This window comes from Lampetra fluviatilis, chromosome 1 (genome assembly GCF_964198595.1).
Source record: "Lampetra fluviatilis chromosome 1, kcLamFluv1.1, whole genome shotgun sequence".
In the NCBI taxonomy this organism is placed as follows: Eukaryota; Metazoa; Chordata; class Hyperoartia; order Petromyzontiformes; family Petromyzontidae; genus Lampetra; species Lampetra fluviatilis.
The window spans coordinates 11,253,379-11,541,736 of NC_136275.1; the positions used below are offsets into that span (position 1 = coordinate 11,253,379).

General features: G+C 46.0%; 1 protein-coding gene, 1 long non-coding RNA gene and 1 pseudogene across 4 annotated transcripts in view; 2 read left to right on the forward strand and 1 right to left on the reverse strand.

The window, feature by feature from the left end:
• The window catches only part of LOC144932287 (ubiquitin-conjugating enzyme E2 E3-like), an 18,848-nt gene extending 11,300 nt beyond the window's left edge, over positions 1–7,548 (reverse strand). Inside the window, exons 1-2 of one of the 2 annotated variants that reach the window (XM_078856233.1) lie at positions 7,313–7,548; positions 3,667–3,840 (exon numbers count right to left, since the gene is read on the reverse strand). In XM_078856233.1, the coding sequence (XP_078712359.1) occupies positions 3,667–3,836 (170 nt within the window). In that variant the 5' untranslated portion in view covers positions 3,837–3,840; positions 7,313–7,548. Of the gene's footprint in view, positions 1–3,666; positions 3,841–7,183; positions 7,264–7,312 lie in introns of those variants that run through there. The other variant, XM_078856241.1, reaches the window with a different exon arrangement.
• Positions 7,549–74,665: 67,117 nt separating this feature from the next.
• Positions 74,666–202,552, forward strand: LOC144932304 (zinc finger protein 385D-like; annotated as a pseudogene). The gene is made up of 10 exons (XR_013636897.1): positions 74,666–74,967; positions 112,641–112,955; positions 142,350–142,519; positions 155,241–155,351; positions 185,259–185,448; positions 186,747–187,016; positions 195,688–195,869; positions 197,095–197,202; positions 200,372–200,482; positions 202,285–202,552. The product of XR_013636897.1 is annotated as a zinc finger protein 385D-like (transcript).
• A 73,942-nt stretch (positions 202,553–276,494) lies between these two features.
• Positions 276,495–277,404, forward strand: LOC144934531 (uncharacterized). The gene is made up of 3 exons (XR_013637175.1): positions 276,495–276,563; positions 276,663–276,765; positions 277,274–277,404. It is a non-coding gene; the product is annotated as an uncharacterized LOC144934531 (long non-coding RNA).
• Positions 277,405–288,358: the final 10,954 nt, after the last annotated feature.

Genomic DNA, 288,358 nt, shown 5'->3' on the forward strand with positions numbered 1-288,358 from the left:
ACTGATCATTCTGGAAGGATGAGGGGGCAGCAGTTAGGCATCCAGCGATTATTTGTATTGATAGGGGAGGCGTGGGTGGCAAGTGCGCAGGGTCGCTGTATCCATGAGATGACAGTTATCTAAGCTTAATTTAAAAGTGAGATAAAGAAATTCCAACAACTTCAATTGCTACAAACTATTTTTATTTTACCAGGTAAGGCCCACTGATACAGTTATTTTTCAAAAGCGACTTGGCCAAAAATGATAGCTAAATGAAGTCACTTATGTTGAAATGTATTGCAGCCAAATACTTTAAAATGCATGTTTTTATATATGTGGAGGGGGAAATGGTAGGACCCGAAAAAAATCCTGTTCCTATTGAAGTTCGTATTGAGTGAGACAGAAACCAGCATTTATGTTGAAATGTATAGCAGCCAAATTGTCTAAATTGCATGTTTTTATATGTGGAGGGAATAACCGGAGGAATTGGAGAAAAATCCTGTACCTATGGAAGTTCTACATGAGTGAGACAGAAATCAGCATTATCTATGTATGTTAGAACTTCTTTTGCACTTTACTTAGCCAACTGTGCTAATCGGAGATGCAGGGGAGGGGACAACAGGATACACAAAAAAGCAGTCCTAAATAAAAAGTTTTCAATTAATAATAAAGAAATAATTTCCATACATTAACAAATGCAGTGCTGTATTCTCTTGTAAATACAGACTTTCGTACGGCCAAATATTTCCCTAAACATCTACCCCACCACGTGCTAGGCTAAAAACAATCCCACCCAATAACCCAAGGTCACTCAATAGGAAAGTGTTTAGGAAGAGTGTGCAATCAAAGATTTTAAAAATATTCAACCGTGATAATCGAAAGTGCAGGATTTAAGAAATATATTTTGTCGTGTATACATGCTGTGTGTGGGTTAAATGCATATCTATTATCATTTACATTCTTTAGATTAACAATTTTACTACTACATAACAAAGTTTAATATATTTTGGGACATCATTACAGTATGTTTAATACTTTTTAGAAAATAAACTGATGACAAGAATTTGGATACGTCAAATATTAATATTGCTGTGTTGCCAGTTTTTAGTTTAATGGCACATTGATAGCTGCTGCTGTCTTTTATAATTAATCAGTGCTAATTATATAACACAATAACACGTCTCTACTATCACATATAGCCATAATACATTTGTGACGTTATTGTAGTGTTTCAGACATATCCAAGCAGCTAATTACGTTCTTTATGCATCTGAGCTGTTTAAATAGGTTATTATGTCAGCTTTTGTTGGTATTTTATTTAATTCATGTTCATCAGAAAGCACATTTCATATTAATGTGTGTAAAATAATAATGTAAAGTGTTCCACAAGAATGTATATTTTGGTGTCCGTGTTTCCAATACAACTTGATATTCATTCACAACCTTAAATAATAAACTTCCAAATTTGCATGAGCACATATGAAGTACATTTAATTTTTTTAACCAGGTGAGAACATGGGTCTCATTTGCAAGAGTGCCCTGGGACACACTCATACTCTGAGACGAAACAAAGATTCCCCTTACAGACTTAACAGACTTTTAGAGATATAGAGAGCACCTATGAAGACTGGCAAGAAACATGCAGGGGGTGCATGGCCAACACCACGCTTACCACCTTTGTCTCCCTAGTGGCGATGTTTACACACCACACCAGGTACTCATTTGAGGCTGAGTCGACCTGGTTCAGATAATAGTCACTGGTGTTGGCTGTGAACAGGCATGGAACTCGGGTTGCTGGATTTGTAGCACACTGAGCTAACTACTGCACTACTCTGAGACAAAGACAAATACTGTTAGGGCAAGTACTGTTAGCAACCACCGATGACGGCAGGCATGATACACGAGGGGGTGGGTGGCCAGCACCATGCCCAACTGCCTTTGTCTCCCCAGTGGCGATGTTTTGCACATCGCACTCGGTACTTATTTGAGGTTGAGTCGACCTAATGGAGGCCCAAGACCAGTTCAGATAATCATTACTGGTGTTGGCCATGAGCGGAAATCGAACTCGAGCCAACGGGTTCGTAGCGCAATGCGCTAACCACTGTAATACACATACTCACATATATTATATGTAGAAATGGATATATATATACTTATTAATGCACAATGTATCCCTGCACTACATGTATAAAATACTCACATAATACATATTGTACATGTGTTTATACAAATACATATGCCAGAATGCAAACAAAGATAACACACAAAACCATCTTTGAAAGGGATTTTAAGCCACTTGTCTCATCTACACGTGAATGTTAAATATGCTCTTAATCTACAATTATTCTTCACCACTGAAGAAATATACAGTACTCTGGAACCCCTTCACGACTTCTCCTCCAGTGGGCATTGATTCTTAACAGCATTCATTAGGGCATTTAGGCACTCCCCCCATCCACTTTTTTTCTTCTTCTCTTACAGGGGTATCAGAGTTTAGGAAGACTCCAGGGGTGTAGAGTTTATTGAAACAGTTAATTGAAACATGCGGTTTAGACAGGTTTCCATTACACTGTAATCTGTAATGTGTTTGTGCTGGTGTCAACCCCATTTCATATCCTGTGTACCTTAATTGTTTTGTTAATATTCTGAAACCAAGTTCTCTATTCTTCATATGGTGCTAATGGGCACTACTGTGCCAACACAAACATTAACAAAAGGATACTTACAAGTGAAGGAACAAACTCTGAGTCCATGTGCCAATTTCACACATGCTAGCATATTTCATCAGGATTTCAGGAATTTAAGTTATTAAGGTATTGGCAGATATACAGAACTTGAGTTCATGCAATCCATCTACTAAAACCTTCATTATTTGCACTGTTATGTTTAAAAATATGATGCCGACTCTATACCCATATATTGCTTTGTTCATCCATGTGTATAACCTTATTCAATAGTCATATGTTTTATTTTTCCAAGTCTATCAGGGTGCAGATTTGGGTCATTCAAACTAGTGCCATCATCCACACACTGTGCTAAATTCAACCAAGTGTATTTTGCAAATGTGAAAAATGTTAATGGAAAATGTTTATTCAATTATTTCAGCTATTTACAAATTTCATAGTGAGTGTATTACAAACGGTGTGATATATATGAAGAATTTTACATTATGCAATCTTATGAGCCAGTGCCAAAAAACTGCAATCATTTAATTCAAAATAAACAGCATTCAGTGAAATTATAAGTCGATGTGAGCAAGGGATGTCATGAGACAGCTCGTGCTTCCATGTTTAGTGGTTGTGTGCTGATCACCCAAGGTTGCTGGTTGAGGTTTACAATAGGCAATCGGGAGGCCGAAAAGAGCTCTCAAATTCCACGGGTGTCCACAGGTATGGCTTAACACAAGGGAATCCATTTAGTCACATATGACCAGTTACGCAGCATTACATTAAATTCTGCAGTGCAAATGAACTGAAGGACACTCGATAAGGCACATATTTTTGGAGAATCAGCACACTGACTTTTCACATAGAAAGGGAAAATGTTATCCCTGAATATGGTGCATGACACGCACATGTGACTCCAACACACTGTTATTAGTAATAACCTTGCAGATAGTTTATGGCCAATGGAATCGTATATGTACAAGATGTCAAGGACGAAACGGCTGTTTTGGGTTAAGCTCACCTTTTAGCACTGGTGGAAAGCTTGGCGGCCGTCTTTGCAGAAGTTTTAGCTTCTTTCTTCTTACCAGATTCCTGCTGCTGTTGCTGCTGTTGTGGCTGATGTCCTGAGAGCCTTGCATCACCACTACTGCCCTGAGGGCTTTGGGTAGGGAGAGTACCTTCACTTGCCATTCTCCTGGAACACAAGAATAAAAAGGTGAGGTGAATGCATTTAATGTAACATCACACCTCTAAGCGGCACACCAAATGCAATAAGCTGCGTCATTTATGCTTTATGTGAGTCAGTGGTGTTATAAAGGATATGCACTTAACATTTAAGGTGTAAGAAAAGGAACATTGCAGTTGTTCATTTGGCTGGAATCCCAGAATACTACAACCATTAAATATCAGTCAGAAGCACCATTGCTACCACCACCAACATTTTTTTAAACATGAGATGTCCTTCCAGGCGTATTCTCTCCTTTGGCTGCCACTTACTGTGTTATTAGTCTTGACAACTGGTCATGATCCCCTTTTAACAATGTGTCTGGCCCAAGCCCTTACTTTTATTCACCGTAAAAATGATGTCTCTAACTTGCATGTCCTCTCATCCATGTGTTCCTATTTTTCTCTCAGTATAATTCCAAACATGCACCTCCCCATGTTACTTTGCACACTTCAGATGTTTTATTTTTATTTTCGATGTCAATGTTAATATTTCTAAGCCAATTTAAAAAAAGTTAATATACATTTGTGAAGTATTATTCTTTTACAAGAGTGCTTTGTTGTTTTTCAATAAGCGCAGCTATCCAGAAGCACTCCAACCTGATCTTCTACATGGATTTTGTTTCATCATTTTGCCTTTTGTTGTGCTCATTTATCTAGTCCAACCGCTTTTAAGTGATAATTATAATATAAAATGATAAATAAAATCTCCATTTATGTTTATGCTTTTCGTACTCTGGTGTAATTTTTGGAAAACATCCTGTAATGTCACCGTGAATAACTTTGGCAAAGCATGTATACTTGCCCTGACTCCCCTACTAATATGTATGTTGTCACCTTTGTCATTCTTGTAAATTATTAGTATTATCTCTTTTGCTTATTTATTTAGATCTCCATTTGGCAGAGCTTGGATGAATGCATTAATTTCCAGAGTCAAATGCCTATCAAAGTCTACAAAGGCTAGGCATAGTGTAGTGTTTGGTATTCATTAGTCTGTTCCAAAATCTGACAGTATGCAGTGGATGGTAGAGAAGCCTTTTCTATTACAGCATTTTGTTCTGACTGATCTTCGTGAACAAGTAATGCACATGCGAAAATGAGTGAATGGATCATCAATTAAAGTAAATGTGTTCACCCTATCTTGAATAGGATTGAAGCATCACTCAGATTGTGGTATTTACATTTTGTGTAAATGGATTGACAGTAAAAAATGGCCAGTTATTAAACCAAAAATCACTAGACCTTTTCACAAAATAACCAGGCTCAATTAGGAACTGTAAGGACCAGCATCACCACTACCACCTTCACAAGTCCTACCTTCATTTTCACTGCTGCCATCCACTACCATAAATACCTCCTTTCATATCTCCGCCACCACCACCTCCTTCACCTTAACTTCCAGTGGCACCTTCATCACTGTTAGCCAGGCAGTGGTGGTCCATTCTTGTAATACAACACTTTGGAGGTGAGGGTTGATGGATCACACAAATGTTGTGAGACTCCCTTCCCGTCAGGGTCGGGGTGCTATACCCTGGGTCGCCAGAAGGAAGTACAGCAAGTGGACGAATTGTCATCTGTTTCCATCTGTATGGGAACAATGTTGCTCCCTCATAAGTACATTTATCAACAGTTTTTTTAGGATGCGTTGGTTTCATTCCATGTTGATATACACTCATGAATTGGCTAACATCTTAAAATAAAAATATGCAGGAATGTCCTGCGTAAATGTAGTTTTCCTGGATAAATAAGTTAAATAAGTATATTTATGAAGAGCAGTTCGACCCCCTCTACATAAACGCCTTCCAGCAGCATCACCACCACGAGCATTAGCACCATGAGTTGCTCCGTCTTCACTACCAACATAATTATCACCCTGCCTTCACCAATAACAGCACCAACATCACCTCCTCTACATTAACGACCAGCATCACCACCACCACATCCTGGAAACCATCATCTCCATCGACCACGTTCACCCCAACAACTATTTAAACAACGAAACAAAACTATTTCTTATTTATTTTACCGGGTAAGGCCCACCGAGCTATATAGCTCATTTTCAGAAGCTCAACGAAGTGGCTTATCACGTGGACATGTATATCAGCAAAATTCTTTAAACGTATGTTTCTAAATGTGAAGGGAAACCCCAGAGGAAAATCCATGCGACCACGGGGAAAACATGCAAACTCCAAATATACAGACGTCAGGGTCAAGATCGAACCCTGAATACCAGGCAAGGTAGTTAACAAATCGCCACCATAACCCAACCCTACCTCTTTCACCACCTCTACCCAAACTCTAAAAACCTCTTCCACCCTCCTCTTTCACCAACTCGTCCATCTTCAGCCTTACCACCACCACTTTCACCGGAACCACTATCTTCCTCCACCTTAAGACCTCTTTAAACTCGCTACACCTTCCCACTCACCCTTCCTCTTCCACCACCCTTGCTGCCTCCTTTACCACCTGCTCCCAACCTCCACCATAACCATCACCTCCTCAACCACCATAACATAATCGTCGTTCGCCACGCCGCTTGTGTCATGCTCGGTGCACCGAGGCCACGTGAAGTGTCAAAGGCCCGCTGGAAGGTCACGAGAGAGACCCAGGTCACAAGCTTCCATGGGTTCACTGACTGAGATGACCGGCAGATGCACGAATTGTGCTCCCCTCTCAGCCAACTCTCTTCGCTTTATCCGCCCGACGCTCTGCTCGTTGTTGTGAGCGTTGCTCATCTTCCCTCCGTTGTTGTTGGAGGGCGACTGCCTCCAACTCCCCCGCAGTATCCATCACGAAGCTTCTAAACAGGAAGAGGTTCTCAACAACAACAATTCACATTCTCCTTCGACCTCCACCGCGCTCACCACCACCACCTCTACTCCACCTTCACCATCTCCCCCCCACCCACGACCACCTTCCACCATCCTGGACCCTTGCGGGATCGCGGCCACGAAAGTCGGTCGGTCGCTCGCAACTTGTTGCCCTTCTCCCTCTCCCCCCACCACCTCCACCACCACCACCAACCACGCCACCCACGTCCAACCCCGGGCCCTTTACTCCTCCACACTCGCGACTGGCAACGACGACGCATGTCGCACACCGCGCGAAAGCGAGAAGAGACAAACACAGTGACCACCGGGGGGGGTTGGGTTTGGGTGTCGGGGACACACAGCACACACACACGACGGGGGGGGGGTCCATCACAGAACCACCGCCGCCGTCGCCTTCCTCGTCGGCCGGCCAAGGCCCCGCACACCTCCCCCCCCCCACGTCTCTCACTCAACACAAAACAGCAGCAAACAACGGCCCCAAACCTCCACGACGGGGAGGAGGGAGCGCGAGCAGGCGAGGAGATTGAAGGATGATGGTGAGAAAGAGGAGGGAGAGATGATAAGCAGCAGGAGGAGGAGTAGTAGGAGGGGGGTGGGGTGAGATGGACCGACCCGCCTGCCCGGCCGCCGTGCGCCTCCTGCCGTCGCCCCGGTCGTGGTGGCCTCGGGGGGTGGGGGGGGGTCTCTGCTCGGCCCGGGAGGGAGACGCTGAATGCGGGGCGCTGGGGGCAGTCGGGAGGGGTGGGGGCAGTGAGTGGGGGTGTCGCTGTAATGAACCGAGGACCCCGTCCGTGCAGTGGCCTCCCCCCGTCCCCGAGCCGCACCCTCCTCCTCCTGCTGCTGCTGCTCCTCCCCCTACCACGGTCACTCCTCCCCCCTCATTGTCCTCTTCATCTTCCTCATCACTGACGCTTTGCCCCCGCCCCCCCCTCCTCGTTGGTGACGCTTCGATCAGCGTGGTCACCACCCGAAGCTGGCCAACTCCCCAACTAGAATGATCACTTTCATTCACCTTATTGGTAAAGTGCCTGCCCAGCGCTCCCCCAAAGCCATGCCCCGTCTCGTCTCGGCTGGAACTCGTGGCGGTGAAAGGTCAAGATGGACATCGCATGGACAGACAGCACGTTCAGATAACGTCTCCCCTGCCGAAAAGCCCGTGGATTGTCGCCGTCGTTAGCGGTGCTGAGACACTGCGGGAAATTACTCATTCCCATGGCGGGCTCAGTCTCTTCATTTGACATAGGGCAATTCATGACTCATGTTAACTTTGCACGGTGTAATGGCGAGTCGACCAACCAAACGGGTTTGCACTCAATATATTCAGTTTGAGACAAGTGTGCTCAATATAAACAACAGCGCCAAGGGGGACATGTCGAGTTTAATAGTGGGCAGAGCCCGTGTATGAAATGGGGAATGACGAAAACACTGCAGGGAGGGACGTGTTCACCTATTAGACGGTGTTTTTTTGTCCTGAAGGAAGGCGGCTGACCTTGCTAGGCCCCCTATTAATTAGACATACAACTGCTGTGTCAGCCAATCCGCGAGATGTGAGCATGTGCTAGGGTGAGTAGATCTGGCCACAAGTTACACGCCATAGTGGTGGTGCGGTGTGGTAATTTCGGCCTGATTTACACACTTCCTCCATGTGGCGGGGAGTTGATCAGCAACGTTTATATGTCAATGTAGAGAGAGAGGTTGGTGAGCCAGGAGACGGCTTCAGGAGTAACCCAATGAACATCTGAAATAGTTGAGACACAAGGTAGCTGCAACACGAGCAGGCCTGGTTAGAGGGAGGATGAAGATGGATGGCATTGGGGCAGTTTAAAATGTACACCACTACTCAACTCAAGCTGGTGTGGGTTGAGATAGCATTGTGTGCGTAGAGTGTAAAGCACCGTGCTAATGGGGCAGGCATGTTTTTTCACTGCCTAAATGGTTTCATCATAAACCATATTTGATCTACTGCTGGATGAAGCTGATTTCATGACTCCGCCTCCCAGGTACACGTACTCCCAGACGCGATGGAGTAAGACTACCAAAATGAGAACGATATTTCCAGATGACACTTGTAATGCTATGCATACTTCATTACCCAACACACTTCGGTCTTTAATAACACCCTTATAACTCCCCGGAGGAAGTATATTTGCACATTGGCTTTGCAATTCCACGTTACGTTCCAGTATTACCTGCTAAGCACACGAGAAAAACAATGTAATCAAACACTGCGATGTCCTGGAGCGTGTTATGATGGCACTCGCATGCATGAGGAATGCTCTAGCAACACTGTTGTTCATGGAATAAACTCGTGAATTTGAATTCCTCATAATGGATTTTGATTGTATTTGATTTGTTTAATACACAGTTCCATGCATAACGATTGGTAATGTAGAATTACCATACTGTACTTTGGTGTCAGCCGTTAAAGAAAACTTATTTTTGGTACATGCACTGACAGTGATTGTTCACTCCAATGATAACTCTATTATACTCGTAAGATATTTAAAATACATATTTGTTTTCTCCTGCAGTACAACATAATTACAAATGATGACATAACATGGCAATGTGCAGTACAGTACTGTACTTCAAACATGATAATGTAATTGATTGCATTTGGCAAACTTAATGTGGGAAAACATCTTCACTTAATTCTGCAAACAAATCATTGAGCTAATGACTTACTCACTCGAGTATACAAAAACTCAACGTGAAAATGCTCTGCAGCAAATACTGTAATGTATCTTTACGGATCATTAATATCCGAAACAGAACTGTAATTTTTTATCTTTCAGAAATAATATTTTTGACCACTAGATGACGCTCCGACATAGCCTAATCACCAGCAAGTCCTCAGAATTGTGCAATCTTCCATCCTCTGAGTGACTGGAATCAACAATCAGTGTATGGTGGGGTCTGTAGGACACAATGCAAGTTAAGTCAGGCTAAGCAACAACAACACAAATCGGGCTTTCAGACCCCTCCCAACTAAAACCGTGCTTTGTTAAGTTCAGTGTTGTGTTAAAATTGCAATAAAAGATCAGCACAATCGTCAATATTGTCTTTAAAGGAGCAATATATAAAAGGGTGACGCTTCTTCATAGCACATACATGTGAATTTATGTGAAAAGCCATGTGAAGTCAAAAAATGTGTGATACAGGTATCCCTCGATTTATGAAAGGGATACATTCTTTACAAAAACACGAGTAAAACGAAATCTCGTAAATTGGAATGGTCTTTCCCATTCATTTAATCCTAAAAAATTGGGATCTGTTTTCTGACAGACATTCTAACTCTACTCCTAACTTAAAAATATGCATCTTAATCACTTCTCATAGCACAACATACTAATAAAGACCATGAATATTAAAGCAATTGAATAATAATTTATTTTAAACAAAAATAATTAACTTTTTCAGGGAACTCACCAAAAGATCTGCATGTTGGAATAACTGGAAAGGTGATGTGGAGGCGTTATTGTTGCACTGGAGGGATACCGTGATGGTGTCGCGGATGCATGACCCAGCCTCCTCGGTGATTTTTGCTTGATTTCAAGGTACATACCACGTGGAATTTTGTTCATATGGAAATTCGATTTCGTTAATCGAAAAGTGTCAAAAATGTGTCAATTGCATTAACGTCAAATTTCGTAAACCGAATGTTCAGAAATCGAGGGATACCTTTCCTGTTCTTTTATCTGCATGGTTATACACCTGGTTCATGAAAATCCTTACAAGTGTTAAGTAGTTGTTGCTGTTGTAGACGGAGGTACTCGGAGACGGAGGTGAGTTAGGGGCTTCCGCCAGGGTTTATTAACAGGTATCACTATAAGGGTTCCCTCTTCACCCCTTCCACTATCCCCGTTCCTCCAGTGACCCCGCTTACGTCACGGGGTCTCCCTTAAATACCCTCTGAGGCGAGACGTCACGTGCACTGCCCGGCGCGTGCGACCCCACGTCCCGTGATGTCACAGCACCGGACAGCGCACGCGACGCCACCACTCTCCTCTACTCCTCTACATCACCCCCCCCCGTGAAAAAAAAACAGCCGACCCGGCTGCAAGCACCCCGCAAGCGGGGCCCCACACCGGACCGAAGACCGAATATTCACGAGTTCCTGAAGGTATAACCGGCCCTCCAGTGACCCCGCTTACGTCACGGGGTCTCCCTTAAATACCCTCTGAGGCGAGACGTCACGTGCACTGCCCGGCGCGTGCGACCCCACGTCCCGTGATGTCACAGCACCGGACAGCGCACGCGACGCCACCACTCTCCTCTACTCCTCTACACAAGTGTAGTGAGTCCCTCAGAGACAATAATAGTAGGAGGCACATTATAGCCTTCACAGGTACAGGGAGTAACTACACTATGGTCAGGACAGCTAACAGGATGCCTGACTACAACACCGAGAAGGTGAAGATGGTGTCGAAGACTCCAGAAGCACGATGGGTTCCACTCCAACAATAGCCCCGAACCTTGCTCGGGGTCCGCCTTTGATCCACCCAGCGTGGCTTCGCTCTGCCTTCGGCCACGCCCACCTTCTAGAACCTACTAGAACAGGGGTCGGGAACCTTTTTGACTGGGAGAGCCATTAAAGCCAAATATTTCTCAATATATTTCATTGAGAGCCATATAGTATTTTTAACGTATAATAAATTAAATATGTCTTACTTTTAATGCGACTTCTGGTGCTGCATGGTTTTGCTGATGGCCTTGTAGTCTGGTTCATACGTCGTGAGGTTGAGCTTCATGCAGGCGTTGAGGCTTCCATCAGTTAAACGTGAGCGTAGGTTGGTCTTAATGTTCCTCATATGCGAGAATGACTGCTCACATGCATATGTAGAGCCAAACATGGTCAATACGGCAATACTCACACGCTGCATTGTGTGGTATGTCACAGGAAGCTCGTTCCAAGCTTTAAGAATCAGCTGGTCTTCAGGTTGAAGATTTTTCATTTCTGTCCACTTGTGTTCCCTCGCCAGCTCTGCTCGCTGTCGCGCAAGACTTTCCAACTCTCGATTAAGTGACTTGAACTTACTCATCCACATGTCTGATGCCTTCAGGTCAGCACCTTCCAGCTCAAAGTCTCCGATAGAGATCCCGGGGATGCATGTCAGGTCGACTTTGTCCACTGCACACTCATGTGGATGAGTGATGAACTTGAAAAGACCAGTGCGCGCACGAAATTCTCCAAAACGTGCTTTGAATGACTGCAGGAGATTGGACGTAAAGCCAGCTAGCTGCTGGAGATCCAGATGTTGAGTGGAGTCATTTGCTAAGCATGCATCTCTAAATTGTCGCAGTCTTTCAAAGTGCAGAAGACGACCTGTTTCAATGTCCCTGAGAAAGACTTCCAGCTTGCTTTCAAATGCAAACACTGCTTGTTGAAGGGATGAGATTGTATTTCCAATACCTTGCATTTTCACATTGAGCTGGTTCAGATGGCCAGTTATGTCCACGAGATAGTGAAACTGCAGGAGCCAGTCAGCGTTGTCTAGTTCAGGATGCTTGACGCCTTTCATTTCAAGATAAGTCCGGATTTCACTCAGGAAAGCTGCAAAACGGCTGAGCACCTTCCCCCTTGACAACCAACGCACGTTGCTGTGTAAAAGCAGACCGGGATAATGATTCCCAACTTCTTCTAACAGAGCTTTAAACTGGCGATCATTTAAAGCTCGGGCAACAATAAAGTTGACCACTCGAATGACCAGCGACATCACCTCAGTAAGCTCCTGGCCACACGTCTGAGCGCAAAGCGCCTCCTGGTGCAGGATGCAATGAAAACTTAGGATGGCTCTCTTTTCATGTTCACGGAGAAGCGCTACAAATCCTTTGTTCTTCCCCAACATACAGGGTGCACCATCAGTACAGACAGAAATAAGTTTATCCATCGGTAGTTTAGCAAACTCCATGAAATACGTGAATAGATCCACTCCTCTTGTTGTCCCTTTCATTGGCAAAACAGCCAAGCTTTCCTCACGCAGTGTGTCACCTGCAGCATACCTGGCATTTATACTGAACTGAGATAGATGGCTAACGTCTGTTGACTCATCTAACGCGAGAGAAAAGTATGTCCCGGCGTTTATGTCCTTAATTTGTGTTTCCTCGACTTGATTTGCCATCATGATGCTACGATCGTGAACAGTTCTTGCTGACAGAGGCATGTCTTTTATTCGTTTGATTATCTTGTCTTTATTTGGGAAGTCATCAAACAGTTCATAGGCCACATCAAGCATGAATGTTTTGGCATACTCGCCATCTATGAATGGCTTTCCATTCCTTACTATTGCCAAAGCACCCGCAAAGCTAGCGGAATTCCCGTCACCTTGCTTGGTCCACACACGTAGTTGCTGCTGACTCGTCTGCACTCTCCACTGTAGCTCTTCGCATGCCTTTTTCCTGCTGTCGCCCGCTGTCTTCAACAAGCATTCTACGTGACTTTACCGAAAGAACCAAGAATATGAATCCCTGCAGTCACGAAAGCTTTAAATCGAAATCTTGACCATTTTTTTAAATAAACATCCTTTGCTGGTAGGAAAATTTTAACTATGCCAGTTATAGTTCCGCCTGGTAATAAATGCTGCATAGATTAGGACCATGTTTAATTTCTTCAGTGCTTTGTACACGAGTACAAAGCTCGTATCAGTCATGTTTAAAAGGCAAATGTTTATCAGGGGTTTTAGTAGTGAAGCATAGCATGTTAAGAATTTTTTTTTTGCCAGAGCCAAAGTTTCTACCTGCTGCTAATTTAAATTGCTGCCATGTGGTTGATATTTCCGTGGTGTATGGCTAACATACTGGACTTGCAATACATATAGAGGTTGTCGGTTAGTATTTATGTATGTTGAATTTCCTTCACACAGTACGTAGCCAACCGTGCTAATTGGAGGTGCAGGTTGATCCCCAAATGCGGCAGTTGAAACAGTGGGCAATATTTGTACATCCCCCGCCTCTGTTCAGCCAGAAGTACAATTGGGCACACTCCACAGTTGATCGACAGGTTGCATTTGCAGGGTTAAATTGTCTTCCATGCAGTAAAATAGAAAACAGAGGATGGCAACCAAAACAGCATGTGAGGGAAATATGTAGAAAAAGGTTATTTTTTACATTTCAATCAATTCGTTTAAGCTCACTTGAATGGGTACAGCAAAACTGGTTCCTTTTTCAACGGTTTTATTTAACTTGAAAGCTGTGTCGTGGTCAAATCTTGTAATGTACATTTCGTCAACTTCCCGTTGTCCAATCAATCCCTAATTTTGCACACGTACTCAGTTCCGGTGACAATGCATGCCTGTATCAAAATCGCTGTCAATTAATCAATTAATTGGCTCCTTTTTAACATTTTGTATGGAAGCCTTATTATTTATATATATATTTGTGTAGGTCAAAAACGCTGCGGTCCCTACACTCTCGAATCGTCTCGCCCAAGAAGCAGGCGCCACGTGTCTCAGGCAGATTTATTTATAAAATAATCAATTAAATCAGGCAAGAGTTGATGTGGCAGCAGGCGCCGCATCATTGACGTACTTCTCGATGGTGAGTTAAACGAAATTGTGAAAAACAATTATTAAACTTCATTCCTCTGTTTGTATGTCGTCGTTAAATTATGTAATAAAAATATCGTCCTGTTCCCCGTGTGAAATCTAGTTATTAAACTTAATTCCTCTGTATGCCGTGATCTAATCTTGTAATCCAAATGTCGTCCAGTTCCCGTTGTCCAATCGATCCCAACTTTAGCACACATACTCAGATCCAGACACAATGCATGCCTGAATCAAAATCGGCATCAATGAATCAATTACTTGCCTTGTTTAAAGCAATTGATATTTTATTGGACGAGTGCTTTGCGAACAGGTTTTGTGAAAACAATATATTAATACCAACGTAGGAGTCGAGAGTTCGAAACTGGCCTGGAACATATTTTTTTGGTACAATTTCTTGTATTTTTCCTTACTTAAGGTCAACAGTCACATTCAATGCTTTGGTGTCTTTACAGAAGTTTATTATGATGTAGTGCATCTAAGGGGCCGTCCATAAATGACGTCACGCAATTTTGGACGATTTTTGACCCCCCCCCCCCTCGTCACACGGCGTCAAAAAAAGTCAGACCCCCCCTCAAATATGACGTCACAAAGCTCTGCCCCCCCCCCCTCCAAACCATATTTCCATTTTGAAAATAAAACATGCTTCAAATCGCTTTAAACTAGTGTCATTGTAGTACGTATTTAATGTGGCGCTGCACTCTGATGTTGTAGGAGAAAACACGTATTAAAAAGTTCAAAATGTATGCTTCTCCATTCTCCCACGGAGAAGCAAAATGCTCCTTCATGGAATAAATAAAAGGTGACCTTGGTAAATTTAAATAATCAAATAGTTAATAATGAAAATTAATCAAAATTAGTGTTGTTATAGCAATTCTATATTTATTTAAAATTGCGCATTTTGATGTGACGTCACATTTCTCAACCCCCCCCCCCCCCCCCCCAACATTTATGGACGGCCCCTAATGGGACAATGCATGGAAAGGGTCCGTGACGTCATTTTTGCACTAACCCCATTTAAAGCGAACTTTTAACATTAATATTGATGTTTTTTACATTTCCATTTTAAAATTAAGCTGGTTGTGATGGACAAATCGGTTGAGTGTTGCCCTTTTCAATACATTCTGCAATCAAATCTGTGAAGTCTGCACCAAACGCTGCTATCCAAATTTATATTTATAGAGTACGAGGTAATGAAAATGCATTGCACTATCTACCAACCGAATAGTCATCAAAGCAAACATTGCAAATGTGTTCACGTTGCAAGCCACACATCAGCAGTAACAATAGAGCTGCACCGCCAAAAGCTCACTGGAATATTTTGGATCCTGGTGGAATTTCAGATGTGATTCGAGTCTTACCACAGCCAGAACAACGCTATTATCAAGATTGATACCTTTTGTGAACATCATCAAATTCACTGGAGTATTCGGTCAATATGGACATCTTTGAAGTTAGTGACACACTTCCATGAGCAATGGCTAATACTGGAATGGTTGTCATCACAGAACATCTTGAAAATCTCAACATCACACGTACTCAACTGGCTAATTCGAAACAATCCACTTTATCGGGATGTAACAATCAATAAAGAAGCAAAAATCGCTGATGTACATTCATTTGCCATTCCTGCGCACCAACCAGTGGGGCAAAATCAGCCGCAAGAACCTGCAAATGCTTACATGCTAATCAATGAAAGATCTAGATTTGTTGTCGCTGCATGGCATAAAGCAAATGAAGATGTGTTAACATGGGCCAATGCAGGTGTTCAATGTTGTGCAATGGTGTTGGCAAATATTGTAAGAGCTGCTATACTGCCACCAAGCATATGGACCACAAACACATTGAACGTGGACTTGATTGCGGGTAATGAAATTTATGAAACCATTCGATTGGTCACACTTGCGAATTTAGGATATCCAATGACAGCTAACGGATATCTGGAAGTCAAACATTTCGATGCCATAAGTAACGACTTCATTATGTTCAAAAACTCATTCTCAATAGCCTATGATGAGGAAACACTACTCGTTGGAAGTCTACACGACTCAGACAATGAAGGCGATTCACAAGGAATCACTTTGGGCGATGCATTTAATGATTTGTTCATAAATCATCAGGCTGGCGTACTAATAACAGGATCGAAATCACTAGGATGGATGCATTACGATGACAAATACTACTTCACTTATTCACATTCATTTGGTCAGAAAGGTGCAATGGCAGGCAATGGCAGAGCATGCATAATTGAGTGCGACACAATTGAAGAACTTGAACGAATCTGCAGACAATCAACAGGATCAAGCATTGTTCAATTAACCATCAACTTCATAGATGTTCATCTGAAAAATGACATTGTCAATCCAGGAATGCTAGAACAAGAAGATTCATCACCACATCTGCGAGAGGCAATGCAAGAAACTATGGCAGCACAAGTGGAATCGATGCCTGTACAAACATCAGTCATGGCTTCCATAGATTGTGATCAGCCAAATGTGGAGGACGAATACGAAGTCTGTGATAATACTCACGAAATAAGGCCTAAAACAACCAACAACATTGCCAACAAAGCACATGATTTGAAAGTTGAAGAGTTTGCATGCTTCTACAATGGACTCAAAGACGTAAGACCTGTCAGAATCACTCCATTGGACTACTTTCAATTCAGAATTGTGGGTAGTGATACACCATTTCAACGAAACTACTACCTCTTCTACGCAATATCAATGTTCGAGTATTATCACATCCAATCTAACATCTCAGCTTGTGAAAAGAAGGTTCAAGGACAACATGGAAAAGTAGAAAATCGTCACCTCTACCTTAAGAACCTTCGAGGATCAGCTGCATATTGGCAAACAGTGCTGAATGAATTGATCGGACAAATATGATCAATAGGACCACCAACATACTTCGGGACATCTATTGCAATTATTTGAATTGGCTTGATATGCACAAGGCACTCTTAATAGCTGATGAAATGAACTCAACATATATGCCACGTAACGATTGATCGAACAGTATCCTGTCATAGTCACTCGACACTTCATGATTCGATTTAACGCACTTATGAAATTCTTGACAAATACTCATGAAGTGTTTGGTGGTCGATTGAAGGATTACTGGTGGTGAATCGAGTTCCAAAACCGTGGAAGGCCACATCTACACATGCTCGTGTGGATAGAAGATCATCCCTCATTCAATACACCTGAGGGAATCAACAAAATTGTTTAAGTGTGCACAGCAAAAAAGCCGGACGAAACTTCTGAGCTATATGAGCTTGTGAAAAAGTGTCAAGTTCACCATCATACAAACACATGCATGAAGAATGATGACTACTCATCAATAGCGTGCTGCTTCAAATTTCCACGACAAGTTTGTGCTGAAACCCGCATCGTCTCTTAAAACATCTGATGACTTAATTATCAATGGTGGTCGAATATGCTTGCTGAAACGAAGATACGAAGACTGATGGATTAACAATTACAATCCTACACTACTCAACCTCTGCAAAGGAATTATGGGCATCCAGCCATGCGGATCAAATGAGTCAATCGTGTACTACATTGCAATGTACATTGCAAAATCTGAACCTACAGAGCTTTCCCCAGGAATCAGACAAGCAATACAGAAAATTCGACTTGAAGAAAATTATGGGTCGTCCAAACTGTTCAAGATCTGCATGAGAATAATGAAGGAGCGACAGGTTTGAGCTAGTGAATGTGTATTCCGATTATGTCATCTCAAACTTCGAGCGAGTTCAAGAAAATGTGTCTTCCTCAATACTCGAAAACGCCAGCAGCCATGCAGAGTGCTGAGATTCAATGAACAAGGTCAAGCATCTGGACATTATGTAAACGCACAAGACGATATTCAATTGAATATCGATTAAGATGCACGTGAAGAGGTAGAAAACTCTGCAAGAAGAAGAAAGATCATCACGCTCACTGATAGAACACAAATACTGAAAATAACTGTTCCAGCAGTTGCTAGAGTGCCATAACTTGGGGTTGCAACAGATCATGATAACTACTATTCTAGCCTTCTGGTTCAATACAAACTACACGAAGTTAACAAGAGATATTTCAAGGATTTGATACTGCAAAGGAAGCATTTCTGGCAAATGAACAACAACTCAAACAGATGAGTGACCATATGCAAGTGCATTGTGAACGCGACGGACAACTTGAGAACGCATTAAATAAAGTTCATGCACTCAACAATCCAGAATAAGCTGTATCAGTTCAAATGGAAGATGAAGAAGAAGAGGTGGCAGATGTGCCAATGGATGAAAAAAAATTCCAATCGGCACGTACAGCAATGAATGTAGGACTACAGGAAATGTTTCGAATGGTCGCAAAAGGCGTTAACATACATTTGCATGAAGACCCTGAGAGTGACGACTCTCGTGAACACTTAAGAGTCTTCACCACTGGTCGAGCTGGAGTGGCCAAAACATTCCTACTGAAATTGTTGAAATATCAAATCAATCGTTGCTTTGCAAAGAAAGCTGTCATAGTCTGTGCGTTAACTGAAGTCGCTGCGCGCCTTATCGGTGGATCAACTATTCATTCCACAGTCAAATTGCCTGTTCAAAGATATGGTTGAAGCGCTACCATGTCACCATTAACCCAACATTACTTAAGAACCACGCGACTACAATGGAAGGACATTGAATGCATTATAATCGATGACATAACACATTCCTGCAGAGGGAGCTGGTAGGAACGTTGGGTTGCTCGGTCAATGGCCAGGGTCAACGGCGGCATGGTGTATTCCGCAAATATGCCCGACTGTGAGGGCGGGCACAAGCCGGCGTGACTAGGTTAAACGTTGAGTTTTATAAGGGCACCACAGGGTGACCAGCCCCTCCCCACCCAGCCTCACCCCTCCCACCCCCCACCCAGCCCCACCCTCCCCACCCAGCCCTTCCCCACCCTCCCCACCCAGCCCCTCCCCACCCTCCCCTCCCCACCCAGCCCCACCCTCCCCACCCACCCCCTCCCCACCCTCCCCTCCCCACCCAGCCCCTCCCTCCCCACCCAGCCCCTCCCTGCTCGACGGACGGACACAATAATCCCCTGTGGGCTGGTGTAACCAGGAGGTTCCTACCAGTATTAATGGTCTCATATCAGATGCTATGCATGATTGATATGCATCTTTGACAGCTGAAGAATATTTATGATCAATTTTTCGGTGGTATCAATGTCCTGTTCTTTGGCGATTTGATGCAGCTTCCTCTAGTTAGACAACAAAACACAACTGTTATTCCTATATATGGCCAGCCAGAACATCTACAACCAGCCACTCATCGATGTAGATTATTCACACTGAGTGAGCTTAAAGCAAATATGAGACAGCAAGGTGATAATACGTTCATCACTGTATTGAATGCACTGCGAGTTGGAGAAATGAGACCTGAGCATTTTGCAGTATTGGAAAGCAGACGTCTTCAACAACCAATTGGAGAGTTTGCCATAGATAGAGCTCTGCAAATCTATGCAACGAAGAATCTAGTTTATGCTCATAATGAAGCAATGCTTCAATACTTCAGAGCTCTTAAGACCCCTATGTACACAGCAACAGCAGAAGAAAAATTAGTGGATGCCGCAAGAAATGTTGAAAATATCAAAATAAACACAATCATTCCAAAGGACATCAATAAGACTGGAGGCTTGCCACGTGAATTGCTAATATTTATAGGAGCCAAAGTCATGTTAAGATCCAATATTGATGTCTCGAAAGGACTTGTAAATGGTGCTGTTGGATATATCATAAAAATCACTTGCCCTATTCCTAGTCGTGCACAATTGCACGAAAGACAAACACCTGAAATAGTTGCAGTAGACTTTGGAAAGAACGACACACCAAATTAAGCCGAAATAAGTTCAGTTCCTGCTACTCGTGGCTATAGTACAGCTGAACGAAGAATGCTGCTACTAATTCTATCATGGCCATCGACACTGCACAAAATGCAAGGATGTCCAGTGGATCATGCAGTCGTGTACTTGGGATCAAAGCTCTTCGAAGCAGGTCATGCATATGTTGCCTTAAGTTGTGTTCGCTTGCTGGATGGACTTCCAATTGAAGATTTGGACAACCTAGAACTAACCAGAAAGACACCATGCTATAATGAAGCGTTACCAAAAATTGATAACATTAAAAATCATCAACTAAGTTTAAAAAAATCGATTGTGTCTCAACATCTTATACACACAAATAGGGTTAAGTACATTGCAAACAACATCAAGGCAATGTATCCAGTTAAGAAGTGCTCTCGGATCGCACTATAAAAGGTAAGGTCCACAAAAGAAGTAAACGTAGTCTTAGACTGAGTATTTTTTGCAAGTATTTCTAAAAAGTATCAAACAATATTCCATGTGAAAAAATCATTGTTAAAATTAAGACTAAAATTTTAAAAATAAACTCCATAAAAAACATTTTAAAAAAATAACGGTTTTATTTTAAAGTGCACTCAATAGTTAAAAATAACTTTTTTTCAGCCATCATCAGCTGACCAGAATATTTTTTTACATTTGTAACTAAAAAATAAAACCGTGGGGCGCTCCTTTAATATCACTATTATCCTAATCGATGACCAAGAATGGCACCTGTGGCGTCCCCTCACAACCATTTATGGCCTTCGGCCAGAAAAGTCACAAAAAAAAATTCACACGAACGACGCATTCACGCAAGCACCCGATGCTCCGTTTTGAAGTTTTTAAATGAAACATCTTTCAATTGTTTTATGTTTGAATTGATAATTGTATTTCTTCATTAAAAGCTTATATCATTTTACATCTAGAAGACTTCATTGAAACGACATTTCGTGTGAATTTTCTCTCGTTGTTAAGTAGATAACCTTGCTGGGGGTTCGGTTCGATGCGGACTTTGACCTGTTTGGGATTGCGGGATCAAGATACAGTGAGGGAAAAAAGTATCTGATCCCCTGCTGATTTTGTACGTTTGCCCAGTGACAAATAAATGATCGGTCTATAATTTTAATGGTAGGTTTATTTGAACAGTGAGAGACAGAATAACAACAACAAAATCCAGAAAAACGCATGTCAAAAATGTTAAAAATTGATTTGCATTTTAATGAGGGAAATAAGTATTTGACCCCCTCTCAATCAGAAAGATTTCTGGCTCGCAGGTGTCTTTTATACAGGTAATGAGCTGAAATTAGGAACAGACTCTTAAAGGGAGTGCTCCTAATATCAGCTTGTTACCTGTATAAAAGACACCTGTTCACAGAAGAAATACATCAATCAGATTCCAAACTCTCCACCATGGCCAAGACCAAAGAGCTCTCCAAGTATGTCAGGGACAAGATTGTAGACCTATACAAGACTGGAATGGGCTACAAGACCATCGCCAAGCAGCTTGGTGAGAAGGTGACAACAGTTGGTGCGATTATTCGCAAATGGAAGAAACACAAAATACTGTCAATCTCCCTCGGCCTGGGGCTCCATGCAAGATCTCACCTCGTGGAGTTGCAATGATCATGAAAACGGTGAGGAATCAGCCCAGAACTACACGTGAGGATCTTGTCAATGATCTCAAGGCAGCTGGGACCATAGTCACCAAGAAAACAGTTGGTAACACACTACGCCATGAAGGACTGAAATCCTGCAGCGCCCGCAAGGCCCCCCTGCTCAAGAAAGCACATATACATGCCCGTCTGAAGTTTGCCAATGAACATCTGAATGATTCAGAGGACAACTGGGTGAAAGTGTTGTGGTCAGATGAGACCAAAATGGAGCTCTTTGGCATCAACTCAACTCGCCGTGTTTGGAGGAGGAGGAATGTTGCCTATGACCCCAAGAACACCATCCCCACCGTCAAACATGGAGGTGGATACATTATGCTTTGGGGGTGTTTTTCTGCTAAGGGGACAGGACAACTTCACCGCATCAAAGGGACGATGGACGGGGCCATGTACCGTCAAATCTTGGGTGAAAACCTCCTTCCCTCAACCAGGGCATTGAAAATGGGTCGTGGATAGGTATTCCAGCATGACAATGCCCCAAAACACACGGCCAAGGCAACAAAGGAGCGGCTCAAGAAGAAGCACATTAAGGTCCTGGAGTGGCCTAGCCAGTCTCCAGACCTTAATCCCATAGACAATCTGTGGAGGGAGCTGAAGGTTCGAGTTGCCAAACGTCAGCCTCGAAAAATTAATGACTTGGAGAAGATCTGCAAAGAGGAGTGGGACAAAATCCCTCCTGCGATGTGTGCAAACCTGGTGGCCAACTACAAGAAACGTCAGACCTCTGTAATTTCCAACAAGGGTTTTGCCACCAAGTACTAAGTCGTGTTTTGCAGAGGGGTCAAATACTTATTTCCCTCATTAAAATGCCAATCGAGTCATAAAAATTTTTGACATGCGTTTTTCTGGATTTTGTTGTTATTCTGTATCTCACTGTTCAAATAAACCTACCATTAAAATTATAGACTGATCATTTCTTTGTCAGTGTGCAAACGTACAAAATCAGCAGTGGATCAAATACTTTTTTCCCTCACTGTAAGGCGACATAGAGCTGGCCGTGCGAGAAGACCGCCATCTGCAGATCGATTCCAACGTAATCGAACATCTGTCCATGCGCCTCCATCGTTCATGCATGAAAACCCCTGCATGAAAACGACTGAAAGTGCAACGTTCATCACAGATAGATAAAGTTGTGCGCTTACATAAGAGTTTTAATCCCGTAATACATGGCATTATGAGAAATATGTTTTTGTGTATAGTTTTATTTACATGTTTTTCTCAGTAAAGTACACCAATGGCTATGTGGCATTTCAAAGTTTATGCAATAATATATACAACATCTGTAAATGCAAAAGCTTTTATTAATTCAGTTCTACATCAGGAAGATGTTCTGCGTGATGCATTGCTCCGTGGAAGTAAGTAGCACTTCCTTATATTAAAAGCACCCTATGGTCTAAAGCTTAACGATTTACTGTATACCAAGGAAAGTTGTAAGAGCTATTGATTTCTGAAGCCAATGTACACATTACCATAATTATTTAATGACCTCAGATTTTATTTTTTAAACATTCCAGAGCTAAAATGAAAAGAAGGGATCTTGATGTTTGGTCTGAACATTCAGTCATCCAAGTTATTACAAATCAAAGCATAGATACAGTAGAATATATGGAGATAATTTCTTTATAACATTTGAAAGCTATATTCTTTGGGTATTTCGATAAAGTCACGTAGATATAAAAAGGAATAATAATATAATGTTGCGATCGCAACGCAAGCAATCGACATCAGGTGAAAAAATAGCGAGAAAGCTGCTAAGGCAGGATGTTATAAAGGTTTGAGATGGGTATAGCCCAAGGGTCATAAGCGAAGTGGGCGGAGCTAGTGAAGAAATTTGCATGTAAATGTAAGATAGGAGAGAGCTGGGCAACCTCCACAACGACGATGCTGCAGGGGTGGCCATTGTATTGTGTATAAGCGAAGTGGGCGGAGCTAGTGATCAAATCTGCATGTAAATGTAAGATCAGAGAGAGCTGGGCAACCTTCACGACGATGAAGCTGTAGGGATGGCCATTGTATTATGTATAAGCGAAGTGGGCCCGGCCAGTGATGAATTTTGCATGTAAATGTAAAATCGGAGAGAGCTGGGCAACCTCCACGACGACGAAGCTGCGGAGGTGGCCCTTGTATTGTGAGAGATAGCATGTCAATATAAGATTGTAGAGCCACCGCCACATCAATGTAAACGAGCAGCGGTGGCTGTGTTAGTGAGACATTTAACTTGTTAATGTAAAGGCATTTAACCTGTTAATGTCACACCAGAGAGTCGAAAATAACTACTAAACATCACAGCCAGTTATGACTTAACCTGGTTAATAACGTCCTTCCAATGATCGCTGAGTTTGTACCCATCTTCTCGATTCAAATTGTGTCTGTGTTTATATATCTGGATGGCTTCATGAACGAATCTTTGCTGATAGCCAGTGGGTTTGCAGAGTACCTTCGTCTTGGAAAAATAAATTTCGTGTGTGCCTACAGCATTAAAACAATGATCAGCCACGGCTGAGGTATTGGTCCTACCATGTTTCAGATCTACCTTATGCTCACGAACACGGTCCGAGACATGTCGCTTAGTTTCCCCAATGTAACCACTGCCACAGACACAGCTTAGTTTGTGGACGCTGGGGTATGGCATGTCAGGGATCACATCCTTCACAGATGGGATCAGATCACAAATTGAATGTACTGTGTTGAATCGAACCTGGATCTTGTGTTTGCTCATGATCTCCTAAATATTTTCGGTGACCCCTGCTATGCATGGCAAGGTGATGGTTTTAATTGGTTCCTCAAATGGTTCTTTCCAAATGGTTGGGGTGATAGCTTTACGGATTGTGTAGTCTGAATATCCATTCATCTTGAGGGCTTGGTGTACGTGTTCTAGTTCACTGGCTAGGTGGTGATGGTCAGAAATACATCGAGCTCTATGGTGTAGAGTTTTGATGAGGGAATTCTTCTGGGATGGATGGTGGTGGGAGTCAGGTTTTAGGTAAGCATCCAAATGGGTGGCTTTCCTCTAGAGAGAGTGTCCCATTGAGCCATCTGGTCTCTTTTCGATTAAAACATCCAAGAATGGTAACTTGCCATCCTTTTCCACCTCCATGGTAAATTTGATGGCTGGGTGTATGGAATTGATGTGGTTGAAGAATTGGTCCAGAGCTGGTAGGCCATGTGGCCAGATGACGAACGTGTCATCTACGTGCCTCTTCCAAAATGAAGGATGTAGGGTGGATGCCTGGATGGCATATGTCTCAATTTTTTCCATGAAAATATTGTCTACAACTCGAGATAAGGGAGAACCCATTGGGGTACCTTCAACTTGTTTGTAGAATGTTCCATTCCAGGTGAAGTAAGTGTTGGTGAGCCAGTGAGTGGTCGAGAGTCATGACAAAGTGGCATGAAGGCATCAACCACGGAAATGGAGTGACGAAATCTGCTCATGTGCAGGAGCTGGATGGATTGTGACCATGAGGGATGGCGATGACTCTGGGAGACCTTCACACAGCAGCGCATAGATCATGGATGATGATGGCAACTACAGTGAGGGAAAAAAGTATTTGATCCCCTGCTGATGTTTATCGTTTGCCCACTGACAAAGAAATGATCAGTCTATAATTTTAATGTTAGGTTTATTTGAACAGTGAGAGACAGAATAACAACAAACAAATCCAGAAAAACGCATGTCAAAATTGTTATAAATTGATTTGCATTTTAATGAGGTGTAGTGGTGATACGCGCTGGGTGTGTACGTCATGTGCCAGCGCGTATGTACGTGTGTGTGTGGTGACGCGCGCTGACGGGGAGGAGCAGGCGTCAGTGCGCGGGTGGGGGAAGTGCTGCTGATTGGCTGTGTGCCGGTGACGCGCTGAGAGGGAGTGATCGGGTGGCAGCGCGGTGTGATTGGTCGGGGAGTGGAAACACGCGCTGAGCGGAACCGGATCGTAGAGATAGCGCGTGGGGATTGGGTAACTGAGGAGCGGTGCCGACGTTGAGGTCCGCATCCGCTCCGTCTCCCGGGAAGAAGAGGTATATAAGGTGATGCACAGAGGAGCAGGGGGCAGAAGTGGGACCATCTAAGAATGAAGACGAAGGTGCAGAGATAGAGCCCGGAGAGGAGAGAAATGGAGAGTAGAGGAGAGTAAGGTATAAGTGTGTAGCCAGAGAGAGAGAACGGTCTACACGAGCTGAGTAATGTATAGTGTGTAGCCAGAGAGAGAGAACGGTCTACACGAGCTGAGTAATGTATAGTGTGTAGCCAGAGAGAGAGAACGGTCTACACGAGCTGAGTGATGTATAGTGTGTAGCCAGAGAGAGAGAAAGGTCTACACGAGCCGAGTATGCATACGGTGTAGCCAGAGAGAGAGAAAGGTCTACACGAGCCGAGTATGCATACGGTGTAGCCAGAGAGAGAGATGCAAAGTCTACACGAGGCGAGTGGAGAGTGTAGCAGAGGCGCAGAGTCTACACGAGACGAGAGAAGAGTGTAGCCGAGGCGCGGAGTCTACACGAGGCACAGAGAGCCAGCAGCACAGAATCTAAGAGAGTCAAGAGAAGCGTAGGGTGGAGAGAAGAGGTCACGAGTTGTACCGTTGTATGGTGACCGCATTGTGAAGAAGAGAGGCCACGCGTTGTATCATTACAAGTCAAGATTTAATAAAAGAAGTGTGTTCCCGTCAAGGAGTTTCCTGCCGTCATTTTCCAATACTTCATCTGGCGTCAGAAGTGAAACGGGCTTCCAAGCATGGAGACAAGGAAGACCCGTAGGACCCACGGGATTGACCGCGAGGAAAACCTGGACGACTCGGGGCCGCTGGTGGCGGGGGGTGAGGAGGAGGACTTGCCCACGCTACAGGATCCGTCGACGGCGCCGGCCGAGCGACCGGGGACCGACGCCGGGCTTCGTGAGGCGCACTCCCGACTGGCGGAGCTGCTGCTCGCCGCCGCGTCCATCTTGGCGGAGATCAGCTCGTCGGGAGGAGCGGGGACGGTGGGGGACATTTTACAAGGTCGCCCCGCAGATTCCCGCCAAAACGAATGGGGGATTCCCGCCATTGCGCCTGGGCCTACTTTTGGCGGGAACGGCGAGCGCCACGTGGTGGTGGGTTCCCAAGCGCGCGCATCGACGTCATCAGCGCGCGAGGGGGTCCGCCATTTTACGTCTGCCGCTGGAGCCGCCATCTTACACACCGACGGAGAGGCGGAGAGGAACCACGAGGCGGATGACTTCATTTTTCAGCAGCGTCTGCCCACGTTGTCAGCCTTCAAGGCGGAAGGCGGAGACTGGGGCAAATTTCAGCGAAGGTTTTTGGCGCATCAAGAGATGTCAGCGTGGTCCGATGCTACGGCGCTGCGGGCGTTGCCTGCCCTGCTGGACGACGACGCGCTCGCGGCCTTCAGGTCTGCACGGAAGTCGGACCGCTCCACGCTGAAGGATGCGCTGGGTTTGTTGGCCAGGGTCTACGGACCTCCCTCGGCGTGCCGCCATCATTTCTACGCAAGACGGAAAGCGGCCACGGAGACCGCGCTGGCCTATCACACGGCGTTGCTGGCTCTTGCTGATGCTGCGTTCCCTCGGATGGACGAGGAGGGCCAAGACGCGATGGTTTTGGAGCAGCTGCTTAAGTTGGCGCAGGACCTGGGGGTCCCTATCAACACAGCTGACGAGATTGATATTTCTTCTTTGAGAGTCGCCACGAGTATTCAAGCGCACGAGGCCCTACAACGGAAACAAGGAGTTGGTTGCAACGCTGCTGTCGTCGCAGCTCCGGGTTCGGTGGTCACCGAACCCCAAGTCGTCAGCCCACGAGAGGAGGCGTTCGCCACGGGACGACCAGGGGACTGGAGGCCGGGGGCTCGGTCGCCTCTGCGATCGGGCCGAAAGTCGGAGCAACCAAGATCTACTCCGACCCTCGTCACGTGCTATAACTGCGGCCTCCGGGGCCACGTGGCGTCCGGGTGCCGCGCTCCGCGTCAGCGCGCCATGGGTGCTCGGCTGGACGACGACCGAGATCCCAAGTCATCTCTACAATCCCCGGCAAGTCGCGGCACCTCACACGCTCGGCCTGTTTATTCGGCACACATGGGACGCCGCGTTGCGGCGGAGGAGGGCCGGTTAAGGTTCGGGGATTCGGTTCGGCGAGGGGGGTTCGGCCGGGACCAGGGAGACATTGAATGGGCGGAATTGGGGCATAGAATTGTGGCTGCTTCGGCGGGTTCGTCCGTTGTTACGGGATCTATTGATGGGGTCGAGATTAGGGTGTTAGTGGACACGGGGGCATCGGCAACTATTATATCGGACCTCATTTATGATATTCTCCCAGTCCAATGTCGTCCGCTGCTTCCAGTGGATGTGCCATTTTACGCCGCTAATGGGGGATCGTTGGGCATTATCGGTCAGATTAGGGCGTCCATTTGCATTGGAAATATCAAATTGTCGGGACCCGTTTTCGTTTCGTCTTCTTTGGCGGTTCCGTGTCTTTTGGGCACTGATTTTTTGGCTAAAATGCCCATTAAAATTCTTATCGATCAACGATGCATTGAACTGCCATCGGGTCGCCGGATTGCATTTTTGACGAGCCCTACTGACATTCGGACGGCGTGCGCTACGATACAAGCGGTGGCGACACAGACCGTGCATGTGCCCCCGGGTTCACAGATGTTGATTCCCCTCCGGTTGCGGAAACCATGGGTGAGGGAGGCTTCGGAACAAAGTATGCTTTTGGGTCCTTCTAACAAGGCTGTCGGGGGTCTTGATTTATCGGTGGCTCACACTTTGGTGCGGGCTGACAGGGATCCGTTTGTGATGGTTTTGAACGCGGGGTCGCGGCCAGCTGTCATTCCACAGGGCACCGTGCTGGCTCACGCGGCGCGGGTCCCTGTGGATGATGGGTTGGTTGCGCAGGTGGGCTCGAGCCCCGCGCGGAACGTTGAGCCAAGGGAAGACCTTGAGTGGGTCCATTCGCTATGCGCCGCCTCGGACGATTTGTCGGCGGCGCAGTTGGGTGCGCTGCGCGAGTTGCTCATAGAATTCTCTGATGTGTTCAGTAAACATGAGTATGACATTGGGTGCACGGATTTGTTGCACCACCACATTGAAACGGGCGATGCGGCGCCGGTCAAGCTAAATCCCTTCCGACTGAGTCCCGTGGAGAAGGAACATGTTCAGTCGGCTGTTAACGAAATGCTAGAAGCCGATATTATTTCGCCCTCCTCTAGCCCGTGGGGAGCGCCTATTGTGCTGGTTAAGAAGCAGGACGGGTCCCTGCGATTCTGCGTTGATTTCCGTCGCCTGAATAAGATCTCTGTGGCTGACGCGTATCCGCTCCCCAGGATGGATGAGTCCCTCGATGCATTGTCTGGTGCGCGATATTTTTCGACTCTTGATTTGTTATCGGGGTTTTGGCAGTTGCCGCTCGACGAAGAGTCGAAACCTAAGACAGCATTTCGGACTCTAGGGGGGCTGTTCCAGTTTAACCGGTTACCCATGGGACTTCACTCCTCTCCAGCGACGTTTCAGCGACTTATGGAGTTGGTCTTGTCGGGCTTGCAGTGGGATACATGCTTGATTTATATGGACGATGTCATTGTTTTCAGTAAAACGTTTGAAGAACACCTCCATCGATTGAGAGGGGTGTTCTTGCGAATGCGATCGGCTAAGCTGAAATTTAAACCGGCCAAATGTCACCTCCTTCGGAAGTCGGTTAGATACTTGGGTCACATTGTCGATTCTTCGGGGATCTCCACCGATCCCGCGAAGACGGATTGTGTCGGTTCGTGGCCGACACCTACGTCCGTTTCCGACGTGCGTAGTTTCATCAGGTTTGCTTCTTATTATCGGTGGTTCGTTGCGCACTTCGCCACTATTGCAAAACCCTTGCACGCTCTAACGGCGAAGGGAGTGAAGTTCAAATGGGGACCGGAGGAGGAGGCCGCGTTTCGCTCCCTCCGGGACGCCTTGGTGGGTGCCCCACCCTTGTGTTATCCCGATTTTGCGAGTCCCTTTTTGCTGGACACGGATGCTAGCAACACGGGCATTGGGGGGGTGCTATCCCAAGTCGTTGGGGGTGTCGAAAGAGTTGTCGCCTACGGTAGTAGGGTGTTGTCTCCGGCGGAGCAGCGCTACTGCGTCACCCGTCGCGAGCTGCTTGCCATTGTCTTTTTTGTGCAGCAGTTTAGGCCATATCTCTATGGTCGTCACTTTACGGTCCGAACGGACCACGCGGCGCTACAGTATTCATTGAGGGTCGCCCAACCCTCGGGCCAGTTGTCACGTTGGTTGGAAGTCCTCCAGGACTATCAGTTTACGACTACGTACCGTAAGGGGTTGCGACACACAAATGCCGATTGCTTGTCGCGGTTGTTGCCTTGTGATGAATGCGCGTGTTTGTCGGGATCGGCGCGCTGTAAACCGACGCTTGCGGGGGAGATGGGGGCACTGGCTGCGACAGCGGGCGCACCGATCGTGGATGATTCCACTGCCTCTCAGGGTCGGGACTCGCTGCTCTCGTTGTCGCTCAGCGAATGGGGCCGTCTCCAGATGGCGGACAGCTCGCTGCTAGCATTGCGCCGCAAGGTTGGGGGTCCCGAGGGGGACCAGGAGCGTACCGGCTCCTATGTACTTGAGCAGGGCATGTTATTGAGATGGGACAGTTTGTCCCGGCGGAACGCACTCGTGGTGCCTTCCGCTGTAAGGGGGAGGGTTGTCTTGGCGGCACACGAACGCCTCTTGCACTTGGGAGTTAACAAGACGCTTGCCCTGCTTCAGCGTGACTATTACTGGCCGGGAATGGGAAGTGATGTGGTAAATATTCTGAAGGGGTGCGTTGAGTGCGCCAGGCGTAAACCACCGCCCGTGGCAGCTAATCCACCGCTGCAATCTATTCAGGTCTCGCGTACTAACGAGCTCGTTGCACTCGATATTTTGGGGCCCTTCCCAGTCACGCCGAGAGGGAATAAATATTTGTTAGTGGGGGTCGAATACTTTACCCGATGGCCTATGGCGTGGCCTCTCGCTAACCAGTCGGCAGCGGCTGTGACGGACGCCTTCGTCCAGGGCTATGTCCTGGACAAGGGGGCTCCCGAACGCCTGCTGACCGACCAAGGTAAAAAATTTTCGAGTAAATTGTTGCAAGAGGTGTGCGATCTGTTGGGTACCAAGAAGGTGCGTACCTCCCCGTACCACCCGCAGACAGACGGGATGGTGGAGAGACTCCACAAAACTTTGACTTCCATGCTGTGCCAGCAGGTGTGCGAGGCACATGTAGATTGGGACCTGCAGGTCCCGGGAGTCCTTGCCGCGTATAGAATGGCCCCCCATGCAGCTACGGGGTTTTCCCCATTCTATTTGATGTACGGTCGGGAAGCTGACCCGCCAATGGAAACGCAACTTGGCCTGTCCGCTCCACGAACTAATTCTAAATTGGCAGAACATATTAAGTTTAATATTCACAAGCTGACAGAGGCGAGGGAGGCCGCACGGCTTAATTCGCGGGCTCGCCAAATTGCAAATGAACGGTTGCGGGCACGGAAGGTGTCCGGGCACGATTGGAAACCAGGTGACAGGGCCTGGCTGCATTGCCCTCAGGCACCCTTGGCTACGTCGCCTAAATTGTTGAGACCGTGGAGGGGACCCATGGAGGTCGTGCGCGTTGCACGACCCCAGTGCGTTCAGATAAAGTGGGGAAAGCGCCGTTGGTACGTTCACCCTTCCCGACTGAAACCGTTCTCGCCTCCATATGGCCTCCCCTTGTGTCGTCATGGCCGAGCGTGTGACGTGACCGGCGACCCACAGGGGGAAATGTCTCTGCCTGATCCACGCGTATTTTCGCCTGATCTGCTCCCAGGTGTCTCGGATCTGACAGCTGCCGACCACCGGCGACCGGATCTCCGCGGCGGGGCCGGCCCTTTCAGGCCCGTTCCGCGCCGTCTGGAGCAGCCGGAACCGTCGGACGGTCGTCAGTGTCCCGCCCCATACGACGGACCAGCCAGACGGACTCGCGCCAAGTCGTGCTACTTTGCGCGACCCGCCTCGTGAGGAGTCGGGGCTGTTGGTGCGCCTCGTCACTGCGTGTAGTCGCAGGGGCGCGGGGCGCGTTCGTTTTCTGGAATTTGCTTGTATTGTGTTGTTGTTGACTTTTCGTGTTCCTTGTCAATTTGTACATAGTTGTTCTTGTTGTTGTTGTTCTTGTTGTTATGTTACGGGGCACACTGGGGGGTTACGGGGTTTTTTTTGGTTGGTTGTCATCTTATCGTAGCGGTTGGTTGTTGTTAGCAGCCGGGCCGGCTGCGAGCTATGTGGGAGGGGGTGATGTAGTGGTGATACGCGCTGGGTGTGTACGTCATGTGCCAGCGCGTATGTACGTGTGTGTGTGGTGACGCGCGCTGACGGGGAGGAGCAGGCGTCAGTGCGCGGGTGGGGGTAGTGCTGCTGATTGGCTGTGTGCCGGTGACGCGCTGAGAGGGAGTGATCGGGTGGCAGCGCGGTGTGATTGGTCGGGGAGTGGAAACACGCGCTGAGCGGAACCGGATCGTAGAGATAGCGCGTGGGGATTGGGTAACTGAGGAGCGGTGCCGACGTTGAGGTCCGCATCCGCTCCGTCTCCCGGGAAGAAGAGGTATATAAGGTGATGCACAGAGGAGCAGGGGGCAGAAGTGGAACCATCTAAGAATGAAGACGAAGGTGCAGAGATAGAGCCCGGAGAGGAGAGAAATGGAGAGTAGAGGAGAGTAAGGTATAAGTGTGTAGCCAGAGAGAGAGAACGGTCTACACGAGCTGAGTAATGTATAGTGTGTAGCCAGAGAGAGAGAACGGTCTACACGAGCTGAGTAATGTATAGTGTGTAGCCAGAGAGAGAGAACGGTCTACACGAGCTGAGTGATGTATAGTGTGTAGCCAGAGAGAGAGAAAGGTCTACACGAGCCGAGTATGCATACGGTGTAGCCAGAGAGAGAGAAAGGTCTACACGAGCCGAGTATGCATACGGTGTAGCCAGAGAGAGAGATGCAAAGTCTACACGAGGCGAGTGGAGAGTGTAGCAGAGGCGCAGAGTCTACACGAGACGAGAGAAGAGTGTAGCCGAGGCGCGGAGTCTACACGAGGCACAGAGAGCCAGCAGCACAGAATCTAAGAGAGTCAAGAGAAGCGTAGGGTGGAGAGAAGAGGTCACGAGTTGTACCGTTGTATGGTGACCGCATTGTGAAGAAGAGAGGCCACGCGTTGTATCGTTACAAGTCAAGATTTAATAAAAGAAGTGTGTTCCCGTCAAGGAGTTTCCTGCCGTCATTTTCCAATACTTCAGAGGGAAATAAGTATTTGACCCCCTCTCAATCAGAAAGATTTCTGGCTCCCAGGTGTCTTTTATACAGGTAACGAGCTGAGATTAGGAGCACACTCTTAAAGGGAGTGCTCCTAATCTCAGCTTGTTACCTGTGTAATAAAGGACTCGATCCTGGGTCTGTCTCCGTTGTCCTTTATTCGGGTTCTTACACTTTTCCCACACGGCCCTCGCTCAGAGCTCTCCCCTTGGCAGCTCCATAGCTGCTCTCGCTCCCGTAGCCTCCACACCTCTGCAGCTCCGCTGCAGATCCCCTGTGCAGTCCTCCGGCTGCCCTCACCGCTGGCCGACGGTGCCAAGTCTTACTCCCCCGTGTGTGTGGCGATCTCGCCACTCCACGACTTCCGCCCTGCGTGGCCTCACTCTAACTCTGTCTCCCACACTCTCTCGTCTCTTCCGGTATCTCTCCCTTAAGACCTCACCCCTCTCTCACACGTCACCTAACTCCTCCCCCCCATGACGTCATATCCGCGAAGCCGATTATGCTCGCATTACACCTGTATAAAAGACACCTGCTCACAGAAGAAATCAATCATTCATATTCCAAACTCTCCACCTTGGCCAAGACCAAAGAGATCTCCAAGGATGTCAGGGACAAGATTTTAGACCTACACAAGGCTGGAATGGGCTACAAGACCATCGCCAAGCAGCTTGATGAGAAGGTGACAATAGTTGGTGTGATTATTCGCAAATGGAAGACACACAAAATAACTGTCAATCTCCCTCAGCCTGGGGCTCCATGCAATATCTCACCTCGTGGAGTTGCAATGATCATGAAAACGGTGAGGAATCAGCCCAGAACTACACGGGAGGATCTTGTCAATGATCTCAAGGCAGCTGGGACCATAGTCACCAAGAAAACAGTTGGTAACACACTACGCCGTGAAGGACTGAAATCCTGCAGCGCCCGCAAGGTCCCCCTGCTCAAGAAAGCACATATACATGCCCGTCTGAAGTTTGCCAATGAACATCTGAATGATTCATAGGACAACTGGGTGAAAGTGTTGTGGTCAGATGAGACCAAAATGGAGCTCTTTGGCATCAACTCAACTCGCGGTGTTTGGAGGAGGAGGAACGCTGCCTATGACCCCAAGAACACCATCCCCACCGTCAAACATGGAGGTGGAAACATGCTTTGGGGGTGTTTTTCTGCTAAGGGGACTGGACAACTTCACCGCATCAAAGGAACGATGGACGGGGCCATGTACCGTCAAATCTTGGGTGAAAACCTCCTTCTCTCAGCCAGGGCATTGAAAATGGATCATGGATGGGTATTCCAGCATGACAATGCCCCAAAACACACGGGCAAGGCAACAAAGGAGTGGCTCAAGAAGAAGCACATTAAGGTCCTGGAGTAGCCTAGCCAGTCTCCAGACCTTAATCCCATAGAAAATCTGTGGAGGGAGCTGAATGTTCGAGTTGCCAAACGTCAGCCTCGAAACCTTAATGACTTGGAGAAAATCTGCAAAGAGGAGTGGGACAAAATCCCTCCTGAGATGTGTGCAAACCTGGTGGCCAACTACAAGAAACGTCTGACCTCTGTGATTGCCAACAAGGGTTTTGCCACCGAGTACTAAGTCATGTTTTGCAGAGGGGTCAAATACTTATTTCCCTCATTAAAATGCAAATCAATTTATAACATTTTTGACATGCGTTTTTCTGGATTTTATTGTTGTTATTCTGTCTCTCACTGTTCAAATAAACCTACCATTAAAATTATAGACTGATCATTTCTTTGTCAGTGGGCAAATGTACAAAATCAGCAGGGAATCAAATACTTTTTCCCCTCACTGTATCTAGTCCAGTTGTAGTATATGCATCAGACCATTACTAAATACAAAGTAGATTACAATAACTCCTGCATACACCAAAATGCCACTTAACATGTACATTTCTTGCAGTTGGCTGAACAACACCATTCCTTTAATAAGTTTTGAAAATGTTATGATTGGAAAGTGTGTCCTTTGTGTGGACGTGATTAGGAAAACTGGCAGTAATGCTGCTTGAAAGATGAGGCATGCATGAAAACGAATGCACGTTTAAAACTCAAACATTCAACATTTAACTTGAGTTGAACCAAATGCCAGACGCAAGATGGGACAATGCTGGTTACTTATTGACAATTATCCATCATAGAGGGTTTTTGTGTTAGATTATTACGGTTAATATTGGTCTCAAAAGCCTACGTGTTAAACGTATTTACAATTGCTTAAAATATGTGCGTTTAAGAACATCCTAATGTTTTTCATGGGTTTTTCCAAGGAGGAAATGCATGCACTCTTCAATACATTACAGTAATACAATATACGCTATTGTTCATACATGAGTACACTGTGTTTTCAACAATTATTTATTTAAATGTATCTATACATGTGTCCCTCGCATTGTAAACGTGTTCTATTCTCCGGTAATGATGGACTTTGGAAAAATCATAAGGTAGGCAAACATAATGACAATAGCCACCTTAATATCATAATGTGCTTTTTAAAGTTTCAGACCACTGTATGTGATCGATAATGCTTACATTTATCTGCTACGTCAACCGCTCATGAAGAAATAACAAAAAAAACCTCAACACATTCATCAGTATGTCTGCTCTAAAATTAAACATATATGAGGGGTGACGTTTTGGGCAATGGCCCTTCCTCACAGCAGATCATTGTGTTTGGCCAGTTGCTTGTAATGGCACATTTATGTCATATAATTAACCAACCTATGTAACAGATGTTACAAATATTACCATTTTATGTTTTCAAAGTAGACGTTCAATTGCGTGAAAATATAACATTCAACAAAGCACAATCGTGTGTGATGTGCTCACAAACAGCCATTCACACTATTTGTTTTGCTTTGATTTAGCTTGGACCATTTAATGACCCATGGGGTTTTACGTGGAACTTTACATTCAAGGCATACATCGTATGTTTTCATTAATGAGGATAATATTTTCCCAAAAAATCTGAAATGTAGTTCAGGTGACATGCTGCACAAGAGCTCACTATGACTTACAAAGTGTTCCGTTGAGGTGCAGGCCAAGCTCAGATGTCGTGGCAAAAGCCACGAGCGACCAATCGACCGCACCTACGTCAACAACTCTTGCCCCAGAAGCGAGCCTCCAGTCTTTACTATAAACACTATATATTAATATAAACACTAAACTGTGCCATGGAGGCAAAATATTCACGCATACATTTATAAACACCCAATTCTATAAATTCATAGTAATCTCGCTTTTATATTTAAGGAGAATAATTCACTTATGAAACATAATGATTGTATGTGTAAATGTTGCTTTGGTAAAATTCATAACTGTCCACGATTATGTAAAAAAGACACGTAAAACGTAAATGTGTTTAAAGTCAGCATATTGGAGAGGAATAATTTCGGATGTCATTTTTTTATGTAGCTTACCAAAATTTAAAATACAGTACCAATGAAAACTATTAAAAAAATATTATGGTCATAACATTCTAACAGTTTTCAAATATAATATTTTATGATAATTTAATACAAAAATTTTTCCATTCGGAAGCTTATTTACTCGTTAACATGTATGTTTTATTAGTTTGTTTGGAGACCATATGAGGCAATTTTCCAGAATTACTGGGGAGGGCCCAGCATTGTGCAGCACTAGTTTTCAATACATATATTATGTTGTGCTGCAAAAGACAAGCTGGTTAAAAAATACAAATCTGTTCAGCAAGTTAAATTAGCACCTTATTTATTTAGGAATTATAACAACAAACATGACCAACAGCTACGCCCAGTTTTTCCTATGTTTTCATCCCGTGATGGTAATATATGTTAACAACAAGGATATCAGAACATCTTTGTAAAAAGCATCACGCAAAAGCTCAGGAGGGCAGTCTCTGCTGCGTGCTTTTCTTTGGAACCGTTGCAATGACACTTCCAATGCACCCATAAATGAACCTTATCTATAGCTTGCTCTATATACAGATCGATGAGCATACAAAATATATGCATTTTATATTGTGGTGTTGTAAAAATGCACTGTACATTACCATATCAAAATACCTTAATAGTAAAAAAGAGATAAGGGTGCAGTCCTGCAATTGCCTCCTTACGCTGCTGTTTGGAAGAAGGGCCTCCACTAGAGGGAACTCTCGAGTCTCGCGAAAGGGTATTTTGCCCTAATTTATGCTGGCAAGATGTATTTTAAAAGGTGAGAGTACCCACACTTCTTTACCTGCCAATGGACTGTGGTATAGTGGTATACTCATAATGTGCACTGTTTGGTAGACAGGAGCGGAGGGATTTTAGAAACTTCTCCCATTAGTTCAACTGCCCCGAAGGGAGATCGAACTGGCCATTTTTTATTGTGAGTCCAGTGTACTAACCATCCCTTAATACTGTTCGTGTTGTAAACATGCTGTATACTGTAAATAACAACACTGATACATTAACACATTCCTGCGGAGGGAGCTGGTAGGAACGTTGGGTTGCTTGGTCAATGGCCATGGTCAACGGCGGCGTGGTGTATTCCGCAAATATGCCCGACTGTGAGGGCGGGCACAAGCCGGCGTGAGTAGGTTAAACGTTGAGTTTTATAAGGGCACCACGTGGTGACCAGCCCCTCCCCACCCAGCCCCACCCCTCCCACCCCCCACCCAGCCCCACCTTCCCCACTCAGCCCCTCCCCACCCTCCCCTCCCCACCCAGCCCCTCTCCACCCTCCCCACCCAGACCCTCTCCATCCAGCCCCACCCCTCCCATTTTTGGATCCACGACGGGCGGACAGACACAATAATCCCCTGTGGGCTGGTGTAACCAGGAGGTTCCTACCAGTATTAGTAATTTAATTAATGTTTCAGCATTATTGGATAGTACTGTAATGTCAAAGATATGTCTGTAGAGTTAATGCTATGAACAGTAATTATAGTTACTCGTGAAGATCTGAAATGCTTCGTAATTCATCAGTAACATTTATCTTGGCTCGAGTGATATTTCCCCTGCGACTGCTAGAGTGTGTCTCTATTGAATGTGGGCCAATATCATGACTGGGACCACACTATGCACATAGCATCATCCAACCAACCTGTTAAAATATTTTTGATAAACAAATATTTATTACAAAAAAATGTAGCATTAAAATTGATCACATGTCATATACAGTACATATAGTTAGATATCCGCATTTGCATAAAATTAAGATTGTTTTAACGTAATTTGAATGTGCACATGTATGTATGTTTAACTTCTTTTGCATCGTATGTGGCCAATCGTGCTAATCGGAGGTGTTGGGGAAGGAAAACAAACTATTGTACACATAAGAAAGCAGTTCTAAAGAAATGCTTTTCATATAGGTTTAAAAGTGCAAAGCACTAGTTGCTCCAGTTGTATGATCTACTGTTGTGGGGTAGGTGGGGGCAGTAGGGCAGTGGATATCACATGGCACTGTGAATGGATATCACATTGGATATCACACCGCACTATGAATAGATATGACTATGCATATCACACCGCACTATGAATGGATATCACAATGGATATCACACTGCACTGTGAATGGATATCACAATTTATATAACACCGTACTATGAATGGATATCACAATGGATATCTCACGGCACTATGAATTTGGTGGCATAACTTCGTTTTCTAAGTTAGTTTTCTGGCCATGGTGAGTAACATCAGATCCAGACTTGTGCCCCACTTTAATTAACCCGCTGGCTATCTTTATCCATAATTTGATATAATACTTTATTGTGAATACATGTGCTCAAGTAACCCACCATATAAGGATGTTTAAATGTTTGTTTTTATTTAATACCAATGAAAGGTACTTCATACTGTCTGGTATTGAATCCGAATCTTTATTCAGAATCTTTATTTATCCTGGAGAAATCCTATGAGATATGAAGCTCTTTTTCACAGATGTCCAGTTAAGGGTGGGTCAAAAGTTATTACAACAAACAATACAAAACGATTGGAGCGCAAAGTATAGGAAAGGCAATCAAATCACTAAACTAAATACTAAAATAGATACGAATATAAATGCAAATGGACTACTCTTTTCACACTTGGAGAGATGTACTATGTATAGTTAAACCCACATTAAGAAAATTATCAGACTGTCATTGTCAGGGTTTCAACCTGTGATAATATTGGTGCACCATCAACAGTATATTATCCAATGAAAATAACGAACATGCTGTCTCGTAAATATACTCTTATATAAGCGCGCAACTTTATTTATCTGTGATGAATGCTCTGCAGCAACTGCCCGATGACGGATGGCGGTTGGTGGCGGTGCAGCTCGAGCTCCTGCGGGTGGTGGTCACGCAACTAATTACGCTTATGAACGTGACTACAGCGACGGGTCCAGTCGCATGGACCTCGCCGGAGAGAGCAGAAAGAGCGCTGGCAACCAACATTCCCGCAAATATGTGTGGCGATCGCCATTATGCGCAGCGTCGAGGACATGTGGCTGGTGGCTGCCATTACACGCAGCGTGGGAGAAACGAGGCTGGGGGCCGCCATTTTACGACTCGAGCGGAAATCAGCAGATGTGACGTCAGCTCCAGCAACACGTGGGAAAGGGGCCGACCGGCCCCAGCTGTCTGGCACTTCGAAGCGGCTTTTCGGTCGGTGGACTGGACCGAGGAGGAGACCTTGGGAGCCCTGCCGACGGCACTAGACAACGACGCCCTTATGGTATTCCCTCGATGAAAGCTCCAACGTCCTCCACTCTGGCGATGGCCGCATCCCAGCCCCAACAGGCGAGTTGCGACATACCAGACACCCGGCCCATATCACCATCTCAGACATCTGGGTTTCCTTGGGTCATTTCCATTCCGCATCTCGCCGATAGTGCTGCCAGATGGCAAGGCCTAGTCTAAAAGGGGTGGCCTAGCTCAGGCACACAGTGGAAGAAGTTGGCACGCTGGGCAATCACGGCCACAGCAGGTTCCTTGGCGGTGGCGGGTTGCATCCATGGTATTGAAGTACGTGTCCTATTGGGCACAGATGCTTCCGCAACCATTATCTCGGATGTGATTTGTAATTGTTGCCGTTGAGGGACCAGTGTGTTAAGCCGGTGGTGAATGCGTGCGTCATGGCGAACGGTGGGAGCATTGGTGTTGTAGGTCAGATAGAGGCCCGCGTCGAGATTGGCAAGATCGAAGTGGCTGGCCCTATTTTGATCTCGAGGACACTGGCGGTACCCTGCCTCTTAGGCATGGATTTTTTTTAGTAGGATGCCCTTAAAGATCTTGATTGATCAGGACTGCGTGGAGATGCCGTCGGGCCGTTGACTGTTTTTTTTGCAGTCTCCACACAAACGTACGATAGAGAGTGTCATGGTCCCAGCCCTGGCAAGGGATTCCGTGGAAATCCCGCTGGGCTCGCAAATGTTGGTGCCATTACGCTATCGCAAACAATTGCAAATTGCGGACCTGGAGGCAAATGTCATCTTGACTCTGTCTGGCCTGGCGCTGGTCAGCACGCAAACAGTCCTTCGCCTGAACCAAGAGACATTTTTTGCAAGCGCTTAATGCGGCACCGGGAACAGCTGTGGTTCAAGCGGGTACAGTGCTGGCTCACGCGACGGCTGCGTGTTGCGAGGGTATTGGGATTGCGCCCGCCGAGATTGAGGGTGTGGTGGATCAAGGTGTTGAATCGAACGGGACGTGGGCAGAGTCGTTGTGTCAGGAAAACCCACTGTTGTCGCCAGTGCAGTAGAGAGAGTTACGGTCACTGCTGCTGGAGTTTTCAGATGTGTTCAGCAAGAGCAAGTTTGAAATCGGCTTAACTTCCCTGTTACAACACCACATTGATACGGGTGGGGCTGCCCCGATTTGTCAAATCTCGTATCGTTTGAGCCCACGGGATAACGAGCATGTGCAGCAGGCGGTGGAGGAAATGTCCGCCGATATCATTCTCCTTCTACCAGCCCGTGGGGAGCACCTGTGGTGCTGGTTAATAAGCGTGATGGCAGTTTGAGGTTCTCTGTGGATTTTCGCAATTTGAATAAAGTCTTGGTAGCCGATGCGTATCCACTCCTGTGAATGGATGACTCCCTGGATGCGTTGTCCAGTGTGCATTTTTTTCCAACCCTGGACTTGTTGTCGGGGTTTTGGCAACTCCCCCTCGAGGAGTCGTCTAAACCTAAAACGGCATTCCGTATGCCCCAGGGGCTGTTCCAGTTTAATTGCCTCCCAATGGGTTTGCACTCGGTACTGGCCACTTTCTAACAGCTCATGGAATTAGTCCTAGCTGGCCTGCAGTGGGACTCCTGCCTCATCTATTTAGATGATATTATTGGGTTCAGTCGCACCTTCGAAGAGCATGTCCAGCGATTGTGATCCGTGTTCTCCAGGATGCGCTCAGCAAATCTTAAGCTGAAGCCCGCTAAATGTAATTTTCTGCAAACCTCTGTGTTACTTGGGTCACATCATTAGTTCAAACGGAATAGCCATGGACCCCGACAAAGTGGCGTGCGTGCGAGAGTGGCCGACCCCGAAGACTATGGGTGAGGTGCGCAGTTTTGTTGGGTTTGCGTCGTATTTCCGACGATTTGTGCCAAAGTTCGCCATGGTGGCTAAGCCTCTCCACGCCCTGACTGCCAAGAACCAGAAATTCAAGTGGGGGGTAGAGGAGGCTGCATTCATAGCCCTTCGTGATCGCCTTCCCAACGCGCCTCCCCTTGACTATCCGAATTTCTCCCTGCCGTTTATTCTGGACACAGACGCTAGCGACACAGGCATAGGAGCTGTCCTATCCCAGGTTAAAAACGGAGTTGAGAGGGTAGTTGCATATGGCAACCGTGTCCTGTCTACTGCGGAACAGCGGTATACTGTCACCCACAGGGACTCTTGGCCATGGTGTACGTTGTACAATACTACAGGCCTTATCTCTACAGCAGGGATTTTATTGTTCGCACAAATCACGCAGTCCATCAGTACTCCTTGCAAGTTGACCAACCTTCTGGCCAGCTTCCACGCTGCCTGTAAATACTTTAGGAGTACTTGTTCTGAGTGGTATACCAAATAGGGGTGTGACATTGCAATGCGGATGCGTTGTCCTCTCTGTCCCCGGTGGAGCATTGTGCGTCTTTGTTGGACGTGGGCCGCTGTAAACCACCGGTGATGGGGTCACCGAACGTCATAGCGGTGCTCGATAAGGGGGAGCCCACCAAGGCAGTGGCATGGGAAGACAGCACTTTGAATCTCAGTGTCCCGGATTAACGAGTTGGTCGCGCTCGACATTCTGGGATCCTTCCCGGCCATGCAAACACTGGCAGAGCCAGTGGGGGGGTGGCACGTGATTTAGTAATAAATCGGCATTTTGTGACCCCCACTGCCACTGTGTAGCATATTATTACGTGCCAGGGACTCTATGAGATGATAGGACAATCGTCTGAGTCCATAATTGGCATAAAGTAACGGCAAAGCAGTTATAAGTGACTCACAAAATTGTGCGCTGTTGCGTATACAGTACACGACTTCCCTGAAGGCATACCTTCAGCGAGCCGCGATGCCGATCACACATGGTTCGAATTCTATCCTCGATCGATGGCTGCGCCATCGCCGCACATGTGTCGAATAAAAAGCAAGGGACAAGTCCTTACTTACTAACAACTATAATTTTTCATTGCTGGAGGGGTTGCCCCCCCTACCAGAAAACCTGGCTCCACCATTGCATGCAGAGAAGGAATATATTTTTCCTGGTAGGGGTGGAATATTTCTCTCGGTGGCTGATGGCCTTGCCATTGCCGATGCGTTTTTGCATGGCTACGTAATGGAAAAGGGGGCCTCCGAGCAGCTTCTCATGGATAAGGGCCGGAATTTCTCATCATAGCTGCTCCGCAAAGTGTGCAACGTGCTGGGCACTAAGAAAATTAGAACGTCACTATACCATCCCCAAACGGACGGTATGGTGGAACGCATACACAGAACCCTAACATCTATGCTCTGTCAGAAGGTTAGTCCTGGTCAAATCGATTGGGATTTGCATGTTCCAGGGATCTTGGCAGTGTACTGGATGGCCCCCCACGCTTCCACAGGATTTTCCTCATTTTTCCTCATGTACGGGAGGGAGAATGAACCCCCCTATGGAGGTTCAATTGGACATGTCGGGGGGTAGGGGAAAAATGACCTTACCCACGTCCCTGCAAGTTACGCTAAATCGCATGTTGGCAGCATGCGACGTGATCAAAGTAATTACCGCCAGAGCACAGGCAGCTAATGAAAAGAACGTGGGGCAGCATGACCACGTGCTTCCATGGGTTATAGGGAACCAGGCATGGTTGCACTGCCTGCAGGTACCGCTGGGAACCTCCCCTAAATTGCATCGGCCATTGCATGGTCCCGTGGAGGTAGTGGAGGTCAAACGGCCACAGTGCGTGCGTATACAGGTGGGCCGTCGCCGTTGGTTTGTCCATCCATCACGGTTGAAACCATACATTCCTCCCCGAACTGACAACTCATCTCCAAGCACTGTATGGCCGATGTCTGATGTGTCCAACGAGCCGGGGGATTTGGCCATGGAGAGTGTGCGTCAGAAGGATTGTGTTGTGCCACCCACAGTTCCCAAGCCCCTGAATGCCGGGGAGTCACGAGATCCCGCCGCATGCGAGGGACCGCCGGCTACAACCTGGCCCACGTCATCTAAGGAGTCAGGGGAGGAGCTGACCTCTTTTGGGCTTTTATGCAAGTCCACATCGCCCGGAAAGAAGATTAAGTTCGCCCCCAAGGATGGACCGGCGTCAAGACCCAGTCGAAATGTGCTATATTCTGCTAATAGGAATCTCCCTGTATGTGTGTGAGGGGTGTGTTGGGATTAGGTTGCGCGTGGCACGCGTTGGAGAAATTGTTTTTCTCTCCCTATCTCTCCCTCTACCTTACCGGTTTGTGAATGTTGGGATTCATAAAAAAAAAAACTTTGGCTGCCTTTTTCAATTGCAGAATTGTTCCACCCTAAAAGAGTGTTATTATCATTAAGGATTTTATAGTGTTCTCGGTTGTGGAATTATTGTGCCTGAATTGTATACATTTCGTTGGTATTAGCCGGGACGGCTATCTTTTAAACATGGGGGGGGGGGGGGGGGGTGATGTAGTGACAGGGTGCCATCTGTTGACCATGGAGGCTAACTACGGGTAGGGGTGCGCTATACAACGGCCAACCATAAGGGGGGGAGGGGGGCTTAACTGGGCCAAGGGTCAAGGCGGGGATCAATCCGAAAGCTACTAGAACCAGCAGGAGAGTTCCAGAAGTGGGGCGTGGCCAGAGACGGGGCTTGGTCATGCTGGGGGATATATAAGGGAGAGGCAACTGGGGATTCGGGGCTGTCGTGGGGGTTTGGGTCCTGGCTGCCGTCGCTGTCTTTGCTGCCATCTCTTCATCATCGTCGCCGCTGCATAGCCGATCTACTGTATTAGTTCTCATCATTGTCATCGCTATATAGTCAGACAGCTATATAGTTGTACGTCGCCGATGTGGCTGTATGGGTGGCGCAGCTATACGTAGCCCAGTGTGTATGTTACTCAGTGACCCTGTCCATAAAATGTCGAGAAATAAACAAGGAACCCTCTACAAGTATTGCCTATACATAACCATTACAAATCATTTAACACAGTGTAACTTTTGTGTCAACATAATTCCAAATAGGTTTATGTGATGCACACATAGTACTAGATTAAAGGTCCAAAATATAATTTCTTAATCACTCATTCCCGGAATTTACTTGGGAGAGAGGCCAAGGGAGCAAGATTCCTTTTTATACATGCCCCTATGTCATCGTTTGCTTAAGCCTAAACTAGCTGGGTTTTATTTGCTCGATATAGTCCTGCGAATCATACGGCATACACTTAAACTCTCTATTGATATAAGCTCCTGTAAGAAATGATGGGCTATGCAAATAATTGTTTTGTGTTGATTACAAAATGAGCATGCTTTGAAATGTATTCAGTGCATACTTAAATGGAAATAGTAATTTATTATGGTAGTTACCGCTCTCACAATGTGATGCCAAGTCAATCATTAAGTTTTGCCCGCTGCTTTGGTTGTTTTTTTTCTCCAATGTCTGATGCACTCAAGCATAGGGGCTTAGTTTCCATCACGGCAAATTTAAGAGATAAGATGTGACGTTGCAGCTGCTTTCAAGCTATGCTTCTGAGGGGTTAAGAAAAGCTCTCAGAAAAATTGGATTCCAAATAAAGAAGCAGCACAGCCCGCATCGGCGAATAAGTGGCCCCACTGTGTGCGACTGGAAAGCAAGCCATGTTCCTGTCACGGATCACGCGGTGTGCGTCTAATACATGGCTGTTTGGAAATGTCAGCATAGAAACCGAGGTGTGCTGTTAAGCGATGCCTTTCTTTAAATATTTTAACACACATAGCACTCGGTAGCATCATCCTGATGAATGCACGTGTATTTAAACAGTGTAAAATAGTTTGGGTGAGTAAAGTAGAGCCAGATTATCATGCTGTTGTCACTGCAAAGCACAGAAAGTGAGACCGCATTTGCTTAAGTTAAAATACATGCATGGGTATAGATGTGTGTCTATAGGTGTATGTATGTGCTCACTAAAAGCACTTGCCCCAACAGTCTTTTAAAGGCTTTACGGGGAATTTTTGTCTTTGCGTGTATATATGTCCGCATGTATGTATCTGGGGGCGGTAGTGCAGTGGTTAGTTCGCTGCTAACCCGATTACCCGAGTTCGATTCCCGCTCATGGCCACCACCAGAGATGATCATCTTAATGGAGCAATGAGATCAGCTTATGCGCAATAGTTAGATGGATTGTTGCATCCAAACACCATTGATGGTGATAACGTGGAGAGGCATTCATCCAGCAGGGAAATGATCAAGACTGTTGGTGATGAAGTTCATGATGTATGTTTCAATCAACACAAATATTTGTAAAACCACACAATACATATATTTAAAAAAACACAAGTGTATTAATCTATTTAATAACACATTTTTCCATCCATGTCATAAAACGTATTTTTTTACCACGTACATCTAATATAAGAATACATTTACAAATAAACTGGTTATTATCAATGCACAAAGTAAGCACACAATCCCAAGTAAGCCAGGGCAGTGGCTGCATATCTGTTTGTGCGTGGTTACGTGGATGGCTGACGTGTGGTTGCAATTTTTCCGATACCGGAGCCTCTGTTCCCCCGCTGGCTATCGGGTAGGATGACACGCGGCAGACTATTAATACGCTTGCATTTGTTGATCCCTAATGCTGCAAATTTGGCAAAACATATCAGCCCGATAAACACACTCAAAAATCGTAAGCAGAAAGCAAACGTAACATTTTTTTATTCCATGAAAGAAATCAGTAATCGAGTTTTTTTAGTAGTTTTATAACCAGATAAGACAAAGCAGCAGTGTAGTTTAATAACACCAGACATCAATCACTATCTTTCAGTTGTTTGTGGCAAGGTTTCACACACTATAAAATATGCCACGGACAAAACTGCGCTCTAAAAAGCAAATCTTTGGATCAACAATTTGTGTTTAGTTGTGACTGCATAACTAAATATGACCAATAATGTAGCTGTATATATACAATATATTTATTAAGTTATTTTACTAGCATTTTATTGTTCAAAACCTGTTACATTTATTATATGGATAGAATTAATTACTTCGTCGAGTTTTATGTTGTTATACAAATTCAAACGCTGCACTGTGCTCATTGATGTCTTTATCTTTAGTGTTAAAATTCATAAGGCCTGCACCATTTACAAAGTATGTCGCTGTAAATATGAGATGGGGCTTATATTAAACAAATATATCCGCTGCCACCTCTCAGTATGTTGCAGTCTGTGCACATTTCTTCTCTATAATTTCAGGTTCACAAGCATGCCAGCCCATGATATTGGCCCACGATCATAAAAGCACTGAGGTAAAGCTGGGGAGATAGTCTATTACCCCCATTACTTTTACTGCAATTCCCAGCAGAGTGGAAAGAAATTATGCACGTGACAGAGTTACAGGAAAACAAATGTCCACTGGCGTTCCACCCCACACATGAAAGGCAGCATCTTACTCTCTTGAGGTGTATTACCTTCACTGGTCCATTTCCTCAGCTCTTGAGGTGACTTTTGTGAGTAAGAAGATCAATACTGGCAGACATCATGGCCCTATTAGAGACTATAAATAATCCACTTTTGCCACGAGGGGCCAGTGTGCTGTCTGCATTGAATAATAATGATAACAAACAACAAAACGTTTAAGTTAGCATTTCGTATGTGGTGCTGATGGAACTTTACCCACAATTTTTTTTACCAACGGTTGATCAAGCAGTGTGTGTGTGTGTGTATATGTGCGCACCAGTTCAAATATGTGTGTTCTGAGGTGCTGACCTGTTGACCTGGCCATGTGTAAGCACTCTCACTACTACAAACAATGTTATAGATTTGTATTCAGCAGTCGATAATTTATTCATTTATTGTAAAAAAGGTACTCGAAGCTTAATTGTAAACAAGCATTATCTCATGCACCATTAACAGAATTCAGTGAATGTCAGCAATCTTGAAATCTACCAATTACAGAACATGTTTAAATTCGTTCATAAGTGAATATGATTTGCAACTGGGCATAACGCCTTGACAATTTTCTAAACGTTTCCTGTAAATCTTAGATGGTGATTTTTTTTCCAGCATTAACACGTGTAATCACCTCTCCAGTTGAAGTGTTTATGTACTATGTGCAGTGCAGTGTTATTTGATGACCCTGAGCCAGTCGTGGAAAGTAGTGTACCCTATTAGAATATTAGATACTATATCATTATCATCATGAACAGCAACAGTTCTGATCAATGCATTGCTGGATGAAGTTTTCCCTAAGTCGTGGCTATTTCCAGCAATCCCGCAATGTAACAATCCACCAACACCTTTACACGAGCTAATTTCATCCCTCCATCTCCATGGCAGACATCAACCCGGACAGATTCTAATCTTTTTATTTCACTTTGTGACTATTCTTGACCATCAGCCATCCTCCCTTTTAGCGAACTGTCCTGCCCAATTCCACTTTCTGTAACAGTTTGAATTATATCTTGAATCTGCATATGTTATTTTTACATACTGTTTATACAGCAATGCTTTCCCAATGTAAGATATATGTTGGGCAGTGTGGTAGGAGGCAGTTCAAGTAGGTTATTGATATATCTGCAGAGTTTCAGTGTAAATGTGGTGTTGTTATTTTCCATCGCCTTTGGCTTCTGTCCCACACCCATTTTTATGAATAGGTTCTTCAAAGATCCCAAGCTAAATTCTGATTGACATTCTTGAGAACCTTTGAGCCTTTCTTTGGTAAACAAATTATTATTATTATTATATGATGTTTATTTCAGTCTGTTGAAAGACATGATGATAAAATGCCATAGTTATTTTTAATCCCTATTTGAACATGTAACGAATGTGTGTAACATAAGAGTGGCTGTTGCTCAGTGCATTCACCATAACTCGAGTCCTTGTGGAATTTTAACAGTATGTTTCAACTTGAGCTGTTGGATATACATTGATGTTAACACTATTGCTTCATATTAACACTTAAAAAGCTTAGGCATACATGTTGGATGCTTGGTTACAATGTGATGTGAAGAAAATGATGTGATAATATGTTTTGTTCTTCTTTGTAATGCTATGCCTCCATTGCTATGTTATTACATATGATTTGTATATGCCATATAAAAAGTACATCGAGGGCCAACTATCCACGTAAACTTTATTTTGTGTGATCATTCCAAACCCGTGAAAGTGACAGTCAATCCTGTACACTTCTGATGATGAGATGTCATGAAAACGCCTCTGTTTCATTTCATGTTGTTTCTTCATATGGACCAACATATCCTCATTCGCTGTATAAACCCAAATTAGATCATTGTGGCCAAAATGTGCTGAACTTTGATATCATTGAAGGCGAGCTAACAATAGAAAACAAAAGGTATTTGGAAGGCACTGCTAGCAGGTGTTCTTGCAGTCTCGTAAGAAACTCATGGAATAGTATTACACTTGAGACATTCACAATAAATGATAATGCATTGCATTCGCTTTTGATTGATATAACAATGTACAGATGATCTATTTGTGAATCATTCCATGACTTAAATAAAAATTCACAAAGAGCAATGTTCTGCATTCAGTGAACATTAAAAAGCAACTGTTTGGTTGTCAGCAGTCCTTCCCTGTGTGACAGCTAAAATAATTGTAAGGGAAAACACTCAACGTGCGCTACTGCCCACTGTGGCCTCGTGAATCAGTATGACTTTCATTTGCCCTACCTCACAAGAACACAGTGCTGAGTTTACAGTGGCTGTTGGATATTTAGTGATTTGTATTGTACACAGAGCTATCTGATGGTCTGAACACTTGCTGCGCTATGAAAAATACATTTTGACGAAATCAGTTGTTTTGGTTCTGTTACTAACAAAAAATCTAATTGGTTGAAATAAATCTGTTTCCGATTAATTGGATTCTGTTCGCATTATTTCGTTCTTCATGAGATGTTTCATTATGTCCTAGAACATAAAAAGACATCCTCATCTTTTTCATCCCTCCTCATGTCGTCAAACCACATTGTATGTATGTTGAACTTTTCGCGCCGTATGTAGCTAACCGTGCTAATCGGAGGTGCATCAGAGCAGGATGGAGGGCCTTTTGAAACTGACATTGATAATGAAAAGCAATAGCATTGGGCCGAAAGTGCATATTATGGATTATAAATATGGACAGTGACAACAAATTGGAACAAAAGCTGAAAAGTGCACAAACAAGCACACGGAGATCTATATTTGTAATTACACTGAAAAAATAACACATGGATCAGATAATACAAATTAGAGACATCATATTGCTCGTGCAGAATGAAAAATAAGTGGGCTAGGGCAGAACCCATCGCTGGGATGATAGTTGGACAAGAAATGCCAGCCAAAGGAGTGAACATACCCAAAAAGGTAACCAGTTCTGAGATGAGCTCATGTGCAGGAGCAAAATGGAAGGTGGCATGACATAGCCGTGAGGGATTACGGTGACATTGGGAGGCCTTCATCCAGCAGTGGATAGACCAATGCCGATGGTGATCTGTTATAGCTGAGAATTGTATTAACATCAGCATTTTTAACTGATCCATGAAACCACCGATAAATATAACATTTTTAAACGTATTTTATTACAAACAGGAAATTTTACACCGAAAATGTTAACAATGATTTTAATACCATTTGACGTTACATTTGAAACAAAGCTCAAATCTAAACTTAGTCTGAGGTAACATACAGCATAGGCAGAGGTTTAGTTGAGAGGACAAAACATCAATATATATGTAATAGCAAAACATAATAATGACTTGGGTTGTCCTGTTTTTTTCAAGAAATTCTACAGGGTGCTGCTCGGTTAATGGAGTGCATTTGTTGTATTCACCACGTTTTGTGGGCATAAGCATGAAACAGAGTAACACGTGTAGTGACACAGCGCCAACTGCTGTACAGCAGCAGCAACTGCAGGTGGACACTTAGCACACACGCCATTGAGCATATACAAGGGTGTGCTGGCAGGGCGGAGGAACTGGGGCAAGGGTGATGGTAGACCTCATAGGGAGGCCCCTGGAACCCTCTGGTGGGTTCGAAAAGGGAGGCGCGGCTAGGGCGGAGCCAAGCTGCGCTAAGCAGCGGAGAGCTCCGGGCTGCCGGTTCTGGGAGTGGACTCGTTTCGTCGTCGCTGTCGTCATCGCCGCCTTTGTCGCTGCCGCTGTCGCCTGATCATTGCGCGGCCGAACAGTAGTTGGCTGTCTCGGTCGATGCCGTCGGTGCAACCCGGACATGGTCGTGTCTGGGCTAGGTCATACGGCAGTGTGGTCGTGAGAGAGGAGGCCGGAGTTGGTGGCATGAAATTAATAAAAGAGAGACAGTGTCTTCTGCGACTACCTCTTCTCGAACTGAGTGTGTGCGCCGCATGCCACACACACACATACGCCTCGAGGGAGAAGAAGAGAGCTACTACACTACACATATTAGGGATTCTTCCTGTACCAAGAGATCAGTTGCACTAAATCTGTAAAATTAAAACTAAACAATGCAACGAAACTATTTAAATTTTACCAGGTTATGCCCACTGATTAGCACGGTTGGCTATGTATGGTGCGAAAGTAGTTCAACATGCAGATGTTGTGACATTGGGGATGTCACTGTATAGTGCCGGCCCTAGAGGGCCATGGCGTGCGATGTACTTACATCCTGGACGGCTTCGTGTGTGTTGCAGAGTGATGCCGGCTCTAGCAGAGCACGGCGTGCGATGCACTGTCATCGCGTACACCCCATTGGTGGGTATAGTACCAGCCCTAGCAGGGGCTTGGTGAGCATAGTGTGCAGTACGGGCTCCCACTAGGTGACTAGAGGGAGCGGGAGAGTGTCAGCCCAGGGACAGGGTTGCCCCGGGCCATGGCACTCTGGTTGACCCCGTAGGCACGTGATCCGGAGTGTCCATTGGGAGGCCCCCAGGTGGGGGGGCTAAGGTGTGATCATGTGTCCGGGGGAGCTCTCGAGAGGGATCGAGAGAGAGCTGGAAAGCTCTCGAAGGTGGGCGGGGCCAAGGGCGGAGCCAGCCCGGCCCATCTTCGAGAATATAAGGTGGATCCCTGGGAGGGATCGGGGTTGCTACGTTCTGTAAGTTGGAAGATCCACGTTCTACATCTGAAGAGGCACCAACACGTGGACCGGACCAAAGTTCGGGTCCGGACCCGAGTTCGGGTCCGGTCCATCGTAGCCTAACTCCTGTATGGTAGTGTAGTTAGCTGGGTGGTCACCACCCTAGGCTGTATCTAGTAAAGGGGCAGCTACCCCTTTTGTATATACGTGTAGTGGGTTCAAGGAGAGTGGAGATGGCTTGTCGAGGCAACACGTTTATTTACGATAACGGTAACAGCAATAGTAACGGTCCCTAACACAAATGGGTAACGGCTCCTTTACCTGCTTCCTGGGGAGGTACGCCCTCCGGACGAGCGTGCCCTATCACTGGGACCACGGGCTCTCTCTCCTCCGGTTAAGGGTGACCTAGGCGAGGCTACACTGACCCGACCCAGCCAAGGCACAGGTCTCGACCACTGGCCCTCTCGGTCCCGGCCCTTACAATGACGTTGGGCCCCGGGGGTTCCCAGGTTCTCACCACTGGCCCACTCAGTCCCGGCCCTTAGAAGGGCAGCGGGTCTGGGGGTTCCCAGGGTCCTTGGCTAGCTGGTCTTCAGGCTTCGGTCTTTGGACTGGCCCCGGACTCGTCCAGAGGTCCGGCTTTTATACACCTCCCCAGGGGGCTACGCCTCCCTTCCAGAAAGTTCCGGGGGGGGGGGGGGGGGTCTCGGAGGGTGTGTGTTATAGGGTGTGTGCGCTGCATGGTGTGTTCTAGAGAGTGTGTGCACTACAGGGTGTGTGCTAAAGGGTGTGCGTATTAGAGAGTGTATACGATGCAGGGTGTGTGCACTGCAGAGTGTGTGTGCTGGAAGGTGTGTGCACTGCAGGGTTTGTGCATTGTAGGGTGTGTGCGCTGCAGGGTGTGTGTGCTGCTGGATGTGTCCGCTGGAGGGTGTGAGCTACATGGTGTGTGTCCTGCACGGTGTGTTTCTGGACCATTATCTCTTTTGCTGCAGCTTTTTTGGGGGTAATACAGACATCATATAAAATAGTGGTAAGTCTGCCAGTATTCTCGTCAATTGTCCATTAATCAATTATCAAAGCAGAAATATCATTGCATGATTTAATTAACCGATAAATTAATGCAAAAGTACTGTAAAATATATTCAAATTTGAATGCAGATTTATTTAACAAAGCATATATCCTATCATAATACTGTGTAAAATAATGATTGATGTGGAATAGTTTCTGCAATATGTGATATTTTGAATATTTACGATGAAAACCCATATTTAATTAAATTCATAATTTTGTCATTTAAAAAATCCCCCAAGGGAGCTCTCTGATGTGTTTATGGGTTGTACCACGTGTTGTTTGGCGTGATGTCCAACGTTTTGCTTCATGTCCTGGGAGCTGCTTCAGGAAATACATTTATCAGGGATAGTTTCCTGCAATGATCCTTCACCAAAAATATGTATCTTCGCTCGCCCCAGCGAGATATGTGGTCATCCGTGTAATTTTATATTGTTAAACCTCATTTCTATTTTCTCGAGACCCCATTTTTTTGACAATACTTATCTCATTATATCTTCCATATAGATGTTAAACCATACTTTTTATGCCAAAGAATGTGATTGTGTGGAATACTAGAATTAATGGTAGGTAAACCATGAAAAAAAATGGGTTCTCTGATCGAGCAGGCTAGGTAGGTAAGTCGGCTCGCTAGCTCCCTTCAATAAAGGAGCCACACCCTTTCACCTGGGCCAATCTCAAAACCAACTGTGATGACAGGGGTCATCGCAAAAAAAATATTAAACTATCCCTGGCATTGATCAACTTCAGAGTCATGTGTTTCTTTTATTGAAAAAAAAAATCACAGAGGAAAATTACAAAAATATGAGATTCGTACACTGAAATAACTAACCTACTCCATGCCTGCATATATTTTTGTTTATTTCTTTTTCAAGATCACTTCCCTTCAGCTAGAGATGCAGAGGGGACCGGGGAAAGGAGCGGTATAGCCTGAGCCCACCGACGCCTCGTGGCTTATCAAGTGTGGGGACACTGATTGACGTTTTGCTGTAGATCCCAAAACACTAAATGAGCCGTTGCTGTACCATCACGCCTGCATGCGAATAGCCTTGGAAAGGTAACATCGGTGTCAAGTCCGCCCCATAGGTTTGCCCTGGGAAGCCAGTCCGAGCCTGCGAACCCGATTCATGAAGCAAACTGCCTCTCTACTCAGTGGTAATGGGAACGCGACATGGCCTGCAGATGGTGTCTCATGAATTTCAGTCAGCGTTATAAGTGTCCACATTTGTTCGGATGCCTCCAGTACTCGGGCCTTGAAATAAAGTTCTGAAGTGATTGAATTCAGTTTATTGGGAAATGTATAGACATGAAGACAGATAAAGACAGGTGTATTCGCAGATATACGAGCATACAGTCATATATACAAATATATAGACATACTGGAATGTATGTAGGTACAGTCATATGTACTGGATTGCAGCTCCGATTAGCACGGTTGGCTACGTACAGTACGAAATAAGTTCAACATATTTACATACATTGCAGCTATTTCGTCTTAGAAGTGGATAACAAAACGGTTTACGTAACATAAATCTGGTCAAGGAGCTCATTTGTATCTTAATTAAATTGGCTGTAGCTAAACGCATATGTACAACACAGCGTAACACTCCTGCAATTACTCATTAATTAGTAGTCTTAAAAATCCAGTGACATTCTGCAGGTGGTGTGAGAAGTAGTATTGTCCTGCCTTATCAAAAGTCGGGTTTAAAATATTATAAACTAGCCTTTTGCCCGTCCAAGAACGGGTGTATTGCAGTACATCTAAAACTTGCAAGCGAAAAGCAGACCACGACGTGATATTCATTGCATTAATGCGTGTGCAATTTGTAACAACAACCGCCATTCGCGACTAAGTGGTGTTGACGTCACCACGACGCTTCTGCCAGGCTTTGTGCACCTTGAGGCCACGTGAAGTGTCGAACGCTCGCTGGCAGGAGGTCACGGGGCAGACCCAGATGCCACAGGTTGACTGAGACGACTGGCTGATGCACCACCTGTGCCCCCTATTGTGCCAACTTGCTGTGCTTTAGCCACCCGGCGCTCCGCTCGTTGTTGTGAGCGTCGCTCCTCCGCCCTCTGTTGATGTTGGAGGGCGACTGCCTCCAACTGCCCAGTAGCGTCCTTCACGAGCCTCCTCCACAGAGGCTGATCTTGACACCGCTGGTACCAGTTATCGGCAAGTCCACTCAGCTCTACATCCTCCTGTACCACATCACTCCATCTCTTCTCTAGTCCGTGTTGCGCCAATTTAGCCCCTTTGATCCGGCCGAACAAAAGCTGTTTATGCATGTGGTGGCTGGGCATGCGGGCTACAGGGGCCAGCCAACGCAGCCTTGCCTGCCATAAGAGCTCACCGATGGGACTTTGTCCAGATCTTTCAAGGATTTGTGAGCTCCTCACACAATCCAGCCTGGTTACACACAGGATGGATCATAGGCAGGCCAGCCTAATGTTTATAACCGGCGAAGATGTTCTATTAGGGGGCTCCACGTTTCGCAAGTGTTGCACACTCGAAATGAAGGACGTGGGCAGATGCTCCAAATCGAGGGCAAGCACATTTATATATTGTAGTTTATATTAATCTTGTGAAGAACCGCACCGTCACTCTGTAAAATGCAACAGCGCGAGTTACACGCAGCACTTCTTCCGAGACGCCATTAACCATGTGGCTGGTTTACACGTGCGGTTATTCATTAACCCTGCCAGCCACCTACAGGCCCGACTCAGTCATCACATGCTGCTGTACACATATGCATTGATGCACTGCACAGCACATCAGGACCTTCACAGAGCCACACTTTACTCCCTTGCTGCACAAGGACATACTTAAAAGAGTGATCCATTCCTAATGTGCCACACAAGCATAGAGAAGGGAGGGAATCACTGTGGCCGAGAAGACCTGAAGCTTCGTGCGGAGCGAGAGACCAGGTAGCTTCCACACAGCGTTACGCAACCGATGAAAAGATAATGCCGCTCGACTGATTCGGAGTGAGACCTCTGCTGTTAAACCGGAGCCGGTCATGAGCACACTGCCCAGGTATGGGAAACTCTTCACTCTCTCTACAACTGCCCCATCACCAATTGGGAGTTGTGGGGGTGGAGTGTCCGATAGTACAAAATACCCAGGCAGGTGCTCAGTTTTGGTGGGGCTGATGGTAAGGCCCCACCTCTTAGTGCAAGCTCCAGGTTCAGCAGCAGCGCATCCAGCTCCTCCTCTGAGTGAGTAGCAATAACCAGATCATCGGCATACATCACATGGTTGAGCAATAGGGTGCCATCTCTTGACCGCACGCGGGCATCGATCAGCCTTCCATTGTATCTGTACCAGATGGAAATTCCTCCGGTACAGCATTTGAAGGCTTCATGAACTACATGGTCAAAATAGATGTTAAATAATATGGGAGCAAGAGGACATCGCTGTCGCAACCGAAAGCACAAAGAACAACCCAGAGCCCACTCCTACTGATGGTATCATAGGCTTTGACTAGGTCAATAAAGCAGAGATGTAGGTCTTGTTGGAATTCCCTACACCTCTGCTGTAGCAGACGGACAGAAAATATGGCATCTGTGCAGGACTGCCCTTTCCTAAAACCGCATTGGGGCTCCGCAAGCCTCTCCTCAGCGTACTCTTTGGTTCTTTCGGTAAAATCACGTAGGTATAAAATAAAACAAAATAAATAAAATCACGACGTTTCGGGCGCAACACAAGCGTCCGTCATCAGGTGGGACAACCACAGCAAGAAACAATTGCTGAAGTGGGCAAAAGGGCTGCTGTAACAAGAGGCTATATAGGTGTAAAGGGGAGCCGACACGAGATTGCAGGGGTCTCGTCCTTTATTCCTTTTCTTCCATTCACACCTGTCCCCAGCCGTCCCAATCTCGTTCCCGCCAAAGGCCCCTTCTTCCCGTCCATTCTCTCCTTATATCTCCTCGATCACCCCTCCCACTAACCCATCTATTGGTGGGAATCCTTCCCCTGACACCCCTACATCACCCCCCCCCCCCCCCCCACTGGAGAAAAAATAACCGTCCTCGGTTCTGCCTCCCCCATGGACCATTTAAGTCTCCCCATGCCTCCCACCACTGACAGTGACGACAGCCCTTACCCCCCCCCCCCCCCCCCCCAACCATACAATGCAATATAACACAACGAAATCAATTGCGCGGCCTGCCCAGGTCTCCAGCCAGCATACCGTAACAGCCCGGACATCTACAGGCAGCAGATGACCGTGGCGGCCCCCTCCTTCGAAGGCCCTCTCGTCGCTGTCCCTGGTTCGGTGGTGCTGGTGTCGCCTTGCCTGGCGCCGCTGTCTCTCCGGCCCCCGCTCGTGCCGCCGCTCCGTCAGGACTCACATGGGGTGCTGTAGGTGACAAGGGAACACAGGGCACCGAACCCCCTGCCGTCGGCGCGTGGTGGTCGGCGACCTTGGCCTGGGTAGGGATGATGATGATGTTGGCAGTGATGTTGGTGGTGATGTTGGTGAAGATGACGGTGGAGAGATGTATGGCTTAAGACGGGTGGGGTGTACAAACCATCGTCGCTTACCCAGTTGGACCTGGACGCACTGCGGTCGGAGTGCTTTAATGACCTCGACCGGCCCTTTCCAGGGTCGGTGCAGCTTTGGTGAGAGGCCAACCGGCACCTGAGGACAGTGTAGCCATGCCTGGTCCCCGACTTTAAAGGGCTTGGCTGTCACTGTCCTCTCCCGTATCCGTACATTACTCTCTTGGCTCGTGGCCGATGCGGCCTCGGCTGCTTGGCGGGCCTCTCTCAAATAAATGAGGGAGGTCTTTAGTGCCTTTGGCCATGCGTCGGCTCTTGCAGGAATGTCCGTCAGCTGCACCTCAATAGGCGGAACGGGATCCCGTCCGTACATCAGGAAAAACGGCGAGAACCCCGTCGCCACGTGTGGGGCCACCCTGTACGCCGCTAAGACCGATGGAATGTGGAGGTCCCAGTCGGAATGGTTTTCGTCCACCACTTGGGACAGCATGGCCGCTATGGTGCGGTTAAGCCGCTCTACCATCCCATCGGTCTGGGGATGATATGGAGATGTTCGGACCTTTTTAGTGCCCAGGATAGAGCAGACGTCCTTCAATAGCTGTGAGGAGAAATTCCTGCCCTGATCCGTGAGCAACCGCTCCGGTGCCCCCTTATCAAGGACATAGCCTCCCACGAAGGCATCGGCGATGGTCTGTGCCATTTGATCCGGGAGGGTCCACGCCATCGGCCACCTCGTGCAGTACTCGACTCCGACCAACAGGTATTTATTTCCCTGTGGCATGACCGGCAGCGGTCCCAGGATGTCCAACGCAACCAATTCGTTGACCCTGGTCACCGTGATGGGCTGTAGGGGCGCCCGGCTTACCCGGGGTAGCGGCTTTCGCCGCGCACATTCGACGCAGTTAGCGACCCATCGATGCACGTCAGCGGTCATACCTGGCCAAAAGTACCGACCCTGTAATGTGTACAGTGTCTTCCGCCCCGCCAGGTGCAGCAGCTGGCGGCCGTGTACGTCCATAACCAATTGTTGACGCAGCGACTCCGGAACTACCAGGCATCACCGGCGCCCTGTCAGGTCCCATCACATGAGGAGATCCTCCCATACGATGTACTCCTCCCCCCCTGCCTCTGCTGAGGCGCGTAGTGTTCGCAGTGGGGCTTCCTCCAGCTGTAGCCGACTCCAATCGTCCAAGGTCAGCCCCAGGTCGTGGTCGGTCAGCTGGACCTCACCCTGTGCGCCCTCCGCCGTGCGTACGGGAGCGACGACCGTCCCCTCCGGCCTCGCCTCCTTGCAGCGTGCCCCGCCTGTGGTGCATGCACAAGGGCCCTGGGGCGCCAGTCGGGACAATGCGTCTGCGTTGGCATGTCTGGTCCCTTTGCGATGCACTACTTGGTACCTGTACTCCTGCAGGAGCTCTATCCATCTGGCCAGCTGGCCCGAAGGCTGGTCGATGCGGAGCGAATACTGCAAGGCCGCGTGGTCAGTGCGGACCTTAAATTTGCGACCATACAGGTAGGGTCGGAATTGCTGCACAAAGTGAACGACTGCCAGGAGTTCCCTACGTGTGACGCAGTAGCGCTGCTCCGCTGATGAAAGCACGCGACTACCATAGGCGATAACCACCTCCCGACCCTGCTGGACTTGCGACAAAACACTGCCGATGCCCACATCGCTGGCGTCCGTGTCCAGGATAAAGGGGAGGCCAAAATCCGGAAAGGCCAATGGTGGTGCATCTGTCAGACGTGAGCGCAGCTGCTGGAATGCCTCTTCCTCCAGAGGGCCCCGATAAAACCTCTGGTTCTTCGCCGTCAACACGTGCAAGGGCTTGGCAATGGTTGCGAAGTTGGGCACAAACCGGCGGTAGTAAGAAACGAAACCCACAAACCGGCGTACCTCCGGAACCGTTGTGGGAACAGCCCAGGCCCTCACGCAGGCCGTCTTTTCCGGGTCTGTAGCCACTCCAGACTCACTGACGACGTGGCCCAAGTAGCGTACCGACGACTGCATAAGGTGGCACTTCGACGGCTTGAGCTTCAAGTTCGCGTTCCGGAACCGCAGGAACACCTGACGTAATCGGTCAATGTGTTCCTCGAATGATCGGCTGAAAACAATGACGTCATCCAGGTAGATGAGGCACGTTTCCCATTGGAGGCTTGCTAAGGCCAACTTCATTATGCGTTGGAACGTTGCCGGCGCAGTCTGGAGGCCCATAGGCAGACAGTTGAACTCGAACAGGCCCTGTGGTGTCCGGAACGCTGTTTTAGGCCGGGAGTCCGCGTCTAGTGGGACCTGCCAGAACCTGGACAATAAATCCAGCGTACTGAAAAATTTTGCTCCCGCCAGTGCATCCAATGAGTCGTCGATACGTGGTAGGGGATATGCGTCGGCCAGCGTGACGGCATTGAGGCGTCGGAAGTCCACACAGAATCTCAGTGACCCATCTGACTTCTTGACTAGGACCACCGGTGCCCCCCAGGGACTCGAGGATGGAGAAATTATGTCGGCCCGCAGCATCTCCTGCACCGCTTGTTGAATGTGCCCTTTTTCCATTGGGCTCATTCTATATGTGTTTTGGCGCAGGGGTGCGGCATCTCCCGTGTTGATGTGGTGCTGTGACAGATTTGTGCGCCCTAGGTCAAATGGTCCCCGGCTGAACACGTCCGAGAACTCCTGCAATAACGAGTGCAGCTGCTGTTTCTGGTTGGGCGGCAATCCCGGCTCAGGCCCGCCAGCTGGTCCATCCACGATTCGGCCCCTCTGTCCTCGGACTGGCTGATGCTGCCTACAAGCTTGGGCTCTGTCCCTGGGGCTCCTAGTGACAAGGGACTAACGTGGGCCAGAACTGTTCCCTCCTGCACCGTCGCTGTTCTATCGGAGGTGTTCAGCACCTGAATGAACAGATGCTGGTTCATCTGTACAATAGTTTCGGCTCCCACCAGCACATGGCGATCCATGGCAGCTGACGCCGGAGACACCAGGATGGGTGAGTCTGGTCGGGCTGTCACGAGGGGGGACCGATATTGCAGCGGAACCAGCAGCTGGGCTGCCGGGGGAATGGAGACAGACTTACTGACCAGAGCCTGCACGTAGGGTACACCCCAGCTGGCCCGCTCCGCCTTTAGGAAATGGAGATGCGTTCCCTGGATTTCCACCCGCCCATTGGCCAGATCGATTTTCATTGGCATCCGCCTCAGAAAGTCCGTCCCCAACAGGCAGGGTACGGGCAACGTTGCGGAGACAAGGATGGGTCCTGCTACCGAAAGCTGCCCAATCTGTATCAGGGCTTCAACCTGGCCCAGGAAGCCCATGCTGCCTCCATTTGCTGCAATGAACGTTGTCTTGACGGGGACTAAAGGTCGGATTTTATCCGGCAGCATCTCGTGCATGGTGCTCGAGATGATCGTGGCTGATGCCCCCGTATCCACCAAGATACGTGCCGACACTCCCGCGATTTCACCGACCAGGACCGAGGTTCCTGACGTGGCCGCTACCACCCGCCTTGCCAGCTTCCTCCATTGTGTGGCTGAGTCCGGCCACTGACCAGGCGGCGTCTCGTTATCCTGTGGTGCATGGTGAAATGATGGGGGATGGATGTGAATGGACTGAAGATGGGGTTCCTCCCTTTGGAGTGCGTCGCAGCAGGGTGAACGCGCCCTTGTTACATAGTGTAGGCTTACCCCTGGGTTGCGGGCTGGGCTCTCTATGTGGTGCAAATTGCCCCCCCTTGGTGACGTAGGATGGGCCCCCCTTGTGGTGTGGGGGGGCCCCCCCGGGGGTGGGCCTTCCCGTGAGCCCCTCCCTTCTCCCCTCCCTTTCCTTTGTCACGGGGGCGTGGTCCCCCTGGTTCCGTCTCGCTCTGCCGCAAAGCGGTGGCGAGGCGGGCCGTGGAACTGCTCCAGGGCGCAATGTCAATCGTGTGGGCTGCCTCCGCCCCCGGGCCGTTGCCCCTGGCAACTCGCCGGCGTCGCAGGTAACTGGTGACGTCACGCCCGCCGGCGACGTCACGCCCGCCGGCGACGTCACGCCCGCCCGCGAAACCACGCCCGCCCGCGACGTCACGCCCGCTCGCGAAACCCCGCCCGCCCGCGATGTCACGCCCGCCCGCGAAACCCCGCCCGCCCGCGACGTCACGCCCGCCCGCGACGCCACGCCCGGCATCGACGTCACTGCCGGCCGCGACGTCACTTCCGCCCGCGACGTCACCTCCGCCCGCGACGTCACGTCCGCCCGCGACGTCACCTCCGCCCGCGACGTCACCTCCGCCCGCGACGTCCCTCCCGGCCTCGGCGCGACTCCCGGCGCGGTCCCCGGCCTCGGCGCGATCCCCGACGCGGTCCCCGGCCCCGGCGCGATTCCCGGCGTGGTCTACGGCCCCGGCGCAATTCCCGGCGCGATCCGTGACACCACTTTCGGCCGCGACGTCACTTCCGGATACAACATCACGTCCGTTCACGACGCCACTCCGGGTCGCGACGCCACTTCTGGTCGCGACGCAATCACAGACCCCGGCGCTATCCCCTTCCCCCGACCAGGACAGTGGGGACCGGGAAACGACACCACCGGCGCCCACCCTGAGGAGACTCCAGGTGAGTTCGCGGCGTCGGAATTGTAATTGCTCGGCCCGACCGAGAGGCCGGGTGGGACGGCATCACTCGCCTGGATCCTGTCGGCGTTCGGCCCCGGCGGGTTCCAGGTGACGTTGGCGGCCTCCGGCTCCGTGCGGCACCCCCTCGCCACATGCCCCTCTGGACCACAACGGTGGCAGACCCACGGGGCGTTCCGTCGGGGGGGCTCGGCCCGATGTTGTAGAGGCGGCTGCCAACGACGCGGCGGCTGGTCGCGCCCCTGGTCCCTCTGCTCCGCCAGTCCCCGGAACGCCGCGTACACCTCCCGCAGCGATGGCTCCATCTCAGACGTCGGCGGTCCGTTCCCAGCTGCCCCACAGGCAGCCTGTGGCGACGGTGCAGGTTCGGCGGTTGGTGTCGCTGGACCCAGTAGCGCCGCGGCAACGGCTCGGCTGTTCCCCCCCGCCGCGCCAGCCACCGGGCCCACGGGTGGCGCCCGGCCCATGACCTGCTCGTGGGCTTGGATGGTCCGGGCAGCCCACAGCGAGGTGCGTTCCTCCGGCGTCACCACGGCATTACAACGCCAGCGCGGCAAGCGTAGGCGATGAGGTGCTCGACCACGAGGTCCTCGAGCGCTTCTTCAGCCAGGCGAGGGAAAGCTCTCCTCGCCAACACGAGCAGCGCACCCCTGTAGGCTAAAGGGGATTCTTTAGCCCCTCGCTGGCGATCCTGGAACCGTTTAAAGGCTCCTTCCACCGGGCAATAGATCTCCCCCAAAGCCTCGTAGGCCGCCTGTAGCGTGGACTTGCTGTGCGAGGGAAGGGAGGTGTAAGAGGAAAGTGCTTCTTTGCCCAGAACGGATGGCAGCGCTCGTAGTGCCTCTTCGTCTGTCCACTCGAGAGCGTGGAAGGCAGCCTCGAATCGGCAGACAAACCCCTCCCAATCTTCTTCCTCAGCCACGAACTTGTCGACGGGCCCCAGCCGACGCGGCCGTCTGGCCACCTGCTCTCCGTGTTGGGTGTTTAGCCCTGGGGGTTTTGGCGGGAGCGGCGGTGGCTGGCGTGATGAGGTTGGTTGCGGCTCCTGCCCGGCCGGCTGGTCGGCCTCCGGGTCCCGTGGCCTCTCCTCCCGTAGTACGCGTGGGGGTGGGGGTCCCGGTGCCGGCGGGCCCCCCATAGGGAGCCTCTGCAATAGCTCCTGGAGTGCCCTCTCCACGCGGGCCATGCGGTCCTCCATGGGGTCCTCCACGCGATCCGGGCCCCCTTCTGCTGCTTCTGATAGCAGACCCCCTTGTTGCCCGGGATGGGAAGGATCCCCGGCCCCTTCTTCCTCTTCCCTCGGCTCTTTCCCGCGGGGATTCTTCTTTGTAGCCATTAATATCCCACCGCTGCCACCAAATGTAAAGGGGAGCCGACACGAGATTGCAGGGGTCTCGTCCTTTATTCCTTTTCTTCCATTCACACCTGTCCCCAGCCGTCCCAATCTCGTTCCCGCCAAAGGCCCCTTCTTCCCGCCCGTTCTCTCCTTATATCTCCTCGATCACCCCTCCCACTAACCCATCTACTGGTGGGAATCCTTCCCCTGACACCCCTACATAGGTAAGAGAGGGAGGGGAGGAGCCAGGGAGGAGAGACAGAGAGGGGGGGTGTGGGGTAGGGGGAGTGGAGCGCTGCCGAGTGAAGAGCAGCAAGAAGGGATTAAAGGGCGAGCAACGACAAAATGTCGGGGGGGGGGGGGGGAAGTGGGTGGGGCTGGGAGTGGGAGGTTGAAGAGAAACTGGAGATGCAGATATGAAGGCAACACCATAAAGCATTTAAGGTTTTACCTGGTTAATAACATCCTTCCAATGATTGCTCAATTTGTATCCATCTTCTCGGTTGAAGTTATGTCTATGTTTATATATCTGGATGGCTTCATGAACAAACCTTTGCTGTGGTTGTCCCACCTGATGACGGACGCTTGTGTTGCGCCCGAAACGTCGTGATTTTTTTTTAATATCTACGTGACTTTACCGAAAGAACCAAAGAGTATGGATCCCTGCAGTCACGAAAACTTCAAATCTAGATCTCCTCAGCATGCCCAACAAGGCGATGTTGAATAATCCTTGCCAGGACCTTTCCCCCGCAATTTTTAAGGGTGCGGTGACACAGTCCTATTTAATTTTAAGGTTATAATCCCTTGTTCATCATGACGTTCTTTTTACTTTGATGTCTCAACAGCGTTATGGAGATCGTGTGACGTGAGGGTTCTGCCTTTGTAGTGAGGGTTGTAAGTTGACGCCGAGGAGCGGGGAGGAGGCACTTCGGAGTGACGTCAGCTGTTAATTATTATGAATGGGGGGGGGGGGGTGTCCATTTGGAGGACGTCACCTTATAATGCGTATTAATGAGGGGTGCTGTTCGATGTGGAGTGACGTCACCCGCTCATGATTATTAATAAAGGGGGGAGGGGTCCATGTGGAAGACATCACCTGCTCATGATTATTAATGAGGAGGGCTGGTCGATGTGGAGTGACGTCACGAGCGTTAGGGACAGATTATAGGAGGTATGAGAGAATAATTGCTTTTTTTGTACACCAGAAAGGTGAGGCCATGGAACAATACATCACTGTTTTTGACAGTTTATTATAGTACTATTTCTCGTGTGCACAGATTCCAGTTATTACGCAAGGGAGCGTATTTGATGGATTGTACCGCCATGGTTGTTGCAGAATAAACACACACACCAATCAATCTCTCGAGTGTGGGTGGGCCGTCTTTGAACGTGTATCGTAGTCCCATCGTGTACTGTTGCACACGTTTTCAGTGAAGTAAATTAAGGTGGAGCGACTAATAAAATAAACAGCTGGCTGCATTCTAACAAACACGTCCCCCACAGAATGCAAAACCAAAACAAGAGAGGAACAGCAGCGGGTGGTTCAAATGAAACTTAAGAGAACGCATAGGCAGTGGTGTTCGGGACACAGACTCAAAATACTTAATCATCGTTGTCAATAAACACTACACTTATAAGGGGGGGGGGGAAATAATCCCTTTTTTGCGACGCGTCCTGCCCAAGCCCACTTTACTTTTCTTCAGCAGGCAATACCACCAGGGCTTTCATTTCTCACGAAACATTTCCCATGTCGCTGGTAGACTGGAGTAGGTGACGCGTGACTAGCAGACACAGCCACGGCGAGGGATACAGACTTGTGGTGGACCGGCGACGGGAACATGTTTGGTGACCCGGACAAACGGAGCTGACATTAAGCCCCTTCTTAATATAATGCCTTCAACTTAATGTGTATGCTCTCCGATCCATGGGATGAATGCTGGTGCTCAACACGTATTCATGGACGTGGTGGCCAAGGGAGGGAACGTGTCTGAGAGTTATGTCCACCCATGGGGATAAAGCAATGAAATCAGCTCGTGTGCAGGCAGGGGACTTGACGTATCAATTTTTGCATTGCGAAACCATGAGAGATAGCTCGGGGAGGTCTTTATCCAGAAGCGGATTGAGCACGGCTGATATTGATTGCCCAACATGTGCATCGTACTAAAAAAATATAAATGTATATACTTCTGTTACAAGGCGGCATCACTGCGAACAGTGATGAGGTTTGGTCGGGTTGACACTGGCTGGCGTTGGGTGAGTTGCCAGCTGTCTTCCCGGTCAGCGGTTCCTTTTCGGCCACGGGTGGCTGGCACATAAAGCAGCGCTCCACATGCCGGGTTAAAACGCCATTTAATCCGCACCTGCTTTAATCCAGGAGAGAGGGCTTTGCGACTCCTGCTGTAACACATAAATTTCGAACTCAAAATAGTTTATAGCGAGGACACTTCATCTAGGCATCGTGTGCAGAAACTATTAAAATCAGAATTAATTCTGCTTTACAGTATCTGTAAATCGGCCACTGGTGCAGTGCGGTGATTCTAGTGTACGAAGAGCAGGTCTGAGTTCAATTAATGTCGTTGCAGTTGATTCCTGGTGCCAGGACCAGCAAAAACCCCGATATCAGTGGTGTATTACAAACATTCTCACTAAGGAGTTTGTTACATAGCTAGCATATGCGACTGTCATCTCAATCGAATTGAGCAAATACGGTCGTTGTTAAATCCCTTTGGTAACTATAACCCATTTAAAGAGTGTACAGTATGCAAAAAGTAGTTGCGTGTTGAGAAAAATACAAAATAGTGCGAAATATATCTCAATGTTATCAACAAATCTAATGATCCAGTGGTGAAGTATGGTCAAATATCCCTCACGGCCCGCAAAGGAGGCTCTCATCCAGCAGTAGATTGACAAAATAGACTGTACATGAAGATGCACAAGTATTTGCAACGAATCAACACACAAGCGTCATTGTTTACTTGTTAAGATACATTACCATGAATTAATACTCCAAAGGTCTTACAGAATAATCGTGTAGATGCTATTACAGTGATTGTTTTCTTTACTTGCTGGTATTTTAATTACCATAAATGTTTCCTCTTTGCCTGTATACAGTACACTCATGATTGAGATCTGTACGTGCACGAATGCTAAACATACGGGGTTTTACAAGCATCATTCTCTCATCTTCTCTCAATAGCTTAAGGATGACCAAAATACGACGTATATATTATACATGCTTTTTGCATTACTATGAACATTGCAAAACACGGAAAGAAAGCCCTACAGGAAGCGTATTATTATGTGCGGTAAAGGCTTTAATATTATCATAACTTAGGTGAACTGCAGTCTCGACAGCATTAAGAAACGCCTGCCTACCCTAGCAGAGCTAAAAATCGTTACCCATTAGTGGGGGGGGGGGGGGGGAGAAGCAAACGCATACCCGCAAAGAGAGTGGGTAAGTCACGCGTGCCTTTATTTTTGAGTGCACACGTTTATATAAGCCGCTTTAATATTAAAACATGAAAATGAGCAATACAAAGCAAACGGAGAGTGATTGATTGCTTGGTTTTTTTATCTCTAGGTCGATCTACTACCGGTAATAAAAGGATATAAATGTGCAGACTTGTACTTGAGGGTGGTGGGAAGGTTTGAAAGGATTTGACTCTGGATGGGAAGAGCAGCTACCGTTAATTTGCACATCGTGTTTGACGTGAACATGTGAAGAGCACTAATGGGCTTCATTACGATGGGCTTGTCAAGGCACTGCAGTATTTTGAGATCATATTGCATCGTGGCTGGACCAATTTGCTCCTTTCTCTCAAAATCCAGTAATTTGTATTTCAGGTGGCCCCCAAATGCCAAATTCCCCCCATTATGAGCGCGGGTCATTTTGTCATATCTTTGATACAGCTGTAATAACCGTAATTTACGAGGCACTCACCCTAAGTCAGTGTGCAACCCAAGGGCGTAATTATAATATATATTGTGGGGGACACATCCCGCCCAATATTCAAATATTCTTATAATTTCCCCCCTTAATATATTGCTATATATAAAAAAGTAATAATAATTGCTATGCTATGTAAATAAAAAGAACAATTTGCTAAACCTTGGCCACAATATCTGGACTTGTCTTCATATAAATCAATGCATAGATTGCTGTTTATATGATTGTGGTTATGGTTGTACTTTATTAATCCCTAATCTCAAACATTACATACAATGAAATAAAAAATGGTAAAAAAATAAAAACAGAGCAATGTAATACAATACACTATTAGACATTATTGTAAAAAATAAATAAAAAGTCCATCCCATTTGTTAGTAAAAACATTTATATTTTAGGCAGGAAATTAGTTTTCAAATTTAGATATTTTTCTGGGTATGGACCCCCAGACCCCCTGAAAGATTTGGTCCCCCCCAATGTTGACTCCATGGCTACGGCCTTGGTGCAACCAAACTGTAATAAAAAAAAATGAAGCCAAGGCCTACTATTGGCAGAAAGAAGCATCCACGATGATTGATCGGGGAGGCATGCGTTGAAGAGATTGGAGGATAAAGGTTTAAACGGGGAAAAAGGCGAAAACAGAAGTGGAACCCGGAGGCGACATTTTAGAACCGTTGGAGAAGGACAGAGATTGGCTGTGGTATAAACAGTGAGGGAATGTTCGAGAAAGGGAGCTCGAGAAGGATAAAAGGGGAGAGGACAAGGAGAGGGGACGTTCGAAGGAAGGGACGAGCTTCAAGAAGAAGAACAAAGCCCGGGCCTAGTGTCAAAATAAAGAGGCTCCTAGTACATAGTCGTCAAGTCATTTCACAGGGATACAGTCATATTGACACGCTAAACTAAATAAGCAAGTTGACAATACAGAGGAACGCATATCTACAGTAAGTGTATTGTATCCTCATTAATTGTGTTAATTGTATTTTCCACAATACAATATAAACAGCCTGCCTCAACAGATTTCCCCCTCTTTTTCACCTGAAAACAATTGCTTGTGTGGCGATCAAAACGTCGTGATTTTTCATTTTTTATCATTTTTCTATTTAATTGACTTCACCAAAAGACCCATAGAGTATGCAAGTGACCAGTTTGTGTTGTGTATTATAGAGTTTTGCATCGAACTAGGACCAATGAGCACCTGACATATTCTTTGGGTCTTTCGGTAAAGTCACGTAGATAGGTAAAAAGAAAATAACAAAAAACTACGATGTTTCGATCACAACACAAGCGATCGTCATCCTATCTATATGACTTTACCGAAAGACCCAAAGAATATTCATTACTGCAGTCACGAAAGATTTAAGTCAAGATTTAAGCACCTGACAGTTCAACTAGCATGGGTTCAAGCAAGCGTGACTGCTGATGTGACATTGAATGTCGAAACCGGTCCAGAGTTGCTTGAATTTAACCAATGTTGCTGAATTGATCACGCAGGTGGGCTACTCTCATGATCTATTTGCACCCACATATACGTGTAACATGTACATCCATAATAATATAGGTTTTTTTTGGGTACGATTGTGTAAATATATAAATGTGTTGTTAAACCCGGCACCACCGGACACAGCCAATTAGTAAGGTTTGTCACGTAAACAGAACATTCCAATTCGTTACTAGTACAGCACAACGGTGTGTTGGAGAGCAAAGCCACAACATTTACAATCTTAGTACGCCGTTTTGCCAATAATTACAACTCACTTCATCAGGCGACAGCCAGATTTGTGGAGAAATCCTGCTTCATTTCTTAAATACAGGGGTAAATGTGGTGACCATACTTGTGTGCTCTTCTTGCTCGAAGTGGGGGGTAGAGTTTAATGAATGCATATAAATTACTATGGGTATCCATTATCGTACATTTTGCATGTAAATTATGCAAGCCCATTGTTCTCGTACTTTCTGTCGATTGTGTATACTAAAATAGCCATTCCAATGGTAATCCATATTGAAGTATGGTGTCCTATATAGGCATGCATTTAAACAATGTATTATTTGATGATTCGCTTCCATGCACCACTAAGTCTGTAGCTATCTGAATGGTTAAAATACATGTTATTTATCTCCATTTAGATATATTATAATCGAATTAGTCTTGGCCAGTAGTAACTTGTTTTGCACAGAACTTCAACATTATCAAAATCAATTGAGTGTCCTTATTGGCATGCGTGTTCTACCACTGCTGACAGATGTATTTCAGAGTATTTAATATTTATTTGGTGTTCTTTTAGTCTCGTGCTGATCATTCGTCCTGTTTGCCCAACATAGCATTTGCCACAACTGCAATTAATCCGGTAAACACCTTCTGGTGATAGCTTCGGTGATACATCTTTGTTCCAGATATTACTTTCTGTATTTTATGTACCGTGCCAATGTGACTCGATGTTTTGTTTTTCCCAACATCTGGCTAGTTCATCAGTTACTCTCGCAATGTACGGTATTTTAATAGTTGTAATTACTTGGTCAGTTTCAATGCTCGTGTTATTTTATTTGGTTTTGGCATGCAATGCCCTGTTGATTTGTGCATCATTGTAACCGTTCAATTGCAGCACTTCTTTAACATGTTTAATGTCACTTCTCAGACTATCACCATCTGACATTTTCTTATCCCAATGTATGAGCGTCTTCATGAGAGCGGATTTGTGTGCGGGGTGATGGTGTGACTCTGCATTCAGATAGGCGACAGTGTCCGTTTTATTTTGGTAAACGCTATGTGTTATTTTACCATTTCGACCGCGTCCAAGCAGAATACCCAGAAATGGTAGAGTTCTATCAGCTTCCACTTCCATGATTAACTGGATGGATGGGTTTTGCGAGTTGAGATTATTTAGAAATTCGTTAAGCGTATCTTTGCCATGTGGCCAGACCACCAATGTGTCATCCACATATCTAAACCAAGCAAAGGGTTTTAGTATGCTTGAAGCTATTGCTTTTGTTTCAAAATCTTCCATGCATATCTAAACCAAGCAGAAGGTTTTAGTGTGCTTAAAGCTATTGCTTTGGTTTAAAAATCTTCCATGAACAAATTCGCTATCACAGCAGAAAAAGGAGAGCCCATTACTGCTCCTTCCTTTTATTTATAGAAGTCATCTTTCCACAAGAAATAGGTGTTCTTTAGACAGTGTTCAGCTAGTCGTGGGATATCTTTGGCTAAACCTGTGTCCGTTACCAGAGTGTCGAGTAATTTATTTGACTCGTTGACAAGAAACCTTGGGAATAGAGAAGTCACACCAAAACTGACGAAAATATTATTAGGGTCAAGCTTAATATCTTTATATACTGTATATACGGGATGTTCAGAGTTTTTAATGAACGAAGAGGTCCTACCGATATAGGGTTGTGTTTATTTTGTTACGTATTGTGCTCATTTGTATGTGGCAGAGCCATAATTCATAAAGCTGGTCAGTTCGGGTTTCGGAATTCAGAGAGCAAAGACAAAGGGTGATTTAAAGCTGGTTGTGTGTACAGGTGTATGGGTTTGCATGTGTATGTACACCTACATCGTTTTCTCGCTGTCCAGTATGCCATTACAGATTCAATGATCTCTCCCAACCCTGGGAGACCAGGGCCCACCCAATGACGTGCGACTACTTTCTACTACACATCATTATGAATGTAACTATTTAAACAAATATGTTCAGCCCACTTCTGGATGAACATCTCTCCACACCATGTCAGCTGATGTGGTTGTTTGACCATTCTTCACCACGCTGGTGAATGCTGGTTGGTGAAGGGTGGGGTAAGACCGGTTCACATTTTACTCGGCCACTGATGTGAGCCGTGGCTGGAAATGGAACTCAAGTAGCCAACTTTATAGGGAAGTGTATGCGAACCACTGTGCCACTGATCCCGTGATGTAACATTTACTTTAAAGAGAAAAGCATGCAATACACACCTGTATAAACCTATCTTATACAAGCATATATATATTGTGTAGGCATTTTACAATTGTATGCACATCGGTATATGTATTCCATTGTAAACTATTTTTTGGAAAATGTGGCATAGTTTTACAGCATTTGGTAGACGAATAACGTCATCACCACAGCCCACATGCTGGTCTGTTAAATAAGATCTCCTTGTGCTTTTGCAGTGAAATTAATTTTCTCGATGTGATTGAGAGGCTCAGGTGCAGGGTAAGACCAATTGAATTTGAGATTGCCAAGTGTCTGAGATCATTGGTTCAAGTCCCATTGAAGTCGAGCCAAAATAATGTTGGCTCCCAGAGGCCGAAAAGACTTTCAGGCTCAGCAGTGTATTAGATTGTCTTAGCTGTAGCCACAGAAAACATAGCCATTTTGAAATGTATTCCTCTATTTATCCCTCTATTTAAGGAATGAAACAGGAAGATTTCTCCACAAATTTGGCTGTCCGTCTGATGATGCTAGTTATAATTACTGACGAAACTTCGTACTCAGATTGTAAATCTTGTGGATTTGCTCGCCAGCACATCGGTGTGCTGTACTCGTAACGAATTAGCATGTTCATTTTAAGTGACAAACCTTACTAATTGGCGGTGTCGAGTGGTGGCGGGTTTAACGACACATTTATATTTACGCGATCTAACCCAAAAAACACTCTATATTTTTAAAAAATATGTTGGAAACAATTGGAGAGGCCTCCATTCAACAGTGGATTGACCTTGGCTAATGGGCATGAATCCTGGTGAGATGAAATTAGATGCTGAATAAGGAAACACAACTGTAGAGGTGATGGCAGCAGTGAAAGCCCTTCGGAGTAAAAAAAAAGCACCAGCATATCAAAAAATTACTACACAGGGAGGAAATTGTTGAAATTAGGAAAATATCATATCACAGTTATGTGACTTGATTTGGGCACAAGGGAAAGTTCCAAACAAAGAGATGTCTTTTGTTAGACTCGCAAAAACTGAAGATCTCACCGAACGTTTCAACTGGACAGGTATTACTTTGCTATCTGTACCAGGAAAAGGGCTGTTAATACTTTTAATTAAGTGGTTTCAAAGTTTTGTAAACAGCTGTCATGGAATAGAACACTCAATAGAAACTGCCAAGACACTTGCTTGGCAGTTTCCATTGCTTACTTCTTCTTACATTTAGAATAGGCCTTTGACAATGTTCACACATAATCATTGAGGTAAATCCTCAATGTATATGGCATAACAGTAAATGCGAGCAACATGACAAAGAGTTACTGTCGTGGATCGAAATATTCTGTGACAACTGAGGAAGGATTTAGTGATTCATTCTGCACCGTAATGAGATTATGTCAGGGGTGTATCCTACTGTTCGCTATTGTAATAGACTACATCGTGAAACTGGCAACATCTTTATCGATTATGTAAAGTATTGAATGGCTCAGACGAGACGTTAGTTATACTTTGATGATTACATAGCTGTGTTAGACAACACCTGAAATGGAGTGAGCAATTTCACTGAGTGTTGGAACAGAGACGAGTAAGATAAGGTTGATGATGAATGTGGATCAAACTAATGTTATGCAAGTCAGTCCACATTAGGCACAGCCTAAACATGGGTGCAAAGAAAACATTGAAATAGAAGAGTTCTGATATTTGATTATGATTTATTCTGGGAATAAAAATCGTAAACAACAGTCACTGGTCAAGACAAATGTGCCAGGATGGGGTATAGGGAAAGACGATCTTTGAGAAATTGTCCAGTTTGGAAATACTTTGCTTTTCTATTACAGTAAATATGCCAATTGTCTTTTTTAACACTTTGGTACTATACGGATTAGAAATCTACAGTACAAAAGTCAGTAACCAGGGTAGCCTGGAAACAGAACACCACAGCAGGCAGAGAAGAATACTTAGAATTACATGGAGGGATAAAGTAACACATGGAAATGTGACGATGACCAGAATAGTAACAGCAGAAGACATTATTATAATTAGACATCTGAAGTTGGACAAGATCTATTAAGCAACATGATGGAATTGAGACATTGGGTGTGTGAAGGGTTTGGAACTAGGAAATCCTGGCTGTGAAAACACAAGCTCTGTAGATACTTGTTTATGTAACCACACGGAGCTCAAATTCTGTTGTGTATGTATCAGGGTTACCAGGAGGGACTCTTGTCATATAAATAGGGTATTGTTCATTGGAAGTGTTCTCTGTTTGGGGTTGCATTTAATTGTGCCGTGAATAGGGGTCCCAATGGGACATGGTGTGTTAGCTGAGGGGTGTATTCACATTATTGGAAATTATATATTTAAAAAAACAATTAAAGACATTCCTCGTTGTAATGTACTGTGTTATTCAATGAGTCTTGATTCACCATATACATTTTTTATAGGTTCTACCCTTTCTGGCAATAAAACAGGTGTTAAGATGTTCAAAAACCAAATAGAAACCTTTTGCAAGAAATCAAGTGTGCATTAACCACACGTGGTGAACATGCAGGAAAACATCCTCCGATAATTATATATGCATTGTCTTTGAAACTGATTGTCCTACACCAGAGACAGCCTTCTTTAGGGCCTAGTCTCACCAGTGTCAGACCAGAGAACGCCAAAAGGCGAACAGTACAAAGACAATGTACTATCAGAGTATTTATAACTCGGGGTGAGTAGCTACAAAATGGGACCTTTTTGCCAGTATCAAAGTGTGAAAAAATAAGAATAGATTGTACCCTTTCTGGCAATAAAACAGGTGCTAAGATGTTCAAACACCAAATAGAAACTATCTTTGCCAGGAAGAGTGCTGTTAATACTTTTACTGAAGTGGTTTAAAAGTTCTGTAGGCAGCTGTCATGGAGTAGAACACGGTGCGTTCGACAGATCGCTGCCTTGCTGTGGCAAAGAGGCCTCGGTGCCTTTAACTGGATAGGGCAGGGTTTCCCAAATACAGCCCACTCGACCCACACTTACGCTCCGTCTTCACCGCGTTTGCCAATTTACTCCTCCCGTTCGAATACAAATTAACTCGTTCCACGCTGCACTCGCATTCGCCCGAGTGCAGCGTGGGACGAGTTGAATATCTTAACACCTATTTTATTTCCAGAAAGGGTAAAACCTATTATTTTTTCATACTTTGATACTGGCAAAAGTGTCCCGTTTTGCAATGGCCGAAATGATGTAGGTTACATTACAGCATGGAATATAGTTCATATTAAAGTCTCACATGAATATGTTGCCAAAAAATATTGAGCCAATACGATGGCAAATTATCGAATGCAATTAGGATTATACGTGAGATACTTTCGTAAAAAAAACAGAAGAGCACAACTGCGAGAAACCTTGCATACTCCCTGCGCGCCGGCTGCTCGGGTATCATGTGCAAAGGCATCCCGGTGCTAATGGAACGGTGGCTGAAGGCCGTCTCTGCAGAGGGCAGGGGGCAATAGCGGCGGGGAGGGTCTTGTGTGTGACTGACACCCGAGTCGCGCCGTGTGCTCGCCGGGCGTGCTATATGTATGGCACCATCAAAAATCGTATGCGTTCAACCCTGCCGCTGTCGCTGCCACCCCGTGCTTTAATAAGGTGTGGTTGCTTTGGGGCGACACGGGAGAGAGACGGTTCTGTCAGCCTGCTCTCCACCCATCTCCGGCGTGAGAAGAGAGACAGCAGCAGCAGTAGAAGGAGGAGGAAGAGGAGAAAGAAGGAGGAGCAGGAGGGGGAGACGTGCACGAGAAGAGGCAAGTTTGACACCGGGGTGTGCAAGCACGCGTGACTTGATGGAGAGCTGCAGCGAAGCGGAACGGCTCCTTGAAGGTAACGGCGGCAGAGCCGCTCACTTTCCTGGGTTACCCGCACGCACAAACACGCACACACACGCCCGCACTCACAATTGTGCGCGCCCGTGTGCGCGTGCGTACATCGGCAGACACGGTTTGGATGTCTGCTCACACACTCAAGGTGTGATAGATGAGCAATTAACAACACCGCTCTAATTAACGCGAGGCTGAAAGGCACAATTGTCTGTTCACGCATTTTTGCATTTTAACATCACCGACAGATTTTATTTTAACAGGTTAGGGTCCGTTGGGATCAATTCACTTTTTCACGAGGGAAATCTGAGAGAGTGGTTGAAAATTTATATTTCATGTAAATGTTCATGCACTTGAGTGCTTTTCACATTTGGAATGTGGCTATGATACTGATACATATATTCCAACAATCCTTAAGAATGCACACATTAGTTAAACTTTTTAATAATGCATTTGGATATTCGTGAATTATATTGAACTTGGCCCAACAGACTATGCTATTGCCTAGCCTTTTACGGATTCACTAAAGTAATGCAACAGTTCTGTATTCTCTATGAAAACAAACAAATTACATCCTCCTAAAGGAAACATTTGTTGCGAGTTGGTACGTGGTAGCTTGCATTTCGATAATAGGCAAGTGTGTTTTTTAGGGCTTCAAAGCAGTGAAGCCTGATACTGGGTGGGGAAATGAGAGGTGATGAAAGTTTGTGACTCGTGCAATGGATATTCCATTAATCGTGTTTAGTGATGTGCGGGTGTGCATACACATATATTCACTAACAAACTTTAAAACGTGTTCAATGCTTCAAAGCACACTATCAAATGAGCAGCAATCCAGTGTTAATGCCACCATGTACGTAGGATATTCCTTATATTACAAAATACACCATACACTTCCAAGTTGCATAAGCCTTTGCCAGAAAACTAAGCTTGTTTCTGTACATATTTTTGATAAGGCAGCGGCGATAAATGATGGCATTGGGAAAGCGTTTTCACTACACTCCATACCATGCACGTGTTTATATGAAAGTTGCGTCATTCAATTCAAGTGAAGTGCAACTCTTGCCAAAGTTGGTAAGTGCCCGTTTTAAATTAAGTTAATGGCTTTAGCATAGCTCGTGGGAGTAAAAATAATTCTCTCGAACACAACGTGAATGGGGAGCGCGTTTCATACCCCGAAGGCGTGTAGCACGCATGAAGGCAGTACTTGGCAACGGGATGATAATTGAGCGCAGGAATGTTTTGTCGAGAATGAGCACTCAGTATCGATGTGTTAAAATGCAGCAGCACTTTCCCTCTGACATCCCTGATGCGTTTTGTGTATCCGAACATATGTCGGCCACGAAGTTTGATATGAAGAGAGTGAGACAATAGAGTAACTGTTCTCTCTATCGAATACGTGGTGCAGTATTTAACTTAACGATCCGGGATCTGTGGCAGGGCGATGCATCACAACCAAAAAGCTGTAAATTCAAATCTTCGTCGTGGTTTAACTCGCCTCATAATCATCACTCCAGAATATATAAAATAAGTATAATTCTGTGCATGATGCCAATAGTGCTTGTCATATGGGGAGACTGGCCTCCATGATAATGTGGAATTGTCTAATGCTGGCTCTGGGCTAGGAGTGGAAATAAGCATTACCCCAACACTTGCTTGAGCAGAAGATTCTCGGAAGGCTTTTTGGCTATAAACCAATGGTGATAATGAGTTCTTATTCTAGAATTTGAACTTATCAACTCAAAATAATGAGATGTGTTTTGTTTGACCTTCGTGCACATTTAATACAAATAATAGCGTTACCATAGGTTGCGCTAGTTTAGACTCGAATGAGTTTAAACATTAAAAACTAGCCTTTTGCCTGTCCTAGGACGGAAACTGTAATATTTACGAAAGAATTGAGCAGAGTATAACTGTATCTTTGCTCAATTATGTTTATTTACATGTAGTGTAAATAAACATAATTTCTGTTACACAATTTTAGGATTAAAATGAAAATTGATCACCCATTATTCTAATATTAGGAATGAAGCTTATGCAGTACCTACATACAGTTAGACTTTCTTTTTAATTACCACGTATATTTTATGCATTGGTTTACATGTGAAGTTGCATGAATAATCATGATAAACAGGATAGGATGAAATTCATAACTATAAAACTAAACTACATGGTTTGCCAACATTTTTGCTTGCAGGTCCTTATTTGTAACTCCTATAGCATCCTATTGTACTTTAATTTTCGCCAAGGGAATACACGAATATTAATTGGACAGCTCATATATTGTCCCACTGAGCTATATAATCGCTCTTTTCAGAAGTGACCTGGCTACAAATGATAGCTCAACGAAGTGGCTCATCGTGTGGAAATTTATAGCAGCCAAATACTCTAAACGCATGTTGTTGGTTCTAAATGTGGAGGGAAAAACCAGATAGACCCGGAGAAAAATCCATGTTACCAAGGGGAGAACATGCAAACTCTAAACATACAGGCATCAGGGTCGGGGTCGAACTCACGACCTCCTGCATACCAGGCGAGGTAGTTAACATCTCACCACCGTGGCACCCACATATATATTTTGTATATATATTAATCTTCTAAGTGCAGATGAATCCCCCAGGTCAATTTTACAAATTAGTATATCCTGGTCTCTTGAATTCCCACGTGATGAAGCAAAATAAACTTAAATTTTGATGAACAACACGAGCATTTTGGTTGGTGGCATAGTGAAAAATGAACTCATTGTGAGTCACAAACGTGACCCGATACTGAGCGTCCTGGGACCAGGATTCAAGCCCATGGTCTTGTTTTCCTAGGCTCTGTACATGATTGATGATTGTGGTTGAGTGTTTTGCACAAGCAGCTATGCCAAGAAGGCGTGTTTATTATTTGTAACTGTTTTACAAGTCGAAGCTTCTGAGCCACGCTGATGCTCATTTTTAAACTCTAATATTGTATCTCTAAACATATATTTTTTATATTTACACACGTTTCTCGAAACATGGAATGGGTTGGGTGTGTTTGGTTGTACTGTATTATAAACGGGATATGTAAAATGTGCTTTTGTAGGAAGTTTACATGCCTTTAGATAGTGCTTTATTTACATGAGCTAGAAAAAAATACAATGGAAACATGACCTGTCACCCTGCTAAGCAGAAACAGCAATAACGTTTAATAATGGCTGGGTCTCTACATGTAAACAAATGGCTGTGTGTGTTCACACCTCCAATGAACTGTATGAAAGCAGTCATTTCATGTTCTTGATAAAACTGGTACTAAATGCAGTCTTATGCAGTTGCTGGTATTGAGAGAAACTGAAGACGCTTACTTACTTCAAGCACAGTTACTTTAATGAGTTGGGTGAGACTTAAGTTACCCTTTCCATTGGCAAGGATTCACTGGGAGCCACTCCACAGGCCTGTTATTATACACACATGTCATGTGAAAGCTCCTTTGTAACTGTTAACATATGTGCATTGTGCATCGACGCTCTTAAGAAAGGTTTTACCAAACATTACGTGTTACAGTGTAGATACGAGGGCATAATTTCTCACTGAATCATTTCTGGATTACTGATAGACTGGAGTAGGAAAGTGAATAGTAGTCAGAACCACAGCGAGATATATACTTGATGTGGTTTGACAGGCATTTTAATTTTTTGTGGTTCACCGACCCAGACACACCCTGCTGAAATAAAGCCCTCGATGTACTCCTCTAATTCCCATTGGAGATCACAAATTCAACAATTGCGTTACGCCCACTGAAACTAAATTCCATTCATGGGTGACGACATTTTCTCATTAATTTCTGCACCTGCCTTTAATATATACAATACAAACACAAATTAGAGGCATCGTATTTATTGTTAGAGAACATTACAAAATAGACAAGCAGACAATGCCTGATGCGTCTGTCACTCCACAGGAGCCTCTCTTTAAGATATGGGTCCTATTTCGATGAAAAATGTATATAATACACAACACAAAATAATAATTGTGTTGTTGTGGAGAGTATATAAAAACAAAATGGCTAAGCAGACAATCTGTCCTTCAATGTCTGTTATTTATATTCTGCATTAAAATCGGAGACAATGTCCCCTAATTATGTTCTCCAAAATTATGCAAATTAGTTTGTAAGTAGGCCTATGCAAGATGCATCTCTTGTAGACGGGACCCAGAATCATAATCAGAATATTGATTTACACCGGAGAAATCCAGTAAGGGCAGGTCAGAACGTTACAACAACGAAGAATACAAAAACTCGATAGGATGCAACAATACAATCCACTCATTACGGAATGCCAGCCAATTGCGAAAATATTCTTATAAAATATTATTTTATTTTACTTTCATTAATTTTAATGTTTTACCCACGTGACTTTACCGAAAAAACATAAGAATATGAATCCTTGCAGTCACGAAAGCTTCAAATCTAGAATTAATTGCGAAAATGCATTCGAGTAGATGGCCACCTTGAAGATGGAACCATGAGATCAGCTGACGTGCAGGAGCGAGGTGGGTTGTGGCATCGATGGACCGTGAGGGATGGCGACGGTGTGAGGGGCCTTCATTCAGCAGGGGATAGATCATGGCTGATGGTGATATTAATGTTTTCCGTTGTGTGTATTCTTATTCTGACATGTGTTAAATATGAACACATGATTAAATTGAAAAGCTACATTTTTTCCGATTTGTCCTCGATGTGAACATGCCAAAATCCCACCTAAATATTCCAATTATTTCAGGATAAATGGGCAAAAATGTACCTCATTATTAACATTACAATTTAATTTTAGTATTTAAAAAAAATGGATCAAGTGCAAATACAAACATTATTGAAACATTTTAAATACTTGCTTTTAAGCTTTTGTGACTGCAGGAATCCATAGACTTTGGTTCTTTCGGTGAAGCCACGTAGGTAGAAAAAATAATAGATCACGACGCTTCGATCGCAACACAAGCAACCGTCATCAGGTGTGAAGCAAACACGTCAGCAGTCCTCCTGATGACAGTTGCTTGTGTTGCGATCGAAATGTCGTGATCTATTATTTTTTCTACCTACGTGACTTTACCGAAATAACCGAAGAGTATTTTAAATACTACATATGTCAAACGAACATTTATGTGGAAAATAATATAATAATAGCACGCTGATATGGCTAACAAAATAAAATTACTTCTTCTCTGTGATTTTTATCAGGTCATTAATTGTAATCTTTGTAGATTTTTTTTAAATATACAAACAGTAGTTTCAGACACAGCCACGCTCCACTGCTTTTCCATTTCATGGCCATTATTCAGACCACCACCATCACCACCATCAAGATGCATTTGGAGGAGTGGACTAATGAAAGCAGGATGATGTGCAAACAAGGCAGCCCTTTTTCAACAGAATATACAAACTGTGAACGCAGTCTTCTAATTCTGAAAACTTGAATGCGCATCAAAGAAAAAATGTGCAAAGTCGTACATTTTCCGGTACAGAAGCACATGTGTGTGAGTTGACAGACGCAGCTCTGTGCTTGTAGACAGTGTTGTAGTGGCAGGGCTGAGGGGCAGACAACATCCATGGAACTGCAGGCGTGGCGGATGAGAGATTTGGGAAGGGCTTTTCGCCCATGAGCCAAAGGGGATTGGGTTGGTACCCTCTGGGGTGGAAAATGCTACTCGTATGCACCATTTGCAGAAATATTAGCAACTATATATTATCGTGTTATATATACACACACAGACATACAATGGATGTTTGAGTATATACTGTGGTACATACTATATCACCATTATTTAATTTTAAAAAAATCATCAAAAACTACCCTCGTGGCCTTGCTGTCATACATCTTTGTGATTTAGAAGAAAACAATAATTTATGAGCATACCACCGTTTATGGTACCAATAAGACATTGTTTGGCCAAGGAATACTTGGAAATGCCTTTGTTTGCTGCTACATGTGTGTGCTTTGGCCTGCTTATATGAAATAATTTACCCTGTTTTGTGAATTGCACTGAAGGTTATTGCTCCCACCAAAGCACATATTTAAACTCTCCACAAAAAATAACCAAACAACTTATATATTGTTGTCAAAATGTGCGTAAGAATGAGGGTAGTGGCGTTGTGGCGGTGTGGTGGTAGTGTCGTGGTTAACGTGCTGTGCTCCGAATCCGGCCACCCGATTTCGTTTCTTGCTCATGGCCAACAGTGACGATTATCTGAACCGGCACTGGGACTCCCCTAGGTAAACTCAGCCTAAAATTAGTGCCTGATGCGGTGTGTTCACATTGCCACCAGGGAGATAAAGGCGGCCCGGCGTGATGCTGGCCACCCTTCATAGCTACTCGCTAACAGCACTTGCCCCAACAGTCGGTTAAGGCTACACAGGGGATTTTTTTGTCTTTGTTTGGTTTTTATGAGTACTGAGGAGACAAAGAGCCACCAGTTGTCATGCTGGAATTGCGCACCATGATAGCTTTAATATGTGATCACGAACAGCACTTGCACAAAACATATTTAAAGTAAGTACGGGAGATCATTGTACTTTCCGTGTGTAAGATAATGCATCTGTTAAATACAGCATAATTTACGCAAATTGCATCTCAAGATGGATTGCATTTAATCTCATTAACTCTTGTGTTTATTTATGAAGACTGATAATGTGATCAGAGGTGTGAGAGTTGATTATGCAAGGAGTCCGTCGGTGTTCGTCCCAAGAGCATGGAGATACTTCCTAGCCGTGGTCCTTCTCCCGTGTTCATTTTAAACGGATTCCATTAATTCAATGAAGTAACTGCAAAATTGGACCCAAATGGGAACATATTTTACACAGTGCGTTGTAACAAAATAAAAAAATTGTGCACTTCAGCTGTGATTTGTTTTCATCCTGTTACCGTGAAAAACATTACATGTCTTAGCAAGCAATTATGTTAATAGTGCCACATTGATAAGTTCCACCCTAACACTGCAGGGTATATACTGTACAGTACTATACTTTGGTTTTAATTGTAACTTAAAGTGTTTTGTTGAATTTTTTTATCCACATGTGGTTATAGCCTTTAAAATCACATGAAAGTCAATTTGGAGAACATGTTTCTTTGGCAAGGATGGCTTAAAAAATGAAAGGAAAGAAACAACTTCAGCGCATCGGGTAGAGGTGTTCAGAGTTGTCTGTGATAAACCGTTAAAGATACTTTAAAAAATAAAAAGTGACAAAGTAAGCGTAACATGTGACATTTCCCATTGCCTTTGATCAAGTCACTTGCGATGCATCCAATCTCCTGAGATCTCAGAAGTTAAGTTTTAGCCTGGATAGTCTTTAGACGTGCAATTGACAAGCATAAAAGAGGGGTTTTCATGCACTGCGAGGCTGCAAGATGGGCAGCAGAGGGCAGTGCAGCATGGTCCATTGTTGTACAGTACTATGTACCAAGTCTATTTTCCCGACCTTCACCAACCAACACTGGTCATATATCCCTCGTGACATATGCAACATGGGGAGAGCCGCATCTAGCAGAAGAGTGACACAAAGGTTGTCCATGTATGAATTCAATGCCACATGAATTACAATTTTAAGTAGATAGCATGAATGCTAAATACAAAGCAGATGACATGTATTATATTAAACCCCATGTTTGGTCAAAATCTTATTGAAGTGTTAGAATAACTAAATTCGTAACTAATGGGCATGAATTGTGTTGGACTACCTTGGCTGATTATATTTCAGAGTGAAATCACATCCTGCAAAAACTATCATGTGATGCTCAGCCATGGCGTGAATCATGTGTGCCTATCTTTCATCCCGGAAAAAGATGTTGTCTTTTAAAAACGTCTGCGAAGCTTTGCATGGAGGTATCATCACAAGTTGCAATCATTATCCGTGCAATGGAAAGTCACAAGGAAGGAGCCGAATGAAATGTGGGTAACCGGTCTCTTGCTACCATTTGACGCCGCTGCCCACAATGATTACGATTTATTATTTCAATAATCACCATCAGCAGTTGAAGTGGATGCAAGGGATGAACAGGGGATTTCTGGAACCCATTGGGGTAATTGAATGGGTTTCAGAGAGGAAGCCACAGTGAAGAAAACACGGCTGTTAAGTCGCTCCAGCTCTTACTACTCCATTTCACCCCCTGTGCTTGCTTTATGTCATCACGCTGTCCAAAAGCATGATAGTCTTAGGAATGCCCTTTGACAATAAAATCATGCTTTTGTTAATGAATGTGTTGATTGACAGTCTTACAATACAAAATAGTCTGAATTATAAAACCTTGTGAGAGTCTTGCGACGACATGACCATATCATAAATGTCCTGTTACTTGATTGTACCAGTTCTATTAAAGGACTGTTTTGTAAATTAACTTTTTCAGAAAGTACTTACGATACTAACCATCACTGCTCCATTGCTATTTTTTTCTCTGTGGCGCTGCAAACGTGAATTACCAGTGGCATTGTGCAAGCAGCTCTATCACTTGCAGCACGAGTTGGAGGTCAGCGAGTGTTTCCCGGGAGCCCTGCTGGTACTGTCAGCAGCTGGCTGAGCTCCTGCTGATTTGTGGTTTTCCCCAAGCGTGGTGCTGAGTGGCATCTGCACTTTGTAAGTGTCCGTGATGGATGCCGGTCAGTCCAGCTCCATGGGTGTTAAAGGGCTGGGCGCAATTGCAGTGTGACCAGCAGAAAGTGGCTGGCGTTTCAGGCACCATTGGTGGTGAGTGGGCACGAAAGGAAAGGCTAATAATGTGTCCCCTTTTGGTACATTGTGTGCAGTTATTCACAATGGCGGAGGCAGGATTTTCAGGTAGGGGGGCAACCCCTTCAGCAATGAAAAATTATAGCAGTTGTTAGTAAGTAAGGGCTTGTCCCTTGCTTTTTATTCGACGCGTGTGCGGCGATGGCGCAGCCATCGATCGAGGGTCATATTCGAACCGTGTGTGATCGGCATCGCGCTCGCTGAAGGTATGCCTTCAGGGAAGTCGTGTACTGTATACGCAACTGCGCACAATTGTGAGTCACTTATAACTGCTTTGCCGTTACTTATTGCCAATTATGGACTCTGACTATTGTCCTATCATATCAGAGTCCCTGGCACATAATAATATGCTACACAGTGGCAGTGGGGGTCGGAAAATGCCGATTTATTACTAATAATCCCCAATGATCCGATCGAAATTAGGGATTTCGATCGGATCATTGGGGGGGCACGTGCCACCTCACCCCACTGGCTCCGCCAGTGGTTATTCAGTAAGTCTTCATCATGTGCAATTAGAAAGGAACACGCAGGTCACTGAGAAGTAGCGTTTTAATCCAATGTAGTGTCTGAGGCTTGAGGGATTTTCATATTACATCTTCCTTCTGGCAGTGATATGTATGCATCCATTAGCATTCAAACAGTGAACTCTAACAGTGACTATTAAAATCAGGAGATTAAGTCATTCAGATGTGTTTGTCGGCACCATCGTTCAGAGCGACATAAACCAAAGGACATGTAGCCCGAGTGTAGAGGCAAAGTAATAACATCTATCTGTGAGGACAGAGCTGGTGACAAAAACACAGGAATCTGAGGTTGCTTGGCTAAACAAATGTATTATCGTAATCAATAGTGAGATTGGAAGCTACTTCATTATTTCGACTTTTAATTTGTCTATTAATTAATAACAATACTGTATATGTATCTTTAACCAGGCGGTTTAAAACCTTTGTTTTTACATCGATATTATTGCTGCATTGCTAGTACGCGTTCTCTGTTGGAATTCGCAGTTTGCATGGTTGATAATTATTACAAAAACCTAGATGCATAAATTGGATTCAAACATGAAATATGCTCTTTACCCACCTAAGCAAACTAAAAATTGTTTGTAGCAATTTAGTTCACATTAATATTTGTGAGAAAACATTTCACAATTGCTATTGAAAGATGGCGGGAATGTCAGTGTGCACAAAACAACTGTAAACACTGAAAATAGAACACGCTCAATTGGCTTTATTTGTTTATGCAGTGAATGGATGGGCGATTGCTTAAAACAATCTGAAGTCCACGTGTACCACACGTGATCAGTGCAGACGTCCAAAAGAAATCATTTTACATATATGCAATTCATTTATTTTGGTTGTGGCTGCTGTATTCATATATTTTACCTCTCATAGTTCGTGTTTACCGTTGATGTGGATATTACCACTACACAATTAAATGAATAACATTGCAATGGAAGTGCACTGAAAGTGGTGGGCAAGTAAAAATAGCTAGTCGAGATCAATATATATTACCAAAAACTGTTGAAGAAATTGAGAAAAAGATGAAAATGCCACATCATATATAAAATACACAGAACTCTTGAAACCATTCTGAAAAGAGTGAAAACAGAATTTAGATGGAAGATGTTATTAGAAGCAACAGAGTATAAAACCAGAAAATAAATTACAATTATATAGCCCTTACAGCTACAGAGCAAGGGATCAAATATATTATAGACAGAACAATGAAACTAGTTTAGTAATTCTAGGAAATCGTATACTGTACCCAGGATGAAAATCTTTGTTCAGTTAAGAAGGAGGGTGTTCCAGATGTCACACTTTAAAAGTAACCCACTGCCCTTCACACAATTAAAACAGCATGTGCTCTCGGACCACATATAATAACTGTGGACATCATCAAAAAACCGGGACCAGCTGTTGGATCAAAATTATTGGACCTATTTACTTAATATGTACACAGAAATGAATACCACAATTGTGAATGATATCTCAATAGTTATTATATTCAGAATTGGAGAAAGAAACACTGATTTGAATAACTGCAGGCCCTTTGCATCTTATCACCAATACAAACGCTTTACGAAGATCACGGAGAACGCATAACGACCTTGCAGGTCAGCAAGCTGGATGAAAACAATATTTTTACAACATTAATCATGTACATACTGTCAATAAAATATATATTTTTAATAGAACATGAATAAATATATATATGTCAAATGAAAAGGCATTTGACAGAGCTAGAACAGCAGATGGAGCAATGAGATTAGCTTGTGTTTATCGTGTTAACCTGGTTAACACTATTTTATGATGTAAATTTGGTAAATATTTGTGCAGCGTTTTGCAATGCAATTGTATGAATGATGCTATATAAAACTGAATTATTATTATTATTACTAATGTGTTGGATATGCCATCGCAAGACTGTGAGAGATGTTAACAACCTGGGTTACCTTCATTCAGCAGTGGATATATCGTGGATCTTGTATGATAATGACAAAGACAATATTTCGCACAAATGGGCTGACGGTAGTACTTTGCATGCAACATAAAGCATTGCTCTCGCAAGGTGCGAACAAGCATGGGTCACGTCCACCAGGAGGTTTTGTGTGTCATTGAGGAACATGCGATTAAAAGTGGCAGATTTCCTTATAAAGACTCGAGCTGGGCAAGGAATATGCGTACCATCGACATGTTGCCGGCCTCGTGGTGCCGCTGCGCCAAACTCCGTGGACAGCTGCGGAAGACCCAGGGGACTTTCCTGGCTCTGGCTTTTGTTTGAGCGTAGTTAATCGGTAGTCAGAGATATTCCAAGGGATAGAGTGTCATGCGCCAATTTTAATTTTAAAGTCGGCGATACTGACTAACGTTTGGCATCTGAATTGCTTGTGCTCTCTCTCTCTGTGGTGATGATTTATGGCTGGAACAGGGCATTCAAACCTCTCTCCCCCACCCCAACGTTCACACGAACTACTACCATTCCAGATTATAACAGTAAGCAGTTAAAATCGGTGTCTGTTAAGGCTACTTTATCAATCCATTGTTTAATCATGCCCCCCCCACACCACGTACTTAACCACGCTGATTCGTGTTGATTGATGAAGGGTGGGGTTATGGGGGGGCGGCAGACTGGTTTAGATGTCACTTGCCACCGATGTTAGCCATTGGTTTGAATTGATCTGAGGTTCTCGGGTTCATTGCACAGTGGGTGAACCACTATGCCAACTGCTCCCACCGATGACTTACATTTGAAATCATTACATATCTTCAGCTTGCACTTATGCGTCGTATTATCTAGGCGAGGCCAGAAGCTCTGAACAGGACTAGGCCTCACCACGCCACTCTGTCAGGTGAGTACTTTGTGCTATAGAGTCGATAAATACTACTATAGAGTCAGCATGTACTACTGCAGTGATAGCAGGGACCACCACAGTCGGTATGCAATGCTGCAGCGAAAGCAGGTACCACCACAGTATGTACTGCTGCAGTGAAAGCAGGTACCACCACAGTATGCACTGCTGTAATTTTAGAAGGTACCACCACAGTCAGTATGCACTGCTGTTATCATAGCAGGTACCACCACAGTCAGTATGCACTGCTGTAATCATCACAGGTACGACCACAGTCGGTATGCACTGCTGCAATCATGGCAGGTCCTGCTGTAGTTAAAGCAAGTACCACCACAGTCGGTATGCACTGCTGTAGTGAAAGCAGGTACCACCACAGTCGATATGCACTGCTGTAGTCATAGCAGGTGCCACCGTAGTAAGTATGCACTGCTGTAATCATAGCAGGTGCCACCACAATCAGTATGCATTGCTGTAATAATAGCAGGTACCACCAGTCAGGATGCCCTGCTGTAGTGATAGCAGGTACCACCACAGTCGGTATGCCCTGCTGTAATCATCACAGATACGACTACAGTCGGTATGCACTGCTGTAGTGATAGATACTGCTATCGAGTTGGTAGATACTGCTATATAGAGTTAGTAGATACTAAAACTGTCAATATATACCACTACGGCCAGTAAATACTGCTACAGTCAGTACATACTACTATACAGTCAGTAGCGACTACTAGCTCAGTAGATGCTACTGTACAGTCAGTAGATAGAACTACAGTCAATAGATACTACGGTATTTTCCCGCATATAACCCACGGGGTATATCACGTTTTACAAACAAAACAAGACCTTGCGGGGTATATGGAGGTGCGGGTTTTCCCAAAAATATTTTACACGTGTGAAATGTCATAACTCGTAAAAAAAAATCATGGTAGGATTATCCACTATGCAACACTTACCTTTGACTAAAGCACTGCTGAATAAACCACTCACACTAACATTGCACATGTTATCACGTTTAAAATAATTCGAATTGTTTGTACAATGAAACAACAATGTTTGAAGTGGGCGAACTTTGTTTGCCGGCGACGGGAGAGCTGGGAGGAGAGAGAGGTGGGGGGTTGGGGGCGAGGCAACGGCGTTACCGTAGTGCCGCTATTGTCTGCACAGTGCACAATCTACCAGTGCTAAAACTGTACTTACTTATCTACCAGTTATGTGTTACTTATTTATTGGATATTTACTTTTGTTACTTATTTACTGTTTTAAGTTCACTCGTTTCCAGTTAGTTTATTTTATTTGTGCACGTTATGATTTCAATGTTAACAATTGATAGTGGAATGTACAGTATTACAAATGTAAACTTCGTATTAATATATATTTCATATCTTTAACGGCGTTAAAGATATGAATGCGGGGTATATGGAGGTGCGGGCTATCTGAAATTTGTTTTACACAAAACGCTATTTTTGTGGGGTATATGCGTGGGTTATATGCGTATGTGGGCTATATGCGGGAAAATACGGCACTCTGTTGTATTTTGGGTGTGTAGGTATATATACCTATGCGGGGGTAAATACATTTTAGGTAACCTTGTAGAACAACTATTAACCTCCACTTTCTATAACTTTTTGGACTTCTGCCAGCCTCTTATAATTTTGTTATACTGGTAGGAACGAAGTGGACCAGACCACCAATAGATTAATGTGTCCGTCCGTCCGTCCGCGTCCGTCCGTCCGCGTTTGTCCGTCCGTCCGTCCGCGTTTGTCCGTCCGTCCGTCCGTGTATCAACATCGCCCCCTACTGCAAACACTTGGCATGACCCTGTCCGACAAGATGGCCGCCCGCTACCCCTGCGATCTGTGAATTAAACAAGATGGCCGTCGGTTCCGGCGCATCACGGCAAAACTTTAAACTTCGCTTCAAAATTACTTTACTGAAACGCAGCACGTTTATTTAAATAAAGAAACACAAGCTCTTAGTTTTACAAAGCCTTTACACTAATCACCAACAAATCTTATATGTACAAAGGAACGTTGAAAACATCAAGACTTGCATCGGCCGTTACCTGTTGTCTTGACGCTTTCTGTGATGGTGACATGTCTGTGCATAATGGGGAGTTAACGTTATAGGCCGCTGTCGGTAGCCTAAAAGAGGCCTAGAAATAGGGTTTCGTTCCACCAAGTGGGGCACTACCTACTTTTTTATATTTAACATCAGAAATATATAGAGATTCCTTAGGAAAAAGTTCTCCGCACACAACCTTGCAGTTTTTGAGAAAAATGATGCTAAAGGTGCCCATTTTGAAAAAAAGGGAAACCATAGGGAATTTTGCACTTTCTAACCTGTTTATCATATAAACCCAAAAATGCAGAATTACCACTTGAAGTACAAAATAAACCAGTTTGAAATGTGTGATATACCTGAAGTTGCTATCTATGCACAGTAAACATGATAAGATTATCAAGAAAACTTCTACTGTAGCATTAACATCCCAATTACTTCTCATTATGTTGTTCCAATTCAAAGGTAATATTTCAGGTAAAATCTGAATAACAAATAGAATTAAGCCAAAATATAATATATAAAAAAACACTTTTCAAAATAACACATTTAATGGTGAATTGTCAATTCGCATACACGAGCAGTAACTGCACTACATGTACATATTCACAGGAATGATTATTGTAAACAAGATTTAATTTTGATTGATTTATATTAAATATATATGTCCTATATTAATTTTATTATCATATACACATCACTAAATATCAAGATCACTGTCCTCACTATCAGATTCACATGAAACAATATCCTCAGTTAATCTCACATTGTCACAATAAACACATTTACATAGGTCAGTGCAGGCCAGGCCAGCCTTGTGGCATGAGCACCTTCCACCTGTACAAGTGTAATGCGGGCGTAAACGACCTTCCGGATGTGACGTCACGGGGGGGAGTAGTTACGTCACGTGGGAGAAGGGTTTGGGTCTTTAAGGGGAGAAACCGGAAGAGGAAAGGAGGTTGTTGGAGACTGGACTAGGGTGAGGCCACGCAGGGCGAAGGCTGGGAGGAGTGGCGAGATCGCCACACACACTCGGAGAGCGGATTGGCACCGTCGGCCAGCGGTGACCAACCCAGGGAGCAGCGGCGAGGCTGCAGCGAGAGCAGCCAGCGAGGCTGCACGAAGAGGCAGCAGTGGGACCGTTCAGAGAGAGAGAGCAGTGGTGGAGCTGCAGCGAGGGCAGCCGGAGAGGCTGCGCGAGGAGATCAGCAGCGAGGCTGCTAGAGGCTACGGGAGCGACACGAGGAGATCAGCAACGAGGCTGCTAGAGGCTACGGGAGCGACAGCAGCGTCGGCGCCGAGCGGAGGGTCTCAGAGGGAGAGAGCCGTGTGGGAAAAGTAGACGAACCCGAATAAAGGACACCAAGTCAGATACCGTGGTCGAGTCTTTTATTACACAAGTACCAGACTTACACCCACAGTGGAGTGACCCCAAAATCTGTTGAGGAGCTGGATCTTTAGTCATCCATGATATGATGAGATCACCATCCTTGACAATCCATCCAAAGCCGTCTGGACTGGGAGCATTTATAAAAGGATCCAATGCTCTCCTGTGGATTGCAGCTTGGTAGTTAGCACGCTTGAAGTGCTCTGTAAGTGCATCTTTTGTTGGAGGTAATGCCTGTTCGACACAGAACCTATTGTATCTTGCCAAATTAACATCTGATACCTTTTCTCCATACAGCTCACACACAAAACGTTCTATGGTCACAAATGTGGTGCTGTCCATTTCAAATTGCCTCCCAAGAGCAGCAAATGCACTGATGTACTCTGCATTTCCAGATACTATATTTAGTGGTTTCTCTTTTCCTTTCTCATCAAAGGAACTAGTTGAGTCACAGCCAGTGAATGTGTGTAGTCCTATCAGTGCCTCTGTTAGTGAAGGACCCAAAGCAGAACCAATAGCCTGGAGATCTAACATTCTTTGCCTGTCTTTTGTTCCTGTCAGAAAGTACATATTTGCTGAGGGAAGCTTAGCCATTATTGAAAGTGAAATTATAGCAACATCAGTGTCAGGACTTTGGATGATTATCTTATTATAAAGTTCACTCCAGGCATGTTTTGCATGAAGTAGGAGCCTCGTGTCAGCTTCTTCATGGTCACAAGTCAAAGATTCTACCTCTTTGACAGACATAATTCCATCTTTAAGAGTGAGTTGATGACATACATTTCTGTATGCCACAAGGAAAGCTTTGTCTTTTCCAGCTGCTTGTAAAGGCACAGTTCTCCATGTCTCAAAGAGAAAGTCTGTCAAGGCTTCTTTATTTTCACCACTGGCTAGAAACTTGGTCCACTGACTTGGAGTCTTCTGCTTGATGCTGTATATTTGCAGTAATTGTTGTCCAGCAACAGCACGTCTTGATCGTTCAGCATTTTTGATGCTCACTGCCGGGTAGTGATCAATGACAAAATCGACCCTTCAACAACTGAACTTTCTACCCATCTTAATCATAAGTTGAAGAAGATCATCAGCAAGCTCACCGAATGTGTCTGGTATATTCTTGAGACTCCTGATCAATGCCATGCCATCTATCAGTAGGGCACCATTATCACCAACAGTCTTGTTCACATGACAGTCCTTGTTCTTTGATTCTATACAAGCTAGAAGAGCAGCCTTATTTGTTTTGGCTAATGAACCATCATTGCTTGCTAGCGAGGATGAGATATTGCCAAGTGAATATGTCAGAATCTCTTTCAAGTTTACAGACCGGGATTGACTTATCACTAACAGTCGTGCAAAGAGTCTCCTGTCATTTTTAGAATGACTTGATTTCCATCTTTTGTCTTGGATGATTTCTTCATTTGATCCCCAAATGTAGCGAGCTTCAAGGACTTTATTGGAGAGAAGAAGTCTGTTTTTGATGACTGGACTCGATCTTGGATGAAAATTTTCAGAGCTGTTTCACCTTTATCACAAGCACTTTGTATGTCATCTCTGACAGTCTTTGTAGCAACAACACCAGAGCTAATACATACAAGATCTTCACGAGGCAGGAAGGGATTGATCATAGACTCAACCGCTGAAACCAAAGATATAACAGCAGCATTGTCTTTTGCAATTCTTGTTGCATCCAACTCTTTATGACCCCTCTCTTCATGTTGCATTCCAGCCATCATTTCACACTGCCTTGTGATTGCAGAACGTTCAGGATGAGACAGTATCCATCGCTGGACGGCACCTCTGTTCAATGTTATCCCAGTTATGCCGCCTTTGGTCTTTGAATCACGGTTGCAGGTTTGTTCTATTGCTTGGTCACAAGCTATGGATGAGAACCTGTTAGCATCCTTACGCTGTACTGTCCAGTTTCCGTTTGCAGTAACTTCTTCATAGCAGTGTGGATGAGTCTTTGGAAGATTGATCATCTCGACCCAATATGCTGATAGGTACCTTGCATAATTTTGGCGGTCATATGCAAAATACCATGCCAGCATACGTCTCACTGTTGCTAAGTGAAGGCTCCAGTCAGAGTCTCTGGTTGCTCTAATGAAACTCAGTAACAGTTGAACCATTTCAATGTATGAGCTCCAAAGTCCAAAGGTGGGATTAACATAGTTCATCTCATGTACATATCTATCATAGCAGGACAGCATATCTGATAATATGGCAGACACTGAGTTAGATGAAAATCCTGCCTCAGACTTGTACTCTCGTACTAGATCTTCCATGGCTGATATGTGTCGTGGTCAAGGTTGACACCAAGGTTGACACAGGTCACACAGGTCACACAAGCTAGGGGAGAGGTACGTACTGGTCTGGATCGGTCCGGACCGGCAGGGACGAGAGGTGGTTGGAACCGCTCTGAGGGGAGGGGGCTGGCGAGAGCCAGGGCCCCGAGACACCCCCGCCCCTCAGAGGGAGGAGATATAAGACGGCTCCCGGAGAGCGGAGGGGGTCAATCTCAGGAGAAGCTGAAGGAGGTGCGGCCGGAGATCCTGGACCCCCAAGCCTCGAGGATGCCGCCCCGCTGGGACTGAGTGGGCTGAGTAGCTATAGGCTAGGGAAGGAGAGTAACTGGGTAGCTGTAGGCTAGGGAAGGGGAGTAAGGAGAAGAGAGCCGGAGGCTGTACCTCCCTAGGTTGTGTGGTTGGGCTGTTCTCCCAGTGAGTCCGGAGGACTAGTGTTATTGGAATAAAAGCGTGTGGCCTCTACGAAGTCTCTGCCTCATTCAAGAATACTACAACTGGTGTTAGAAGCGGCCAACGAACCTCGCCAACATGGAAACAAGACAGAAAGCGCTCACCAGGGGCCAGGAGAAGGACGTCGAGGGCGACGCTGAGCCGGAGTCGGGAGCGCCATTTCCGGGGGACGGGTCTGCAGGGGCGGGCTCGGGTTCTCCGGGGCCCTCCAGGATTCCGCCGACGTCGGGATGGGCGATCCAGTCGGCCCATGCCCGGCTGGCCGATCTCCTCCATGCCGCTGCCTCCATCCTCGACGAGCTCACGCTGGGGGGAGCGGGAGCACCGGGTGGAGAACCAGGCCGGAGGATGGGACGGGTTCCCGCCGAGAAACGCGCCATTTCCGCGCAAAATTTTGACATCGCCTCCGGAGGGGGAAACGTCACTTCCGCTGGGAATGCGGCCGCCGGAGATGACGTCACTTCCGCCGGGGGGGTCACCGCTTCCGGGGGAAATGACGTCACCCGCCCAGGAGGTCATGGGGCACAGGTGAACCGCGTCACATCCGGCATCGGCGGCCTTACATCGGGAGAAGCAGAGTTTTCGGGTAGGTGCCCGCCGATTTGGTCGGATATTTTGCCGCCGGAAGATGCTTCAAATACTGCACTTGGGACGCTGCTGTCTTCAAGGGGGGACTACATCCCGGCGCTGCAACAGCGCTTGCCTTCGCTGCAGGTTTTCGCGGCAAAGGGGGGGGACTGGGCTGCTTTTTCACGCCGTTTCGTGGCAAATGCCGAGACGGCTGGGTGGTCTGCCGACATCGCTCTCCGAGCCCTGCCTTCCGCCTTGGACGACGTGGCCTTGGCCACGTTCCTCCTTATTCCACGGAGGGAGCGCTCCACCTTGCAGGAGGCCCTCAATCGGATGGCCTTAGTGTATGGACCTCCATCCGAAACAAGACATCGTTTCGCCAGTCGGAGGAGGGAGGCGGACGAGACACCCCTCGCCTATCAGAGTGCACTGATGGCGTTGGCTCAAGCGGCCTATCCTCGAATGGACGATGTGGGCCTGGACTCCATAGTGCTTGAGAAGTTGCTGCTGCTGGCTCGGGAACTGAGGATTGCCGTCCACGTCAAAGATGAAGCTAACCTTTCCTCGCTGGGGGCGGCACATTACTTACACACAGAGTTGCTCCTCCAGCGGGATGGGCAGGTGGCGGCGTGCGCCGCTGCAAGAGTTGACGAGGTCCCGGATACCCAGGCCTTCGCGTCGCAGCGGGCCGCCAGTTGGAGGGGGGCCGACCGGCCTCGCCAAGGGGAAACCCGGAGGAGACACGGATCCCCGCGGGCGTGGGCTCGCGTCACGTGCTACAACTGTGGCCAGCTGGGTCACCTGGCATCGGGTTGCCCAGCACCCCGGCGCCGAGCTCCGGGTCGTCCACCATCGTCCGCCCGTCCACCGGCCGCTCCACAAGAACCCCAGGCATGTCGCGACACCTCACGCACACGGTCCCTGCCCGCATCTCATACACCGCATACACCGCCAATCGGCGCGCCACTAAATCGCGTTGCGTTGAGGGGGGGGGAGCGGAACGCGGCTGATGTTCGGGGGCCACTTCGCGCTGTTCAGTGGTCCGAGTTGGCCCACAGGGTCGTGGCCGCGGCGACGGGCTCGTCGGTTATTCTCGGGGATATTGAGGGAATTCAATTTCGATTGCTGGTCGATACGGGAGCTTCGGCTACTATAATTTCAGACCTCATATACAACGTGTTACCAAAGAGATGTCAGGCACTCACCCCGTTCTCCGTCCCTTGCTTTGCGGCGAATGGGGGTTCCCTGGGGATTATTGGCCAAATAACTGCACAAATTTGTATTGGCGACATTAAATTATCTGGTCCCGTTTTGGTTTCCGATGCCTTGGCCGTTCCCTGTTTGTTGGGTACGGACTTCTTGGGGAGGATGCCCATCAAAATTTTAATTGACAAAGGCTGCATCGAGCTTCCTTCGGGCCGCCGGATGGCGTTTCTGCCCTCACCAAACCGGCTGCGCACAGCTTGCACGACTGTTCCGGCTATGGCGTCTGAAACCGTGCGGATTCCGCCGGGTGCGCAGATGCTAATACCGCTTCAGTTACGCAAACCACTGGAGGCAGACGCTACGTCGGGGGTTTTGTTGTCTCCTTCCAATACGACCGAGCGAGGGTTGGACCTGGTGGGTGCACAAACGCTTGTGCCTAGAGATGGACAGCCCTTCATTCAGGTGCTGAATGCGGGGTTGCGGACGAAGGTCGTGCACCGAGGGGCTGTCATTGCACATGCGTCGCTGCCGCTGCACACTGACTCCGTCGCGGCTCATGTCGGTGAGGCACCGGCGTTCGGGACGCAGGTGGGTGTCGATGAGGCATGGATGGATTCTCTCTGTTCAGGGGCTGAAAATCTTTCAGAGTCACAAAGATTAAAGCTGCGCATGTTGCTTCGTGAATTTCCCGATGTTTTTAGCAAACACAAATTCGATGTTGGGTGCACTAATCTATTGAAACACCACATTGATACGGGAGATTCCGCTCCCATTCGGCAAAATCCGTTCCGATTGAGTCCGGCAGAGAAGGAACATGTCCGGTTGGCAGTGAATGACATGCTTGCCGCTGACATTGTGGCTCCCTCCAACAGCCCATGGGGTGCGCCGATTGTGCTTGTTAAAAAACATGATGGCAGTTTGAGGTTTTGTGTGGATTTTCGGAAGCTTAACAAGGTTTCGCTGGCGGACGCGTATCCGCTCCCTCGCATGGACGAGTCGCTCGATGCCTTGGCGGGGGCACGGTATTTTTCAACCTTGGACCTTTTGTCGGGGTTTTGGCAACTGCCCTTGGATGACGCTTCCAAACCTAAGACCGCGTTTCGTACGCCACAGGGCCTTTATCAGTTCAATCGGTTGCCCATGGGATTGCACTCAGCTCCAGCGACGTTCCAGAGATTGATGGAACTGGTCCTCGCTGGCCTGCAGTGGGACTCTTGTCTTATATATCTGGACGACGTGATTATTTTCAGCCGTACGTTTGAGGAACATCTGGACAGACTGCGGGCTGTATTTCTCAGAGTGCGATCGGCTAACCTTAAATTTAAGCCTCAGAAATGTTTTCTGTTGCGTGAATCGGTGCGGTACCTCGGCCACGTTGTCAGTTCTACGGGTATAGCCACCGATCCTGCTAAAACTGACTGTGTAAGAACGTGGCCCACGCCCACGTCTGTGGGGGAAGTCCGCAGCTTTATAGGCTTTGCGTCCTATTACCGCCGGTTTGTTGAGGGGTTTGCGACGATCGCCAAACCCCTTCATGCTCTGACGGCTAAGGGGGCTAAATTCCATTGGGGGGAAGAGGAAGACAGGGCGTTCAGGGCGCTTCGCGATGCCCTTGTCCGAGCTCCTCCCTTATGCTATCCCGATTTCACATTGCCCTTCATCCTGGACACCGATGCCAGCAATACCGGCATCGGCGGGGTGCTTTCGCAGGTGGTCAACGGGGTCGAACGGGTCGTTGCCTACAGCAGTAGAGTCCTGTCTCCGGCAGAACAACGTTATTGCGTCACCCGCCGTGAACTGCTCGCGATTGTCGTGTTTGTTCAACAATATCGACCGTACCTATACGGTAGGCATTTTACGGTTTGTTCAGATCACGCCGCGCTACAGTATGCGTTGAAAATAGACCAGCCGTCCGGCCAGCTGTCACGTTGGCTTGAGGTCCTACAGGACTACACGTTCACGGTGGTGTACCGGAAGGGGACACAACATTCAAACGCGGATGGCTTGTCACGCCTCCCTCCGGGTGATGGGTGCGCGTGTTTTATGGGCTCGGGGAGATGCAAATCGGCCACGAGTACCGCTCCGGCTTCCCCCTTGGCGGCGGCAGCAGGGGTGGTCGATGGGGAACCTGTCACCGAGGGGGACTCACAGGTGTTGGTCGCTCGCGACTCGCTCCTCGATCTGCCTCTGGACGAATGGGGACGGTTCCAGATGGAAGACAATTCCCTCCTCAGGTTACGCCGTCGTGCGGAGAGAGGGGGAGATTGTCAGGGAAGGGTAGGTACTGTCAGCTTGCGGGAGGGTCTCCTCATGTCATGGGACGCCAGCTCGGGGCGTTACAAAATCGTCGTCCCCACCGCTCTGCGGGGCAGGGCCGTGTGGGCGGCGCACGAACGCATCCTGCATTTGGGTATTCACAAAACGCTCGCTACACTGCAATTGGATTTTTTTTGGCCGGGAATGGCGCGCGATGTCGCCGACCTTTTGAATAGTTGCACGCAGTGTGCGCGGCGGAAACACCCGGCTAGGGCGGCTTGCCCACCCCTTCAGTCCATTCAGGTGTCCCGGGTTAACGAGCTGGTGGCCCTTGACATTCTGGGTCCCTTCCCTGTCACCGCTCGGGGTAATAAGTACCTGCTGGTTGGGGTTGAATATTTCACCCGTTGGCCTATGGCCTGGCCCCTCCCCAACCAGTCGGCGGCAGCCATTGCGGAGGCGTTTCTCCAGGGCTACGTCCTGGATAAGGGCGCCCCGGAACGGCTGCTAACCGACCAGGGAAAGAACTTTTCGTCCAATCTTCTGCGGGAGGTTTGTGACCTTTTGTGCACGCAGAAGGTCCGGACTTCCCCCTACCACCCGCAGACCGATGGTATGGTCGAACGTCTACACCGGACCATTACCTCTATGTTGTGTCATCAGGTAGACGACACACAGTTGGATTGGGACCTGAGGATTCCCGGAGTTCTGGCCGCATATAGGTTGGCGCCTCACGCGGCCACGGGCTATTCGCCCTTCTACTTAATGTACGGCAGGGATGTCGACCCCCCCATGGAGGTGCAATTGCGGGTCCAGTCGGCGGCGTCTCGCTCGAAACTGTCCGAACACGCTCAGTTCAATATTCGGAAGTTGGTCGAGGCGAGGGTGGCCGCGCAGGAAAATTCCAGGGCAAGGCAACGGGCCAATGAGCGTCTGTATGATCGCCGGGTTACGGGGTATAAATGGGCGGTAGGGGATAAGGCGTGGCTGCACTGCCCGCAGGTGCCGCTGTCAACGTCATCGAAATTGCTGCGGCCCTGGCGGGGGCCAGTCGACATTATTCGGGTCGTTCGGGACCAGTGTGTTAGGGTCGCGTGCGGACGGCGTTCTTGGTACGTGCACCCCTCGCGCCTGAAGCCCTATGTCACACCACGCACTCACACATCTTCATCTCGCAGGGGCCGGCCGCGTGACGTGTCCGGCAGGTTGGGGGAAGGGCCTCGCGACCCCCTTGTTGTTCCGACACCCCCTGCCACTCTTTCGGATGCTGCAGGTGTGAGTCCACCTAGGGTGGCCTCACCGGAGGAGCGGGAAGCGAGCCGGCCGCCTGTCCAGCAGGAAGACGGCTCGCGGGCTTTGTCCCCGGGGCCTCGGGACGTGCCGGACGCCCGTCATTTGGGCCCTCCTGACCCTCCGCAAGGAACGCTGGCCTCTGGCGATGGACCCGCCACACGGACTCGTTCGAAGGGTCTCAGGTTCTCCTGAGACCTGTCGCAGACACACTGCCTCCTCGCGGAGCCTGGGTGTTCGAGTCACCTTGTTCGTTGGTGTGGTGTGTCCGCGGTGTTCTTGTGTACAGGGGGGTTGGGGTAAATTATTGGGGACGGTTGTGGTTGCTGTTCTGTTGTTGTTACTGTTGTGTTGAGGCTCACGCATTGTTCTTGTCGTGTTCAGAATTCCTGGTTCGCGAGTTAGGGTTGGGATGTGGATAGTGATGCAGCCGGGACGGCTGCGTGCTGTGTAGGGGGGGGTGATGTCGTGGTCAAGGTTGACACCAAGGTTGACACAGGTCACACAGGTCACACAAGCTAGGGGAGAGGTACGTACTGGTCTGGATCGGTCCGGACCGGCAGGGACGAGAGGTGGTTGGAACCGCTCTGAGGGGAGGGGGCTGGCGAGAGCCAGGGCCCCGAGACACCCCCGCCCCTCAGAGGGAGGAGATATAAGACGGCTCCCGGAGAGCGGAGGGGGTCAATCTCAGGAGAAGCTGAAGGAGGTGCGGCCGGAGATCCTGGACCCCCAAGCCTCGAGGATGCCGCCCCGCTGGGACTGAGTGGGCTGAGTAGCTATAGGCTAGGGAAGGAGAGTAACTGGGTAGCTGTAGGCTAGGGAAGGGGAGTAAGGAGAAGAGAGCCGGAGGCTGTACCTCCCTAGGTTGTGTGGTTGGGCTGTTCTCCCAGTGAGTCCGGAGGACTAGTGTTATTGGAATAAAAGCGTGTGGCCTCTACGAAGTCTCTGCCTCATTCAAGAATACTACATATGTAACGAGTGTGCTGTTGCTCAGGAAGGGACTGAAGAAATGACCTCAACCGCAAGATATGCATTGCCTCAAATAGGAGTTTGTGTGCACGAATGCTACGGTTGTAGTGATGTCCACTAATGACTCCATTTATTGAACCAACAGCTACCACATTTGATTCAATCAGCATATCCTGTAGTCCTGCTTTGAAACGTTTGCCTATCACTGCCATAAAGGACATGGCTGTGTGGAACTCACCTAGTCTTGGGATGATACGCTGCATCAGATTTTGGTCTTTTCCGACATGAAGAATACACTTTACGGGTGTTAATCGAGCTTGATCGCCGCTATCAGATGAAGCTGCGGTGCTTACGTCCTCCATGTTTACATGTGCGTAGTGATATTGGCTTGATTTTGGCTCTGACCTACTTACATTTTCGATGCTGCTTGGTTGAAAATCTAGCTCAACAGTTTTATATGTCTCAATACGCAGTCAATATAGTGCGCCAATACATTACACTTTTCTCATTAACTGCAGGATAATGCGTGGAGAACTTTTTGCTTGGATACCTTTTATTAACGTTGAACATATTGAGCAAAAAAAAAGTAGTGCCCCGTTTGTCAGAACGAAACTGAACGATACAGCTCACGTACAGCGGCCTATTAGGAAAAATCTGATCTCATGTCTATATAACCTTTATACTTGGACCATGCTGCTATATGTGCTAGGCATTGGCACCAGTGGGTGGCTGCTCCCTGTGCAGACAACTGATTGCATGTCAACACCGACAAATTTAGGTCTACTAAGCATTTCCATGAACCCCGACGAGGCTGCTTCAGATTCACTCCGGGACATGAGTGGTCAATAATCATAGGGAGGATAAACCTTGCAGCAGACTTTCAATTACAATCATATTTTTGCACTTATCTCCTTCGGAACGTTTCTCTCTTGCACTCCTAAACCAATGCACTTGTGTCGTTGTGTGACTAACAAGACTAAAACAACTGCAGTAACCCTCGGGTAAGTTATAAAGTTATACAGAGCGAAAACCGTTTTACGAACGCTACTTTCATGAGCGTCACAAACCGTTGCGCTGCATTTATTGCCTGATGCACGATGCTTGTGTTGCCGGTTTAACTCATCAGTGTCACATCGTCACATGGTGACAAAACGTGGTTAATGTGATCCAGCACAAGGAGAAATGGGAAAGCTGTAATGTGAGAAGAATGAGCCAAGCGTTACTGTTGGTGACGCTGCTGCATGCTTTGACATTGACAGATGGGCGCGTGAAATGCAGAGCAACTACGACGTGCCAAGGCTGTACCAAATGAGGTTTGCTGAATTCGAACAGGTGTTTACTGTTGCTATCGGACTTTTCAGAATCCATTGGTTGCATGTTCCAACCAATGGATGTTGAGGAAGAAGTTGCAGTTGAACATCTTAATCCCCGATGATGTGCCACGGTAGGATGTCGCTCGACCCCCCTCAATATAGACGCTCATCTTTAGCACAAAATGCTATCAGAAAGGTCAGTGGCCTAACTTCAGGTGGCCGATAACCTAACATATATGAGTGTTTAATTGTTAGCTCACCAAATGTATGTTATTTCATACAGAGAATGTCACTGATATTATTAATAGCAGATTTTACGTTTCCCCCACCACAATTTCAGCACTGCACAGGGTGATCCAGATGTCATGTCACCCCCATTTACATCTCTAAAACTTCATATTTTAAAGTAAGGTTTATTTAAAACAAAACAAAAAGAATGTGCAAAGGAACAAACTGTTAGGGGTCAATAAAATTGGGGGTCACAATACATCTGGACCACCGGTACAATCGCAACAGGCATGTTAAAAGGTGCTCTGAGATTCTAGGGATTTATGTGATGGATAGATACAAATCCTCAAATCAATAAAAAGTCTGTCTCCTCAATAGATTGTTTTATAGTGCTCATCTGCATCACCAGTCTGGCTCCAGCGATAGAAATCCTTCCCTCTAGAGCAAATACCATTCCTGCTACAGGACAACTGCGGTTAATGTTGTATTAGTAAATTGTATTAGTTTTTTTAACACCTACATGGATGATGGGCTGAATTAACCTACAACCCATATTTCAAATAGCAAAGATACACTATGTTAGTCTAGTGTCAGGAGTGATTGTATTATTATCTGCAAAGTTGCATTGCACGTTTTCTGAATTTAAGTCCACGATTGTGAGTTAAGTAGTTTTCACTCATTTCCATGTTTATTTACCTTTCAGCCTGCACTGGAGTGCTCGGTAAATGTTTTTGTTTATGAAGGAAGAGCAACTACTAGCTCATCATTGAGCTCCCGATATTCATCGTGCCATTAACTTATGAAGTGGACTTAACAAAAAACAATATTGAATGCTCAGAGAGCCAAATGAAGCTCTTCTAACGGCCTTAGGAGTAACCTTGGAACCATGGGGCTTCCTCTGTCTGTGTTATGAGCAACAGGCATTGTATGCATGGCTTTCTACATAGTTCCCCAAATTTCATTGGTGTTTTTTTGGCAAGGCCTCCTCATGCACTAGAGTGGTGAGCTCGAGTGTGGGCATGTGCAGTAAAATATTTTCCACCTAATAAAATGCAAATTCTTGTTTATAAAAGCACTTCATAAGTTAGGTTCGGTTAAACCCTCCAAAATATTTAGTTTAATTAAAACCTGATAAAAAATTATTTTGGGGAAAAAAAGAATTATTATGATAATAAAACACAACTTCCACCGCAAATCTAATGCAAAGGAAGAAACGATGCTGACCAGGCACGCACCTCTGATAAGCACTGTTGGCTACGTCTGGTGCAAAAGAAGTTCAACATATATACATACGCATATAGCAATAGTTGAATTGAGAAAATTCCAATTGGGCCCCGTTTGGAAAAGCTGTGCATTTCTGAGTATAAACACCTCTAACCTCTGCAATGCACCATGCCAGTGCCTCTTAAATCAGCCTCACAAAGTATCATTCAGCCGGCTCTACTGCCAAATATGATTGACCTTGGGAAAGAATGTGATTGCAAGTACAAGTAATCCGACATTAGAATCCCAAAGCCACGTTTACATCCGCAATCCAGGCGAGCTTGGCAGCTCATAATCATCTTACATCAAAACTGCACGCTTTTGGCCATACCTACTCAGTCTGCCCTCTCGACCAGCGATTGGCTATTTATTGCGTGTACACTTCCACCCAGCACATAAAGAAATATTACCAGCCTGGTTTTCTGAATTTTGGTGAGATAGCCCAGAACCAAGCTCCAAAGTGCAAATGCTGTGCCATTTCCATGCGATTTGTACTTGGCAATCAGACATGGGGGTGTCATTTGTGCATTGACATCACCTTGTATATCCATAGCTCAAGCGAGCTTCTATTAAGCAGTGCTGGTGCAGAAACATGATTTTGCCAACTAAAACTTAGTAATTATTGGATCATCATGTCTGGTGATATTTTTTTTTTTACAAACATTAATGATCAAACAAAAAAAAACAACAGTTGGCATGATGCTCTAAAAATGGGTATTGAGCTTCAGTTACACTTTACTGGAATATTCAAGAAATATATGTATAGCATGCAGCTTATTGTATTTATAATGAATTATTGTACCATTTATAACACAATGCATTGATACATAATGAAACAGTTGTCATTGAAAAATAATTAAACGGATATGTATTGTCATAACAATATAATACAAAGCAAGTTAGATAGACATCACATCTAAATGCAACCACATCTCAAGATGCTGTACAAAACGTTGTGAAATGTGAATGCTCGGGATAGGAGTGTTATTTATGTTATAAAGTGAAAAAGATAGTCAGAGGCAGAGAAGCAAGGTCTTGAGTCTAAACTTAAACATGGTTCGGGAGGAGATGGCACCAGCAGCTGGAGGAAGGGGGTTCCAGACTCCAGGGTCAGACCAGAATAAATGACCTCCCACTGAGCAAGGTTGACTGGGGGCATCAACAGAGGGCTTTGGTTGCTGGAGTATAGAGCGCATGGACGGAATTCGAGTGAGATGAGAGGGGAGAGGTAGGCAGGTGTTAGTCCATGAAGGATACTGAAGATGGTGGCAGCAATTTTTTTATTGATCTGGATTTCGATTGGGTGGAATGATGGGAATATTAGAGTGTTTTGTACTCATGAGTGTAGGTGGGTAGTCTGGTAGTGACATTTTAGATCTTATGGAGTTTGGAGGTGAGGGATTTGAGTAGGCTGTAGAGCAAAGGGTTGCAGTAGCCAAGTTAAGGTGTGGTGAATGCATGGGTGAGGGATTTAGTGGGATTTGGAGGAAGTATGGAGGCGGTTTTGTGTAGATGGAGTTATCAGGCCTTGCCCAGTGGAGATATGTGTAAAGAAAACAAGAGTTTGGGATTAATGACAACTCCAAGTTTGCACACACTTTTTGCCGGTGTGATGTCAGAGTTTCGGAGGTATGTGCTGGTACTGTGGTCTTTAATATGTATGGATTTTTTTTTATCAATGAGAGTTTCAGTTTTGGCAACATTTAGTTGGAGGAAGTTATAACCAATGCAAAATGAGACCACATCAAGGAAGGATGTGAGTGTGGACATTAAGGTTGGGATTATAGAGTCAGTGGCCATGTAGAGACGTGTGATGGTCTTTGTAAAATATAAAACCCTAATTACCTGGTGTTTTAAACTAAACTATTTAACCCATTACACCCTCCTCAATATCAACCATATTAACAATTATGGAAAAACATGCACTAACAAGATTAAACAAATTAAACAATCTAAAAAGATGTTAGAGAAATATACCTTCTGATAATAAGGTATTTTGTGGTTTAAAACATCGTGATACCTGACTAATGTAGCAGCATATGTAGCATATGATTGGAAACATACTTGAAATGTTTGGTCTCAAGTTTTAAGGAATATTTTTTTATGAATTGTGTTTGAAAGATTCCTATAGTTAAATATTCATGATATACTCTAATACGGTACTGTAATTGGAATAATGGTTGAGGGCAAGGTCATAACATTAAATTGGCTGCCGATTTAAATTCTAAAAGATTGACTTTATGGCATTCACGTGGATTTTCTTGTTACTTTTATTTATTTCAAATACATTAAAATTGCAAAAAAAGTTGCCTGCACTCGTCATAGAATTTTTGGAATGCAGATGATGGGATAAGGAGTGACCAAGAGCTGTGGTGAGCTGGAAGTTCACATTGATGGTTATTCAACCTGAAGGCATTTCATACCAGAATTACAGGTTAAAAAACATAAAAACTTACATTTTTGACCGGGCATGACTCTCAACCCGCACATCCTTCCGCTCGCCCCCTCATTGGTTACTGTGAATAATCCTCTACACCCCCCCCCCCCCCATAAAAAATAAAATCAGCCGTCCCGGCTGCTAACATTAATTAAGAAAATCACGGTGGGGCGACGGCAATCAGCAGAAGAATAACAACAACAATTATAACAATAACATGGGAAGTGAAGAGGCAAGGCCGTCTGCAAAGGAATAACAAGGTAATAAGGCAGAACGGCAAGTGCAATAGAAGGCCTCCATTCCTCGGTCCATTGTGCCGACCACACCGTCGGCGATGACGGATGTCTGCTGATAATACGGGCCCAGAAGGAGGCGCTCAGTGGAAAAGAGCGCCTCTGGACCGTGTTCCTGACGCCGGTCCACTCCCACGAGCAGTATCCTGCTTGTGCGAGGGCGGTGCGTCCTCATGTGTCAGTTCTCCTCCCGACGATGATGAAGGTGGCTGCTCAGCAGCTAAGTGGTGGGGTCCTGTGGGCAGAAGAACATAATCTTCTTTGTGCCTAGGAGGTCACAGAGCTCCTTGAGCAGTTTTGAAGAAAATGTTTTACCCTGGTCCGTAAGAAGTTGCTCAGGGGCCCCCTTGTCTAACACATACCCGTGCAAAAAGGCATCGGCTATGGACGTGGCCAACTGATCAGGCAAGGGCCACGCCATGGGCCAGCGGGTGAGGTACTCCACCCCGACCAAGAGATACTTGTGGCCCCTTTGAGAAATTGGAAATGGGCCGAAAATGTTAAGGGCCACAAGTTCGTTAACGCGTGATACCTTGGTCGATTGCAGGGGGCGCTGATCGTACAAAACCGGAGGCTTTTGGCGGATGCAATCCTGACAGCCCTTGATGAACAGTGCTACATTGTCCTCCATGCCCGGCCAATAATAGTCACGTTTGATGGTCAACAAAGTTTTCCGAACAGCCACAACACAGTACCTCTGTAACTCCGCGTCCCATCACATAAGGAGGCCATCATGAAGGGCAATAGCTGGGGACCCCTGCCAGAGCAGACTTATGGTCGGACGGTTTATTGCGGCGTTGTAATTTCAACAGAGAGGTATCCTCCATCTACAGGCGGGACCATTCACTGTGAGTAAGGCCCAGTCCCCGATCTGCAGGTATTGGCACTTCCTGAAGAGCAGCTGCACCGGTAGTCGCGACCAACTGAGGTGCGCTCCCAGCTGCAGGCCTGCAGCGACTAGTGCCCATCGCACATTCACATCCACCGTCCTGGTGCCAACAGAGACAAGGCATCCGCGTTACCATGCTGTGCCCCCTTTCTGTGAATGACATCAATGGAATACTCTTGCAACACTTAGAGCCAGCGAGACAGCTGACCAGAAGGTTGATCTATGTGCAGGGAGTAATGCAAGGCAGCATGATCCATACAGACGATAAACCGCCTACCATACAAGTAGGGCCTGTACAACTTCACGAAGTAAACAATGGCTAGCAGCTCTCTACGCGTTACATAATAATGCTGCTCCGCGGAGAACAACACGTGGCTGCCATAGGCTACAACCCGTTCGGTGCCGTCGACTACCTGGGAAAGCACAGCCCCTATGCCCGTGTCGCTGGTGTCAGTATCCAGGACAAAGCGCAGCGAGAAGTCAGGGTAACCCAGGGGAGGCGCGTCAGCAAGAAAATCCCGAAGCTCGAAAAATGCTTCCTCCTTCTCCTTGCCCCAACTACATTTGTGGCCCTTAGCAGATAGCGCATGGAGTGGTTTGGTAATGGTTGCGAAATCCCGGACAAAACTGCGGTTATACGAGGCAAACCCCACAAAACTGTGAACCTCAGAAACAGATATAGGGGTTGGTTCAAGCACGATTAGACGCAGTTTTATCAGGGTCAGTGGCAACCCCCGATGCGCTCACCACATGACCCAAATACTTCACGGACGACTGCAACAAGTGGCACTTCTGGGGTTTAAATTTGAGGTTAGCAGTGCGCACCTTGACGAAAACCGATCTCAGGCATTGCAAATGCTCTTAAAATGTGCGGCTGAAAACGATAATGTCATCCAGGTATATGAGACACGAGTCGTACTGGAGGCCGGCCAAGAACAACTCCATGAGGCACTGAAAAGTGGCTTGGGCAGAATGGAAACCCATAGGGAGCCGATTAAAATGGCACAAACCCTGGGATGTGCAGAACGCGGTTTTAGGCTTTGATTAATCGTCCAGTGGTAACTGCCAGAATCCTGACAAGTCCAGGGTCGAAAAGAACTGTGCAGCCGAGAGAGCGTCCAGCGAGTCATCCATGCGGGGAAGCGGGTAGGCATCTGCCACAGAAATTTAGTTAAGTTTACAAAAATCAATGCAAAACCAGAGACCTCCATCCCATTTTTTTTACCAAAACTATGGGGGCCCCCCATGGGCTATTAGAGGGAGAGATGAGGTCCGCCGCCAACATTTCATCGACAGCAATGTGGACATGATCTTTTTCTCTAGGGCTTAGCCAGTAAGAGTTCAGATGAATGGGGGGCGAATTTCCCGTGTCTATATGATGAGACTAGAGGGAAGTTCGGCCTATATAAAATTTTCCTTGAATAAAAACGTCGCCAAATGTATTTAAAAGCGCCCGAAGGCGATTCCGCTCATCAGGGAATAAGTGCGGATTCTCCAAGCAAGGCCTGTCAATCCACGCTCCGTCCAAATCGTTAGACCCAACTATGCCACCCACAAGACCAGTAACAGGCACGGCATCTCACGCAGAATGAGCAGGGGTCGCGTGCGCCAGAACGGTGCCCGCCTGGATAACCACTTGTGACGGACCTCCGTTTAAAACTTGTAAAAAGGTTTCCTGGTTTTCCGCCGCGACCGTCAGGGCCCCCACCAAGGAAGAGCTTCGTGACAAGGAATTAAAGGGGGTCAAGAGGACTTTCACCTCAGGAACTGGCAATTGCAGGTGCTTCCGCAACCTCAAGGGCACAAGCATTTGAGTACCCAGTGAAATCTTCACCGATGCCCTAGCCAGAGCCTGGACACTGGCGGCAACAGAAGTCAACCGAGTAGGGGAATCAAAAAATTTCAATCGGTGGCCCGATGGCATCTCCATACACCCATGATCGACTAAGATCATGGCACGGCCAATATCTTTGAGACCAAGAAGGGGCCCACCAATTCAATGTCCCCAGTTCTTACAGAGGTGATAATCTGTCCCAAAATGCCCAAACTTCCCCCGTTTGCGGCTCCGCAAGCTCTGGTGACCGGGCTCAACTGACCAACGTAGTGCGACAAAATACTGAAAATCATGTATGATATTATGGTGGCGGACGCGCCCGTATCCACCAAAATACATACCTCAACCCCCTGAACATAACCAATAACCACGGAGGAACCTGCCACGGCTGCCACCACATGATGTGAGAGTGCATCCCATTGCTACACGCCCTTTGACCACCCGGTGACCGACAGCAAACTTTGTTCGTGAGATTTAATAAGGTTGGGGTGACAAGGCGATCTGGTACCCGATCCCCGCTAGATGGGTGAGGTGCGGGGAGTGACCAAGTGGGTGATGCGTCGCGACTTGCCTGTGGGCCAGCGGAAGAGGTCGATGTGGAGGTGGAGGAAGACAGAGTCCTAACGAAGACCCCGAAGTCGTTGCAGCAGCCCCTGGCAATGTTGCCCGGCTGGCCACACCTGAAGCAAGTGGTGGGCATAGACCCTCGCAAAGAAGGAGCCCTCGCCCACCACTGCTCTCCCGGCCGATGTCCTCTAGCACCTCTCCCGTGCTGGTCGCATGCGATGAAGGCGCAAGCCTGCTCATCATCGTGTGGCGTGATGACCTCCTTTGTCTTCAGTTCCACCATATACGCCGCTACACCAGGCCACTGGCACAGGCCGATGGGGGCCTGAATGCCCTGGGCCACTTTAAGAAAGAACAGATCGGCCTTCTCCGCAATGGACAGGACGACGCCCAGCTCCCGCGCCAGCAAAAGGAGTCACTTCAGCGCCAGGGAGTCGAGCGCCGCTGTGTCCATGTTAGGGTAGGCCGCCTGCCATAGCGCCAGCAGTGCACTGCAGAAGGCAAGAGGCGTCTCGGCCTCCCCCCGCCTCCGCAGCAAAAATCTTCGGCGTGCGTTAGATGGCGGATCAAAGATCGCGGCCATCTGAGCACATGCCTGAGGAAGTGTCGCCTGATCCATGGCTAGGATAGCATTCAACACGGCCAAAGAGTAGTCGTCAAACGCCATCAGTAGGGATCTCAGCGCCTCCTCACTCGACCACCCTACCGAGATGTATGCTGCTTCGAAATGGTGCCAGAAAGACGTCCAATCACCGCCAGATGCGGTAAATGGGCGAACTGGAGGCAGGCAGCGAATTTGGAAATGATTCGTACTGTAGACCGGCACGAGCGCTCCAAACCTTGCGATCGGCGGCGGCTGGGCAGCAGAAAAAATGGCGGCCAATTGCTGCATTGCTTCTGACGAGAAGATGGCGCCCGGTTGCTGCGTCACACCTGACGAGAAGATGGCGCCCGTTTTTTGCGTCATGTTTGACGAAAAAAAGGCGCTCGACTTCTGCGTCGCACCCGAAGAAATGGCGGGACGCTGCCGCTCCAACTCGGCGATGGCGTTGTGCGGCTGGATCCCCGCCGTGGACACCCACACGACTAGGTGCGCAGCAGACTCCAGCAGCTGACCGAGTTGGCCGGTGATGGTTCGCCAGTTCTCTGGCGATGGCGGCCGGTCGGGACCAGCAGCCCCCTCCTGCATTGGCTGCAGCAGCTCCACAGGGCGCATCTCCAGGGCCCCGGACTCCGGGGGCGTCGTGGGGACCACTTCTAAACTGTCCTCCTCATCCGACTCCACTACGGGTAGGTTCTTGTGCTTCGCAGCTGACTTGGACATGACGGCGAAGGTTGTAGACCACTTCTGACACCACATGTTGTGCAGTACAACCACGTGGAGACGAGGAATACTATAAGGGATGTTGCCGTTTTTTAAAAAAACTCTCACACTCGGCATCCTACACTCACACCAGTGTAGGTGCACTCTATCTTGGTCCTTCACTCGGACACTGAATAACTATGGACCCTTCCCTCGGCTATCCCGTTGGCTCTCTCACTTATCTGCACGAAGCGGGGGATCAGCCAACACCACTCTGCGATGAGGAGAGAGACCCTTACTCCAGCCGGTCCTTACCCTGGCCCCCAACAACGACCACGCCTCCGTCACAGGGTCCCCCTTAAAAACCCATTGAGCGGCTCCTCCCCCCAGCTCGGCCCCGCCCACTTTCCCGAAAGTGTTTTCCGAAAGCCCCTTACGTAACCCGTGACGTTACGTCATCCTTGGCTCTCAACCCGCTCGCACCTCCTTCCGCTCGTCCCCTCACTGGTTACTGACAATACTCCTCTACACATTAACCCTCTTTTATTAGAACAAACAGGATAACTCCCAGTATTTACTTCCCAGGGGAGAGGTTACTCACATGCTTTATGGAACCAGAAAAGCATTATAATGTGGACTTGGTAGGTAAGAATATCTTCCACCCAGCCTAAGAGTGTTCAATGCAGCATTAGGTGGCAGGGAAGGAATAAAGTAATGTTTAAACATACACAAATTGTGTCTACATAAAATGGTTTAACTTCAAAGGACAATCGCAGTTTGCAAACAATTTAAGTTAAATTGGTAGTTTCCTGAGTGGAGTGCACTTTATGGTCGAATACAGAGACCATATTTCTCTGTGGTCTCTGAATTTCACATGGAAAACGCTCAACGGCTAATGAATTTGAAAACATTTGCTCAACATTGACGGACAAAGGCATATTGCTGAGCCTCCTACAACAGAGGGCAGCAGTGTAAAGGGATACGACTAACGTCTCAAACCCGTCAAGGCAGCTGCTGAGGCAAACAAGAGCTGACTTTAATAAAGGTAGCATAAGGCATTCAGACATTAATTAATGGACATGAAAAACATGGATTTGAAAAAAGTATGATTAGCCTGCAACAAAACCTATTGATATTTGCAGTGTAATTAATATTATGGCTGACTGGATTATTTAACATTTTACTATAAATACGATAAGCCTGTCTTCAGCTCTCTTTTTACACGAACTGTAATCTCAAAGTATAAACATGTTTTGTGTAACTTACCTGTTTGCTTTGAAAGGGCCCATATTAATTTAATTTGTCAATGAAAAGTAGCAGTTGTAGGTATTTGTGAATCTCATTATTCAGCTAAATATTGTCAAGAGTTCTTATTATCCTCATACCTAATCAATCTTCTGCTAGTTCAACGGATCAGATGGCCTGATCAATTTTGGTGAATGTCCAGGTGGAGTATATTTCTTCCGAATTAAGAGAGGCATGCTGTGCAAATGAATGCCCTTCAAGCTTCATCAAACCAACACCGTTACAGTACAGTCCTGTTTTCCCCTTGCAACAGTGGTAGACTGGCAGTTTTTTTTCATAAAATAGGAATTCGACCGCACAAATATCACATTACACTGATACTGCAGGAACAAAGTAAATTAACTATGGAGAAGCCTCTCATCACTTTCCCTAGTGTAGATATGGTCCTTGCTTATGAAAAAGAAGCGACACGCTATCATGTTTTCCCCAGCTTGATGTGACATGTGTGTCAGATATTTAGAGTTATTTTTATTTTGCAATTGTTGCTCTAAGAAATACGAAAGGAATGTTTCTGCCTTACACAGAGTGAGAGCTCTTTTCAGCCACTACAACGCTAGTTTATTGCTATTATACTATTATTGCTGCAGTGATCATTGCTGTTGTAATACAACATATGAACTGTCAAGATACAAACAAATACAACCACAGTATCAAAACAATAAACGCAACTCATACTAGAATAAAAATTATAGCTGCTGTATCAACTAACTCCAGCTAGCAGCCACCCTGATCAATACGGCGGTTGTATTAAAGATACAAAATACTTTCCGTCTGCTTCATGGTGGACACGATTTGATCCCGTGATGTCATTAGCGAGAGCAGGCCATTATGGGCCAGCGTCGTGTTTCAAATTTGTCAAAATTGGCAAATTTGAAACGTCACATTGCAAACATCACCCCTGGTGCAAAAACTTGGCAGGCCCCTCCTGAAAAAGGGCATTGAGAGGCTTTCCTGGGTAAACAAGCATAATAATTAAATCACGATAACAAACCAAACAATGCATTAATTCAAAAATATATATATATACATTATCAAAACCAATGTTTTAATATGGAACAGTTACAGTGAAATTGTATGAAGAAAGTAAAACAAAAATACAAATGAGAACGGGTATTCAAATAATTAAATATACTCTCACCAAGACTATTCACTGCGACATTAGAAGAGTTGTGGAAATTTGATTATAGATGTAAAGGGAAAAAAGTGGAATTGAGCAGGAGATGTCACTGGAAGCGTTGATTGATTGCCAGTGGACGACTAGACTGGTGACAGAATAGCAGCTGAAGGAGGGGATGCGCTTGAGAGGATGACCATTTGCCGAGATGGAGCAATGAAATCTAGTCATCTGCAAGAGCAAATAAAAATTATGGCATCACAAGACCATGAAGGATAGGAATGTGTGAGGCACTTCATCCAGCAGCTGATAGATCATGGCTGATCATTATGATGACATGGAAGCTTATGCATAAGCAAATATTGTATTTTTATTTTTTACATGCAACTGGAAAAGCATTTACTTGAAATAGTAAAGAAGCTCACTTGCTTGACTTTATTTTCAGTCCACTTGCTGTAAAGGAATTTCCTACCATAAATTTTATGTTTATATCTGAAATACAATTATTGTCCTCTTGAAAGTCCCATAAACGACATGAACGTTGTTCAAACAGGCAGCTGTGACCAACCGATGGAGACCGACGAAGGCTTCACGACAGCAGCCTCGGACTCGTTGCTGCCGCTTGAAGTGCACAGGCTCACCGAGGAGGTGGCACTTGCTGCCCAGTTAATCGAAGACACTCCCGAGAACGGTGCTGGCGACCAGGACGGTGAACAGGAGGTGTGCACGTGGCGTTCCTCGGGCTGCTACGCTTTGTGCACGGTGTGCAACTTGCAGCTCAACTCCGAGGCTCAGGTGCAGATGCACTTCAATGGCAACGCGCACCGTCGCCGACTGCGGCAGATCACGGCCCAGAACGGCGGCACAGGTAATCGACGACACCACAGTGGGTGAAACGGCAGACCTGTCGAGGTTTTCACGGTTGCCCTGTGTCGCTTTCCAATGCCAAGTTTAGGCTGCACGCATGGCGCAACCCGAAAACACGTCGGAGAGCTGGAAGATCTCTAAACGGCAAAGAAGTGAAGTAAAACTCTGTGACATTTATGAATAAACTAATATGTTAATGCAGGGACCAGGTTCATGCGATTTGTGTGGATAAATAAAGGCAATGCTTTCCAATTCATCATTTTATCGAACACCTGAAATGGCTGACACAACGTATGAGGGGATGATATGGAAAGCAATACGCTCGATTACTTTTGTATCTCCATGCGCTATGTTCAGCCACTTCCTGAGCAACAGCAGGAAGTAGTACAGCAAATAGGTGTCTGATAAGTTCCCTCTGCAGTGGTTTACTCGTATGAGTGTGGTTTTCACCTGGCACTCCATTTTCTACATCACTCAAAACTAAATTGGATTTTTTCCAAATAAGTCTTGAATTTTTTTTTTTACAATATTTATAAATGCCTTCAAGGTCATATTAAATGGTTATTTCATGTTTCATATTTGCTTGGTTCTAATGAAATAAGTCATGGCGAGGTGTAGTGGCATCAATGGCATGTGCTGTGATGACCTCTTAAATTGCCTCGTTTCAAATTCATAGCACTCCACACTTTACCTTTTGCCAACACACCTTGCAATGTTAACATAATATGGCCTACTGCAGTTAAATATACCCAAATGTAGGATATCGATGATTAAATATAACAATAGATTAAAACTATAACAGCAACAATCATGATAATAGGGTGTTCCCCTTTAGTCTGGCAACAAAACAGGTGTTAAGATGTTAAAACACCAAACTGAAACCTTTAACAAGGAATCATGTCTGCATTAACCACAATACTTGTGGTCAGAATGCAAACAAAAAACATACTCTGATAATATATGGTGTGGACCAATCAGTTTCAAGGACAATGCATATATTTTTCCTTTTGGCTCTTTCGGTAAAGTCACGTAGAAGGGAAATAATAAAATAATAACAATAAAACATAATAAAATAATTCTCACGACGTTTCGGCCACAACACAAGCAGCCGTCCTCAGGTGAAGAACAGGTCTGTCGGAAAGACAGCGTCTGAAGACAAACTGAAACCTTTTACAAGGAATCATGTCTGCTTTAATCACAATGCTTGTGGTCAGAATGCAAACAAAAAACATACTCTGATAATATATGCATTAAATTTCGATTAAAAGCTTTCGTGACTGCAGGTATTCATCGTCTTGGTTCTTTCGGTAAAGTCACGTAGAAGGGAAATAATAAAATAATAAAATTAGACAGCGTTTTCAGACGCTGTCTATTTACATGGCTGATGCAGTCATCTCGTACACCTTTGGAAAAAGATGCGGACAACAATCACAAGCTATGGACCACATTTGAAATAATTGCTCACTCCAATCATTTTCTGAAGACATCGCAGATTGACACCACGAAGCCACTTCCGGAGTTATCCGTAGGGTATATGAATGTTACAAAATAAGAATAATGCTACATTTAAATATGTTGACTGTACTTGTTTGGGGTGTTTGTTGTGGTCCTGTAATGTTGTCAGCACTGTATATGTCAGCGATGCACTGCCTCCATCGCATTTTAAATGGACAGTGTCATTGGTTCTATCAGTGTTGCCCAATCAATATATTTTAATTACTAATTGAGTTTAGCATGCTCCAGACATTAATATTTGCTCCATTGCTGTATCTATCTCAATTCTCGGTGGCTTGGCGAGACTCAAGTAGGTATCAGCGGCAAAAGAAATGTAATGAAAATTGGTGATTTCATGCTTCAAGAGATCAATGATCGAGACATATTTTGAGTGGATGTGAGTGGGCATGTGCTATGTGTGCATTGTGAGACCCTGGTGCTGCAATCTATATGCCTTAATCCTTTTGTTTTATGCCAGATTGGTCTCATAATTTTGGTTATGCAGTTTAACGATGCCAACAAGCTATAATGGTGCTGCATTTAAAACGTATCTGTTGACAGATGCTAAATGGACGTTACAGATGACAGTGTGGCCTCCCGAATATCTGTTTTCTTTCGTTCCCAGCCAGCAAGCCGTTTGTACTCGATGGCTTGCAACCCAAAACCGTGTCGGTATTGAGTTGGAAGTCTCTCTCTTTCATTTGATTGTTTTTTTCTGAAGCAACAGTTAAGTTCGAAAATTGTACGTGATACGTTTGATATCTTGATTTGAAGATTTCGTGACTGCAGGAATCCATACTCTTTGGTTCTTTCGGTAAAGTCACGTAGGTAGAAATAAAATAAAATGAAACATATCACGACGTTTCGATCGCAACACAAGCAATCTTCATCAGGTGGAACAACCACAGCAAGAAAATGCTGAAGTAGGCGAGAGAGCTGCCGTGGCAAGAGGTTATATAGGTAAGAAAGGGGGAGGCAAGGGGAGAGAGAGAGAGGGGGGTAGGGGATGGGGGGGCTGCGTGAGCGCTAGGGGAAGAGGACGTGAGGCTGGGGGGGAGTGGGCTGGGCTAGAAGTGTGGGATACGGGGGGAGGGGAAATACAAATGTACTAGTTTGATATGTTTGCAATGCTGAATTGCGGCCATGGATTTCGCAACATTGGAATTCATGAATAATTTTAAGCATTTCCCATGTATTTTTTTTTAAATAAACTATTACCAGTTATTAATAGAATCTTGTTTGTAAATTAAGCGTGAGCTGATCACCCTCACATATGAGTAAGAAGATTATATTTATGACAGGTAAATCATTGAAAGGACGCTTTATCTTACAGTGATTTAAATAAATACTCTAATGTTATATACTTTTACCCATCTGATTGGTCTGTTAAGTTGTTTCAACTTTAAACTTAACATCTTCTTGTGTTCTTATTCTCAGGTTTGTGTGGCATTTTTAGACGCAGTTGTATTGAAATGCTTTTACAAATGGATATTTAAATATATTTTCTAAAGGATTTTTATTGAGAGCATAAAATTGTTACCTTAATGTGATGGTTTTGCTCCCAAGAAACACATTTTACAAGTTGGTTTTGCTTGGAAGAATACTGATTTGATTTCTAATTTTGTCTTTACTCGAAGTCATTTGTATTTATTGTTCCACGATTATACTGTGTGTTCTTGCGATCTGAACACTTGTTCTGTGAATGATTCAATATCTGTTCTGAAAAACAACAATGTCCAAAGCCCCCTGGGTTATATTTTTTTTAAACTGGATTGCGCACTATTTTATGAGGTTTATAATCCTTTACTTGTGTAATAACGACTCTGTCAGGCTTTCTTGGTCTCCGTTGTCGTTTATTTAGGTTCTTCGTATCGCACCCCCGCTGGTCTTCGGCCGGACCCGCGCCGCCTCCGCCGCGCGCCACGCGCACGCTCCGTGTGGCCCGCACTCGCTGGTGGCCGATCCGCTCTCTCCGTGTGCCCCGCACACGCCGCCAGACACACCGCTCGCTCCGTGTGCCCCGCACACTCCGCTAGTCACTCACTAGCCACGTGTGCCCCGCACACTCTGCTAGTCACTCACTAGCCACGTGTGCCCCGCACACTCTGCTAGCCCCTCACACACCGCTAGCCCCGTCTACCCCACGCACACCGCTGGCCGACGGTGTGCGTAGGTCTTCGACCCCGTGGCAGATGGCGCCGCTCCACCACGTGGCAGATGGTGCCATCTCCCGCACTGCCCAGCGTGGCTTCCCCTATTCTCGCTCCGTTCCAACTTCCCGATCTCTTCCGGCTCTCTCCCTATATCCTTTCCATCACGTGACCCTGACTCCTCCTTCCCGTACTGCCCCCGTCTCCGCCCCCCGTTCACCTCGTCTCCCATTGGAGCCGAGTGAGCAGTGGCTCCTCCCACACGCTCCGTGTGATTGGCGCGGAGGCCAGCAACCATCCCGTTTATGCTCGCATTACACTTGTAAACTTTTGTTTTTCAATTATTATATTCCACATACTCCAACCTCTGCAAGGATTTGTGTAGTCCTACAATGTGTTAAAATATGCAAATGCAAACTGTGACTTTTTGTAAAGCGTTTCATGAATGTTTAATGATCAAGGGCTACTTTACGTGCAATGAGCCTTGTGGTTACAGGGCAATTGCATTAGTGCCCATCAAGGTGCAAAATCGTCGACCATAATGTAATGTGGGATTTAATGATCAACAAAGATACATCAATGACTGATCGTGGTGATGGGAACAGTTGCATGAGAAATATATTATCGCACAGCCATAATAACATCATTTTGTCTCAAAGCTGAAAATTGGAAGTGGGTAAGGATGAAATTAAATGGTAAAATGTTCCAGCACATCACTTTGTTGCACTTTCCAAGTGTTGCACTAACATCACATGCTACATACTGAACTGTCTTCAGAATTAGATGACAGTTCTGCGTGGGTATAGTCGAAGATTTTGCATTTTATCTCCATTAAACAACCCTTGCCGCTGGCTCATATGCATTTGAATAGCTGTCCATTGTCTAAAAGTACCATCTGTATTATTGCTGTTTGTTATGTGAACGTTAAAACTAACACCTTTTCAAAAACATAATATCCGTTCTCTTCAGAAATTTGTTATTCACACCGCATTCGTCCCATTCTATCTGGTGCCCGTACTCGGGCTGTTCTTGTTTGCCTGGCTTCATCACTGCATGGGCTGTGGCTAATCCCTGCCAGACGTCTCCTTGTTAGCTCGTTCATTAGATATTACGCGACGAAAATATTGTATTACCTTTGTTCTGGCTGGGTTATTGTGTGCCTGTGATATGACCTGACCACACTGTCTTCCATCAATGAGATGGTTTTCATTGCACATTTCAGCTGTATAATGCATTACTCTATTAACTAAGCAAACACTTTAGCAAATTAAGCACAAATATTTAAATTGACACATCAGGGCCATTTGTTGCCTTGCGTACTCTCGTTATTTGTACAAGCATGACGTGGTACCTTCCAGTCTCATTAAGCCAGTGACAACCAGGTGAACTCAAAGGGATATCATACTCTCCACTGTAAAGGGCAACCCCGAGGGCTCAGGTATCGCATTCACTTTAAAAGCGGGGCAGGGGTAGACACTGAGGTATCACGTTTTGCCTTTTAAAGGCCAGCAGGGTAAGCTCGTGTTCTTTAAAAAGCAGCAGAGTAGGCTCAGAAATAGCACGCTCAGATCTGGGGGATATAAGCTTAGAGGAAACCTGTTTTCCTCTTTAAAAAATGACTCGTTCAAAGGTGGAGAGTCTAGCATTGGCTCCATTTCAAAATCAAATCCCAGCTTTTGGTCTCGTACTGTGGTGTTATCATTGCAATGCCAGACGCCCACGGATAAGTGGCTATACCGACTCCCAATTTTGTTTGCCAAAAATCTGACTCGGTTTGTGTGATGCCACTTCAGGCAGACATCTTGTAGACCGAGTTTCCTAAATGCACCTCAAGACCATCCCCTCTGCCTTTTTGTGAGTGCACACCTGACATTCAACTTGCAGATGTTCAGCGACAACAATTACAAAGTGAGTATGAAATGGTGTTTACCCAGAACGGAAATAAAACTATTTCCACTTGAATGGTTGTCGTTCGTACAGTCAATAATAATATAATCACCATATAATAGGCATTCAAAGCAAACATAACACGATAACACTACAAAGGATTTTAAAATAACTGAAATTCAAACGTGATATATTGTAAGATACTTGTGTACTGTCCTTCATGAATGATGGATACAAAAAACAGACTTAAATACCGTATTTGTATACAAATTACAAGGGGTTGTATTTTCTAACCTCACGCAAAACACGAATTTACAGGGTGCTATTCCTGAATGTTAAAACACCTTTTAAGACTAGATTACCCATTATTGCAAAGTTTGCGCGATTACTGCACTTAGTGGACAGGTATCCGATTGGTATCTGCTAAGGTCAAAGCATGCTGCTTAGGTTGTTATCGTGTCCTTTGGTGTGTGAGATATATTTCTGCACACGATGGGGATTTATGAATAGGCTCTGTTGATATTATCCTCATACGTTAGAACCGTATATACCTTGGCTTCTTTTCCATATTCAATGAAGCTAAGCTAATTCTGTTTTCAGGTTTTGGGATCTGGCAAATGTTTGAGACAAACTATCATCCGATGTTCCTTTGTCCTATGTTCAATTTTCAAGCTTGCATCCATCGTCATTTTCGACAAGGTGGTGTTTGTATTTTGATACAATATCTAATTCTGAAATCAATCATGAGCAGGCATTTTAATATGGCCATCTCTCATGGTTAGTAAATGCTATGCATTACCATAGGAATACGATTGCATGGCAATTCATTATTGTGCAGAATTTCTATACAAACTGAAATATATATGTTGTCTGTTAACTAGTGTTGTTGTACTGTAATATGACTAAGATGAGCTACTTTTGTTCATGAAAGAGTATTTTAAATAATTAAAGTTGAGAATAACAGCCACATGCTGATCAGCGTGGTGGGGCGAACAGTCTCTTATGATTATTTCATACAGCCATCATGGACGCCACTTTGAAGCCGTCTATATTATAAATCTCAACTGCCCGACAATAATCTCCAGCCCATTTTATATTCAACGTTAGGAAACATGATGCTTACTTTTTACATTGTAATCCTCATGAGTGATGTAATCAGCACACCACCACCACTTTGACTCCAGAGATAATTAATGAGAAAAGAAATGTCTAATGCACCTCTTAAAGGCTGATGCAAAAAAATGTGAATATTTGAGATAATGAGGTTCCTGCAGAGACCATATGTGGAAATTAATGGAATCGGAGTCAATACATTTTCCCGCTGTGTTGCCAGTTTATCCTTTTAATGTCCACACTTGCTAATGTACCCGGTAACCTCAGTCTGCTCACCGACAAAAAAGTGATTGATAGCGTGGGGAAACAGGAGGCAATTGGCCTCCAAGGTGGGGAGCGGGGCCCACAGGAGTGGGCTAAAAGCAAGGGGGCCTGTGGAGGGGGGGGGGCAAGTAGAGAGGGGGGGGCAAGGGGAGAGGTGGTAGCTGACGGGCAATGCCTCGTGGCTGGCGACGGCGGAATATCAAGTGTGTTCCACTTCAGTTGTAATTGGCAATGGGGGGTGGGGGGTTCCCATCCCATTCTTCATTATATCCACCCTCCGTGGTTTTCTAGAGCAACAGGGCACATCATATTTACTGCAATGTACAGTATATAAAGTATGCTAAATATTAAGTTTGCATGTTATTGTGCTAGATATTAAAATCGTTACATTATCTAATTCATAGTTAAGTTAAAAGCATGCATTTTAAAATGTATTTGTCTTAAAATGCCTGACTTACAAAAAAAACATTTGCAGCCATTGGTCAATCCATTGCTGGACGAAAGCCTCCTATGTTTTTCAGACCTTTGTGCACGCATGTATGTTGAACTTCTTTCGCGCCGTACATAGCCAACCTTGCTAATAGGAGGTCAGTACGGCACTTCACACCGCCTGCTGTTGAGCACAACGGTACTGAATAATCATGTTAAGAATGGCACGGGCCTGATGCATCTGCTTTCTTTAACCCGCAACATCAGCGTGGCCAGGGCAAGACTTTCCCTAACCCTTCCATCTCCTTGACCAGGACTGGGCCTCTGCCAGTCCGGACAGGTGCAGGCTTTGCTCCATCTGTTGTCCAAGCACCCAGTTGCGGACCACTTTTTTGAAAATATGTACACAATGCTGGCATGTGGTCTCGGTGTTAGCACTCTAAATTTATAACTGTGAAGTTGGCTTTGGTGAAACTGACCCCCTTCGAGAGTGTGTCCCCGTCGTGGTGTGAAATAAGCCAAGAGCGATTTGAGGCAAAGGTATTCTTGACTCGTGTTCGCACTTCACAGCCAGTGGGGAAAGTGTGATGATGATGATGATGATAAGCACGACTGGCTACGTACGGTGCGAAATAAGTTAAACACACAAACATAACATATATTGTGGTGCTATGCGTACCACACTTCATTATATGGGCGGGTCAATCGCAGTTATCTAATTAATCTGCTTTCTCATTGGCGTCCTCTGGTCTAACACCGTTTTGAGACTAGGCTCAAAAGCTAGCTGTCTCTGGTGTGGACCAATCAGTTTGAAAGACAATGCATATATTATCAGAGTATGTTTTTTGTTTGCATTCTGACCACAAGTATTGTGGTTAATGCAGACATCATTCATTGTAAAAGGTTTCAGTTTGGTGTTAAACACATCTTAACACCTGTTTTGTTGCCAGAAAAAAGGGGAAAACCTATTCTACTACTTTGGTACTGGCAAAGGAAGTCCCATGATGTATGTGGCTTCTTTGTTTTCTTCTCATGGGATTGGGTAGATGGCTGGTTCACATTTTGTTTTACAACAGTTCTTATTTAAACTAGATTCGAAGCTTTCGTGACTGCAGGAATTATTCTTTGGTTATTTCGGTAAAGTCACGTAGAAAATAAAATCAAATAACAATAGAATACGATGTTTCGATTGCAACACAAGCAACCATCATCAGGTAAGAATGAATGATAAAACACGGACACGGAAACAACATAGGCAGACACACCGAGCGAGACACACACCTAGACAAACAGAAGGACAACGAATCTGTGCCGAGGCCTTAAATCGAGAGAGGGGGGAGGGGCCGGGGCAGAGAGGACAGTGGAAACTACCAAACGTTTCTTGTCCAGCGTGGCTCTGGCTCCCAATGTTAAAAAATTTCAAATCATCAAATAAAACAAATATATATGAAAAGATCGAACGTAAAACTCAAACATACCTTCCGCATTTCGACTGTAACGTTTGGTTGAACAGACTTAAGTACTGTACTCCTACATAGCCATACACAAACACACAGCAGCATGTATATCTATATATATACAGTACTGTGTATATAAATATAAATACATATTGAAGCATTGCACTTCTACAGAAACGGAGACCAAATTTTATTGGTGTCCAAAAAGCCCCTCCACTGCCCATATATCTAATCAACTGTGTGCGCTGAAGTGTGCATTCGCTAAAATTGACGATGCCAGCTTTCTCAAAACATGCCCTGGGTGCTGGTTATAGGCAACAGCCTGTCTGTGTTTTCCATAAATGCAATGTCAAGAGAGACATTACATAGATGCATTTCACTTGACACACATCATTTAAGTTGTTTTTATATTCTTTATAAAAAAGTAAGTGCCAAAATTAGTTGGGGAACATTTGCATACTTTTTTTGCAAATGTCAAAATCAATACGGAACCATAACTTTGCACAGGGAGAGAATGATGTCTATCGTTTGTGTATGAATGCAAAACGAACTACCAATTATGAGACTTCCATAAACGTTCTGCGAATAAGTGGCAACACTGAATAATAAATGAAGTGCATACATTTGTATAAAACACAATCTATTGTACTTTATTATTTTGTTGAGATATGAGCATGTCCAAAAAATTACGCACTCAGAATTGAACTATGGCAGTAATAAATATCATAACTTCATCTTATCAAGAACAACATTAGCCTTGCCAAGTAAAAATGTCCCCTGGGGCCATTATGCATACGATCACTGTTTTTCCCCGTTATCACGTTGAGCATATCACATTCAAAACCACTGCACTGCGAATTTGGGCTGTGCTGCTTCTTCCTCATAAATATAATTTTCACACCTGCAAGTGATAATTCGTTCATGAAATGGCGGTATTTGTTATATATAGTACAGTACATGGGCTCTGATAAAAAAATAAGTAGCTAAAAGTGTGGAACAAAAGCTGCATTGGACACAAAGAATAAAGGAGTGATGAGGAAAGCATGAATCAGCTAGCAAATTAACATTATAGATTACCTATTGACGGGTTAAAATAAGTAAGTGGTGGAGGTCATATAGGTAGTCATGTAGTCACATTTAGTGATGGAATGGCAGCCAAAGGAAAGACCATGCCTGAGAGGAAGAGCACTTCGAAGATGGAGTCATGAGTACCAGTGAATAGAACATGGCTGATGATTTGTGTGCATGTGTATGCCATTACGCCACAGCTGTCGTTGCGATATATTAGTCATATTTAGTGAGTCCCTGTTTAATAATATCTTAAATGGCTCTTAGTGGCTACCTTATAATTACATTTGGCAAGCAACCCATGAATAACTAGTCTTGGCTATTGTACCAATTTCCCAAGAGATTTGAAGATTTACTTAGAATACAGTACTTGCATCCTTGTTTCATATACTTTTATTGGAAATACCGTATAGTTTTTTCGTAAGAAATCATTTGAATTCATTGAGATTTCTTCAGATTTTTATTATGATAGAGACATTGAATTATTGTGCAACTTTAGCTTGACTAGTCTATTAGCACGAGCATACATGTTTTATTGACAGCTTTTCCTTTGGCATCACTTTGAATGACAATGACAAGTATTTTTCAGACAACTGGCGCATTAAAAAGTACATTTTATTTATAGAAAAAAATCACCAGTGGGGAAAAAAGCATCAACTATAATGCTTGGCAAAGCCAAAGCCTATGCGTTGTAAAGGAGAGTGTGCAAGGTGTTGGATGCAGATAACTGGGCCTCTATTCACAGCCAGTGCTGAAACTCCCAGCGCCGCACGGTCGGCACAAGAAATTTGCGATACAACACACACGTGCCCATTGTCTTTGTGTGCTGTGCGAGGGTGGTTTGTTCTAATCATCATTCTGCGCAGCTTGCTTATGTCCCCAACAATATTTTAGATTAAAAAAATCTGCTACTTTTTTTTGTTAAAACCCTAAACCGTTTTAGCTCTCTGATGTTTAACACGTAGGCTTTCGCGACCAATATCTATGATATAGGTGTTTTTGGGTAAGATCGCGTAACTATAAATGTGTCGTTAAACCCGCCACCACCCGACACAGCCAATTAGTAAGGATTGTCACGTAAACAGAACATGCCAATTCGTTACTAGTACAGCACATCGGTGTGTTGGAGAGAAAATCCACAACATTTACAATCTGAGTACGACGTTTTCGCCAATAATTACCACTAGCATCATCAGGCAGATAGCCAGATTTGATGTGTTTTTTGGTTCTGCCGCATGATATCCCACGTTTCGCTCAACGAGTGGATTCAGTTTACTGCGTCTTTTTTTGCGCCACAAGCCGAACATTGAACAACATGCGGTACAACCTGAAGGCACATCAAAGAGCTGCACAGTACAAGAAACATGTCGAATATTTGACTTAGAACTTTCGTGGCTGCAGGAATTCATATTCTTTGTTTTTTTTCGGTAAAGTCATGTAGATAGAAAAAATAATAATAAAAATAAAAACCACTACGTTTCGATCGCAACACATCATCATTTTTATGCGGTGGGCTCACACGAAATTTATTTCTCTAAGATGAAGGTACTTTGCAAACCCACTAGCTATAAACTAAAATTTGTTCATGAAGCCATCCATATATACAGACACAGACAATTTCAACCGAGAGGATGGGTACAAACTTAGCAATCATTGGAAGGACATGATCAACCAGTTTAAGGCATAACTGGCTGTGATGTTCCCATCCTGTCACCTTCTGATGTTAGTTGTTATTTTCAGCTCTGCGATCTTTCAGTAACATGCTAATCTCTCACATTAACACAGCCACCTCAGCGCGCTCGCCGTGGAGGCCGCTCTCCAATCTTACATTAACATGCTCATTTTTACCTGGCAGTCCTTTAATTAGTTGAAACCCACCACCAGCGCCGTCGTTGACCATCACTTACATTAACATTAGCTGCCCCGCCCATGCTGCAGACACTTGGGCTACGCCCATTTAAAAACTTTATAAACAGTTTGCCTTTAGAGGATACAGTAATTTCCTTTTCCTGATGACAACCACTTGTGTTGCGATCGAAACGTCGTGGTTTTTCTTTCTTTCTTTTTCTTTCTTTCTATCTATGTGACTTTACCGAAATAACCAAATAATATGTTGACTATATTATAACTTAAATAGTGCCGATTGTTTCCCGCCACTTGATGTGTTTGGCCTTTGAGCTTGTCCTCAGCAACCATTATTTAAAACATGAAAAACGTACACAGTGTTTCTGTACAGACAGGACCGTTTATTTGCCAATACTGTAAATGGCATATGGATGTTGAAGGACTAGTGGCATACAGGTTGTGTCTCGCATATGCCGTTTGCTTATTGCTTGCCTAAACGTTGACACACCAGGATAGTCAAGTGCCTTGTGTCACTCGAACCTTGCAAGGGTTAAGTCGATATATATCTGCACGTGACAGGCAGGAGGGGTGTAAATAAAGACGGTAAAAAAACTCCCTCTTAATAATGCAGCTTATAAATCATGCACACATCCCCGTAAGGCAAGGAGATGAACAAAGACAGATCATTTGGTGCTAGCTGCAGGCGACACCGATAAAGTTACAACGTCCAAGTTTAAAGTGGCAGTTTTTCTGCACGGCACCTCTCGGCTTACCCTCCGTTGTAAACGTACTGAAGCTTGAACCATCAATAAACATTGCATCGTGGGTTTTGGTTAATGTTTGCTTAACGTGTACAGCACCAGATGCCCTCGGTAGTGGGTTTCATTGGTGGAAAAGCAATGCAAAATCTCACATTCCAAACGTCTGCCTGTGAGACTGGTCCAAATTACACTGTTTGTACATTCCCGCATTGTTGTGACAGTCGTTTGCATTGTTGGTGTTTCACGACTATGCAGCGTAATTGAGTATCCTGGATATTTCCTTCGAACTTGGACCAGAGATCGGCGCCGGCTCCCACTGATGGGCATCGGGGATTTGCCCCGGGTTTGCGGATTCAGATTACAGCCTCTGCTATTCAGAGCAGCGGAGCTTACGGAGATGATGATGGACTCCCTGCCTTTGGACGACGAGCAGCCTCACACTCCAATATCTTCCCATATACTCAACCAATGAGAGCCACTTCAGCAAATTAAAAGCTTGTGAGGGAGCCAATTGTTCCATATGAAGCCCTTTCCCACACAGTAAAGCTTCTCCCTAAGGCATTCTCAACATTTTACCCTTACTCCCCCCCCCCCCCACACAGTGATGGAGAGAGGGAGAAATCCTGCGAGCCACCCAATGACTTTCATGTCACTGCAGTGTATCACTTAAGACATCTGCGGAGCACACAATGTGAAAGATTTACCGGACACGTACGCAGGGTATTGTATTATTTTTCATGTTGACTTTGACGCGCAGTGTTCACATTTAAAGGTGACTCCAAACGTCCCGTGTGTGTTGGTCGAAGTAATGGGTGGTGCAGTTTAAATCTTTTCGCAAGCTGTGGGAAATGAGAGATAAAAACGTGCATTCGTAACACCAGAATATGCGTTATCTATTTGCCAAAGGGTCTGCCTGGCAGTGATTACACGGGGCTCGTGGTGGGTAAAGTGAGGGCCAATGGTCATGCTCATGAAGTCTTTAGATGAGTGGCCATGAGAGGACAGTCCAATGTCCTTAATATCCACTGTGCACACTCGCGGCGGGGGGGGGGGTAAACACATGCCTGCAAGACACCATGAAAGCAACCAGGCTCGTAAAATTAAAAAACAAATTCTGTCTTGTTCTGTTCAGTTGGACTACCCTTTCGTGTAAATATAGAATCAGTTTTGTTCGCGTTCATATAATCATTCCTAATGTTTTGAATAGTTAATAGCTGTGTACTTGCCAAATAGGCTTCCACAGTTACTGACAGTTATTGGTCGTTATTCCAAGTAAAAAAAAGCTATAATTTCATGAAGTGCTTTTAAAAAAATCCGTACGGTTGTATCTAATCAACAGTGATGAATATAAAATCGTATTTCACCAAAAGCTGTTCATCAGTTTTGCACGTGGCAGTGATGAAATATTTTTCAGGCAAGGTGAACACATTTGTTCGACCTCGTGTAGAGCAAATAGAAAGAGAGGTGTTGTTCTCAGGCTTTGTGGGCCTCAGGTATAGGCGTGCTGTGAACAGACAGCTATTTTGTAGCATCGAGGAGGCACTGACGTGTGTTCGCGAGCAAAATGTCATCAGGTACTTCCCTGGCATGTTCTCCTGGGTGCTCGGATTGTATTTCACACACACGTCGATTGATAGCGTGTATGAACAGACCACTTTGCCTTGGCTCGAGCTTATCTTGGACCAGGGAGTAAGGGCCAGTTCACGCCGTGAGTTTTAAAAGTTGAGAGACATTAGCGGTTCATATGCTCATACGAAAACAACAACAAATCCAAACACGTTTTCTGACCGAATAGATAGTTAAACTTTCGCCAAAATTGTGCTTCAAATATGCACAAGTTAACGGTTTTCTCCAGTTTATTTCCCAATTTCAAATGACGAAATGTCATCCTGCGATGCTAGATGAGCAGTCCTGTTGGAAAGCAATACTTGCATTTCATATGAGCCATCTTCCCCATCTGTGCTCATCCTGGATCTGCAGTCACCGATGACTGCACACCATATTGTTGGATATGAGCCCCTTACCCCACATAAGTAGGTTAAGGATTATTGAAGATTTTAAATATATATATATATTACGCATAACCACACATTTTAGAATGTGAGAGATGGTTCAATCTTAATTTTAGAACTTTCGTGACTGCAGGAATTATTATTTGGTTCTTTCGGTTAAGTCACGTCTAAAGATAAAATAATAAATTAAATTAAATAATAGAATACGACGTTTCGATTGCAACACAAGCAATCATCATCAGGTATAATGAAATAGCGACATAATATCTAACCAGAAAACTATAGACAGACATATTAGCAGACAGATATCACAAGATACATACATAGCGAGAGCAACACAGTTGACAGAGAGGGGTGATCGTCTCTGTGGGGTGGCCTTAAATAGACAGAGGGGGGGGGGCGGAGGCAGAGAGAGGGAGGGGGGTTAGAAAAAAATAGCATATCAATGAGTGGTCCAAAAGAAAACGTGGTGCTGCGAGTACGATGGCACAGCAAGCAAGCCTGAAAATCAGGAGAAAGACACACTAAAATTAAATAACCTAGTAAAATATCGAAATGTAATGTAATACAACACAGAGGGTCGGTCAACACACAATTAACGCATAGCCTGGTTGATTACGTATTTCAAAGATTGCTAAGTTAGAATTTAATTGTGAACATTCTAAAGAGGACACAGGCAGAGAAAACAAGTCGCCAGAGAGAGAGAAAAAAGATAAGCTTAAAACTTCCCCGTAGAAGTGGTTCAATCTTAATTTTAGAACTTTCGTGACTGCAGGAATTATTATTTGGTTCTTTCGGTTAAGTCACGTCTAAAGATAAAATAATAAATTAAATTAAATAATAGAATACGACGTTTCGATTGCAACACAAGCAATCATCATCAGGTATAATGAAATAGCGACATAATATCTAACCAGAAAACTATAGACAGACATATTAGCAGACAGATATCACAAGATACATACATAGCGAGAGCAACACAGTTGACAGAGAGGGGTGATCGTCTCTGTGGGGTGGCCTTAAATAGACAGAGGGGGGGCGGAGGCAGAGAGAGGGAGGGGGGTTAGAAAAAATTAGCATATCAATGAGTGGTCCAAAAGAAAACGTGGTGCTGCGAGTACGATGGCACAGCAAGCAAGCCTGAAAATCAGGAGAAAGACACACTAAAATTAAATAACCTAGTAAAATATCGAAATGTAATGTAATACAACACAGAGGGTCGGTCAACACACAATTAACGCATAGCCTGGTTGATTACGTATTTCAAAGATTGCTAAGTTAGAATTTAAGTGTGAACATTCTAAAGAGGACACAGGCAGAGAAAACAAGTCGCCAGAGAGAGAGAAAAAAGATAAGCTTAAAACTTCCCCGTAGAAGTGGTTCAATCTTAATTTTAGAACTTTCGTGACTGCAGGAATTATTATTTGGTTCTTTCGGTTAAGTCACGTCTAAAGATAAAATAATAAATTAAATAATAGAATACGACGTTTCGATTGCAACACAAGCAATCATCATCAGGTATAATGAAATAGCGACTTAATATCTAACCAGAAAACTATAGACAGACATATTAGCAGACAGATATCACAAGATACATACATAGCGAGAGCAACACAGTTGACAGAGAGGGGTGATCGTCTCTGTGGGGTGGCCTTAAATAGACAGAGGGGGGGGCGGAGGCAGAGAGAGGGAGGGGGGTTAGAAAAAATTAGCATATCAATGAGTGGTCCAAAAGAAAACGTGGTGCTGCGAGTACGATGGCACAGCAAGCAAGCAATCGAAACGTCGTATTCTATTATTTAATTTAATTTATTATTTTATCTTTAGACGTGACTTAACCGAAAGAACCAAATAATAATTCCTGCAGTCACGAAAGTTCTAAAATTAAGATTGAACCACTATGAGATCTCTTTTACCAGTGGCTAAATATAATGGTAGGTTTTTACCCTTTTAACTGGTACAAAACTGACACCTTTATTCAAGGCATCATGTTTGCAATGACCACAACACAAGTAGTCAATTAAGCAAACAAAAAGAAGCAACTCTGATAAGGATAATAATATGCACTGTCATTGAAGTTGATTGGCCCACACCCGAGACGGCTTTCTTTAGAGCCTAGTCCCCATTGGTGTAGGGCCAGATGACACCAGAAGGCGTACAACTCAAAAACAGTGCAATATCAGAGTATTGAGAGTTCGGGGTAAACATTTACACTATGAGATCTCTTTTACCAGTGGCTAAATATAATGGTAGGTTTTTACCCTTTTAACCGGTACAAAACTGACACCTTTATTCAAGGCATCATGTTTGCAATGACCACAACACAAGTAGTCAATTAAGCAAACAAAAAGAAGCAACTCTGATAAGGATAATAATATGCACTGTCATTGAAGTTGATTGGCCCACACCCGAGACGGCTTTCTTTAGAGCCTAGTCCCCATTGGTGTAGGGCCAGATGACACCAGAAGGCGTACAACTCAAAAACAGTGCAATATCAGAGTATTGAGAGTTCGGGGTAAACATTTACACTATGAGATCTCTTTTACCAGTGGCTAAATATAATGGTAGGTTTTTACCCTTTTAACTGGTACAAAACTGACACCTTTATTCAAGGCATCATGTTTGCAATGACCACAACACAAGTAGTCAATTAAGCAAACAAAAAGAAGCAACTCTGATAAGGATAATAATATGCACTGTCATTGAAGTTGATTGGCCCACACCCGAGACGGCTTTCTTTAGAGCCTAGTCCCCATTGGTGTAGGGCCAGATGACACCAGAAGGCGTACAACTCAAAAACAGTGCAATATCAGAGTATTGAGAGTTCGGGGTAAACATTTACACTATGAGATCTCTTTTACCAGTGGCTAAATATAATGGTAGGTTTTTACCCTTTTAACTGGTACAAAACTGATATATTATATTATTATCCTTATCAGAGTTGCTTCTTTTTGTTTGCTTAATTGACTACTTGTGTTGTGGTCATTGCAAACATGATGCCTTGAATAAAGGTGTCAGTTTTGTACCAGTTAAAAGGGTAAAAACCTACCATTATATTTAGCCACTGGTAAAAGAGATCTCATAGTGTAAATGTTTACCCCGAACTCTCAATACTCTGATATTGCACTGTTTTTGAGTTGTACGCCTTCTGGTGTCATCTGGCCCTACACCAATGGGGACTAGGCTCTAAAGAAAGCCGTCTCGGGTGTGGGCCAATCAACTTCAATGACAGTGCATATTATTATCCTTATCAGAGTTGCTTCTTTTTGTTTGCTTAATTGACTACTTGTGTTGTGGTCATTGCAAACATGATGCCTTGAATAAAGGTGTCAGTTTTGTACCAGTTAAAAGGGTAAAAACCTACCATTATATTTAGCCACTGGTAAAAGAGATCTCATAGTGTAAATGTTTACCCCGAACTCTCAATACTCTGATATTGCACTGTTTTTGAGTTGTACGCCTTCTGGTGTCATCTGGCCCTACACCAATGGGGACTAGGCTCTAAAGAAAGCCGTCTCGGGTGTGGGCCAATCAACTTCAATGACAGTGCATATTATTATCCTTATCAGAGTTGCTTCTTTTTGCTTGCTTAATTGACTACTTGTGTTGTGGTCATTGCAAACATGATGCCTTGAATAAAGGTGTCAGTTTTGTACCAGTTAAAAGGGTGAAAACCTACCATTATATTTAGCCACTGGTAAAAGAGATCTCATAGTGTAAATGTTTACCCCGAACTCTCAATACTCTGATATTGCACTGTTTTTGAGTTGTACGCCTTCTGGTGTCATCTGGCCCTACACCAATGGGGACTAGGCTCTAAAGAAAGCCGTCTCGGGTGTGGGCCAATCAACTTCAATGACAGTGCATATTATTATCCTTATCAGAGTTGCTTCTTTTTGTTTGCTTAATTGACTACTTGTGTTGTGGTCATTGCAAACATGATGCCTTGAATAAAGGTGTCAGTTTTGTACCAGTTAAAAGGGTAAAAACCTACCATTAAGATTGAACCACTTCTACGGGGAAGTTTTAAGCTTATCTTTTTTCTCTCTCTGGCGACTTGTTTTCTCTGCCTGTGTCCTCTTTAGAATGTTCACACTTAAATTCTAACTTAGCAATCTTTGAAATACGTAATCAACCAGGCTATGCGTTAATTGTGTGTTGACCGACCCTCTGTGTTGTATTACATTAAATTTCGATATTTTACTAGGTTATTTAATTTTAGTGTGTCTTTCTCCTGATTTTCAGGCTTGCTTGCTGTGCCATCGTACTCGCAGCACCACGTTTTCTTTTGGACCACTCATTGATATGCTAATTTTTTTTAACCCCTCTCCCTCTCTCTGCCTCCGCCCCCCCCCTCTGTCTATTTAAGGTCACCCCACAGAGACGATCACCCCTCTCTGTCAACTGTGTTGCTCTCGCTATGTATGTATCTTGTGATATCTGTCTGCTAATATGTCTGTCTATAGTTTTCTGGTTAGATATTATGTCGCTATTTCATTATACCTGATGATGATTGCTTGTGTTGCAATCGAAACGTCGTATTCTATTATTTAATTTAATTTATTATTTTATCTTTAGACGTGACTTAACCGAAAGAACCAAATAATAATTCCTGCAGTCACGAAAGTTCTAAAATTAAGATTGAACCACTTCTACGGGGAAGTTTTAAGCTTATCTTTTTTCTCTCTCTCTGGCGACTTGTTTTCTCTGCCTGTGTCCTCTTTAGAATGTTCACACTTAAATTCTAACTTAGCAATCTTTGAAATACGTAATCAACCAGGCTATGCGTTAATTGTGTGTTGACCGACCCTCTGTGTTGTATTACATTACATTTCGATATTTTACTAGGTTATTTAATTTTAGTGTGTCTTTCTCCTGATTTTCAGGCTTGCTTGCTGTGCCATCGTACTCGCAGCACCACGTTTTCTTTTGGACCACTCATTGATATGCTAATTTTTTCTAACCCCCCTCCTTCTCTCTGCCTCCGCCCCCCCCTCTGTCTATTTAAGGCCACCCCACAGAGACGATCACCCCTCTCTGTCAACTGTGTTGCTCTCGCTATGTATGTATCTTGTGATATCTGTCTGCTAATATGTCTGTCTATAGTTTTCTGGTTAGATATTATGTCGCTATTTCATTATACCTGATGATGATTGCTTGTGTTGCAATCGAAACGTCGTATTCTATTATTTAATTTAATTTATTATTTTATCTTTAGACGTGACTTAACCGAAAGAACCAAATAATAATGTGAGAGATGTTGGTTGTTTGATACATTATTCACATTTAACGTATTGACACATACTGTATACTGTACATTAAAGTGGTATTACAAAAAATTATGAAGGAAATAGGGGTTATGTTTCTTTTTGTTCAAGACAAAGTTTTACCATGTTTCAAACCAACTTTGTGCGCGTTTATTCTGTTGATGGCTTTGAGCCAATGGTGGAAATTCCACTACCAATGGTTGGGAAGTGCAATAGCTCCACAGGACAATCACTATTGAGCTCCCGCAAAATGGTACTCATTTAATACATTCTGGAGGGAGTATGAGCTGAGACGACCTCTGACCTGCATTTTATTAAATAATAACTTACAGCACCATGTCAATCCACTGCTGAGTCGATGACTTCCCCACATCGCGTAAGTCGTGCTAGATGTTTGACCATACTTTACCATGCAGGCCAGAGAAGGTTAGTGAAGGGTGGCACAGGAACATTCTAATATAACAAAAAGTTAACCCATTACGCATTGCACTGAGTGGTATATGAACTAATGCGATATGCATGTTACAACATGCCCGCAACATCACTTACCATCCACCAGATTAATAATTAACCATTAATCACAAGCAACAGATGGTTGGGCAGGAGTAAGCGATTAAATATCTAAATCCACAATTAGTGCTACAGATGTTCTTTGATAATTGATGTGTGCAGTACAACCATTTAAACACGAGGAAGTGGCATTACAGTACCTCATGTTTAAATGGTTGTACTGCACCGCAAACAGTTAATGTGAAAACCGTAAGCACTGTCGAAATTATTTCCTGCTCAAATTACCATTGGGATGGAGCTCACCTCCTGTTTCCAGGCCTGACCAATTTGTAGAAATGCCACGTTTCTATAGCACGGTTAAGTCTATCCATAGGACAACCACTGTTGGCTTCTCCACATATATATAGCGGCACTTATTTTATAGACCCCGAAGGGATGATAGGCTGAGTCAATCCCCAAAGAGGATTTTAACTCACAACCTTCTGATTGCGAGCAACTCGCTCTTCTGCTGAGCCACTTGGCCAGTTAAGCACTGGGCATGTGACAAAGGGTCAGGAATAATCTGCAGAAGGACCAGCAAGCTGGACCAACCTGCCGAGCCAAAGCTTGCCCTGGACCCAACTGACCATCCAAAATGTCCCCAACGCTAATGTAATTGATATTTTCGATTGGCATGTGGCTGTAGGGAATTAGTTATCAGTCACTCCCAGGATGCAGTCAGGAAAAAAATCCTTCAAGTTATTGATTTGTAGGCATCACTTGTCATTTAAACACAGCAAGGGATAAATTCCGAATGGACTGTGTTGCATCAACCACAGGCAACCTAGCATGCGTGTAATCACGGGCAATTCGACATACATTTTCGGCATATAAATGATTTGAACTAAAATGAGACACACTCTACTGTTTTGGCCAGACTGATCACACTGGTTAGTGCACTTAATACATATTTGAACGGCTGCAAGTTGAAATCTCAGTTGGACGTCAATTTTACCCATCCTTCCTTCCGGGTTGATAAAATCAGTACTGTTTTTTTTTTGACGGTTGTAATCTTACAGAGAGATTGATCCCTATCATGTGAATGTGTCACTTCCACCAATGTCTTGGATCACCACTCCATGTTTGTTTCATCAGAGAGACATATACTGACTGTATTTGTCAAATGTGTCATGTCAGGCACTGGTACTGTCCAGTTGTAATTTGTTAACATTTCATCAAATGTAGATAATCAATCCTCAAAACAAATATTTCATTTCCAGGCTTTGGAAAAGTGAGGATTTGAACCCCATTAAAGCAGTTGCACATGTGGTCTCAGATTTCCATTCCATCTGGTTTTTGCCTCATTAAGCTGATTTGCTAAACCAGCTGCAGGACATTGCGTGCACCCACGTACACAAACACACAAGAGCGCACACAAACAAATTCCCACAAGGCCCAGTGGCCAGCTTAAGCCCGCACCAAAATGCAGAGATCAAATTCTGAGCTGAGATTCGTTCTTTAGTCAATGCTGAGATTTTAAATGAGGAAGCAATTAATATTTAGTTTAAGATAACAATAATGAATGAAATCTACTTAAATTACTATTCGTCGTTTAATGTTTTGCTTTGAAATGTTGAAATCATAGTTAGCATCATAGTGAATTATTAATACCACAAACTATCCACGAATACAACTTAACATTACAAATTCATGCAATGAGAAATATTTATTTTAAAAAAATGCCCATCATTTCGTAAAGAAACGCTGTTTTAAAATTGCACATATGCACTGTAAAAGCAATTACTCTGCGTGTCAGGAAATAAAAGTAATGAAATCACGTTATGGATTTTCTTTAAAAGGAAAGTAAAACCTTAACAGATACAAGCGTTGCCAGAGTAAGGTTACCTGATGCCTTGAGGCCCGAAATAGACGTTTGTTTCCCCTTAGTGACACAAGGTTGTGGGCATGTGTTGGAGCCTAGTGTTGCTTATCACCCTGCACTACAATCCTGGCAACTCCTAACAAAACACAATCCATGTGGCACTCTGTATCTGAACCTGTCTTGTGCCTCCCTAGGTAGGCTCAGCCTTAAATCAATACCTTGTTTCAGCCCTTCGCTTTGTTCAAAGGGGGGAGAGATCAAACATTTTCCTTGGGCACCACGCATTCAATGTGAAACAAACTTTAAATAAACGTTAAACGCTGAATGGAATGAGTAATGATAAGATCAGCTTTTGTCTACCGTGCATTCTGCTCTCACCATCACCTTCCACATGAGGAAGGGTTGACGAAAACCTGTCACTGGTGTTGATACGTTTTGTACCATCGTTGTTTGACTTGACTATAAGAATTTAGGGGGGTTAACTGTCAGCAGGGGGCACAGGGCGCCACGGTGGCGAGATGTCAATTCCCTCGCCTGGTATACAGGAGGTCGTGGGTTCAATCCCGACCTGATGCGTGTATATTTAGAGTTTGTATGTTCTCCTCGTGGTCATGTGGATTTATTTCCGGGTCTTCAAGTTTTACCTCCACATTTAGAAACATGCGTTTTTAGTATTTGGCTGCCATAAATTTCCACGTGATAAGCCACATCATTGAGCTATAATTTGTGGCCAGGTGGCTTCTGAAAAAGAGCTGCTATATATCTCAGTGAACCTTAGCTGATGTTGTGGGGCTACCGAGTTTTGTGTGTCAATATCGGCATTGGCGGCGAGACAAAGGTGGGTATCACCACTGGTGATCCCAACATTCCTTGTGTACTATGCCAGCCTGAATCGATGCTCGCTTCTGTGAAGCTCAATTGGAGGTGTATTTTTGGAAGCTTAATGCACAACAGTCATCTCCCCATCTTCATTGGGTTCCAATTAATTTACAATAGAGCAATGAAATAAAGTGCTCACAATGTTGAAATGTGCACCTGCAGACATGCGAAGATGTATTGCTCCGTATACATGCAATCAAGCAAGATTCGTAGTGCACAATGTAATGTTATTACGTGGAGCATGCACTTGTTCAAAAATGTAACAAAAAATCCGGCTGAAAACGTAGTACAGGTGGCAGACATTCAAGCCACATCAAATATTCACAATGTTACATTATATCTAAAAGACTAGCAGCTGTATTGGACTTTTTGCAGTTCATACTCTATATCTCAGTGAACCTTAGCTGATGTTGTGGGGCTACCGAGTTTTGTGTGTCAATATCGGCATTGGCGGCGAGACAAAGGTGGGTATCACCACTGGTGATCCCAACATTCCTTGTGTACTATGCCAGCCTGAATCGATGCTCGCTTCTGTGAAGCTCAATTGGAGGTGTATTTTTGGAAGCTTAATGCACAACAGTCATCTCCCCATCTTCATTGGGTTCCAATTAATTTACAATAGAGCAATGAAATAAAGTGCTCACAATGTTGAAATGTGCACCTGCAGACATGCGAAGATGTATTGCTCCGTATACATGCAATCAAGCAAGATTCGTAGTGCACAATGTAATGTTATTACGTGGAGCATGCACTTGTTCAAAAATGTAACAAAAAATCCGGCTGAAAACGTAGTACAGGTGGCAGACATTCAAGCCACATCAAATATTCACAATGTTACATTATATCTAAAAGACTAGCAGCTGTATTGGACTTTTTGCAGTTCATACTCTATATCTCAGTGAACCTTAGCTGATGTTGTGGGGCTACCGAGTTTTGTGTGTCAATATCGGCATTGGCGGCGAGACAAAGGTGGCTATCACCACTGGTGATCCCAACATTCCTTGTGTACTATGCCAGCCTGAATCGATGCTCGCTTCTGTGAAGCTCAATTGGAGGTGTATTTTTGGAAGCTTAATGCACAACAGTCATCTCCCCATCTTCATTGGGTTCCAATTAATTTACAATAGAGCAATGAAATAAAGTGCTCACAATGTTGAAATGTGCACCTGCAGACATGCGAAGATGTATTGCTCCGTATACATGCAATCAAGCAAGATTCGTAGTGCACAATGTAATGTTATTACGTGGAGCATGCACTTGTTCAAAAATGTAACAAAAAATCCGGCTGAAAACGTAGTACAGGTGGCAGACATTCAAGCCACATCAAATATTCACAATGTTACATTATATCTAAAAGACTAGCAGCTGTATTGGACTTTTTGCAGTTCATACTCTTTGGTATTTTCGGTAAAGTCAATTAGGTAAAAAATCAAATCAAATAAATGAAAACAACTAAATTAAATCACGACGTTTCGGGCGCAACACAAGCGTCCTTCTTCAGGTGGGGACAACGTAGCGAAAGCACAACCGCTTAACTTTTTGCAGTTGTCTAATATTGCAAGGCTTTATTAATTCATGCATTTTGCTGTTGTGTCAGGATAGAATAATGAATATTATACACTGCAAAGTTGACGTCAAATGCATTCAGAATAGTTTGAAACTGCAGAAAGCTGATGACAATCTTCCCTGCGAGACTTTTTATGTCTCTGCTGATGCTGAGCCACGAAAATGTACGTAACGCAGCTATCTCTAATCACGCTTATAACTGCGCCAAGTGTCGACCACTTGGGTTCAACACAATCATCTTAATCAAGTACGTGACTATCCCCACACAATCGAACCACAAATAATGCCTTATATTAACGAAGCATTATAACTTGGCTTCGCGATCATTTTGCTGTCCTGATCCGGTCAAACGATTTCGCGCGTTCGACCGAGCGCCGTGATCATTTGCGCGTGTAATGCGAACTGAGACGATCGCAAGGCACGCCGCGGGCCAGACACCCTCACACCCGAGACGAGTGTGCTGCCGAGCTGCCCCTAGGCTCTCTGGCCCACAGGTTTAATTACAAAACGCGAGACCATCGTCCATTATTTATCGCAAACATTAGTCATCCCTTGTCAAGGGGCCGGGCTAGTCTGGAGTTTCCGCTCCATGTATTTTCACAGCGCAGCCTGCACGGATGTCTAATTGATGTGCAAACGTATAAAGAAGCAGCATTGAGCTCATAGAGAGGAGGCTCTTTTTGTAAGACATAGTTTTGGAAGCTGGCAAAGGTAGTGCTGTACTCACTGCTTTATTACTGCCAAAGTCTGTTTGCATTGTTTTTACTCTCAGGCACTTCCTGTGGTGGCCTGAGTCACTTTTATGCTGGAAGTTTGTTTTTTACAAGAAGGAATGGAATGTTTACACAGATGACTCTTTAAAGTGTATGATCTTGATAACAATGCATGCAGTGAAAATAGGAATTTGTAAGTAGTAGTTTATATCGAATGTAAAACTAAAAATGCAAACTATAGATACAACTAACCGCAAATGGATTGACGCTAATGTCATCATTCCCTCATGTCACATTGTCTTGTGCAGGCAGTCTCCTTGTTACCCATACGTCTTGCTGTTAATAGTGCGACCTGAAAAGTCCCAATCCTGTAGATTAACGTAAATATCCTGCCTTTGCCGCATTTTTCAAAAATGTAATTCAGTTTTGCACATATTTTATGTTAAATAAATACTTCTCCAATGAAATGTGTATTTATTTAGTGGCTGTAATATTATCTTGCAGACATCAAACAATAGTTGCACTTAATTTGTGATTATTCAGATAATGATACGATTAAACTGTTATAAAATAATTATGCATCGATGAGAAGTGAACACACACGTTTACCACAGTCATTGGTGTCTCCTCATCTCCAGTCAACACTGTGTGTTGACTGTGCTTTAGACCAAATGATGGCGATGCAATGGCCCATCACGCCGCCGAGCAGAGTGTGGCATTTAATAGTTTGGAATGCAATTACGATAGATAAAGGAACTCGCCTACAGCTTTTTGGCTTTGGACGCGATGATGTGCTGGCTGGTCTCAGGCCTGACTGGCGTTCGCTGATAATGTCAGCAACGGATTGTGGCCGAGTGTGATGTGACAAGCCTGCCAGCTTCGCTCGCCCCTGGCCTGAGGATTAACCATACAGCACAGAACGTGTATTTGTAGATTCAATGCGCTCAGATACCTTGCCTTTTTAACCTGCTCCCTTGCTGTCAGCTCAAAGTATGTATATGTATATGAATTTACAAAAAAGAATGGTTGCATAATAAAATTCCCCTTGGACTTTCCTGCGCCGGAGAATCTCAATGGGCGTCGAGTAATTTGCAATCATCTCAGAACACAAGATGCATTTGTGAGCTGTCGTCTAACTCCTCATCCTTTGCCCCAACCTTACTGCAAGATGATTTTGTTCCCTCTTCAAAACTATCCGTGGATCTTCAGTGAAATCAATTGCAATAGTTGCTTTTAAATAGTCCCAAACAGCTCTCTGAAGAGCATCTTGAAAGCCGAAGTTGCCCCCTGTGTGTTTGAAGAGGCGATGGAAGCCACAGGTCGCAAGGTGAGCACTGCAAGATGGACGTAGCGTTTTATAAAATGTGAATGATAAGGAGGGGCAGAGTGCAGGGTTGAATCTTAAGGAACTGTGTAGGAGGTAACGTGGTCGGTATGTCTGCATCACAGATAGCATCACCTACACCGTGCACTGACAAACAATAACCGTAATGTCACAGATGGCAGAGTGGAACAAACCCACCTTAATACATTTCAATGGAGGCTGAGAGTTCCTGGCTCCTTTTCTTATTCAAATCAAAGCTATTTCTGGTGGGCAGTAGAAGGCAGTGCAGTAAATTATATTGTTGAACTGTAATTTCAATGATCCTACTTCAATGACCCCTGCTTTCACCAACCCACACTGACCAGCGTGGTGAAGTATGGTCAAATAATCCCCACAACCCACATAGTGTGGTGAAGCGATCATCCCGCAGTGGACTGAAAAATAATGTACACGTACATATGTACGCATATGTACATGTTCCAAAAAAATGCCAATAACAATCACACGTGTAAAGGTAATGACATCATGCTCGACAGATTTTTATTCAATAGATATCCCCATATCAATTGATTGCAGTGATAATATTATAATACTAGATTAACCGTGATTGCAATACAGTGCTTGTGGATTAAATCTCAGAATATAACCTGGTAGATGAAACAGGGCGAAAGCTACGCCTCATTTTGGGCTCAGGGACTGTCTGCATTGGATGGACAAGCAGCTTTACCCCAACGCGACTCATCCCCACCTACTCCTCCTCCTCACCCCCCACCCCTCACCACACGCCGGCTTGTCATGCGGGATCGTGGGTGGGATGCGGGGCTTGCCGATCGGACCAGTCGCTGCTCCACGATTGGAAAAGGCGCTCTTGCAGTGGGCAGCAGTGACAGCACTGATTGGGCGTCTAGAATTCTAGCAGTCGTGTCGTGCATGGATGCGTGTGTGTGCGGCTCTCACATCAGATCACGCAGGAGACGGTTACCCCGTCCCGGCCGCTCTGGGTCTTGCAATCAGGAATTCCGTGAAGTGGAGTCTCGTGCAGCGGAGGGAGCGGTGGACACTGCTTTTGTTTTGTCAAGGAATCATCATCGGTTCTAGATTTGAAGCTTTCGTGACTGCAAGGATTCATATTCTTAGGTTTTTTCGGTAAAGTCACGTAGGTAAAAAAATAAAATTAACATTAATAAAAGTAAAATAAATCAAAATCACGACGTTTCGGAGGCAAGACAAGCTTCCGTCTTCAGGTGGAACCGTCACAGCACGATTGCTGTATCAAGTAATCATCATCAGCTTTCTGCTAGCGCTTGCCAGTGGGATTTGTAATCCTTCTCAGAGGGACGTTGTTTTTATAAGCATCCATCAGAGAGGGGTAAGGATGTTTTTGGTTTATGCACTCTGGTCCGGCTGCACCTGGTATTGACCACATTAATTGTGACGGAATGTGTCCTATTAGGAGCATTATATGTATGTGGAACGGCAGTAAATAACGTACAGCATGATGGTAAAGTGTGTCATAGACATCCCTTTATACTCCGTGTACTTTTTTGGTGACCTTTCGATGGCACACACCTGATTTTTAGGTGACTGAACTGTCCATATTTAGAAATTAAACATATGACATTTAACCAATATATCTAGAATTGTGTATCTATTTAAAACAAATGCAAATTACACTAATACTCTATCTTGAGCTTTGGTGTAAAAAGGGAATTGTTTTGTTATAGTTATAAATATCGAAAAATAATGCTGTTTGCAAAATCGAACTAGTCACGTGAAAAGTGTCACCTTGGAATACATTTTAATAATCACATTTCGTTATGATTCGTAAATATGTTTTACTACTAGGGGTCATTAAGCTTTTGAATTAATTACTATAATTCCACGCTCGATACAATATACATGGAAAACATCCACCAATGTTAAAATTGCGCATTTAATCAATGTTTTCATGTTCCGAGTCAACGCTTAAAATAACAGTGGACAATTATTTCTGAGAATTAACCAAACCAGAATTGGATCAAATAAGCATGTGCTTGCCGAAATTTTAGAATACAGTTTTAGAAATTCCAGAGCTGCCACAGTACGTGCTAGAACATGTTTTCATTATCAAGCCTTCGGCAGATAATACGCTGTTTCAGTGAGACAATCTTTGTGTGGAGAAAAGGCTTTTTGTCAATACCTTCCCTGTTTTCCAAACTGCTCTCCTAAGCTTTATCAACTTGGCTAGGTGCACGGCATGAATGTGTAGATAATGCACGTCGATTAAATAAATAGAAATTGATGTTAGCGAGGGATGTAGCATTAATGTAATGGGGGAAAGGCAGAAATTAAATATTCTGTGAAGAGCTCTATGTAATTATTTGGGGGTGTGGTTAATTGCTAATTCAATTACGTACTCCGTATTACATGGGTGATTTTATCATCTTGAAAATTGATCAGAATTGAGTTCAATGTCATTGGTAATGCAGTAGTTTGTCAGGAAAAGTGTGTTTAAACACCTTGATCTGATGGTTAATAAACAGATTATACTGGGAAGCACTCTTTGAGGAAGTCAACAGTAGTTGTCCTAAGGATGGAATCTCCCCGAGCGTAAGATTGTGGTATTTTCACAACTGGCTCAGGGTTGTAAACAGTGTATGATTGTCACCTCAACGGTCATTTTAGCAGGAAATCACTTTGACTTTTGACTTTGAATGAGCGCTAATTCAAATGTTGTTTCAGGAGAGGAGACCCCTTCTCTTGCGAACTGACTCTGTATCTATGTGTGTGTGCACATGCCTGTCTTCATTGTAAAGGTGACGAGGGCAGCCCCGGCGGCAGCTGTGTCCCATCGTGCCTGGACGAGCATCTGTGCCAAGCCGCGCCAGCTCAGATCGCGTCTCCGGCAGACATGGATGGGAAGCCCTTTGTGTCCTTCCCTATTGGTGCCACAGGCACCGTGGGCCTCTTCCCCAACTTCAGTACTGTGAGTAACATACATACACACAATCGCATGCTTAAAAGACAACCCTCCAACCCCCCCCCCCCCCCCATAACCTTATAGACTCTTGGGGCAATAGCAGATCGCGAGCAACTCTGAAGGCTGGCACGACATACCAGGGGGTGGTGTAGCCAGCTCCAAGCACGACCGCCTTTGTATCTCCAGTTCTGATTGTGACACACTACACCAGGTACTTAAGGGGAAGCCCAGAACCAGTTCTGATATCACTCGCCACTGATTTAGACATGGTCGGAAATGGAACCCAGGTAGTCCGGGTTCAAAGTGCAGTGCGCTCAGCGCTATTTTACCACTCCCCACACGTGCATGCATACACACATGCAAGGACACATTTGCAAGGACATAGGCGGACAAGCAGATTGGCAGATGGGAAAATTGGTGAGCCAGTGGACAAGAACAAGCTGATGGAGAATAAGGATAATTGACAAAAAAAATTACTCTGTGCTTTTATTTATTTTTAAACAACCTGAAGTTCATGGCTGTCAGGTTGGCTTTTAGCAGTCACTATCTTGCACCTGCATCAGGAGCAGGGAATGAGGCTTGAATAACCCAACCGGCAATGGATACCCATTGTAGTTTATATGCATTTGTAGTGACACAGCACCGACTGCTGTCCAGCAGCGGCAACTGCGGTGGACAGTTAGCGCACACGCCATCGAGCATATACACGAGTGTGCCAGCAGGGTGGAGGAACTGAGGTAAGGGTCACGGAAGACCTCATAGGGAGGCCTCTGGAACCCTCTAGTGGGTTTGAGAAGGGAGGCGCAGTTAGGGCGGAGCCAGGCTGCACCGAGTATAATAAAAACAGTGGAAAGCGAGAGCTCCGGGTTGCCGGTTCTGGGAGTGGACTCGTCTCGCTGTCGCTGTCGTCTTCGCTGCCATCGTCGCTACCGCCTTCGCCCGATAATTGTGCGGCCGGCCAGTAGTTGGCTGTCTCGGTCGACGCCGTCGGTGCAACGCGGTCAGGGTTGTGTCTAGGCTGGGCTGTACGGCAGCGGGGTCGAGAGAGGGGAGGCCGGAGTTGGTGTAACGGAAATGAAGAGAGATGGTGCCTCCTACAACTACCTTGTCTCCGACTGAGTGTGTGCGCTACACACACACCGAGGAGGACACTACACATTCATTATCCCCCCCACTTCGCATGTGAAGGTCTCACAGGTGATGTCATCACATCTATCCCTCTATTTAAGGAACGAAACAGGAGGATTTCTCCACAAATATGGCTGTCACCTGATGAAGCTAGTTGTAATTACTGGAAAAACGTCGTACTCAAATTGTTAAAGTTGTGGATTTGCTTTCCAACACACCGTACTAATAACAAATTGGCATGTTTTGTTTACATGACAAACCTTTCTAATCGGCTGTGTCGGGTGGTGGCGGGTTTAACACCACATTTATATTTCTGCGATCTAACCCAAAAAACCTATATTATGGAGGCTTGGGCTATGCTGGTGACTAAATTGTACAAAAAGTCTGTCTGCTGCTGTGCTCTGCTTTCGTGATAATTTTTGTATCACCTCTGAGTTGGCTGATTTTAGCCTATTTGGCCACTGGTATTGATTTTAACAAATAATCTCAGAATAATGTTGATTGACTTACTGTACGCGGTGGCGAGATGTTAACTACCTCGCCTGGTATACAGGAAGTACTGGGTTCGACCCTGACTCTGATACCTCTATATTTAGAGTTTGCATGTTCTCCCCATGATCGCATGGATTTTTCTCCAGCTCCTCTAGTTTTTCCCTCCACATTTAGAAACATGCGTTTTACAGTATTTGGCTGCTATAAATTTCCACGCGATAAGCCACTTCATTTGTGGCCAGGTCACTTCTGGAAAAGCGCTATATTGATCAGTGGGCCTTACCTGTTAAAATAAAAAATAGTTTAGTTTAGTTTAATGACTCTCAATTGTAACGTTTTGTGGCTTAAGTATGCTGTAATTTTCCAAACATGCTGAGCAGGACCCTCTTATGAAGTAGTTTTGATGCCCAGTTGAGGCTTTTCTATAGATATATAGAAACAAACTATTATTCATGCATCTCTCTGGCAGCTATCTCTCTGCAATGAAGAGGGGCCATTGCCCGAAATATCACCCATTATATATTTCTTCCTTATAGAGGGAAGTGCTATTGACAGATGTATTGCATTTTTTTGTCATTTTGCACAATGTGTCGATTTAACATATGTATATATATAATAATCTATATTGATTATAAACAACTGAGAATATGGCTGTATTTAGATAATTGTGTTGTTTGTTTCTATGAAATATAAATGCACGCTTTAGTTACCAGCACAATCTCTGGGCAATTCACGTTGCATGCCAGACTGTGCTAGTGTACGTTATACGGAAATATGCTAAATTCCTCTTGATATGCAAATTATTTTGTCAAGGCGCTCTTCGCCCCTCCATCCCAGCTTAAATAGACGCTCCAAGCCTGGGGCGTGTCATTCAGACTCTGTCTTCTCGACAGACCTGTTCTCCACCTGAGGACGGCTGCTTGCGTTGTGGCCGAAACGTCGTGAGAATTATTTTATTAGGGAAAACTTTTGTTAAAATCAATTCATTATTTCCAGGTCACGTGTTTAAGCCTGTTTTACATTACACTGGAAGAGCGCTTGCTCACCGCGGGGCTTACGGCGTGGGACCTACCTTTTTTTACGTCAACCCCACCGTTTGAGAGCCAAATTCCTCGCAAGCGTGCGCACACACACAGACAGACAGACAAAAAATGACATTTATAGGTAAGAAGATGACAGCCTCATTTTCAGTTTTGCAAATTCTTCTTAATTTGTTTAACACGTAGGCTTTCATGACCAATATCTGTAGGACCTCTTCATTCATTAAAAACATCTTAACATCTCGTAAATATTATTAAATATATAAAACTTAACCCTAATGATATTCTCCTAAGTTTTTATGTTACTTCTCTGTTCACGAGGGTTCCGGTCAACGACACAATTAAATTACTCAACACTCTGGTAACACAGGTTTAGCCAAAGATATCCCACGACTAGCTGAACACTGTCTAAAGAACACCTATTTCTTGTGGAAAGGTGACTCATATAAATAAAAAGGAACAACAATGGGCTCTCCTTTGTCTCCTGTGATAGTTAATTTGTAGATGGAAGATTTAGAAACAAAAGCAATAGCTTCAATCACACTAAAACCCTCTGCTTGGTTTAGATATGTGGATGACACATTGGTGGTCTGACCACATGGCAAAAATACACTTAACCAATTTCTAAATCACCTGAACTCGCAAAACCGATCCATCCAGTTCGCCATTGAAGTGGAAGCTGATAGAACTCTACCATTTCTGGATATTCTGCTCTGACGGGGTCGAAATGGTAAAATAACACACAGTGTTTACCGAAAGAAAACGCATACTGACGCCTATCTGTATGCAGGGTCACACCAGCACCCCACACACAAATCCACTCTCATCAAGACCCTCATACATTGGGCTAAGAAAGTGTCAGATGGTTATAGTATGAGAAGTTAAATTAAACATGTTGAAGAAGAACTGCAATTGAACGGTTACAATGATGCACAAATCAACTGGGCATTGCATGTCAACACCAAAAAAAATAACATGAGCATTGAAACTGACCAAGTAGTTAAAATGATTAAAATACCGTACATTTCGGGAGTAACTGATAAACTAGCCAAATTTTGGGAAAAACAAAACATCCGACTCCGATTTAGCATGGTACATAAAATACGCAAATTTATATCTGGTACAAAAGATGTATCACCAAAGATATCAACAGAAGGTGTGTACTGGATTAATTGCACTTGTGGCAAATGCTCTGTTGGGCAGACAGGATGAATGTCGGCAGTAGCAGAACATGTGTGCCAACAAGGACACTCAATTGATTTTGATAATGTTGAAGTTCTGTGCAAAACTAGTTACTACTGGCCAAGACTAATTAGAAAATCTATCGAAATTGAGAGAAATACAAATAATTTTAACCGTTCAGATAGCTACAGACGTAGTGCTGCTTGGAAGCAAATCATCAAATAATACATTTGTAATAAAGGTCGTTGAAGCGACTTCTGGAATCCGGTCTTTATTCGTCTTTCATTACAGCACTCCTTCACGCTGCTGACAGACACCGTGAGAGGGATAGAAAGAGAGAGACGCGCGCAGCCACGTGGCAGCCTGGACCCCCGCTCTCGCGTGGCCTTTCCCCTTCGTTCGTTCCAGTTCTGACCACGTGTTGTTCGTCTCCACCCCTATTTAATACCCGGGTCACGTGGTACGTTTCCACCAATCCTGGTTAGCTTCTATGGAATCTTCCAGACTCCACCGTAGGCTCCCGGGACCACGCCCCTGACTCGTCTCCCCATTGGCTGTGGCTAAAGCCAGCAGAACCAATCCTCTACAAACAGCTGTCACCTTTCCATTACGTCAGGGCCACGCCCCTAGGCTTCTCTCCATTGGCTATGGTGCAGGACCGGCAGAGCCAATCATCGTGACGAGTTGTAATCCGTCAACGACCCGGATATAACCTCACATTACATCACCTCCCCCCCCCCGGTGTAAAAAGTCAGCCGTCTCGGCTGGGAAAAGGGGTGACAGGCCGAATCCCTTTGAATAAATCTTAGGGCGTCTAAGACACATTAACAAGGTAAGGGGGAGTAGGCGTCAACGTGCCGAGGAATGTAAAACATTAAAACAACAGACATACATTAGGGCGCCCCTGGAGCGCAGTAACACCAGGGTGACAGACCGCAAGGCAAGCAGTATTAGCGAAATTGGAGAGACTTCGACCGCGTACGCGACGCCGGACCCTCTCCTCCCTTCGTTCGTGGTTGCCTCGCCGACTGTTCAGCAGGTGGTGGTTACCGTGGAGAAGAAGAAGTTTCGGTTTCCGTTGTATCTGGGACAGACCCCGTTGGAGGTGGAACGTCCGGGGTCTCGTCGTCCTTCAAAACCTGTTCATCTGCGGGGGGTATAACACAGCCCCGCTGGGGATCAATTGGCGAGGCAAGTGGCACATTCGGCACGCCAGACCCCGGCAGGTCAACAAGTGGAGATGAAGGGCCAGCACACAGGTCAACATAGGGCTTGAGCCACGACGAATGGACATACCAACGACGTTGGCCGTACTGGATGCGAACACTCTGGGGAATTTTCGATTTTAAAGCTTTCGTGACTGCAGGGATTCATCTTCTTGGTTCTTTCGGTAAAGTCACGTAGAAGGGAAGTAATAAAATAATGGGGATTCCGAATGTCCACCAGCCTCACAGGCCCCCGCCAAGGCTTGTGCAGTTTAGGGGACATACCCACTGGCACCTAAGGGCAATGGAGCCATGCCATATCGCCCACCGACCAAGGCATGTCAATTCGCGATCGACGCGCATACCTCTCGTTCCTTGCCTGCGTACAGGCCGTCGCACATCTGGCGGCCTCTCGCGCCTCCATAACCGGTTTAAGCGAGTCCCGCACGTGGTCAGGCAAGGAAGTGGACGGTTGTTTCCCCGCCGCACCAAGTTGCCCATCAATCGGGGGTATATTCTCACTGCCATACATCTGTAAAAATGGTGAATATCCTGTGGACGCGTGCGGAACCATGCGGTATGTCGCCAGGACGCCCGGTATGTGCAAGTCCCAATCGGTTTGTTTTTCACTCACCGTGTGACAAAGCATGGCCGAAAGGGTGCGGTTAAATCGTTCCACCATGCCATCCGTTTGCGGATGGTAAGGGGAAGTGCGGATTTTCTTTGTACCCAAAGCAGAGCACACTTCTTTGAGCAATTTCGTGGAGAAGTTATGTCCTTGATCTGTGAGCAGCCCTTCGGGTGCTCCTTTATCCATTCAAGAAAGCCTTGGTGATGGATGAGGCCATTTGGTCAGGCAAAGGCCAGGCCATAGGCCAGCAAGAAAAATATTCGACCCCGACAAAAAGGTATTTATTTCCCCTAGCCGATGGAGGGAACGGGCCCAGGATATCCAGAGCAACCAGCTCATTAATACGGGATACCTCAATCGAACGTAGGGGCGGGACATAATTTTGACGAGGCGGTTTCCGCTTTGCACAATCATGGCATGACCGGATAAAGTTAGTAACATCTGCTGTCATGCCGGCCCAAAAGAAATCCTGCTGCATCGCAGCCAATGTTTTCTGCACGCCGAGGTGCATCAGCTTGTCGGCGTGCAGAGCGCGGACCAGATCGTGGCGAAGGGATGTCGGCACAACCAGGCGTGAACGGTCAGACAATCCATCCGTACACATCAGCAATCCTGCCTGGTCCCGAAACATCTGCCATTTCCATCCCGCCAAATGATATCTCGGTTTCCCGATTAGTTCCCGCAGCGGAGCCAGAGAGGCATCAGCCTCCTGCTCGCGTAGCCACACCGAGTGCGGCAAATGCAGCGTATCGTCGGCGCCAACGGGTACATCCTGGCCTTCATCGTTCGACATCGCCCCCATAACCGGACAGGGCGAGGTAGGCAGCGCTGCACAGCGGTGCGTACCCGTCAGACAGGCGCAGGGAAGAGTTGGGGGCAAACTGGAGAGAGCGTCCGCGTTGCCATGGCGAGTACCCTTGCGGTACGTGATATTGAAGGAAAATTCCTGTAATGATTTTAACCACTGAGCCAATTAACCGGACGGTTGTTCCAATTTCAAAGAATATTGCAAGGCAGCATGGTCAGTGCGCACGAGGAATTTCCTTCCATAAAGGTACGACCGGTACTGGCGAACAAAATGTACGATTGCTAGCAGTTCCCGTCGCGTAACGCAATATCGCGTCTCGGCAGGGGACAGAACCCTGCTGCCGTATGCCACCACTCGCTCGACCCCGTCTTTCCGTTGCGACAAAACGGCTCCTATGCCGATATCGTGTCATAGATGAATGGCTGGGAAAAGTCTGGATAGTCGAGCGTCGGCGCGGTGGCCAGGTGATCCCGAAGAGATTGAAAAGAGCGCTCCTCTTCCGGGCCCCATTTCAATCTCTGATTTTTCCCCGTCAGAACATGCAGCGGCTTAGCCAGCGTCGCGAAATTCTTAACAAAACGGCGATAGTAGGATGCGAACCCTATAAACCGCCGTACGTCGCCCACCGAAGTGGGCGTGGGCCACTCTCGGACACACGCCGTTTTCTGAGGGTCCATGGACACACCGTCAGAGCTGACGATGTGCCCCAAGTAGCGGACGAATCGTTGCAAAAGGTGGCACTTTTTTGGTTTAAATTTTAGGTCAGCCGAGCGCATCCTCCGAAAGACAGTCTCCAGTCGTTGGAGGTGTTCTTCGAAAGTGCGGCTGAATACAATGATATCGTCCAAATATATGAGGCACGTTTCCCACTGCAGCCCCGCCAGCACCAGTTCCATCAGGCATTGGAACGTCGCCGGTGCCGTATTCAAGCCCATAGGTAGGCGGTTAAACTCAAAGAGGCCTTGTGGCGTGCGGAACACCGTTTTCGGTCTGGACGCGTCATCGAGGGGAAGCTGCCAAAACCCAGATGAGAGGTCGAGGGTGGAGAAAAAATTTTCCCCTGACAAACTGTCCAACGAGTCGTCCATCCGTGGCAAGGGGTATGCGTCCGCCACGGATATTTTATTAAATTGGCGAAAGTCTACACAAAACCTCGTCCCACCATCCTTTTTCTTAACCAGCACCACCGGCGCGCCCCAAGGACTGTTGGACGGCGAAATTATATCGGCCGCCAACATGTCGTCCACCGCGCCACGCACGTCTTCCCTTTCTGCAGGGCTCATGTGATGCGGGTGCATACAAATCGGTCCCGCCGCACCGGTGTTGATATGGTGCGACAAGAGCGAGGTATGGCCCAGATCCAAATCGTTTTTACTGAAAGCGTCAGCGTACTCCGCTGCGTGGCCGACAAGGACGTATTTTCCCCGCACAAATCTGCGATCCATCGATCGTCTGAACGATCGGATCGTGGCCCGCCAGCGGCCATTTTTGTGGGTGATTCACCCTCAAAGCTGGTAAAATCGGTAGTGGCGTGAGCCAACACCGAGCCAGCCGGGACGACGACCCGGTCCGGGCCCCCATTTAACACTTGTATAAACGGGGCCTGACCAGGCCGAACGATAGTTTGAGCCGCCACTAGGGAAAAGGATTTTGCCACAGAATTCGACGGGGACAACAGCACACCCGTCGCACCGTCCACAGCTTCCAATCGCTTTCGGTAACACAGCGGAATAAGCATTTGTGAGCCTGATGGTACTTCTACCGTGGCAGCAACAATCGCGTTAACAGCGTTCCCTGGGGGCGAACGGCCCAGCAGGGACGGCAGAAACTACATTCTACGGCCCCCTGGCATTTCCAAGCAACCTTCGTCGACAAGTATTTTAACTGGCATGCGGCTAAGGAAATCGGTGCCCAATAGGCATGGGACGGCCATTGAATGTGAGATCAAAACTGGTCCCTCCGCGGTGATATTCCCTATAGCAATGCGCACATCTACTCGCCCCAAAATACCCATGCTACCCCCATTTGCAGCGATGCACGCGTCGTTAGCCGGTCGGATCCGCGAAGTAGGAATGGACAGGAGATGAAAAATAACATCGGAAATGATGGTAGCAGACGCGCCAGTGTCCACCAAAATACGAACATCGATCCCATCGATGGTACCCCGTACCATCGAGGACCCCGACGTGGCTGCCACCACCCTACGGGACAATTTCTTCCATTGTGTAACCGAATGCGGCATCGACACAGGTGATCCACAATTCCCTTCCGGAGTGCAAACGTGTGCGAGTGGATGGGTGATGTGACAAGACCTGCCGGGTGTCCGATATGTGCCAACTTGCCCGAGGGTGCCGTGGATCCACGTCCGGTGGAGATGGAAGCCGGCCCGACGGGAGCTGAGAAGGTTGAAGTCGGCAGCGGCAATCCCGGGCGAAATGGCCTCGTCGGCCACACTTAAAACACGTGGCCGCCGTCGCCCGGCGGTTGCTCGCCCAGGTCCCCGCTCGTGGTCGTCCGGCCCCATCACGCTGCTCGCGTGGCTGGCGTTTCGGGACCCAGCGAGGAACAGCAGCCATCACCTCGTCGTCGCTGGAGTCGTTGGAGCCATGGACGACCCGACGTGGAGACCACCCCAATGGTGGACCGTCTATTTCAGGATCCCCCGTCCATGCTGCCATCTGATCCCAGCGTTTAAGGTTGAACTTGGCGTCCAAGCAGCGCGCTGCCCATCGAGACGTAAGCGGTTCGTGGCCGCACACCGGCAACGAGATGTTTAGTTCCTGGGCTAACTCAATCATTCTGGAAAGGATGAGAGGATCCAGGAGATCGGCTGACGAATCGGGGTAGGCGGCCATGGCAAGCGCTAACAGCGCCCCTCGGTAAGCAAAGGGCGATTCTTCTGCTCCTCGACGACGTTGCATAAATTTCCTGGTAGCCCCCGTCGGCGGCTCGTAGAATTCCGCCATTTCCGTGAAAGCGTCACGCAGCGTCTTCTTCTTACTCGCCGGGATGGATCGGAAGACTGCCAAGGAGACATCATCCAACAGCGTGGGCAGAGCCTCCAGCGCCTCTGCCTCCGTCCATCGCACCGACCGAAAGGCTGACTTGAACCGACACGTGAATGCACTCCAGTCGTCCCCGGCGACAAATTCTTTAATTTGAGGAAGGCGATGGCCGCGGTGAAGGTCCGAGGCCTCGAGCGTCTCCAAACCCGCTCTCTACGCAGTACGCGGCTCCGTCAAGATGGCGTCCGGCGGCCGCGTGGCAGCAGCCCTGCCCAAGATGGCGTCCGGCGGCCTCGTGGTGGCAGCCCCGCCCAAAATGGCGTCCAGCGGCCGCGTGGCAGCAGCCCCGCCCAAGATGGCGTGCGGCGGCTCCGTTGCAGCAGCCCCGCCCAAGATGGAGGCTTCTCCCTCCGCGGCAGGAGTAATGACGGACGTCGTTTCCCGCTGAAAATCTTGATCATCGGCCCTTGGGTGAATTCCACGCGGCCAACCGAGGGCCGCTGATGACACGACCGCCGTTACAAGATTTAGCAGGATCGCACGGAGCGAATCTATCTGCTCCGCCAGCCGACGCCACCCCCCGTCCGCAGCCAGAGACGTTGTTTCGCCGGCCTGTCGGCGATGAGCAGCGTCGGGGAGAGCAGCAGACGGAGGTAGAGGACCCGCAACTCCCACCAGCTCGTCCTCGTCCGCCTCAACCTCTTCCTCCAACGGAGGGTCCGGTGGGTTTCTCTTCTTGAGGTGCTTGGACATTATGTAAGAATCGTCCAAACGGTCTCAAGAGACACTTCTGTCACCAATGTAATAAAGGTCGTTGAAGCGACTTCTGGAATCCGGTCTTTATTCGTCATTCATTACAGCACTCCTTCACGCTGCTGACAGACAGCGTGAGAGGGATAGAAAGAGAGAGACACGCGCAGCCACGTGGCAGCCTGGACCCCCGCTCTCGCGTGGCCTCTCCCCTTCGTTCGTTCCTGTTCTGACCACGTGTTGTTCGTCTCCACCCCTATTTAATACCCGGGTCACGTGGTACATTTCCACCAATCCTGGTTAGCCTCTATGGAATCTTCCAGACTCCACCGTAGGCTCCCGGGACCACGCCCCTGACTCGTCTCCCCATTGGCTGTGGCTAAAGCCAGCAGAACCAATCCTCTACAAACAGCTGTCACCTTTCCATTACGCCAGGGCCACGCCCCTAGGTTTCCCCCCATTGGCTATGGACCAGGACCGGCAGAGCCAATCATCGTGACGAGTTGTAATCCGTCAACGACCCGGATATAACCTCACATTACACATTGTTGAAATGCATGCCTATACAGGTCACCATACTTCAATAGGGATTATCGTTGGTAAGGCTATTTTACTACACACAATCGACAGGAAGTACAAAAACAATGGGCTTACATAATGTGCATGCATAATGTACAATGATTACCATATAAATAACCTAAAGGGCAATGGATACTCATAGTGATTTATACGCATCCATGAATCCCCCCCCCCCCCCCCCCCACATTGCGCAAAAGGAGCACACAAGTGTTGTCATCACATCTACCCTTCTATTTAAGGAACGAAACAGGAGGACTTCTCCACAAATGAGGCAAAATGTCGTACTCAGATTGTAAATGTTGTGGCTTGGCTCCCCAACACACTGGTGTGCTGTACTAGTGTAGTGACACAGCACTGATTTTTGTACAGCAGCTGGAACTGTAGGTGGACACTTAGCACACACACTGTTGACCATATACACGGATGTGCCGGCAGGGCATACAAACTGGGGCAAGGGTCACGGTAGACCTCGTAGGGAGGCCCCTGGAACCCTCTGGTGGGTTCGAGAAGGGAGGCGCGGCTCGGGCAGAACCAAGTCGTGCCAAGGGGAATATAAGCAGCGGAGAGCGAAAGCTCTGGGCTGCCGGTTCTGGGAGTGGACTCATCTCATCGTCGCTGTCGTCATCGCCGCCTTCATCGCTGCCGTCTTCGCTCGATAATTACGCGGCCGGACAGTAGTTGGCTGTCTCGGTCGACGCCGTCGGTGCAATCGCAGATGGGTTCGTGTCTGGGCCGGGTCGTACGGCAGCGTGGTCGTCAGAGAGGGGGCCAGAGTTGGTGGTGTGAACATAATAAAGGAAAGACGGTGCCTCTTGCGACTACCTCGTCTCCGACTGAGTGTGTGTGCGACGCACGCCACCCGCACACACACACAAGCCTCTAGGAGAAGGAAGAAGAGACCTACGACACTACACTAGTAACGAATTGGCATGTTCCATTTACGTGAAAAACCTTACTAATTGGCTGTGTCGGGTGGTGGCGGGTTTAATGACACATTTATATATTTACGCGATCTAACCCAAAAAACATGTATTATGGGTCTACTTAATTTGTTTCGCATTGATTTAGTCTCTTAGAATATGTGCGGCACATATGTGTGCACACGAGTAATGTCGTGAATACATCACAAGCCATGTGCTCGAGAATTCAATCTCATCAGATCATCACCATTATCAGGCATGATCAATTCACTGCTGGATGAAGGCCTTCCCAAGCTACTGCCATCTCTTACGATCCTGTGATGTATTTGATGTATGTGCATTTGAGCTGATGTAATTGCTCCATATCCTTGGTGTAGATGTCTTCTCAGGTGGGGTTGATGGTTGATGGATAACACCCACCTGCAGAGCAAAAAAGTGTTATAACACAGCAAGTAGGGTTCTGACCTATATATACATGTTTTTTAAATTATGATTGCTGTGACAAGAAGCAAAATTTTTCATAAGAAAATAGCCACTTTTTCAAAATCAACCCTTCCAAAAAAGAGACTCGGATAGGCTGACCACACAAGCCTTGTGGCTATGTTGCCAGCCTGTTTGAGAGTCATATCCGCATTATTAGAAAGAACCTCCATTGGTTTGTACATTGTAAAAAACAGATGGCCTCCTGAAAAACCATCATTCAAGGGTGTGTAAGTGGAAGAAGGAACAGATTGATGACCCCGACTGTATTGGAGAGGTAACATCACAGAATAGAGGTGCCTTGCCCTTCTCAAGCTCGAACAACAAGCCAAACATCAAAGCAAGCGGCGCCAGCTTATTTTAATGGATCTGGAGTGATGCCAATATGACCCCTTGATGTCACGAGTAATATCAAACTGAACTGAATTGAGGCTTTCCCGGATAAACGATTATGGTAATATCATGAATATTATCATCATGATAATAACCGATGTTTTTTCCATGCAGATGGATCCGGTCCAGAAAGCTGTGATCAACCACACATTCGGCCTTCCAGCACAGCCCAGGAAGAGGCAGCTCATCACCTGCAATATTTGCCAAGTGCGCTTCAACTCTCAGGTCAGGACAATTAACTATTTTTATTTTACCAGGTAAGGCCCACTGAGCTATATAGCTCTTTTTCAGAAGTGACCTAGCCACAAATGATCGCTCAACGAAGTGACTTATCATGTGGAAATTTACGTCAGCCAAATACTCTCAACGCATGTTTCTAAATGTGGAGGTAAAACCCCGGGGGATCTGGAGAAAAATCAACGCGAACACGGGGAGCACATGCAAAGTCCAAATATACAGGCGTCAGGGTCTGCATTGAACCCACGACCTCTTGTATACCAGGCAATGTAGTTAACATCTCGCCACCGTGACAATGCCATCTGCATCGTTCGCATTACTCATCCACTCATGTCCATGCCCAGCTACTGGAATCGCAGTGCACTGGCAAAGGCAGATCTCCACAAAGCTCCATCTTGGAATGTCATATATAATGAATTCCTGTGTATGGCACATGAGTTGGGAGAATTGTTGTTGGTTTTCACCTTTAATATCTAGCCATTTTGTGTCTTACCTATATAAGTCATTTTTGTCTGTCTGTGTGTCTGTCTGTATGTGTGTCTGTGTGTGGACGCAACTTGTGACACTTTTAATTCACAAACTGTGGGGTATACGTTTCAAAAAAGTACCCAGATACCACGCGATAAGCCCTGGGGTGAGCCAGCGCTATTTCCCATCCGTCAACTTTAAAGTAGTTAAATAAAAACGTATTACTATTAATTATTATATTACTTTGCTGAGCGTGCACCAAAGCACACATCTGCGCATGCACGAGAACGCTGACCCGTGGTTCCCAAAGCAATGCACAGACGCGATCGGTGGAGGGAGGATTTCTCATTCGCGTTAAAAGTACAAAAGAAATACATGCAGAGGTAAATTCTTCAGTGTGATGTCCTCTTCCCCCCCCACCCCAATGTTGTGTACGTACTACTATAGGGTCGGTAGATACTACTATAGTCCGTAGATACTACTACTGTAGTGCGTGCGGGGCGATGGTCGGGGGGAGGGGGTTAGCGGCCCAGCCACAGCCCCAGCTGACCACCTCGGCCGGCTGGGCAAGCAAGGCAAGACCGGGGGCTCTGCACGGGACTAGGCCTCACCACGGCAATGTTAAGTACAATTTTCTTGCTTCTTTAGCTAAACTCACGTTGATAGAAACCTATTATTTTAATAATCACCTTGGAAATAGTAAAATATTTTTATTTGTGTGCTGACAAGTAATATTTCTAAATTTACTTGGTCAATATTAATATATGTATTATTGTGTCGAAGCCCTTGTGTGCATGTGAGTCCGTATACGTGTCTGCCACCATGTGTGTGTGTCTACATCCGTGTGTGTGTGTGTGTATCAGTCGATGTGTGTACGAGTCGATGTGTGTGTGTGTGTGAGTTAATATGTTAATTTAGTAGTTAACTGCTATAGAGTCGATATATACTATTATAGAGTCGGTATATACGACTATAGAGTACGTAGATACTACTGTAGAGTTGGTAGATACTACTATAGAGTCAGTAGATACTGCTATAGTCAGTGGATACCAGAGGTGGGACAAAGTCATTGTTATGCAAGTCCAAGTCGAGTCGCAAGTCATCAAATTCATGACTCGAGTCTGACTCGAGTCCAAGTCACATGACTCGAGTCCACATCTCATAGGTGGGACAAAGTCATTGTTATGCAAGTCCAAGTCGAGTCGCAAGTCATCAAATTCATGACTCGAGTCTGACTCGAGTCCAAGTCACATGACTCGAGTCCACACCTCTGGTGGATACTACTATAGAGTCAATAGATACTACTCTAGATTCAATACGTACTACTATAGTCATTAGATACTACTGCACAGAGGTGTGGACTCGAGTCATGTGACTTGGACTCGAGTCAGACTCGAGTCATGAATTTGATGACTTGCGACTCGACTTGGACTTGCATAACAATGACTTTGTCCCACCTATGAGATGTGGACTCGAGTCATGTGACTTGGACTCGAGTCAGACTCGAGTCATGAATTTGATGACTTGCGACTCGACTTGGACTTGCATAACAATGACTTTGTCCCACCTCTGCTACTGCAGAGTCAGTAGTTACTGCTATGGAGTCGGTAGATACTACTATAGAGTCGGTAGATATAACCGTAGAGTTGGTAGATACTACTGCAGTGACTGTACTCGTCACTGTATGGTGCCGGAGCTTGCGAAGTCACGGCCGGTAATGTTGTCATTACGGGCAGCCCGGGTTACGGGCTGCAGTACCAACCCTAGCGGTGGTTGGGTGAGCACTGGTTAATGTGGAGGCACCGCGAGCAGTGTGCGATACCGGCTCCCAGTGAAGGAGCGAGAGGGAGCGTCAGCCAGCCAGGGTTACTCTGGGGCATGACACTCTGGCTGACCTGTTGTCACGTGACTGGACGATACTGCAGGGGGGCCACTGGTGGACGGGGGCCGAGGGGCGGTCACGTGGACCCTAGGGGCTCTCGGGAAAATTCGAGAAGGAGCTCGAAAAGCCTGAAAGGTGGGCAGGGCTAAGGGCGGAGTCAGCGCCAGCCCGGGAGCATATAATGAAAGCTCCGTGAGGAGCTCAGGGTTCTTCAAGTGTTGGTGTTGGAAGATCCACGTCGGGGAGAAGAAGCCTCTAGCCATGCGGTCCGGGACCCAGCTTGTGGTCCGGACCGGGATAGCGAACCGTATCTAGTTCAGCCGTAGCATGGTTAGATGGGCATTCGAGACCCGAGTGTAGATTGTGTTGTGTTACGTGTTAATGCGGAATTAATAGTGTTGCTCCCAAGATAACGTCTGCGACTCAGTTGGGCTCACTACACTACTATAGAGTCAGTAGATAATACTACAGTCAGTAGATTCCACTAGTCAGTATATACTGCTGCAGAGTCAGTAGATACGACTATATAGTCAGTCGATACTGCTATAGAGTTAGCAGATACTGCTATAGAGTCAGCAGATACTACTATAGAGTTAGTAGTTACTACTTTCGAATTGGTAGACACTACTGTAGGGTCAGTAGATACTATGGCCAGTAGTTACTAGTACAGTCAGTAGATACTACTATACAGTCAGTAGCTACTACTGGGCTCAGTAGATACTACTGTACAGTCAGTAGATACAACTACAGAGTCAGCAGATACTACTATAGAATCAATAGATACTACTGTAGAGCCAGATACTACTTTAGAGTCACTAGATACTACTCACTCTATTGTATGTAGGGTGTGTAGGTATATATGCCTAAGCGGGGATAAAAAAATATTTTTAGAGGGGGGGGTCGAGAATTTTCGGAAACATTTTAGATCAATAATTTACCACCCACTTTCTATAACTTTTTGGACTTCTTATAATTTTGTTGATGGACAAATGGACAAACGGCACACCGGGCTTTCACAATAGCTTCGTGTTATGTTTTTAAGAGAAGACAAGTTTTGAAATATATTTTTCCCCCGTGCAATGCCGGGTACTTCCCACTCGTGTCCAATAAAAGTAGATGACGAAATTAATATTGATTGCCTTGGCCTCTGCAAAATTTGTAGCATTCATTCACATTGTCAAATATTTGGATGCTTGTGTGCTGGAGGGTGCATGTGGGTGATTGGGGTTGAAGACTTTTAATTATGGAATTGAATGGTGTGATGAGGATCAATAATGTAAAGCACGTACAAACATTAAGCTCTTCTTGGTTCTTTCGGTAAAGTCACGTAGAAGGGAAATAATAAAATAATAAAAATTTAACATAATAAAATACAATTCTCACGACGATTCGGCCACAACGCAAGCAGCCGTCCTCAGGTGAAGAACAGGTCTGTCGGAAAGACAGCGTCTGAATGAACACCACCAAGCTTGGCAGCGTATATTTAAGCTGGGTTAGGGGAGGAAGGGCGCCTTGACAAAGGAATTTGCATATCAACAGAGGAATATAGCATATTTATGGAAAATTTTAACATTAAGCTGCTGTCATTTATTCTACCTCGCTGCAGAGGAGACCAGTTAGATGAGATTGGCTCAAAATCATGACCATTAAAATTATTCGCAGAAGCAATGCATCAACTGCATCATCTACGAAATGAATATGCTGGTCCTGTGTGTTTCTGCTGACTTCTAAAAGTATTTAACGATCTTATGCCCTCAGATAGATTGTAAAATATGCATTGTTGTACTCATATCAATGTCTTCCTTCATAATTTTTTATTTTGCTTACATGTTTATATATATACACACATTTGCATGGACCCAAACTAAAACAAATTACATACTGAGAATAGGTTTTCCCCTTTTTTCTGGCAACAAAACAGGTTAAATTTTGCTTTAAAGCTTTCGTGACTGCAGGGATTCATCTTCTTGGTTCTTTCGGTAAAGTCACGTAGAAGGGAAGTAATAAAATAATAAAAATAAAACATAATAAAATTATTCTCACGACGTTTCGGCCACAACGCAAGCAGCCGTCCTCAGGTGAAAACCAGGTCCGTCGAGGCGACAGAGTCTGAATGAAACAGCACACGAGCTTGGAGCATATATATAAGCTGGGCGCCTTGACAAAGGAATTTGCATATCAAGAGAAATGTAGCATATTTATGGGAAATGCAGAAATGTGATTAGTACTACATATGCATGTGCATTATGCAGGATTAAAAGCATCAAAGGGAGCTGCAGTTGCTGCTGCTGCTGCAGTTGCTGCTGCTGCTGCAGTTGCTGCTGCTGCAGTTACTGCTGCTGCAGTTGCTGATGCTGCTGCAGTTGCTGCTGCTGCTGCTGCAGTTTCTGCTGCTGCTGCAGTTTCTGCTGCTGCTGCAGTTGCTGCTGCTGCTGCAGTTGCTGCTGCTGCTGCTGCAGTTGCTGCCTTATCCATTTTAATATAACACTATGTATTATTCTACCCACCCTAATGTGTATCACACTGCTATATATTTACTATACAATTACGACACCATACATTACTCTGCACACTGCACCATGCCAGTGAGTGGAACGCGGTCTGAAAGTCACCGTAAACGTGAACACAATCAGTTAAGATCCGAAATGGTTTATTACGTCATTCCAATGATTGCTAAGCCAGAATCCATCTTCTCGGTTGAAATTGTCTCTGTGTTTGTATATGTGGATCGCCTCATGAACGAATCTCTCATGATAGCCAGATGGCTTGCAGAGAACCTCTGTCTTGGAGAAGTCAATGTCATGTGAGCCCAATGAATTGTAACAGTGATCTGCCACGGCTGAGGTGTTTGTCCTACCATGTTTCAGGTCTGCTTTATGTTCACGGATGCAGTCCGAGACATGTCGTTTGGTTTCTCCAATGTAACTGCTACCACAGAGGCAACTTAGTTTGTAGACGCCAGGGTACTGTATGTCTGGAACCACATCTTTTACAGACGGGACCAGATCATGGATTTTATGTACTGTGTTGAATCGGACCTGGATCTTGTGTTTAATCAGGATTTTGGAGATCTTTTTTGTGACCCCAGCAATGTAGGGTAAGGTGATGGTCTTGAAAGGCTCCTCAACAGGATCCTTCTTGATGGTTGGAGTGATGGCCTTGCGGATTGTGTAGTCAAGTTCAAGTTCATTTATTAGGTATAGCCCTGTGAGCCATTCAGCTCTTGAATCGGGTGCAACCGCAACAAACAAAAACATGAACAAAAAACATCTTAAAATGAATATGTGACTAAGTGCAAACAGAAAATCCAAGGAAAGACAGCAAAAATATTGCAGAAAAAAACACCGTACACCAACGCTGTGTGCAAAATCCCAGTGGGATGCAAGTCAAACAACAACAACAACCACAAGACAGCTTAGATTAAGGCCATCCGTCTAACTCTGTACTACAACAAACAAACATGGCTAAACCAATACACTTTTCGAAATCACCAAAATAAAGCCATGAAAGCAATGAAAAAGCAATCATAGGAACTGTGACGGAATTTTCACAATAAATGGCATAAACAACATGTACTACCAAAACCCTGCAGCCATAGCTGGCTGCATGAGTCACTCCACAACAGCAGGAGCATCAATCGGAGTATTGTAATTTTTCAATGCACCTTTAAGATCAGCACACTAAATCAAAACACAGGTCATACTTTGTAGCGATCATCCGGAGCGAAACATTTTATTTTAGGTCACTGAGTAGCACTGGCAGCTAGGGGTGTACAACTCCTCTAGAGCAGTTTTGAGTGAAGATCTCATAGGTAGTGACTCAAGTTTCAATTTATTGGCAACAGCATTCCAGACCCTGGGGGCATCAATAGCAAAGGCCCTTCCTCCAGTATATGTACGGCAATAGGGAATATTAAGCTGGTAAATGAGTGTAGACCTTAGGTCAAATTTGTTCTTTGAAACAGAGATGAGATCCAGCAGGAAATCTGCAGATTTTTTTGCAAGTACATCATGAATAAATAAGATCTGGTGCACAAGCCGTCGAACATTCAGAGATGTTAAGTTTGACCCAATGTAGAGATCACAGTGGTGAGTCCTATATGGGCAGTTCAATGCAAATCTTAAGGCCGAGTGATACATTGAGTCAAGCTTCTTCAGTACAGTACTTGGGGCTGATTTATAAACAATGTCACAGTAATCAAGTAGAGGCAGTATGGTAGCTTTAATCAATTCCAAACGGAACATAGGGGGGAAGCAGTGCTTGTGTCGATATAGAAAACCAATTTTAATTTTTGTCTTTTTCCCAATATTATCAATGTGATCTTCAAAATTCAGTTTTGAATCCAGGATGACCCCAAGATACTTATAGATCTTAACTTGCTCTATTTGATCATTATTTAAGGAATGTAATTTGGGGAAAATAACTTCCCGCTTTAGTCCTGGTGAGAAGCATAGCACCTTGGTTTTGGCAGGATTTAGGACTAGTTTAAGAGCAACTAGCTGATGTTGTAGTTTGTTGAAATCACTCTGGAGCTTAGCAATCACGTCATCCGGAGAGCGGCCAGCAGTAATTAGTACCGTGTCATCTGCAAAAAGATTTACCCTGGAATAATCCAGTTCAGTGCCCAAGTCATTTACATAAAGAGAGAACAAGAGGGGGCCGAGAATGGAACCCTGTGGAACCCCTTTTGTTATCTTAACACTGTTTGACCTCCAACCATCTGTGAATACAGTTTGGGTGCGAGAAAAGAGGTAATTTTTTAACCATTTTACTGTGTTTTCGGAATAACCGAGGCAACTTATTTTTACTAAGCAGGATGTTGTGGTCTACTGTATCAAAAGCTTTGGACAAGTCAAGAAAAAGACAGGCGCAGTACTGCTTATTATCAAGGCTACTGTAAATGTGATTCAGAGAGTCTAATGCAGCAGATGTGGTGCTGTATTTTTTTTGGAACCCAGATTGTTTTAGATGTAATAGATTGTTGGCGGACAGGAAACTGCTAATTTGGTAGTTCAATAATTTTTCAAAAATTTTCATCAACGGGGACAAAATTGAGATAGGTCGGTAGTTATTTGGATCATCTTTAGGGCCCCCTTTGTGAAGTGGACGAACATAGGAATGTTTCCATTCTAGAGGAACTGATGCTTCTTTGATGGACAGGTTGAAAATATGGGCTATAGGTTTTTATATTAGGTGACCAACACTTAGTAGAGCAAAGACGGGAATACTATCTGCTCCGGTAGAGGAGGACCCTTTGAGGTAGGACAGTTGTTTCAGAACATTACTTTCGTGGATTGGCTGAAAACTAAATTCGCTTAATGTTTGGATAGGGGTGTAGGAATTTGCATGAGCAGGGGTGACTCCCAATACATTATCAAATAGGGTACCAGCTTCAGAAAAATGAAGGTTAAAATTGTCAACTATTTTTTGGGGATCTGAAAAATATTCCCCATTTCGGTTAAGCTGAACGGGCAGATGATCTGTTTTGGATGCCTTTTCGATACATTTGATTGTTTTCTAGAAAATCCTGGCATTTCCATGAGATTCAAGGAGAGTAGACGAGAAATAGTCATTTTTTGCATGCCGTATTTTTTTGACGCATCTATTCCTTAAAATCCTGTATTCTAGCCAGTCATTAACCAAATTACTTTTCTGAGCACATGCCCAAGCCTTGTCTCTAGTTTTCATGAGCTTTGTAATCAAAGGATCAAACCATGGTGGATGATTGCCTTTAGTTTTAAATTTAACCAACGGAGCATGTTTGTTAAGAATTTGGAGAAACGTGTACCTGAAGGTCTCCCAAGCCGTAGTCAGGTTTGGAATATCACAGACCTTGTCAATATCCGAGTGAAGCACATCATTAGTAAATGCCTGTATGCTGAAGTGTCTCATGGAGTGCTTCTCAACCAATTTAGGGGGGGCTTTGGGTCTGGCTGATGATCTCACCCCAAAAATGAAGGAGTGATCACTAAGGTTATTACCTAGAACACCAGTCAGTGCGAAATTGTGAGGGGCATTTGTCAATAGGATGTCCAGCAGAGATGACTGTCCCGGATTTTTTAGGTTGGGTCTTGTGGGGACATTTATTAATTGAAACAGGTTAAATTCATCTGCAAAATTTGTGGCCACGGCCGGCGGGTTTAGCCAATTCCAATTTAGATCACCCACTAAAACTATTTCACCTTTAGGGAGGCCCCCAAGAAGCTCTCTCAGTGCAGATGCAGCTTCAACATCCTTCCCACTAGGCGGTCTATAGCAGCACACTACCAATATGTGTTGATTATTAGGGAGAGTTATTCTGAGAGCCAGACCTTCAAAGCAACATTTTTTAAACAAGGAGTGAGCTGGTGAACATGCAATAGTATTATGAACATAGATGGCAATTCCACCTCCTTTAGATCCTCGGTCAAGCCGAAAAAGGTTGTAGTTGTCAATCGTAATCTGCAAGTCATTGACGGCAGGAGTGAGAAATGTTTCTGTTAGCCAAAATATGTCCGGGTCAAGATTTGCTACTTCTAGTTTTAGTTGACTTAATTTAATCAAAAGCCCTCTGATGTTGACATGTAGAACACCAACACCTTTTCTACCAGAAAAATCTACAGAATGATATGAGTTCTTTACATTTGGGCCAGGATGAAGCTCAATACCACCCAGAAATAAGAAAAGTAGAATTAATAGTTTGCACAGGTATTTTCTGTGAAAGGATGAAAAGCGACGAACCTTGGACGAATAGCAGCAGCTCGCAGATGGTGTTATTTTTAAGAGCAGAATGAAGTTTGGAAGGAGTGCTGGTGAAGTAATGGGACAAAGATAGGGTTTAAAAGGATATAATGATGGAGTGTAGAAGTGTCTATAAGTTGTTTCATTAGCAGGTGTAGTGGCAAATTTAGCAATAAGTATTGACGCGAAGTAACGCGGGTAGCCGTTTGTAGAGTTGAGTGTGGCACTAGATATGGCCGGGAGGGACAGTAGTAAGATACACAGCAGGTGAATTGACATCTTTAAAACACTAAATTTAAACACACACACAGCTCACTCACACGCAGCTCACCCTCACCCACTCTCACGCACAGCCCACACCCATGCAGCACAACGCACACGCGGCCGCACACGCCGCCGCCATCTTGCTGCTGTTGTTGTTGCAGCTGCTGTTGTTGTTGCAGCTGCTGTTGTTGTTGCAGCTGCTGTTGTTGTTGCAGCTGCTGTTGTTGTTGCAGCTGCTGTTGTTGTTGCAGCTGCTGTTGTTGTTGCAGCTGCTGTTGTTGTTGCAGCTGCTGTTGTTGTTGCAGCTGCTGTTGTTGTTGCAGCTGCTGTTGTTGTTGCAGCTGCTGTTGTTGTTGCTGCTGCTGTTGTTGTTGCAGCTGCTGTTGTTGTTGCAGCTGCTGTTGTTGTTGCAGCTGCTGTTGTTGTTGCAGCTGTTGTTGTTGTTGTTGTTGTTGCAGCTGCTGTTGTTGTTGCAGCTGCTGTTGTTGTTGCAGCTGCTGTAGCAGCTGCAGCCGACCCAACTGCAGTTGCAGGAGTCATACACGAAGCAGCCGCAGCTGTGTGTACTACAGCAGAGCAGCAGCGGCCGTGCGGCCTGGAGGCGCCGAGGCCGAATAGTTGCGTGATGTGGACGTGGAGAGGCGAGATGTTTGGCCCATCAGCTTCATTGTTCTGCTTCCATTGACGAGCGCCCTCCACGTAGGCCTCGACGTAGGCCCCCACATAGGCCCCCACGTGGGCCCCGACGTAGGTCTCGAAGTAGGCCTCGACGTAGGCCCCGACGTAGGCCTCGAAGTAGGCCTCGACGTAGGCCCCGACGTAGGCCTCTATGTAAGCCCCCACGTGGGCCTCGACGTGGGCCCCGACGTAGGCCTCTATGTAGGCCTCCACGTAGATGGGTATGTGTGGCGAGTCTGTGGGTCTCTGTGCGAGTATGGGTACGATTGAGTCTATGGGTATCTGTCTGGTGAGTCTATGTGTCTCTCTGTGGTGAGTCTATGTCTCTGTTTGGTGAGTCTAAAGGGCTATGTGCGAGTCTGTGGATCTGTTTGAGTCTGTGGTTCTCTGTCTGATGAGTATTTGGGTCTTTGTGGTGAATTTATGGTTCTCTGTGCAAGTCTGAGGGTCTGTGCGTAGTGACTGTATAGGTCTATGTGTGATGACTCTATGGGTCTCTATGTGATGGATATCTGTGGTGTACATATCCTGGCACAAGCGCCGTGGTGTCGTCACCACTACTTAGTGGAGAATGCTCCTCCCACTACTCCTGCTTGTTGTTGTGCTCGGGAAGGAGAGATAAAACTAGATCTCAACGATTTTAATTTTACCAGGTAAGGTCCACTGAGATAAACATCTCTTTTATTACACGCTTTTATTTAACTCACTCTATCTGTTGTTGTCGTATCCTCAAATCTTGCAACTCAATTTTAACCCACTTCCCAATGTGGTATCGACTGCAAACTTGGTATACTTATGTCATACTGATGACAAAACTACATTCTATAAAAAAAGTATTTTTAAACATTCATTTTTATGTTATGTTTCGGCTTGGGTCTAATTGCCCACGCTCAACTGACGTTGGCTGTAAATCACCTTACGTTATGGCAAGCATCGGGGCCACTTCCTGGAGTCGTGGTACATTTCATTTAATTAAAGCGTGTTTAAAAAAAAAGTACTTTAAATATTACTTATTCAGAAGCGACTTGCCACCAATAATAGCTCAACGAAGTGGCTCATCATCACGTGTAAATTATAGCAGCCAAATACTTTAAACGAATATTAATATTCTTGGTTCTTTCGGTAAAGTCACGTAAACAGAAAACCAAAAAATAAAAAAATGAGTAATGAAAATAAATCGAATAAATTGCTTTTATTTTCAATTAATCTTATTTTTTTTACTTAAAAAAATAGATTTGTTTTCTATTTACGTGACTTCACCGAAAGAACCAAGAACATTAATTTCTGCAGTCACGAAAGTTTTAAGTCAAAACTTTAAAGGAATGCATCTTAATGCGGAGAGAAAACCGGAAGACCCGGAGAAAAATCCACGCGACCACCGGGAGAGACAGAGACACGCAAACTCCAAATATACAGCAGGCATCAGGGTCGGGATCGAACCTACAAACTCCTATATACCAGGCGAGGTAGTTAGGGGGGAAAGCAGAGACAGCGAGAGGGAGAGGGAAGATAATTAGTCAAACTCACACTCAGTATTACTCACCAACCATGATACACTCACCATGATACTCACCATGATACTCACCATCATACTCTCGGATTCACCATCATACTCACACACAATCCCACACACATCAGCAGTCGCCATTCACCACGACATGGCGGTGACGTCACCACAATAACCCAGGTGCCATGGATTAACGGCTGTGCCAGGCTAAGTGCAGGAGGAGGTCACGGGCCAGACTCAGGTGCCATGGGCCGACTGCACTGCCTGGCTCGGTACAAGAGGAGGGCTAGACCCTGGTGCTATGGGTTAACTCGTGTGCCACCACCTGCACAACCACCACAGTAACAACCACACAATTATAATCACAACAATAACCAGGACCAACAACTGTAACCACAACTATAATTTAACCACAACTATAATGTAACCACAACTATATTGTAACCACAACTATAATTCCCACCAGCCACGCGGCCGTCTGGGAGTTCCTCTCAGCAGCAGCAGCAGCAGGGCCGAGCTCTGCTTGAAGCTGCGCCGTGAACTCCGCAGAACGTGACGGCTGTGGGCCAGGCGCCTCCTCTGTAACCATTAGCCTTAAGAGCTTGGCGTACGTGTTTGAGTTCACTGCCAATGTGTTCCTGGTCGGAAATGCATTGGGCTCTATGGTATAGAGTCTTGATGAGGGAATTCTTCTGGGATGGATGGTGGTGGGAATCCGGTTTTAGGTAAGCATCCGTATGGGTGGCTTTCCTGTAGACAGAGTGGCTCATTGAACCATCAGGTCTCCTTTTAATTAGGACATCCAAAAAGGGTAGCTTGCCATCTTTTTCGACTTCCATGGTGAATCTGATGGCTGGGTGTATGGAATTGATGTGGTCGAGAAATTGGTCTAGAGCAGGCCGGCCATGTGGCCAGATGACAAAAGTGTCATCTACGTACCTCTTCCATAAGGTCGGGTGTAGAGTGGCAGTCTGGATGGCGTCAGTCTTAAATTTCTCCATGAAGATGTTGGCTACAACCGGAGATAGGGGGGAGCCCATTGAAAACGAGCCAGTTTATAGGTGGGGGAGTTGATAGTAGAGACAATGGGGCGAAGAGGTGTATCTTCTTTATGTATCTTTGGCAAGCCGTATAATCTTGGTGGCCTGGCTGCAGAAGGTTTCAACGAGAACTGTTTGGTCTGATCAATTAATGCGGTTGAATCAGAAATGATTTTCTTGGTTTTAGAGACGAGGCTGTTGGTGGGGTCTCTTTTTATTTTTGTATAGCTGCCATCGTTGATTATATCTTGGATTTTGTTGTTGTATTCTGTTTTGTCCATGATGACAGTGGCATTGCCTTTGTCGGCTGAGAGGATGACAATGTCATCCCTCTTTTTTAATTGAGCTAATTCAAAACGCTCATCTTTGCTGATGTTGCTAGCTGGCATCTTAGCGTTTTTGAGGGTTGCAGAGATTTCAGATCTTGCTACGTCTGCAGCGATGTGACTCAGGCCCTTGAGAGCTACATCTACTCTAGCAATTATATCATTAACTGGTATGTGTCTAGGTGTGACTGCAAAGTTTAGTCTTTTAGCTAAAACGGATTTCAGGCCTTCAGAAATAGTACTGTTACTGCGATTAATTACGACTTTGTTAACATCTAGCTTTTCAATGTGTGGGTCCGGTTTCTTATTTGAGAGGCGATCGAATTTGGAAATCAAGTTGTCCTTACATTTGGTCGACATAGCGGCAGCTGAAGAGGCAGTCATTTTATCTACATGTTCCCAATCCGATGTGGACATTGTTGAACTCAAAGATAAGTGTGATTTGTAGAGTGTCTTGTCTAACTGATCTAGGTCGGTGCGCGTAAGTCTGATTTTCTCTGAGATAAGAGCTAAGCTAGTTCTAGACAGAATTCGTTTAGCATTAGAAGAAGTTACAGCAGCAGATGTTAGTGTAAATGCGTTTGGTATTATCTTAGAGTCGCGGCATCTCTTCAGAAAGGTGAGAGACTCGATTAGCTGAGCCTTCTTATCCCGGAGCTTGTTAAAGGATCTCAAAGTTATGTGGAAACCCTCCCCGTAGAGGCGGTTAAATTTTGATTTAAAGCTTTCGTGACTGCAGCGATTCATCTTCTTGGTTCTTTCGGTAAAGTCACGTAGAAGGGAAGTAATAAAATAATAAAAATAAAACATAATAAAATTATTCTCACGACGTTTCGGCCACAACGCAAGCGGCCGTCCTCAGGTGAAAACCAGGTCCGTCGAGGCGACAGAGTCTGAATGAAACAGCACACGAGCTTGGAGCATATATATAAGCTGGGCGCCTTGACAAAGGAATTTGCATATCAAGAGGAATTTAGCATATTTATGGGAAATGCAGGAATGTGATTAGTACTACATATGCATGTGCATTATGCAGGATTAACAGCATCAAATGGAGCTGCAGTTGCTGCTGCTGCTGCTGCAGTTGCTGCTGCTGCAGTTACTGCTGCTGCAGTTGCTGCTGCTGCTGCAGTTGCTGCTGCTGCTGCAGTTTCTACTGCTGCTGCAGTTGCTGCTGCTGCAGTTGCTGCTGCTGCAGTTGCTGCTGCTGCAGTTACTGCCTTATCCATTTTAATATAACACTTTATTATTCTACCCACCCTAATGTGTATCACACTGCTATATATTTACTATACAATTACGACACCATACATTACTCTGCACACTGCACCATGCCAGTGAGTGGAACGGGGTCTGAAAGTCACCGTGGTTTTCACCTGAGGACGGCTGCTTGCGTTGTGGCCGAAACGTCGTGAGAATAATTTTATTATGTTTTATTTTTATTATTTTATTACTTCCCTTCTACGTGACTTTACCGAAAGAGCCAAGAAGATGAATCCCTGCAGTCACGAAAGCTTTAAATCAAAATTTAACCGCCTCTACGGGGAGGGTTTCCACATAACTTTGAGATCCTTTAACAAGCTCCGGGATAAGAAGGCTCAGCTAATCGAGTCTCTCACCTTTCTGAAGAGATGCCGCGACTCTAAGGTAACACCAAACGCATTTACACTAACATCTGCTGCTGTAACTTCTAATGCTAAACGAATTCTGTCTAGAACTAGCTTAGCTCTTATCTCAGAGAAAATCAGACTTACGCGCACCGATCTAGATCAGTTAGACAAGACACTCTACAAATCACACTTATCTTTGAGTTCAACAATGTCCACATCGGATTGGGAACATGTAGATAAAATGACTGCCTCTTCAGCTGCCGCTATGTCGACCAAATGTAAGGACAACTTGATTTCCAAATTCGATCGCCTCTCAAATAAGAAACCGGACCCACACATTGAAAAGCTAGATGTTAACAAAGTCGTAATTAATCGCAGTAACAGTTCTATTTCTGAAGGCCTGAAATCCGTTTTAGCTAAAGGACTAAACTTTGCAGTCACACCTAAACACATACCAGTTAATGATATAATTGCTAGAGTAGATGTAGCTCTCAAGGGCCTGAGTCACATCGCTGCAGACGTAGCAAGATCTGAAATCTCTGCAACCCTCAAAAACGCTAAGATGCCAGCTAGCAACATCAGCAAAGATGAGCGTTTTGAATTAGCTCAATTAAAAAAGATGGATGACATTGTCATCCTCTCAGCCGACAAAGGCAATGCCACTGTCATCATGGACAAAACAGAATACAACAACAAAATCCAAGAACTACTCAACGATGGCAGCTATACAAAAATAAAAAGAGACCCCACCAACAGCCTCGTCTCTAAAACCAAGAAAATCATTTCTGATTCAACCGCATTAATTGATCAGACCAAACAGTTCTCGTTGAAACCTTCTGCAGCCAGGCCACCAAGATTATATGGCCTGCCAAAGATACATAAAGAAGATACACCTCTTCGTCCCATTGTCTCTACTATCAACTCCCCCACCTATAAACTGGCTCGTTTTTTGTCTGAAATCCTACGGCCTTTCACTGGAAAAACCACCTCTGCGGTACTAAACTCTACTGACCTGGTATCGACAATCAAGGGCATTGCCCTGTTCCCAGACGACCTGCTTGTCAGTTTTGATGTGGTTTCCTTATTCACCAAAGTTCCTGTACCTGACACCATCGCAATCATTGAAGACTTGGTTCATCAAGGGCTGAATGCTGGTGTACCCCCCCTGGTGAGACACTGCTTAACCAATACATACTTCACCTGGAATGGAACTTTCTACAAGCAAACTGAGGGCACCCCAATGGGCTCCCCCCTATCTCCGGTTGTAGCCAACATCTTCATGGAGAAATTTGAGACTGACGCCATCCAGACTGCCACTCTACGCCCGACCTTATGGAAGAGGTACGTAGATGACACTTTTGTCATCTGGCCACATGGCCGGCCTGCTCTAGACCAATTTCTCGACCACATCAATTCCATACACCCAGCCATCAGATTCACCATGGAAGTCGAAAAAGATGGCAAGCTACCCTTTATGGATGTCCTAATTAAAAGGAGACCTGATGGTTCAATGAGCCACTCTGTCTACAGGAAAGCCACCCATACGGATGCTTACGTAAAACCGGATTCCCACCACCATCCATCCCAGAAGAATTCCCTCATCAAGACTCTATACCATAGAGCCCAATGCATTTCCGACCAGGAACACATTGGCAGTGAACTCAAACACGTACGCCAAGCTCTTAAGGCTAATGGTTACTCCGACTACACAATCCGCAAGGCCATCACTCCAACCATCAAGAAGGATCCTGTTGAGGAGCCTTTCAAGACCATCACCTTACCCTACATTGCTGGGGTAACAAAAAAGATCTCCAAAATCCTGATTAAACACAAGATCCAGGTCCGATTCAACACAGTACATAAAATCCGTGATCTGGTCCCGTCTGTAAAAGATGTGGTTCCAGACATACAGTAGCCTGGCGTCTACAAACTAAGTTGCTTCTGTGGTAGCAGTTACATTGGAGAAACCAAACGACATGTCTCGGACCGCATCCGTGAACATAGAGCAGACCTGAAACACGGTAGGACAAACACCTCAGCCGTGGCAGATCACTGTTACAATTCCGTGGGCTCACATGACATTGACTTCTCCAAGACAGAGGTTCTCTGCAAGCCATCTGGCTATCATGAGAGATTCGTTCATGAGGCGATCCACATATAGAAACACAGAGACAATTTCAACCGAGAAGATGTATTCTGGCTTAGCAATCATTGGAAGTACGTAATAAACCATTTAGGATCTTAACTGATTGTGTTCACGTTTACATTGACTTTCAGACCGCGTTCCACTCACTGGCATGGTGCAGTGTGCAGAGTAATGTATGGTGTCGTAATTGTATAGTAAATATATTGCAGTGTGATACACATTAGGGTGGGTAGAATAATACATAGTGTTATATTAAAATGGATAAGGCAGCAACTGCAGCAGCAGCAACTGCAGCAGCAGCAGCAACTGCAGCAGCAGCAACTGCAGCAGCAGCAGCAACTGCAGCAGCAGCAGCAGCAACTGCAGCAGCAGCAGCAACTGCAGCAGCAGCAGCAACTGCAGCAGCAGCAGCAACTGCAGCAGCAGCAGACACTGCAGCAGCAGCAGACACTGCAGCAGCAGCAGAAACTGCAGCAGCAGCAGAAACTGCAGCTCCCTTTGATGCTGTTAATCCTGCATAATGCACATGCATATGTAGTACTAATCACATTCCTGCATTTCCCATAAATATGCTAAATTCCTCTTGATATGCAAATTCCTTTGTCAAGGCGCCCAGCTTATATATATGCTCCAAGCTCGTGTGCTGTTTCATTCAGACTCTGTCGCCTCGACGGACCTGGTTTTCACCTGAGGACGGCTGCTTGCATTGTGGCCGAAACGTCGTGAGAATAATTTTATTATGTTTTATTTTTATTATTTCCTTACTTCCCTTCTACGTGACTTTACTGAAAGAACCAAGAAAAAAAAAACAGGTGTTGAGATGTTAAAACACCAAACTGAAACCTTTTACAAGGAATCATATCTGCATAAACCACAATACTTGTGGTTAGAATGCAAACAAAAAACATACTCTGATAATATATGCATTGTCTTTGAAACCGATTGGTCCACACGAGAGACGGCTTTCTTTTGAGCCTAGTCTCAAAACAGTGTTAGACCAGAGGACGCCAAAAGGGGTTAGGGTTTCCCCGAATCCCTTGGATTTGCACGGGTTGTGTTTAGTCGAGGATGCCTTTTTCTTCGGGGGGCTGGGGGTGTGATGTAGTGCTGATACTTACGTGATCCGAGGGTATAAATACTCGCGTGATCTTAGGGTACAGTACGAGGATGACGTCAGGAGGAAAAAGAGGGTGACGTCAGCGGGAGAGGCGGGGCAATCGAGGCGCTTCTGGGTGAGGAACGGAGCAGGTTGGACGCGTTATGGCGTGAGCCCGAGGGAAAATAAAGAAAAGTGTCGACCCTCAATCTTCATCTGGTGGACTCTCTACAAATGTGTCGCAATGTATGAAGGTCGAGAGAAGTCAAATTAATTCAGTCAAATAAAACTCCAAAAGGAGTACAAATACATGTTTATAACATGATAGAAAACATTCAATTTTATCTCAAGTGGTTTAAGATTAATAAAATAAATAATGTATATCCTACAATGCTGTGTTATTGTGTTTGACTTGTGCCCGGCAGAGATTTCATTTCAGTGGACAAAGTAAGGGCTTAATGGCAGCACAAAAGATACCACTGTTGAGCTAGAATGTGTTGAGGCCGCTGGTCCCCGAAGTCCCTCCCTGCTCCGTGCCTATGGCAGGGGCTCTGCTGTTCGTCGACCCCTCGCTACTCTGCGAGCATCTGCTGCCATCGCTGGGCTCATCGCCCGACGGCTCCCCTCCCTTGTCCGTCCCTCCGCGAGCTCGTGTGAGAGGCATAGCTCGCCGCACGCTCTCGTTCACCTGTAAACGCTGCGTCGTCTCTCCATGAATCACGCGCTATTAAACGGGGGTCAGGGGTCGGAGGGCGAATGACGCTGCCCTCACACTGCGCGAGTCCCTGCGGCGATAGACAGAGCGGGGACCTGCGGACGCACCGACCCCTTCCCCCACACTACGAGCGCACACACCTGCACACACGCGACACCCACTCGTGCGCCGCTCTACGCAACGCTCCCACATGGCGAGCTGCCGTGTACACCGCACCACACGGCACTCGCCTCCACGTCGAATAACCACGTGACCAATGCGCACCCGTATCCGATACGTAGCGAACGTACGCGCACTCACGTACACAGCTCCCCGCGGTACTCACTCACCACTGAATACTCGCGTTATGATCGCGCACCTATATCACACACGGAGTGAACACACGCGACACCCACCCTCGCGCCGCTCTGCGCAGCACTCCCCCGAGGCGAGCCGCAGCACTACACTCACCCCTGACTACTCGCGTTATGATCGCGCACCTGTATCACACACGCAGCTCCCCACGCGACACACTGCTCAACAAGATCACGCGAGACCACGCTTCGCTATTAATGATTTATTGTCCGCTACCTGGAGCTAGATGTTAAATCAGTGAGTCGACGAGGCTGGCCTACGCTGATACCTTTATACCTATTCCCGATTTATCTGCTATGATTCTAATTCACATTTTTACTCACTGTTGGGTGCCCACGGCGGTTTGCTGCTCCCTGTGCTAACAGCGTACCTCGATGCGTCGCACAGACGTCCGGGTCGCTGGCTGGAGCCGCGTCTGGTCCTCTGGCGCTGGAGTCAGAGAGCCCGATCTCTCCTTTGCCCCCCCTTTTTATCCTCCCTACATCAAAGGGATGCGGCTCCGCGCTGGATGGCGGCCCTCAGCTTTTCCTTAACAATGGGCTCGCGTCCTCTAGCACGCTCACCGCGGTTCCGGGCGCCTGTGACATGCTAATCAATGTGCGGCGTTGCGCGGCGTAAATTCGAATTAATCCCTTTCCCTCCCTAACAATGGTGCCTGCGCGCTCAAGCGTAATTATCCCAACCATCCGTGACTATGCGCAAGAGCCCCTGCGGTCCCGCTACTCATGCTGTTCCGTCCCTCCCCTGCTTGCCCCGTCGACACGTGGGTGGTGTGTGTGGGGGATGCGCTTCAACCGCGGTGGCCGAATGCCCCTAGCCACGGCCATACCATCTTAAGGCAGGTCGCAGCGCCGCGGTGCAACGTAGCGTCGGGGGAGGCCGTCCAATTCCCTGATCACCGGAAACCGTGAGAGTTAATCCCGATAAGGGTTTCTCAGATAAAAACTGGTCGATCAGGTGACCTTCCCTTCCAGCTCTATGGGGGGGGGAAATGCGTGCGGGTGTGTTCATGTGAGGTGAGGTGAGGGGGACGAGGGGTTGGCTCCGTCGCTTGGTGGTGGCGAGGTCGGGGATGGGGCGCCTGCCGAACGGCTTCGTGGCGGCGGCATCACATAGCCCCCCGAGGTGCCAGTCCCCGTCCCGGGTTGACTGGAGCACCTTGCTTGGGCCGCGCCCACGAGGAAACGTTGCGGGGTCCGGGGGATCCATCCGGACCTGGTGGCTGGTCTCGGGGCGGGTGGTTCCGTCCTCTGTGGCTCCTGCGGCGGCCTCCTCCTCCACTCCAGCGGCTCTCCCCGTCCTCCGGCACCTGTGGGCTGGGACACAAACTCAGCAGCGGAGGGGTTTAGGGGCCGTCGTCCGCGCCGTCTCCGGACTGGATCGGGGCGTCTCGGGGGCCCGGCGGGGCCCATGTAGTGTGCGAGGCCCCCCAACACGAGGGGTGCGGGTACTCCGGGATTTCGGGGCCTTCGGGTGACGGGGTTCTCTCTCGCCGGGGCCGCTTTCCACGGTTTTAAGCGGCGGACGTTGACCACCGTCTCTCGACCCCTCTCCCCGCCATAAATTAGTACCGTCCAGGGGGAGATCTGCCGCACCACGGTCCAGGTTCCCCGCCAGTAGGTCGTCAGTTTCCCCACCTGCCCGGCCCCGACGCGAGGGGTGTGCAGCCACACCTTAGCACCTGTCAGGAATAAGGGGGGTTCCATGCGGGGTCGGGTGCCCTGTTCCTGCCGCCGATGCGCGGCTTCCCCTTGCGGGTATGCTCGGCCTCGGGCTTCTCGCAAGGTCTCCAACAGGTGTTCCACGGGGCGGCTTCCCTCCTCTGGCTGGGGGGAAGGGACGCCGAATAGCAGATCTGATGGTAAACGAGACTCACGGCCGAACATCATTAAAGACGGGGTTTGTCCCGTCGACGTGTGTACGGTGGTGGCGTAGGCGAAAAGGGCGTAGGGGAGGTGTTCGTCCCAATCCCGTTGATTTGCGGCCACCATACGTTTGAGTTTCCCCGCTAGGGTCTGATTCATGCGCTCTACCATACCGTTCGCTTGGGGGTGGTACGCTGTGGTTCGGTCCTTCTGGATTCCGAATTCTCGGCACAGTGCCTGGAACAGCTCGGCCTCGAACTCGCTACCCTGGTCGGTGAGGTGTCGTTCTGGGATCCCGTGCTTAAGTATGTAATGTTCCACGAATGCCCGGGCCACCACCAAGGCCGTTTTATCGGGGATGGCCACTGCCACGGGGTAGCGGGTGAAATACTCTACTGCAACTAGAATATACCGGTTGCCTCGATGGGATCGCGGGAATGGCCCCTGTAGATCGATCCCGACCAGCTGATTCGTGCGGCTGACGCGGAACGGCCTTAGGGGTACCTGGTATCGTGCCGGTTTCGGCCCGCACTGCTGACAGGCGCGGCAGCCCTGTACCCAGGCCGCCACGTCTTGTGCCAATTTGGGCCAGAGATACTGGCGACGCAGGGTCTCTCGAGTGCGTCGTTCCCCATCGTGGCCCCCGAGTGGGTGGTCATGCACCAGCCGTAGCAGCTGGGGTCGCACCTGGGCAGGAACACAGATGCACCCCGGCTGGCCGGCCTCGGTTAACTCCCGTACCACTCTGTTCTGCACACACAACCGGGCATACAAACCGCTCCAGGGTCCTGGTAGGGCGCTCTTTTCCTCCCGCAGTGCCGCCTCCACTGCCGCCAGATCGGGATCCCGCTGCTGGGTCTGTCTCAGCTGCTCGTCGTTCAGGCCCGGGAAGGCGCAGCCGACGTCCTCCTGGATCCGTCCGATCGGGGCGGGGTGATCTGCCGGGTCCTGAGCCGTGGGTCCCGCACTTGCCGGGCGGTCGACGGGATCCTCGGTGCCACCTGTGAGGGTCTCTGTGGCGCACACTGCACTCTTTCTCGCTGGGGGGGGGTCAGTAGCCGCGGCCTCTCGGGGGTCCGTTGCCTGCCGGCAGCGTCCCCCCGTGAAACACGGACAGGCCTCCTCCGCCCTTGTCTCGGCGTACACCGTGGGCCGCCTCGACAAGGCGTCCGCGTTTGCATGCGTCCGGCCAGCCCGATACTCGATTTGCAGGTTGTACTCCTGCAACTGCGCCAACCACCGGGCCATTTGCCCCCGCGGCTCCTTGAATGTAAGAAGAAACTGCAGAGCATAATGGTCAGTGCGTACGCGACATTTCCTGCCGTACAAATACGGCCGGAACTGCTTACATGTGAAAATCACGGCGTACAACTCTTGGCGGGTCACGCAATAGTTCAGCTCGGCCCCACTCAAGGTCCGGCTGGCGTACGCGATGACTCGTTCCGTCCCATCCTGTACCTGTGACAACACCGCGCCCAGCCCGCTGCTGCAGGCGTCAGTGTCCAAAATAAAATCGGTGGTAAAATCGGGGAAAGCGAGGGTGGGGGCGTGGGTGAGGTGGTCTTTGAGAGTGGTGAAGGCCATCTGGCAGGCCCCCGTTCACTGATAGGGGTGCTTAGGGGAGGTGAGTTGGGTGAGGGGGCGTGCAATTTCACTGAATCCCTTAACAAATCGACGATAATAGGTGGCGAGCCCCATAAATGATCTGATCTCCGTCAGATTCCTTGGCCGTGGCCACTCCACTACGGCGCGTACCTTCTCCGGATCGGTGTGCACGCCTGGCTCGCTGACGTGGTGCCCGAGGTATCCCACCTCGCGTTGTGCGATGTAACACTTACGTGGCTTGAGCTTGAGATGAGCCGCTCGCAGTCGCTGGAATACCTCTCGTAGCCTGGACCAATGCTCAGACAAAGATCTACTGAACACGATCACATCGTCCAAGTAAATCAGGCACTGTTCCCATTGCAAACCCTGCATCACCAACTCCATCAGCCGCTGGAACGTCGCGGGCGCATTGGTGAGTCCGAACGAGAGTACTCGAAACTCAAATAGCCCTATCGGGGTGGTGAATGCGGTTTTTGGCCGATCCTCCTCCGCCATCTCCACCTGCCAGTACCCGGACGCGAGATCGAGGGTGGAAAAATATCGCGCTCCGGCGAGGCTGTCGAAGGTGTCGTCGATGCGGGGTATGGGGAAGGCGTCGCCAAGCGTGACTGCGTTCAGTTTACGGTAATCGACGCAGAACCGGGTTGACTCATCCTTTTTCGTTACTAGTACCACCGGGGCTGACCAGGGGCTCACCGAGGGCTGAATTATGTTATCGCGAAGCATGTCCCCAACCGCCTCTTTGATCTGTGTGCGTTCGGGTGCGCCCACCCGGTATGCAGGGAGTTTGATGGGTCGGGCTGCACCGGTGTCAATTTGGTGCTTAACAAGGTTCGTCCGACCCACGTCCGAGTCGTGTTCACTGAATACTTCGGCATACTCCCGCAGTACCTCTCGCAGCCGATTGGCCTCGCCCTTAGGTAAATCCGCCCATGGTACATGTAACGCGTCGAGCAGGGGAACGACCTCAGCTCGGGGAGTCGGGCCGACTCGCCAGGCCAGGTCCTGGTCACCCTCAGGACGACCGGGGTCCTCAGCCCAGAGTGCGAACACTTAGTCGTTAGAGTGGCATGCGTGCAGGGGGTGTACGGTGGCTATCGGGGTGCGCCGTCGCAGTATCGCTGGGGTACTGTGGGGGTTAAACATCCGCATAAACAATCGGTCCCCATCTGCGTTTACCAACGTGGTGGATCCCACGACCCCATACCGTTTTGCCAACTCCGGGTGAGGAGTTAGCATTACCTCCCCTGATGGTCGGAGCGCGGGGTCGGTGGGGGATGTTGCCACCGGCACCAGCATCTCGGTGAGCGGCCCGATGGTGACTGCCGTCGCCAGGATAGCGGCCACAGGTGCGAAGCGGGGGCGCGTTGGTTCTCGTCCCAGGAACGGTATCCGCTCGCGGTTGCTCTCCATGGTGGCGCATCGCTGGCGGGGTTGCACGTTGAGTCCCAGCTGTTCTAAGAGGTCGGTACCTGCGATACACTCGTGACACAACGCACTCGACACGTAGAACTCCTGGGTGCACACCTGACTGCCGATGCGGACCTCTAGGGTGGCTCTCCCCAGCAGCCCCATTCCGGCTCCGCTCGCCGTGTGCAGCGCGCGGTCCGGTGCCTGCAGGTGACGCACGTCGACCCCGATTGCGCTGCAGTGTGCTGCGCTCACGAGCGAGGCCACCGCCCCCGTATCCAGCAGGATTCGGGTACGCATTCCGTTTACCTCTCCTTCCATCAGCGACGTGGCCCCCGTGATTCCCGCCACCACTCCCGCAGCCAGTCGCCAGGAGTCGCCGCGTTCCTTGGTGTCGTGGCTGGAATCTGTGTGGAGATCGCTCGCTCGCCATTATCATTACAGCTGGTTTGGGTCGGGTCTACGTCGATTTCATCCCCCGGTGGTCCCCTCTCTAGGGGGGCCTTAGTGTTTGACCTATGCATCTGCCTCGCACGGGCGAGCTGAGGGCAGTCCCTCCTGAGATGCCCTCGACGGTCGCACACATAACACGTCCGGGGAGGGGTGGCGGCTCCGTAGTGGGCCCCCTGCCCGCTCCCTCTCCCTGTACGCAGTTGTTCTAACTCGGACTCTAATTGGAATACCTTCCCGGCCAGCCCCCCTACTGTGGAGTGTAGTTCACCCATCTCAGACTGGATGGTCTTCACATTTTTATTCGCTTCCTCACGTACTTGGGTTACCCTCTCACCTACGTGGGTTACCCTCTCACCTACTTGGGTTACCTTACCATCCATTCGGTCTACCCGGCCAGCAATATCTCCCATGCCGATCTGTAACCCGGCTACCCACCCCGGGGTCGTCTCGCGGGGTCTCTGGGGCTCTCTTGCCCGTCTCCCTATAGGGCTGGCGGGCTCCTCCTCATCCTCCTCCTCGTCAGGGATGAGGCTCGCCACAGTGCACTCCTGTCCCGACCCTCGGAGTTGCGCGCGTTCGCTGGAGAGCTCCTCACACTCCAGTGCTTGCTCGACTAGGGTATCGAAGGGGAGGCCTGCGCCACCCCTTTTGGGCTGCCACCATGCGGTGCGAGCTAGGTATCTGAGTAGCTTGTCTGCAGCTAGCGCGTCAATGACCTCCTTCGCGAACTCTGGGCGGGCGATCCGGGTTAGTGATCGCACGTCCTCGGCGTAGTCTCGGAAGTCCTCGCCAGGTTGGCGTCGGCGCGCCTCTAAGGCCGTCTTTGCCTGTATCGCGTTGCGCGTGCCGAGACGCAGATCTAATCTACGCATTAGTTCCTCTAGTTGGGTTTGCCCGCTTTCGGGTAGTGCCTCTACAAAGTCGGCTGCCCGCCCCTCTAGGTTCAACGTAAGATGTCGTAACGCCTGCGCGTCCGACCAGCCATTAAGCTCTTTAGCCCCTATGATATTGCGGGAAAACGCTTTCCATGTAGGGGTCCCCTGGCCGGTGAACACATGCCTTACCTTTGCGTGGGGTAACGGGCTACCTTCCCGTGAAGATGTGAGGGTTCGTACGACTTCTGACACCAAGTTGTTGGGGCCGCTGGTCCCCGAAGTCCCTCCCTGCTCCGTGCCTATGGCAGGGGCTCTGCTGTTCGTCGACCCCTCGCTACTCTGCGAGCATCTGCTGCCGTCGCTGGGCTCATCGCCCGACGGCTCCCCTCCCTTGTCCGTCCCTCTGCGAGCTCGTGTGAGAGGCATAGCTCGCCGCACGCTCTCGTTCACCTGTAAACACTGCGTCGTCTCTCCATGAATCACGCGCTATTAAACGGGGGTCAGGGGACGGAGGGCGAATGACGCTGCCCTCACACTGCGCGAGTCCCTGCGGCGATAGACAGAGCGGGGACCTGCGGACGCACCGACCCCTTCCCCCACACTACGAGCGCACACACCTGCACACACGCGACACCCACTTGTGCGCCGCTCTACGCAACGCTCCCACATGGCGAGCTGCCGTGTACACCGCAGCACACGGCACTCGCCTCCACGTCGAATAACCACGTGACCAATGCGCACCCGTATCCGACACGTAGCGAACGTACGCGCACTCACTTACACAGCTCCCCGCGGCACTCACTCACCACTGAATACTCGCGTTATGATCGCGCACCTATATCACACACGGAGTGAACACACGCGACACCCACCCTCGCGCCGCTCTGCGCAGCGCTCCCCCGAGGCGAGCCGCAGCACTACACTCACCCCTGACTACTCGCGTTATGATCGCGCACCTGTATCACACACGCAGCTCCCCACGCGACACACTGCTCAACAAGATCACGCGAGACCACGCTTCGCTATTAATGATTTATTGTCCGCTACCTGGAACTAGATGTTAAATCAGTGAGTCGACGAGGCTGGCCTACGCTGATACCTTTATACCTATTCCCGATTTATCTGCTATGATTCTAATTCACCTTCTTACTCACTGTTGGGTGCCCACGGCGGTTTGCTGCTCCCTGTGCTAACAGCGTACCTCGATGCGTCGCACGGACGTCCGGGTCGCTGGCTGGAGCCGCGTCTGGTCCTCTGGCGCTGGAGTCAGAGAGCCCGATCTCTCCTTTCCCCCCCTTTTTATCCTCCCTACATCAAAGGGATGCGGCTATGCGCCGGATGGCGGCCCTCAGCTTTTCCTTAACAATGAGCTCGCATCCTCTAGCACACGCACCGCGGTTCCGGGCGCCTGTGATATGCTAATCAATGTGCGGCGTTGCGCGGCGTAAATTCGAATTAATCCCTTTCCCTCCCTAACAATGGTGCCTGCGCGCTCAAGCGTAATTATCCCAACCATCCGTGACTATGCGCAAGAGCCCCTGCGGTCCCGCTACTCATGCTGTTCCGTCCCTCCCCTGCTTGCCCCGTCGACACGTGGGTGGTGTGTGTGGGGGATGCGCTTCAACCGCGGTGGCCGAATGCCCCTCGCCGCGGCCATACCATCTTAAGGCAGGTCGCAGCGCCGCGGTGCAACGTAGCGTCGGGTGAGGCCGTCCAATTCCCTGATCGCCGGAAACCGTGAGAGTTAATCCCGATAAGGGTTTCTCGGATAAAAACCGGTCGATCAGGTGACCTTCCCTTCCAGCTCTATGGGGGGGGGGGGGGGGAAATGTGTGCAGGTGTGTTCATGTGAGGTGAGGTGAGGGGGACGAGGGGTTGGCTCCGTCGCTTGGTGGTGGCGAGGTCGGGGATGGGGCGCCTGCCGAACGGCTTCGTGGCGGCGGCATCACAAATGCCTCCATTGTGCTGACCCGGTAAAGCATTTTATTTGGGCTTTCTGCGAAATCTAGCAGTCACATTAGACGTGACTGAAGCATGCTACCTTGATTGCATGCTCTTGTCCACATATCTGTGTCCACTCATGACTGATGGACAAAAAGGACAGCAATTGACTGCAGGACACGCATAAATGAAATTTCAGAGGTCAATTTACATATTTAGTAATCAACATCGTCAATTAAATAATATATCTAAAAAAGTGCCTCCATGTGTGAAATACATTTGTATATGATGTGCAATGACAGAACGTTAATTGATATTGTAATGAATATAAAAAACGATGTTCCTGTAAAAACAGTGCTTAATTTAAATATCCCTTTATTATTTAGGATATAGAAAATTTGCAGCATTTCTGTAGGGATGTCTACAATACACATAGCATCTCACAACTGTGCGGATAAATCGGCAGTGTCCGTGTTACGAGAATGGCATTATGCTGCAGGTTTTACGGCTACAGTGACGTTTTGAGCCTAAGTGTTTTCTGAAATTGCTGCGAGGCTTGACGCGTGATTTTTCTAACATTTTCTCTGTTGAATTATTTATTTGTTTGTATTTTGGACGTTTTCTGGCAGTCTTTGCTTCGTACATTCCGTGGGACAATTTTCTCTGCACCGCTTCGTCTCTGCATGATAGTTTGTAGCGGTAGCACTGCAGCAGCGAGACTCCAGGCAGCTGAGTGTCTTCAGCCTTCGGGCAATATTGTCTGTTCATATCACATTTGTAATCAACAAATCCGTCCTAACCTCCTTCATATTTTCGTGGCAGCCCAGTGGGTTTGTGCCCAGCAGCTCTCACCTGCAGCTGATGGGGGTCACATTGCTATTTGTTTACATTAAAGAAAACCTCCATGGGCAGCATCAAAACCGTGAGCGACGTGAAAACTGACTGGAATATTAAGCAGCTTTGCGGGAGCCGGTGATGTCTGAGGCCAAGTTAGAGTGCTTGCACTATCTAAAAAATGTATCAGCTGGACACTTTCATTTCATTCATCCACGAGTCATCAGAGCTGCATAAAAGTGCAACTAATTTTAACGCTTAATCCAGTGAGGAAATGGGATGTTGAAACGCAAAGAATGGTTAAAAACGGCTGCTATTAGGGCGTCATTTTCAAGGTAATTGATGTCACATTTGTTTTGCACGAAACTAACAAAAATATAGAATTGCAAAACTAGTTATGTAAAGGAGATTTGCATTCGTAAGTAATACTATTTTGTTACAGTAAAATGTTATTGTGAACCACGACATTAATTATATATTGTTTTAATTTGCAAGCCGCTGTGTGCATGCTGCACTGCACCTTTACTTTTTGAATCTTTGATGACGCAGCATCGGCCAAGCTAATTAAAATGGAAATTAGCATCTTGCCATTAACCTGAAAGTGCTTTTGTATGGCACATCAGGCACGATCTCCCGCCCCCACTCCCGCCTCTGGGATTGCAGTGCAGCTATGTGGACCCGACACCTCATCTCCCTGTTCCCTTTTAAATCTGACATTGGAAGCTGATCAACAGCGAGTGCTACATTTGGCTGTGATACATCTTCAACATTGGATAGTACTTTAACGACCACCTGCCCCCCACAGCAAAATGCGGTTTCCTTTTGCAATCAGGTCATAATGCCATGTGCTCTTGTGAATCACAACTAGAGCAGATTGCAAGAGTAGACGTTGGATTGGAATGTTTTTTTCGGCCGTTTTTCTTTATTTCGCAATTGTCAGCTGTTATAATCAGTCTAAAGGGCCGTGTTATATGTAAAGAGAAAGGCAAGAGATACCAACTGGTAATCTTCCACTTATTTAGATACAGACACTGAAGGGGAATGCTTTGTTGCTCCACTTACAATGCATCTGCTACTGTTATCCACCGTGACAGCCAGGCTGCCCACTGATGACTGTGGCAGAGAGCACAGCCCGCGTGATGGGAGGCTAGCTGTGTGGCACCGAGGGGCTCCCGAGTGAACTGATGACAGATCGGGATTGTAATAACCAGCCTGAGCCATCGCTCATACGCGCACATCTGCTGCACTCTTTCATAATCATGAACTTTTATTTTTAAGCGCCCTCACAGATGGCACCGCAGCACATCAGCAAGTGCGAAACTTTCAAAATACTTTTCGAAATACTGACTCTATGTAAATAAGGGTTATTTATTTCGAAGCCCCAATTATGTACCAGCAATTTTCAAAATCTAATTCTGAAAAATGGGGGTGCCGCCATTATCAACACATTTTAAGCCTGACCACAAAGCTTTTTGCAAGCAAATGGGTTCTTTGTTGGCTGCCATCAAATGTACATTGGAACAAAAACTAATTTCAATGAGTTGCTCATTGGCTAAACTGGCATATATTCCGAGGGTACTTTAATCCTGAGCTGCACTCTTAACGCTGTCATTCAGTCGTCCATTACCATATGATTGTTTGACATCAAATCCCAGGAGTACCACGTGTTTGTTTTGAGCAGTACGTGCGACGATGACTGTTTATTGTGTGTGAGGCATGCAAACACTGCCTATGAATGACATGTGGGCTTGAAAACAAAGTATGGCATGTACTGTATGTTTATAATATCAGACAGACATATGCCATATACCATTAAATATACACCATGATGTATACCATTGCCTGAATGTTTCTAGCTGCCATTGTAAATTCGCAAGATATTTTTGAGCCGATAATTCTATTCATTTTCACATGCCACTCATTAGCTTCACAGGATGGCCTGTTGACATGACAATCTTTATGATTCATTACAGCTGTCATGATATGTTTTGTGACTCTGCCAATTAGAGCTTATTCTAAGTGTTTGACGACGAGCGGTCGCTTCTGGTTTTCATGAATGAGCCATGACCTTACACAGTTTGTATTTCATTTGTTTCTCCTTTGTAGAACCAAGCTGAGGCTCACTACAAAGGCAGCAAGCACTGCAAGAAGCTTAAAGCTCTGGAGGCCCTGAAGGCCAGACAGAGCACAGGTGCTACCTCTGACCTTGGCAGCCCATCCACCTCCACATCTCTCTCCTCATCCAGTTTCACCCTGGCATCCACCACCACCCTTTCAAACAGCTCTGAGCACAAAGGTTGGTGGAACCCAACCATCTCGGAACATGTACATTGCCTAGTCAGATATACACACCTAATGACATCCAACTTTGTGCAATGCAGAGTTTATTGTTGAAAATGTTCATTACCATCATCAGCCAGTCATGATGTGTCCAGTGCTGGATGAAGGCTTCCCCAAATTGTTACCATCCTTCATGGTCCTACGATGCCACGATCCATATCACATCTGTCCATGAGCTTATCTCATCCCAATCTACATGGGTGCTGTCCTCATGGGCATGTGTACACCTTTGGCTGCCATTCCATAGCCAGTCTGGATCATCGGCCATCGTCTCTTTTATTGATGTGTCCCATCCAAGCCCATTTACTTCCATTGGCAGTTATTATAACAGCAAATGAAAATTAACTCCAGGAAATAATTGATAAACTTAACAAAGACGAAGTCATGTACAACAAGTTAATTTAAAAAGAACGTTGGCGGGATGTTACTGTAAAACAGCAGGTGCGTGAACCTAGAGCAATTATTGAAGGCAGAATAGAATGAAACAAAAAGGCAAGCAAAAGCAGGTTGGAGTGCGTTTAGAATATTGAGCATAATGCAGCCATGAAAAGCAACATACCAGTGTGCCTTAAGGAGAAGTTTTCAGTCAGTGTATCTTACCTGGCGATGAAATAAAAACGCTGACACAATAAAAATGGAGAGAAAAAACCTGTCTGAAAAGTGTGCAATGAACTTGGGCAGTTGCAAGATAGAAAGAGAAACACGTGGATCAGACAAACGTAAAAGAGAGACATCGTATTGACTGTGAAAAAAAGTAAGTCTCTCAGATACGTGGGTGACTAAATAAGCGAGTATTTTTTTGTTACAAGGATAAAGAGGTGCTCTAGCGAAACGCAAGACTTGCAATAAAAAGACGGAGTTAACATCCGGTCAACACAGCACAGTATTTGATAAGGTAGATACAATTAGTACCACTTTGCTTTAAATCAGTAGTACCCAGCCTATGTAGACACCAGCTGAGTCCATAGTAAATGTGCAATTTCTCCCACTGTTCCAGGGCGACTAATGAAGGAGAGATGCCACCGCTGTGCTTGCTTGGAAATGTTTTGCAGTGAATTAAATATAGACAGGACTTATATTTCGTAGGCAAAGGTTGTGTTTAATGCCAGTGTCAATAACTGAAGGAAATCGCTCCACAGTAAGCGTCTGTAGATGCACAATACAGGAGGGATTCCGTTGAAGTGTCTGTAGGTTCGGGCATGTGAATCCATTGCGTGCGGTGCTCTCTCTCCTCTGTCCGCGCGTGTCCTTCAGGATGTCACAGCGAATGCACGAGTTCCACCACCCCAGGGTGCGAAGGAGCACAGCAGGGGGGGCGTGAGCGCAGCCCCGTCCCCCAGCAGCGAAACAGCGCCGTGGACGCCGCCGCGCACGAGGGAGCAGCTGGCGCCGCCGCATGCCTCGGTGCTGCTCCCGCTTCAGCCATCGTCGAGTCGGACGAGGAGAAGGCCAAGCGCCTGCTGTACTGCGGCATCTGCAAGGTGGCCGTCAACTCACAGTCTCAACTGGACGCTCACAACAATGGTGAGGCCTCCATGCACGTACCTTAGCTTTCCTTACACCAAGGCCGTAGCCATGGAGTCAACATTGGGGAGGACCAAATCTTCCAGGGTGTCTGGGGGTCCCAACCTAGAAAAAAAATCTAAATTTGAAAACTAATATCCTGCCTAAAATATTAAAGAATTCACTAACACATGGGATGCACTTTTTATTTATTTTTTACAATAATGTCTAATAGTGTATTTTATTACATTGCTCTGTTTTTACTTTTTTACCATTTTTTTTTCATTGTATGTAATGGCAGAGATTAGGGATTAATAAAGTACAACCATAACCACAATAATATAAACATAAATCTATGCATTAATTTATATGAAGACAAGTCCAGATATTGTGGCCAATGTGTTGCAAATTGTTGTTTTTATTTACATAGCATAGTAATATTTTTTTTATAGCAATATATTGGGGGGGACATTTTGAGCATATTTGAATATTAGGGGGGATGTGTGTCCCCCAATATATATTATAATTATGGCCTTGCCTTACACCAAGGCAGGCGCTTTACAGCAATGATACAATTGTACAAGAGAAGACAGTGGTTGAGATAAAGAGTGAGGCTTTTAAAAGTTGTCGTGTAGTTCTGGTGACAGGATGACATGTATGAGTGGTTAAGAAGGGCTTCGGATGGACCTGTTTTTAAGGGAAGAGCGGAAGCTGTATATAGTTAAGATGATTGTTTTATGTGCTGTCGGGATCTGGCACACCTCCGATTAGCACGGTTGGCTACATATGGTGCAAAATGCAACATACATACATACATAAACTAAATGAACAAGCTTATTCTGTGACTTACCTTTTGTTTCAGGTACTGAAGAAATAAATAAAGACACCAAAAACACTTTGTTGCTGCGTATAATTATTTATTTGATTAACTTTCTCAATACAGAAACGTCAAATTAAACGCGATTTTGCGTAAAAATATTCATTAAAAATCCACCCGCTCATGATTATGAATGAGGGGGGGGGGGCTCTTTTGCAGTGACATCACGTTTGGATGTAGCAATGTGCTGCGTATATTTATTTTTTACTGTCACTTTCTGTAAAGAAATGTGATATTTGAAGCGACTTTGCCTAATTCATTATTTAATTTAGCTCGACCTTCCTCTGCGCTAGTGTAAAAATCCATGTCATAAAATTATTCACATTTTTTTTAAATGCAGTGTTTCCTCAACAAACTGAAGTAAATAAGTTGCTGCATAATCGTGAACAGATGTAACTTTGTTGAGAAAAACCGTCCAAAAGAATCATTCAAGCTCTCTGTGTTACTGTGACCTTGATAGATAGTATTTAACGGAGAATGAAAAAGAACACTCACTCATGTTGGGTCTAATTTATGAAAGATCAAAGCGTGCACCTGTGATTGTCAATGTAACCAGCAGCCACGTTTGTGAGCTAAACATACAACATTGTAAAAATCTATATTCCTTTCAGGTCGGTTTGTTTTCATATGGGTTTAGTGCTAATACTTACGTGATCCGAGGGTAGAAACACTCACGTGATCCAAGGTTACAGTGTCAGGGTGACGTCATGAGAAAAAGGAGAGAGAAGGCAGGGCGAGAGACAGAGAAAATGCCCAGAGAGAGAGATTTGACGTCACCGGGAGAGGCGGGGTGATCGGGGTGCTTCTTGGAGGGAATCGGAGTAGGGTGGATGCGTGCGGCGTGAGCTTGCGAAAAATAAAAAAAAGTGTGGCCCCTCTGACTTCATCTGGTGGACTCACTACAACTGATGGCAGCGGTGGGATCACAATGCCTCGACATGGTAACATATAAGACCCCAGTGAAGAAGGGAAGGAACGTGCCTCTACTCCCAGCGTGGATGGCCGTGATCCAGAGACAGCATTGTCTGCAAACTGGGTCAGAACAGCCCCCCCAACCATGAGAAGACAGCGGAAAGCAAGGAGTGACATGTCCGAGACCCCTCGACCCCGCGCGAGGAGGAGGCCCTGGGCGGATCGGGTCGACCAACTTACAACACTCTACTCAATACTCCTGCAACAGCTGCGGGAGGACAGGGTGGCTGCTAGCCCGGCAGTGGCAACACTCCCTTGGCGTCTGCAGCAGTTTCTCCTCGTCCGAGTGGGAAGCTCTACTACGGGGAAGTTGCAGGCAACAGCGACGGCCGGGGTGGTCACCACTCAGGTCAGACCACTGGAGACGACAATGTCGGAGATGAAGGAGCCAGTGCCGCTGACGGATGAGAGTGTGGGACCCCGACCGACGGGCTCCATCTTCACCGAGCCAGGGGGTCAATCGGAGGCTCCATGATCACCACTGATAGCGCTGGAACCACAAAGAGACAGGGAAGAATTTCCTCAGGAGGGGGTAGAATCACTGTTAGTGGGGCCGACACCGCTAGTCGCCATCGGAGCAGAAATAGCATGAAATCCCCTACGCCCAGCAGTAGTGGCTGCTCCGAGCTTTAGCGGCAGAGCGCTGGAGCCATGTGAGGAGGCGCTGTACAACGGTCAGATGTGCGTAGTAGCCGCAGCAAGGCCGCCAAATTTATTCTACCCAGGGAATCAGAACCGCGACAAGGAGAGGGCGCCGATCGACCACGCAGGTTAGGCCATGTTGAAAAGTGTGTGACTAAAGGAGGACAATGGGGAGCATTTGTTCGCCGATTTGAGGCAGCGTACACCTATTTAGAATGGAAGGATCATGAGGAACTAAAGGCTTTCCCCATGGCCCTTAGCGATGATGCTTTAATTATTTACTCCACCATACTGGTGGAGAATAAGAACACCCTGCAAAAGCTTATCGAGAAATGTCAGAGATTTTTGACCTGCCATCCAGCGCTAAAAGACGATTCCAGAACCGTCAGCGGGAAGAAAGAGAATCAGCTTTGGCCTACAGAAGTGCTCTTGTGTCCCTAGCACAAGCTGCTTTCCCAGGCCTAATGCGGTGGCCCTGGAATTTATGGTAGCTGACCATATGCTAGCGCTAGCACAGGCATTGACAATAGTTTTGCCAGTCATGGATGAAGACAAGCAGACCTTCTTGTGGATTGCGAAGAGCATAGGAGCCCATGACGAGGTGATGAGACCACAAGGTATATTGGCGAAACCATCACTTCATCAAGAACCGGAGGGGGTTCCGGGAATATGGAAAATGGAGGATGATGATGAAGCAGAGATGGACGCCGGGCTGCCTGGGGGAGGGATGTTGGTGGCTGTAAGGGGGACATTTCGGAAACCTACCCAAAAGACATGTCGTTGGATACCCCAGGGACTCGGAGCATCCAGCCGGACCCGAAACCCAGTGACCTGTCACTGATGTGGCCACGCAGGACACATTGCATGCAGGTGCCACACGGATGCTGCTCTACCGGGGCCACCCTCGTGCCAACAGCCACTCTCCACCCCTATGTACAACCAGCAAGCAAGTCGTGGCATCCCGAACACCATGGCAGTTCCCATCTCAGACCTTTCATACGTTCCCACAGTCGATACACCTGCCACTTCCCGACGATCACAACCACCCTCGTACATACGCGATTTGTCACCACAACGGTTGCTGGCTTCAGGCCCACAATGGTGCAAGTTGGCATGGAGCGTAGTGGTAGCCGCAGATCCGTGATGGTAGGCTCAGTGGGGGGCATTGAGGTTGAGATGCTGGTAGATACGGGAGCATCGGTGACTTATATCCCTGCACGTTTTTGATATGCTTCCCCACAGGGCCCAGCAATTGCGCCCTGTACAATCGTAATATGTAGCAACAAATGGGGGGAGCATTGGGATTTTGGGACAGAGACCCAAATTTGTGTGGGTGAACTGGTCATATAAGGCCCTGTACTCATCTCCAGCACGTTGACGGTTACCTGTTTGCTGGGGACAGACTATTTGAATCAACTCCCTATCAAGATTGTAATGGACCAGGGGTGCATTGAAATGCCATCCGGGGAACGTCTCTATTTTTTACACACGGACGATACCTGGACGTCAGCTCAGGTGCAGGCAGTCGTGAATGAGATGCTCACGGTACCCCCAGCAGCACAAATATTAATTCCCCTTCGATATCGCACACATCTGGTGACGGCTCGACCAGACACACCTGTATTGGTATCACCGGTGATGGCGATCAAGGATCGACAAGCCGTAGCAGGAGAGTACACCATCCTATGTCGCCACCAAAAATTGTTTATTCAGGTTTTTAACACGGCAAACACACCTGTGACAATACACCGGGGAACGGTTTTGGCACATGTGCAGCCCATGCCAGCAGGGGGCGGAGAAGTGCAGGCTGGAATAAGGGCGTATGAAACTGATCCTGCGAGCAAGGACGCTATGCCCTGGCTAGAAACTATGGCAGCACAGGATGCTAACTTGTCCGAGCAACAACGTCAGGCCCTTCTGGCATTTTTACAAGACTTTGAGGACATTTTTAGTAAGGGACCGTACGATTAAGGTTGCACTGATTTAATGTCACATCACCTAGAGATGGGAAACGCGCCGCCTATCTGCTAAAATGAATATCGCATGGGGGCCAGTCGAGAAAGCTCACATACAAAGGGTGATCGACAAGATGTTAAGGGCTGATATTATCTCGCCATCTACGAGCCCATGGAGGGCCCCTATTGTCCTGGTCAAAAGGCCAAACGGTTCATTGCGGTTTTGCATTGACTTCTGTGGACTAAATAAGATCACAATGGAAGACGCTTATCTGCTACCGCAGATTGACATTTCCTTGGATGCCTTTACGGGAGCCAAATACTTTTCTACATTGGACCTATCATCGGGATTTTGGCAGCTACCGCTGGATGAGAATTAAAAATACAAAACCCTCTTTAGGGCACTGCAGGGGTTATTTTAATTTAACTGTCTCCCCATGCAATTACAAACAGCACCAGCCACATTCCAACAGCTCATGGAGTTGGTACTGACGGGACTCCAATGGGACATTTGCATGATATATTTGGATGACGTAATTGTGTTCGGACGATCCTTTCAGGAACACCGGTTGAGGCTGGTTTTTTCACATACTAGGGAAGCACATTTAAAACTCAAATCTTCAAAATTCCACCTCACACAGCCCTCCGTCAGATATTTAGGTCACATAGCGCAACAAGGGGTAGCGGAAACCGCCAGCACACCCCGTCAAAGTTTCCCTATAATCAATCGAGGTTTCGCGAGTCAATGAGTTGGTGGCCCTTGATATATTGCGACCCCTGCCTCGTACCAACAGAAGTCACAGATATCTGCCAGTAGGTGTCGAGTTTTTCACGCGATGGCCGGTAACGTGGCCCCTGGTGGATAAAACTGCCCAGTCAGTAGCAGATGCTTTTATTGAAGCATATGTTATGGACAAAGGTGCCCCTGAAAAACTTATAACGGACCAGGGTTGAAATTTTTCTTTGAAACTGCTGCAACATCCTAGGCACTAAGAAAGTGCGCACTTCTCCATACCACCTACAAACCGATGGGATGGTGGAACGACTAAATCGCACCACCACTTCCATGCTATGTCAGGTGGTCAAAGGGACACAGAGGTACCTGGATTTACACATATGCGGGGTCCTGACGGCATACCAGTTATCCCCGCATGCGTCAATGGGATATACTCCATTTTATTTGATGTATAGTAGGGAGCCAGACCCTCTCATTGAGCGCCAGCTTTTTGACCTCCCAGCTGGGGCTGCAAAATGGCGAATAGTGGTGCATCGGGTCATGCAGCAGTGGGAGATGGTGAGGGAGGAGGAACAAGCTGCGGCGGCTTCCGCCTGTTCCGCGAATGAATGGGCTAGGCAAAACGGAGTGACGCCCCTTCCCTTCAAAGTGGGAGAGTGCGTGGCTACGCTGCCCACAGGTCCTCTTTGGGACCTCGCCCAAACTGTATCGTCCATGGCAGAGCCCTGTAAAGGTGGTGAAATTCTCAGGCCCCAATGTGTACGGGTCCAATTGGGACACTGACTGTCTCGGCCTCGCTGTGCGCTGCGTTGCACCACTATCCGAGTATTTACCTCGCATTCAATAAACTTTCAGAGCCAGGGTGAACATCTGACTCCAACGTATTTAATGAATTGAACGAGGTAAAACTGATGGAAAAACACAACACAAAATACAGCATATGTTAATACTTTCAATATTGATACAATGAATGATCACAAGGAGAATAATAACAGTCTTAGATAACATGAAACTCAACAATAGGTCCTGGATGGACCAGGCACCTACATTAGCGCTGAATAGCTACACAAGAAAATACGCTACTGTGTTAAATAAGGTCACATCGTGTAATCACCATACTGCAGACTAAATGTGCAATGCTGCACATAACACTGAACTGTGTATGAGTTACTTCTTCATCCTTGCTCTCAAGATCGCATTAAAGTTGCATGGGTACAAGTCTGGCTCAACTTATCCAACTACAAGTAACATTCACAATAATGCAAGTGGCAGGCTTCGTTGTTAACTAGGCCTCATAATTATCATAACAATTTAACAGCATTATAAAGGCATTTACAGCATTATAATGGCAATCCTAACATTATAACATCATTCCCAGTATTATAAGAACATAAACGAACTTACAAACAACAAGTCCCACAATGAGCAGATGAGCCTGTCTTCACTGAGACGCTATTTGTGCCTCCATTTTGTACTCTGGCTGACACCCTGCCTCATGGCTTAGAGAATCTTAAATCGTAACTTCCTGGTCACGTGACCAAACTCAACACCATATCAGGAAGTTCCTGTGTAATCAACACCCCCATACCTGCCATGGGGCAGAACACCGACGATGGTATGTACACCCCGCCTGTCTAAAGCTGGACTGGTCGAAGCCTACCACGGATGTGCCACTACACTCGGAAGAGCACCCACTACACACACGAAAACCGGGTTGCCACGATCACCTACACCTTCACCCCTTCACTCACCATCATCACTACTGAGGTCGGGGAAGTCACTTGCTGCGACGAACCAACCTCAAAAAGGATGCCTTCCTTTCCCAGGACCGTCCGTGACCAAGGAGGTGCACTATAATCCGTCGGAGCCGCAGCTACACAGCCCGGTTACCTGGGCACGGTCCCGGGTGATGCTTCCACAGTGATAGACAAGCATGCAAGACCACGGGACCGGGAATAAAAATTACACTGTCGTTCTTTCACGCCGGAGGTTGTTCGTCAGTTGTTCACATGTTACGGTTGGAAGGTCCGATTGACCCCTTGTATCTACCGTCTTGTCTTACGATTATTCGTTTGTTGATGTCTTTAATTCTGTTCTGTATAGCCATGCATTCCACATCTACATACAAAGTGACAAGACTCTGGTTGAGTTCGAAATTGCTTGTTTATTGACGAAAATACGTTTTTTTCTTCTCCTCCACCATCAGGGTTACCCCGAATCCCTTGGATTTGTACGGGTTATGTTTAGTCGAGGACGACTTTCTCTTCAGAGGGGGGTGGGGGGTGATGTAGTGCTAATACTTACGTGATCCGAGGGTAGATATACTCGTGATCCAAGGTTACAGTGTCAGCATGACGCCACGATGAAAAGGAGAGAGAAGGCAGGGCGAGAGACAGAGAAAACGCCCAGAGAGAGAGAGGTGACATCACCGGGAGAGGCCGGGCAATTGGGGCGCTTCTTGGAGGGACTCAAGTTCAAGTTTCAAGTTCATTTATTAGGTATAGCCCTGTGAGCCATTCGGCTCTTGAATCGGGTGCAACCGCAACAAACAAAAAACAAAAACATGAACAAAAAACATCTTAAAGTGAATATGTGACTAAGTGCAAACAGAAAATCAAAGAAAATACAGCAAAATATTGCAGAAAAAACACCGTACACCAACGCTGTGTGCAAAAATCCCAGTGGGATGCAAGTCAAACAACAACAACCACAAGACAACTTAGATTAAGGCCATCAGTCTAACTCTGTACTACAACAAACAAACATGGCTAAACCAATACAGTAGGGTGGACGCGTGCGGCGTGAGCTCGCGGGAGATTAAGAAAAGTGTGGCCCTTTTGACTTTGTCTGGTGAACTCACTACACGGGGTAATGTTTGTATTTTAATGTTGTCACTCAATGTTTAATTTGTTTAAATAGAAAATGTCATAGCGGTGGAGGTTTAAGACGTCTTTGTAGCTGGTTGCTTTGTCACCGATGAAGTAAATGTTTCCCATCTTTAGAAGTTCACCAGAATAAATAAAGTCCAACAAAATGCAATTTTAAAGATTTGCATCTATTTTATGTGACCAAAAAATAGTATATAGACAGTTATGGTTATGTGATATTCATGTACGAAGATGAATTTTTACGTTTTTACAATAAAGCTTATTTTCTCTCAACGTGCATTCAAACTTAACTACAGTGTGAAGAATAATTAATACACTCGCTAAGAACCATATTTTTCTCTTCCTATTTGTATTATTTTCAGCACATTAGCAATTAGATTGGTTGCATTGAAATGTATTCCACTCCTATCAGTTCATCGTTCTGTTTAAAGTAAAATATGGTGATTTGTTATGCTTACAAAATAGTGTTTTTGAAGCAATGTTCGCTGAGACATTCTCAGCTCTGCACTGTGAGCGCACACACGTATCAAATTAGCACAATAAATAGAATAATTTCCTTCCAAAGACAACCAGGGGGAAATTATGTTACATGACACCACATGGGCATTTTCCTTCTTGGTAGGAGCACGGCACAAGGCGACGCTCGAGGGCAAGGATGTGAGGGCTTCAGGAAGAACTTTTCCGCGCCACATGGGCCGAAACAAAGCAGCCAAGGCAACCAGCAGCATGTCGGGCACCCCCACCAAGAACTTCCAGTGCCAGCTCTGCGATGTAAAGGTCAACTCGGAGGTGCAATTGCAGCAGGTGACCGCCTGTAAGGATGTGTGCATTCATCCAGCGTGGGTACCAGTGGCGCAATGGTATGCATGTTGTGCTAGCATTCTGGGTACCTGGGTTCAATTCCCCGCCATTAGTTACTACAAGTTACATACCAGTGCTACCAGTGATGCTCGCACACGTCACCCTCTTGCGTTGTCCTAGCCTTAGTCCAGTCATCCATCAGTGTCAGCTCTGGGTTCGGATGTCACTGGTCAATGAGTGGACCCAGCTTAATATGCTCCCCATGTTGAGCTGGCTTTACTCCTTAATGTTATCCCACCACCACCATTACATCCATCTTTGCCTTCCTCTTGGCCTTCTGCCTTCAAATTTCCAAAAGAGGATCAAGTGTGGCAGTCAGGCTCCCTGTGAGCCTCGCACTACATGGCCGCAATATGCCAACCTCCTCTGGCTGACTTAGTCCAGCATTGTTCTTTAGCAAAATTCAATTTTGGATGAGTACGGTTGGCAAAGTACCATGCGAAAGATATTAAAAATACATACATAATGTCTTACATTCCTTGGTATTCTTTAATCCATTCTACGCTTATCATCCGCAGCCTGAGTTGGTGTTCACAAACAGCACTTACCCCAATCGTCTGTACAGATTTATTCTGGATGCTTGTCCTTTTTTTCATCAATTGTTTCTGCATAATGTGCCATCGGTGTGTTGCTGTCATGTTTGAAGATTGGAAAACTACTCACATACTCATAAACACTGCACTCTCTGGGAACACAGAGTCAAATACCCAGCATAATACTGCAATGAACAATAAAATGTAGATAATAATGAGCCAAACAATGTGTGATCATTATTCCAATAATATTCATCATTCAATTTAATGAAGTAAACTTAACTTTTATTATTATTGTATAGCTATGCCTGGTGTTCATTCAGAACTATTACGTGGAATTATGTGAGCACTGAATTAATTTACATTGAGGCGATTGTTTTAATTTTCCTTAAGAGATAATCTATGTTATTTTTTGGAAAATAAATTATTGTTATATTCATTTCAAACACGATGAAATGTAACCGTTAAGGACGTATAACCAAATAAAACCAAACATGTGCTTATTATAATTGCATATTAACCATTCGGTGCGTTTCTGCATTTGAAAACATAACCTTTTTATTTAATATGCCTGCAGTCTCCGCTGCATTGTTTGGTTTGTAGCGGTGTTATGCTGCGTCTCTTTTCTCCCGCAGCACATAAAGAGTCGAAAGCATAAGGACAAGCTGACGGGAAAGGCTTCCAAGTCCAAATTTAGTCCATACAACAAAGCTCTGCGTGCAAGTAACAGGAGTTCGCTGCTCGTGAGTATGCCATGGGGAGTGATGCTTGCAATTCGTGTTTTTGTAATGACAGCATGCGTGCTTTTTTGTGGCTCCTAAAAATCTCTAATAATAACGGAGACTAACAACAATAATTACTCCAAGTACACAAAGCCAAAACATCCACCAAAGCACAACACTTAAAAAATATATATTTGGTCGAATATATTGTAAATTACAAAGCATTGGTAGCTTATGAAAAAAAGGTGAATTACATTGATTTTTCGGACAAAGAACCCTTAATTAATATTGATTCCTGGTATTTATAGCTATGCAGTCATTAGCCTGTGTGCCATATGTATAAGGTACAACATGCACAGTGAATGGGGAAAAAATACTTTCAGCACTTGTTTTACGTACATGTTTCACATAGAAATTAAATGTTACATGGAAACGTTTTACAATCGCTATAATTGCTGATGACTATGATTGCTCAAGAGCAACGTGTAGCTGGACTCTAATTTCATAACTGTAACTCACGCATGGATCGTACATTTATATTCATTAAGCCTACATGCTCTGATAATTATTCTTATAAAACATATGAATATATTTGTCCTGAAAGAACCCTTATTTTTAGAACATAAATCTTGTGCTTTACCAAACAGTTCATTACGCAAATAATACACCGTGAAGATATTTTCTTTGAAACTCGGCACAAATTTTACAATCATCTACATTTATGAATCTGAAATTTGGCAGGCTGGCATTGTAACTTGTTAAATAATGGATTTGCTTTTAACGTTCACGATTGCCACTGTATGTGAATTTTAATCCCAATGTGTGGGCTGTGCTGGCGCAGGCCTGTGATCTGCCACCTTGATGGTGGGTTAAGTCGATCATGCAGAGATCACGGTACCCGTGAAACACTCACCTGCAGGATAATTTTTTGGCTTTTATAAGACAGTACATTAAGTAGCCCGCTGACACATCAGTATGACATTTCAAGAGTTATCCTCGGATTTGTGTGGGGTTTCTGCATGCCTTTCAGTTTTCTAAATAGAAGAAAATACTCAATGAAAATTTGACCCAAAATACTCAATCAGGAATTTATGTGCAGTGAGGCTTTGCGGAGCAAACTAGGTATGTTATTCATAATAAAGGTTCTTAGGTTAGATCGCGTAAGTGTTGCACACTCGAAATGAAGGACGTGGGCAGGTGCTCCAAATCGAGGGCAAACACATTTATTGTGGTTAATCTTTAAAATGCAACAGCACGTGTGTCACACACAGCAATCTTCACCGAGTCGCCATTAACCACGTGACTGGTGTACACGTCTGGTTAATAACAGTTTTCTCTTAAGCCCAATTCTACTACTGATAAATCATCTTTGTCTTTGACAATAACATTTACACTTCACTATTGGATATTGCTTTAATCCTAAACTGTATGTCTATCTATACCATCTACTTATATCGGTATCTTACACCCATTATCTGTGCTGTATGTGTACAGTATACGTAATGCATTTGTCAAAATTGTACAACTTACTACTTTACATGTGTTCTATTCTCAATAGCATTGCAAGTAGTCATACTCTGGGTGCATGGGCATGGTTATAGAATAAACAGTATTAGGGTTAGAGAATTAAGAATTACAAGTATTAACTACAGTACGTCATCCTTTACAATGCACAGTGCTAAAACCCCTCCAATTGAATTCAAACTCTTTGGTTCTTTCGGTAAAGACACGTAGGTAGAAATAAAATAAAACAAATCACGACGTTTCGATCGCAACACAAGCAATCCTCATCAGATGGAACAACCACAGCAAGAAAAAATGCCGAAGTAGGCGAGAGAGCTGCCGTGGCAAGAGGTTATATAGGTAAGAAAGGGGGGAGGAGCAAGGGGGGAGAGAGAGAGGGGAGGGGTGTGGAGCAGGGGAAGAGTAGCTGCGTGAACGAGGCTGGGGGGGAAGTAGGCGGGACTAGAAGTGGGAAGCTGAGTATGAGACACAGGGGGAAAGTAACTCGGAAAAATAGAATAGTACCCGGCGGGTATGATGGAAACAACCACAACCAGTTAAGGCTTTACACGGAGGGAAAGTAACCTTTGATAGTTTGTTCATGAAGCCATCCAGATATATAAACATAGACATAACTTCAACCGAGAAGATGGATACAAATTGAGCAATCATTGGAAGGATTTTATTAACCAGGTAAAGCCTGAACTGGTTGTGGTGGTTTCCATCATGCCCGCCGGGTACTAGTCTATTTTTCCGAGTTACTTTCCCCCGTGTCCCACACTCAGCTTCCCACTTCTAGCCCCGTTTACTTTCCCCCCCAGCCTCGCTCACGCAGCTCCCCTTCCCCTGCTCCCCCCCTCTCTCTCTGCCCCCTTGCTCCTTTCCCTTTCTTATGTGTTGCGATCGAAACATCGTGATTTGTTTTATTTTATTTCTACCTACGAGACTTTACCGAAAGAACCAAAGAGTATGGATTCCTACAGTCACGAAAGCTTCATAACAATTCAAAGCCAAGCTTGAAGTCTAGAACAAGTTGAGAACAAGTCGAGAACAAGTCTAGACTATTTCTATAACAATAAAAAACAACCTTTGGGTCCTTTACCTGTGAGATGCAACAGCACGTGTGTCACAGCAATTCTTGAACTGAGTCGCCATGAATCATGTGACTGGTGTATAAGTGCGGTTATTCAATAACCCTGCCAGCCACCTACAGGCCCAACTCAGTCATCAAATGCTGCTGTACACACATGCATTGATGCACTGCGCAGCACATCAGGACTTTCACAAAACCACACTTTACTCCCTTGTTGCACAAGGAAATAATTAAAAGAGTGGTCCAATCCTAATGTGCCACATAAATATAAATGTGTCGCAACCCTCCTCAACCCGACACGGCCAATCAGTAAGAAATGTGTCAAGTTAACAAAACGCCAATGAGTTACTTCTTTAGCCCACCGGTGTGTTTGTTAATGTGACACATTTCTTAATGATTGGCCGTGTCAGGTTGTGGAGGGTTGCGACACATTAACACTTACGCGATCTAACCCAAAAACCTATGAATAATACTGGTCGTGAAAACCTACGTGTTAAACTAAGTACGTTATTGTTTTTTTATCTTATCGCTCAACTGCGATGGTTTCTACAAACAGTTACTGGATCATGTGTGTGGTGTTGCGTTCCCTCGCAGGCTAAACTGACTTTCCGCAAAGAGCTGCTGAACTCGCTGGGGTTAAGCTTTCTGCAATCTCCCCTCTCGACGGCCGCTGCCGCCTTCCAGGCCACCAATGTCCACTACACGGTGGGGCTGCTCAGAGCGCGATTTGCCGCTCACAGATGAACCACAGCATTGCTGTGCCAACACTGAAACTGTTACATTTGACGTTTTATTTAAACGCTAGAAGAACTATGAACAGTCAGACTTGGCTGTATTTCTACACGCCAATGGGCGGCATGACATAAATAGTATTAATATTAATGTTCAGACCTTTATCAAGACACTTCTGGATGACATTTTGTCTTGAGGGTTTTTTGATCATACTTCACTACACTGGTCAGGGGTGTGGCTGCAAAACAAACTCGGGTTGTCGGATTCATAGCGCAATATGTTATGAACCCCACAAGTAACCACCCTCCTCACCCCCCGCAAGATCACAAGTGTTGGCTTAATACATGAGTTATAACGCAATTTGATATTTTACCATAACCAATCACAGGCACTGTTCTCCGTGCATGTTAGCTAAGTGCTGTACAATTTTTACATCTTTTAGCATGTGTATAGGCCACAAGTGCTTGTGTTTGTGCACTTGGTGAATATGTTTCATAACAGCATGCTAACACATTTTCTAGATTGTTGTGAATTTTGCAGCGTGCCTCTATTTTTACACATATGCGTGGAGGCTAGTTAATTTTTATTATTATATACATAATTTTCAATAATATAACGTTTCCTTCACACAATAATTCGTCTTATATTTAAAAAAGACATTTGTCAATAATGCTGCCTTAAAGGAAAACATTCTATAGAAAATAAATATTGTGTTATATTTAAATAAGTACAGTATTGTTAGAAATTACTTTGCATATTGGACACTAATTCGTTGTTATTGTGTGTAATATATATTGAATATACACGAGGGAGGGATTGAAAAATCTGTGGCCCACATTTCATGAGAGTGAAGCAGCGCTCTCTGACATGTGGACCCCAGGCATGTGTGAAAAATGTATTTATCGGTTCCCTACTCTCTCCACTGTCTGTACATGAACACTGATGCCAGCTCTCCTTCCAAGCCCGACCAGCCTCCTGTCATCAGTCTCTTACTTCCCCAATCTCCATTTTTGGCCAACCATCAAACAAAGATGGAGACGTCTTCATGTCCATCGTTCTGTGCATATCAACCCACGAGTTCACTTAGAAATGCATTATATAATAATGAATTGCAGCCACTGGACTGCACATAAATGCTTTACAATTCGGAAGTGCTACATATTTTGATCACTGCGCCGCGCACTTTCAGATGCGCTTTTGCAGCCATCTGAAACTATCTTCCTTCCGATATTAGAAAGCCATTGGAGCTATGCACTTCAAAATCTAGATTGTGTTTAGTTTATTTAGTTTATTGTCCTTCCCCCACAACTCCGGTTAACACGGTTGGCTACGTATGGTGCAATAGAAGTTCAACATACATACATGTACACTTCCTAACAGTGAAAGTGTGTAGCATTACCACGTGAGCATGCTTGTGAGTATCGGGAAGAAACATTTACTAATATTTCAGACAATTTTTATGTACTGTGTACGGTGGTTTAACGGCATTAATATAGTGAGGGTTTAGAGCAAATCTTGGTGAAGCGATATGAAATGTGAGTTTTACTCAGTGACAAATATAACTTGAACTTTGAACCGACAGGGATTAGAGACGAGTATTAGGCAGCCTACATCAGGAGAGCCAATCACTTTTCGTCCTAATTAGCATTCATCATCTGGGCAGGGTGGCCTAACAATGCTTGTCGGTGGGTCAAACTTACCTCGAAATAAAGAAAAATTACACTGCATACCCACATACGGTATGTTGCTGAGCTTAGTGAGCTTTTCTTCTGCAGGCAAAGCTGGACTTCCACGAGGACCTGACCAGGTTACCATCCGCCATGACAACAGGTTACCTGCCGTCACCCCTGGCGGCTGCCACTGCTGCGGTTGCCTTGAGATCGCCGCTGACTTTCCACGCGGCGCCCGCCGCTGCCGCCAGCCTCTTCCCAAGCCACGGTTTGGCACAAGCGCTGCTGAGGCCAGCCCCGGGGCCCATGCGGAATTCTCACGGGCCAATAATTTTCACCCCCTATTGATCCTAATTCATCTTGACCGAGGTCGGTTCACGCTCTGCTCATTCCAGCGGACCGCCTTTTCCTTCTTGTTTGAGAATCCGAGGATTTGGTTCCCTGTACGGCGTCGCAAATGCCACTCTACGTACAGCAGTGCGACTGGCATCTTGCTCGCACGGGTCACAGCCAATGGCTATCCCTGACGTTCAGAACACATGAGAAAAGTGCAACTTGTGGAGAGTGGAACATTTGAATTGTATGCTCCTTTGGTCCTACGACCCTTAAATCTTACTGGAGATTAACATATCTACAGGCTACAATGCAGCATGGAGGTCTGTCTGGTGTGTGCAAAGTGATGGTGCGTGGCACAGCGTGTGCATAGGACTGATCCGTGGACAGAGGTCACAAGGAGCCATGAGGATTCTCTTGGGCGTGCCCTGCTCAGATATGTCTGCTTTTGTCAATTCAATATGCCAACTGATCGTGGGACTTCTTATAGAGCTGCAAAACGAGTGTGTTGTCCCGTCACACAAAACGACTGCTGTTTTGTTTTCTGCTGAAATCTACTTGTGCAAAATTTGAATGTGATCTGCATAGCTGTGTGTTGCTGACTGTACAATTTGCAAGACTGTGGCGAAAAGATATCCATGTTTACAGTTTTTCACAGCTTCTCGTGCAACCTTATATGATGTCTCTGTGATTCTATTGTACTATATTGTAAAAAACTACTCGAGTTTTCCTGCCATACCAAATGACCTATTACAACGAGCTGTGCTACTATGGCGTCTGGCAGATGACGCGCAAGACAAGGTGACATTGCATATCCATCAAAACATTCTCATATTTGTTTCATGCACCAAGAGCAGGAAATGACAGTGAACCCATGGGAAAGTGCATATACGCTGCAAAATACGACAATGTATACAATACTCCAGTGTACCTCAAGGGAAGTACTATGCTGAAAATATATTCATTCAATTTGCTGAATATAAATGTAATGAAAAATACTGTTTAAATTCGGCATTGCATGATATGACAATAACACAGAGGTATTGTTAAATCGTCCAGTCATTGAGAACAAATTCATCAAATTGGCTACTTCCTCGAGCCATGACGGGAAGATTAATGTGTGTAGGGACCCACACAACAAGCGGTGGTGGCTCCTGGTTTGTCTCAGAATACTCGATCTGAGCGTAAAACTGCATTGGCAAAAGCACACTGAAGTCATAAAGAAATGCAAGGTGTTCTGCTATTCTATTAATCTCCTAATGTTATTTTGCGTTGTTGATTTGGCTGCTATGAGTCGCTGCGTGTTGCATACATTTGGTAATGGAGCAGATGCATTTCTTTACAGACTTTCACCATCACTTTTGTCAACAATAATATGTGTAATATAGAATTTCAACATAATGTGCGTTTAATTTGTATTGGCAAACAATGGAATATTCGAACCATATAAATTATCAATTGCAATGTTATGTACGTCTGTGTGTTGCAAGCAACGTTATTGTATATTGGGCATTTTCATCATCAAATCGCACTGGAATAAGCCGGTGCTTTGCTCAGTCACTGCAATAAATAACGTGTCATTTTTATTTCCATAATCTGTCTGCGTCTTATTTTGTCTCGTGCTTTCCCATCTCGTGATCTTTGTTTTATTTTGGCAATGAGCATACATTAAATAATGTGCCATCGTTGTCGACACAAATCCACATCTACCAAGGTAAAACTCAGAAGCATGAATTTGCGTTGACCGTATTTCAATTTGTCAAGGCTTTGCTCTATTAACTTCGAGAGTTTGTGCAGATTTTTAGCATAGATGTCACATCGTTTAAGATTTGTACAGCTAAAATACATATTACCCAACTGTTATTATCACTTGCAAAGATAACTGATAGTATGGTGCACGTAAAATGTAAATGTTTGCTCCATGTACATGTTTTATTTTGAACATGAAGCGATGTTTTTATTTTATATTGCATTTTTATATTTTTTCTTGCTAAAAAATAGTTATTTGATGGAGTTTGGATGTTTTGTTTAATTCAGCTTTTTGCCAGGAATTTAAGTTTAGCCACAGTACACATTATTACATATTTTCTTCAGTTAATTTATTTTACTGGTAAAATATGAAACAATTTCATACTTTAATGACCAAAAGAAACCACTGAAATCCTACTACAAATGTAGATGTAACATTTTAAAAACAGCACAATGTAATATGTATGCTTATTAAAATACTTTGCTGTATATCAAAAGCAGTAATGAATGTTTATATTATACATGAAGATGCATTCAGCATGTTTCCCACAATTTAATTATATTGTTATTAGCTGTAACTTTACACACGAGTACTCGTAATCTGCTTTGGGGTAAATATATTTTTTCCAATGCAATAGGGTTTTTGTTATAATTACAAGACGCCACTGGCGTGTGATATTAAGCAAATTGTGTTTACGCTGAGCTGTTTGTTTTTGCCTTCATCCTACAGTTTTGGCAAAACAAAACAAGCTGTACTATAAGTAAATGAAATAGAAAATCAATTGGAGAGAAAAAATATGTAAATGCAATCTGGTCTTTCGATATCCAAGGGTAATGTCTCCCAGGAGTGCAGTGAACGCATTTTGTGAATGAACCCCGCCTTTAAATCGATGTTGTTGAACAGGCGAAAGGCATTTTTTTGTTACAGCACCTGGCTCGGTTGTGTACTGCGAGGATTTGTGTTTCGGGACAGTCCAGATGTTCGAGATTATATGCTGACAAAAGCCCATTACTGTGTTGTACCTTTCATTATGACATCATGTGCAACTTATTATTGGTGAAGATGCAATATATAAATATTTTTTTTTTATAAGATACCATTATGCAAATAGGCATTATGTTTTTTTCACAACCACAACATTCTAGTGTTAATAATATTAGATCGCAGTTTGAAGAAATTAATAATTAAAGTTTCCTCATATATTGGCCATCATTCTGTAATTTTTCTTTCGGTGAAATGATAGCCACTTTATAGAAAATCAGGAACAATGACATTTTACGATTCATGTGCAGTCTATTACTTCTCATACCACAATTATGAGGTGGGATGTGATCCACTAACCATTGCCTGTACACTGATGGATTGCAGGTTTTATGTAAACACAGCAGGCAACCCATTTCAAGCTGAGTCGATCTAGGAGAAGCTTAGCCCAGGTTCTGACACCACATGCCGAATTCGGCTGTGACGGTCCCACCTGATGACGGAGACTTGTGTTGCCTCCGAAACGTCGTGATTTTTGTTTTATTTTATTTTCATTAATTTTGATGTTTTACCTACGTGACTTTACCGAAAAAACCTAAGAATATGATTCCTTGCAGTCACGAAAGCTTCAAATCTAGAACTGTTCAATCAATTAAGAATCACAAAAGGTTATCCAGTTGACATCGACATTTTGAAAGAAAGTGTGAAAGTGTTTTGAAAGAAAGTGTCTACTATTAAAACGATATTCTTAGGTTTTTTCGGTAAAGTCACGTAGGTAAAACATCAAAATTAATGAAAATAAAATGAAATAAAAACAAAAACAAAAATCACGACGTTTCGGAGGCAACACAAGTCTCCGTCATCAGGTGGGACCGTCACAGCCGAATTAGCTGCATTAAGTGAGGCAATGATTCAAGAAGTAATCCCTTATAAGCAAGTTGAAGGGGGGAGGAGAGGGGGGGGGCTCATCAGAATGTGGTAGCCAATGAATGGAACGTATCGGGAGGGAGGGGGGCGGGGCTCAAAGACAGCACGGGGCGCCAAGCACAACGCATCGGGAGGGGGGGGGGGCGGGGCCAAAACAATGGACGACGGCTTGGACGCGGTTGGCGCTGCACAGAGTTGGCGTGTGCAGCGGCAACCGCGTCCAAGCCGTCGTCCATTGTTTTGGCCCCGCTCCCCCCCCTCCCGATGCGTTGTGCTTGGCGCCCCGTGCTGTCTTTGAGCCCCGCCCCCCTCCCTCCCGATACGTTCCATTCATTGGCTACCACATTCTGATGAGCCCCCCCCCCTCTCCTCCCCCCTTCAACTTGCTTATAAGGGATTACTTCTTGAATCATTGCCTCACTTAATGCAGCTAATTCGGCTGTGACGGTCCCACCTGATGACGGAGACTTGTGTTGCCTCCGAAACGTCGTGATTTTTGTTTTTGTTTTTATTTCATTTTATTTTCATTAATTTTGATGTTTTACCTACGTGACTTTACCGAAAAAACCTAAGAATATGATTCCTTGCAGTCACGAAAGCTTCAAATCTAGAACTATTAAAACTGTGATCGTCAAAACAACGGGTGTTTATGCATTCATGGACATTTTATGTGAGTGTTTAACGACCTTATATGAGCGAAACACGGTAAAACACGATCAGAAATTTAAACTACAGTATACATTTCAAGGCCTGTATATTAAACATAATGTGGGCAAAAAAAATCTTCCTCCATCACTCATTTAAAATACAATACACTTTCACACCAATCAGTGGTGACTTCCTATACACACAAAACATACAAACTTCATAGAAGCAGGCTTGCCACGAAATAAGTGTGACATTTTGATGCAATTGACAGAATGTAGGCATGGAAGCAAGAAAAGATTAAATCACACCTGATTCTTACCGACAATGATTTTTTTTTAAAGCTATACCTAGTGAATGTACAGTAACATAAATGTTTGTCATATTTAGCGAATAACAATGGTGGGACAAGGTTATGTGTTTCAAAACATACTTGTTAATGTACCAACAATGTAATCGTTCGAATAAAATGCTCTTTAAATGACCCAATTAAGTGGATGACATTTCCCTCCCCAAAGTAAATTGTGCAATTTTCTTTGAAATCCACGTGACAGCCTCGCATGGCCAAATTGGTTGCTGCTTCCTGCTGTTCAGTTGACAGACGAAAGCGTCTGCTGTTGACGCACTGAATGCTGGCTTTCAGCGGGTGTGCTATAAATAGCACACCTACGCGGCTAATGTGCCATAAAGTGCCTGTGCGCGACACATGCTGCACATTGAAATGCTCCATTCCTCTCATGTTGCGGTTATTACAATGGGAATTATGTGCAGTGTTCATGTCTAGGGGATGAGATTTGAGAGTTATTCCACTGTTTATGCTTTTTGCTACTCAACACGCCTCTTTTGTTCAAGCAGAAAGAACGCGGCGATAGAATGCCATTGCCTAATTCCGCTCCACCATATGCAATCCTGTAGGATAGCTGGTACTGCAGTGCAAGGCAGTGTTGCAACCTTCTTCAGCGATCCCTCGCAATCGAGGATGATTGTCTTCCGTAAATGTTTCGGCTGATGAGGCCATTCTGGGATCGTCAGACTCCTTCGCAGCTCGGGCGCGTGTTTCCGAGCAGGGATGGGTGGCCCAAGGTTGTTGATTCGGTCCTGCTGTTCCCACTTTTCCTCCCATTGTCGTAAGGTTTCTCATAGAAAGCTGACATAAACAATGACATTCGACATCACCTCAAATGTGCAAGCGCAAGCCTTCAGTTGCTTGAGGAAACGGGTAGAACAGGTGTTCGAAGATCACGACAACCACCCAAGCAGTGATGAGACAAAATAAGCGTTGTGAAAGGGCATTTGTGGTGCCACGACCGCGGAGCAACTCCACAAGCGCCGCAATTCCCTCCCAGCCCCCGCACTAAACACACACCTGCACGCAGTCCACCCACGTAGTGCCCTGGCGAGGGATTGCCTGGCCCATCGGATTTTAATCCGAAGGTGCCCCTAGAGGCAGAGTCCCACGGTTTCCCGGTGCCAGGAGATTGGCCAACCCTCACAGGACAGGTTACATTGCGGTGCTCCTAAATTTGATTAAAATTGCATGGGCGCAGAAAGAAAAGGTTCCCTGGGCCAACTGCAATAAGGTACAACTCAAAGGGGAGAACGGAGGACGGAACATTGAGCAAGAAGGGCAAAAGAGCCCTTCCAGACAAAGGGACAATGAGTGGTCACCGCCGTGGAATCTCTACCAACGGCTCTGGACCTCCAGTAGAGATAACCATTTCTTATTCGAGGAAAGAAACACGTAAACACTATGTACAATACAAGATTAAACTGGTGAACAAATTGTTAAACTTACAAGCAACGTCACGCTTTCTGCATTCTCAACATAACCTTCAAATAATGCCATGTACCATAGTTGATTTCATCAGGATGAAAACGGAAAGCTATGAAATAGTGATAACCGCACAGATCTGAGCTACACACAAATGTACTGCCGACATTTATTCTCAGATTAACGGTTGGTTACATATAGTGCGAAAGAAGTTCAACATACATACATAATACTATATTTAACAAATAAAAATTGCCAATAGTATTCCAGGCATTATGAATCGACATACAGAGCAGTAGTTGCACCGATTCAGAGAGAGTGGGACTGTTCATACATTTTTCTCAGAAACGTATAACACATTTACACATAGTAATACAGATTTGCAATAGTTTTGGACCAATGGCAACGGCCCACTGAAATAAATGGTAGCACTACAATAAAACTTATGCATGTTCATTTAAGCTCATAGCAACCACAGCCACTTTCTGGTAGTGAATTGGGAAAGTGCTATTTGGGAATTTGTGTATGTCCATTGCATGCTTCACAAATGTCAAGTTTTTAACAGGCACATACTGTGAAGTGTAGGAATGAGTTTGAGTGTGCGGGTTCACGCCCCATTTTTAAATGCCAAAGTAGCCTTTACATGTATTATTTGCATAATACTGGGCAATGACATTGACTTGTGTTTGTTCTGCAAAGCAATAGGATGCATTTACATGGTAGCAAATGTGATTGGCTAATGGCGGTTGTGAATATGTGCATATTTATACAGTGCAGTGATACATGTATTATAATTAGTACATTTGTAGTGAGCGACTTCCAAGACACGTCGAGTAGAAGGCAATACTATACGTAATATAGTAGGCGATCCTAACACATAGCCTATCTCCGGCATACATTACGCTAGCTGTCCGACTAGCGCAGCGATGGCGATGGAGAGGGTCTTGCAGAAGAACAGCCACGTGGTCGGAGATGAAGAGATGACGACGAGCAGTGACGCAGCCAGGACCCAGGACCCGCAACAGCACCCGAACCTCTGGTTGGGCCCCCCTTATATGCGCCCCGGCGTGGCCAAGCCCCGCCTCCCTTATAATAAGGCGTAATGTAATACTCCCATAAACGCAATTACCCCTTCAGGCCGACAGATATCACCCTGTCATTACATTACCCCCCCCCACCCCCGTGGTTAAAAGATAGCCGTCCCGGCTAATAATAATAATGAAATGCACACGAGGCAGGGGAAGAGTTCTGCCATAACTAGAATAAACATAATAACATGTTTTAGAAGAGGGCAGAACGATCGGCAATGAAGGGGAAGGAATAACCCAGCACAATGCAGGTGTCGCGGCTTCCGTCTCGGTCAACAACTCCGCGCGTTCGGCGAGGTCACGGGTCCCGTTATTTAGGGGTTCAGAAGCTGTGGGCAGCACAATACAATCCTTCTGATGCACACTCTCCATTGGCGTCTCCCCCGGCTTGTCGGACACAACAGACACCGGCCATACACAATTTGGAGATGAGGTGTAAGTCCGAGAAGGAATATAAGGCTTCAACTGCCACGGATGAACAAACCAACAGCGTTGGCCAACTCGTATACGCACACACTGCGGCCGTTTGACTTCCACCACTTCCACAGGACCCTGCCATGGCCGATACAGTTTAGGGGACGTTCCAACTGGCACTTGCGGGCAATGCAACCATGCTTGATCCTCCAAAGCCCAATGCAACTCCTGGTCCTTTTGCCCCGAATTTTATTCGTTGGCCGCCTGTGCTTTGGCGGTGTTTAATTTCGCCGCTTCTCGTTCCAAAGTAATTTCCAAAGGCGCAGGCAATTTAGATTTTCCTTTTTTCTCAGACAAACCCAATTGAATCTCCATGGGAGGTTCACTCTCCCTCCCGTACATTAGAAAAAAAGGAGAAAATCCAATAGAAGTGTGGGGAGCCGTTCTGTATGCGGCCAACACTCCTAGAATATGCAGATCTCAATCAGTTTGGGCTGTGCTGGCTGCCTGACTGAGCATAGATGTCAGGGTTTTATGCAGCCGTTCTACCATCCCGTCCGTCTGGAGATGGTACGGAGACGTTCTAATATTTTTTGTGCATAGCACATCGCAAACTTCTCGTCACAACTTAGAGGAATAATTCCACCCCTGATCCGTGAGAAGCTGCTCAGGGGCACCTTTGTCCAACACGTATCCATGAAAAAACGCATCCACAATAGAGGCTGCCGAATGGTCGGGCAGCAGCCAGGCCATAGGCCATCATGAAAAATACTCAACCCCTACAAATATAAACTTGTTCTCCCTTTGCGTGGCAGGAAAGGGCCCGAGGATGTCGAGTGCGTCCAACTCATTAATGCACGAAACCGAGATAGACTGCAATGGAGGCTGTAACTTTCTCAGCGGCGGTTTCCTACGCGCACATTTTATGCAACCCTGAATGAAGTAGTGCATGTCGCTCGACATCCCCAGCCAATAATGATCGTGTTGCAACATTAGCAACGTTTTTCACACCCCAAGGTGTAACAACTTGTCCTCATGCACCCCCTGAGTCAGCTTGCCTCGGAGGGTGGTGGGAACTACAACACGGTAACGGTGTGACCCATTCTCGTCCCTTAGGGCTGGTCGCAGGCCATCAGAGGGAGCGGACCCTTTTTGTCCTGCTTCCGCTTGACGCCATAAGGTCATAAGGGAAACATCTTCCATTTGCAATCTTCCCCATTCGGCACGCGCAAGGTGCAAAACACTATCCACCGGCGCAACCTCCTCGGCGGGCTCCACTCCCCCAAGCGCTGCTATGACAGCCGAGGGCATTGCCGCCGGAGGTTTACAACGACCCGCACCCGATGCGCACGCACAACTATTGCCTTGAGGCAAGCGGAAAAATGCGTCAGCGTTACAATGCCGAATTCTTTCACAGTACATCACTCGGAACGAGTACTCCTGGAGAATCTCCAGCCAACGCGAGAGCTGCCCGGAGGGCTGGTCTACGCTGAGGGAGTACTGAAGGGCCGCATGATTTGAGTGAACGACAAATTCCTTGCCATAAAAATAAGGCCTATACTGTTGTATAAAGTATACCATGGCCAAAAGTTCCCTACGGGTGACACAGTAAAACTGTTCAGCCGTAGATAAGACGCGGCTACCATACACGACCACTTTTTCCACACCATTCTTAACCTGGGAAAGGACGGCACCTATACCCGTGTTGCTAGCGTCTGTGTCAAGAACAAAGGGCAGGGAAAAATCAGGGTAATCGAGTGGGGGCGCATCAGCCAAACGTTCATGAAGAGCCATAAATGCAGCCCCTTCCTGCGACCCCCACTTGAACCTCTGGTTCTTAGCCATCAAGGCGTGTAGTGGTTTAGCCACTGTAGCAAATTGTGGCACAAATCTACGATAATACAACACAAACCAAACAAAACTTCGGACCGCCCCCACAGATTTGGGGATCAGCCAGTCCCGCACACACGCCGTTTTCTTGGGGTCCGTGGCTACCCCGTTCGCGCTGACAAGTATCGCACAGAGTTTTGCAGCAAATTACATTTAGCAGGTTTCAATTTCAGATTAGCTGATCGCATCCAAACAAGAACAGCTCGCAGTTACTGGAGGTGTTCTTCAAAAGTTTGGCTAAACACAATGATGTAATCTAAGTAGATGAAGCAGGAGTCCCACTGCAGGCCAACCAAAACGAGTTCTATCAACCGCTGAAAAGTGGCTGGGGCCGAGTGCAATCCCATCAGAAGGCAGATACATTGGAAAAATCCCTGGGGCGTAAGGAAAGCGGTTTTAGGTTTCAACGACTCGTCAAGGGGAAGTTGCCAAAACCCCATTAACACGTCGAGAGAAAAAACACGCGCCGGACAATGCGTCCAGAGAATCATCCATACGAGGGAGCGGGTACACATTTGCCACCGAGATTTTGTTCAATTTCCAAAAGTCCACACAAAATCTAAAACTTCTTAACGAGCACAACGGACGCTCCCAAAAGTATGGTAGAAGGAGAAATAATATCGGCGGCTAACATCTCAACTACGGCTTTCTGCACATGTTCCTTCTCCAGCGGACTCAGCCAATACGGGTTCTGATGAATGGACCCGTCCTCCCCTGTATCAATGCGATGTTGCAACAGAGAGGTACGGCCAACATCAAACTTGTTTTTACTAAACACATCCGAAAACTCACGCAGCAGCTGAACCACAGCCGTCTCCGGGCCCGCATTGAGCACCTGCAAGAACGGCTCCTGGTTGAGGCGGACGACTGTCTGTGCCCCAACCAGCACCAATCTCCGAGTCACCGCATTCAATGGAGTCAACAAGATGCCCCATTCAGGATCCGCTACCTGTAACTGCTTGCGATAGCGCAGCGGCACCAACATCTGCAATCCTGGTGGGATTTGCACTGATTCCTTGGCAAGAGCCTGGACCGTAACATTAGCAACTGTACTCCTGTGTGGGGACCGCAAAAAAAACAGTTTGCGGCCCGACGGCATCTCCACACAGTCTTGATCAATGAGGATCTTAAGGGGCATTTTACTAAAAAAATCTGTGCCAAGAAGGCAGGGCAACACCAGCGTCCTCGAGATCAGTACCGGTCCAACAACTGCAATCTCGTTAATCTGGACGCGGGCCTCTATTTGCCCTATAATCCCCATACTACCACCATTCGCCGCAACGCAAGCATTCACTACGAGCCTAATAAGCTGGTCCCTGATCGGTAAAAGGTCAAAAATCACGTCCGAAATAATGGTAGCGGAAACACCAGTATCAACTAACACCTGCACCTCAATTCCTTGAATAGAACCCGACACGGCCGAGGCCCCCACAACAGCCGTGATCACCCGACGCACTTACTACTCCACTGTGTCCCCGAGCTAGGCCACCCCTGTGGAACTAAGCCTTGCCGCCCGGCGGCAACATGAGTGCGATGCGGGGTGGAGATGACTTCCATAAGCCTAGATGCATGAGTCTGTAAAACGGGCTGAGTGTCTGATGTGTCATGACTCGCCTGTTGGGGTTGGGATGCAGCTGTCGATGGAGCTGGGGGCACCGGAGAGGGTCTTGCAGAAGAACAGCCACGTGGTCGTAAACGACGAGATGACGACGAGCAGCGATGCAGCCAGGACCCAGGACCCGCAACAGCACCTGAACCTCTGGTTCGGCCTCTGTTATATGCTTCCCAGCGTGGCCAAGCCCCGCCTCTGGCCATGCCCCCTTCCAGATACGCCCCACTTATAATAAGGCGTTACATAATAATCCCATAACCGCAATTACCCCTTCAGGCCGACAGATGTCACCTTGTCATTACACATTTGTAGAGTAATAGCGCTGGCTGCTGACAAAAAGTGGTACTGACAACGGATGGCAGTACATATGTCAGCAGGTGACAGTATATACAGAAAGAAAGACAACTAAGGGAAAGCTCAGGAAGGGATCCATCTGGAAGCCCTGGGAATCTGTTAGTAGGTTCCAGAAGGGGGGCATGGCCAGGGCGGAGCAAGGCCACACCGGGAGCATAAGAGGGAGCCCTGAGCGGGAGCTTGGGACTGTTGCTGAAAGTGGATCCCCACTGCCGTCTTCACCATCTGCTGTTCGTCACCATTGTCGCTGCTGTCTTCACCATCACTGGGCGCCACCCGCCAGAGGTGTGGACTCGAGTCATGTGACTTGGACTCGAGTCAGACTCGAGTCATGAATTTGATGACTTGCGACTCGACTTGGACTTGCATAACAATGACTTTGTCCCACCTATGAGATGTGGACTCGAGTCATGTGATTTGGACTCGAGTCAGACTCGAGTCATGAATTTGATGACTTGCGACTCGACTTGGACTTGCATAACAATGACTTTGTCCCACCTCTGCCACCCGCTAGACAGCCTGCCAACTGTACTAGCTAGTGCCGCCGACAGTAAACGGCTGTGTGTAAAATCTATAAATAGTGTGCAAGAATAAAGAAGGTGCCTCAATCTTGATTTGAAGATTTCATGACTGCAGAAATCCATACTCTTTGGTTCTTTCGGTAAAGTCACGTAGGTATAAAATAAAATAAATCATGACGTTTCGATCGCAACACAAGCGACCATCATCAGGTGGAACAGATACAGCAGGAGAACTGCTGACATAGGAGAAGAAAGAGCTGCTGCAACAAGAGTTTATATAGGATTTTGTTGGGCTCAACCCAAGGGTAAGTGGGCGGAGATAGAAAAGGAATTTGTACGTAAATGTAAATGTGAGAGATTAGTATGTCAATGTGAGACGGTCCCAGCCACCGGAGGTGGTGGGGATCCTCCTGTGGCTGGGCCGCCTCACAGATATTTAACCTGGTGATGTACTCAGAGAGTCAGAAAAAACAGCTGACATAGGCAGATAGGATGGAAATAACACAGTCAGTTAAGACTTTACTTGGTTAATAACGTCCTTCCAATGATTGCTCAGTTTGTATCCATCTTCTCGGTTGAAGTTGTGTCTGTTTTTATATATCTGGATGGCTTCATGAACAAATCTCTGATAATAGCCGGTGGGTTTGCAGAGTACCTTCGTCTTGGAAAAATAAATTTAGTGTGAGCCCGCAGCATTAAAACAATGATCAGCAACGGCAGAGGTATTGGTCCTACCGTGTCTCAGATCTACCTTGTGTTCACGAACTGCTGCCGCAACCACAACTCAGTTTGTAGACACCAGGGTATTGCATGTCAGGAATCACATCTCTTAGTTCTTTCGGTAAAGTCACGTAGGTCATTTTTTACCTACGTGACTTTACCGAAAGAACTAAGAGTATGAATCCTTGCAGTCACGAAAGCTTCAAATCTAGAAGGAATCACATCCTTTACAGATGGGATTAAATCACGGATTTTGTGTACTGTGTTGAAACGAACCTGTTTCTTGTGTTTGTTTAAGATTTTGGAAATCTTTTTGGTAATCCCTGCTATGTAGAGTAAAGTGATGGTTTTGCTTGGATCCTCAGAAAGTTGTCTCCGCATGGCTGGGGAGACAGGTTTGCGGATTGTACGGTCCAAGTATCCGTTCATTCTGAGGGCTTGGTGTATGTGCTCCAACTCACTGGCTAGGTGGTGCTGGTCAAAGATGCAACGGGCCCTATGGTGTAGTGTTTTGATGAGGGAATTCTTCTGGGCTGATGGTGGTGGGAGTCAGGCTTTAGATGGGCATCCGTGTGGATGGCTTTCCTGTAGACCGAATGTCCCAACGAGCCATCAGGTCTCTTCTCGATCAAAACATCCAGGAATGGTAGCTTGCCATCCTTTTCCACTTCCATGGTGAATTTGATAGACGAGTGTATAGAATTGATGTGGTTGAGAAATTGGTTCAGTGCTGGCAGGCCATGTGGCCAGATGACGAACGTGTCATCCACGTATCTCTTCCACAAGGAAGGACGTAGGGTGAATGTCTGGATGGCATCTGTCTCAACTTTCTCCATGAAAACATTCGCTACCACTGGCAATAAGGGAGAACCCATTAGGGTACCCTCATTTAGTTTGTATAATGTACCATTCCAGGTGAAGTATGTGTTGGTAAGGCAGTGCCTTACCAAAGTTGGTACATCTGGATTCAGTCCTTGTTGGACCAAGTCTTCAATGATTGCAATGGTGTCAGGTACAGGTACATTTGTAAACAGAGAGACTACATCGAAACTGACAAGCAAATCATCTGGAGACAGTGAGATGTCCTTGATTAGAGAAACGAAGTGAGCTGAGTTAAGTACAGCTGAGGTGGACTTGCCCGTGAAAGGAAACAGGGTCTCAGAAAGAAATCAGGTCAGTTTTTAGGAGGGCGAGTTAATGGTGGAGACGATAGGACGGAGCGGGGTACCTACTTTGTGGATTTATGGAAGGCCATATAATCTGGGTGGTCTAGCAGCCGAAGGTTTTAGGGAGCTCTGCTTTGTCTGATCGATTAGAGAAGTCGATTTAGTGATGACATTGTTGGTTTTTGTAGCTAGGCAGTTGGTATAGCTGCCATCATTAAGAAGGTCCTGAATTTTGTTGTTGTAAGTGGTTTTATCCATGATGACAGTGGCATTTCCCTTGTCGGCTGAGAAGATGCCAATGTCATCTCTGTTTTTTTATTTAGAGAGTTCAAAACGCTCGTCCTTGCTGATGTAGCTCATGAGTTTCTTAGCGTTTTTGAGAATAGCAGCGATGTCAGATCTAGCACCGTCTGCCGGGATGTGTCGAAGCCTTTGAGGGCTACGTCGACCTGGGCAATTATATCATCCACTGGGATGTGTTTAGGGGTGACTGCGAAATTCAACCCTTTAGCTAGTACCGATTTTAGGCTGTTGGAAATTGTGATGTTACTATGATTGATGACAATCTTGTTAACATTTAGGGTTAGGGTTAGAGTGGCTCGTTTCAACACAGTACACAAAATCCGTGATTTAATCCCATCTGTAAAGGATGTGATTCATGACATGCAATACCCTGGTGTCTACAAACTGAGTTGTGGTTGCGTTCAAGGAGCATTTGTGTCGATTGTGGTCTGTGTTCCAAACTGCTCCACGTGCTAACTGCTAAGGGCCAGAGATTTCGGTGGGGTGGGAGGGGGAGGCCACGTCTGTCGCGTTGCGTGATGGCCTCGGCTACCCCAATTTTTCTCTGCCCTTTACTTTGGACACGGATGTCAGCGACACTGGGATAGGTACTGTGCTGTCCCAGGTCGTGGACGACACAGAGAGAGTCATGGCCTATGGTAGCCGTGTGTTGTCTCCCGCAGAACAGCGCTACTGTGTGATGCACAGGTAACTGTTGGCCATGGTTTCTTTTGTCCAACAGTATAGGCCGCACCTTTATGCACGGGACGTTATTGTGCGCACAGACCACGCGGCTCTCCAATGCTCCCTGCGTATTGACAAGCCTTCCGGCTAGCTCTCTCGCTGGCTGGAAATACTATGGGAATATTCCTTCACTTTCATCTACAACGCAGATGCGCTGTCCCACCTGCCACTAAGTAACCAGTGTGCCTGTTCTATGGGTGCGAGCCGGTGTAAGCCATCGCTAGCTGGTTCGCTTAAAGTTGTGGCAGCGTCCGGCAATGCAGCACCAGCCGCGGTGGCTGCACCTAGTGATGGCACGCTAGGTTTCACGCATACTGAGTGGGGACGGCTGCAGGCGGAGGACGTCTCATTGTTAAAATTGCGGCACTGCGTTGGGACCAGGGGTAGTAAAACTGTCCCAGCGGGGGTCGCCCTTTTAGTCCTTCATGAAGGCCTTTTGATGAGATGGGATGAGGAACTGCAGCGCTATTGTGTGGTGGTAACCACTGCCATGCGGGGTAAGCTCACACGGGTGGTGCTTGAGAAACTAATGAACCTCGGAGTCCGTAAAACATTGTTAACGTTGAAGCAGGACTTCTATTGGCCAGGTATGACGTACGACGTCTACCACCTGGTTAAAAGTTGCACTGACTGTGGACGCCGCAAACCACCATCGCGGCAGGCTCAGCTTCCATTACAATCTATCACGGTGTCTCAAATTAATGAGCTAGTCGCACTGGATATTTTGAGGCCATTCCTGGTTACCCAGAGGGGAAAAAATAATACTCTTGGTTGAGGTGGAATATCTTTCCTGGTGGCCGATGTCATGGTCTCTGCCTGACCAGTCAGCCGCATCCATTTCAGATGCATTTTGTATGGCTACGTCATAAATAAGGGAGCCCCTGAACTACTTCTCACAGATCAGGGTCAGAATATGTCTTATAAATTGTTTCAGGAGGTGTGCGACTCCCTAGGTACAAAAAAAAATTGGACTTCGCCCTACCATCCTCAGATATACGGGATGGTAGAATGCCTGCACAGGACTCTAACATCGATGCTGTGCTAGGGGGTCAATGAGGCGCAGTTGGATTGGGATTTGCACATCCCCGGTGTCCTTGCTGCCATATGTAGTGCTGAACTTTACGCGGACAACTTCTTCCTTTTCTGTCGTCACTTTATTTTATCCAACACAGCACATTTCGCCACCATCCTTTAGCGCGTTCTCCGCTCGCTCGCCGCGCTCCGCCGGCCTCGCTCGCACCGTTTCTCCCTCTCTCTCTCCGTCTCTCCCGACTCCCTTCTCTGCTTCCCCATCCCACTCCAGCCGTCACTCTCTCTCGGCTTCTCCGTCTCACTCCGACTGTCTCTCTCGTTCGGCTTCTCCGTCTCACTCCGACTATCTCTCTCGTTCAGCTTCTCCGTCTCTACTGCTACTCTATACTTCTTCTTCTTCCACTCCACTGCTACTCTACACTCCTTCTTCTACTCCGCTGCTACTCTACACTTCTTCTTCTACTCCACTGCTACCCTACACTTATTTTTCTTCTCCACTGCTACTCTACGCTTCTTCTTTTTCTTCTGCTCCGACCGACTCCATCCAGCTCCCAGCACAACTCCCCGTCTTGCTCTGACGCTTCCTTGTTTATCCCCTTCCTTATTAATTCCCCCCTAATGCCCCGTGCCCGCAGCTCCCGGCGCCACCTGCCCCATTCCCAGACTTAGCGGCGCCACCCTGTCCCTGACAACAACAACCGGCCAATCACTGCCCCGCATCCCTAATTGCCTAACGGGCCATCTCTGTCTCCTTCTTTGTCCCCCAGCAACACCAGCCTGTCCCGGTACGACCACACTGTTCCCAGCCCACACGTGTTTACACTTACCCCCCTTGGCGCGCGTCAAACCACTACATCACCCCCCCCCCCCCGCCCCCATGATAAAGAATTAGCCATCCCGGCTAAGGAAAAGCAACGTAACGCGCGACCAGTGGACGGGCGAACATTCCTACAAACCCCCCCAAGACAATTACAAATTCCCCCCCCCCCCAACAACGGATACAGTACAAAACACCTCAATCAAATTTTAACGGAAAGTCCTTCCACGAGAGCGGGTTCCCGCAGCCGGTCCATCACCCCTGCCTGGATGGACGGGGGACAAGGGTGGGGAACGCTCCCTCATTGGCACGGGGCTGCGTTCTGCCCTCGATGCGTGCCCGCCCTTGTGACAGCGGTCATCAGCCGGCGTGACCGCATCTCGCTCCCATGCATGCCGGGGCGGCTCACGAGGTCGCGGCTGGCCAACTGGCACACGGCCAGAGAGCCTGCCAGAAATCCTCTTCCGAGTCAATAGCGACGGTCCTGCAGACACACAGGGGGTAGACTGCTGAGGTGCGTTCACATGCCGCCGCACCACAGGTTCGTTGGACACATCCAATACAGGCCGTTCCAGGATGGAAGATGACGCATCATACGGAGACACAAATTTCTTAAGATGCGACGGGTGAACATGCTACAACCGCCGGCCGCAGCGAATTTGTACACTCTGGTCCCGACGAGTTTCCACGATTTCAACGGGACCCTGCCAGAGTCGATGGAACTTTGGCGACGTGCCCACTGGCACCATAGGGAAGTGCAGCCAAGCCCTATTCCCAACACGCTATGGCTCTCGCGGAGACTGTGTGCCATGTAGGCGTTCATTGGCAGCCTGCCTTCTCTCTGTGTCACCCAACGAGGCCTCTCTAGCCTCCTTCAGACGGTCTAATGCTACCTGCATGGGGGCAGGCACTGCCGATGGCCACTCCTTTACTTGCACACCCAACCTGACCAGGACCAGGGCCTCCGGTTCCCGACCGTACATTAAATAGAATGGCGAATACCCCGTCGAGGCATGTGGGGCCAACCTGTAAGCGGCTAGGGCCGCCGGAGCGTATAGGTCCCAATCAGTTTGTGCTGAATTAACCTGCTGGCACAACATAGACGTCAGCGTCCTATGCAGGCGCTCGATCATCCCGTCGGTTTGCGGGTGGTACGGTGACATTCAAATCTTTTTCGTAACCAGTGAGTCACACACTTCTTTCAGTAGATGGGAAGAAAAATGTTTGCCCTGATCAGTGAGCAGGGGCTCTGGGGCGCCCTTATCGAGGACGTATCCCTGCAGGAAGGCTTCGGCGATCGACTCCGCCGATTGGTCCACCAGCGGCCATGCCATAGGCCACCAAGTGAGGTACTCGACACCCACCAACAAATATTTGTGACCCCGCGGGGTGATGGGGAATGAGCCCAAAATATCCAGGGCGACAATTTCGTTTACGCGGGAGACCCATATTGATTGCAACGGTACCTGATATGGTTGCGCCGGCGCCTTTCTCCGCGCACACTTGTGGCAGGCCTTAACGAACAGGTGAACGTTGTTTTGCATACCAGTAAAAATCATTACGCAAGGTCAGCGCGGTTTTCTTCTCCCCATAATGCATCAGCTTTTCGTGCGTCTCACGAATGAGCTTGCCCTTCAAGCATAACGGAACCACAATACAACATTTCTGCAGTACGACGTCCCACCGCACGAGGAGATCGTCGACGAGCCGAAGGAAGGGGCGATCATCCGACCCTTTAGAACGGGAGACCCGAAGCCTCATTCTGGACAATGAAGAATCGTTCACCTGTAGGCGCGTCCAACAAGCCAGCGACAGCCCGAGGGCTGTCGCTGGCTTGTACAATGGCCAACAGCTACCTGCGCGTTACACAATATTTCTGCTTTGCCGGGGACAGCACGCGGCTACCGTACGCAACAACCCTTTCCACCCTGTCAATTTTCTGTGACAAGACGGCGCCTATGCCAGTATCACTGGCATCTGTGTCGAGAATAAACATATCGGTGAAATCCGGATATCCGAGCGGCAGCGCGTCTGCTAAAGCGTCCCGAAGCGTCTCAAACGAACGCTGTTCCTCGTCACCCCAGAGGAACTTTTTACCCTTGGCAGTCAATGTATGCGGCGGCCTCGCAATTGTGGAAAAATCTTTGACAAATCGGCGGTAGTACAACGCGAACCCCACGAAGCTACGCACATCCGACACCGTTTTCGGCACTGCCACGTGCGTACACAGCTCGTTTTGTCCGGATCAGTGGCGACTCCCGATGCGCTAACAACATGACCCAAACATTTCACAGACATCTTCAACAAGTGGCACTTTTGGGGCTTAAATTTCAAATTGGCGTCCCGCACCCGGCCAAACACAGCACGCAACCGCTGCAAATGCCCTTCAAAATCTTTACTGAACACAATGACGTCGTCAAGGTGTATCAAACACGACTCCCACTGCAATCCGGACAATACGAGTTCCATTAGCCATTGGAAGGTGGCCGGCGCAGAGTGTAGCCCCATCGGAAGCACGTTGAAATGGAACAATCCCTACGGTTTGAAAGGCCGTTTTTGGCTTAGACTTTTCGACTAGGGGCAACTGCCAAAAGCGCAACAAGAGGTCGAGGGTCGAGAAAAATTTTGCGCCAGACAGGGCGTCCGATGAGTCATCAATGCGCGGAAGTGGGTACGCATCTGCTACCGAAATGTTATTGAGCTTGCGATAATCAACAAGGATGTACGACCAACATCATATTTCCCGAACTTAAAGCATCTCTAAATTCCAAAAACAGTTTGCGGAGACGCGACCGCTGCTCTGGTGTCAAATCGTCGATTCACTCATAAAATTCCCGTAACCAGTCCAGTTCCTCGTCACATTGTGGCAGAACATCCCCCTCGCTCACTGCCAAGCACACCTCCATGTCTGAGTTCTGTGCCGCCGACGCATGCGCTAGCGTAGTCCCCTCTTGAATGACAACGGGCTCATGTCCCGTATTGACAATCTGTATAAACGGTTCGCAATTTGCCAGCAAATTGCGAACCTTTCCAAAAGCAGTCTTTTTTTCAAGCGCAACGGCACGGGCATCTGCGTCGCAGGTGGAACGCACACCGTGCGACTAACTACCGCCTGCACCACAGCGTTTGCAGTTGCGAATTTAGATGGCATTCCCAAAAATGTAAGACATTTCCCCGATGGCAAATCCAAACATCCCTTCTCTAAGGAAATTTTGAGCGGCATTCTCTGCAAAAAGTTCGTGCCCAACAAACACGGTATAGCCAGGGCAGTGGAAGCCAAAATGTATCCCGTCACGCACACTTCTCTGATTTGAATCGTAGCGAGCATGCAACCCAAAATTCCCAGGCTACCCCCGTTAGCCGCTATACATGGGCCATCAACTGTATCCAAGGCCTGGGGCGAGGTTGGCAATGAGCGAAAAGTTTGCAAAGAGATGAGGGTCGCCGAAGCCCCCGTATCGACAATTTCCCTAACCTCCACCCCTTGAACAAGCGCCATCATGTCCGACGAACCCGGCACGGCACCCAAAACGCGATGTACTAACACGCCCCATACAACATTGCCGTGCGACTCATATGAATGCGTGGTTACAAGGTGTGGTGGCGTGGATGGGTGATGTGGAGGAAACAGCTATGTATTAAATGTGTCGCGACTTGCCTGTGGACCCCGGAACGGGGGAAATCAGCGGTTGTAGTCACCCGGCGCCCTTGGACAAGTGCTTCTGCATTGCCAGCAGTCCCGGGCGAAGTGTCCTCACTGCCCGCACCCGTAGCACGTCCGCCGCGCCGTACATCTCGGGGCGGTGGGGCAAGCTCGCAAGCGGCAATCCGGCCGCTGCTGCAAGCGGTCCCAGCTCCTCCAACTCTGCGGGGCACCTGGCCGCGCCGGCGCACACCACCAGAGGCTGTGCCACCACCGCCGTTGGTTCATCGCGAAGATCCAGGTTGGTTTGAATGTTCCTGGCTATCTGCAAAGACGACATGTCGTCGTCGCTGTTGCTGGGAAGCGAAAGGACAACTCGCAGCTCCTTTGCCATCAGCAGCAGCTTCTCCTGGGCCAGAGAGTCAAGAGCGGCTTGATCCATTGCCAGGTAAGCCGTCTGGCCGAGGGCTAACAGTGCGCTGCGGTAAGCGAGGGGAGACTCCGTGTCCGCCCGCTTTCTCAACTGACCGCGGTTCGTAAATGTCCTGCATTGCCGCGAATGCCCCCGCCAGCGATGAGCGAACTTTAGCAGGGATGCCGTAGAACGCCGCCAGCGCATCGTCATCCAGGGCCGTCGGCAGGGCCCGTAACGCGTCACTTTCCGCCCAATCGAGCGATTCATACGCCGCACGGAAGCGCCATGTAAATGTCGTCCAGTCGCCAACTTTTGCCTCGAAGCGCTCCACATGTAGCTGGCGTCGTGAACCTGGGGGTGGCGACCCCGGCACGTCAGCAGCGTCCGGCTCCGTCCGCAGCGTGGCAAGAGTCGTGGCCGCGTCGTCGGCCACCACCGGTGGCGCAGGAGCGTGTGGGGACTGGCCCGACACTGTCGGCGACTCTCGTTCTGTCACCATGAAGCGGTCGAACGCCTCCGTGAGCATTGCCAGCTTGGCCTCCCACTGGCCCATAATGGCCCTCCATTCTTGAGCCGGGCTCGGGGTCTCTGCGTCGTCTGGTTCGCCCTCCTGCACCCGATCGTCCAGGTCCGCGGGGGGAGCGGCAACCTCTAGCCCCGATTTCTTCGACATGTCGGCGCGGTTCAGCAATCACTTCCGACACCAGTTGTAGTGCTGAACTTTACGCAGACAACTTCTTCCTTTTCTGTCGTCACTTCATTTTGTCCAACACAGCACATTTCGCCACTATCCTTTAGCCCGTTCTCCGCTCGCTCGCCGCGCTCCACCGGCCTCGCTCACTCCGTTCCTCCCTCTCTCTCTCCGTCTCTCCCGACTCCCTTCTCTGCTTCCCCGTCCCACTCCAGCCATCGCTCTCTCTCGGCTTCTCCGTTTCACTCCGACTGTCGCTCTCTCATTCGGCTTCTCCATCTCACTCTGACTATCTTCCGAATGCAAGCCTCTCACGTTACTGTTGAGCCACCTGGCTAGCCCAACAAATCACCATAATATCTGAGCCAGTTGTTCAATGGCACAATCACCATTAGCAACTAACACAATCGTAGAGTAAGTACGTATTTTTTAACCTTGGAGAAAGAATTGGTAAACTTGATCTACAACCAGGATTTGAACTCACAACAATCCAATTGTGAGTCGAGCACTCTGCCAACAGTGCCACCTGGCCAAATTAAAGTATCAAATTAAACAAAAAATGAAAAACAAAGCTATCATACCATACAACTTTCTTGATAATCTAATGTTGTAATAATATCAGATATGGCTACAAAGCTATACATCAGCCACCCCCTTCAAAACCACTCACCTTCACTACTGCCTCCAGATTTTGACACATACCCCAAATATCTACTCAGGCACCTTGTGTATTCGGTACCTTATATGTCTGCAAAATGGAAGATTATATACATACAAACACAACTTAAAGGGCCATCAGCAGCTGAATGCCATCATGTTGGAGTGCTCTTTTGTATTCTCAGGTGTATTTTCTGTGATGTACCCATCCTGACAGCACTCGTATCAATTAATCTGCTCCATCTAGACCTCCATCACAAAGCTGCCCTCTGGAGTATATTAGGCATATATAATATAGTGTTCTTAGGTTTTTTCGGTAAAGTCACGTAGGTAAAAACATTAAAAAGTAAAATAAAATAAAAATAAAAATCACGACGTTTCGGAGGCAACACAAGCTTCCGTCTTCAGGTGGTACCGTCACAGCCACGACAGCTGTATCAAGTAAATGAGAGATTGCAGGAGTTACCACTGCGTTTATATAATGGTTGGAGAAGGTGTTGGGGCAAGGGCCGCATACTTATTATTAATATGGTAATGTGAGGTTTGAGACTAAGAATAGACTGCATACCAAAGGCTGAGCCTTTGTTATGGAGAGGTGCGGTTTGTGACTCAACCTGTAACAAGAAGACCACCACTAAACATGGTTAAACAGTAATGGTTGTCTGTCAAATAAGATTGGCAAATAAGTGTAGTTAAATCTTTTTCATTTACTTGATACAGCTGTCGTGGCTGTGACGGTACCACCTGAAGACGGAAGCTTGTGTTGCCTCCGAAACGTCGTGATTTTTATTTTTATTTTATTTTACTTTTTAATGTTTTTACCTACGTGACTTTACCGAAAAAACCTAAGAATATGAATCATTGCAGTAACGAAAGCTTAAAATCTAGAATATAATATAGTGCATTAAAACCATTGATATCCAAGTGGTGAAACTGTCGTTATCTAAATACGGTAACGACATGGAATGCTAATTGGTACATTCAATAACGTTTCACGGGAAATATTACAAATTTGTATCAGGCTTGTTATGTTACTTGACAGACCATGAAGGGGTATTTGACCCCAGAATCAACATGATTATTTTTTCTGATTTGCCCCAAAGGCACAGAAAAATATCTCAATCAAATTTGTTTTGCAGTGTTGATATCAATAATCTGTTTAGATATGTAATTATTTTCATAAAGAGGAAGGCTACTGCTCAATTTACCATTCCGTGTAGGAGCAGGCCAGTGACAATGCTTGCATTTGTAATAATCGTATCGTATTTCGAAACTTTGAAAGAAAAATGCAGTACATGATATGAGGGAAATCATACCCACTGCTTACAGTTATTTTGAGAATTTGTATTGCTTATGCCATTATCTGCAAATTCAAAACATGGTAACAAATATAACCCATACATAACGTACGCTGGTTTCACAGGCTTGCTTAATAACATTCTGTTTCTATTTTACAGTTTATTACATTTTAAAATAAATTTCTAAAATTAACTCTTTCATATTAATTATTCAGAAAATATACGAATGTTTGCAGCACCAACTGACAACTCCAAACGAATTGAACGTACTGTGGCAGCAGAAAAAAATACTTTCTATTTATAGATTTTTTTTTAATCTTGACAATTCTTTATGTTCTCAATGGATTCCCACAGCACCGTATGTGAACGCGTGAAAATGTGTATGCAAAAGCTAATAGAGACATTTATCCTCTCAGATTTTTTAAACACCAAGACGTTTTTAGTGAGTTGGCAAACAGAGCACGGTTGTGGTTCGATGAGCATGTCAATAGTTATCCATCAGCACACATTAGTTACTGCTCAGAAAACAACAGTACTTCCAAAGCCACCGACACCGCCTCCTCCCCCACCCCACACCACACCGCACCTCTTTCTCCCCTTTGCCCTCCCAGTTATAAGGCTCTCGGGGAGTCCTTTGGCAAATCGCAAAGACGCTCTTGAAAATAAGGGACCTTGCTGTTGGCACACTCCAGTGTTAGTTCACCACTATACACATTCTCTGATATGATGCACTGATGGTGACAATGGTGGTCAAATGTTTTGTGGTCATCACAGTTAAAATGTTATAGCATGCAACTTTTTAGTTCACACATTCGAGTGTATTACAAGCTAGTGCAGGAGGAGCACGGTATTTTATAAATCACTCGTGATGCAGTGCTGGCCCACAAGACATGCCGTTTGCAGTCTTTCTGATGATGAAGATACATGTAATGTAAGGGAGATATGGTTCTATAAGGTCTGTATATATGGCCCAGAAAGTTCAAAGTGCAACCCTCCATATGAAAGGAAATCCAAGCTTATGTGAGGCTGTGTCGTATGACATTAGAATGTACGCTTTCCAAAACAAAATTAGAAATGCATGAGAACAATTCCCGATGACCTATGTAAAAACACATATTTACAGCAACGAATTTACAGGTACAAAAATAATACTTCAGAATACTGTATGTTGAGTTTACTTTGGAAAGTGCATTCCTCCGGAACAAAGAACTTAAAATTGAAAATATAGGTTTCTACACATGTGAGGAGCACTGAATGTGCAAAGGTTAAGATGAAAATTAATTTGTCATATCCATAAAGTTGGACCAGGGATGAGCTATCATCCTAAAACCTCATTCCAAATCTCCACCTGTACTTAAAATCACAATGCCAATTGTGAGCACATTACAGTCAACATTCATGGTATTGTATTCATACATTTGACACGTGTAGTGTTTTTAATTCACGCGGACAACTTATTTTTCTCCTGTGTCACTTTGTATTGAATAGAACTCCTCGCGTTCAACACCCCGTAACTCCGTCGTGATTTTCTCGCTTGCGCTGCTCGCCTGCTTCGCTCCGCTCTCCCTCTCTTTTTTTATAATTTTATTTCCTCCAGCGGAAATTGCGCTGGAGTATTTTCAATGCATTAGTATACCAGCCTTTATGGCCAAACAATGTCTTTATGGCAACAAAAGAAACAAGCACCGGCCCACGCGCCGCACCGCGACGCGCAGCGTTGGCACCACATTAAATTTTACAATCGTGCCCTTTTCGGAGCCCCGCCTTAAGCATTTCCCCACCACATCGCCGCCGCCACACAGCCAGCGTCCGATGCATTTGTCATTCCGGGCCATGTCGCCCCTTTTCCTGGCACAACCCCCCCTCAACCCCCCCCCTCCTCCCCGGCGGGCGACGGCGGCTCTCAGCCTCTCCACTGCTTCCCTTTTCTCTTTCTCACTCTCCTAGCCTTTCCACTGCCAGCCTATTCTCTCTCTCACTCTCATAGCCTCTTCACTGCTAGCTTGTTCTCTCTCTCATTCTCCTAGCCTCTCCTCTGCTAGCCTCTCATTATTTCTTCTGCTAGCTTCTCCACTGCTAGCCTTCCGCTATATACTCTGCTAGCTTCTCCACTGCTAGCCTTCTGCTACATACTCTGCTAGCTTCTCCACTGCTAGCCTTCCGCTATATACTCTGCTAGCTTCTCCACTGCTAGCTATACTATCTGCCAGAGGTGTGGACTCGAGTCATGTGACTTGGACTCGAGTCAGACTCGAGTCATGAATTTGATGACTTGCGACTCGACTTGGACTTGCATAACAATGACTTTGTCCCACCTATGAGATGTGGACTCGAGTCATGTGACTTGGACTCGAGTCAGACTCGAGTCATGAATTTGATGACTTGCGACTCGACTTGGACTTGCATAACAATGACTTTGTCCCACCTCTGCTATCTGCTAGCTTCTCTACTACTAGCCTTCTCACACTCGCACTTAAGATTCCGCTAGCGTCTCTACTGCTAGCTTGCAAAGAAAGTACTTTGGCTTACAGATGTATAAGCGTGTATGTAAATACTCGTTCTTAAAGCTTGTCTTCGCCAGGCAAACATTTTCAATAAATATAATAATTAATCTTCTTGGTTCTTTCGGTAAAGTCACGTAGAAGGGAAGTAATAAAATAATAAAAATAAAACATAATAAAACAATTCTCACGACGTTTCGGCCACAACGCAAGTAGCCGTCCTCAGGCGAAGAATGAAACACCACTATAATAATTAACCTGATGTGATTTTGTTACAATTTTATCTACGATAAGACACTAAGAACCACTACAAAAAAAATCCACTAAAATGTTTTAATTGTTGATGACTTGATTAAATTTTTATATTTAAAGACGTACCCATTGGAAACCGCTCAATTTAAAGATTATGTTCTTTTTTGTAACAAATAATAAAAAATTATTAACTTAATACTCTAAGAGGGGAGCTCCTATCTTTTTCCTTTTTTGGAATAATTCAGATTTGCATATAAAATACAATTTTTTTTATTCAAAACTGCTTTAATCCGAAATATCTCAAAAACAATCAAAGATAGAACAATGGTGCTGGATTTAATTAAATTTGCTGTGTATCGCTCTATTCAACGGAAAACACCGTAATATTATATTTTGAACGGTTTCTGAATGATACGTACAAACATGTTTATAGAGCACTTAAATCGATATTTGGAGGCTTGAAAATGAAAATCTCGGAGTTGCAGATTGTTTTCCTGTTATATGTCCTAAAAGCTACATATGTACCCAATTTCAGCGTTCTACCTTGTCGGTAAGTACCCTGGAGATTTTTAAGATATACAGATTAAAACAATGTTGCATGCTTTACCCTTTATGAACATATAGAATGAATGGCAGCATTCCACATAGCTAATAATCTACCAAGCAAAGACACTGCTTGAGCACACAGCACTACTTTTAGGATCGCTACAGTGCTCAAAGGAACGCTGGAGGAGACCATTTGAAAGCATGCTTGACTTCCACTGCCGAGAGACGGACACGCGACGTGACTCGTGGGAGACTCGCGAGACTCGGTTTTACGCGGCGATGGCAGCAACAGATATGCGACTTTGCATTTTTGCATCAGTGGGAAATGAGAAATTTACACCTCGTTTGGATATTGGATATGTTCAACAGACAGCTCTGGAAATAAGTACCGCAACACTCATCACCCAGTCTCTTGGGACCTGGGCTTTCACATTTCTTCAGGCAATGGTATTGGTAATCTTTAAAGATTTCGTGTTTCCATCTGTATTCGCAAAACTAATCGCACCTGCGATTAACATGGTTGGCTACGTACGGTACGAAATAAGTTCAACATGCATACATTATGGGCAAAGGGGTATTCATAAAATTTCTTACTCCACTGTTGGCAGAAGGGCCTCAACTAGAGGGAGCTCTAGAGAGGCCCTCTTGAGGATATGTTGGCCTATCTTGCCATGCTGACCAGATATCTTGCGAAGAGGTAACAGTGCCCATATGTTACTCTACCACACGTGGACAGCTTTTTAACACAATTATATATATGACAGATGCACTAATAGGAGTTCCTTGTTCCACTTCCAAAAATATACATGATCCTTAATTGGATATTTTTTTCGTGATAAAATTGCCGTGCATCTCTTGGCATGGCACATCTCACATTGAAACACAGTGTTAATTCTGGTAATATTGTGATTCTTTAAATCCCATAAAATGAGAGAAACTCTTTTAAACGACCCCTGTCCCTGTGATGTGTTCTCATAGAATGTTAGGGGAGAGGCGTAAACCAAATGGGGTATCCTGCCGTTACACTACACATCGTGGCAAAAATCTAAGTTCCCCTTCTCGAGCAAGTGGGTTGATTGGCTCAGCGCAATGAGTTACAGAGTGCCCTTTCATTCTCCTTGAACGATGAAGCTCTTACAAAACAGTGTTTTGCCTTGACAAGTCATGACCCCTTACGAGTACGGGGTCAGTGGAAGCATTTGTCTACCATTTAGAGCAGAGGGAAGCTGATCAGGTTTACCCTCTCAACTTGCTATGGTATGTAGGCGCCAATAGGCATCACAATTTTTACAGAGTCAGTAATAAAATTCATAACATTTGAAGCAAGTGTGAAAGTATGTAGGAGACCACATTTCTTCATACTGTGTTGAAATATTGTTTTGACATTCCCATCAGAGTGCGCAATTAAAATTAACACATGTAATTTGCTCAAAGAAAATGCTCAAGAGAATGTTTTAGGCTCATACAGCAATAGGGTCTAACTCAATTGTTAGAGTGTTTAACAAAATCCACAGTACTACACAATGTACTGTTATTTTATTAATGAAGGTAGTATATACATATTGCGATGCATGACGGCATGAGCTATGCTTAACAGCATTATTCCGATTAAGTGCATAGTGTCAACCTGGTCCCTAGGTCATACAGATAAATTGTCTCGACTGTATTATTGCAATGTGCTGTTAACATCCACACTTATCTTGGGGGGCGGGGGTCATGCTACAATCATTGCACTTGTTTTGCTTGAGTGGATTTAGTCTGCAACCTAACAACTTATTGGTGATGAAACACTGCAGTCGCTTCACCATTGATGCACTATTTTTCAGCGCTCCTCTAAGCTGACACATTTCATAATCACCAACTGAGTGCGAGCTCCTTCAACCTGGTTTGCTTTCACATCTGCCCTGCAGTTCTGTGTTCAAGCAGAAATCAATTCATTTTATTTCAGCACTTACAAACTGCAGACTCGTATAGATAATAATAATAACGACTGCATGAAAACCTCCACATGCCTTGTCAGTTGGGGTTGTTTGACCATTCTCTGCCCACGCTGGTCAGTGCGAGTTGATGAAGGTGGGCCCCAGACTGATTCAGATATTTCTTGCAATTGGTGTGATGAGCTATGGCCAAGAATGGAACTCAGGACCCTGGGTGCATAGTGCTGCAGTTTCCAAATCACTGAGCACACTTCAGGTGCCACGGTGGCGAGATGTTAACTTACCTTACCTCAGGTAAGGTATAAAGAACTTGAGTAAGTTTACTTGATTACTGTACTTAAGTATTATTTTTGGGGATTTTTACTTTACTTGAGTACGACTAAAAATCAATACTTTGACTTTTACTTAATTACATTTTTTTAGAAAAAAAAGTACTTTTTACTCCTTACAATTTTATTTACAGTCAAAAAGTACTTATTTTTTGGAGATCACTTCATTCTATTTTCCCTTGCTATTACCAAACCAATTGAATTGCGCTGATGCCCAGTTTAATTTAAATGTTATTTATTCTGCCTATGAAAATCGTTTTCACATTACATGAAATTGGTCAGACATGTTCATTGGTCCTTTGGAAGTGACGTCATGTCACATCTATTACCACAATGCACAGCACCTTAGAGAAATTATAACAGTCAATCGGCGGAAGAAAATGGAGGAAGAACGTGATTCAGCTGCGAGCACAGTCCAAAATCAGCCACAGGATCAAGAGCACCCTTGGCCGTATCTTAGCGAATTCTTTTCTTTTAGTGGTATTAATAAGGATTCATTCAAGATGAAATGTGTCCTTTGTCTCCCGCTTAATAAGGAAATATCGGCCTTCAAAAGTTCGCCATCAAACTTAAGGAAGCATATTGAGGTAAGTACGTTAAGTATTTTGTTTTACTGATAGTTGTTTTGTGTGCATGTTTTGACCTTGACGGTGCGCCTTTTATATGTGTAGTAGGCCTATTTTCACTAATGCATGCGATTGACAATATAAGGCTCACGTAATAAAATGCTAAAATGCATTTGTAATTGTCTGTAAATTATTTGCTATGGTAACGTTAGGTCCACGGGAAATTTGGCGCCTATAGCAGTATTGCTTTGAATAATCATTATCGTTCCGTGCTCTCATTGTGTTTGAATTCATGCACAACACAAGAAAACCAAGCAAGAAATTTATATTTTTAATAATTACCAAACATCATGTTGTATTGTCAAAACGGTAACACTTTACAATAAGGTTCATTAGTTAATGTATTAACTAACATTAACTATCTTCTTGGTTCTTTCGGTAAAGAACGAAGAAGATGAATCCCTGCAGTCACGAAAGCTTTAAATCGAAATTTAACATTAACTAACCATGAGCAATACATTTGTTACTGTATCTGTTAATCTTTGTTAACGTTAGTTAATAGAAATACAGCTGTTCATTGTTTGTTCATGTTAGTTCACAGTGCATGAACTAATGTTAACAATATTTTAATAAAGTATTAGTAAATGTTGAAATTAACATGAACAAAGATTAATAAATGCTGTATACGTGCAGTTCATTTTTAGTTCATGTTAACTAATGTAGTTAACTAACGAACCTTATTGTAAAGTGTTACCGTCAAAACTAATGTAATGAAATAAATTCACCCTGTCATGTCAGCCTTACAGTCCTGTGTTTTTGTCAATATAATCAGAAATAAAATTAATGTTTGATAGTCACTAAATGCTACTGTATTTCTAAAATCAACAAGTATTTAATATTATAAAGTGTGAAATTGGATGCAAATGTCAGTTTTATTAATGCTGTAATCAGAGAGTGCATGTGTAATTGTTACATTTATATTGAATATAAATATTTATTTGTTGTTTTTACAGAGAATGCACCCAAATCACCTCAAAAACTACTCTAAATTGACAGCACAGAAGAGAAAGATCGGGACTTCCACCCATGCTTCCAGCAGTAAGCAACTGAAAGTTGACTCAGTTTTCCCAGTCAAACATGTGTCTCCAGTCACTGTGAACAAAGCTATATTAAGGTACATCATTCAAGGACTTCATCCTTTCAGCACTGTTGATCTGCCATCATTTAAAGAGCTGATTAGTACACTGCAGCCTGGCATTTCTATCATTACAAGGCCTACTTTATGCTCCAAGATAGCTGAAGCTGCTCTGATCATGAAACAGAAAGTGACTGCTGCCATGAGTGAAGTTGAATGGATTGCAACCACAACGGATTGTTGGACTGCACGTAGAAAGTCATTAATGGGTGTAACTGCTCACTGGATCAACCCTGAAAGTCTTGAAAGACATTCCGCTGCACTTGCCTGCAAAAGATTAATGGGCTCTCATACTTTTGAGGTACTGGCCAGTGCTATGAATGATATCCACTCAGAGTATGAAATACGTGACAAGGTTGTTTGCACAACCACAGACAGTGGTTCCAACTTTCTGAAGGCTTTCAGAGTTTTTGGTGTGGAAAACAATGATATCGAGACTGAGGCAAGAAGGTGTGAAAGTGATGCCACTGATTCTGAAGGCTGTGGTGAGGCAAGTGATGGTGTGGAATTCCAAGATGCCTCTCGAGTCCTGGACCAAGACGATGGCTTCGAGTTCCAGCTACCAAAACATCAAAAGTGTGCCTGTCACTTACTTAACCTAGTCTCAAGCGTTGATGCCCAAAAAGCTCTCTCAAATGAACACTACAAGAAACTCTACAGATCTGTCTTTGGCAAATGCCAAGCTTTATGGAATAAAAGCAGCCGATCGGCTCTAGCAGCTGAAGCTGTTGAAGAAAAAAGCAGGCTTCAGCTTTTAAGGCCAAACCAAACGCGGTGGAATCCAACTTTTATGGCTGTTGACAGAATTCTTCAAATTTGCAAAGAAGCAGGAGAAGGCGCACTTAGGAATATATGCACCTCTCTTGAGGTTCCAATGTAAGTGTTTTTCCCCTCTATTGATGTAAACAAATGTGGGTTGTTGTTGTATACTCTTTGATTATGCCGATTTCTCCTGTAGGTTTAATCCAGCAGAAATGCTGTTCTTGACAGAGTGGGCCAACACAATGCGTCCAGTTGCAAAAGTACTCGACATCTTGCAAGCGGAAACGAATACACAGCTGGGGTGGCTGCTGCCTAGTGTCCATCAGTTAAGCTTGAAACTTCAGCAACTCCACCATTCTCTCAGGTACTGTGACCCACTTGTGCATGCCCTACAACAAGGAATCCAAACACTATTCAAGCATATGTTTGAAGATCCTGAGATCATCGCAGCTGCCATCCTTCTCCCTAAATTTCGGACCTCTTGGACAAATGATGAAACCATCATAAAACGAGGTAAATGAATGCAAGCAACATACACTTGACGAATTCTAATCTGGGCAACATTTGAGCCATACCAATATTTTTTATTTTTTTGCACTTTTTAGGAATATTATGATCCGATCTTTGGCTGTGATCTCAATATGAATATTGATGTATAGTATTCTTGCAGCAGGTTGTAGTTATCCCTCAGTGTTTCTTGAAACAAAACTCTCATATCATATGTGGCTTCGAAATGCTGTTAGAATGTATGCTAAGATAAGGGATTTGCATGATTTTAGACATTTAGATGTAGATGACTGCACGTAAATGTAGTTAATGACAAAATCCATAAAATTCGTTCCCAGTCAGAAGCCCCTCAACCAAACCTTTCTTTGTGTCTGCTCACTCTGCTTGTAGGCATGGACTACATCAGAGTGCATCTGGAGCCTTTGGACCACAATAAGGAATTGGGCAACAGTTCATCTGATGATGAAGATTTTTTCGCTTCTTTGAAACCGACAACACATGAAGCCAGCAAAGAGTTGGATGGATATCTGGCCTGTGTTTCAGACACCAGGGAGTCTCTGCTCACGTTCCCTGCTATTTGCAGTCTCTCTATCAAGACTAATACACCTCTTCCTGCATCGGCTGCCTGTGAGAGGCTTTTCAGCACTGCAGGATTGCTTTTCAGCCCCAAAAGAGCTAGGCTTGACATAATTTTGAAAATCAGCTTCAACTTAAGTTAAATCTGAGGTTTTACAACTTTGAGTAGAATGTTGCATACTGGTGTAGTGACATAAGAAGGGAGGGGCTTCTGGGGGCTCTGGGACCCTGGGCGGGCCAGGCGCTTAAGCCTATTGGCGCCAGGCGTTGGGTTCCCAGGCGCTTAAGCCTCTTGGCGCCAGGCGTTGGGTTCCCAGGCGCTTAAGCCCCTTGGCGCCGCCAAAGGGGGGGGGGGGGTGTGTGCTCTGTGGGATATCTGGGGGCGCACACGGCCCCACCCCTCGTTGGGGACTAGACATAAAAGGGGAGCTCCCTGGACGATCAGGGCCAGTCGTAGCTCAAGACCCAAGAGACAAGATCAGCCATCTGAGGACCCTGGGATGTTGTGAGAGCCAGTGGTGGGACTCTGGAACTCCCGACTCTACGACCTTGTGAGGGTGAGTTCCAGAGCGTAGCCAGAGTAGAGTATCTAGGCTGTGTACCTAGGCTGTGTACCTGGGAGTTGTAACAGAGTATCAGGACTGTTGGAGAGTTGGAGTGTTGAATTGTAATAAAGAAGTTACCTCTACAAGTGTCTCCGGAACCCGTTACATTTGGCGTCAGAAGTGGCAATGGAGACAAGAAGTAAGCCACGTACCTTCAGTCCTGACGGCGATGTCGAGGAGCAAGCGGCGACGGGGCAGCCAACTCGGGCCGACAACGACGCCGCACCGCCGGCTGAGCGGCCGTCAACCACACCTCCCGATCCTCCTCCAGCGTCGGGAGCAGCAATGGAGGAAACGCTGCTTCGCCTCACTGAGCTGCTCCACGCCACCGTCTCCATCCTGGACGACATGCGTCGCTCACAGGCGGAGATAGGAGGGAGAGAGGCGGCGCAGCGGCCGCGCCATTCCGCCGGCTCCAACACAAGGATGGCAGCCGTTCCCGCCGCAAATACATCCGGGTGTGTCGTCACTTCTGCCGGGGGAGCAATGACCGCTGGGAGTGACGTCACTTCCGGGCCCAGCGTGGGCCAACCAAACGACGCCGCATCATCAGCGCTGCGTCCCTCACCGCCGGGTGACAGCTGTTTGCAACCAAACAACGCCGCGTCATCAGCGCTGCGTCCCTCACCGCCGAGTGACAGCGCTGCGAACGCGAAGCCAGCTTCAGCCGGGTTGCCAGGCAACGAGCGCGGGGCTCACGTCCAGCAACGCCTGCCGGACCTCAAGGCATTTTCTTCAGAGGGAGGTGAGTGGGCAGCGTTCGAACGCCGGTCCGTCTCTCTTATAGAGACGTCCGGCTGGTCGGAGTATGAAGCGCTCCAGAGCCTCCCGGCCATGCTCGACGACGACTCCCTCGCAGCACTCCTTGCGGTGCCACGGGCGAAACGTGCCACGCTCACGGATGCCCTTCATCAGATGCGGCTGATTTATGGACCCCCGTCCGAAGCACGTCACCGCTTCGATGCGAGGAGGAAGAAGGCCTCCGAGTCGGCGATAGGGTACCGCAGCGCGCTGCTGGCCATGGCGCGGGTTGCCTACCCTCCCTCGCATGGATGAAGACGCTGTGCGGGCCAAGCTCATGAGCTTGGCCCGCCAGCTTCGAGTTGCCATGCCGACAACCGACGACGACGATGACTTCACGTCGCTACGTGCTGCCAAGTGCATCCAAGCACACCTACATTGCGATGAGGACATGACCATCGCCGCCTACGCAGGCCCACCTGATGCACAAGCCTATGACGTGCATTCGGGGCCTCATCAGGCCTTCGCGGCAACAGAAAATCGCGGATCGTCCAACTGGCGATCCCAGCGAGATCACCACCAGCGGGACCGGCCAATCTCGCGCCAGGACGGGGTGTCCATCGTCTGCCACAACTGTGGCCTTCGGGGCCATGTGGCGTCCGGCTGCCGGGTCCCCCGACGCCGGACTTCAGGACCTCCGGCGCCTCGGCCACCACCGTATCCTCGGCATACCTAGGCGAGTCACGACACCTCGCACTCTCGGCCCCCACTTACAACAAGCACGCACCCTCACACCACACAGGGGGGTCATGCTTCGGAGGAGGGGGATTCGGGCCCATCATTGAACAACCGGGCGCTCGGACCAGGTCAATGGTCCGAGTTGGCCCATAGGGTCTTTGCCGCAGCGGCAGGGTCCTCTGCCGTAGTGGGTTCCATCGAGGGTATTGATGTTCGTATGTTGATCGATACAGGTGCATCGGCGACCATCATTTCAGAGATAATTTATAACATTCTGCCCGATACATGCCGTCCCTTGCAGCCAGTTGATGTGCCATGCTATGCCGCAAATGGGGGTTCGTTGGGCATCACCGGACGGATCAATGCTCAGATCCGCATTGCTGACGTCCAATTAGTTGGGCCCATTTTGGTCTCATCAACCCTCGCCGTTCCGTGTCTCCTCGGAACAGATTTCTTGGGGAAGATGCCCATTAAAATTCTCATGAACAAAGGGTGTATTGAGCTCCCCTCCGGCCAACGCATGGCCTTCCTGCCCACACCCACTCGGTTGCATCTACGACGGTGCAGGCGTTGGCAGCCTGCACAATTCACATTCCTCCCGGCTCTCAGATGTTAGTTCCCCTCCGGTTTCGTAAACCCCTTGACTACGACGCGTTCATGGGGGGTGCTGTGATCGGGCCTTCGCGTTCAGCTGAGCGGGTGTCGGACCTCGTGTGTGCACAAACGCTCGTGCGAAGCGACCACGACCCCTTTATCCAGGTCCTTAACGCGGGATTGGAAACGGCCGTTATCTGTCAGGGAATGGTGCTTGCTCACGCGACGCCAGCCCCGCCAGAAGATGTGATCGTGGGTCACGTAGGGAGCGAGTCCTCTTCCGTTGCCAAGCCAGGTCCTGACACAGGATGGCTCGACGCGCTTTGCTCCACTTCTGCCGATTTGTCACCATTACAGCATGCTAAATTACGCACGCTGCTGAGCGATTTCGCCGACGTTTTCAGTCAAAGCAAATTCGACATTGGCTGCACTAAATTGCGAAGCCACCACATCGACACGGGTGATGCCGCTCCAATTCATCAAACCCCATTCCGGTTGAGCCCGGCCGAAAAGGAACATGTACGGGTGGCCGTCAACGATATGTTGGCGGCCGATGATATTGCGCCATCAAATAGCCCATGTTAAGAAGCACGACGGGAGCCTCCGCTTTTGTGTTGACTTCAGGAAACTTAATAAGATTTTTGTGGCCAACGCCTACCCGCTTCCCAGGATGGACGAGTCGCTCGATGCCTTAGCAGGTGCGCACTACTTCTCCACCTTGGATCTCCTCTCGGGGTTTTGGCAGCTACCCCTTGATGACGCTTCCAAACCAAAGACGGCCTCTCGCACGCCGCAGGGACTGTTCCAATTCAACAGACTTCCCATGGGTCTTCACTCGGCCCCGGCGACGTTCCAGCGCCTGATGGAGCTGGTCCTCGCTGGGCTCCAGTGGGATTCTTGCCTAATCTACCTCGATGATGTAATCGTGTTCAGCAAAACTTTTGATGAACACCTCACGCGATTGAAGGCAGTTTTCCTTAAAATGCGGGCGGCTAACCTCAAATTCAAACCGCAAAAGTGCCACCTCATGAGGGATTCGGTTCGTTACTTGGGCCATATTGTCAGCCGCTCGGGAATTGCCGCGGACCCCGAAAAGACAAATTGCGTGCGCTCATGGCCAACTCCTACCTCTGTTGGGGAGGTGCGGAATTTTATCGGCTTCGCCTCATTATCGACGATTTGTTGCGGGACTCGCATCCATCGTGAAGCCCCTCCACGCATTAACGGCCAAAGGGGTAAAATTCCATTGGGGAGAGTTAGAACAGGCATCGTTCAATGCCGTCCGAAAAGCACTGGTCGATGCTCCTACCCTGTCTTATCCAGATTTTACCACTCCGTCCATTCTGGATACAGACGCCAGCAACACCAGAATTGGAGGGGTGCTGTCGCAAATTGTCAATGGAGTGGAGCGCGTCGTCGCCTATGGCAGCAGGGTGCTGTCGCCCGTGGAGCAACGTTACTGCGTGACGCGCCGCGAATTGCTTGCTATCGTTTTTTTCATAAAGCAGTACAGACCATACGTGTAGGGCAGGCATTTCACAGTACGCTCCGACCACGCGGTGCTACAATACGCCTTGCGAGTGGACCAACCATCTGGACAGCTCTCGCGTTGGCTCGAGATCCTCCAGGACTTTGCGTTCACTGTCATTTACCGCAAGGGGATTCAACACGGGAACGCCGACGGGTTGTCGCGACTGCCGACCAATGGGCGCTGTGCTTGTTTTTTGGGTGCGGGGCGTTGTAAGCAGCCTGACAGGGTACCGCCCCCATCCCTTGCGGCCGCGGCCGGAGATGGGGTCGGGGACCACGGGGCTCCCTCCACGCAAGTTCCGCAGGACGCATTGCTGGGCCTCGGGTTGGACGACTGGGGACGTCTTCAGATGGAAGACGTCTCCCTCCTCAAATTGAGACGCCGCGCTAGGGATGCCGAGGGTCACAGGGGGCAGGGGGGCCCCGTATCATATGTCATCCGGGAAGGCGTCCTCATGCATTGGGATGGGGGGTCCCAATCCCACACGTTGGTGGTGCCTACCTTCCTGCGGGGGCGACTTGTGTGGAAAACCCACAGTCGTCTCTTGCACTTGGGTGTTCAGAAAACACTAGCTAAAATCCAATTGGAATTTTTCTGGCCGGGCATGGCAAACGATGTGGCTGACCTTGTGCAAGGTTGCACAGAATGTGCACGGCGGAAACCACCTGCTAGGCCGTCCTGCCCGCTGCTCCAATCCATTAAGGTTTCCCGGGTCAATGAGATCGTCGCATTGGATATTTTGGGTCCATTTCCCGTTACTCCTCGGGGTAGTAAGTACCTTTTGGTTGGGGTCGAATATTTTACCCGATGGGCCATGGCCTGGCCACTCCCCAACCAGTCTGCAGCAGCCATTACGGAGGCCTTTTTCCAGGGCTACGTCCTGGATAAGGGTGCTCCCGAACGCCTGCTAACCGACCAAGGGAAAAATTTCTCTTCCACCCTGTTGCGGGATGTGTGCAATCTGCTAGGGACACACAAAATTCGCACCTCGCCATATCACCCCCAGACTGACGGTATGGTCAAGCGATTACATCGGACACTTACCTCCATGCTAAGCCACCAGGTGTCTGAGTCACAGACTGATTGGGATCTCCACATACCTGGTGTCTTGGCCGCCTATAGAATGGCGCCCCATGCTGCCACGGGGTACTCGCCATTCTATCTTATGTATGGTAGGGAGGTTTGCCCCCCAACCGACGTACAATTGCGCATTAAACAGCCCGCACCTAAGGCTAAGATTGCCGACCACATCCGTGCTAATGTGCGTCGTCTCGTGGATGCCCGGGAGGCTGCTCAAAGTAACTCAGAGGCCCGTCAGCTTGCCAACGAGCGGTTGCGGAATCTCCGCACGTCCCGCCACGTTTGGGTAGAAGGGGACCGCGCCTCGCTCCACTGCCTGCAGGTACCATTGGCTACTTCCTCAAAACTGCTTAAGCCTTGGAGAGGCCCGGTTGTTATTATTCGCGTTCTCCGCCCGCAGTGTGTCAGGATCCAGCATGGCAAGCGACGTTGGTTCGTGCACCCGTCACGTCTAAAACCTTACATTCAACCCTACACACCTCCTTCACTTCTCCGGGGCCGAGAGCGCAACATGTCTGACGAGCCGCGCCGCGATGATGCTGCTTCTAACTCTCGGGCAGGTCCCGCTGTCCCGCCCGCAGGTGCCTTGGGAATGAAACCCGCCACGGCCGACCCAGCGGGAACAAGCTTGCCCGCGGGATCAGCGACCCAGGACACAAGCGCAACGGCGGGTCGTCGGTCCCCTCCCGCCTTCGTCGCGACCGATGGACCTGCCACTCGGACTCGCTCCAAACTCAAACGATTTTCATGACCCCCGCCCACGAACTCTCGTCCCAATGGGACACCACTCACCTTGCCATCATGTATAGTGGGCGATTGGGGCGTGCGTTTATCCTGCATATATGTGTTTATACAGTGTTGTTCTGCATCGGTGGCCTGGAGTTTTTTTTTTTAATACGCGTGACCACAGGAGGGGGAGAGGCGCTTTCTTCTCATTTTTTTTCTTGATTTGTCACACACTCATTCTGATGGTTAACAAATAATTTATTGTACAATTGTATTTTTTTTGACAGCCGGGTCGGCTGGAGGCTACGTAGAGGGGGGTAATGTAGTGACATAAGAAGGGAGGGGCTGCTGGGGGCTCTGGGACCCTGGGCGGGCCAGGCGCTTAAGCCTCTTGGCGCCAGGCGTTGGGTTCCCATGTGCTTAAGCCTCTTGGCGCCAGGCGTTGGGTTCCTAGGCGCTTAAGCCCCTTGGCGCCGCCAAAGGGGGGGGGCTGTGTGTGCTCTGTGGGATATCTGGGGGCGCACACTGCCCCACCCCTCGTTGGGGACTAGACATAAAAGGGGAGCTCCCTGGACGATCAGGGCCAGTCGTAGCTCAAGACCCAAGACACAAGACCAGCCATCTGAGGACCCTGGGATGTTGTGAGAGCCAGTGGTGGGACTCTGGAACTCCCGACTCTACGACCTTGTGAGGGCGAGTTCCAGAGCGTAGCCAGAGTAGAGTATCTAGGCTGTGTACCTAGGCTGTGTACCTGGGAGTTGTAACAGAGTATCAGGACTGTTGGAAAGTTGGAGTGTTGAATTGTAATAAAGAAGTTACCTCTACAAGTGTCTCCGGAACCCGTTACACTGGCATTAGATAGACTTATAGTTTGATAATTAAACACAAACAGTTCTAAAGCAGGATAAAACATTGTATGCATTTCATTTAATGTTTTTTGAGATTAAAAGCTTAAACAAGAATCTCTAGTTTTCATTCTTGCTGTTACTTTTACTTCTTTAATGCTCAAGTACAATTTTAATGTGGTACTTTTTTTACTTTTACTCAAGTAAGATTCTAGCCAGATACTTTTACTTTTAATTGAGTAAAATTTTCCCTCAGTACTTGTACTTTCACTTGAGTAACATTTTTGAGTACTTTTTACACCTCTGCTTACCTGTTATATGGGAGGTAATGGATTCCTTCCCGACTCTGATGCCTGTTGCATATTCTCCCTGTGGTCACGTGGACTTTTCTCCGGATATATCGGTTTTTCCCTTCATATTTAGAAATATAAATTTCCAAATGATAAGCCACTTCGTTGAGCTATCATTTGTGGCCAGGTCGCTTCTGAAAAAGAGCTATAGTAGCTCAGTGGGCCTTACCTGGTAATATACAATTCTACTTCAGAAGTATTTTTATCTCTCCATTGCCAAACAATTATTATCCTCAGCAACAATAGCCTATCTTAAAATAAGTTTACAATATATTAATAAAGCATTAAAACAAATATTTATAAGAGCTGTTCTTTTCTTGAATAATTTCCCCCAAAATGTCGTGACAAAAAACACATTGTATATGGAGGCAAGCTGACTATCAGCACAACACATGATAATGGCTTCTTGATCTGTGCAGGTATTATATGGTTGAATGATCATGGTATGTGAATTGGTAATGATGAGAGTGAAAAATCAATTCTGCCCAAACCCACCCTGTAGATTGAACATGCAGGCCTCATTAAGTAGTGATGACAAAAACAAACGACGTGTATTAAACCTGCCTTCGCCTCCCCGACGAGCGCTGAATAATGAGCGATGGCATGCACCTCATACCGTTCGGTGATGTTCCTCCAGCTCAGGTCTTTGGATTTTCTTTGCTGCCGAACATTGGGATTGCATCGATATATCCCCATATTGTTTCAATTTTTTATAGTTTTGCTGGATTAAATAATGATTCACAGAACATCAGATGACAATTCTGCACTGTTTGAACTTGTATAATATTTTGAAGTTAGTAGGGAGGTTAATTATTACTTAATTCTTGTTCTTGGTGGGATGTGCTGGGATAATTTTTAAATCATTCACGATATTTGCTTTTTCATTGTGTGTTGGTGATTATAAATGGACTGTACATTCTGTTAACATAAGTCAAAACAGTCCCGTAAAGCCAAGCTTTGAACCCTCAGTTGCCCACTATATTTTTTTTATTAATACCATGCAGTGAATACCATATATCCATGGCAGAATAGAAAAACTCCATCCAAATTCAATCCAAAAAACCTCTTAGAGGAAAAAATCGCGGAGGTTGTTTTGAACACACTTGAGCATGCTGGTGTGGGTTGGCAGGACCATTTTAGTTGTCAATTGCCACTAATGTTAGCCGTGGCAAACTAACTATTGCACCACAGTGCCACTGCTGCCTCCTCTTTACACGATAGACACTGTGTAATCAAAGTTGCAAATATGTGCTCAAAACTGTTTCATTAATTTTTAAAGTGACTGTTATTCCATAATTTTGAATGCAAAATGCCGAATAACTAGGATGATAAGTCATGGCAAATTATAATCATCACATTAAATTACAAACGTTGAAACTAAATGTATTATTGTTGGCCTTTATTGGGTATTAAGCCCTATAATATATGAGTAAATATGCAAATTCACTACGTAAGAATATATATTACAGTATGTGTTTTCAATTCGAAATTGCACATGAGCTATACATTGCAATGTTGTCTTTATGTTTTTTCACTTTACATAATATACAAAAGCATAAATGGAATTTTCGTGACAAGTTCACTTAGTTGGAACAGTGTGGATGAACAGTGAATAACATGTAACCATAGCAGAATAGAAAGACTCCATCCAAATAGTTATTTATTTTATTAATCGATTATGTGTTTTACACAGCAAAGCCTCACTGAGTCTCATGACTCTTTTTCAGGAGGGTTCTGCAAAGTTTTTGCAGTCGCGGGGCGATGGTTACTACATATGGACATTACTGGATATCTCATCGGATTCCTCCAGTCTAAATACATATTCTGATTCTGATTTAATCCGTATATTCCCACTTGAGTAATTTGCGGGTAAGTTTCAAATTTGACAAATGACACCAGCACAATGGCATACTCTCGTGAATGATGCCACAGGATTCTGCACGTCCACAGTGAAGAAGATGCTGCATACTTTTATGGTTAATCCAATCCGCAGTATTAACCAGGGCAGCCACTGAAATCGGACTGTGAACCTCTGCAACAAGTGGCAAACGTGCTACCGCAACATACACTAGCACGTTCATCGTGAACTGAAAAGTGATTCGACAAAATTTATATACAAACAGTACCTCTACTCCATATATGTCTCTCCACATAAAAAAAAAAGTATATTCACACGACCCATTGGCTGCACAGGCCTACTGGGATTGCATAATTTCAGCAGCATTGATTTAGTCCAAGCAAATTTTGGACTGGTTTCGAGATGCAGTGTCTCATCAGCATTCAGGGTTACTTGAACCGATGCTGTGAACTCCCTCTTTAAGGTATGAGTCCTAGTTCGACGCAAATCTGTAAAATACAAAACTCAAAATAATAATTGGCGTCGTTGTAGAAAATTAAAATAACAAATAGAAGAGCGGACAATGTCTCCTCCATAATGTAGATGTGTCCCCAATTCCATCGAACATTGGATTGGATTAGGCAGTACGTTGAGCCACCGAATCGACCGCTGAGTGCCCGAGCCTACACAAACAATGAGCAGGATGAGATAAACACATTTTGGAACAATGCCGCAGAAGTGAAAATGTAATAAAGTAAACCAAAATGCCACAGCTAAAACCAAGCCACACTAGTAATGTAATAACATTTAATATATGCAAAGCTAATGAATTCTGTGACTTGCCATCATGTGCTGCAATATTGGCAGGTACTTTGTAGAATGGGGAGAATATCACGTGTGCATTCGGGTGGCCGTTTAATATAATATACCTCTCTCATCACTATTACCATATTGTATGATTGTGACTAAGCCACGGATAAAGTGTGTCGAGCGCTATGCTCATACTGTTAAACATATGTAACAAACATGAATGTTACGACAGTATTGTAGATAACATTGGTGTGTTGTGTTGTAGCCTGCACATTTCGCATGTGTGTACCCGTCATATCTTAATGAAGTCTACTTGTGATATTTAAAATGCTTTACTCTAATTCTCGTTGTAATGAGCAATGAATGAGATGACACGCATATATTGTAGCAATACACTGTCACATCCAAAGTTAAACTGCCACAGTATGCATTACCAATGCGTTTCTTCCTTTTATTCAAACAACGTAAACATGGCATTCATATGCAGTCTGGTTACATTCACAAACCGCACTCAAAATCTAATTTATTGTAAACCAGGGAGTCAGATTACAGAATGGGGTTATCCATGCAACAGCACTGATACGCGTTAATGGGACTACACTGCCTTCTGCTGGAAGAATAACACCACACATTAATCTGGGTTCTTGTGGTTTAATCTTGACTTAAAGCTTTCGTGACTGCAGGAATTCATATTCTTTTGGTCTTTCGGTAAAGTCACGTAGATAGGTTGAAAGAAAATAACAAAAAACTACGACGTTTCGATCGCAACACAAGCGGTCGTCTTCAGGAAAAGGGGGGTTAGCCTCCAAAGGCAAACTATTTATAAGGTTTGAAATGGGCGTATCCCAAATGTCAGCAGCCAATGTTAAGGCAAGTGGTGGACAGCTAACCCGACGGTGGTTCGTTTTCCACCAATGAAAGGGCCGCCAGATTAAAATTAGCATGTTAATGAGAGATTAAATAGGCGACATTTCAGGCAACGGGCTACAACAATATTTTGCTTTGTGAGATGAGGCCTTGAGAGCAGTAATAACAACCCTCTCACGCTTCAAGTCTACCCTCCTTGCTGCTGTGAACATTACCGCCGTTCTGTACATGACACATTAAATACATTTGCCATTTCAATTTTGACACATTAAATCAATGGGTTCTCCCTTATCTCCAGTTGTAGCCAATGTTTTCATGGATAAATTTCAGACAAATACCATCCAGGCATCCACTCTACGTCCTTCCTTGTGGAAGGGATACGTAGATGACACGTTTGTCATCTGGCTACATGGCCTACCAGCTCTGAACCAATTTTTCAACCACATCAAATCCATACACCCAGCCATCAAATTCACCATGGAGGTGGAAAAGGATGGCAAGTTACCATTCTTGGATGTTATAATTGAAAAGAGACCTGATGGCTCAATGGGACACTGTCTACAGGAAAGCCATCCATACAGATGCCTACCTAACACCTGACTCCCACCACCATCCATCCCAGAAGAAATCCCTAATCAAAACTCTACACCATAGAGCTCGTATTTCCGACCATCACCACCTAGCCAGTGAACTGGAGCACATACGCCAAGCCCTCAAGATGAATGGATATTCAGACTACACAATCCATGAAGCTATTACCCCAACCGTTGGGAAAGAACCATCTGAGGACCCAATCAAAACCATCACCTTGCCATACATAGCAGGGATCACCAAAAAGATTTCCAAAATCATGAGCAAACACAAGATCCAGGTTCGATTCAACATAGCACATACAATTCGTGATTTGATCCCATCTGTGAAGGATGTGATCCCTGACATGCAATACCCCGGTGTCTGTAAGCTAAGCTGTGTCTGCGGCAGCAGTTACATTGGTGAAACTAAGTGACATGTCCTGGACCCGGTTCGTGAACATAAGGCAGATCTGAAACACGGTCGGACCAATACCTCAGCCATGGCTGATCATTGTTTTAACGCTGTGGGCACACACGAAATTGATTTTGCCAAGACAAAGGTACTCTGTAAACCCACTGGCTATTAGCAAATATTTGTTCATGAAGCCATCCAGATATATAAACACAGACACTATTTCAACCGAGAAGATGGGTACAAACTGAGCAATCATTGGAAGAACGTTATTAACCAGTTTAGGTCATAACTGACTGTGATGTTCCCTTCCTACCTGCCTATGTTAGCAGTTATTTTCGACTCTCTGAGTTACATTCACTAACACATCTACCGTTGCTCGTTTTCCTCGATGTGGCAGTGGCTCTTGCCGAGCTCTCACCGATTTTACATTTATATGCAATTCTCTTATATTGACATGCTAATCTCTCACAATACAATGGCCACCCCCACAGCTTCGTCGTTGTGGGTAGGGCTCAGCTCTCCGATCTTACATTTACATGCAAATTTCATCTCTAGTCCTGCCTTAGCAGCTCTCCCGCCATATATATTTCCTGCCTCAGCAGCTCTCCTGCTATATTTTTTCACCTGATGACGATTGCTTGTTTTGCGATCTAAACGTTGTGATATTGTTTTCATTTTCATTATTTTTTCTATCTACGTGGCTTTACCGAAAGACCCAAAGAATACAAAAAACATGTGTTTGGTTTTGCTTTTAATAGCTATGTATGTTGAACTTATTTCGCGCCGTACGTAGTCAACCGTGCTATTTGGAATAATTAACAACCCTTTGTTAATCCACTGCTGGATGAAGGCCTTTCTACGGCCTCCGTTGGGGGGTTGTTTGATCATACATCACCGCGCTGGTCAGTGCAGGTTGGTTGGTGAATGCGGGAGCGTGGTGGGAAAGCGCTCAAACGGGTTCAGATATCTCGCGCAACTGTCAGCCGCGGCCGGGAATCGAACTGAGGTGGCTGGATTCATACTGTTCAATAGTGCAAATCGTTTATCACAGTGCCACCGCTCTTGTAGAATCTCCAAAGATCCACCAGGTGGTGCGTGGGCGGCGGTCATCATAAACGCGTGCATGGGAAAACCCTAAACCGCAGCAGCCATTCAAATTAGGGGGCTGGGGGGCTAGCCAGCGTTTGGCAACACATTTATGTGAAGCTAACTTTTGTCAAGATAGTGCCTGATATTCATGAATGTAAATACCACGCCCGGTGTCTGGTATTTATAATACTGGTGCCTAGTTTTAACAAAGTAAAATGGTAGGCTACGGCTGGTGTCTGTTTTTCAGAAAATTGTAAAGCTGTAATATATATTTTACGAACGGAGGACTCGTGTCTGATATTCAGAACTGAACGCGGTATTGCTATTGCCCAATATTGATCAGTGTAAAGTTCAAGTGTTGCCGTCTGCTATTCGGTCATGCAATTGGTAGAGGTGGCCAGGTGGCTCAGTGGTGTGAACTTGGGATTGCTGAGAACCTTGGTTCGAATCCAGGTTCTCCAGTGGAGTTTATTTGTTTCAGTACCGTCACCAATGACTGCACAAAAACCCCACTACAATTCAATGTGTCTGTCCTTAATTTGGCTAAACTCCAGCTCTGATAATATAAAAAAATTCGATTTGACAGTCATGTGATAAATGCTACTGTAGCCGGTATGGGCTTAATGTAATTAATAACACGTATAATTGTGAATGGAGTTAATTATGACCATGGATTTGACCAATAAACTCACATGACTGCACAATAGGCCATGTGTCCACCAGTGCAGTAATCAATTCAGGGTACAAGGCCATCTATTCAGACTCTGATGGACGTTGTACAGGTGTAATAAGCGACTTCCGCGACACGTCATGTAGAGGGTAGTTCTTCTTTATTTTCACACCGGGCACAACACAGGCCGATACTTATTCTTTCTCTCACTGAGTACAACGCTAGGTGTTCACGTCTCTACTGGCTACACACACAGCCGACCATTCGGCGTGGTCCTATCACCCCCACTCGACTACACCGCTGGCTGGCGGGCGTGACGATGACAGCTATGGAAGCCACGCAGGAGATCTTCCACATGGCCGGACGACGGAGAGAGGTGTTGACGATCAGCAACGCAGCCAGGACCCAGGATTCCACACACCAGCCCCGAGCCCGCTCCCCCTTATATGCCCTCAGGCGTGGCTAAGCCCCGCCACCAGCCATGCCCTCTCGTGGAGCCTTCGAGCAGGTTCCCGAAGTTCTTGGCTAACCCAACCTTTTTACCTTTGCCCCAGATACACCTCTTTCTCTGATTGGTGATTGCTTAACCGTGCCCGTATCCGTGATTCCCCTTCCAGGCCAGCAGGTGTCACCCTGTCATTGCCAGCAGGTGTCACCCTGTCATTACACAGGGATTGAACAGTGAGGTGCTGTGTAACGTGGGGTCGATTCGTGTGCATCTGGTCATAATTACAGATGCACGAATGCTCCTCAGAAGAACACTTTGAAATAAGGAGTTGCCGTTCCACAACCCTCTGGTGTCCCTCGGTGGTGGAGTCACTCAATCCTCAGAGGAGGGCAGAACACATCGCAGAGTATCCACTCATCGCCTCCAAACTCTATTATTGTTGTTTTATTAACCGGCCTGTCCCCTCGTTACGATCATGGGAAGAGAGTGATTGGGCGAGCCGGTTACACTGCTCTCATATGGCAGAGTGGGTGGGACACTGTTGTCCTCTGCTGTGTGGATCAGGTCACTTAAATGGGGCCCGACGTCCACCCCGTCACCCTCGCGGTGCAGATAGGGCGCAACGTCCGCCCATTCCACTCCCTCCTCTACCGCGACGGTCAGCTCCCACCGGGCCCTCGCCGACCGCGTGATGGGGCCCCCCACGCTAGCCCCCTCTCTGAGGGACATGCTCGTGCTGCTTGCCTCGGAGCCGCACGTGGTTAAACCCCTATGCTCTGCGCTAACTTTTATTCTCGGCACAAACCACAATCCCTTAAAGTAAGCTGCCCAATCGGCACTACCCCGGGGGGAGTATCTTGCGAGTAAAGCCTAGCCTACTACTACCTACGCGCCCACTCACTCATGCGTCCTCCCACATACCTCGTAGCTGTACTCACGGCCTAATACTGCCTCGTAGCGGCAATCGCTGGCATCACACGTGTTGTATATATGCCTTCACAAAAAAATTATATTAGGAGTGATATTGCCTATTTTTAATGTAATCGTTTTTCTTTTATATACCTGGATTTAGCGAGTTCCAAAAAAGATGCAGTGACGGATACCTGTAAACTCCTCCCTCGAGACAACAAAGGCCAAATGAGCACCCCCCCCCTGCCTCGCCCACACAAAAGACACCTGGAGGTTAATTGTTCACAAGCTTGGCTTCATAAAAGTTGTAAAACTGGATTGACCACCACCTTATAGGAATAATTTAACAACAAAAAAACGGCGAGGCAAATGTGGGCTGAGAGTCCTGGGAAAGCCCCGAAATTGGCTCATCGGGGGAAGCCGCAATAAAAGAAACAACACGCTGATAATAGATGGAACGGGCCTTGATTTGACTTAGGAAATGTATTCAATACACTAGAACAGACACAAAGACACACACACCCGGACACAGTCACAATCAAAATGACACCTGCTCCTTTGTGAGAGAAATCAAAGACCAAAAACAGACAAATGACGAGCCATGAAGCGTAATCAAAGGAATTGCAGTCCTTTGTGACAAGGAAACAAAGATTTCGGATATAAACCACGAAGCCAGAACCACCAAACCAGTCTTGCAATGGCAAGCTCCGGGGTAAGGTCTTTGAAATCAACCATGGGTGTCGAGTCTTGCAGAAGAGAGGGGCTATGTGTTGCTAAGTGTTGAGTTCGGTACTGACAGACTGGGTATCGCTGAAAGTTTATTCTACATTTATCCTTATGTTTTGAGTCGCTTGCAGAGTCAAGGACTGCAAGAAGTTGTATTGTACTAAGCTATAGGAGTCGTGAGAAGCTAAGAGGTGTGCAAATACATTTTCATCAGGGGCGGTTTCTTCATTAGGGCGATTGGGCGACGCACCACCAATGTTATTCAACCACAGAGCGATACTAGCCGTTACTGTGCCTCTGGATATAGTCCAATCAGCGTCATGTCACGTTCTGTGGAGTACCGCCTCTTTCTGGGCGATTTCACTCCGGCTGAGAATCGCCCAGAGTGGTCCCATAGACTTACATTCAAAGATGTTTTTTTTCGAACGGGGGGCGCTGCAATGCATTCTCTATGGCTTCCGGGAGGGCTCGCACTAACGTGCTTACGTCATCATACGTAAGCACGTTTCATCCAACAATATAATTTGTCGCCACCTAGTGGAATCTTTAATAAAAGAAACTTGAGTGGATTGTATTAATAGTGAGTATAGAAACAAACAAGATGTATTGTAAGAGTCACTTTATTTTTCATTAATATTAAAGAAGTGAAGTTGCCTTTACATGCTTAAGCTGTTAATTTATCCTTTGCATGGGTGAACCTTATCCTTATAAATCATCCAGACATTTGCCCCCCCTGAGAGATTTTGCAGGAGCCGCCACTGATTTTCATATAATATTGTCATCAGATAAGAGAATGGAGTTATACACTAATATCGAGAATGCATGAAATGTTGTCCAAGCAACTGATATCCTGATGATAATATTTTTTATGAGTTTTGGAGAGTGAGTGAGCCGTGACGAGCAGCTCACAGCAGGAACCCTCCTGAGGAAGAGCTGGTGGCACCAAGGGTGCTCGCCCGTCGCAAGCTGCTGCTGACAAGGAGGAGTACAGACATTCCGACCGCTGATCGACCCGGGCGCACAGATAATCTGCGGACGTGCTGACTCGGAAGCCCCTAGCACACTCCAGCAAAGGTCGAGCTCGATCTACAATCAGCCTTGCCTGGTGCCAAGGTGGGTGACGCGCTACCGCCCGGCGAACGAGCAGCAAGCGCTATCTGGCGACGTGACCATCGTACACACCACTGTGGACGGAGCCTGCTCCATCGAGCCCTGCCAGCACGAGCCCTGCCAGCACGGGCACCGCAGCCAGTGTGAGCAGCGTGCCGACTCAACCCCGTCCAGCTGTGGACGAGGAGCCTGGCTGAACGCAGTCGAGTAAAACTACACGCCGTGTGCCAACTCACAAACCCGCCGACCCAACACCCCCTGCTGGGGACCTGAAGTATTTTCGGTACAAGGAACACGCCAACTGGGTCCAGAGGCACAGCTGGTGATAGATTAGTTAGCGGAGATCGTACGTGGATAAACTCAAACCATACAACTTGCTACAATTATTGGACCTCGTGGTGACCGTCATCCAACACACACACTCAATGCGCATATCGGTACACATAAGGTTGTTCTGCGGTGTTTTGTCTCGCATAGGGTTACCATTACAAGGTAGTGTGTTAATTATGAACCGGTCGTGGAGAAGCAGTTCTGTCCCTAAGTTGTATGAATGCGGTCGTTTAGCAGTATTTTAGTCGTTCATTTATTTTAACCACGTAATCTTGCCCGCAAAGTCATTGATGTCCTACTAGCCATTTGATAAGCATCTAATTTTCGAATATACACACTCGCATGAATACTATTGCTTTTAGATTTATTTTAATCACATCTTGCCAATGAATTCATTGATGCTCCCTTTACAATTGGGCACATGTTTCTTTAGCACGTTTCCGTATGAATATTGTAATTTTTAAGGACTTTCCTATCGTCGTGTATTGTCCCATTACTATGAGGAGTTAGCCAATTACTCTTTGGTTCTTTCGGTAAAGTCACGTAGAAAGAAATTAAATAAAATGATAATAGAATACGACGTTTCGATTGCAACACAAGCATTCGTCATCAGGTACAAATGAATGCGAAAACAAAAAAAAACTTGGAAATAGAATGCAATACAACACAGAGAGTCGGCCAACAAAACAGTCAACACCCCACCTCGTTAATTACGTTCTTCCAAAGATTGCTACATTTGAGAGAGAGACAATACATATACACGGAGACACACACCTGATGGTTGCTTGTGTTGCAATCAAAACGTCGTATTCTATTATTCTTTTATTTAATTTCTTTCTACGTGACTTTACTCAAAGAACCAAAAAGTAATTCCTGCAGTCACGAAAGATTCGAATCTAGTTGGCCTATTATTTTATTGCTCTGTTTAACAACATAACCATGAGACTAGACCATTGATGTTTTAATTGTATGGATCGCTGAGCATGATATCTGCAGGAGTACTGTTGTGGCACTTCCGATCATTAGTGTGTTCGCATATTAGAGTGTTTTTGGATATTAAAGTTTCTTAACACAGAAGAGTCTGAGTGGTTCCTTCCTAAGTTCATGCATAATTATGTTATAAGAACTGTATCCTGCGGCAAGATCTGAATCCTGAGACCGGACATAATTACATTAAACCATAATCAGTAATGTTTAAGCGAGAATCATTGTATTATCACGATTGGTAATACACCCCTAGACAACGAAGCCGAGCATCACACATAAACACATCGTATACACACACAGAATACAACCCTAAACAACAAAACCGAGCGTCACATCACACACTCACACATTCACACATCAATTACAAATAACCAAACATACAAAATACACCCCCGAGACAACGTAGGAGCCAATAATAATACGCATAACTACACGCACACCTATTGATCATAATACAAACTAACACACACAAATGAATAATACTCCTGTAATAAAGGACTCTTTCTCAGTGTCGATCTCCGTTGTCCTTTATTTGGGTTCGTAGAATATCGCTCACACGGCGTCCTCGTTCAGGCCCGCGTCTCCTCCGACGATCACTCCACAGCCACTCTGCTGCTCTGTGCTGCAGCCTCACTGCTGCTCCGCCCTGCAGCCCCACTGCTGCTCCGCTCTGCAGTCTCACTGCTGCTCCGCTCTGCAGATAGCCTTCCACAGCCCGCTAGCCCTCTGCGTCCTGACACCGATGGCTGACGGTGTCGACGTCTCCCAACGCGTAGCGATCGCGCCACCCTCGCTGTACTGCCCAGAATGGCCTCCTCCCGTTTTACTCCGTCTTAACTCCCCGATCCCCTTCCGGTTCTCTCCCTAAATCCTCTCCCCCACGTAACCCTAACTCCTCCCTCTCCTCACGTGACCCAGACTCCGCCCCCCTCAATCCTTGCTCGCATTACACTCCTATACACACACACACACATAGATCAAATACAGTACATACATTTAATCATACATATGTAGTGGTTTAACACGCGCCAAGGGGGGAGACAGCCCATTAGGCAATTATGGATGCAGGGCAGTGATTGGCTGGTTGTTGTTGTTGGGGACAAGGTGGCGCCTCTAAGTCTGGGAATGGGGACAGGTGGCAGCAGGGGCCCGGGGGCATGGGGCGTCGGGCATGGGGGGGGAGGAAGCCAACTAATTAATTGGAAATAAATAGGGATGAGGATAATTAGAGGGGCGTCAGAGAGAGACCGGGAGTTGTGCCTGGGAGCTGGACGGAGACGGTCGGAGCAGAAGAAGAAGATACAAGAAGAAGTACAGAGTAGCAGTGGAGTAGAAGAAGAAGTGTAGGGTAGCAGTAGAGACGGAGACGAAGAAGATACGGTAGAATAGGGTAGCGGTGGAGCAGCGGAAGAAGAGGTGACGAGAGGATGGATTGGCTAGCAGTGGAACGGGAACGGGAGAGTCAGTCGGAGTGAGACGTAGAAGCTGAGAGAGAGCGACGGCTGGGGTGGGACGGAGAAGCAAAGAGGGGAGTCGGGAGAGACAGAGAGAGGGAGGATCGGAGCGAGCGAGGCCGGCTGAGCTCGGCAAGCGGAGAACGTGCTGGAGAATGGTGGCGAAATGACGACGGAAAAGGAAGAAGTTTGGTCGCGTAAAGTTCAGCACTACACATACGATTGATCACATTACACTTGCACTCTATTAACATCAATTAACAAGACTTACACACACGTTTAATAATTATTTTGTAATAATTTGTATAATTTTATCCATTTTATTAATTTCATAAATGCTCATAATTTCATTAATTTTTCATTTTACATTTTTAAATTGTAATTATTTTTCACAACACAATATATACAGCACACGGACAGTACGAGCGGCTGAAGAAGTCAGGACAGCAGGGAGGTCTTGACAGCCAAGATGTTGAAGATCAACTCTCTGAACAGCCCCCGGGCGCCCCTTTTGATCCCCTTGACTTCAAAAGCCCGGGGTCGCGTCATACTGTGCGGCCAATCATGCGCCTGCCTGTGGTTACTGCTTGGTTTTTTTCACCCTTACATGGATCGCCGCAGCCGGCGCTTCCGCGATCCACTGTCTGCCCTTCCGCACTCAAGAATGCATTACTCACCTTCGTTAATCTGGATCAACACCCGACGAAGCTCCCCTAACCTCACCCTGGCTTCTCCCGATGTTGTTAATGACTTAGCGGCTGGCCCAGTAACCTTTTTGTGCCCATACTCTTAAGCCAATTCAGGGGCACCGCGATGTAAATTGTCCTGCGAGGGTTGGCCAATCCCCTGGCACCAGGAAACCATGGGACTTTCCTCATAGGGACCCTTCGGATTAAAACCTGTTGTGCCAAGCAATCTCACGCCATGACACTACGTGTGTGTGCGCTGCGTGTGTGTTTTCAGTGTGGGGGAAAGAGGGGGGGTCACGGCACTTGCAGAGTGGCTTCGAGGCCGTGGCACCACAGTAGCTATGTGAAATGCACATCCATAGGCCGCTTTCTGCTGTTCTGAGAGCCCTGAATGACTTATCATGAAAATTTGTGAAATTTTTAAATTAAAATATCACTCTTATTGCTCGTGTAGTGTCTTCAAAAATTACTCAAACCGACACGTCGTTACAAGTCACCTGCTTACACTTTATTCACCTATTCTTGTGTAATAAAAGTCGTGGAAGCGACTTCTGGAATCCGGTCTTTATTTGTCTTTCTTTACAATACTCCTTCACACTGCTGACAGAAAGCGTGAGAGGGATAGAGAGAGAGAGACGCGCGCAGCCACGTGGCAGCCTGGACCCCCGCTCTCGCGTGGCCTCTCCCTTTCGTTCGTTCCAGTTCTGACCACGTGTTGTTCGTCTCCACTTCTATTTAATACCCGGGTCACGTGGTACCTTTCCACCAATCCTGGTTAGCCTCTATGGAATCTTCCAGACTCCATCGTAGGCTCCCGGGACCACGCCCCTGACTCGTCTCCCCATTGGCTGTGGCTAAAGCCAGCAGAACCAATCCTCTACTTACAACTGTCACTTTCCCATTACATCAGGGCCACGCCCCTAGGCTTCCCCCCATTGGCTATGGACCAGGACCGGCAGAGCCAATCATCGTGACGAGTTGTGATCCGTCAACGACCCGGATATATCCTCACATTACACTTGCACCAGTTGTAGGCACTCCTATAACTATCTATACGGTCACTTGTGTTTAACTTCTCCCTACTCTTATCTACCTTTAACCTCACTTATCCTGCACTCAGCAGCTCTGCTCTCAGCAACTCCGCACACAGCGTGCTCGCACACAGCGACTCTGCACACAGTGTCTGTGCACACAGCGTCTCCGCACACAGCATCTTCGCACACAGCGTCTCCGCATAGCATATCCGCACAGAGCGTCTTCGCACACAGCGTCTTCGCACACAGCGTCTCCTCACACAGCAACTCGACATCTCCACCACTGCCCTCACCTACGCTCCCTTAGACCCGCTCACCCGTCTGTCCCGGGCAGGGGGATCAGCCAACACCCACCCGGCGATGGCGTGAGGGTTGAGGTCCTGTTGACGGCTGGAGCGGCAGCAGCGAGATGTCTTTGCTCTTCGTCCCCGGCAACAACTCCCCGTCTGCTCACGCACACACCCTTATATCCCTCTGCTATTTGTCCGAGACCTCTCGTGCGTATCTTTAAGCTCTCACCAGGCCGGCGCCTGTTGGCCCATCAATCAACCCTTGTCTCCCTGGCAACACCTCTGGTCTCAACGTGCACAACTGGTCGACCCCGTTTGCACCTGCTTCTCCCCTTAACAACTGGTGGTTTGTCCGTGCAAGCCTCATGTTGCACACGCACACCTGTTTGCCCTCGGTTTCCCTCGGTTAACTGTGCACACCACGTTTTTCACTCGTCTACATCATTCCCCCCACGAATAAAAACGCTGCTGTCCCGGCTGTCAAATCTATGCATGCGTGTGCGTATGTGTTGTGAAAGACCCATAAACTAACATAATCGTAAGCAGTGACTGTGGAAGAGCAACGAACAACAACAATAAACAGTAACAAGGGAAATGTGATGGCGTGAACAAACCATGCTATTAAGAAAAGTGACACGTCACGAGCGAGTGTGTGCGGCAGGACCGTCCCTGTGGTTAGAGACAGTTTCGCTCGGGCGTGAAGAATGGTCCGCTGCAGGAGTCCTCATCGCTCCATCTCCTCCTCACGTCCCATTTCCTCAGGCGTCGTGGTCGGCGCACCAGGCATATCAGACATTGGCCACAAGGGACGTGGAGATGAATCGACAGGACCGGGCGAGATGTATCTTTTAAACCGCGACGGATGCACGAACCAGTGCTGCTGGCCCAACCGAATACGCACACACTGTGCCCGCCGAACCTCAATACCCTCGACTGGTCCTTGCCAAGGACGGTACAGTTTTGGGGACGTGCCTACGGGCACTTGAGGGCAATGTAACCACGCCATGTCCCCCTTTTTCCAAGGCACCTCCGGCCCTCCCTGTCCCCGCAGCCGCTCGTTCCCGGCCTGCCTGCGGGCCGAGTTGCTCTTAGCAGCCTCGCGGGCCAACCTCAGCTGCTCAAGCGTTTGTGACATGGGGTTCGGCACCACCGACTCCTTCCGAGGAGGGCGCAATCGCAACTGAACCTGCACTGGGGGTTTGGGCTCCCTCCCATACATAAACAAATATTATGGATCAAATAGAACGGCGAGAATTCCGTCGAGGCATGAGGAGCTAGTCTGTAAGCAGCGAGGACCCCTGTGATGTGAAGATCCCAGTCCGATTGGCCCATGGTCACTTGCTGGCATAGCATGGCAGTGAGGGTCCTGTGCAACCGCTCGACCATCCCATCCGTTTATGGATGATACGGTGAGGTGCGTATCTTCCGCATGCCCAGAGAATCGCACACCTCCTGGACCAACTTGGAGGACAAATTCCTGCCCTGATTCGTGAGGAGTTGCGCAGGGGCCGCCTTATCAAGAACATAGCCATATAAAAAGGCGTTGGCTATAGACACAGCTGATTGGTCAACCAGAGGCCAGGCCATAGGCCAACGGGTTAGATATTCAACCCCAATGAGGAGGTACCCAAAATGTCAAGGGCCACCAATTAATTCACTCGTGACACAACGATGGACTGTAACGGGATCTGCGGTCACAGGGCAGGAGATTTCCAACGCGCACAATCGGCACAACCTTTAATCAGGAGGAGTAGATCGGTTTTCATGCCGGGCAAGTAAACGTCCTTTTTCAGCGTCGCCAACGTTTTATGATCACCTAGATGCATCAATTTGTCATGTATGGCTTTAGTAAGTTTACCCCTAAGGACCGTAGGTACAGCCAAAGAATAATGCTGGGACTCCCCTTCCCAACGCATGAGGAGTCTCTCATGCAGCACAATGGATGGGCGACCCGCGGGGCCTGGCCCACGAGAAGCACAACAGCGCAACGTCGAGAGTGAGGCGTCATCAACCTGTAGCTTAGCTCACGCATCATGGTCAAGATTCAGAACAGAATCGCGTGGCGACTGAGCGCCTTCATCCCACGTTGTCCCAGCCACCGCCAGCACCGCAGGCGCACCCTCTTGCGAGGGCTTACATCTCAACGCTTCTGAGGCGCACGTGCACACGACATGGGGCGGCAAGTGGGACAAGGCGTCAGCGCTGACGTGCCGAGTGCCTTTCCTGTGCACCACTGTGAATGAAAATCCCTGGAGGATATCGGGCCATCGGGACAACTGCCCAGACGGCTGGTCGATGCGCATAGGAGTACTGTGGAGGGCTGCATGGTCCATGCGGACAACAAAGTCCCGTCCGTACAAATATGGACGATAGAGCTGGATGAAATGGACCATGGCCAGTAACTCCCTGCGTGTGACGCAATAGCGCTGTTCAGCAGGAGACAGGACTCAACTGATTTAAGTCACTACCCTCTCTGTGGCCTCGACAAGCTGGGAAAGGACTGCCCCGATGCCCGTATCGCTGGCGTCCGTGTCCAATATGAAGGGCCTCGTAAAATCGGGATATGCAAGGGGGGGGGGGATATCGGCAAGTGCGACGCAGAGGGTGAGGGAGGAATCCTCCTCAGCCTTATCCCACCGAAATCGCTGGCCCTTGGCCGTGAGGGCGTGTAGTGGTTTAGCAATGGTGGAAAAATCCATAACAAAACGCCGGTAGTAAGAAGTGAATTAGATGAAACTGCGGACTTCCGCCACCAATTTTGCCATCTGCCACGTGCGCACGCACGTGGTTTTCTCCGGATCTGTGGCAACACCGGCTGTGCTAACTATATGGCCCAAGTTTTTAACCGATGTCTGAAGCAAATTACATTTCTGAGGCTTGAATTTCAACTTAGCCACACGTACTTTCTCAAAGACCCAACACAATCGCTGTAAATGTTCGTCAAATGTACTGCCAAAAACGATGACGTCGTCCAAATAAATCAGGCAAGTATTCCATTGCATCCCAGCGAGGACCAATTGCATTAATCTCTGAAAGGTGGCTGGCGCCGAATTCAATCCCATCGGAAGACAATTGAAGTAGTAGAGCCCTTGTGGCGTGCGAAAATACGTTTTTTGTTTGGATTCATCGTTGAGGGGCAAATGCCAAAACCCAGACAGTAAATCGAGCGTCGAAAAAACTAAGCAACCGATAACGCATCTAGTGAGTCGTCCATACGAGGGAGGGGATATGCATCCGCCACCGATATCCTATTTAACTTGTGGAAATCAACACAAAATCTTAAGTTCCCATCACGTTTTTTCACTAGGACTATGGGCGCCCCCCACGGGCTATTGGACGAGGAAATAATATCAGCTTCATCATCAACAGCCTGGCGTACCTGTTCCTTCTCCGTGGGGCTAAGTTTGTGTGACTTAATCTGGATTCGGGGCAAATTGCCCCTATTGATATGATGGTGGAGGAGAGGAGTGTGTTCAATATCAAATTTGCTAGTGCTAAAGAGCCAGTGTAGCTGAGCTCGCTGAACTTCTGTCAGTGCAGAGTTCTCGGAGCACAGAGATTCCAACCATGAGGAATCTGGCTCATCAGGTCTACCAACGCTTCCCGCGAACCCAGGGGCTGGCTCCGCAATATCAAAACACTGGCCGCCGAGGCGTGCACCAGGATAGTGCCCGCCTGAATCACAACCGGCGCATGCCCCGCATTAAATACTTGTAGGAACGGCATCTGCTCGACAGATACAATAGTCATAGCCCCGGCTGGGGAAGGAGATTGCGACATGGCGTTAGAAGGGGTTAGCAGGATCCCCTCCTCCGGGCCCGGTGAAAGCAACTCTTTGCGCAATCGCAGCGGCACGAGCATTTGAGAACCCGGAGACACTTTAACGGTTTGGCTAGCCATCGCATGAATGACAGCGTTCTGCAATGGCTGTCGACCAGGGGAGTTCAGAAACAGCAACCGCTGTCCCGATGGTAGTTCAATACACCCCTGGTCGATGAGAATTTTCAAGGGCATCTTTCCTAGAAAATTGGTGCCCAGCAATCAAGGGACGGCCAACATCCATGAAACCAATATCTGTCCTTCCAAACAGATTTCCCCAATTTGCACAGAGCCCAACATCTGACCCATAATGCCCAGACTCCCCCCATTAGCCACCACACAAGCGCTTTCCACAGTGGTAAGAAGATCGGATGACAAAGGCAATGGGCGAAACACAGCCTCGGAAACCATAGTCGCAACAGCCCCTGTGTGTATCAAGAGACAAACCTAGATCCCCACAATTGTTGAAGAACCTGCCGTGGCACCCACAACGCGATGAGCCAGTGCGTTCTACTGCTCGACACCGCGCGGCCAACATGTCAACGACCCCGCACCCTGTTTCTGAGTCGCGACGGGATAAGATTCCACAGGATGAGTCTGCACGCGACCAATGCTAAATGGATGATGAGACAAAAACGGGCGTATTTCTGATGCATCCGGACTCGCCTGTATATTGCGGGAGGAGGAGGTGTTGAAGCCGGAGGATGGATGCATGCAGCGGGAACCCTCCGGTCCCGTGGTGGCAGTCGACGCAAATGTGGCCCGGGCACATTTGGTACGGTAAGGACGCCCAGGCGGCTGGCTAAGCCTCGGGCGCCATTCCCGTGTTGATGGGGGCAGGCCAGCACTCCTTCCCTCCGTTCCCCGGGCGAAGGAGGCACATGCCTGCTTGTCCACGGCCGGCTCCATTGCACTGGCCGCCACCGCCGGCCATTCTTTTAGGTTGAAGTGTGCTTGGATGCCGTGGGCCACCTGCAGAGAAGTCAGGTCATCTTCCTCTGTCACCGCAAGGATAATCCCCAACTCCTGAGCCAAGGAGAGAAGCCGTTCCAAGGCGAGGGAATCCAAGGTGACTCTGTCCATGATAGGGAAAGCCGCGTGCCCCGAGGCGAGGAGCGCACTGTGATAAGCCAGCGGCGTTTGGTTCTCTCCCCATCGCCGCAGCCTGAATCTTCTTTGAACATTAGACGGGGGATCAAAAATAGCGGCCATCTCGGTGTAGGTGCGCGTGACGGTCGCTCTATCCAACTCGGGGATGGCGAAAAAAGCGGCTAATGAGTCGTCATCGAGAGCCATGGGAAGAGCTTGAAGCCCCTCCCGGGATGTCCATCCCACCGAGATGTAGGTGGCCTCGAATCGACGACGAAAAGCCGTCCAATCTCCTCCTGCAGCAGTGAACTGACGCACCGGTGGCAGCAGTCGGAGCTTGGGAGCGTCTTCAACCTTAGAAGTCGGCGGCTGCTGCTGCGGCGCAGGCCGATCACCCGAAATGGAGAACGAGTGGAGCGCCCTCGAAATGGCGGGAAGGTCCGGCGCCCCAGTTGCCTCTGTCATGACAGCGGCGGGAAGCGTGTCTTGGCATCCAGTGGAAGTCGCAGCAGTCATCCGCTCGAAGAGATAAGCGGCGGCCGGAGATGTCCATCCAGCTCTGCGGGGGAGGCAGCAGGGCTGGAGTGGCCACACATTCTGGAGCCGACTGAAGCACGTCGTCGGAGCGGGCGCTCGAAGCTCCGGGAACCGGAGCTGTTGGAGGGACGACGTCTTGCTCGGCGTCGTCATCGGACAACGCAACAGGTGAATTCTTAGGTTTCATCGCCGATTTGGACATGTCGGTGATGGTTCGTTGGCTCACACCGACAAGTCATAACAAGTCACCTGCTTACACTTTATTCACCTATTCTTGCACCAGTTGTAGGCACTCAAAATTTTTATAAATTGATTTGCATTTTAATGAGGGAAATAAGTATTTGACCCCTCTGCAAAACATGACTAAGTACTTGGTGGCAAAACCCTTGTTGGCAATCACAGAGGTCAGACGTTTCTTGTAGTTGACCACCATGTTTGCACACATCTCAGGGGGGATTTTGTCCCACTCTTTGCAGATCTTCTTCAAGTCATTAAGGTTTCGAGGCTGACGTTTGGCAACTCGAACCATCAGCTCCATCCACAGATTTTCTATGGGATTAAGGTCTGGAGACTGGCTAGGCCACTCCAGGACCTTAATGTGCTTCTTCTTGAGCCACTCCTTTGTTGCCTTGGCCGTGTGTTTTGGGTCATTGTCATGCTGGAATACCCATCCACGACCCATTTTCAATGCCCTGGCTGAGGGAAGGAGATTCTCACCCAAGATTTGACGGTACATAGCCCCATCCATCGTCCCTTTGATGCGGTGAAGTTGTCCTGTCCCCTTAGCAGAAAAACACTCCCAAAGCATAATGTTTCCACCTACATGTTTGACGGTGGGGATGGTGTTCTTGGGGTCATAGGCAGCATTCCTCCTCCTCCAAACACCGCGAGTTAAGTTGATGCCAAAGAGCTCCATTTTGGTCTCATCTGACCAGAACACTTTCACCCAGTTGTCCTCTAAATCATTCAGATATTCATTGGCAAACTTCAGACGGGCATGTATATGTGCTTTCTTGAGCAGGGGGACCTTGCGGGCACTGCAGGATTTCAGTCCTTCACGGCGTAGTGTGTTACCAACTGTTTTCTTGGTGACTATGGTCCCAGCTGCCTTGAGATCATTGACAAGATCCTCCCGTGTAGTTCTGGCCTGATTCCTCACCGTTCTCATGATCATTGCAACTCCACGAGGTGAGATCTTGCATGGAGCCCCAGGCCGAGAGAGATTGACAGTTCTTTTGTGTTTCTTCCATTTGCGAATAATCGCACCAACTGTTATCACCTTCTCACCAAGCTGCTTGGTGACGGTCTTGTAGCCCATTCCAGCCTTGTGTAGGTCTACAATCTTTTCCCTGACATTCTTGGAGAGCTCTTTGGTCTTGGCCATAGTGGAGAGTTTGGAATCTGATTGATTGATTGATTGCTTCTGTGAACAGGTGTCTTTTATACAGGTAACAAGCTGAGATTAGGAGCACTCCCTTTAAGAGTGTGCTCCTAATCTCAGCTCGTTACCTGTATAAAAGACACCTGGGAGCCAGAAATCTTTGTGATTGAGAGGGGTCAAATACTTATTTCCCTCATTGAAATGGAAATCAATTTATAACATTTTTGACATGCGTTTTTCTGGATTTTGTTGTTGTTATTCTGTCTCTCACTGTTCAAATAAACCTACCATTAAAATTATAGACTGATAATTTATTTGTCAGTGGGCAAACGTACAAAATCAGCATGGGATCAAATACTTTTTCCCTCACTGTATATGGTCACTTATGTTTAACTTCTCCCCACTCTTATCTACTTTTTACCTCACTTATCCTGCACTCAGCAACTCTCCTCTCAGCGACTCCGCACACAGCGTCCTCGCACACAGCGACTCCACACACAGCGTCTACGCACACAGCGTCTCTGAATACAGTGTCTCCGCACATAGCGTCTTCGCACACAGCGTCTCCGCACACAGCAATTCTACATCTCCACCGCTGCCCTCACCTACGCTCCCTCAGACCTGCTCACCCCTCTGTCCCGGACGAGGGGATCAGCCAACACCCGCCCGGCGATGGTGTGAGGGTTGAGGTCCCGTTGACGGCTGGAGTGGCAGCGGCGAGATGTCTTCACTCTTCGTCCCCGGCAACAACTCCCCCTCCGCTCACGCACACACCCTTATATCCCTCTACTAATTGTCCGAGACCTCTCGTGCGTCTCTTTAAGCTCTCGCCAGGCTGGCGCCTGTTGGCCCATCAATCAACCCTTATCTCCCGTTTCCCTGGCAACACCTCTGGTCTCAACGTGCACAACCGGTCGACCCCGTTTGCACCTGCTTCAGCCCTTAACAGCTGGCGGTTTGTCCGTGCAAACCCCATGTTGCACACGCGCAACTGTTTGCCCTTAGTTGCCCTCGGTTAACTGTGCACATCGTGTATTTCACTCCTCTACACTCGTGCCGAGTTTTCAGAAATATCAATAGTATTGGCCGTATTGCTAATGCCGGTATTCAGTCATGCAAATGGTATTGCTCATGCCAGTATTCAGGCATGCAAATTTTATTGCCACTGCCTGTAATTTAGATTTGAAAATTGTATTACTGTGCCAGTACGGTATTCAGAAATCTCAACGGTATTACCCGTGCTGGAAATTTAGAAGTCTCAATGGGTTGGCTGCTCGTCAATTGTGAGTGCCTCTGTGTGTACCCTGCCAAGTGCCAGCACTTGGTGAGAGCAGCCTGCATGCAGCCTGCATGCTGTATCATCAGCGATATGCTGGCGACGTTGCAGTAGTGCCTCTATCGTCCAGAGAGCTGAGTGGCTCCTGCCGTGGAGGGGGGGTGAGGCTGGAAGTGCGTGGGGTGGGGTTGGCCCCCCACGCCCCAGCCACTGTCGCCACTGTCCACCTGCTCAGTGTTGGAGTGATCCGGGGTGGGGTAGAGGGTGGCAGGGTGACTGCACAGTCGCGTTATCAGCCCACGCTTAGCCGTGGCTTCAGTGGTTGTAAGGCGCAGCACACAGGGGCTACCCGTCCATCAGAAGAAGGCAGGCAAACTGCTGAATGTGCACGAAAAACGCCACTTGGTGAACTTTTCCAGAAAATCTGGGAAGACTGACAAAGTCATCAATCTTTTGGTAAGGATATTGTACTTACAGTATGTTGTCTGTTCAATTTAAAGAGATCTATAATATAGACAGCGATTTTATTAGTGTATCTTTTACTACGTATCAATGAGAGGCAGTGTTATTGTTAAAATCTGTTGCAATAATGTAGAACAATTTATGAGTTGTGCTACAGTGTGCAGTGTTTCATAAGCATATATGGATATATCTCTAAGATGTTAATTTTAACATAGTGCAGCATGATGTATGTTCAGTACCATAACCTCATGGGAGCATGTGGTTTAGTTTATTATTAGGACAAAATAAATGTAACCATGCTTTTAAAAGTAGGCTGCTTATCAATATTTCTTTGATTCATCATATGGAAAGTATACCAAACTACTCTGATGTATTGTACCATATGTGAAAATCCATGCTCCATGTGTGGGCAATAGACGCATTTTAGTCAATGTCTTTCTACATAATTAGAGCATTTTACAAATTTCCTATAAATTGCGGAGCACATGTCAACATTGCAATTTGAACGTCCATGAAACAAACCCATTTCATAGAAAAGTTAGCATTCACTTTACATCTCACGGTCACCACAATTTAGGTAGAACATGTGTAATCCCACTCATCACGAATATAGAGTCGACTTTTGACCCACAGACAGTCATTTTGCCCCAACCCTCTGTGTCACGTCCTTTCCCTAAGCCAGTGGTTGCGGCTGGAGTTATAATTTCACATATGGAGGCATGCTGTATATATGTTTGAAATCACAGTAACTTGGTGTCCATGCAGCTAACCAAACATACAGCCATTCTCAAACCTTCGTTAAATCCCTCCAGACAAATGGTTTACTGCTTTCTTCCAACTATGGCTGTACTGGGGTTGTATTATGTTACAAGTGTTTATTACCGGCATGGACAGCAGAACACTATTTAAAGGACTATATTTACACCGGGCCACATGCTTCCGGCTCTAGACTCATGTGTTAGAGAATGCTGCGTTGAATTAAATTTCTCGACCTCGGTGCACCGCAGTGAGCCAGGCTATGACTGTGTATTTATGTTGACCAGGCATCGGCTACACCTGCCACCACTGATTTTGATAATTGCTCTTTCATTGAGGTTAACAGAACATTGTGTGGGATGACGGGCATTTATACAGCAACGTAAAATGTATAGGTGGCCTGCAAAATCGCTATTATCACAGTTTTTAATGAAAATTCCTCGTCACTTTGAAGTATTATTGTGCAAACACTATTACATTTGCAATGTTAACAACATTTCAAGCACATTTAGTTTAAGTATATCATTATTATTATTATTCTTTGGGTCTTTCGGTAAAGTCACGTAGATAGGTTGAAAGAAAATAACAAAAAACTACGACATTTTGATCACTGCTAATTTTATTGCATTTTAGATTAAACAAAAGCTAACAAAGACGATCAAACGCGATGATCTTATAGAAACTAGCCAGAATTATACAAACAAAACCACAACACATTTATTTTCGGCGTGACACTCGGTGAATTATTACATTGCAGGGTCACGATAGATGTAGCGGGGAGGCCTTCATCCAGCAGTGGATTGACCACAGCTAATGATAATGACACCGATTGACAGTGTTCCTGTTTGTACTTGCAAATATGGCTGAACGATTTGGGGAAAATATCTAATTGCAATTTTTCTGACATTGCGATTTGATTTGCGATTAAAAATGTTTATGTCAAGCTTCAGTTCAATATTCACTGTGTAATAGATTTAAAACATGTGATGGAGCATTACCACATGATACCATCAAAATATGAACTGCTCTATATATTCCAATGCAGGGATGAGAACTTAAACGACATGAATTGCTTCCAGCATGTATTTATTAAAATGTTTTAATTGAAATAGAACAATCAAACATAGGACAATCGTTAAGTTAAATAAAGAAAGTTATAACAATAAAAAAATAAAACAATTCCAATAAGAAAGTAATAGGACTTTTCAAATCGTAAAAAATCGCAGCCTTTTGCGATTTGCTAATCGCATTGTTTCAAATTGCGATTTGAAATCGATTAATCGTTCAGCCCTACTTGCAAACAGCGCGTGTTGTCACTACTTTTCGCAGGAGAGCATTTCAGCCGTGCACCATGGTGCGACCCCTGTTTCGCCTCACCCTCCAGTTGTCAAGCCTCGTGGTGTGCCTCTGTCAGTCAGAGCAGCACGATTCCTCACAAGGTTAGTGGAATAAAAACAAATAGATTGACTGCTTGTAAATAAATGCGTACATTTGCCGACTACTTATATATCACTCCATGCAGGAGGTTGCAGACTATTATTTACCAGCACAGTTTGCCTCTGCATATTATACAAATGTGCCTATCTTGTTAGGCTTACGAGGCATGATTCTGAGTAATAAATTATGTTTGGTGACTCATCTCATCATCTTATCTGCATGATTTATAATGCAAATCAATAATCCAACAGCGAGTGAAGAGCTGATGTATTATGAAAAGCTATATTCTGAACCTTATGCATTCAAATTTGTTTCATGGTAGATAGATTTTTACCTTTTTATCCGGAAATATGTACAGTATTTGTAAGAACAGTGTTTAATTACAATGATAGTATACTCACAGTACTGATACTAATTGTACATTCATTGCACATCGGGTACAGTACATGTAATGTGCCATCCTTTGTTATCAAAACACATTCCTGGACATTTTAAAATACTGTGCCTGTGGAAATAACGAGTGAGCTTTTATATTCTGCCTGCCAAATAGGAATCATGCTATTTATCCTCGTGTATTGCAGGCTCTGTTCGAAAACAGAAACAAATGCAACAAAGACAAAACAAAGACCCCCGTATAGCCTTAACATACTGTTGGGGCAAGTGCTGTCAGCGAGCACCTATGAAGGCAGGAACGGGACGCGAAGGGGGGGGGTGGCCAGCACCACGCCCGACCGCCTTTGTATCCCCAATGCCGATATTTACACACCGTAATGGACACTCATTTTAGGCCGAGTAGACCTAGGGGAGGCCCAGGACCGGTTAAGATAATTGTGACCGGTGTTGGCACGTGAGCGGGAATCGAACCCAGGACGCCAAGTTCGAAGCTGCGCCACCGCTCCCACTGCGCGCACATGCACACAAGCATGTCCATTGTCGTTGCTGTGGCTTGGCCCTCTTGTGCCAAGAGCAACTCATGCCATCACTTCGCTGTCCCGATAGCTAGACACAGCTATGTTTATTAATAGTGCATAGTGCATACCTGCATTAGACGGAACGCGCCTAATCTCGTCATATCTCAGAAGCTAGCAAAGTTGAGCTTGCATCGTGCTTGTATGGGCGACCACCTTGCATAACAGGAGTTATAGTCTGCAGGGATATGTGGTGAGCAGCCGAAGGTAGTGCAAAGAAAACACATCTATTGTTGATCAGTACTTCAGTGATCCCAAATCTGTGCTCCCTGCCTTCAAGAACCCGCATTGACCAGCGTGGTGAAGCATGGATGCCCTCATCCAGCGATGGATAAACAAAGGGCTGTACATTTATGTAAGTGTGCACTGACGTACCTATGCATGTGTCACTCCGTGTTGTCCCTGTGCCCATTGTGTACGCGTACAATAGAGCAAATTTCCATTACTGGGGAGGCGTGCTGCTTGCCGTGGCTCCCGCCGCCACCTCCACCTGTCAAGCCGCCCACCTTCATGCGCAGGCACACTGCCCAGGTGAGGAATGCCTTTATCCACAGCAAGTCGCTAATTCCTGTGTTCACACACCTAGCTCAACTTTACATTTGCTAGCAACCTACCATTTGGTAACCTTTGACTATTTTTTAACCACCCACATTTCAGTGACCCAGTGGAATTCATTGGCCAGGCTTCAAGTACATTACACTGTAAATAGTTTGGCTGAATCCCAAAGAGTGCAACTAGACTATGATATACACGTGTAAACTTACACCTCCATGCACACGCTCTCCCACACGTGCCCGCGCAACCGCCCAGGAGGAGAGCAGCAAGAAGCCAGTGCCCGGAGGATCCAATGGTACATCCTGTAGCTGTGCTCCAGGTACTCCTGGTCCACCCGGTCCCCCGGGCCCACAGGTGCGGCTGTTACAACACACACACAATGATAGCTTGATAGCGCATGTGGATTCACACTCCTACAATCCAGAAACTTGGTGGAGCACACTTGCAAAATAGACTATCCTTTGTCTCTTTGAGTTCTCACCTGTTAAATGAAACAAACTGAACTAAAACACTGATACTGTGCACATGAGACATCCACCTCAAAGAACCACGTGGTGATTATTTTGCAATCTATGCAGCAGTAACGCAATGCAAGAGGTTGCAATACAGTATGGATTTATAAACGTGACCGCAGGTTGAGTCTGAAGGTACCGCATATTGGTCACCCATGTGTGGAGTCTGAGTCTTCTTCCCTTCCATGTGTAATGCGGGCGTAAACGGCTTCGCGGATATGACGTCATGGGGGGAGGAGTTAGGTCACGTGAGAGAGAGGGGTGAGGTCTTAAGGGAGAGATACCGGAAGAGACGGGAGAGTGTGGGAGACAGAGTTAGAGTGAGGCCACGCAGGGCGGAGGTCGAGGAGTGGCGAGATCGCCACACACACGGGGGAATAAGACTTGGCACCGTCGGCCAGCGGTGACTAAGCGTGGAGGAACGACGGGCAGCGGTGGAGCTGCAGTGAGGGCAGCGGTGGAGCTGCAGTGAGGGCAGCCGGAGGACTGCACAGGGGATCTGCAGCGGAGCTGCAGAGGTGTGGAGGCTACGGGAGTGAGGGCAGCTATGGAGCTGCCAAGGGAAGAGCTCTGAGCGAGGGCCGTGTGGGAAAAGTGTAAGAACCCGAATAAAGGACAACGGAGACAGAACCAGGATCGAGTCCCTTATTACACATGTGTGGGTTTTCTCTGGGCACAACAGATTATTTCCTGCACACAAAAATAGCTCAAAGGAAGTGGCCAAATATCCCAAACAGGGTCCTCCTAAAAAGAGATGTACACCCAGTGAGGTGTTACAGCATGAATAAAGTATATTTAGTTGTTTTTACACAAATCCAAATGCACTTTATCCAATAACACTCAAGTGTTGTCATGTTACTCATTATATAAAATGCATGTAGAGATATAATCGGGGCGGTGTAGTGGCACAGTTGTCAGCGCACTGTACTATGAATCTGGAGGCTTCAGATTGTTTTCTGCCCACGGCTAACATCAATAATAATCTGACCCCGTCCTGGGGCCTCTTTTCATCAACCCACATTGACCAGTGTGGTCAAGTATGGTGCTTGCCAAGCTGCATTGGCTTTCGGTTGCCGAACGAATACATTATAAGGTCGCACTCATTACACAGAAAGTGCTTTTCACAAATGAACCACAATACATTGGTGATCTCGTCAAGGAACATAAACCATCATGCAAACTCTGGTCATCCTTGCAGCGGCTTTTGGCGAGCCATCGAACAAAGACGGTCACTGCATCACGCACTTTCAGATGCGCTTTTGAGGCCGTCTGGAATGCTCTTCCTTCTATTAGGAAGCGACTGGAACTATGCACTTTTACATCTAGATTGAAAACTAATCTCTTTAGAACTGCTTTTTATGTTTAGTTTGTTGTCCTTCCTCCATACCTTTGATTAGTGCGGTTGACTACGTACAGTGTGAAGGTAGTTCAACTTACATACACACATACAAATGACACCTATAACGCGTCTGTTGCCCACAAAGCATGTGGAAGTTATATACATCTTTATTGGTTTACGATATTGTATTGCTATGATTTTGTAGGGCCCACCAGGGTTGGGGACTACAGGCTCTGTTGGATCAAAGGGAGACAAGGTAATGAACTCTTGTGTACTGTACTCATTCAAACCCGGAGCATTTGAGTCTGTAGGTTTTCGAATTCTGTTCTGCTGCTCTAGAATCCAAAATTTTCAGCTAAAGTGAGAGGTGAAAGTGCAAAGTGTGATTACGGAGGTAAACAATCTAAACTATGTTTTTACCTGAGCTAGAATACACTTTAATAAAGTGCTGAGGTAAGTTGACAAGAGTAAATAGTTATTTATGACTGAAAAAACATACCTGATGTGTATACTTAACATCATTATTTAGTTCACTTAAACAAAGCAAACGTTTTTATATTGGAACATATATTAGAGAAATGAGACAAGAGAGCAGACAGACAATCGTATCAATGCTCCCATGTTTTATATGGCAACAGACAATGGGAAATATTTGTAAGGTATTTTATTGCTATTTTTTTACATTGGTCACTTGGGTGTTGTCTTTTGTCAGGGTCAGCCAGGCAAACGAGGACGGCAGGTAGGACAGACGCCTTTACATTTTCATGTTTATAATTTTACGTGTGTATTTTCCCATTGCTGTTGGATCTAACAACTGGTGTCGTGTGTGCATTAAAAGGGGCAGCCAGGTGCAGATGGATTTCAAGGTTTACAGGGCTCTCCGGGAGAAACGGGCCCACCAGGACCAAGAGGACCTGAGGTTAGAATGTATAACCCAATGTTCTCTTTCACAGCTGGGCAAAAGTATCGCTCAAAAAAGTAATTTCTTGCTCAAATGAGCATTGAGGCAATGCTAATCTCCTGTTTACATCCCAGATCCAGTGGTGGAAGTTCCAAGTTTGTATGGCGGGGGCGAGTCTATCTATAGAACGACTGTTGACTTATCTAACACAGTGGTACTCATTCTAATGACCCTGGAGGGATGATGGGCCGACTCAACCCCCAAATCGGATATGAACTTGCTACCTTTCGATTCCAAGCCTTTCACTCTACTGCTGAGAAGTGTTTGGATAGAAAGAATCACCACCACTTGAAAATGTAATAGATTTCAAGAGAGTAAGATTGATTTCCAGTTCATTGTTTAAGCTCAACTGGGAGTTGTCTTTGAACAGGTTGGAGGATAATTGTTATTGAATTAATAAAGGCTGAATAAATGTGATGTGATTTCACCAATTACAGGGTAACAAGGGCGATGCTGGGCTTCTGGGGATGCCAGGCGCTCAGGGTCCTCAGGGTCTAAAGGTTAGATAGCAGCTCGGCTTTATTCACTGCTTGATGTCTGGCTTTTGAAAAAGTAGCCCAAATGTAAATTCTGCATGAATAAAATAATCAATCTCTTTCCCCTCGCTTTATGCGGGTTCAGTCAGTGCTTTTTCGCGTATATGTGGCTAACCCATTTCTACCCAAAATACTCTATATGCGGTTAGAATTTACTAATATCCGGCTATGCGGCTGGACGTGGGACAACATTGTTTGTGTACTGCATCCGTGGTATACTCGGCAGACATCTACTACCACATTAAGTGAGGGAAACCTGTACACACTGTGAACATGTGACATGTGCGGTGTGATTAGAATGTGGCTCGGACATCCTTCTAAGAGTCTGAATCCTGAAACCCATGCCCTATGGGAACCCCTCTGTAATAATATAAGAAATTAAGGTTGTATTACATTAGAAGAAACACTGACAGTAATCATGATGTATTATTTCATTACAGGGAGAGCCGGGGCTTAAAGGAGATACGGTGATGGAATGCATATCCCTGGCACCACTTTAAATGTTATTACAGCTAATGAACACAACGTTCAGTAAAACTTTGTAGTTATAATTCATGTTGTTTAATTGTGTTTCCGAAATAATTTTCAATCTCTAGAGTCTCGTTAATAGTCTGTCAATGTTTGTTCCATTCCTCAGGGTGCTGGGGAAAAAGGGAATCATGGGATTCAGGGAGAAAAGGTAATATATTTTTGGAACACATTTATTTTGCATTACAGAGACCTTGGTGTGTGAGAGCTTGGGTGACTGTAAATTTCCACTGAGTCAAATGCCTTTTTATACTCTACAATGGCTAGGCATAATGGTATATGATATTCATCAGTCTTGGTCTAAATTTGCAATAATAGTCGTGAACAATGTATATGTTTGACAGGAGGCTAATGGGTCTGCAATTCTTAAAGTCAAATTTCTCTCCAGTTTTAAATAGAAGATTGATTGAGGCAGTAAGAGGCACAAAGGGGAACATGGATCAGAGAATGCAAATTAGAGACATTGTCGTGGCTGTTGACTTGAGACTGCCGCGGGAGTCGCAGCTAAAGGAGGATATCTACTGCAGAGGTGGAGATGGTTCAGCTGATGTGCAGGAGTTTGATGGATTGTTGTATCACGAGACCAAGAGGGATGGCGACAACTTTGGGAGGCCATCTAACAGCGGACATAGTATTACTGATCGTGATTATATGAGAGAATAAATATATTATCATATAATGCCGTTTTGAAAAGCATATCTCTTTGGTCTTCCCGTGCAGGGAAGCACAGGGGTGCATGGGATGATTGGACCGAAGGTAACGCATTCTATTCCATTAACAATAATGTATTTTATATTTGCTCAGTCTTAACACGCAGTAGCATTCCTACTTATTTCTGGATTATTTTTAGTCGAGTAATTTGCTTTGTGTTGGATTAAACTGGAATACCTGAAGACAATCAATGCACACAAGGGGATAACACTCCTAAATTTGTTCACACAGTCACGAACCTACTTGCTCTGCTGCCCTGCACAGGCTATTTTGTAGGCCCACTGGCAAGTGGCTCACACGTGGTAATCTTTGCATTTTTCAAGGGTTCTGGGCCATGGAAATGGGCCAGCATGCCTGGCTGGAACGTTTCCACAGTCATGCCTGGCCATGTTGATGTTTGTCCACGTGTTGTAGGGCGATGGGGGGCCCAAGGGGGACGATGGACCTCCAGGACGAAGGGGTCCCATGGGCAAACCTGGGAAGCGTGGCAAACACGTAAGCATTATTATCGCAACAGGATGTATATATACCTTGTTTCTAAACTGGGTGATGTAATATATGATGTGCAATGCTCCCCTCGGCCTCATCAAAACTTGTCCTACATATATATAAACTGTTACATAACAGGAATCTTCTCACTTTATTTAAATCAGACTCATTTAGCAGCTCATTATTAATGGCTTGGTAGGGCACACTGCTGTAAAATGCAATTAGAAAGGTTTTTGAAATGTAATGTAAAAAATTGCATGCAAAATAACGTTTAAAAATTATGCTTTTCCACAACCCCTTTGTCTCAAGGCAGGCTAAATTATTGTTCAAATGAGCATTGGGCAGGGTTGATAGTGACCAGACGCCAGTGGTGGAATTTAAAAGTTACTATGTGATGGAAGTCAATCTGTCCATTGTGTCTGTGCTCATGGACCACGCTATGTGACCTCCGCCCAGAGTTAATCATTGTGTTGTTCTGCAGGGCTCCAAGGGAGACTTGGGCCCACGTGGGCCCCCAGGAAACCAAGGGTCCCCAGGCCCTCCCGGCATCTCTGGCCCCTTAATGAAGGCAGATGGTATGTGTGTGAACGGGTGAATGTGTTCATGTGCTATAGCCGCTAGACTTAATTCCGCCGTTTGGCATGCTCTTTATCATGTTTCTAAAATTATTGTTCAAACTGATCAGATTATTAGTAATTTGCATATCGATTGGTTTCACACTATGTGAAGTATTATGATTTGCAGTAAATATGAATTGATCAGGTTTGTGTTGAGCTTATACAATATTGATAAACAATTGAAGATGCATAAAGCTTTGTTTCAGTTGGGGACTAAAACACAGTGGCTGGAAGAAAAACATGTTCACGGACTGAACTCCCATGAGAGAATTTGATTAAACGAGGAAAAATATCAATAGCACTTAGTCGAATGAATGGTGGTTTGCATCAGACCAGCAAATGAAAATGGGCAAGCCCTTTGATGAAGAGCGCCATGCATAATCGAAGTCAACTCAGCTGTGTGACTCATCCAGTCAGGATATGCTGCATTACTGAACGCTCTTGTTAGCTTATGGAAAGGCAATATTTCATTTTGGCCACATTTTATGTGTTAAAAGCATGTCAATAGAAATATATCTCTTCATTAAAGATATACAACTTTATAAAATGTATGGTGTGATGCCCAAATAATGGAAGTTACTAAAGCAAGCTTCATATTTTCCAAATTTTAATATTATATTGTGTTTAGTTTTATGATTATAACAGCATTTAATCAGTACACATTTTCTCTCTAATAATTGTTGAGTTGGTAAATGTGGTTCCAGAAAAAATACTGTGCACATTTAAAACACAAGTTTTGGAGCCAATTAATGTGTCGTTGTGTAAATAAAGACTTATTACAAATAGCCAGGCAGATGGTGAATCGGAAAAAAATATTACAAAATTCCCTTCCCATGGGCATCGAAGTGAAATGTCCTAGCTTGCCAACAGAATGCAGTACAGAAAAGTGTAGACTGATATAATATGTCCCTTCTGTATGGGATAGAGTGTTGCCCCCTCACGAGAGTGTGCTTTCTACAGGTGTTCCGGTTTCCTCGCGAATTTATAAACTCTCACTACTTAGCTGAAAATGTATTAATATATAGAGAACTGCAAAGCACTTGTTGGCTCCATCTCAACGCCTGACAGCCCTCCAGCTTATATGTGGTTCCTCAAATAAGCAACGCTATATGAAACTAATCAATCGTTTTTGTTCGATCATTGTATGGTTAAAAACTCAAAACATGCATTTTTAGTGCATACCATTTATAGCTGAAATGTTACTTGTGCAGAGTTTCCCCCCTTTTCTTATAGGTGTTTGTGTGCGACTGCAGGTGATCAGATGCACGGAAGAAAGGGAGAGCGAGGGCCTCAAGGACAGCCTGGACCACCAGGAAAGTGCCTGTGTCCTCATCTGAACCCCAAGACTCAAAATCCAATAGTTCAATCAGGTGTACAACCCTTTCCTACATTACCAACTGTAAGTGACTCTGGAAGTAAAATTCACTCATTCACATGTTTTTAAGATTATTTAAATTCACCATCAAATTGTATTTACCATGAGCTACCACAAGAATGCATGCATTGGTGATTTTACATGCAAGAGTGTAAAGGTCCACTGTATGCGCACATTTTGAGGGTTTGCTCCTGTGAACCTGTACACGTTGTGCTTTGTAGGTGTATGTAGTAAAAGATCAAGAGGAGCTGGATAAATTTAATGTACCAAGTACAATTGTCTTTCGCCGGGACATTCGCTCACTTTTCTTCAAGGAACCAACAGGCTGGGTGCCTATCCAGGTATGACTGTTACATAACTGAACATGACACACTTAAGGTCTCTTAACATCAGCAGATTGCATTGTCTGTTTAAATATATTGCTACATTGGGTTGGGAGCTATACATAAATTATCATCATTTGAAATGTTAATATTTGGATCACAGCCAGAAATACTTGCTCATTGCACAACAATTAAACAAGCATATTAATAAGTATATATTTTTTATTATCAAAACTAGCTGGCTCCTCCACATTTCACGGGCTACTGTGGAGATGGGACAGTGCAGGAAGAAAATGGAGAAGAATGCGATGATGGAAATGATGTCAGCTCTGACACCTGCATAGGTGGGTCCACCGCTTGTTGTTGGAAAGCATACTGTTTGTGCAAAAACGAGCCCAGAATTGTTGTTTAAGCCTGTCACAAGACCTCTTTAAATGTGTCAGGCTGCAAGAAGTCATTCTGTGGCGATGGCCACCAGCAAGAAGGAGAGGAGGAGTGTGACAAAGAGGACTTTGGCTTCCACACCTGCGGGACTTATCTTCCTGGGTAAGGCCTTGCTGTCCTGCATTACGAATGGTATTCTTTGAAGTTAAGAAATACTGTTTGGATTAATGAAAAATATTGCACAAACATGCTTAATTATTTCTGGAATGCATATGTTAAAAAGTCACATCCTAAACATGAGACATGAAGATGGGGTGGCTGTCATCTTGATTAGTTGCCCTGAAAGTGGCAGTAATTGCACATTCCCTTTGAGGGGACCAGTATTTTTATGGAAGAGCCACTGTTAACTTCCCACAAAGTGGTAATAATTTTTTGACCCCAGACGGATGATGGGTCGTTGACCCCTCATCGGGATTTGAACTTGTAACCTTCTGAATGTGCGTTGAGTGTTCTGCCACAGTGCCACCTGTCCAGATGTGAAATGTCATAAGATTAAATACATGTACATTGATATTGCTTTCATCGTGTAGTGTTAAAGTATGTTTTTTTGCATACAATATGTTTTACACCATTCTTATTTGTTTTTGTTTCACGTCACTTTTCTCCCCAGATCCTATGGACAATTAAGATGTACCATTTACTGTCGCATAGACTCAACCAACTGCCGCTTCTTCACGTGATGACAGTTTTAATCAACAAAAGCGTCATTATTATATGTGTCAGTACATGGTGCTGTGGGCCAAAAAAATTCGAATAAGTAATTCGTCATTTTTAAGTGCATGTCAAATGCAAGTCTGGAATACTACACTTCCTGCGAAGGTGAATAGAGTAATGCCGTTTATTTATCTGCGTATGCTACACGGGCTCTCATTCACTCGGGAAAAAAAGTACTTAATCCGATTTACTAAAATTGTAAATGTGCATTCATGTCTGTATTATTCTGCGTTACATGACTTTCAAGGATGAGATCGTGTGAAACAGTTTTCTCATAAAAGGTGTAAAGTGATTCTCCACATATGACTTGAAAAAAGAAACGTACATTACATGTTTACAAAGAACAAACCTAAATTCCACCATACACTCTGGCTTTAATCAACATATCAGACTATCCATTGCACTATATTCGTTAAGCATTCTGTTAATTTTCTGTGTCCAATTGTGACCAATCCCTGGCACAATTCAACCGAGATGGACAAAATAAGGTCATACTATCTTAATTATCTCCAGCAACAGTGTCCATTAAACTCTAACGCGGAAAACATGAATAATCATGTTTAATAAGTGATACCTTTGAAAGCGAAAGATGTATTTATTTTAAAAAATGATGATGATAAACGAAGATGTACAGTGAGGGAAAAAAGTATTTGATCCCCTGCTGATTTTGTATGTTTGCCCACTGACAAATAAATTATCAGTCTATAATTTTAATGGTAGGTTTATTTGAACGGTGAGAGACAGAATAAAAAAAAATTCAGAAAAACGCATGTCAAAAATGTTATAAATTGATTGGCATTTTAATGAGGGAAATAAGTATTTGACCCCCTCTCAATCAGAAAGATTTCTGGCTCCCAGGTGTCTTTTATACAGGTAACGAGCCGAGATTGGGAGCACACTCTTAAAGGGAGTGCTCCTAATCTCAGCTTGTTACCTGTATAAAAGACACCTGTTCACAGAAGCAATAAATCAATCAGATTCCAAACTCTCCACCATGGCCAAGACCAAAGAGCTCTCCAAGGATGTCAGGGACACGATTGTAGACCTATAACATAGCTGGAATGGGCTACAAGACCATCTCCAAGCAGCTTGGTGAGAAGGTGACAACAGTTGGTGTGATTATTCGCAAATGGAAGAAACACAAAAGAACTGTCAATCTCCCTCGGCCTGGGGTTCCATGCAAGATCTCACCTCGTGGAGTTGCAATGATCATGAGAACGGTGAGGAATCAGCCCAGAACTACACAGGAGGATCTTGTCAATGATCTCAAGGCAGCTGGGACCATAGTCACCAAGAAAACAGTTGGTAACACACTACGCCGTGAAGGACTGAAATCCTGCAGCGCCCGCAAGGTCCCCCTGCTCAATAAAGCACATATACATGCCCGTCTGAAGTTTGCCAATGAATATCTGAATGATTTAGAGGACAACTGGGTGAAAGTGTTGTGGTCAGATGAGACCAAAATGGAGCTCTTTGGAATCAACTCAACTCGCCGTGTTTGGAGGAGGAGGAATGCTGCCTATGACCCCAAGAACACCATCCCCACTGTCAAACATGGAGGTGGAAACATTATGCTTTGGGGGTGTTTTTCTGCTAAGGGGACAGGACAACTTCACCGCATCAAAGGGACGATGGATGGGGCCATGTACCGTCAAATCTTGGGTGAGAACCTCCTTCCCTCAGCCAGGGCATTGAACATGGGTCGTGGATGGGTATTCCAGCATGACAATGACCCAAAATACACGGCCAAGGCAACAAAGGAGTGGCTCAAGAAGAAGCACATTAAGCTCCTGGAGTGGCCTAGCCAGTTTCCAGACCTTAATCCCATAGAAAATCTGTGGAGGGAGCTGAAGGTTCGAGTTGCCAAACGTCAGCCTCGAAACCTTAATGACTTGGAGAAGATCTGCAAAGAGGAGTGGGACAAAATCCCTCCTGAGATGTGTGCAAACCTGGTGGCCAACTACAAGAGACGTCTGACCTCTGTAATTGCCAACAAGGGTTTTGCTACCAAATACTAAGTCGTATTTTGCAGAGGGGTCAAATACTTATTTCCCTCATTAAAATGCAAATCGATTTATAACATTTTTGACATGCGTTTTTCTGGATTTTGTTGTTGTTATTCTGTCTCTCACTGTTCAAATAAACCTACCATTAAAATTATAGACTGATCATTTCTTTGTCAGTGGGCAAACGTACAAAATCAGCAGTGGATCAAATACTTTTTTCCCTCACTGTAGCTAACATTGTAAACATAGCATGATTGATCTGCAGTGTGTCACTTTCAAGTATTTAATTGTACTCAATAGAGTATGGGTGTTAGTGCTTGTAGGAACGTGATGTAATTACAAATGTAAATTGTATGTTTTTACTGTATTATAATGGCAAAATGTGTCGTTTAATTATACAGTACGAGAACAGTAATGCCGTTTTTCATTTCTCTAATTAAAAATAGCTCCATAAAATACTTGTTACGGGTATATTCATTTTTCAGTATTTTCTTGGTTGTTCATTGTGCAATTATACATTTTACATGTACACAAATACTGTGCACGTTTCCCAATTCATATTGCCCCTGTATGTGAGCTAATCTTGCGTGCAGAAGCAAGATTGATTGAGATGGAGTGTGGCATTGCAAGGCTGGGAGGGATGGCAACAATGAGGGAAGCCCTTGAGCCAGCAGTGGATTGATCATGGATGTTGATGATTATTTATCCAAAGCAATGTATGTGCCCGTTATGTTAAAAACGCACTACTAACAACTGTGATATCTAGCTTAACACATTCAGAAGAATTAATGTGAATCTGTACTTCACGTAAATGCTATTGCAACATGTGCATTGAAAGCACTCTGAGCACAAATTAGAACTAGAAAATCGGATTATTATTTTGAGCTCATTATAAATGTCTTAGCTATTTCACCACAGAAAAAATTCATTGAAGATAAAATTTTATTTTGCTTGTGTAAAATGATGCAATATGAAACGTTATGAACTTTAATAATGTAATGCATCACAAGTGAACCACTTTTATAAATGTGTCATGACATTTGCTCTATTTTAAAAGTATATATTTAAAATGTATACATTTCATAACTTTGTTTCCATCTAATGTAATCATGTCTAAAATACATACATTACCTTGGTCATGCTGAGTAAAATCATTTGCTGCACAACTGCAGTGTATATTTGTGTTATGCTGTGCATTTTTACATTGCGAGGTAAAACTGCTGTATCAGTGGGAAGGGCCTAGAGCTGACAGGTGAAATATTAATATGGACACTGAGGCAAGGCTATAAAAGCTATGACTAATGTGAGGTCCTTATTGATGATGCTCTTTTCCTTTTTTTTCTGTTGCTGATCCCATTAGATGATTGCTGCTCTTGAATCGACGCACTTGCAATGCTTTAAAAAAAAAACATTTTTTTTTATTTGTTGCAGTGCTCTGACTCCCAACAGTAGAATAGGCTTGGACATTTTTCACCATGCACCAGCTGAATAAAATGCTTCTTTATCTAGGTCATGTATGGTGAACTTGTTTTGCATCGTACGTAGCCAACCATGCTAATTGGACGTGCCGGGGATGGACACCAAACTAAACACAAAATCAGTTTTAAAGAAATCAGTTTTCAATTTAGATTTAAAAGTGCATAGCTGCAGTGGCTTCTTAATATCGGAAGGAATTGCGTTCCAGGCGGCCGCAGTCAACTAATTGTAATCCTGCAGCTTTAACATGGCACCGTGAATTTGCTGGGGATTTTAAAGTAAAAGCACAACATTATCTTTTTTTAAAAATTGTAAACTATTTGAAAACAAAAACATGTTCATGCACAATCATGAATTCAAAGTGCAGTACATTAATGCAGAGATTCTGCTGATACTGTATGCACAATAACGATGATACACGTACAAAATTCGTTTTTTTTATGTAAGCGTTTAATTTAGCTTTACACAAAATAAAAATACTGTACACGGATATAATTACTGATGATCAATAGCTCTCGGGGCCAAGAAAGCCATAGCAAATGACATACAAGAGACGAATTGCTGATCTCTCGGTTTGGTGTAAGTAGCAAAGCAACTATATCATTCGGGTTGCGTTAACATAAATTTAATTTAAAAAGCGATGCTCATGGGAGATGGGATGTTTTTTTTGCCACTACGGCTGTTGGGTGATTCACTCCGTTGAACGTAACAGAGAGTAAGCACCACCCTGCCAAAGGCCGCACACGTGCGAGCTGACGGATACGTTCAATGGTTACGTTTCCATGGAAATGGCACCAGCTGGTTCCTTCCCGTGAAACCCGAACCTTGGCTCTCTATGCATTATGTGTGAAATTCACCGTCTACAAGTTCACTTGCTCGTAATACCACACATACCTGCTTTGAAGATATACTATTCACCATTTTTTTTTAACAATGCATATGAACATGGCATGTGGTTGGTGGATTATTTTTTTCACATTGTTCAGGGGCTGTCCCCCCCCCGCCACGTGGGATGATGGCAAGAGTACGAGTAAGCATTTGTATTTTCAGCAAGTAAACAGGGATGGATATATGTAAATAAAACCGTGGCCAAAATTGTGTGGGGGTGCATTCTTAGCAACATAAACTTCCAGTTACATAAACAATTCAGTATTTTCACGATGAAAGATTTTTACAAATGGTAATTCTACCTAATCTGATTGAAGGAAATGTTACCCTTCTCCACAGAGATTATCTTGTTTAGATGTGATAAATTACTTTATATTTCTAGCAACAATGACTGCCTTAAAAGTTGGAAAATAAGGGATATCATACAGGTAGGAACAACAGGTTCCACACTGCCCACCAGGGATTATTTGTCTGTCGTGCACGAATGCGCTGTCCAAGTTCCTATCTGCCCACTCCGAAGGAACGTGTTGATTTTCTGTAACTTTACATGTTTATCTTCTTGGTTCTTTCGGTAAAGTCAGCGTCTGAAATTTAGACGCTGTCTCCCCGACAGACCTGGTCTTCACCTGACGACGGCTGCTTGCGTTGTGGCCGAAACGTCGTGAGAATTATTTTATTGTTTTATTTGTATTATTTTATTACTTCTCTTCTACGTGACTTTACCGAAAGAACCAAGAAGATGAATCCCTGCAGTCACGAAAGCTTTAAATCGAAATTTTACATGTTTATTATGGGTATAATTTTCACCTCTTAGCTTCCCCCACCCCCTCTCCTATAATTTTATGAATTGTCATAATTCAGGGTCGTGATTCCATCCAAAATCTTTTAGCGGTCTCTAGCGGCTACAATTATCATGTAAATCCATCAACAGCAACATACACTAAAGGAATCCAACAAAATTGATCCACATGTAGTGGAGTAACGCGCACTGGTTTTGCAAACTGCACGCATGTGTGAGCTGCGGATAGTGCAGTCGCGTCAGGGCACACAGGTGGGGAGAGAGAGCAACCAGAGAATGTTAACAAATTAAGATGCATGGCAGTGATTGGCTGGCTGCAAATGCAAACGCGGAATAGGCGCCAGGGTGGCAAGAGATTGAGGCAATAAGGGGGAAGCCACTTGCGAGAGGCGTCGGGATGACGCAGGCTTAATGAGGGCCATCTTGGGGGCACTTAATGAGGAGGGGGATAAATGTGGAACGTGTGAGGCAGAGAACGAGTTGGTTGGAGTGAAGACAAGAATGAACACAAGAGAAGTTGGGAACCCCGCTCTCCACACCTCGTCCTCTCCAGCGGTGATGGCTGATCCCCCGCTGGAAGCGAGGTTGGAGGTGTGAGGGTAGACAGGCTACCAGTAGAGAGGCTAGCGGAATCTAAGTGTGAGTGTGATCAGGCTAGCAGTAGAGAAGCTAGCGGAGTACATGGTGAGAGGCTAGCAGTCGAGAAGCTAGCGGAGTATATGGTGATAAGCTAGCAGAGGATATTGTGAGAGGCTAGCAGTGGAGAAGCTAGCAGAGTGCAACATAAAGGCTATCGGAACGAGAGCGAGCGAAGCGTGGCAGATGAGCAGTACAAATGGAAGAATTGCGAGGGAGATTCGTGGTGTAGAACGCGAGGAGTTTGTAAGAATAAAGTGACAGAAGAGAAAAGTTATATTGTGAAATAACAGCACTACACATACACACGCAACTCACATGTACCTTGAGCTTGTATTCATTTACACATGCCTGTGTAAATCCATTGCTACATCGAGGCCTCTACACGCCGTGTCAGTCAAGAGGGTTGTTGGACCATATTTTAACCACCATTTATATCAGTGGGTTGGAATCTAACTTAGTCTCCACCTTCATAGTGCTACGCACTGGACCCCCCCCAACACTCCCCATCACAAGCCTAGGAATTGATATTTATAAATGCAAAAGTGCATGATTACACCCATATTTTTTATACCCATTCTAAATGTGATGGAATAATCCCAGACACAACATACTATAGTGAATAATTAAGATTTTATATACAGTAATATACGGCATATTACACAAATCCATGGAATGTAAACTGTCATGTCTGCCTATCATGTTTTTTTACACCATATTTTATGCATTAATTCTCCGGTTTATCTACGACCCCAATCCATTATAGTAACATGGTTGACATTTGTAAATGTCTGTTGGGCTACAAATGCAATTACCGGAAGCTTACATTACGTAGTTGCTTTTCGTATCGATTGAGAAGGCATGCGTAAGTAATGAGCAGAGACTGTTGTCCAGCACTTTAAATTGGTCAAACATATTCGTTGGACTGCAGTTGTAAAACACGTGCTCTTTTTGATGGAAATACATTTTAAAAAGGCTCGTTACGATACAAATACAGTACTTAGTCTTTGTCAAAACACATTTTCTATGTATATTTTTGGAGTCGAATTACAGAGTACTAGAAAACCAAATAAAAAATTACGTTCAGAAATATTACAAATATGTATATTTTAATGCAATATTAAGTTATGCTGTTTCTTGATACCACATGCTGCAGATTTAATATGAAGACCTCAATCTCCATTTTGATAAGGAATGCAAACAAACATATGTGCTGCATAGCCGGAAAATCAGATAGCCATAAAGCTTTTGCGAATACAAAAAAAGTTAACTCCCATTGTATATCTTATTCAAGTCGTAGAATTAATCAATACTTGTATGTATTTATTTGACAGACAAGCTGCATATAAAGGCCTGAAAATACAGATGTTATCTTATATTACTGCAGTATTACTGTCTTTGTTTAGGAAATGTAGTCTTGTCTTTTCTATGGCAAGCACTAAGGTCAGTTATGTGTCTCAACACTTCAGTGCATGATCCAATTATGTTGAGTGGATAAGTAGAGTAATGTAGTTTTTAAGGGGTAAAACGTGAGCACTAAAATACTGCTGCATGGTATACTGGTCAGTGAATTGAGCATGAGGACGTTAAAAGCACAGCCATGCCATGTCGTTAGGGCGGCTATTCTATACTTGGAAGATTGGGAGGGGGTGTGAAAAATGGGTTTCAGCCGCCCAACAGGAAAGGGAAATAAAGTACAGTAATAGCGAATTGTTCAAATTGTTACTGCAAAATATATATGTATTAGGGGCCGTCCATAAATATAAATGACGTCACGCGATTTTGGACGATTTTTTACCCCCGCCCCCCATCGTCACATGGCGTCACAAATGTTTGACCCCCCCCCCCCAGGTGCGTGACTTCATTTATGGACGGCCCCTTACACATACATTTAATACATAGTAGATCTTTTATTAAAACATCTGCTGTATAGCACTATCCAAACGTATTATATTTCCAAACTTACAAACAGGATCCGTTTATCATAACATTTGTAATCAGCAGCCGAAGGCCTCCCCAAACCGTTACCAAATGTCTTATGGTTCAGCAGCATTAACAATCCATCTAGCTCCTGCACACGAGCTCATTTAATCACTCCATCTCTGAGGTGGATGTCATTGCGTTGGCTGCTACGAGCGAATTAGTCTCGACTACTTTCCGTCATTCCTTCTTGCAATGTGTTCTGACCACTCCTTAACAGGAATATATAACTTTGTGTGTTATAAAATCCACGTTTCTCTTGTAGTTGGCCACCAAGCATGCATCTACAGTGAGGGAAAAAAGTATTTGATCCCCTGCTGATTTTGTACGTTTGCCCACTGACAAATAAATGATCAGTTTATAATTTTAGTGGTAGGTTTATTTGAACAGTGATAGACAGAATAACAACAAAATCCAGAAAAACGCAAGTCAAAAATGTTATAAATTGATTTGCATTTTAATGAGGGAAATATGTATTTGACCCCCTCTCAATAAGAAAGATTTCTGGCTCCCAGGTGTCTTTTATACAGGTAACGAGCTGAGATTAGGAGCACACTTGTAAAGGGACTGCTCCTAATCTCAGCTTGTTACCTGTATAAAAGACACCTGTTAACAGAAGCAATAAATTAATCAGATTCCAAACTCTCCACCATGGCCAAGACCAAAGAGCTCTCCAAGGATGTCAGGGACAAGATTGTAGATCTACACAAGGCTGGAATGGGCTACAAGACCATCGCCAAGCAGCTTGGTGAGAAGGTGACAGCAGTTGGTGCGATTATTCGCAAATGGAAGAAACACAAAAGAACTGTCAATCTCCCTCAGCCTGGGGCTCCATGCAAGATCTCACCTCGTGGAGTTGCAATGTTCATGAGAACGGTGAGGAATCAGCCCAGAACTACACAGGAGGATCTTGTCAATGATCTCAAGGCAGCTGGGACCATAGTCACCAAGAAAACAGTTGGTAACACTACGCCGTGAAGGACTGAAATCCTGCAGCACCCGCAAGGTCCCCCTGCTCAAGAAAGCACATATACATGCCCGTCTGAAGTTTGCCAATGAACATCTGAATGATTCAGAGGACAACTGGATGAAAGTGTTGTGGTCAGATGAGACCAAAATGGAGCTCTTTGGCATCAACTCAACTCGCCGTGTTTGGAGGAGGAGGAATGCTGCCTATGACCCCAAGAACACCATCCCCACCGTCAAACATGGAGGTGGAAACATTATGCTTTGGGGGTGTTTTTCTGCTAAGGGGACAGGACAACTTCACCGCATCAAAGGGACGATGGATGGGGCCATGTACCGTCAAATCTTGGGTGAGAACCTCGTTCCCTCAGCCAGGGCATTGAACATGGGTCGTGGATGGGTATTCCAGCATGACAATTACCCAAAACACACGGCCAAGGCAACAAAGGAGTGGCTCAAGAAGAAGCACATTAAGGTCCTGGAGTGGCCTAGCCAGTCTCCAGACCTTAATCCCATAGAAAATCTGTGGAGGGAGCTGAAGGTTCGAGTTGCCAAACGTCAGCCTCGAAACCTTAATGACTTGGAGAAGATCTGCAAAGAGGAGTGGGACAAAATCCCTCCTGAGATGTGTGCAAACCTGGTGGCCAACTACAAGAAACGTCTGACCTCTGTGATTGCCAACAAGGGTTTTGCCACCAAGTACTAAGTCATGTTTTGCAGAGGGGTCAAATACTTATTTCCCTCATTAAAATGCAAATCAATTTATAACATTTTTGACATGCGTTTTTCTGGATTTTGTTGTTGTTATTCTGTCTCTCACTGTTCAAATAAACCTATCATTAAAATTATAGACTGATCATTTCTTTGTCAGTGGGCAAACGTACAAAATCAGCAGGGGATCAAATACTTTTTCCCTCACTGTATGTACCATCTTTCTTTGACCGATTTTCAGATTTCGTTCCATTTTCTTTGTCAATGTCCATGTTTCTGATCCATGTCATGCCATGCCATCAATTTGTTTATGGAAATGACAATAGACAAGACACATGTAGCACTGACGAGAGCACAACGGCAGGAATCTAAAATAAAATAAAAACTTGTATAATGAATATTGGTCGCGAAAGCCTACGTATTAAAGGAGAAATCGAATTTGCAAGTGGTGAATATAGCGACCTCTAGTGACTGCATGGGTCACGCGAACCCGTTACATGTGTAGTGGTGTTATTTCACGCGGACACCTTTTTCTCCTGACACTTTATTCGTACACAACTCCTCGCGTTCAACACCACGTATCTCCGTCGCAACTCTTCCGCTTGTACTACTGCTGGTCTGCTACGCTCCGCTCGCTCTCTCTCGCTCCGCTAGCCTCTCCGCTACTAGCCTGTCACAGTATCCTCTGCTAGCTTTTCCACTGCTAGCCTCTTTGCAACTCTTCCCCTTGTACTGCTTGTCTGCTACACTCCGCTTACTCTTTCTCGCTCCGCTAACCTCTCCGCTCCTAGCCTCTATGTTGCACACTGCCAGCTTCTCCACTGCTAGCCTCCCACTTTACACTCCGCTAGCGTCTAGACTACTAGCCTCTCACCATATACTCCGCTAGCTTCTCTACTGCTAGCCTCATCACACTCACACTAAAGATTCCGCTAGCCTGTCTCACACTCACACTTAGGATTTTGCTAGCTTCTCTACTGCTAGCCTGTCTCCCACTCACACTTAGGATTCCGCTAGCCTCTCTACTGCTAGCCTGTCTACCCTCACTCCTCCAACCTCGCCCTTGCATCCAGCGGGGGATCAGCCAACACCGCTGGAGAGGACGAGGTTTGGAGAGCGGGGTCCCAGACTTCTCTTGTACTCACTCTTGTCTTTACTCCCACCAACTCATCTTCTCTGCGTCACACGTACCCTATTCATCCTCCTCCTCATTAGGTGCCACCAGATGGCCATCATTAATCCGGCGTTGTCCCGATGCCTCTTGCACGTGTTTTCCCCCTTATCGCCTCAATATCTCACCACCGAGGCGCCTACTCCTTGTCTGCATTTTCAGCCAGCCAATCACTGCCATGCATCTTAATTGGTCACCATTCTCTGGTTGCTCTCTCTCCGCACATGTTTGCCCAGAAGTGACTTCACTGTCCGCAGCTCACACATTGTTTGCAAAACCCAGCAAACGTTACTCCACTACACATGTAACACACGGGATTTAATGCATTATCGGAACCTCTTGAGAAAT